Source organism: Peromyscus eremicus, chromosome 4 (genome assembly GCF_949786415.1).
Source record: "Peromyscus eremicus chromosome 4, PerEre_H2_v1, whole genome shotgun sequence".
NCBI lineage: Eukaryota > Metazoa > Chordata > Mammalia > Rodentia > Cricetidae > Peromyscus > Peromyscus eremicus.
This window is the reverse complement of record NC_081419.1, coordinates 139,073,078-139,359,110: the sequence shown is the minus strand read 5'-3', so window position 1 is coordinate 139,359,110 and position 286,033 is coordinate 139,073,078. Positions and strand designations below refer to the sequence as shown.

The following is a 286,033-nucleotide window of genomic DNA, read 5'->3' as shown; positions in this document are numbered from 1 at the left end:
CACCACTGCTCAGCTTGTTTTTGTTTTGTTTTGTTTTTTAAGATTTATTTATTTATGTACTTTATGTATATGAGTGCTCTATGTCTGCCTGCAGGCCAGAAGAGGGCATCAGGTACCATTATAGATGGTTATGAGTCACCATGTAGTTGCTGGGAACTGAACTCAGGACCTCTGGAAGAGAAGTGCTGAGCCATCCAGCTCATTTTTAGTTTTTTCAAGACAGAGTCTTACTATATAGCTCTAACTGTCCTACAGCTTAGGTTGGCCTTGAACTCACAGAGATCCACCTGTCTCTGACTCCCAAGTGCTGGAATTAACAGCACCCAGCTAAGGTAATTTTTTGTTTAATTTTTAATGTGTATGGATGTTTTGCCTCCATGAATATTTATGTACCACATGTGTATATGGTGCCCATGGATGCCAGAAGAGGGCACTAGATGCCCTGGAACTAGAGTTACAGATGGTTTGTAAACCACCGTGTGTGTGCAGGGAATCTAACCCAGATCCTCTGGAAAAGCAGCTAATGCTTTTAACTATTGAGCAACCCTCTCCAACCCCTTTACCCCCATTAAATTTTAAAAAATATATCCTTTTCCTCTTGTCAGGCATGGTCACTCACCTTTGATCCCAGCACTGGGGAGGCAGAGGCAGGCCAATCACCCGGGTCTGCATAGTGAGTTCCAAGTTAGACAGAGCTACATAGTAAGATCTTGTCTCAAAACAAAACAAAACAAAACAAAACAAAAAAACAAGGGGCTGGAGAGATGACTCAGCAGTTAAGAGCAGTGGCAGCTCTAGAGGACCCAGGTTCAATTCCCAGCACCCACATGGCAACTCACAACTGTCTGTAACTCCAGTTCCAAGGGATCCAACATCCTCACACAGACATACATGCAGTTAAAACACCAATGTAAAAGAAGTTAAAAAAAAAAAAAAAAAAAAAAAAGAAAGAAAAAAAGAAAAACCCAACCAGAAAACAAAAACATGATGGCATTTCCAAGGTAGGAAGCAGAGGTTAGCAAACTCTCTGTCCGTAGGCCAGATGGCCCACAGAGCAGTCTTGTGGACCACTGAGTTTCTGCATCCGTGACTCAGCTCTTCTGGGACAGCATGAAAGCAACCATTGATCTTATGCAAATGAGTGAGTTTGGCTGAGTTTCAATATAACTTTATTTATAGTAATTTGTACTTGCTGGGTTTGGTCTATAAGCTGATCCTTAAGATATAGAAATGAGAGTATATATAGGAACATATGTATTAGGATGTCTATTCCAGATTTTTTTTAATTTCTGAGACAGTATCATGTAGCCAAGCTGGCTCAAGCTCCCTGTGTAGCTGAGAGTGACCTGAAACTTCTCATGGCCCTGCCTCCTCCTCCTAAGTGCTAGGACTACAACGCATGTGCCACTGCATCCAGTTTATATGAGGCTGGAGATCGAACCCAGGACTCTGTTCCTGCTGGAAAGCATTCCACCACCCAGCTACATCTCCAACCCCAGATTATTAAAAAATAAATAAATAAGAAAGACCTGGTACCTGATATAACACGAACATCCATCCTTCCCACCTTTAGCTAAGTCACGGGATGGAATGACCTATGAACTGTGGTGTGTTTATACTGAAGAATGTTATGCAAGTGCTCAAAACGATGGTGGGGCTGAGGAGACGGCTCAGTGGGCATTGCTGCACAGGCTGAGGACCTGAGTTCAATCCCCAGGACCCACATGGTGGAAGGAAGAACCCAATTCCAAAGTGCCCTCCAGCCTCTCTATGCATGCCGTGACATATGCACCCACAATAACTAAATAAAATGCAACGAAAACTTTTTTTTTTAAGGACAGATTAAACCCACATCTACTGACTTGGAGGAGTATCTACAGGGTGTTAGGTAAACAAAGATTTTCAGAATATCATCAACAATGTATGTAGTGGTTTTTCATCAAACCTGTGAATGCCAAGTACCTCCCGTGGACTCCAGCTGTGGAAGGAATGTGCTGTGCCTCCCATCCATGTTGAGCTTGGCTGTGTGACTTGCTTTGGCCCATTCGATATTAACAAATGTCCTGTGAGCAGAGCCCGCCCTGGGCTCCCAGAGTTCCTGATGTTCGTTTGTTTTGGCTTTGGGATTTTTTGATGCTGGGCATCGTCCCAGGGCCTTGCACATGCAAGTGTTCAACCACTGAGATCCGCCCCCAGTCCCTGCTTACATAATTTGACTTTGTTCCTGGAGTTTCCACAGTCACCTTCAGAAGGACATACCCCAGGTAGCCACTAGCCCAAGAAGGATTAGGAATGTTCAGGTCAGCCCAGATCACCTGCAGAGCTGCCCAGCCTGCGGCTGCAAATCAGATCCAGGAACATGAGAATAAAGACTCATTGTCCTGACACGTTAAGGTGACTCCCCACTTTGGACCATTTTGGCTCTATAGCAGAATGCCAGGAGCAGGGTGATTTAAAGAAAACAAGCTGGCCAGGGCTAGAGTGTGTGTGTGTGTGTGTGTGTGTGTGTGTGTGTGTGTGTGTATGTGTGTGTGTGTATAAACACAATTATTTTCTATGGTTCTGGAGGCTGGGAAGACCCACATCAAAGTGCAGACATCTGGGTAGGGAGAAACCTCCTGCTATATTTCCAAGTGACAGAAATGAAGAAGGTAAGAAAAGGCAGGAGCAGCCGGGCGGTGGTGGCGCACGCCTTTAATCCCAGCACTCGGGAGGCAGAGGCAGGCGGATCTCTGTGAGTTCGAGGCCAGCCTGGGCTACCAAGTGAGTCCCAGGAAAGGCGCAAAGCTACACAGAGAAACCCTGTCTCGAGAAAAAAAAAAAAAAGAAAGAAAAGAAAAGGCAGGAGCAAGAGATTGAATTTGCAGAGCTGGGCCTGATAGTGCGTGTAATCCTAGAACATAGGAGCTAGAGTCAGGAGGGCCAAGAGTTCAAGACCAGGGCTATCAAGATGGCTCACTGGATAAAAGGTGTTTGCTACCATGCCCAGAATTCACATGGTGGATAGAGAGAACCAAATCCTGAAAATTGTCTCTGACCTCCACGCATATGCCCACTCACATAGACCTCTCTCTCTCTCTCTCTCTCTCTCTCTCTCTCTCTCTCTCTCTCACACACACACACACACACACACACACACACACACACACCACATCCCAAATTTATTTATTTTTTAAATTTTATGCAAAATTTATTTTTTAACTGATGCTCAGTTTCTTTCTTTCTTTCTTTTCTTTTCTTTTTTTCTTTTTTCTTTTTTTTTTTTTTTTTTGGTTTTTTGAGACAGGGTTTCTCTGTGTAGCTTTGCGCCTTTCCTGGAATTCGCTTTGGAGACCAGGCTGGCCTCGAACTCACAGAGATCCACCTGCCCCTGCCTCCCAAGTGCTGGGATTAAAGGAGTGCGCCACCACCGCCCGGCCAGTTTCTTTCTTTTTAAAAAAATATTTATTTATTTTTATGTGTGGATGTTTTGCCTGCCTGTATCACTGTGCACCATATATGTGCAGTGCCTATAGAGAAGAATATTGGCTCCTCTAGAACTGAAGTTACAGATGGTTGTGAACCACCATGTGGGTGCTGGGAATTGAACCGAGGTCCTTGGGAAGAGCAGTTAGTGCTCTTTTTTTTTTGTTGTTTTTTCGAGACAGGGTTTCTCTGTGTAGCTTTGCACCTTTCCTGGATCTCGCTCTGTAGACCAGACTGGCCTGGAACTCACAGAGATGCGCCTGGCTCTGCCTCTTGAGTGCTGAGATTAAAGGCATGTGCCAAAATTTATTGAGGGAAAATAAACTTTCAGCCTCTGTCCATTTTACAGTCATACAGTTGGCACAGGTCCATTGGAAAGGACGGAGCCCTGGTGACCTAAACACCTGCCATCACGCCTGCACTCAGCGCTTGCACTGAGGACCGTTTCCTGGGCTTGCTTGTGGGGGGACATGATCTACCCATTGCACCCCTTCTTTGGGATTCCTTTAGTAAATGGGAGGCGGCAGTGTGATTGACAGACATACCCTGTCTTCACCATGGCCCTGTGCTGATGCAATTCCTACCCTGATTTTCCGCTGAGAAATGGCTTCCTCCAGACTTAGCCCTAGTGGAATGTATGGGGTGGAATCCCAGCCCTTGAGCCAGAGATGTGCTATTTTGGGGCATTTTGAAATGATTTGATATGACATAATTAATTTGAAATTGACCGTGATGGGAATTTGGAGACCCCAGAAGTTACCAAGTGCTGCAAATCAAAACTGTCACTGTTAGAGATGTGTTGGCATGTGAATAAGTCAGGTCTGGTCAACGACAGGGCTACAGCGTCCCAGCCATGACTCAGTGTGAGGGTCAGTGAGAGTGCGAGGACGTAGGTATTGTGTTCTGAATTGTTGAAATTGAGCCCAGGGTAAAGGTCATGAGGATCCTTGATCCCACACTGTCTGAAGCTAGAATTTCCCCTGCACCTCCAGTTCCACAAATCAGTTTTTTGTTTCTTTGTTTTGGGACCGGCTCTCACATAGCTCAGGCTGGCCTAAAATCTGTATGTAGCTAAGGCTGGCTTTGAACTCAGTGTGTGTTTATGTGTATGAATGCTGGTCTGAATGTGTATGTACATACATGCCTATAGTGCCCACCCACAGAGGCTAGAAGAGGGCGTCAGATTGCCTAGGATTGCAGTGACACCTGACCGTGAGCCGCCATATGGGTGCTAGGAATTCAACTGGGGTTCTCTGGAAGAACAGCCTATGCTCTTAACCTCTCAGCCATCTCTGCAGTCCCTGGTGTGGGCTTTTTAAAACAGAATCTCACTATGTTGCTTAGCCTGGCCTCAAAATCAGGGTGATCCCTGCCTCAGACTCCTAAATGTTGGGATTACAGGAGTGTGATGATTGTCCTGTTGAAACTAAACATCTGTGTCCCACAATCCTGGTGCATCACCTAAGAACTGTCCCACCTGGAAAGAGCACTTGGTGTGGATGATATGCCCAGGGCAAATTCTGGCTGAAAATAGCAAACTAAAGTTAGCCTGGCTGAGCAGGGCCGCTGTGTCTTGGGCTGGTTGGGAACATCCTGTCCAGAGGAAAGGATATTTAAGGAGAACGGAAGCAGTTCAAGTTCAGCTCAGCCCAGCAGAGGAAGAACATCCCAAAAGCAAAGTGTGGCTGGGGTCTGATCCAAGAAGAGGTTGGGAAGGACAAACAGCCCAGAATAGCTACTGCCTGCCGGCTTCATGAAGCTCTCTTCTCTAACCTTCCCCTTTGGGTTTCAGATGCCGTTTTTTCTCTGCATCCCTCCTCCTCCTCTTCCCTTTCTTCTTTTTCTTCTCTCTCTCTCTCTCTCTCTCTCTCTCTCTCTCTCTCTCTCTCTCTCTCTCTCTCTCTCTCTTTCTTAACTATTTGAGACAGTCTTTTATGGTGTAGCTCTGGCTGACCTGGAACTATTTAGTCCAGGCTGGCCTTGAACTTCGTGATCTACCCTCCTCAGCCTCTTGAGTGCCAGGATTGTAGACCATCATGCTGAGCTACACTCTGAAGTAAGCATTAGCCTTCTCATCCCAAAACTAGACTCACAGGGTTTGACCAAGAGGAACCAGGCAGAGGTAGAAATTTAACCCAAGCATCTTCCTTCCATGTTGACAGGCACATGGTCAGTGCAAATAAATGTATAAATTCACAAATACAGAAATTCAAATTCTTTGATGAAGACTGTTATTTACGTGATTATAAGGCTCGATCAGGTCTTTCTGTATAGCCCAGGCTGGCCTCAAGTGCTGGGACTACACATGTGCAAGCTTGCCTTTCTATAAAGCTTTATTTTCTTAGACAGGGTCTTACTATGTAACCTTGGCTGACCTAGAACTCACTATATAGACCAGGCTAGCTTTGAACTCAGAGATCCACCTGCCTCGGCTTCCTAAATGCTAGTATTACAGGTCCTTGACCCTGAAGTGATCCTCCTGCCTCCACCTCCCCAGGCTGCACCACTACGTTCATGCAGTGCTGGGGGCACCAAATCTAGGGCTTCCTGCATGCTAGGTAAGCACTCAACTGAGCTTCATCCCCCAGCCTCTATAATAAAACTGCTCCACCATCACAATGAACTGTCCTTCGCTCCTGCCCACTGAGTCTGGGTGCAGACCAATGGCAGAGTGCTTGCCTAGCATGTATGAGTCCCTAGCATTAATTGTGAATTCCCCAGCACTGAGCAAAAAAGAAAAAAGAAAATCCCTTGTGTTTTCCCTCTCGGGAGGCAGAGGCAGACAGATCTCTGTGAATTCGAGCCAGCCTGGGCTACCGAGTGAGTTCCAGGAAAGGCGCAAAGCTACACAGAGAAACCCTGTCTCGGAAAAAAATATATATATTTGGGGGGTTGGGGGCTGGAGAGATGGTTCATTGGTTAAGATCACTATAGCAGGCTTTCTTGGACCACCAGCCTCCAAGTCATGACATGGTGACTCATTAATTATGAATGCTCGGCCTTAGCTTAGGCTTGTTTCTAGCTAGCATTTTTTTTTCTTTTTGGTTTTTTCCAAATGGGGTTTCTCTGTGTAGTTTTGGTGCCTGTCCTGGATCTTGCTCTGTAGACCAGGCTGGCCTCGAACTCACAGAGATCTGCCTGGCTCTGCCTCCCAAGTGCTGGGATTAAAGGCATACGCTCATACCGCCTTGGCCCTAGCTAGCATTTTTAATTTAATCCACTTCTATTAATCTATGTGCTGCTGTTTACCTCATCTACTTACTGTCCATCCTGCTTTCCTGCTTCTTACGTGTCTGACTGGCTGGCTACCCACTCCCACTGGCTGCCACTCCTCCCTTGCTGGACCCTCAGTTCCCCTTTTCTCTCTGCTCAACAGCCCCGCCTATCCCTCCTCTGCCTAGCTATTGGCTGTTCAGCTCTTTATTAGACCAATCAGGTTCCTTAGGCAGACAAGGTAAAACAGCAACACATTCTTACATAGTTAAACAAATGCAACATCTTTACATAGTTAAACAATTATTCTGCAACACTAACAAGTGCCGCACATCTTTGCATATTTCTACAACAAAGCCGCTGCTCTTCCAGAGGTCCTGGGTTCAATTCCCAGTAACCACATGGTGGCTTATAACCATCTAAAGTGGGATCTGATGCTTTCTTCTGGCATAAAGTTGTACATGCAGATAGATCACTTATATACATAAAATAAATAAATCTTTAAAAGAATATTTAATACAGCTATGCTGAAAGTCAGGTACTTTGTCTACACTCAGATTACAGTGGGAAGCTAGGATTCTGGGTTTATTTTCCCACTAGTCGGCGGCAGGCTTCCTACTTTCAGCCAGATAGAGACTAGGTGATCAATTATCCAATTTTGGAACTTGAGTGTCCCAGGTTGCCACAGCTGGTAAATAGTGGTGTTGTAATTTGAAGCTGCTTCTCTTTGGATCCAAAGGCCTGAGTCCAGGCTATCAATCACTCAGCCATAACAAAAGGATTAAGCAGACCGATCATTTCTTGGAAGCATGGTTGAGCAGAGCATTTTTGCTACAAAATTTTATGTTCCTTTACAAGAAATCTAAGGTAGATTAAACAAAATAGTTTGGGCCATTGAGATAGCTTGGTGGATAAAGACGCTCGCGGACAAGCCTGACAACCAGAGTTCAATCCCCAGAATCCGCAAACTTCTGCAAGTTGTCCTCTGATTCCACGTGCACTTGCGCCCCTCCTCCACAAAATTTTATTTCTTTAAAAAAGGCTCTACGAGGCCTAGCTGAACCAGAGACTTTCAGGTCTCCATTTCAACCTACTTTGCTTCTGTTCTGCAACTCTCGCTACAAACTGGTTCGGAAACTCCTTTTCCAGTAACCAACAAAGAAAAAAATGCCTCAGCCAATAGCAGCTCCAAGAACTATCTGGGCGGGCTCCTATTGGCTCAGCTGAGTCTCTCCTGTGCTCCAACTGGACTCCAAGGGGCTAGAAGAAGACGGGTGGAGGAGGGGTGGCTAGCTCTTAGGATTCTGTTCAGAAAGGAGGAGGCAACAGATTCTGGGCATGCAAGAGAAACGAAGATTTGGTGTTTCACCTGGAGGCTCATGAATAGCCGCCACCGTTCCCAAACACGGTGTTAAGAAGAAACCACCAGGGTCAAGATGGAGACCTGAGTACTGAACCTGCTAGTGTGTGCTTGTCCAGCAGAGGGATCTGTGGAGTGCAAGCTCCCACCAGGAGCGCTCGCACCAACGCCACTGCGGGGAGGGCGGGGCGGGGGAAGGGCGGGGGGGGGGGGCGGAAGAAGATGAAAGTTCTCTACCCTCCTGTCTTTGTTTGCTTCTCTGTTAATGTCATAAAGACCAAGACCAAAAGTCACTTAGTGGGGGAGGTTTGTTTCAGCTTACAGCTCAGCTCACAGCCCATCATCAGAAGGAAGTCCCTGGAGAAGTGTGGACTCCTCCTGGCTCACTCCACTTCCTTCCTACTGCCGCCCAGGGCTATCTGCCCAGGGGTGGCACAGCCCACAGTGAGCCGGGCCCTCCCACGTCCATCATTAATCAAAACAATGCCCCACAAACTTGCCTGCAGGCCAATCTAAAGGAGGCAATTCCTCCATGGAGGTTCCTCTTCCCTGAAGACTCTAGTTAGTGCCAACTTGACAGGAGCCAACCAGTGCAGCCCCCTGGGGTGGTTTGAATGGGAAGGGGCCCCATAGCATCATATATTAGTCCACAATTGGTGGGTGTTTGGAAAAGTTTAGGAGGTGTGTGTACCTGTGCTTGTGGATCTGATGTGAGCTCTCTCTCCAGCGCCATGCCTGCCTGCGGCCATGCTCCCCGCCATGATGGCCATGGACTCTAATCCTGTGGAACCGTGGGCCCCCAGTTAAATACTTTGTTTTATAATTTGCCTTGGTCATGGTATTTTGTCATGACAATAGAGAAGTAACTAAAACCCCTCCCTTCCCGTTTCCCTTTATGAGCATGAACCCTGGACGTATCTGGGCTCAGAAGAACGTCAGGACCTTTATGGTACTGGTCCTGTCTGAGCTAACGTCACCACAACCACCAAGACTGTTGACTCCCACAAAGGAGTGATGCACCATGAGAGTAACGCTGTTCGAGGTGGCTGAGGGTGTGGCTCTCAGTTGGTGGAAAGCTTGCCTAACACAGAACCCTAATTCCCTCACATTGCATAAACCAGCGCCATGGCACATCTGTAATGCCAGCACTCAGGAGGGCTGAGGAATCACAAGTTCAAGGTCCTTCTGAGCTTCATAGCAAGTTTGAGGCCACCCTGGGCTACATGAGCTCCTCATACAAAAAGAACAAAACGTTTTTACAACCGTCCCCATCTATAAGCCGCACTGTGGGAAATTCCAAGCTCTGGTCTCTCTGTGCCAGCACAAGTGCCTTCTGAGCAATATCCACCGGCCCATGGGAAGCCTAAAGACTGACGAGAAAGCCAGGCAACTCAGGACAGTGGTGGCACACTCCTTTAATCCAGCACTTGGGAGGCAGTGGCAGGTGGACCTCTGCGAGTTCCAGGCCAGCCTGGGCTACAGAGTGAGTTCCAGCTGGACAGGTTCCTAAAGCTACACAGAGAAACCCTGTATTGAAACCCGTCTCCTAGAAAGAAAGAAAGAAAGAAAGAAAGAAAGAAAGAAAGAAAGAAAGAAAGAAAGAAAGAAAGAAAGAAGAAAGCAAGCCAGGGAACATGGTCCTCGCATTTATGTACCCTAGGCTGGACCCCAGGACCTTGATGTCGGCACACACCATGGATCCGGGTGCTGACCCAGAAGCCCCCACCACCCCCGGTGTCAGACAGCCTGGTGCCCGTGGTGTAGCTGGGAACAGGCACCAGAGACAATTGCCTCCCCTTCACAGGCCGTCTCTGAGAAACATGGAAAAGCAGCCTGTGGTGGCCCCCACAGCAGTGGGAGGCCCTGCTGAGTGGACCACTCCCAGACTTCCCCTTAGAGCCTGCGAACTGGGGGAGATGTCTAAGGGACTTCGAGGTATTAGCTAGGGCTGTGTGATGAGATGCATTCTAAAAGGCTGTCTTTTCTGTGGCCAGTGGCAGACCCAAGGAGAGGACTGTTGTTGAAGGGGTCTAGCAATGTGCTTGGAGATCAGCAGCACAGGCCACCAGGCCACAGGGATGTCCCAGTACCTATGACTGAGCCGTGTGTGCTGACCTGGTGTCACACTTTGCCCACTAGGAGTTTCTACAATAAAGCCATAATACACTTCCGGGAGAAAAAGATAGAGGGGAGGGACACACACTAAGACTGTTGGGCTATGGCTGTGGCTCAGTTGGTAGAGTGCTTGCCTAGCATGCATGAGGCCATGGGTTCAATCCCCAGTCCAAGGTGAAGGCAGGAGGATTAAGAATTCAAGGGGGTGGCAGCATACTCCTTTAGTCCCAGCACTCAGGAGGCAGTGGCCGGGAGACCTCTGAGTTCAAGTCCAGCCTGGTCTACAGAGTGAGTTCCAGGACAGCCAGGGCTGCATAGAGAAATCATGTCTTAAAAAACAGGAAAAAAAAAAAAAAAAGGATTCGAGGTTGGGAGTAGGGACAGCGCTGTGGCCTGAGGAGGGATCCCAGGAGAGTGGGAGCTCCTACTGAGAGTGCAGAGTGCAGACCACCAAGACACTGCTTTCTTCTCCAGTTCTGATCCACTCCTGTACCAGGGGTCTAATCAGGCTCCTGTCCGCCTCCCTCCTGAGTAGACAGAGGCCCTGTCTAAATAGCCTTCCCACAGCAGCTCCCCTCTCCAGCTGGCCAGGGAGTTCCAGACCGGTGTTGTTTCCCTGGGACATTGCCACAGAAACCAAGTTGATTGGTACTGGGGCTTCCACAGTTGGCATGGCTGGATCCGGGCCTGGCAGGGCTGGCATCGGAATAAGGTTTGGTGGTGTGATTATTGCCTGTGCCAGAAGGCCATTTCTCAAGCAGCGGCTTTTCTCCAGTGCCAATCTGGGCTTTGCGATGTCTGAGACCATGAAGCTCTTCTTCCTCTTCACTGTGAGGCTCTCTGGGTTCACCAAGCCATCCTGCTGCTTCCACTCTGACAGTCCGGGAGCTGGAGTGTGCTAAACTTTGCCATTAAACACAATGCCCCCCCAACACACACACACACACACACACACACACACACACACACACACACACACAACTCAAGGTTGGGCTAGAGAGACGGCTCAGAGGTTAAGAGCACTGGCTGCTCTTTCAGAAGACCCAGGGTCCCCTTTCCATTGCCCACACAGCAGCTCACAACTGTCTGTAACCCTTGTAGGGTTGAATGCTTTTTTCTGGCCTCTTTGGGCACCAGGAACACACATACACATAAAATGTTTTTAATTAACTTTAATTAATTAAAAAACTTTAATTAACTTTTTAAAAAATTTTTCTCTCACGTACCCCTGGTTATCCTGGAGCTACCTCTGTAGAGCCAACTGGTCTTGAACTCAGAGATCTTCCTTTCTCTGCCTCCCCAGTGCTGGGATTAAAGGTATATGAGCCACCACACCTGGCTAAAAACATTTCAAGGTCAACTTTCATTACTGATTGTGTTCCAGGCCAGCCTGAGTTACCTTGTCTCCAAAGAAAAGAGAGACTGCTGTGGGATGGTCTGTTTGGCAAATGTGTTGCTAATTAGTCAATCAATAAAACACTGATTGGCCATTGGCTAGGCAGGAAGTGTAGGCGGGACAAGGAGGAGAATAAAGCTGGGAAGTGGAAGGCTGAGTCAGAGAGACACTGCCAGCCGCCACGATGACAAACAGCATGTGAAGATGCCGGTAAGCCACGAGCCATGTGGCAAGGCATAGATTAATGGAAATGGATTAATTTAAGCTGTAGGAACAGTTAGCAAGAAGCCTGCCACGGCCATACAGTTTGTAACCAATATAAGTCTCTGTATTTACTTGGTTGGGTCTGAGGCTGTGGGACTGGCAGGTGAGAGAGATTTGCCCTGACCATGGGCCAGGCAGGAAAACTCTAGCTACAAGAGACTATGGAATAAAGTCTTGCAAGGCTCTTGTCTCGGTTGAAGAATTAGAAATCAACACAGAACGGGACCTGGTGGCACAGGCCTGCAATCCCAGCTACATGGAGGGCTGAGGCAAGAGGTTCACAAATTCAGTCTTCCTGGGCAATTTAGTGAGATCCTGTCTTAAAATTTGAAGGGGTTGGTGAAAGGAATGATAAACGGCGCTGGTTACCACGTGGGAAGGTCACAGTCACGACAGAACCCAGTACCCAGTATTAGTTTCAGAGTTTTATTAGGGGTTGGGGGGAGACAAGAGAACCAGGCCTGGGGAGGGAAGCATGAAGAGAGAGGGAACATGGTGAGGGGAGAGAGAGCAGAACAGAAGGGAGGGAGGGAGGGAGGGAGGGAGAGAGCAGAGAGAGACAGGGTGGGGTCTGAGTCACGGCTCTTTAAGGCCCAGGTGGGCTTACAGAGCCACGCCATACACGTGCAGATTGTGTGACCACGCCCCATGCATGTGATCACCAGCGCACACTAAGGTGCGCAAGACCCTTTGCTTAACTCCTGAACTGCGCATGTGCGGTCATGCAACTGGAGTGAGTGCAGAATTCTAACAGGTGCGGGTGGGGAGAAGGCTGGGTTTGAGCGTGGTGACTTTTATTCTAGTACTGTGTGAGCAGAGGCAGGCAGATCTCTGTGAGTTCCAGGCCAGCCTGGGCTACCTAGTGAGACACTGTCTCAAAAAACACAACAAACAAACGAAGACCAGCCAGTGGGTGAGACGGCTCAGCGGGCTAAGGGCTTGTTTTCTCGCTTTGCAAGCTGACAGCTTGAGGTTGAGCCCCAGAACCCACAAAGAAGATGGACGGAGAGAGCAGACCCCACGAGGGTGTCCTTCTGACTCTCCCTCGTGAACACACTCATTTACACAATAAGTAAATAAAGATTTTATCTATTTATTTATTCATTTGTTCACTTTTGTTTTTTGAGACAGGCCTTCTCTGTCGCAGCTCTGGCTTTAATATTCTGACCCACCCCTTGGCGACACCCTGCGTCCTGACATAAAAGCCTCATTTTAAGGAAATTCTTCTCTGCCATGAAGTGCGCACCCTCCACTCCCCCCATCTCTCTCTTCCTCTCCTTTCTGTCTTTCTGTCTCTTTATCTCTCTATTATAATAAACTCTTTCCTCGAGGATGCAGTGCCTGGGTTGTGAATGAATGTTCACCACCAACACCATGCCCCCATGACGTGTCTCGTGGCCCCCCCACCCCCTGCATCTGCCCAGCATGCCAGCATGTTTCCCTGCACTCAAGGGTCTCCCGAACAATATATCATAACACTGGCTGTCCTAGAACTCACTGTGTAGACCAACCTGGCCCAGATCTCACAGAGATCTGACTGCCTCTGGAGTGCTGGGATTGAAGGCGTGTGCCACTGTGCCCGGCAAAATTTAATTTTTTACCTTGTGTGTACGTGTGTGTGTCTGCAGGGCAGGCATATGGACCTGAGTGCATGTGCCCTCAGAGGCCAAAAGAGGGTGATGATCTTCTGGAGCCAGAATAGCAGATATGTGAGTCACCTGAGGTGGGTGCTGGGAACTGAACACTTGTTTTTTTCTTGTTTGGTTTTTTTGTTTGTTTCTTTGTTTGTCTGTTTTGTTTTGTTTTGAGATACTGTTTCTCTGTGTAGCCCTGCCAGGCTGTCCTGGAACTTGTTATGCCCAGATCTCGAGGACCCCCAAAAGTCCACCACGGAGACTGAATCCCATTTGTAAAAGCAAAGAGCCTTTATTTTCAAGCTCTGAGCTTGGTCTCTCTGTCTGACCCAGTGGTGAGAGCAGAGAGCCCTGAGCTCAGTGGAGGTAGAGTTTTTATCATAGCAGAGGTTGGGGTGAGGCTCAGGACCCTGACTGGCTGACATTTGTCTAGGGGTATCTGTAAAACAGAAATAGGTGTGTGCTAGACTCAGAGACATCTGGTCACCTTATCTAACCTTATCTAATGGTTGGAATGTTTGGGATGCTAGGTACTTCCCCTTAGATGTAGGCCCTCCCTGGGTGAGGTCAGCTTATGGCTTTTCCTGGGATTGGGTGTTGCCTGCCAGTAAGCCTGTCATGGCAGCTGTGCGTTCTAGCTGTTTTGGTCCCCCACAGAACTCACTCTGTAGATCAAGCTAGCCTTGAACTCAGAGACCTGCCTGCCTCTGCCTCCTAAGTGCTGGGATTAAAGGCTTATGCCACTATCACCCAGTTATTTTTGTTATGTCTTTAAAAATCTCTCTCCCTCCCTCTTTCCCTCTCTCTCTCTCTCTCTCTCTCTCTCTCTCTCTGTGTGTGTGTGTAAACTTGAAGAAGTTAGCTGGTCACATCTCCTAGAGCTGTAGTTACAGACAGTTGTGAGCTGCCATGTGGGTGCTGGGTACCGAACCCCAGTCCTTGGAAGAGCACCCAGTGCTCTTAACCACTGAGCCACCTCTCCAGTGCCATCCCATAAACAAACATAAAGAACAACAACAATGGGCCACTGAGATGGCTCAGTGAGTAAAGGCGCTTGCCACCAAGCCTGACAACCTGAGTTCAGTTCCTGCGATCCACACGCTAGGAGAAGAGAAAGGACTCCAGGAAGTTGTCCTCTGCCCGCTCTATGTGCACATATATTCTGTGGCATGCACAACACACAAAAACAACAAATAAAAAACTTTTAAAGCAAAATGGAAAATAATTCACAGAGAAAACTGACTTCCTCCCATGGCTCTCTGTGTTCTTTTGTTTTTCTACTTAAAACCAATTTTCTTGATTTCTTGGAATGCTTCCTCTTTTTCTGGAAACAAACAAACACTGGGCCCTCACACAAAGGGTGGCATTCAGCAGCCACTCCCACCCGCACCTGCCGTGTTTTGTGTGACAGCTTAGCCTGGAGCCTATCCAGGGACCTGATCAGCCCTTCCTCCCTTCCGGGGCTGTGCCCAACAGTTCCGGTGTTCGGTGCCATGCCCCGCCCTCCCGCCCCCATGCCTGGAAGTTTAGGTTGTTTCCCTCTCACAGGTGTTGCCATGGAAACGGTTGCACCCACTTTCCTACTATAGCAGAGCTGTTAGGTCAAGGTCAAATGCCTTATCCTTGAGTCTCCTCCATCAATACTGGAGATGAAACCTAGATTCACACTCTGTAAAAGCAGGCAACGTCCATCACTAAGTTACATCCCCAGCCCTGCTACTGTGCAGACTCTGTTTTCTTTCTTTTTTTTTTAATTAATTAATTCGGTTAGTTCATTTTGTCTCAAGACAGAGACAAGATTCCTGTGTAGCCCTGGCTGTCCTGGAATGCCCTCTGTAGACCACGCTCACCTTGAACTCAGAGATCTGCCTGCCTCTGGAGTACTGGGATTAAAGGCTTATGCCACCCCCTGGCTACTTGTTTATTGAGACAGGGAGGGTCTCACTCTGTAGCCTAGTCTAGCCTGGAACTTGCTCTATAGACCAGCCCAGCCCTGAGCTCACAGAGATCCCCCTGCTTCTGCCTCGCAGGTGCTGGGATCAAAGGTGTGCACCACTATGACCAGCTTACTATGTGTTTAAATCTTTACATTTATTTCTTTGTTTGTCTGTGTATGTATGTATATGTATGTGTGTTTGTGTAGGCACAGATGTGCCACCATGCAGGTGTGTGGAGGTCAGAGGACAACTTATAGGAGTCCCAGGGATGGAGTTTTGGTCACAGAGTTTGGTGACAAGCAACTTTCACCCACTGAGCCATCTCAGTGGCCCCACATACTTTTGATACACATTGGTAAATGATATCCAGGGAGGTTGTGTCCTTCTCACTGACAATGGAAGACAGTTGGTCTTCCTGCAGACCCAGTAATGGTTGACAAAGTTATTATTATGGTTATTGTTGAAACATTGCATGTGCAGGAAACACAACTGAAATGTATTTAGCTTACTGGTAGAATACAGTCTCTTCAGCTTTATTTGAGGAAGACAGCTCCAGATGAGGACAGACAGACTAGCATGGAAGAAAAGAAGACAAGAAATTCTTGGAAAGTAAAAATCAGATTGCAAAGCCTGATGTGGTGAGAAGTGCCTGCAGTCACAGCCATTCAGGAGCTTGATGTAGGAGGATCCCTTGAAGCCACAAGTTCAAGACCAGACTAGGCAACACAGCAAGTCTCTGTCTCAAAAATTAATGAGCAAGGCATGATGGGACACTTTTGTATCCCCAACATTTAGGATATGGAGGCAGGAGCATCAGGAGTTCAAAGTCATCCTTGGCTACTTAGCAAGTTCAAGGCCAGCCTGGGCTACATGAGGGCCTGTCTCAGAAAAGGGGAGAAGGGGGGAAATAGTTACAAGAAAGAAAGAAAGAAAGAAAGAAAGAAAGAAAGAAAGAAAGAAAGAAAGAAAGAAAGAAAGAAAGAAAGAAAGAAAGGGGCTGGAGAGATGGCTCAGTGGTTAAGAGCATTGGCTGCTCTTCCAGAGGTTCTGAGTTCAATTCCCAGCAACCACATGGTGGCTCACAACCATCTGTAATGAAATCTGGTGCCCTCTTCTGGCCTGCAGGGATGTGTGTGGGCAGAACATTGTATACATAATAAATAAATAAATAAATCTTTAAAAAGAAAAAAAAAAAACCAATCTTGTTTGTTTGTTTGTAGGCAGGGTTTCTCTGTGTAGTTTTGGTGCCTGTCCTGGATCTTGCTCTGTAGACCAGGCTGGCCTCGAACTCACAGAGATCCTCCTGTCTCTGCCTCCCAAGTGCTGGGATTAAAGGCGTGGGCCGCCACTACCGCCCGGCGCAAAAAGAATCTTACTTAAGTGTTTTAAACATGTATTTCTATTGTGGCAGTCCACAGAAGTTTTGGATCAGGACAGATTTTTTTTAAACTATTTTTATACATTTATTTTTTAAAAAATTGCAATGACACCAATGATCACCTGTACCCCCCTTGCTGGTGGGGAGCCCTACATAGTTGAGACCCAAAGGAAAATCAAGACATTATTATCAGGCACCCTGAAGCCAGGAGAGGCTGGCTGTTGGTGCAGTGTCTAGACACTGGCGTGCAGGACAGATTTATTAAAGGATGAAATCGATACAACACACTCACAAATACAGAACAAAGCGGTGTCGCTGCTCCTTCCTCCACCAGGGTGAGATGGGGAAACACCAGACAAGGTCATCGAGCTGTGGCGTCAGGAAGGTCCCCACTGTCCAAAAAACGGGGCGCGCAACCCTCCTCCAATGCTTAAAGGATCACCTATATTAGAGAAGACCACACCCAACAGGCCAACCTGCTCCACTCCATTGGTCATTAGACCAAACGGCGGAATTCCCACAACACATTTCTGGGACCAAGGGACGGAGGGACAGTTCAGCAGGTGAGAGTACTTGGGTGTAGGCCTGATAATGTGAGTTTGATTCCCAAGACACACATGTTAGAAGGCAAGAACTAACTTTCAAAAGCTGCCCTCTGGCCTACACATCCCACTTACCATACACACAAAAAATAAATTACATGTAAATTAAAGAAAAATGTGTGTATGAGCACTTTGCAGAGCCGGAGGAGGCCAGGAAACGGCATTGGATCCCCTGGAACTAGAATTACAGATGGTTGTGAGCCACCATGTGGGTGCTGGGAATCAAACCTGAGTCCTCTGCAAGAGCAGACAGTGCTCTTAACAGCTGAGCCATTTCTCTGGTCTCTAAATGTAAATTTTAAATTGTTTAAATAAGTTAAAAAAAAAAAAAGAGTTCACTCAAAGAAGCTGATGGCCTGGAATACAAGAGATTTTTGACCCATGGCAGTGGCCAGAAGGCAGGGCAATCAGAACAGGAAGTCACAGGTCCTGTGGAAAATGGCAGAAGGGAATGGGGGAGAGATTTTTCCCCCGCATTCACCTCGTTAGAGACCTCAGTGTTCAGATGTGTCTCCTCCGTCACCAGCGTCTCCCTAGTGAAGGCACACACCTCTGACTGTTCTCTGTGGAAGGAATCTGGAACATGAAATCCATCCTGGAAAGAGGACCCGGTGGCCAGAGGTCCCCAGCAGCAGCCAACAGGGATGCCTGGCAAATAGACAACAAACAACTCTCGGAAAGAAACCCCAAACAATCTCTTGGCCAAATTTGGGTGTTCAGAATCCTCCCCTGTTAACGTCAATCAATCAACATGCTGCCGCTGAGTTTAGACTTGGCAAGAGATGTATCTAGCCAGTGTCTGGTGAACTGTGTCTTGCCAGCCCAGCACACCGTTAGCAGGTGGTGGTGGCATCATGTGGGGATCTCTGTGACCACCAGGGCCAGCTGAGTGTTGATCCTCTTGAGGGGAGAAGGAAATCTGGTCCAGTATGACTTAGTCTGTGTTGGTTCAAACTTTTAGAGTCTGGCCTCTGGCAGTTTATTTTAGACATATTTAAGTACAGTACAATTGTGGGGAAAAGTTGCTGATAACAGTTATCTCAATCCCATGTGCACAATAAAGCTTAAGGTGTGACTACATCAGCACTCTTTTGCAAAGTACAAGTGATCTATACCATGAAGATGGGTTCTACAGCTTAAGGGCCTAGGATCTGGTGTGGTCTCCATCATACAGATGTTATAGAGGTCACCAACCTACAAAGTACATGTGACATCTCCCCAAAGGATGAGTTCTATTGACTAGAAACAATGCTCAGGATAAAGGTCTATGCAGGGAGAGTCTGGGATTAAACATTATAGTCTGGGGGATTTAGGTGTGGCCTGGCCCTACAGACAACACAGATCACCAGGCACCCACGCCCAGCCTTCTGGGTAGAAAACAGGTACACATCCCTACCGTTGAAGAGACAAGCCTGGGTGCTTAGCACTCCTGGTTTCCCTGGTGCTTATCTGTGGGCACAAAGACATTGTGCCACACTTTGGGACATTGGGAGAAGGAGTTGCTGAGCTAGGACAGGGTCACTCGGTCAATGACAGACTGTGGAGTAGGTTTCATTTCCTCTTCCGAGTTCCATAGACATGCTTTCTACAGTGGACAGCAGCACATAATATGTTACCATAGATGTTGTCTGTGCACCATAGACCCAAGAACTGCCAGGAAGCACTGGACGGTATCAGAGAGCCATGAGCAAGTAAGAGCAAGTCTTTGTATTCGCATACTGAGGTCTATCCTTCACCAGCAGGTGCAGCTTCGGGTGTTCCCTGTTGGGGCAGATGATGAGAAGCTGCTATGAGCTGGGTGTATGAGCACAGGTGAACCTGTGATACCAAGGTTCAAGGCCAGCCTGGACTACCAAGTGAGACCCTGTTAGAAAAGAAAAAGAGAGAAAAAAGGAGGGAGAAAGGGAGAGAAGGAGGGAGGGAAGGGATGAAACAGTTTTCCAAACTGTTTTTATCATTTTATGCCCAAACTAACAATGTGTGTGTATGTCTGTGTGTACGGGGGCAGGGAGTAAGGGTACCTGTGGAAGACAGGAGATGGCAGCAGATCCTCAGGAATTAGAATTAGAGGCTGTTGCGAGCTGCCTGATGGGGTGCTGGGAACCAAACCTGGGTCCTCTGGATAAACAGTATGTGCTCTTAAACTCTGAGCCGTCTCTGGATCCTTCGGTTTTTTGAAGCAAGGTCTCATGTAGCTCAGGCTGGCTTTGAACTCACTATGTAGCAGAGGACTATCTTGAATGTCTGCTCTTAATGCCTCTACCTCCCAACTACTGGGATGACAGGGGTATACCTCCATGCCCAGTTTATGCAATGCTGGGGATGGATCCAACCCAGGGCTTTGTGCATGCCAGGCAAGTACTCTACCAACTGAGACACATACCAAACCCAGGTAGTTTGAAAGGAAATGGCCCTCAAAGGCAGTGGCACTACTAGGAGGTGTGGTTTTGGTGGAGTAGGTGTGGTCTCATTGGAGGAAGTGTCTTACAGTAGAGGTGGGATTTGAGGTCTCATATATGCTCAAGCCATGCCCAGTAAGTCTGTCCACTTCCTGTTCCTTCCTGATCAAGATGTAGCCAACACCATGTCTGCCTGCATGCTGTCATGTCCTGCCATGATAATAGATTGAAGCTCTTAAGTCACCCCAGTTAAATATTTTTCCTTTATCAGAGTCGCTATGGTCATGGTGTCTCTTCACAGAAACAGAAACCCTAAAACACCAACCTGTTTGCCTGAGTTTCAACAAATGTAAATAATTAGATAACCATCCCTACAAGATACAATGTATCAGCTGCCTGTGTGGTTTGTGTTTGTAAGTACACGGAAGGCTAAGACAGGATAGTGAGCAAAAGTTCAAGGCTTGCCAGAACTACATAGTAGGTCCAGGCCTCTAGTCTGAGCCAGAGAGTAAGGCCTGCCACCATCCAAAAAAGGGTACCAGATGTGTAGCAGCAGGTCACTGATCATGTGGGTTTTGTTTTTTATCAGCTTGATACACTACAAATTCTTTTTTTTTTTTAAGTTAAATTTTTATTACATTTCTTTTGTGTGTATGATGGTCTGCTATTACACTTATTTTTATTTGGTGGAGGTTGGAGGGGAGAAGCTTGGTGTTGTCATGCCACAGCCTGTGTGTGGATGTCGAAGAACAATTTGTAGGGAGTCAGTTCTCTCCTTCTACCATGTGGGTCCCAGGGATTGAACTCGGGTCGTTGGGCTAGTCAGCAGTGACTTAATCCACTGACCCATCTCTTCATCCTTAGAGCCTACTGTGTTTTGTTTTGTTTTGAGACAGGGTCTCTCTATTATGTAGCTCAGGCTATCCTGGAACTCTATGTAGACCAGGCTGGCCTTGAACTCATAGAGATGCACTTGCCTCTGCCTCTTGAGTCCTAGGATCAAAGGTGTGTGCCACCACATCCCCATAGTCTACTTTTTTAAAAATACGTTTTTGAAGCCCTTTCTCAACCAAATCTATTTGTTGCACCTCTGATTTCTTTTTTTTTTTTCAATTTTTTCTTTTCTTTCATTCTTTCTTTCTTTCTTTTTTTTTTTTAAAGTTTTATTTATTTATTATGTATACAGCATATGTGACTGCAGGCCAGAAGAGGGCACCAGATCTCATTACAGGGTTGTGAGCCACCATGTGATTGTTAGGAATTGAACTCAGGACCTCTAGAAGAGCAGTCAGTGCTCTTAACCGCTGAGCCATCTCTCCAGCCCCCAATTTTCTTCTGTGTGTGTTTTTTTTTTCATTTTTATTTATTTTTTTTTCTATTATCAGCTTGATACAGTACAATTTTTTTTTGTTTGTTTTTTTTGAGACAGGGTTTCTCTGTGTAACTTTGCGCCTCTCCTGGAACTCACTTGGTAGCCCAGGCTGGCCTCAAACTCACAGAGATCCGCCTGGCTCTGACTCCCAAGTGCTAGGATTAAATGCATGCGCCACCACCGCCCGGCCGATATAGTACAAATTCTTATCCTAATAGTGAAATGTTTCAGTAAAGCTTGCCCAGTGATTGGGTAAAACCAAAACTTATTATAAGCCACAGTCATCCTAGGGTCCCCCCTGCTATGTAGCCTCCCTGGTTCTGTGGGTTGCAGTCTGATTGTTCTTTGCTTTATATCTAGAATCCACTTATGAGTGAGTACATACCATGTTTGTCATTCTGGGTTTGGGTTACCTCACTCAGGATGATTTTTTTCTAGTTCCATCCATTTGCCTGCAAATTTCATGCTGTCATTGTTTTTCTCTGCTGAGTAGTACTCCATTGTGTATATGTACCACATTTTCTTAATCCATTCTTCAGTTGACAGGCATCTAGGTTGTTTGCAGGTTCTGGCTATTACAAATAGTGCTGCTATGAACATAGTTGAGCATGTATCTTTGTGAATGATTGAGTATTCCTTGGGTATATGCCCAAGAGTGGTATGGCTGGGTCTTGAGGTAGATAGATTCCCAATTTTCTGAGAAACTGCCATACTGGTTTCCACAGTGGTTGTACAAGTTTGCACTCCCCACCAACAGTGGAGGAGTGTTCCCTTTGCTCCACATACTCTCCAACATAGACTGTCATTAGTGTTTTTGATCTTAGCCATTCTGACAGGTGTAAGGTGGTATCTCAGAGTCATTTTGATTTGCATTTCTCTGATGACTAAGGATGTTGAGCATTTCCTTAAATGTCTTTCAGCCATTTGAGATTCTTCTTTTGAGAATTCTCTGTTTAGCTCTTTAGCCCATTTTTTAATTAGATTGTTCAGTATTTTGATGTCTAGTTTCTTGAGTTCTTTATATACTTTGGAGATCAGTCCTCTGTCAGATGTGGGGTTGGTGAAGGTTTTTTCCCATTCTGTAGGCTGTCTTTTTGTCTTATTGACTGTGTCTTTTGCCCTACAAAAGCTTCTCAGTTTCAAGAGGTCCCATTTATTAATTGTTGTTCTCAGTGTCTGTGCTGTTGGTGTTATATTTAGGAAGTGTTCTCCGGTGCCAATGCGTTCAAGAGTACTTCCTACTTTCTCTTCTATCAAGTTCAGTGTAACTGGGTTTATGTTGAGGTCTTTGATCCACTTGGACTTGAGTTTTGTGCATGGTGACAGATATGAATCTATTTGTAATTTTTTACATGTTGACATCCAGTTATGCCAGCACCATTTGTTGAAGATACTTTCTTTTTTCCATTGTATAGTTTTGGCTTCTTTGTCAAAAATCGGGTATTCATATGTGTGTGGATTAACGTCAGGATTAACATAGTAAAAATGGCAATTTTACCAAAAGCAATCAATCTACAGATTCTATGCAATCCCCATCAAAATCCCAACACAATTTTTCACAGACTTGGAAAGAACAATACTCAACTTCATATGGAAAAACAAAAAACCCAGGATAGCTAAAAGAATCCTGGTCACGATCCCTGACCTCAAGCTCTACTATAGAGCTATAGTAATTAAAACAGCTTGGTACTGGCATAAAAACCGACATACAGACCAATGGAATGGAATTGAAGACCCTGACATCAATCCACACTGATCATATGTTAGCAGACACCCGACTTTATAGGGCAACGCGGCCAGACTGGGTGCTCTCCCATAAGAGCGACTGCTGTTCTCAGCTCACCTAGTGCCATGGAGCCAATTAAACCCTAATTATCTTGGGCCCTTCTCTTTCCTTTACCTAGAGCAATAAGTGACTCCGTGTGTCATGGGGCCTTGGATAGCCCCACTAGCGTGTGTCAGAGGCTGTTAGCATTCTGAACTGCCCAGTGTCCTGACAGCATTTTAAGTAAAAGCCTCCTTTAAGGAAAAACCCCGCCCTTCTTCTTCTCTTCTTCCTCCTTTTCTCGCCATGAGGTAGTGCAAACCTCTGCTTTCCCTCTTTCTCCCTCTCCCCCCCCCTTCCCTCTCCCCTCTCGCAATCCTGTCCTCCCAGTAAACTTTCCACATAGACATGTGTCTGCATGGTGTGAGTCACTTTCCACCATGCCACACCACCTGCCTCCACATCTGCATGGCATGTCTCCCTCACCCACCGGGGCACCTTGGCCCAATCCGCCAAGGCCTCGATTCCATAACAGAGGTATCACAGTGCCAACGCCTGCCTAATGTCACCCATAACTAGTTTAGAATCTCACCTGGCCCTTTTGGGGCAGACCTTTGTCAGAAGCAGGCACTGAACTAGTCTCTTGAAAGGAAATTTAGTAGGATTTCTCAAACAGGACAAAGACCCCTATCCTTACCATCTAGGGTGTGGACACTGCAGAAGGGCCCCAAAACAGCTTGACCACACAGCTTCCATGACAGGCTTAGAGGCCCAGACACAGCTTCTGTAACAGGCTTTGTTAGTATCTGGCTCTCTTCCGGGTGTAGCGTCCTACGTCATCAGGGTGTTGCGGGCAACTGTGTACACACCACGTGATCACGCAATCTCCGCCTTAAAAAGCTGCACACCGCTGGGCGGTGGTGGCGCACGCCTTTAATCCCAGCACTCGGGAGGCAGAGCCAGGCGGATCTCTGTGAGTTCGAGGCCAGCCTGGGCTACCAAGTGAGTTCCAGGAAAGGCGCAAAGCTACACGGAGAAACCCTGTCTCGAAAAACCAAAAAAAAAAAAAAAAAAAAAAAAAAAAGCTGCACACCGCTGGGCAGTGGTGGCGCATGCCTTTTATCCCAGCACTCGGGAGGCAGAGGCAGGTGGATCTCTCTGAGTTAGCGGCCACCCTGGTCTACAGAGTGAGATCCAGGAAAGGTGCAAAGCTACACAGAGAAACCCTGTCTCAAAAAACGGAAAAAAAAAAAAAAAAAAAAAAAAAAAAAAAAAAAAAAAAAAAAAAAAAAAGCCGCACTCCGACCCCCACCCTCCCTTTTTTCCATTTCCTCTTTGCTGTCTGCTCTGCCCCGCTTCCTTCCCTCTGCCAGGCCTGGCCTCTCCTGTCCTAATTCCTCTTCTCTCTAATAAAGTCCGTTCAAACTCTGGTAACCATGGCTCGTGACTTCCACCAACCAACCAGCGCTGTTTATCCTTTTCAGGCTTACTGGCAGGCAGCACCCAGACCCAGGAAAAGCCATAAGCTGACCCCACCCAGGGAGGGCCTACATCTAAGGGGAAGTACCTGACATCCCAAACATTCCAACCATTAGATAAGGTGGCCCGATGTCTCTGAGTCTAGCACACACCTAATTTTGCTTTACAGATACCCCTAGACAAATGTCATCCAATCAGGGTCCTGAACCCTGGAAATCCCCTCACCCTAAATCTCTGCTATGCTAAAAACCCCACTCTGCCTGGGCTCTGGGCTCTCTGCTCTCACCGCTGCGTCAGAAAGACAGAGAGGTCAAGCCCCGGAGCCTGAAGGTAATAAAGGCTCTTTGCTTTTATATATGGGATTCGGTCTCCATGACGGTCTTTCGGGGGTCCCCGAGATTTGGCCATACCAGGCAAAGCCTCTCCTTCCCTGTCCACTCTCCTCTTTCGTCCTGACTCCATGAGTTTGTCCTGGCCTCCTAAGAGGTTTCTTCCCAGGGTTGGGGCTGGGCCTGGGGCTCGGCAATAGAGCACTTGCCAGCATTAGGAACTCATATAGCCCAGGCTGGCCAGGAACTTCTTTTTGGCCTATTTTGAAGTGAGGTCTTCCAGGCTAGCTAGCCTTAACCTTCTGAGGATCCTCCTGCCTCAGCTTCCTGAGTGCTGGGATTATAACAGCCCACCTTCGTGCCTATCTTTGTTTGTTTGAAACAATATATTGCAATGTAGACCTAGCTAGTCTAAAACTCACAGCAATCCTCCTGCCTCAGCTTCCCAAATGCTGGAATTTCAGGTGTGAGCCACCACGCTCGGTCTGTTTATTACTTTTCATAAATGCAAATTCAAAGATCCTGTGTTTTCTGTCCAGTTCAACTTTGTCAGGCCCACCTTGAGACATCAGAGCTTTTGTCCTGGGGACAGGGCTAGTGCCTCTCTGGGGCTTCTGATTGTATAAACCTACCGGTACCTGGCTTGACCAGCAGGACCTCACAGGGAAAGAACTCCTATCTCAAAAAACCAAAAAAAAAAAAAAAAAAAGAAAGAAAAAGAAAAAGAAAATCAGGTGGTGGTAGCACATGCCTTTAATCCCAGCACTTGAGCAAGGTCTAGGACATTCAAGTCTGCACAGAGAGGCCCTGTCTCTAAATAAATACGTAAAAATTATGTGCATGGGTGTTTTGCCTGCATGTGTGTCTGTGCACCACATGTGTGTCTGGTGTCTGAGGAGGCCAGGAAAGGGCATTGGAACCCTGGAAATGGAGCTGTGAGATATCACGTAGGTGCTGGGAATTGAACCTGATTTCTCTGCAAGAGCAGCCTGTCTTTTCCACTGCTGACCCATCTCTCCAGTCTCTACAATTTAAGAAGTTTTCTGTTTTCTTTTGTTTTGTCTGTTTTTTGTCTTAAGATAGCACTTCTCTATGTAGCCCTGCCTGTCCTGGAGTTGGCTCTGTAGACCAGGCTGAGCTCCAACTCAGAGATCTCCCTGCCTCTGCTTGGGATTAAAGGCGTATGCCGCCATGCCCAGCTTAAATTTTCTAAATTAAATAATTTTCTTATTACATTTATTTATTTATGGGGGGAGGAGTGTGTGCCCTGTGCATGTGCTGTGTCATATATATGAAGATGAGAGATGAGAGACCACACCTAGGTTAGTTTGGTTTGGTTTCTTTTTTTTTTTTCCAGGCAGGGTTTCTCTGTGTTGTTTTGGTGCCTGTCCTGGATCTCTCTCTGTAGCCCAGGCTGGCCTTGAACTCACAGAGATCCACCTGCCAATGCCTCCTGAGTGCTGGGATTAAAGGCGTGCGCCGCCGCCGCCGCCGCCACCGCCGCCGCCGCCGCCGCCGCCGCCGCCGCCGCCGCCGCCACCACCACCACCATCACCACCCCGCCACACCTAGTTTATAGAGATGCTAGAATCAAGCCCCGGACTTTCTGCTTTCCAGGCAAGCACTCTGCTCCCCGAGCCACACTGTCCTTAGTCCTTTCCTGGCTTCTAGTAAGTTCCCAGGACAAGTTAATTTTTGACTGTGGGACGCTGGCACTGGTGACTCCCTTTTGAGTCTGGTGTGTTCCAGCCCAGTCCTCTGTGGACTAAGTCTGGAGTCCCCTTAGTCTCCAGAAATGGCGCCTCCTGTGTTTACAGAACAGGACAGCTGGCCCGGCATAGGGCAGACATAGGGGTTGGTACTTCCTGTGGTTTCAGGTATCTGCAGGGTTTTGAGGACTTCGCCTTTGTGACAGGAGGGACGATGAGGAGGAAGCACAGTCTAGAATATGCACTGTCTCATTGTTTTCCACAGTTATCTCCTGGACAGTTGACCTAAAACACCATGGCACAGTTCAGCATCTCCCTGGGCACCTCACCTTGAAGCTTGTTGGTGTCCCTTGGTTACCAGCCATGGGGCTGGGCCATCTCTGGTTAATTAAAGCCAAAAGGAATGTACTGGTGGAATACAGGGTTGCTTATTACCTGGAAGGAAGCACTGGAGAGCCAGACTTCCGGGCCACTCCTGGAATCTGGGTGGCAAGAAGCCACGGGCTTCTGTGCATCTGAGAGCAGCTGGAGTGTACCAGGGAGTGTGCAGGAGGCTATTCTATCGGTACAGAAGAATCCAGTTGTACTGCTGAAGCTGAGGACCCAAGGTAGGAAGGGACCATGGGAAGGGATTGGCAATGTCAAGACAGGGGAAGAGAGTGTCTCACCCAAAGTCCCTTGGAAGAGGCCTCTTAGGAAAACAAAGGGTGCATTGGGTATGGAGATGGGAGCCAGTGATCTCTACACTTAGGAGGTAGAAACAGGAAGTTACTGTGAGTCTGAAACTAGCCTTGAAGTACACTAGCATGGCTGCATCTCCTTAGATTTTCTTGGATTGGAGACCCAGCTCAGCTGGTAGAGTGCTCACCTAGGAGGAGGCATGGAGCTCTGGGTGTCATCAGAAAAACTGGGCCTTAGCTGGGCAGTGGTGGGGCAGGCCTTTGACCTCAGTACTCAGGAGGCAGAGGCAGGTGGAATCTCTGTAAGTTTAAGGCCAGCCAGGTCTTGGAAACCCAAATTAATTAATTAATTAAAAACTATGGCCGGGCGGGCTAGAGAGATGGCTCAGAGGTTAAGAGCACTGACTGTTCTTCCAGAGGTCCTGAGTTCAATTCCCAGCAACCACATGGTGGCTAACAACCATCTGTAATGAGATCTGGTGCCCTCTTCTGGCCTGCAGTCATACATGTTGTATACATAATAAATCTTAAAAAAAAAAACAAAACAAAACTATGGCTGGGCAGTGGTGGCACACGCCTTTAATCCTAGCACTCAGGAGGTAGAGTCAGGAGGATCTCTGTGAGTTTGAGGCAAGCCTGGTCTACAGAGCAGTTCCAGGATAGGCACCAAAACTACACAGAGAAACCCTGTCTCGAAAAACCAAATGAAAACAAAAATAAAAACAAAACAATAGGATAACTGCTTCCTGGATTTGAAGAAACTAATTCCATTCTACCATCAAGAGCATAGTTCAAGGGGGCTGGAGAGGTAGCTCAGCAGTTAAGATCCCTTGTTGCTCTTGCAGAGGATAGGGTTCGATTCCCAGCAGCCACACGATGGCTATAATTCCAATTCCAGGGAATCCAAAGCCCTCTTCTGACTTCCTTAGACACCAGGCACACATGTAGTGCAAGGACAAGCAAACACGTAGGCAAAACATTCATGTACATGAAAAAAATAAAAATAATTAAAAAAGCTGGGCAGTGGTGGAGCACGCGTTTTTTCCAGCACTTGGGAGGCAGAGTCAGGTGGATCCCTGTGAGTTCGAGGTCAGCCCGGTCTACAGAGCAAGTTCCAGGAAAGCCAAGGCTACACAGAGAAACCCTGTCTCAGAAAACCAATAATAATAGTAATAATAATAATAATAATAATAATAATAATAATAATAATAATAACCTAGTGGGAATCTCCACACATGAGACCCTCCCTCCCTCCCTCCCTCCCTCCCTCCCTCCCTCCCTCTCTTTCTCTCTTTCTGGTCTTTCTAGCAGTGACTTTCTATGTAGCCCAGGCTAGCCTCTGACTCTGTAGTCCTCTTTCCTTAGACTCCTAAGTGCTGGGATTATAGGCATGAGACACCATGACTGTTGAGTTTTCCTCTCTTCAAATGTGTAGGAAAAGTTCATTTAGCTCCCCATCTTCAGGGCCAAAATCCAACATCAGGCAGTTAGACATCTGTTTCACTTCTGGAGCCTGGTGGCAAATGGAATCATGGCAAGAATATGTTCAAAAGGGATAATGTGAGTGGCAGGAAGCCAGAGAGCCCAAAGTGGGGAGTCTGTTTTGTTTATTTCTATGTCCTTAGCAGTGATACTAGCACCCAGCATTCAGTGGACCCTCAGATAACATCTGGGTGATGAATTCGATGAAACGGCCCAGCTTCCGAAGTAGCATCAGTGTTAGGGGACTTTTAAACCTCCCAAAGCCCAGGTGAACTTTGGGTTTGATTTCCTCAGCAAGATCCAGTGGAAGGTCAAAGGTTAGAGCCTGGTCAACTGTGCCTTCCAAGTCCTGGTCCCTGCAGTCCCCAGGGCCTGTCCACACCCTTCCTCTGCATTCCTCAGCCCTGCGGTCCCCATCTCCTTTCAACACCCTGTGTTCTGTCTGAGGATGGAATGGGCTGAGTAATATTTTCCATGTTCTCAATGAGACCCAAGAATGGGCATGACTCAGAGAAGAACCCTGCCTGCCAGAAGCAGAACATAGATACGCCACCAGGGGGCGCCATATGCACACAGTCCCTTCTTTCTGGGTAAAGTCCAGAAGTTGTTTGCTGATCTGTATTGGTTGTCCCCGGCTGGTTACAGCCAACTTTCTGGGCCCAGAAGGAAATAGATTGCGCAGGTTCCCTTTCCCTATAGAAGGTCAGCATTGAGACCCAGATTCTGTCTACTTTGCCTATATGATTCACGAAGCCCTTGGAACTTACGTTATCTGTTATTGGTAAAAATGGTGTCTGTAACAACCCCATTGGATGGCTGCAGGAATCGGGGGGCTGATCAGGTCAGGGCTGTGGACTATTAGAGTAATTGACTTGGAGCAGTGGCTTTTAGCCAAGTGCCAGCAGAACTCGCATCCTAGACAACCAGCCACACCAGACACCAAACCCAGGACCTAGCACATGCTGGGCACGTGTTCTACACACAGGTGAATTTCAGCCCTACTCCATCCTCTAAGTAGTTCTGGCTGTCCTGTAACTCGCTCGGTAGACCAGGCTGGCCTCGAATTCACAGAGATCTGCCTCTGCCTCCCAGGTGCTGGGATTAAAGATGTACGCCATCACACTTGGCCTTTTTACTTTTTAAACATGCGTGTGTGTGTGTGTGTGTGTGTGTGTGTGTGTGTGTGTGTGTGTGTGTACACGTGTGCCCATGGCTGAGTACAGCAGTCAGAGGACAATTTGTAGGAATTGGTTCTCTCCTGCTGTGTGGGCTGCAGGTTTAGAATTCGGGTCACCAGATGTGGAGACAGATGACTTTACTAGTGACGGTCCAGCCTAGCTGTTTTCACTTTGTCTCCCAGTAGCTGAAATCCCAGGCCTGTCTGTCTCCTTCTCCGTGTTTGGTTTGGTTTTGTGTGTGTGTGTATACTCGTACATGGTCACGCACATGGAGGTCAGAGGTCAACAATCAGTGTCTTCCTCAGTGGCTCACCACCTTCTTTTGTTTGTTTAGTATGTTTGTTTATGTACCTGAATGTGGACGCGTGCATGCCGTGGTGTACACGTGGGGGTCACGTGCCCTTCAAGGCTAGCCAGTGGGCAAGTTTGCAGGGCAGTCCCTGTGGAGACACTGAGACATGATGTGTGAGCTGTTACGTCATCTGACTTTTCCCTGGATTCTGGGACTGTGGCCTCAGGTCATCATGCTTTACCCACTGAGCCACGTCCCCAGCCCGCCACATTTTTTTTTTTTTTTTTTTTTTGGTGAGGTGGTCTCTCCCGAACCCAGGAATCCTGACTTGGGTCCTCCTGTGTGCACAGCAGGTGTGTTACTGACCATCTCCCAGCCTCTGTGCTTGTTCTTTTGGGGACAAGGTCTTACTGTGTAGTAGCCCAGGCTGGTCTAGAACTTGTTTTTTTTTTAAAGATTTATTTATTAATTATGTATACAGTATTTTTTTTATATTTATTTATTATGTATACAGTGTTCTGGCTGCATGTATACCTGCAGGCCAGAAGAGGCATCAGATCTCATTACAGATGGTTGTGAGCCACCATGTGGTTGCTGGGAATTGAACTCAGGACCTTTGAAAGAGCAAGCAGTGCTCTTAACCTCTGAGCCACCTCTCCAGCCCTAGAACTTGTATTATGTAGCCTGGACTAACCTTGAACTTGCCAGCCTCCTCCCTTAGCCTACTGAATCTCATGTTAAAAGGGCATTCTTTTCTTTTCTTTTTTTTTTTTCTGGAGCTGAGAACTAAACGCAGGGCCTTGCGCTTGCTAGGCAAGCGCTCTACCACTGAGCGAAATCCCATTTATTTTTTTATTTTTTTGGTTTTTCTGGGACAGGGTTTCTCTGTGTAATTTTGGTGCCTGTCCTAGATCTTGCTCTGTAGCTCAGGCTGGCCTCGAACTCACAGACATCTTCCTGGCTCTGCCTCCCAAGTGCTGGGATTAAAGGCGTTTGCCACCTCCGCCCAGCCTTTTGTTTTGTTTGTTTTGTTTGAGACAGGGTTTCTCTGTGCAATAGTCTTGGCTGTCTTGGAACTTGCTTTGTAGACCAGGCTGGCTTCAAACTCACTGAGCTCTGCCTGTCTGCCTGCCTCTGCCTCCCAAGTGCTGGGATTGAAGGTGTGCAGGGCACTCTTTTCTTAGCAGAGCTCAAGGAGCCTTTTACTCAACTCTGACATACCTATGAAGCTGCCTAGAGCACCACAGAGATTTCCCCTGGAGGGCCTCAGAACGTGATTCCCCACAATCAGGCACTTGAGCATCATGAGTGGTTTTGTTTGTTTACTTACTTACTTCATTAATTAATTTTAATTTTATTGTGTTTGGCCTGCATGGACGCCATGTTTGCCTAAGTGCCTATGGAGGTCAGGAGAGGGTGTCAGATCCCCTGGAACTTAAGTTGTAGCTAGCTGAGAGCCTCCGGGTGCTTGTCGGGATCTGTACCCAGGTCCCAGTCTTAACTGCTGAGCCAACTCTTCAGCCCAGTACTGAGTCTTGTAAATTGAAGGAAATTGGGAGAAGTACGGAAGAGCTGCTGTGCTCTGTCTTCTGCTTCTGGCTTTGAAGAAAGCCATGGAAGAACTTCCTGACCCGAGAACTCAGAAAGCCCCCTGCCCTGCACGCAGAGCCGTGTTCCTGTGACTGCATTGCTCAAAGGGGCCAGGAGAGGGCACCAGATCCCCTGGAACGGAAGTCACACGCTCTTGCGAGCATCCCAAAGTAGCTACTGGGAACCATATTCCAGCCCTCTGCAAGAGCTGAGCCCTTGCTTTAGCTCCAAATTAAAAACAAACAAAAGAAAAGAAAAAGACCCCCACGGAAACAAAAACGGGGCTTGTGGATGTAGCTCAGTTGCTGGAGTTGGTAGCATGCCCTGGGTTGCTGGGTTGGCAGCATTAGCTTTAGACGGCACTGAACAGTCACCAGAAAAACCTGTTACACAAGCAGAAACATCTGTTGGCACAGTTAGTGGTACGCCAGCTGTGAGCTAGCGGGATAGGACCCTTGGCCTCACCAGACTTCTAACCTTAAGTGGGAAGCTTTCAAACCAGTCTGGCCAGATAGGAAACTGGTTGGAGTTGGCAGGCAGACAGTTTCCAGACACAACAGCTTCGAAAGGGCAGACGCAGAAAGGCAAGGGTCTTATTGTGAATCTTTTTTAACCGTTTCTGGGACTGAACCCAGGGTTTTATGCTTTTGAGGTAGAATGTTCTACCACTCAGCTAAATTCTCCACCCTTGAAGGTAGCCTTTCTCGACTTTACTTTTATTTTATCTTGAGACAGGGCCTCATGTCCAAGCCTGGTCTCAAACTCAAAGTTGCTGAGGATGACCTCGAACTCCTGAACCTGCTGCCTCCACTTCTTTTTGTTATTGTTGTCTTGAGACAGGGTTTCTCTGTGTAGCCCTGGATGTCCTGGAACTTGCTCTGTAGACCAGGCTGGCCTCGAACTACTGCCCAGCATGCCTTCACATCTAACATGCTCACGTAACAGTTGTGCCACCATGCTCGGTTTTTGTAGAGCTGGGGTTTGAACCCAGGGCCTCATCTGTATAGGCAGGCAAGGACTCCATTCATAAGCTGCTTTAAAGAAAGTCTTGAAAAAACTAGTTGTTTTCAATGTTTTGTTTTGTTTTGTTTTGTTTTTCCTGTGCATATGTGTGGAGGGCAGGGGACTACTTTGGGAGGAGTTTCTTCTCTGCCTCTGCCATGTGAATCCCAGGCATCAAACTTAGGTCTTTGGGCTTGGCAGCAAGCCAAGTTACTCACTGAGCTACCTTAGTGACCCCAAGAGGGTTTTGTTTGTGTGTTTGCTTGTTTGGGGCTGGCTGACAAGGAGCTCAGTTTGCTGGGCCTGTGGGAGGCTCTGGGTTGGGTCCCCAGCACTGCCTAGAAAAAACATGGTTTTTTTCTTCAGTTCCGTCCTCCACTTGCCTCAGCCTCCTCCCGAGTGGTGGGTTCATAGAGAGTGTGCAGCCACCTCACTTACCCGTGTTTGTTGTTTACCAGGGTACGGGGTGAGCCACAAAATAGTGAGTTGGTGCTCTTGCCCGGGAATGTCCAAGGACTCTTGCTGGCCGCAACGGAAGTGACCCTCTCCACAGAAGGCGGAAGCAGTAGGCTTGGGGCAGGCGTTTGCCCCGGGTCACCTGTTTTAGTTATCACACAGAGATTTTGTCTAGCTTTGTCTTGGAAAGGCTGCTGGAGAGCACAAGTGTATTTATCACCTGAAGCAAAGTTACTCTGTAGCGCTCCCTCAAATGCCTAAGCTAACCACAATGCATCACTCTGGCCTTCAGTTGAAGACGTGTTCACTCAGCACTTTCTTAAAAAAGAAAAGAAAGAGAAGAAACATTGTCTCATTTGTCTCCTGTAGCCCAGCTCAGACTCTCTATGCGGCTGATTATGCATCTTATGCCTCAGTTTCCCATATGCAGAGGATTCCAGGCTGCGCCAACCCCAGCCCCAACCAGCGCCTATTTTAACTCCTAACCATCTATCCCGGTCTCCTTCATTTTGACTCCAGGCATCCACCTAGAATGTGTTCTAGCGCTTAGGATATCTGCCTGTCTTTGTTGGAGCCCCTGCTAGCAGGGTGCCTGGCTCTTGGGAAGGTTGAAATCCTCCATCTGTTCTGAGGCAAGTGTCGGCGGAGGCTTCGTGGCCTCGAGAACCCATATGTCACTGGAGGTGTCTTTACATAAATGCTCAGGGAACAACTGTCACCAGGGTCCTTAAAAAGCACTGCACAGTTCATTTCCCATGAGCTCATCCACGCTGAATGGTGTGGGAGTCACTGGGGGCAGGCAGGAAGCTGTTCAAAGTCACGACAGTAGATGATGGCCCAGCCAGGCACAGACTCTTTCCCTACAACCTTCACAGGAAGGTGGCCTGCCATGGCAGTCTTCTGAGGTCATCCTGGAGAACCTCACCTGTGACTGTGGGGGCTGCCTGCAGGCGTTAGCCAACTTGATCTTTCTGAAGCCTCCATTTAGCTGATCACTCCTTGCTTCAAACACTTCCTTCCCCAAAGGGTAGTCAGGTGACCCTGGCCTGGTTCTCCACTCACTTTTCTGGAAACTTCTAGCCTGCTTTTTCTCTTTTCTTTTTTGCCCCCTCCAAGACAGGGTCTCACTAGGTACTTCTGGCTCTCCTGGAACTTGCTCTATAGACCAGGCTGTTGCAGGACATTTGACCACACTGTAACCCCAAGATTGCGTTGTTTGCTGGGAAAATTTGTTCCTAGTTGTGGTGTGGCTCAGCTCTAGCACACACCTTTAATCTAAGGGCCTTCTGCTTGAATATTGTCAACAGGATTAAATACAGCCAACCATAGCTCAAGAGGAGGAGCAAGCAAACAGTTAACAGGAAGTGAACACAGGATTATTAAGAAAAAAGCCGGAGGGGCTGGAGAGATGGCTCAGCAGTTAAGAGCACTGGCTGCTCTTCCAAAGGTCCTGAGTTCAATTCCCACCAACCACATGGTGTCTCACAACCATCTGTAATGAGATCTGGTGCCCTCTTCTGGCCTGCAGGCATACATGCAGACAGAACACTGTATACATAATAAATAAATAAATCTTAAAAAAAAAAAAAGAAAATTACATTAAAAAAAAAAAAAAAAAAAAGAAAAAAGCCGGAGAGTAACAGGGAGTGAGGAGGACAGATAGAGAGACGCACAGGAAGGAGAAGGGAGGGTCATTGAGTTGGAGAGTTTGTTTGGGTTTGAGATGGTGTGGAAGGAGGCTTCTGGGACATTGGCTGGGGAGGAGGAAGGTCAGTGTACAAAAAAATTATTCCATAACACCAGGCTGGCCTCAAACTCACAGAGATCAGCCTGCCTCTGCCTCCGGAGTGCTGGGGTTAAAGGTGTGTGCCACCACCTCCTACCTCTAGTTATCTTGATTCTTCACAGCCCTGGAGAGCCTTGTGGACTGACAGCTAGCTCAAATGAGTCTCCATCACACTCCCAGTTGTGGGTGATGTCACCTCCAATCATGGCTTCTATAACCACTGGATGCTAGGGCCACCCCGAATGCACAACTACCCGTGTGTCAGCTGGTACCAACTGTAGTTCCCACAGCTGACTTCCAGAGGGAGGAGGACCTCAGAAGGCCTATTGCCTCCTCTGCCTCTCTCCCTCCCCCAGCCCTGTCAACTGGATCTCTAAATGATCCAGAACCTATCAGTTCTAGCCATCTTCATATTCTCCACCCTGATCTACCGTATGTTCATCTCAGGCCTGGAATATCCCAGGTAGTCTCCACCTAAGATATGTTTATCACAAACCTGGAATATTCGAGCTGTGCTCCCCACTCCCAAGGGTCCCTGAAACATGCTTTGGCTCTTTTTAGCCTAGATTCAGCCCCTAAAACAGCTAACCCTTTCCTCCATGTCTTCTCTGCTGAGAACCTCCAGGGATTTCTGGTCTCATCCAGAATAAAAATAAACATTCTTGTGTGTGTGTGTATGTGTGTGTGTGTGTGTGTGTGTGTGTGTGTGTGTGTGTGTGTTTGCAGGTGCACATGTGTATACATCTGTAATGTGGAGGCTGCCCAGAGGTCAACCACAGGTGTCCCATTTTTATCTTATTTTTTTTAAGGCAAGGTCACTGAGTAGCCCTGGCTGACCTCTAACTCACTATGTAGACCAGGATGGCCTTGAACTCACTGAGACCCTATTGTCTCTGCCTGCCCAGGGCAGATTGTGCCAGGCTTTTTACTTGGCTTCTGAGGGCTGAACCGCATTGTTATGCAACATGCACTTTACCAATGAAGGTATCTCTCTTGCCCTTGTTTTTTTATTTTTTTATTTTTTATTTTTTATGATTCATTTTTTATTTATGTGCATGTGTGCCGTGTGCCGTGTGTGTGTGTGTGTGTGTGTGTGTGTGTGTGTGTGCCCTTGGAGGACAGAAGAGGTCATGAGGTCTCTGGAGTTGGAGGTAAAGATGACTGTAAGCTGTCTAACATAGGTGCTAGGATCCAAAGTCAGATGGTCTAGAAGAGCAGCAAGTGCTTTTAACCACAGACGGCCTCAGCCCTTGCGTTTTTTTGTTTTGTTTTGTTTTTTAGTGTGTGCGTGTTTTGCTGGCATGTATGCATGTGCACTACATACATTCCTGGTGTCTAAGGAAGTCAGAGGACGGCATCAGATCCCTTGGAACTAGAGTTACAGATAGGTGCAAGCCTCCATGTGGGTGCTGGGAATCAAACCTGGGTCACGGTGACTCACAACCATCTGTAACTCCAGTACCAGAGGATGTGAAGCCCTTTCCTCTGATCTCCAGGGGCACCAGGCATGTACATGGTACACAGCCTTACACGCAGGCAAAACACCCATATACACAATAGAAAACTAATTAAAAATTTAAAAAAAGGCAACAAGTGTTTTGACATCTGGGTCATCCCTCCCTGGCCCCTTGTTTGTGTTTTGAGACAACATTCTGTAGACCAGGCTGCCCTCCAACTTATTAGTGTCCAAAGATAACCCTGAACTCCTCATCCTTCAGCCCCTCCCCCCAAGTGCCAGGATCAAAATCAGGGCTGTGGCCAAGATAACTAAAGACTTGCCAAGTGAGCTACATCCCTAGCCTTGGGGGCCTTTTTTTCTTTTTAAAGATTTTATTAAGGGACGTATGTTACCATCACCAAGATTTTGTGTATATGTAGCCATAGGGAGGGGTAATCGCATGTGAGTGCAGATGTCTGTGGGGGCCAGAAGAGGGCATCAGATCCCTTAGAGCTGGTGTTAGAAGCAGTTGTAAGCTACCTGAGTGGGTGCTGGGATTTCAGACTGGGGTCATCTGTGAGAACAATAGGTGCCTTATTATTATTATTATTATTATTATTATTATACATACAGTGTTCTGCCTGCATCCCTGCGGGCCGGAAGAGGGCACTAGATTTCATTACAGATGGTTGTAAACCATCATGTGGCTGCTGGGAATTGAACTCAGGATCTCTGGAAGAACAGCCAGTGCTCTTAACCTCTGAGGCCCCTCTCCAGCCCCCAGTAGGTACTTTTTAACCCTTCAGCTTCCGAGGGCTTTTGTGTGTGTTTGTTCTGTTTTTTTTGAGACAAGAGCTCATGTAGCCCAGGCTGGCCTCCCACTTGCTCCACAGCAGAGGATGAGCTTGAACTGCCCTCCTGCCTCCACTTGCTGGGATTGCAGGCATGGGTCACCTACCACACCAGGCTAGAACTGAACTCTGGAAACTGGTCTGAGGTCTCTTCCTGTTCTCCCATCTTTGACTGCCTCGTGCCCAGTTTCCTTCCAGGGCACAGTAGGTCCCAGTACTGGGCTGTCCCCATCCCCACAGTTCTAACAACAGTCCTGCAGTGGCTGGGTGAGCTCTTCCGTCCTCTGTGGAGCTGAGGAGTATATATCCCGAGGATCCTAACGATGGGATTGTTCTGTTACTGACACGGTCCTGGACATGGTGGGGTGTTGAGCTGCATTCTTGGCCACCGTCTACTAGGTGAAAGCAGACTTCCTTCCCCAGGACCTCAGACACTGCCACTGGTCCCCTGGACCAGCTTGTAACGCAGGTCCCTGGGCACCTCCACACCTTCCTACTTGTCTCACCCAGGTCTGGGCTCAGCTGCCCCCTCTTGAGAGTTCCCCCCTCCTCACTGTCACTGCTGCTCAGGCCCAGCTCTGTCTCCTTCCTGCTGTTTTCTTCCCACAGCACCCCGACAGGTGGCCTGCTGGCGACACTCACCAGAACTCGGGCCCCTGAAGCCAACCATTTGGTCTAGCTTCCAGCAATTGACAGCAGGATCTGGTACAGTAGGCATTCAATAGACAGGTCTCCAAGGGGCAAATAAACGCCAGCCCTTGTGACTGAATCATGAGTGGGAGACCTTGGCCTCAAGAGATTTGGTCTCTCAGCCTGGTGGTGGTGGCGGCGGCGGTGGAGGCGCACGTCTTTAATCCCAGCACTAGGGAGGCAGAGGCAGGAGGATCTCTGTGAGTTCGAGGCCAGCCTGGTCTAAAAGTGACTTATAGGACAGCCAGGGATGTGTAAAGAGATCCCATTAAAAAAACAAACACAAAACAAAAAACAAAAACAAAAAAGAAAGTCATGGGTCAGGGCCAGTCTGTCTAGGTTGGTGATGTGCAGAGTCCTGAAGGGAGAAGGAGGTGAGCCATGCAGACACAGACACCAACACCCAAGGAAAAGACACTCAGGCACAAAAAGAGCCACCGTCCGAAGCTGTCCACTTACACACCTGGGCCCAGTGTGGAGAGGGTTCGGGCCACTGGGACCGTCCACCCTCTTGTGTCGGGTGTGGCGCTAGCAAGCCTCTGACCCCATTGCTTGAGAGGTGGAGGCTAAAGTTCTGGGCCATCCTTGGCTACACAGGGAGTTCAAGGCTAGCCTGAGTTACAAGAGACCTCGTCTGAAAAAATCAAACAGCTGGAGGTTGTGGCCCGGTTAGCTGAGTGCCAGCCTAGCACACCAGAGCACCTGCCTTTCAGTCTCAGCCGAAGCTGGGGGTGGTGGCACACTGGCTTGAAATCCCAGAAGAGTGGGGGTAGGAGAATGAGTTCGAGGCCACCCTTGGCCTCAGCCAGTTCCTGGGCCACCTGGGCTGAGTGAGACCCTGTCTCAAAACAAACAAGGGGTTGGAGAGATGGTTCATGTGTGGTCTGATCTTGCAGGGGAACTGAGTTCTGTTTCCATTGCCCACAGGCTACTTACAGCCCCCTGTAATCCCAGCTCCAGGGGATGAGGCCCTCCTCTGGCCCCTGTGCTCGTGTACACATAATGCCCTCTCCAACACAAAATAACAAAAATGGTTCTCCAGAACCAACAAGGTGGGCCTGGAGGCATGGCTCAGTGGTTAGGAGCACTTGCTGTGTTCCTATTGAGTCCGATTCACAGCACCCACACTAGACGGCTCAGAGCCACCAGAAACTCCAGGGGATGCGGCGGCGGCACCTTCTGGCACCCACACAGGTGGCCTACACAGACACAAAAATAAAAATAGATCCGAAAAACCAAATGGATTAAAATAAATGAAAGGAGCAAGGCCCCGACTCAGAGCTTATAAAATGGGTCTGGTAGACCTACGGGGCTGGACGGGCTCTGCGGCAAGGTGTCCACAACTTCCTTTGGAGTTCCAGGACAGCCAAGAGTTGGGGGATGTAGCTCGGTTTGGGGACGTAGCTCAGCTGGTTAGACTGCTTGTCTAGCAGGTGCGAAGCTCTGGGCTTCCAGTTCCAGCTTTGCATGGGTGTGATGATGGGGAGTGTCCGTAATCCCAGCACGGGGGAGGTGGATGCGGGAGCATTGAAATTCACTCACCCTTCGCTATGGCTGCCTTAAGTCACTTCCTTTACTACCTTAAGTGGGTTCCTTTGCTATGGCTGCCTTGAGTGAGTCCCCAAGTTCCATTAGCGTTCTGAGCTACACAGTGAGACCCTGTTTCAAAAACAAAACAAGATCAGGCCTTTAATCACAGCACTTAACTCAGGAGGCAGAAGTGAAGTCTGTGAGTTTGAGGCTAGCCTGGTCTATCTACGTGACAAGTTTCCGGGCCAGCCAGGGGCTAGGCAGTGAAACCCCAGTTACAATCAAACAAAACAAGGACAAGAACAACCACGATAAAACAGCAAGTCAGCACAGCTGGGGTGACCCTGAAGTAGGTGGGCTGAAGTCTGGCTTTGGGCTTCCCAGAATCTTTGACCTTTATACTAAGAACTGGCTCCAACTTCCTGCCTGCAACATCAGTAACAATGCAGCAATCTAATTGGTTGTACCCTTGCCGCGCAGCGGTGACACATGCCTTTAACCCTAGCACTCCAGAGGCAGAGGCAGCCGGATCTCTGTGAGTTCGAGGCCAGCCTGGTCTACAGAGCGAGTTCCAGGACAGGCACCAAAACTACACAGAGAAACCCTGTCTCGAAAAACAAAACAAAACAAAAACAAAACAAAACAACAAAAAGAAAATTGTTTGTACCCAATTGCTAGAAGGGACGTTTTCCTAGGGCTGGATGTAGCTCAGCTGGTTATATAGCTTCATGTAGCTTGCCTAGCATGTATGAAGCCTGGGTTCAATTTAATACTATAGAAATTAGGAATGGAAGCAGGAGGCTCAGTTCTAGGTCATCCTTGGCTATATAGCTACATAGCCTGGGATACATGAGACCCTGTCTCAAAAAAGAAAAGAAAAATTTATGTTGTTCTCTCTCTCTACAGGCATACACTTTTCCCCTAAAGATGCTATTCCTTTCAGTAGACTGATTTTCTAGTTTTCTTTTCTTTTTTTTTTGTTTGGTTTTGAGATGGTCTTATTATGTAGCCTGGGCTGGCCTAAAACTTGCTTTGTAGACTAGGCTGACATTGACCTCATAGAGATCTGCTTGCCTCTGTGTCCTAAATACTGGAATTAGAGATGTATACCACTACACCAGTGATTTTCCTAGTGTTTTTTTGTTTGTTTGTTTGTTTGTTTGTTTTTGTTTTTTTCGAGACAAGGTTTCTCTGTGTAGCTTTGGTGCCTATCCTGGAATTTGCTCTGTTGATCAGGCTGGCCTTGAACTCACAGAGATGCGCCTGTCTCTGCCTCCCGAGTGCTGGGATTAAAGGAGTGTACCACCAACAACCTTTTTCTTTTTTCTTTTTCTTTTTTTTTTTGAGACAGAGTCTCATATAGTCCAGGTGGCTTTAAACTCACCATGTAGTGAAGGTTGGCCTTGAACTCCCGATTCTTCTGCCTCCATCTCCTGAGTGCTGGGATTACAGTCTGTATCACTACATATAGCTTGTCTCATCAATTTTGAATGTTTAGCCACTGCTTTCAGAGTCCCCTTTAAACACTCCTACATGCTAAGTATTTTTTTCATCCAATAATTATATTTATGATATTCATTAATTACATTAATTGTATTGATTTATTGCATTCATGATATTTTGTCCTGATACTACTATCCATTTGTGGGTTTTTCCATCATACAAAACAGATTCTGTAGTTAGAAAATCATTGCTTTATATTCCTTTCTTCTCCATCTTGAGATAACGTCTAATTTTTCTGTGTCTATGAATTTGTATATTCTATATATTTCATGTAATACAATTATATAGTATTTGTCCTTTTGTTTGTTTGTTTGTTTGTTTTTCGAGACAGGGTTTCTCTGTGTAGCTTTGTGCCTTTCCTGGAACTCGCTTTGTAGACCAGGCTGGCCTTGAACTCACAGAGATCTGCCTGGCTCTGCCTCCCGAGTGCTGAGATTGAAGGAGTGCGCCACCACCGCCCGGTTGTCCTTTTTTTTTGAATGTAAAAACATTTTATGTACAACTGCAGGAGAAATAATATACAGATAGCTTGAACATAAAAACAGGTTATAATGTAAAAGTCCAGGGTTATTTTAAACAGTAAAATATTTTCTCTGTAGAAAATGGTATAGGCCGGGCGGTGGTGGCGCACGCCTTTAATCCCAGCACTTGGGTGGCAGAGCCAGGCGGATCTCTGTGAGTTCGAGCTACCAAGTGAGTTCCAGGAGAGGGGTAAAGCTACACAGAGAAACCCTGTCTCAAAAAAACAAAAAAAACAAAAAAAACAAAAAAAAAAAAAGAAAATGGTATAAATGATAACATTTCCCAATAAGCCTTTTAAAGCCAAATAATAGCTGAATTATACATATAAATACTGATTAGATTCTGGGAAACAGAAGAAACCTATCTTCATCTGTTCAGAGAGCTGTGTTTTACTTAAGTTGTGTAAGTGAGATTCCTATTCATCTTCATTGTTTGATTTATGGCAGACATTTTTCTATAGGTTAATCCATATTCTAAAAAGATTTTAGCTTCCGCTCCTGAAAGAATGGCCAGCATTTTCTTTCATCAGCTTGTTATAGTATAAATTCTTATCCTAATAGTGAAATGTTTCACTAAAGCTTGCCCAGTGATTGGGTAAAACCAAAACCTATTATAAGCCACAGTCATCCTAGGGTCTCCCCTGCTAGGTAGCCTCCCAGGATCTGTGGGGTGCAGTCTGATTGTCCTTTGCTTTATATCTAGTATCCACTTATGAGTGAGTACATATCATCCTACATGCTATTATCCTAGGCTCAACGAGTCCCTGGGCAGCCGAAGGGAAGCTGTTCCCTGTTTCCTCCCAGACTGGAACATTCCACCCTGCAGGAAGCTCCTTAAGCAGGAAGGTAAACAACTCAAAACAACTTAGGAAGCTCCTAAAACTGAGCAGATCCACTAGGCCCCTCCCTTTCAGAATCAGTCATGAAAGCGGAGAGTCCCTCTCAGACTGAGCCAAGCTGCAAAAGAGACTCTCAGACCAGACCTGGACGAAGCAGAAACCAGCCGAGCTGCCTGGAAGAGCATTAGACAAACCGAGGCACCTGGGGAGGCCAGTCTCCACCCTGTGGAACTGTCCGCAGGCTGTGCAGTGTGCTCCGGGTTCCCAGCTTGATGAACTGTCACCCAGGCTGGGTGGACACTTGGTGATGTGTCCACATTGCCAAGCAACCTGTCTTGAGTCATTTCTGCTCCTGTAAGTGACCCCAATACGACCATTGGTGCATCGAGGTGGACTTCGGTGGTATCCATATTTTGGTCTGTCATGGGCTCCCTGTATGGAGTGAGTTGACAAGTATGTTGTTGCATCTCCTCAGGAAAAGTCTTGCCACACAACAGTTTGTAGCAGAGAGGTGGGGTGCCATGGCAGACACAGGGTGCCCTGTCCCAACCATCCTTTCTGTCTGAGATTCTGATTGTCTGATGTCAAGATGGAGGAGGCCTGAGCCGGGGGAGGAGGCATCATGGCTTGCCACTGGTCCTGAGGCTGTTGAGTAGGAGAAGGGACAAGAGGAAGTGGGGGTGGGGTGAGGAGGTGGGGGATGGGGGTTGGAGGTACTGTCTGCTCTGGGCATTTTATCCCTGAATTTCTCTGGGCTCAGCAGTAGCTCCTTTGAGCTGCTCCGATGGAAGGCCTGTTCTAGGGTGGCCCACAGCCTGATGCCTCTGTCCCCGCCCTACATTCCCAGTCTTGTTTTGCATTCAGATAGCAGCAGCTTCCTATTGTCATGGAGGTACCCCACCCCCAGCCCTGGTCTTCTCACATCGCCATTACGACTCACTCTGCTACTTTTGAATGGAAATCAAGGATTTGGGAATCCTGAAGTTTGTTCCTTGACTTACCGCCATTCACCAGATTTTCTTGTTTTGTCTTTTGAAACAGGGTCTCTCACTCTGTAGCACTGGGTGTCCTGGAGCTCCCTGGGTAGCCCAGGTTAGCTTCTTAACTTTCCTGGATTGCAGAGGTTTGCCACAACTTCCCAAACTTTTTACTACATTTATTTGTATGCCAGGGAGTGGTGTGCCACAGCATGCTTGTGGAGGTTAGAGGTCAAGTTGGAGGAATAACGTCTCTCTTTCTGTTATGCGGTCCCAGAGATCAGCTTGCGTGGCAAGCACATTACCAGCTGAGCCGGTCTGTGTGAACCACCATGTTTTAAAAGAACATACTGTGTGCCAGGGAGATACAAAATCGAGCCAGGCATTAAGTGAGAAATCAGGTATAAAAATGTATGTTTTTTTTCCCCCTTCGTTTTACACATTTTATTTGATATGTGTGGGTGTTTTGCCTGCCTGCATGGATGTCTGCATACCGCTGGTGTGCCTGGTGCCTGTGGAGGCCAGCAGAGGGCGTTGGATCCCCTGATCTGGAGTTACAGACAGATGTGAGCTGCCATGTGGGTGCTGGGACTTAAATCCCTTTTCCCCTTCTTTTCTCATGAGGTACTGGGATGCCCTGAGCTGTCTTCCAGCCCCGAGCTTATTCTCAGGTGTCACACATCACTAAGTGTTCATTTATGTTTACCATAAACGCCGAGAGAACAGATAGCAGTCAGATTGACGGAGGAGGACTGCCCTGAAGTCATGAATCTGTGCTGGGTTTTGAGGGCTGAGTAATGGCTCACAGCTCCTGGGCTGTGCTAAGGAAGCGCTTTGACAGGAACTAACTTAATCCCATCAGTGGTCCAGAGGATACTCTTATCCCTAATTCACACGCCCGGAGAAATTATTTACAGGAGAGGGATTTGAATCCAGACGGCCCAGCTTCAGAGTCTTCCTGTCTGCCCTGCGCTCAGAGTTAGGCACTCAAGTGGGCAAAGGCCTCCAAAGGCAGGGAGGAGAATTTGAGACGGTCGCCTGAGAACAAAGGAAGACCTTTTAGGGGTTTTGGAGATGGGGGGTGGGGACAGGGAAGTGACCTGGTCAGAATTGAAATTTCAAAAGCTCCCAGTAGCTGGAGGGTGTGGGGGATGGGAAGAGTCAGGGCCTGGAGGCTGCTGGGAGGCGGCTCCCTCCCACCCTGAAAACAGATAACTAAGGTCCTAAGGCTGGTGTTGATCTGCCCATGGAGCTACGCAGTCGCAGTCGAAGGAGCCAGGGGTGGAAGATGTCAGGAAGGTACGTGTCACAGGCCTGGGGGTCGAAGGTCTTGGACCTGAGATCAAGGGGTTACGTTTGGTGGCCTACCAAACTGGGTGGGTGGGTGGGGTATGGATGTATTCGGAGGGGGAAGGGATGGGATTGGCTCTGGGTTGTGATCAAGTTGCTCGTTGTGGTTTCCATTTTGTTCGTGGTGTGTTTTTGATGTTGCTTGGTTCTGATGGCTTCCTGCAAGAGGAAGGTCTTCTTCCCATAGGATTTGTTTCTTGGCATTTTAGAGGCGGAAAGGGCCCATTCTTCATTTTTCTCATAAATGTCTTTCACATCCTGCTGCTGGGGATTGGAACCCAGGGCATGCTGGATAAGCACTGTACTGTTGGGTATGCTGCTTTCCTTTTAAAGATGTTAAGTATGAATCTTTCTGGGCCTGTTGCCACCCACCTGTGATCTGAGATATGGGTAGTCCCAGTCTCCGAGGACGGTTAGGATGATTCATTTGCAAAATGTGCATGCGTTAGCCCCAGCACTCCGGAGGAAGACTGTAGGTTTGAGACCAGCTTGGGCTACACGGTCAAAATAAAATCAGTAAATAAGGGCTGAGGAGATGGCTTAGTAGGTAAAGGTGCTTGCTGCCAAGCCTGACGACCAGAGTTCAAGCCCAGGGCTCCCGAGGCAGGAGGAGAGCGCTGACTCCTGCAAATTGTCCTTTGACCTCCACATAAGGGGGAGCACACACCACAGACACACAGACAGACAGACACATGTATGCAACAAAAGAAAAAATAATAAAAATGTAAATAAATAAACAAACCAGGTGTGGTGAAGTTTCAGCCTCTGGGAGGCTGAGGGAGAAGGATTATGGATTTAGACCAGTTTGGGATACAGGGTAAAAACTAAAACAACAACCCATGACAGGTGACCGCACACCTTTAATCCCAGGCCTGGGAGGCAGAGGCCAGCAGGTCTTTGTGAGTGTGAGACCGGCCTGGGCTACACAGAGAGTTCTAGGTCAGCCTGGGCTACATAGTGAGGTCTTATTTTTTTAAAAAAGTGTCTGGTACACTAGGCCGGGCGGTGGTGGCGCACGCCTTTAATCCCAGCACTCGGGAAGCAGAGCCAGGTGGATCTCTGTGAGTTCGAGGCCAGCCTAGGCTAACCAAGTGAGTTCCAGGAAAGGCGCAAAGCTACACAGAGAAACCCTGTCTCAAAAACCAAAAAAAAAAAAAAAAAAAAAAAAGTGTCTGGTACACGGTGAGCCTCAGCGAAGACAAGCTGTCCCCAAAGGGAACGCGGATGGAGGTGTTGTCATGACAACAGGCTGTTGCCTTAGGAAGAGGTAAAGCCCATAAAAGTTGTCTTGTACTGAGCAGGCCACATTAAGTCTCCGTATTTAGTGACAAGAGAGTTTTTTTTTTCCCCTCGAGATGAGACAGGGTTTCTCTGTGTAGCCTTTCTAGAACTCGCTCTGTAGACCAGGCTGGTGTTGAACTTACAGAGATCCACTTGCCTCTGCTGGGTTTAATGTGTGCGCCACCACTGCACTGCCTGGCAAGAGAACTCTTAAGAAAGATTTGCTTGTATTTATTTGGATCAGCAGACCTGGGACACTTCACTGATACAGTGGTGAACTTGAACAAAACTCCACAGATAATTTTAAAAGGTTCTAACCGTGGGGAAGGAAATGGAACTGTCTGTGATGTGATCCCAGAGAGCCCCTGGAGGAGATGGCCTTTGGCCCTGGATCTGAAGCAGCAACAAAAACTCCGGGGTGATGGGAATTATTTGCAGGACAGTAGATCCGCTTTGGGACCCCAAAGAAGGCCCGAGTAGCTAGAGTGGCTGACATTAACCAATGGATGACAGAGGAGTATTTGTGTAGGAGAAATAACCTTGTATGGTTTACAGTTCATGGTTGACCTTCTGGACAGACATTTTACATAGAAACTATTCAAGATAAAAAGGCTGTTCATGGTCAAATATTTATTGATCAACTACTATGCCCCAGGCCTGTGCCACCACACGGGACAAGGCCAGCAGGAGGCACAAGTCCTTGCTTTTGTACACAGATTCAAAATAATCGCAGAGAGAGACGCCAGCAGAGCACACTGGGTTTTAGAAGGAAACACATGGGGCTGTCTCAGAAAGATGGGACTGGAGTCATAGGAATGTGGTCTTTGGGGATCACAGCAGGTACTCAGGGCCTGAAGTAGGGCTCCTCATGGGGAGGCTGAGAGCTGGGGAAAGGAGGCAGGAAGGTACTGGCCAACCTGAGCATAGGGAGAGCCGGAGAGGGCAAAATCTCCTAAAATAACAGCCGCAAATGTTTGTGGAAATATCTCCACAGTGTTTGTTTGTTTCTAGAGACAGAATCTTTCTATATAGCTCAGATTGGCCTGGAGTTCTTTTTTTTTTTTTTTTTTAAAGATTTATTTATTATGTATAGTGTCCTGCCTGCATATATGCCTTCACACCAGAAGAGGGCACCAGATCTCATTATAGATGGTTGTGAGACACCATGTGGTTGCTGGGAATTGAACTCAGGACCTCTGAAAGAACAGTTACTGCTTGTTCTTAACCTCTGAGCCATCTCTCCAGTCCATGGAGTTCTTTATATAGACCAGGCTAGCCTCAAATTCACAGAGATCCTCTTGCCTCTGTCTTCTGAGATTAAAGGTAAGCACTACCAGGCCTGACAAAGATTTGAGACAAAGTCAACCATGGGGTTGGGCTGCACGACTTGCTATGTAGCCCAGGCTGGCCTTAAACTCACAGATAAATGTGTAGCCCAGGCTGGCCTCAAACTGGTGATCCTCCTGCCTTTGCTTCTCCAGCCTGTTTTACAGGCAGGCACTACCACAGCTGCCTTATTTATCTCCTTTATGTATATGAGTGTTTACTTGCATTTATTCAAGTACCACTGCTTGCCTGGTACCCGTGGAGGCCAAAAGACGGTGTCAGATCCCCCGGAACTGGAATTACAGAAAGTTGTGAGCCACCACATGGGTGCTGAGAACCAATCCTGTATCCTCTGCCATGGCATCCCGTGCTTCCAGACACTGAGCCATCTCTCCTGCCCTTCGGGTAATTATTTTAGATGCTTGTGGGCCATCTGTCTCTGCAGGTACCTGGCCTCCTGTGGGCACAGAACAGCAGCCAAACGCTATTACAAGTGGATAGACACATTTTTGCATCCCCGGCACAGTCTCATACCCCCCAGGCTTGCCTTGAACTCGTACTCTTGGATCAGTTTGAACCTTCCACCTCCTGAATGCAGGGATCACAGATGTGTGCCACCATACCTCACTCTGAGCCCTGTTTGTTTTTTGAGACAGGATCTGAATATGTTGCTCAGGCTTACCTTCAGGCTGTTCATCCTCTTGCCTCTGCTTCCTAAGTGACAGGAAGCATAGGCTTGCATCCTTGAGCCTGATCGCCTAGGAAGTTGTGAGCAGGCGGGCGACATGTCACCTTGTGGATAGGGTCCCAGCAGCTGCTGGCCATGCCTCATTCCTGGGATCTGCTGACCCAGAAAACTGAAGTCCCCAGGTGCCTCAGAGGAGAGTGAGGGAGTACAGACCACCAGGGAGAAGGGAGAGATCCTGGACCAGAGTTGGAGCTTGGCAGGCAAGAGGACGCTGGCTGGGGCTTGTTGGCTCTCAGGTGCCAGGATTCAGGGACTCTGAGAAATCTCACCTGCAAGGCCATGTTTCCCACCATAGGTTCCTGGAACCAAGAAGGCTTCCAGGTGGTAATCAGGTAGGAAAGGCTCTCAGGATTGCAGATCTGGGTTTTTGTTCATCAAGAGGACCTGGAGAGGATGGGGGAATGCAGCCTAGTTTTGTCTCGGAGAGTAGAAATGCCATCCGGCTTTCCTGGAAATTGAGAAGCAAGAAGATGAGGCCTGGAGTCAGAGGAAGCGTGTGTGTGTGTGTGTGTGTGTGTGTGTGTGTGTGTGTGTGTGTGTGTGTCTTCCTGAGGGCATCATCCTCACTGGAGTGGTAGGGAACTGCTGAGGGTTTTGTGAGAACAGCAATAGCAGTGACTGTGTTGGAGCATCAGTGCTCACTCAGAGTAGACATCTTGTTATTTGTCTCATCTTCCAGACAACTTTACGGTACTTGTGCTCCAGATGAACCGTGGACATTATTTGGGATTCTGCAGCTGGCAGAAAGAATCAGAGATAGGCCTAAGGAGGAGCTAAGGTCCTGTGTATACATGTCCATCTGTCTCTTCCTCCCCACTTCCTTCCTTCCTTGGCAGGGTCTCACATGGCCCAGGCTGGCCTTGAACTCACAGTGTAGCCAGGATGACTTGGAACTCCAGAGCCTCTGAATCCACCTCCCAAGTGTTGGGATTACAAGCATTTCGCACCACATCTGGTTTATGTAGTTAGTGCTGGGGTTGGGATCTCTGTGCCCGCTGGGCAAGCTCTCCCGTACTGAGCCCCATCGCCAGCCTTCCTTTTTATTTATCTTTCATGGAGTTTTCATTGGCAGTAGAACCAGGGCTGGTGCAGACTGGATGTGGAGGAGAGTGGGATGGAAAGAAAAGAATGTCCTGGGATATTCTGACTCAGTCACAGATGAATGGCTGACGCAGTGATCATGTCTCCAAGCAAGGCCCTCAGAACCTCACTGAATAACAGTTGATCTGCCTAGCTTAGTCCCACCCTAGGGCCTTTGTATGTGTTTCCTGTGCCCATTTTCAGCTCCAGTGTCCCAGCGTTCTTGGAAACAGTGCTACCTTTCTGGAGCAGACCCCTCCCCCCATGTCATTCCTCTGTCCCTGTCCCCTGCTCCTTTTTACACTCCTTTGCCTCAATTTGGTGTTTTATCTTATGTGTGGATTTCTTTATTCCTCCATTGTCTCTTGTTCAGCTGTCGGGTCCTTCCAAGCGGCATCAACAGACACACAGCAGGCCTGGCACTAACAGGCTGGGGCACTCTGTGTACAGCTGTGGCTGCCTGGAGACTAGCAAGCATGTCCTCTAGCTAGGGAGAGGTTAGACCTGGGTATTTGGAATCTTCTCTGGCTATGGGTGAAATTATTACATAAAAAGGTTTTTTGTGGGTTTTTTTTTTTTTTTTTTCAGTTTTTCAAGATAGGGTTTCTCTGTGTAGTTTTGGTGCCTGTCCTGGATCTCACTCTGTAGACCAGGCTGGCCTTGAACTCACAGAGATCTGCCTGCCTCTGCCTCCTGAGTGCTGGGATTAAAGGCGTGCACCACCACCGCCCGGCTTGTTTTTTGTTTTGTTAAAGATTTAATTAATTAATTAATTAATTTTGGTTTTCCAAGACAGGGTATCTCTGTGTAGCCCTGGCTGTCCTTGAACTCACTCTGTAGACCTGGCTGGTCTCCGCCCCAACTACCTCTGTCCCCCTAATTCTGGGATTAAAGACATGTGCCGCTACCGCCTGTTGACATTTTATTATTATTATTTTTTTAAGTATACATGTGTGCAACCGTATGCGCTTGCTGGAGTGTGTGTACATGTGTGCACGTGAGTGTGTGTGAGGTCAGAGGACAGCTTCCATCATGTGATCCTGGGAATTGAATGCAGGTCGTCAGTTTTACTGCAAGGACCTTTACCTCCGGAGCCCTCTTGCTGGCCTGGAGGAGAAACTGTGAGATTGAGCCAAAACAGGCTGGAAACTGGACCCGGGCTGCCTTTGTGCCCTAGCCACCAGTGCTCCATGGGAGGGTGGAATTCCGGCTTCTAGGTGGGTGTTGTGCCTGCTCCCTTGTGCAGATGAGGAAATCTAGGCAGGAAGAATTGTGGACCTTGGGCAAGGCCTTGCAGCTGGTGAGTGGAGCAGCTGGGATTCACACTGTCAGTCTGGTGCTAGCAGCCACATACTCAACCACTGAACCATTCTGCCTATTGATGTGGGGAAGAAAGAAAGGAGTGAACGAACGAATGAACGAACGCTGCCCGAGAATCGGGGCCATGGCTGAGCTGAGGGGAAGAGTAAGACCTCGAGTGTCTGTCGGCCGGGAATCCTCTCTCTTATTTTTGCTGTGCTGAGGACAGAACCCAGGGCCTATCCTACCACTGAGCTACATCCTCAGTCTGGGTTTTAGAGACAGGATCTTGCTATGTAGCCCAGGCTGGCCTTGAACTTAGCTTCCCAAATGAAAGAATTACAGACATGCTTCCCCACACCGGGATTTTGAGGAGTCCTTTCTGAAACCAGAAGGAAGGAAAAAAGACAGGCACGTTGAGGTCCAGAGGAGGAAACGGCTTAGTGTTTTGAGGTGGGTCTGGGAAGCAGAGAGACTAGCTGAGAGGAGGAGGTACAGAGCAGAGATGGAGACCGAGTGCAAAGGCCAGAGGAGGGGTGCAGGATGTGCCAGCAGGTGGAAAGAAGAGATGGGCACACAGTGGAGTGAGCCACGGAAGGAGGAAGGAGGTGAACTAGAGACCTAGAGACGGGTATGGTACCCAGCCGGTGAGGATGGGCATGGTACCCAGCTGGTGAGGATGGGCGTGCAGTCAGTTGTAAGACTTGGCTTTTGCTCTTAGAGGGGTGGGATCAGGGAAGGAATCATGGATTTTTGAGCAGGGCAGGACCTGGACAAGGGCTGCTGGCCTCCTGGGTGGTGTACGGTGTGTGTGTACGTTCTCAGAATTTGCAGGGACCGGGGCAGAGGTTTTGGTAAGAGACTGTGGCAAGCGCCTACTCATCTATTTATTTACTTATTTATTTATCTGTGTGTTTATTTACTTGAGACAGGGTCTCTCTATGTAGCCCTGGCTGTCCTAGAACTTGTTATGTAGACCAGTCTAGCCTCAAACTCACAGAGGTCTACCTGCCTCTGCCTTCCTAATGCTGAGATTCAAAGTGTGTGTTACCATTCCTGGCCCTGTTGTTTTGTTTGTGGTACTTGGGGATGGGATTTGGGCCTTTTTGTCTGCCTGTTACACCCCCATGGGTAGATAGATGATGGTTTATAGAGCTTTAATAATCCAAGACCAGCACTGGGTTCAATTTGGGGTACCATGGAGAAGGATTCAGAAGAAGATTTGAGCTCAGTGAAACCCCTAGATCAGCATAGGACTCCCAGCTTCAGTCCTGCTGATTGAAGTGGGCTGCTTCTCTGGTAGGCCGTCCTGTGTAGTGTAGGATGTCACACAGTATCCCTGGACTCTCCCTATTACATCCCTGGGGCATCTACACCCTCTGCTCCTAGATGTGACAATCCAGAACCTCTCCAGAGATTACCACGTATCCTTTGGGAGGCAAATGTTTTCCTCCATTGAAAACCGATGGTCTAGTGGGAAGAAGAGACAAACAGTAAAGCAATTGGGACGGCAGAAAAGCAGGTTTGGGTAACACTGAATCGCCCTCCTTCTTTGTTTTGACCCTGTGCCATTCACACACACACACACACACACACACACACACACACACACACACACCTGTGCTGTCGGCCATCTGCCTGATGGGGCACAGGCTGTTCCTCCTACCACCTGCCCTTTGCCCCAACCCTTTGTATTTTCCCTCTTGCCAGCCCTTTCTAGAAAGAGGTAAAACCACACACACACACAAACACACACACGCACGCACGCACGCACGCACGCACGCACGCGCACACACACACACACACGCAGACGCGCGCGCACACACACACTCCCCCCAGGGCAGACATCTTGTCCTAGGAAGGGACAAGTTCTGTCGCCCTCTTTGTGGCTGGAACGGGATGCTGTCAGTTTCATCCTTGAAGGTGATCCCTGCTGTCACTGTCCCCAAGGTTGACTCTGGTTCTAATTGGCCAAACAGAAACAATGCAAAGCCAAGATATTTTAAACACCACCTCTGCCTCAGTCCCCATCACTTCACACAGCAGACAAGAAGCCTGCTGCTTGCCTTCTTGCCCAAGGCAGATAAGTCCAGGTTGCTGCTTCCCCGGCGCTGCCTGAGCTATCTTGGGTTGCAGCTTGCAGAGGCCGCTCCTCCTGCTGCTGCCTGGCTGCTGGCCAGAGGCTTTGAGGACCATCTCAGGGAGGCCTGGCCCTGCTAAGGGAGGCGCAGGAGAGGGAGGGAAGGTGGAGCAGCCTTTCCCCTCCTCCGAGGCTAGCTGTGTTGACACTGCATGGCTTCCTGGAAGCCGGATCCTGACCTTGTAAGACCCACAGCACTGAGCTACATGAACAACAACTTCTTTTCACTTTTTATTCTGAGACAAGGCCTCACTAAGGCTGGCCCTGACTTTCCTTTCTTCTAACTCAGCCCCTCACTCCAGCCGGGAGCTGGGATTACAGGCCTGCACCACCATGCTTAGTGAAAGAGACATGTTTTAATATAATTTTATTAGCTCATTACTTATTAATATCATCGAGGAGCCTACTTGTTTAGGCCTGCGCCGGCTTTTCAATGCAGAAGCATGGTGGTTGGTTTTTTGTTTTTTTTTCCTCCCTTCTCTTGCATTGTCACGGACTCCCAACCTCAGCACAAAGTGCATTCTGGATCTCCCCCTTCCCAGCAGTGTGGGGGTCATCCACAGTGTTTCTACTGCATCTCTGGTTCCTACTCACTGGATGTCAGCAGCCAGCTCTTCAGTTGTGACAGCCGAGAAGTCTCGAATTGTCACCTAGGGAGGGGGACGAAGTTGCATCTGTTGGAATGCACAGATTTTAAGAACTAGAAAAGCCTCATTTGAGGTGGCAGTCTAGCAGGAGGTTTGTACAGGAAAGGGTGCTTCCCCTGGGCCTCATCTGTAATGGATGGTTGCATTAGTTGGAGTCCAATGTCTCCCAGCTCCGTGACCCACCTAAGGGTGGATCTCTTTTTTCAATAATTCATTTTTATATTATGTGCATTGGTGTTTTGCCTACATATATGGTATGTCGGTGTGAGGGTGTCGGATCCCCTGGAACTGGAGTTACAGTCAGTTGTGAGCTGCCATGTGGGTGCTGAGATTTGAACCCAGGACCTCTGGAAGAGCAGCCTGGGCTCTCAATGCTGAGCCCTCTCTCCAGCCCCACGAGTGGCTCTCTCAAGAGAAAGAAAAAGGGCTTTCAGCCTCACTTCTGTGTCTTTTTCCAGAGGCCGAAGCAATCCAGGGTCACCACTGGGTTGGAGGTCGCTGTGTGACCTTGAGCTGCACACCTCCCTTCTCTGGGCCTGGGTCAGGGTCTGCAGCCAATCTTTGCCCTGATGCAATTAGCCTGTGCGGCACAGATGTGGCAGCCGAGCAGGGAGGTGAGCACGGAGGCGTTCAGAAGTGTTTTCTGTTTCTTGCCTATCAGCCACATTCCATCAAGCCCAAGATCAGCCTTCTTTGGTAGGCGGGCCTCAGGCTTCCTCCTCAATCTGTGTCCTCCCCAGAATCCTGTCTGCACCCTACCTTTGTCTCTGTCTCCAGCCCAGTTACATTTCCCAGATAACCTCAGACAAGCCTGAACGGCAGCAGCATTCCACAAACAAAGCTGGCCCTGTAGGTCGCCGGTGCAGGCCGGCAGCTTCCTGCTCTTTGCCCCAGAAAACAGTCCAAGCGATCAGATGCAGGGAGAGAGGGAGGGAGAGAAGGGAGAGGGCGTGTGTGTGTGTGTGTGTGTGTGTGTGTGTGTGTGTGTGTGTTTGTGTGCTGCAGTTGTTCATTCAACAAGCTTTAATCTGCGGCGTCCATGAGCGCCCAGCTGTGTATGTATTTCCTTTTCCAGTGGTGAAGTTAGGTGCCCATGAGCTCTATCAGCAACCCCGTGTGGTGTTTATTCACCTACAGCAATATTTCCTATGGGCAGTGGTGGAGGCCGCCGCCACATGAATGGGAGGGAGAGGAGAATGTGCCCGGATCAGGCCTCTAGTTCCCCATTTGGTCCCAGCAAGGTTTCGCTCCCCAGTAAGGGCTGACTCCTCCCTTGGGGCGAGGCCAGGCCTGCTGTCCTGAGAGCCTTTGCCAGGCCAACTGGCTCTGGAGATGTCTTCTCTGCGTCGGCCTCAGCCTGTTAAAACAACAGAATCCTGTCTCCTTTCCAAAGCCAGGCCTCTTCCCTGCAGTAATGTGTTTAGATTCCCGGCTGGGTGGAGAGCCTGATAGCAGATCCTCAGCCAGGGAGAATGCAGGCCGGCCTGCTGGGCATCTGTTGTCCTTGGGGGGCAGGGAGAGCAGGCCAACAGCTCGGCTCTTCAGTTTCTTTGAGGAATGGTGGGGAGGCAGGAATGAGCCCTAATTTCAGGGGCTGAGGAGACTTTATTGCTTCCTGGGTCCGCCTCCTGGTGTGTGGCTGCATCAACTCCAGCCCCTAAAGGAAGGTGTTTAGCATCTGTTTTTTGTTTGTTTGTTTGTTTGTTTGTTTTTGTTTTTTAAAAATATATCTTGTTAATTAAGGATGTTGTTGCTTAAAAAATAACCAAAGACTAGGAGAGAGGCTTGGACAGTCTAAGATTCTTCTCTTTGCTTTTTCTACAAACGCAGCTTTTAGGAAGAAACAGGCATTGACCTCCCACCCAGCACTATTGAAACGAGTAGAATTATAAGCAGGTCTGAGAAACTAGTTAATATTTTACTGGGGAGCAGAGCCAGGGGTTGGGGGAGTGGGAGGGATTGCCAAGTGTGAGGCTGTGTGTGAAATCGCCCTTCCATCTGCCTTAGGGGACGAGAAGAAGCAGTACTCTGTGGAAATAAATTGAAGCAAGAGCCTTATGAAGCCCAGGGGATTTGTCTGCCCACCAAACAGGGCCCAGTTCCCCCTCCAGAACACACATACAGGGGCAATTGTGGCAGAAAGGGCTAACCTGTGGGTGTGTAGGCCTGACTATAATGAAGGGTCTTGTTTCCTGGCTGGGCTTGACATCTTTCTCTGTCCCTCTGGATTTAAATGGCTTCTCAGACACTGCCTGTGTGCCCTGGATTCAGAAGGTCCACGCCTCCTTGGGAAGCAGAGGAGACAGCAGTTAGCTAGCTCTCCCTCTCTCTTTCTGCATCTGCCTGGGGAGCTGCAGCTGGTATTTTTCCACAGGCCTTTTTCTGCAATCTCAGGGCCTAGTTTTTCCCAGCGAGGCCCAGAGTCCGAGAGAGGGTTAACAGGCAGGAAGCTGAAGGCATCGCAGGCTAATACGGAAGTCAGATTTTTGTTTAACTGACAGGTTTAGCAGGCCTCATCGGTGGGGGAGGGAGCTGGGAAGGGAGGTCTGTAGATGGAGGCATGTGGCCTGCCAGCAACGCATTTGGCTTTTCTTAGGGTAAGCCTGGAGAGGGTGCCCCTCCTTGCCATCCTGACAGAGAGACCCTTTTCCTTTTTTTTTGAGCACTGCCAGGGGGGTGGCGAGAGGTCGTAGAGCCCCAGCCTTGCAAATGGCTCTCTGGGCCTGCTTTCTCCACCAGACACTTTGACCATGACTAGGCAAACCTGACCACTCCTCCCCACAGCAGCGGCTCCTCTCGGCTCTCACGAACCTGGCTGCCCCCTGCTGATTTGTTGGGGGCCTCCCTCGGGCCGCCTGGCCCCCCCTCGCCCCTCAGAGGCCTGCATCTGGCCTTGTCCCTGTCTCCCTAGGGCTTTCCACCCCTCAGCTCGTCTTTCTCCTTTGAGACCCACTCAAGCTGGCTTGTTCTAGAAAAACGGCCTGCTTGCCTCCTTAGAAAAGGACTTCTGTGTGGGGGCAGGTGTGGATGAGTCCTCCAGCCCACCCCAAAAGGGCTCTTCCCAGTGACATCCTGGCCTCAGGCTTCGCTGGAGCAGGTCAGGCCGGCTGCACAGGTTTGCCAGGACCGGGGAATCTCGCCAGGGGGTGGGAGAAGTGCGTGCGGGGGCCCCTTTCCCAAGTTTTTCTTCCTGCAAAAGGCCTAGCTTGGCCTGTCTTTTTCTATGCACAGGATGGCTCTTGCTCACCCGAGCCTCACAAAGATAATCGCTCAGGAAGTGTTTCAGCCAATCCGCGGCGGCTTTACACTCCGATTTGCCGGGGCAGCCAATCGGGGATGAGCTTTTATTAGGCGGCCAGATCATCAGCCGAAGTGCCAAACCCTTTTTCTGTGAGAACTAGGAGCCTGTCCTCCATGTTTTATAAGTATTGACATTACACAGTTAACAATGCATCCACAGAGGTAAGCTCGGCTTTTTAACCATCTTTTCCCCCCTCCCTCGGAGTCATCCGACTTGTGGACTAGCAGTGTGATTTCTCTGTAGCCTGGCTCTGCCACACTCATCCCCCCAGAGCACTTAGGCTAACTTGGGACTGTTTAGAGAGATTTTTTTTTTCCTTTCTTGGGTCACATGGCTAAGTAGCCATTAGCCATAGCTTGATTTTACAGGCTGATGAGGGCCTGGGACACCTTTACTCTGACCAGGACATAGAATTTCTGGAATAGTTTGAAGCTAGATCCTGGTGTGCCAAAAGAGTAGCTATTATTTTATCCCCCTGCTTTTTTTTTTTTTCCTCCCTTCCTCTGCCTCTCTCCCTCTCTCCCTCTCTGAACAGTCCCCCCACCCCCCTGCACTATTGTCTGCTCTCACATGCCTGCTGGGGGAAGAAAATGGAAGGTAAGCCAGAAGGTCCTCTCCCAGCACTGTTCAGGACTGCGTGTGGCAGAGAGCAGAGCAAGCAAGCCTGCTTGCTTCTCCAGAGAGGTTCTGGGAAAGGCTGGGCTAAGTTCTGACAAGAGAGGATGTGTGTTTGTTTGCAACAGAACCCAGGCCTGAGCAAGAGCAGTGCTCAGGGAGCCAGGCTGGCTCCTGGGCCTAGGTGGGTGGTGGCGTGTGGACTCTCTTCTCGTCCTCTCCAGGACTTCGCACTTACAGCTCCATTGTTCAGCCTTTTTTCCTGACTTAGCTTTGGTACAGAGTGTTCTTCAAGTCAGCCTACAGCCAGCAAATGGTTCTGAAAGTGTTTTCTAGCCTCTGAGGGAGTTTTTGGAGTAGGGATGGTGCCTGGGGGGTGGGGTGGGAGTGAGGATGGGGAGAGATTCGGAATAACATCCTGAAGGAAAAAAATCTGGGAGGACTCTCACTCCTCTAGCTTTCTACTCTTGCATGATTTTTCCATGAGCTGATGTTTATTTTACCCTCGCTTTCTTCCCCCTCTTTTTTTGTAAAAATCATTATATCATCTTCTGGCCTCTGATAACAGTGTAGAGGACGTAAGATCAATACCTGAGGCTCATGACAGCATCCTATACCCAGTTGCTGGGTTGTGTGGTGGTGGTGGTGGTGGTGGTGGTGGTGGTGGGATGGTGGTGCTCCTGCGCGTTTTAATAATACCATGTAACTGTTTACAAAAAAATTTCCTTTTTGATCAAGTCCCAAATCTGCCAGCTTGTTCTCTCTTCCTAACTGGAAAAGTGAGACGGTTGCTGGAACGTATGTTGGGTAAGTAAAGCAATCCATCTCCTCTGGCTGTGTAGCAAGAGTTCGGTGAACATCTGGGGGTCTGTTGTAATGGGAGGTGGTGGCTTCTAAGGAGTGTCTTGAGTTTGGGTGATGGCTTAAATCCACCGTTGTTCCTGCTAACCTGCAGCTAGGACTGAAGATCTCACTTCCTGTTTACCCTCAGCTGGGGAGGAATTGCTGGGTTCATTGTGACTTGCAGCTGGACCTTGAATTGTGTCTGGCCCCTCTGAACTCTGGGTAGGTGATCTGCTTGTGAAATGTGAACAAAACTGTCTGTTCTTAGGGGTTCCAGAGCCCTACACACGGGATATGTGCCTGTGTATGTGCCTTGTGTTGTCATATGGAAGTTTTAGGGTGTTTACATCTAATACAGAATCCTAGCCACTCCTAAACTAGGTTTGGCCTGGGACTCACTGACCACCAGTTTTAGCCTTTCCTCCCGCAAGCCTGGCCCACGCTTCTCTGTGCATGTTGGCTTTGCATTTGTCCTAATTTTAAAGGGTGCAGCTGGAATTTTAAAGTGGCAAAAGTCGACTTTCTCTTAGCATTTATCTTCGGGGTCTGCCTGGAAGCTAACCACGTACATTTTCAGCTTTGAGACCCATCCGGCCTGCATGGATGCTGCCCCTGTGTGCCGTGGTGGTCTCAGGCCAACTTCCCAGGCTCACTAATCTTCTTCCTTTAGTGTTCAAGCAACTCAACCTTTGACATCAGTTGAAAAAGGTTCATTTAGTAAAGCGATACGGACTGAATTATCAACTGGACAGTCTGGGTGAGACAGGCCAGCATCTCTGAAGTCAAAATACAGATGGGGTGTATTCTTTAACCAGTGTCACTGCCCACACAAGTTCTGCTGCTCTCTTTCTTATCTGGTTGCTGTAAATGGAAATTACAAACTGAGGTTCTGGTGGTCTTCCCCAGAACCAGTGGCTAATCATAAGCCTCCTGGTTTGCCTCTTCCAGTATTTGCATAACTTGTCAGGCTGGAGGGAAACTGAGGGCGAAGCGATTGTCCTCTAAAAGCTTGCATTAAAATGGCTCCCACCGGCTTGGAAAGCCAGGGTCTGTTTGTGAGTGTGAGCCCCTGCTAATTTCCCAGCCCTGGTTCAAGCTGGCTGATTTTCCTCATGGCCACCTCCATGCCCGGGTTGGTAAAAAGTTAATTGCTTTCGAAGTCGTAGCATTCTTTTCCAGTTACTAAAGGGAGAGTTAAAAAAACAAAAAACAAAACAAAACAAGAAAATGACTGCATTGCAGTTGGACTAGGTGAGACCTCATTGCTGGCTCACAGACTAGCCCACTGGGGTTCCTTCCCCCCCCCCCCCCCTTAAACTAATAGATGCTGGGGAGAAGTTAAAGATTGACAATGGCAGTGGCCTGAGTATAGGACTTCTGGAATTTTCTACCATTTTTTTTTTTTTGTTCCTTTTAGGAGAAGCAGGTGGCCAAGCTGAAGAGTCTCCTCCATTCCATCCCTAGGATCCCCACCCCCTCCTTGCTTTCCCCCCTCAAGGTGGAAGGTTCAACACTTGTGCAAATTGCAGAGGGGAAGCTCCCGGAGGGCTGGTTCCCTTCCCTTCTGCCTCCTTGGTCCCCAAAGAGGATTCACAGCTGCAAGGGACTAACACAGACACTGGAGCTTTTGATCTCTCTCCCTCCCTCCCTCCCCCCTCCTCGCCATCTCTCATTCTCTCCCTCTCTCTCTCCCTCCCTCCTATCTCTCTCTCCTCCCCCCTCCCTTTAAGACCTTCTAGGATGGGCACACCATTCCGCTTCAGGAGATGAAGTGGCATTCACGTGGGGGAGGGGAGTGACTGCTTTTATTAGCTCCAGAAAGTGGCCAGTGCTCAGTCTTAACTAGGAATTAATTACATATAATCACTCAGTAAACTTTCTTCAGGATTTTTCTAATTGTAGAGCAAGAACATTGCAGAAGTCTAGTTACTTTTCTAATCAGCGCTCAAAAAGATTTGAGTCAGAAAGAAAGCATGAGGTCCCTTGGATTATAAATTAGGGGTGAAAAACAATAGCTTTCCCCTCTTTCTCCCAGGGAGCCAGCGCATCAGGCCTTAAAGCACAGGCTGTGTGTGGCGGGTGCTTGGTGTCACATTTTAGAAGGCTGGGTGCTGGTGACCCTGGAGGCAGGGTATGTTTGGGAAGTCCAGCCTCGTCAAACGTGTGACCTCTTTTGTTTGTTTGCATTCTTTCCTTTCTGGTTCCCCTTCTGGCTCCTCTGGCCGAGGCACACGTTTGCTAGCCCGTGGATCTTTGCCTCTGGTTGACTCTGAGAAGACAGACACATTCAAGGGGCCCTTGCTCCACGGCTGAGGTGTGACAGGCAGCGATGGGTTTAGAAGCCTTCATGGTGGTTCTTCACATGCAAAAGCAGCTCAGGAGTCACCTTTGGCCTCAGGTTGCTCGGCTCTAGCTGCCCTTCCCCCCTCGGCTTCTGCTTTCCTTACAGACAAACAGGGAGGCCCTGCCAGCCCTGCAGCCAGCCTGCTGCCAGGCCGGCCCTTCCTACCCGGATCACCTACCTGCAGGCCGGCTTGCAGCCAGCGGCCCGGCCTCGGCCGGCTCAGCCTTGGGCATGGTGCCCTCCTTTCTCCCTAGGAGCTGAAAAGCTGTCACCTTGAAACTCCCTGCTCCAGCGCTGCAGCTCTTAGACCTTAGCAGTCAATGACATTGGCCACCATGAGGCTGTTATTAATAGTCCGGCCTGTGAAGGGGGCTTTGAAAAAAAAAAAAAAAGCACTGTTAGCTTCCAGGCCCTGTGGGGGGAGATGGATGGAAACCCCATTTGTGAGAGTCTTCTGTGGACTAAGGTTCCTCTGTGGACCTGAGGGGTCTGTCCCTGGTGATCCTTGTCATCAGGGGTGGCTGCTGTATTTGGTGGCGGTTTTCAGGCTCACCGTCTGAATTCTCCCCTTGGCCTCAGACAGAGGTGCAGCCCCGTGGCTTTGCGTCTTAGCCGCCTGCTGCTCTGGGAGCTTTCATTTTACCTGGAGAAGTGATGTCGAGCCGTGCTGCTCTGGACTCGGAAGGGCACGCGCTTCCTCCCCTGCAGCCTGCGCTCTAGGACAGAGCTGCGTGCGGAGACACCTGTCTGTCTTCACGTTATGCCAGGGGGCTGCGTAATTCTTAGCCTTCCACCCACCTCAGCGCAGGGCAAGGGGGCCCCAGCACAGTCTCCTGAGGAAGGCTGAGCGCCTGAAAGGGAAGGCTTTTCCTTGGGAACCTGTGACTTTACTAACTCCCTGCCACTGCAGTTTGTTGTTTTTTTTGGGTTTTTTTTTTTGCTCCTTTTTCTTTTTTTTTTTATTTTTCTTCAAACGTTGGATTGTTGGTGTCCTTTGGTGGAATGTTTCCTAGTTCTGATGTTTATGAAGGCAGCTTTGGAACTAGCAGGGCTCCTTAAACATGAGCTCAGCTATTGAACAAACTGCTACCATTTTAGCTTCAATACAGGAATGAGGCACTGTTGCCAGCCGCCATTTTAAGAATCCTGCATAAATAGCTTAGCTCCGATGACTGCCCGTTTTAGGTGAGTGATTATAGCAAGCGCTTTCTAACCGTCCCCCCTCCCCCAATTAAAGAAAATTATTTGCAGATTCAGAGGAGCATGCTTGGTTTTGTTTTCCTTTTGTCCCACTCCCCCTTTTACATTTTGATGCTGACTGTTGTGACATGGAGGAGGAGGAGGAGGAGGCTGTGCCTTGGGTATTAAGTATTTCTTACAGCCTGGACCCTTTTGGTATTTTTGAATGAAAGTAAAACCTAGGAGAAGCGCTTGGGAATGATGCATGATTCCTGAATTGCTGTGTGATATTCTTCTGACGGGAGCAGCAAGGTCTTATGCATGCTGGTTATATGTTCTAGCTGGGTTACAGATTGTTGTAAAAGTCAAGTATTAAGGGCACTTGGGAAAAGGAGGATCTGCCTATTGTATATCCATCCAGGCTCTCCCCCCACACCCTGTCAAACAGATAGGCATTTTCTTCTCTCTCTCTCTCTCTCCTTTGGAAGTGTTGAAGGGGTGAGAGATGCCTGGGAATTACGGACCAGCCCTGAGTCCTCAGAATTAATAATCAGAAGGTTTAAGGCTTCCTGGATGGACAGGAGTGCGTATGCAACTTTTAATTGCTCCTTTCCCCCAGTGCATGTAGGTTTAGAAGGAAGACCAGATTTCTTGCTCAGAGAACAAGTATGGGGGAATCTAATTTTTTGGGGGGAAAGGGGAAGAGATGGAGTTGATTGTGTTTGCAGGTGCTGTGTCTTCGTTCGGCAGCAGTGTGTGGACCCACCAGTAAGTGACTTGGTAAATATAAACTAAGTGCTGATGGTCGCCTGTAATACAGTATATGCAACTAGTTGATACATTTTTTTCCCTGTTTGCTTATTTTACCCTGTTCTTTATGCATCCATTCACCCCATCAGACCTTTACAAAAATAGAAATGTCAATTTGTAAACAGGACTTGTTCCTTTGTTGATTGAAATGATCAGGGTTGCTGGATTCTAGCAGCCCTGGGAGAGGGGTCTGTGTATGCTAGGACTTTAAACGTGTGAATGGCAAAAGTTCAAAGTATTCTCCCTAGTTGCAGTTTTCTTTCTAAAGATTGTTATTTGGCTACCCGCCCCCCACTTCCACCCCACAATCTCCAAACAGCTCTTAAACTAAATTGCCCAAGATCTGTGGGGGCATTTAGGAAGGTACCAATCTTTTCTCATCAGCACTTTTGATATGATCCCCTCTTACTATGACGCCAGTGCTTAACACTGAACAAGGGAAAAAAAAAAAGGAAAGAAAAGAAACCCAAGATTGTAGGTAAAAGGAAGTCCCTTGCATGTGGCTATTCGAAATGACTAATTTTGTGTTTTGTATTTTATTCGAAATGACTAGTTTGTATTTTGGTCTTTGCTTTTGTAAACGGTGTATTTTCCTTTTTTTTTTTCCCTTTTAAATTCACAGGCATCGCAATGCCAATTTAGTCCAATACAAGTTGTACACTTGTGTGAGTGTGCATGTGTGTGTGCACGCTCAAGAATGTCCTTGCAGAGATGGGGGCTGCCTCTGGAGGGATGGCTTGCTGTTGTGTGAAAAGATGGTTTTCTTCAGTTGTGCTGGAAATCCTAGGCTCAAACCTGGTGGTGCTGTAGCTAAAGTCAGGTGGCTCTGGTGATCCCTTGTAATGCTCAGGAAGATAAAACAGCTCACCCCCCACTTCTGTTTCAGAATTGATTATCTTAAACTCAGCAGCAAACAGCCACCCTGAGAAACTACTTTGCATTTTCTTAGCTTCTCAGTGGCACTCCTGCCTGAAGTATTCAGCCCCTCTGGGCTCTTACAAGCCACATAATTGTGCTCCTCAGTGCAGTCCTGCCCCTTGATCAATACACCTTTGAATGTTTCCATCATGATAGAAATCCTTCAAGTGGGTTTTTTGGGGGAGGGTTGGGGGTGGGCTCTCTGTGAGTCATAATTGTTTCTTTACCCACTGCTACATTTTAGTTGGAGCACAGCTTGGCGCCCCCCACCCCCACCCCTCAAAATATGGGTGGGATCCGTTTTACATGCTTCATGCTACATACAGAGGGGAGCAGAAATCTAGTTGCTAGAGGTTTATGGGTTGTTCTTTTGAAGCTAACCATCTACCCCATCTCTGGTGGCTGCAGGAACCCCCCTCCAGCAGCACCCAGGCAGATAATCAGTGTTCCAGGCATTGTTTCTGAGTTGGGTGTTCTTTTCCTTTGAAGCTGGAGTAGAAAGTCTGCCTTCCACTTCTCCTGTGGTGTTCCGGTTGGTGGTGTGCTCAGGTCTGGCAGGCTGGTCTCTTGAGGAGGATCACCTGTGACAACGTGTCAGTATTTCTTTGGTGGTTGGTGTCATTGGTCTCTCTACAGATGCCGACTAAATGAAATTGTTACCAAGACTCCATATCACAGTGCTAAGCATGTTAATTTTCAAATTCAAACCCAAACTATCTCCCTCTCTTTTCTCTCTTGGGACTAGTTAAAGTCGAGGACTCTCTCAGCTCTTGTCGTGAGCAATAATCTTCTCTTTTTCTGCCTAGTTCCTGTCTTGAATTCTGTCCTCCTCCCAACACACCTGGAGCTCTCCCAAACACGACTCCATCTTACCCCGAGCTTCCAGGCTTGAGGCTGCCTTTTGGATCCTTTGCCTTGTCACTACACAGAGCACAGGACGCAGACAGGACAGTCTTCTCGGCTCTCTTCCTGTCTTGCCTTCGAGTCTTCCCAATGGAAAATTCCAGCCACATCAATTGGTGATGCATCCGATTCTTCTTGCTGAACCACGGTCTGCTGGGATTTCACCTAGAGCGATTGCTTAGCTTCTCATGGAAGCAGCATCCGGAAACGCCTGAAACGTTCTAGTTCCTCAACGCTGTGAAGTGTTAGGGGCTGGGGGCAGGGGTTGGATTTGACAGGGCCTGCTCTTCTTTAATCAGAGTTCCAGCAGGGAGGCAGAGAAGGTTCTGGATGACAGCTCTTCCTAGCTAAGGGGGCCTGCCTTCCTCCTTTCTTACCTCAGCTTTCCACTCAGCCTGTGTCTTTTAAATAATCCTTCCTCATTCCTCTGTCTGTGCTGGAGTGTAATTAGTCACAGTTCAGAAGGAAGCCATGCATGCTGGGGTTCAGGCTGCCCGGAGACCCCAGGGTCCTGATTCCTGGGATAAAGGCTGGTTGAGTCTGGCCATGTTTTTCTACCTTGTAATTTAACCAGTACGACTTTTTTTCATGTTCCTGCCTCATCGGGGAGCTAGTAGGTTCAGGATGGGGAGGCCTGGGAACTACTGGTACAATTCTGAGTTAGGGATTCTGGGTACCCGGTGGAAGGCATCTCTAACCTGCCTGTGTGGCACCCTGGTGTCAGCAGTGAGAGCCTTGCTAATTTGAAGGCTGGGTTCTTTAGGCTAGAAGTGGGTAGGTTGTACCAGAGTTTCTAAACTAAAAATATGCAACCCCCCCATCTCTTAATGATTGGTATGACAACTGAAATATTAATTTGGCTTAAAAAAAAAAGCATTTGTAGTATTCTAGTATTTTAAAGACATGCTTCCAGCATCTCCACACTTGGTTGAAATCAGGTGTGCTCCCCCTTCACATGAGGAGGGTCTGGAGGGAAAGCGGGTTTGCGCTCTGGCTCCCCCAGCAGCTGCCCCCACAGGGGCCGTTGGCAGCCTACCTAAACATACATAATCTGCTCTGTTTCAGCTTGGCTGAGGAGGAAATAAAAACCGAACAGGAGGTGGTGGAGGGAATGGACATGTCTACTCGCTCCAAAGGTGAGTAGAAATCTCAGATTATGTACTAAGCTCTCCAGGAGGAGAGGGGGATTTCTTTTGTTGTTGTGGAGGGGAGATATGTGGATCTCCGAGCTGCCGGGTGTGACACTGCAGGGTCCTTTGATGGATGAACCTAATTTCTAGAGACATCGCTCAGTCTTCCTTCCCCACTGTGCCTGGGTAGGGGCACTGACTTGTCTGGAGTTGCCCTGTGGTAAATTTAGGGTGTGTGTCTGGGCCAGGGTGCCTGGCTGCCTCTCCCTAGAGCGATTCTTACAGGAATCAAGAGTCTAAATGATGTGCCTTCTGCAGAAGCCCCTGGGGTCTGCAGCTGTGGCAGGCTTCCTGATTTTAACTGCGGGCCTCTGGGTAATCTGGCATGGCGTGGGCCGGCTTCATTGGAAAATGGTGGTCTTGGTTAGCGGTAACAAGGGGGCGAGGAGGTCAGGGCCCGCAGCGTGGTGTCCGCTCTGCTGTTTATTCTGCTTGCTGGGAGCCTGCAGCGGGCAGGGTCTGCCTTGCTGCTCAGTGGGGAGTTTGTGGGGCACCCCAAAGGGAGCGTGGCTGGTGCTTCGGGTGCTCTTAGCAGCAGCCCCTGGGGTCCTGTCACATATTTGCGGTAATGGCCTGACTCCTGTGGTGTTTTGTGCCTTCACTGCAGCTCACTGCTCTGTCTGGGGGGTGGGAGGGGCCGCAGGGCGGGCTGGCAGGAAGGCTTGTTACAGATCCTTTCAGGGGGAGCCTCATCTGGCCAGGATGTCATAAAATGTGACTTCCTAGAGGCACCTGAAAGGAAAGACCATTTCAGGGCTTAAAAAAAAAAAGGACAGCCTATTTGGGTCAAGCTAAGGGGTCAGGTGGTCACGTAGAGCTGGCTGGGGATCCTTGGTGCTGGGGAGCAGGGAGAAGGGGGCAGGCTAACTGCCCTGTCCCTTGCCTCCATGGCCCCAGAATGTGCAGGCCATCTGAATTTCATTGCTCCAAGTGGCAAGGAGCCCAGAGAGCTGGAGCAGGGGATGTCCTTCTCCCAGAGCCTTTGGAGGCAGCTGAATTTAACTGACGAAGCCCCTTGAAACCTCGATGCTGGGGATTGACGGATGAGACACGTGGCCTGTTGAGACGTGACAGAGTCTAGAGAGGGTTTGGGCGGTGTTGGGTCCCATCTTTGCCTGTCTGTCTTGTGTCCCTCCCTTTTCTTTTCTTTTTGGAGACAGGGTGTTTTACTAGACAGCCCTGGCTGGCCAAGAATTTACTCTAGAGACGCTGTCGCCTTTGAACTCGCAGAAATCCACCTACCTCTGCCTCCTGAGTGCGGGGGTTCAAGGTGTGCACCACCACTTGTACCTGGCTCCTTTTATTATCTGTAAACTGGGGATGGAATTACTTTTTATCTCAGGCTCCTCCCACCTAGGGTTTTCTGTGACGGTGATACTGGTGTGTTTGAAGGCTGGTGGGACATCATGAGCCAGTCCAGTCCCCTTCTGAGGTGGGAGGTGTCCTTTACCCGCTCTTCGGGTAAGGACACTGAGGCTCTAATGGGTGGTAAGTGGGCAGTGTAGGCCGTGTTGAGGCTGTCTATTTCCTGGACTCCTCAGTAGGCAGAGTAAAACCTCCTCCAGAAGGTCCATGGTCATGGGCCACCAACTTGGGAAAGTCCACCAGGGACCTGCCTTGCCCACTGTGGAGACCTTTTCTGTCATTATACAACAAGAGGTGCCTAATTCATAACTAAATGCTATTCCCCCTCTATTGCCTAAAGCTGGCCAGCTCTGGATGACCAGCGTCCATCTGCCTTTCCCCAGGGAAGTGGGGACCACTCTTAAAAAGTATCTGTAGGGTTTGGAAGATGGCTTAGTTGGTAAAGTGCTCGCTGAAGACCTGAGTCAGTCTTCAGCACTCAGGTAAAAATCCTGTCTCCAAAGCTGGGCCGTGGTGATGCATGCCTTTAATCCCAGCACTTGAAAGGCAGAGCCAGGCAAATCTCTGTGAGTTCGAGGTCAGCCTGGTCTACAGAGTGAGATCCAGGATAGGCACCAAAACTACACAGAGAAACCCTGTCTCGGGCGGGGTAGGGTGGGGTGGGGTGGGGTGGGGTGGAGAGGAGAATCCTGTCTCTAGTTCCTGGTCTCCGTGTGAGACCCTCTCTGGAGAAACACAGTGGGCGGACAGCCCCCAGGAATAACACCTCAGGTTGACCCCTGACCTCTACCCATGCGCACACATGTGCACAAGCACCCACCCTCGCTCATGCTTATCCTTCCAAAGCTTCTAATCCCTGCACGTCCTTCCAGCGTCCTCGCGGTCATCTGAAGTCGCTGTGACCCGCCTCTTTCCACACCTGTTCGCCTGGCGCCAACTCTTCCCAGCTTCACTCCCCGAGTCCTTCGGTTTGTCCGGGAGTTTGTGCCTCTGTCTGTCTGGAACATGCTGTCCTGGGTCCTGGCAGCCTGCTTCTTAACACACAGATCCGTCTCAGAGGTTGCTAGGAAGGCTTTTGGTGGCTGCTGGTTCTGGAGGAGTCACCTGCCATTTTGAGTTCTGTTTTTAAAATAAGGACATTTTCAGAGTTTTGGATTTCAAGAAAACTCATGGAGGTGGCGCAGCCCCCACCCCACCCCACCCCACCCCTCTTGGTACTGTCCTCTTCGGCATAGGTAGATGTTCTGAGTTCATCAACTAAAGCCCACACTGGCATTGTTTCCTTAGCAACAGTTTCTCAGACCTTTATTTTTGATGACCTTGACATTTTCCAAATTGTACTCCTAAAAAAATTTTTTTTTGACAGAGACTCACGTGGCTTCTGATGGCCTTAAACTTGCTGTGTAGCCAAGGGTGATCTACCTACGTGCTGGGGTTACAGGCGTGTGCCACCATGCACCACCATGCGAGGTTTATGTGGCGCTGGGGGTGAAGCCTGGGGCTCGGTAATGCTAGGCAAGCACTCTACCAACTGAGCCATATCCCAGGAGAGTGTGTCCCTCATCCATCGCCATGAGCCTCCTCCAGGCAGAGCAATGACATTAGAACTCTGTACAATGGAGATGCTGTTCTCCTATGTCAGCCTGTCTGTGTGTCTGTCCTTTTTTTTTTTTTTAACAAAAGGTTTATTTAAAAAGAAAATTATGTGTATGGGTGTCTTGCCTGAATGTATGCCTGTGCGCCATGTTCATGCCTGGTGCCCACAGAGGCCAGATGAGGGAATTGGATCTCCTGAAACTGGAGTTATGTAGGTAGGTGTGAGCCATGTGGGTGCTAGGAATTAAATCCAGGTCTTCTGGCAGAACCAGTGCTCCTAACTGCTGAACCGCCTTTCCTGTGTGTTTCTTTGTTCCTTTATATTATCATGGACCCAAGGATCAGTCTTGTACTCTTGGGGTCATGCAGTGCTACTTGCTACAGACGGTTTCTGTTGGGCTGCCAGGAGCGCTTTGTGTTGACTCTGGGCACCCCTAGGACAGCCCCTATCATGGTGGGCTCGGCCTGTGACTTTATGTTTGTGTTCTGCTTCAAGACCTTTATGGGACAGTGGTATTAGAGACCAAGACCCAGGTGTGCTGGATATGTTTATCCGTGCGGGGACATCTGAGAAGCAAATGTGCATACTCATTACTGCTCCTGTCTGGAGTATTTGTGCGCATGCCTTTCTGTGTCCATGGTGGTTAGACACGAGTTCATAGGCTTGTCTCCAAAACATTCATTTATTTTGAATACTTGTGTGCATATGTACACACACATGTGCACACACATGCGTGTACTGCTATACAAATGTGGGGGTCAGAAGACAGCTTGCTGGAGGTGGTTCTTTAGACCGCGTGTGACTCTGGAATCAAACTCGGATCCCCAGTTTTGGAGGCAAGCGACTTTACCCACAGAGCCAGCTCACTGGCCCCTAGCTCCTTTCCATTAGTGTGTGGGCCACTTCTAGCCTTCTCTAGCTCATCCACCCCCAACACGGAGGAAGATGGCTCCCTGGCCTGCCTTTTGTGTACAGTCCTGGAGTATTTTTTAACCTGATGTGCAGCACAGTGACGACTGTTAACGCCACCCACTCAAGGTAACGGAGGATGAAGAGATGACTCAATGGTTAAGATTGTGGTTGCTGTTCTTCCAGAGGACTGAGTTTGGTTCCCAGTACCTAGGGCTCACAACTGCCTATAACTCCAGCTGCTGGGGATCCAACACTCTTCTGGTGGGTCACACACATGAGGCACACACACACACTCAGATACACACACACATACAATACAGTAGGTTAAGAAAAAGAGGTAACAGAATACTTCCAGCTGTCTAGAAGGCTCCTCCACCATTATTCCCATTGTATTCTTGTGCTGTTTCTGCTCGTTGCTCTCCAAGAGCACAGGAGTTTACCTAGAAGGTCCTTGGCCTCCAAGTGTACCCCACCTCCCATCTGAGAGCAAGGTGCTGTGGCTTTTTATATTTTTCATGTGTGTGTGTGTGTGTGTGTGTGTGTACATGTACTTGCATGCATGTGTACATGTACTTGCATGCATGTGTGCATGCCTGTGCACTTATGCTTGACTATGTGCGGCTTGTTGAGGCCAGAGGTAAACCTTGGATATCTTCCCCTATTACTCTGCACCTCATTTATTTGAGACGCGGTCTGACTGAACCTGGAGCTGGCCATTTTGTCTAGACTGCCTGGCCATCAGGCCCCTGGTGTCTGCCTGTCTCTACCCTCCCCCACGCTCTGGGGTTTATGCACTCACATTCCTGTGGCTGGCTTTTTACACGGTGCTTTTTTACAGCTTGCCAAGCTTTTGCAGTGGGCACTTTACCCCGGAACTCGATTTCTTTTCTTTTCTTTTTTTTTTTTTTTTTTTGAGGTGGGCTTCCACAGATCCCAGGTTGACTTGTTATGCAGGTGAGGGTGACCTTGAACTTCTGATCTTCCTGCCTCTACCTCTCAAGTGCTAGGATTGCAGGGCTCCTGCCGCTGTGCACCGGTGGGCCCATGCTTTTCTGTGCTGTCAGAGAGATGAGGCTAGCCTTCCGTCAGCTGGGCTCCATCCACAGCCTGCACAGGGCTTTTTAAAGCAGCCCAGAGAGCCAGACTCCCTGGTTCTCACTTGCTCCTGACAGAGCTGAGTTACAGTTTTCCCTGAGTGGGATTGGAAAGTTCAGATGAATTTTGCTCACATAGAGTGCTCAGAATGGTGTGTGACCATGAGAGTCCTCCCAAATGCCAGCCATGGTTAGACAGACTGGCAGAGATAGACAGAGAGTTCTTCTGGGCTGTGTTTGTCCCTCAGAAGAGGGTGTGGAGGTAGGTGTCCAGCCAGCTTGGTAAGCCATTATGTATGGGAACTAGGAAGGTGCGTGCGTGTGTGCGTGCTTATATGTGTGTGTATGTGTGTGTATGTGTGTGTATGTGTGTGTATGTGTGTGTATGTGTGTGTATGTGTGTATGTGTGTGTATGTGTGTGTATGTGTGTATGTGTGTGTATGTGTGTGTATGTGTGTGCATGTTCCTCCACTGCACAGTGGCTCAGCCTGCTGGCCTCTGCACTGTTCAAAGTGATTAGAGACCCTGGCTTTGCTTGAGGGGAGGGTCCCCTTGTTTCTAAGGGACTTTCTGTCAGCCCTTTGGTGGCTGTCCTTGTGAGGAGGGACCTGCTCTGGATGTTTTCAGGGCATCTTTTTCTTAAAATACTTTTATTTTAAACTATATGTATTACTGTGTTTGGTAAGCACAGGTGAGTGTGGGTACCTGAGAGGCCAGCAGAGGGTTTCAGACCCCTGGCTCTGGAGTTGGAAGCAGTTGTGAGCTGGCTGTGGCTGCGGGAATTGAACTCAGGTTCTCTGTAAGAGTGGCATGTGCTCTTGATTGCTAAACCATCTCATTATTATGATTTTTTTGTGTAGTTTTGTTTTGTTTTTTGTGGAGACAGGATCTCACTATGTAGTCCTTGCTGTCCTGGATCTCGCTCTGTAGATCAGGCTGGCCTTGAACTCACAGAGATCTGCCTGTCTCTGCCTTCCAAGTACTGGGATTTTAAGGCTTGTACCACTATGCCTGGCTTATTATTATAATTATTACTATTGTTGTTATTACTATTTTGAGACATGGTCTCACTCTGGAAACCAGTGCTGGTATTAAAGATGTGTGTGCTTTTACGAGACAATTTCACATAATCCACACTAACTTTGAATTTACTGTGTATCGAAGGCTGGCCTTTAACTCTGGGTATCACTGATTTCTGTCCCCAAGTGCTGGGATTACAAGGGGGTCACCACTGCACCCCTATCAAGGCAATCTCTGACACAATCACCTGAGTGTCGTTTGGATTTTACAGCCTGAGCTTTGATCCCAGGGCACCGAGGTGGCCAAGATGTGACGTTTGTTATGTGTTGGGACACGGCTTATCCCTCTTTGAACCCCATTTATCTCAGAGGTCCCCAGAGTGGTGATCTAGGCTGTGAATGCTAGTTGTCTCTTTGTCCCCCTTTCTTGTGGTTCCCAATGTCTAGGGCTTCACAGTCCCCGAAAGACAGGATCCTGGTTCGTGGTTTTTTTTGGGAAGAAGTAATTAAGCTGGAGAGAAGGGGGAGGAGGAAGACACACGTGCGTCACCGACGTGTGTGTGTGTGTGTGTGTGTGTGTGTGTGTGTGTGTGTGTCACCGCTGCATGTGTGTGCCACTGCCATGTGTGTCCTGTCTGGTTTCTCTTTTTCTGTTATGAACAAACAGTACAAGGCTGTTTGGACCATTTGGGCAGAGACAGAAGGAACTGGAAGGGAAGTGGTCAGTTGTCTCACGATGGTGACAGGAAGGCTGTTGGCTGGGTGTGGATGGCTCACGGCCTCCTCAGGAACAATAGGGCACAGGCCATGTGTCTGTGGTGCCCTTTGCCTGCTGTCTAGACACTTGGACCCACCCTCTCGTCTCCACAAGGAAGAGAAAATTCCTTAGGAGATGAGGCAGATCTGGAGATGCTCAGGACTTTAATCCAGGCTTGCTGGTGGGGGATAGGATCAGAGGGAGTTCCATTTGCTCAGGCCCTGGAAACTCAGAAACTGATAGTAATTGGTGGAGAGGTGATGGTGTCCCGTGTCCTAGGCAAGGACCCCACCCCTCAGCCACCTCTGTAGTCCCCAGCTGAAATTCTGTTTCGTTGCATTTATTTTGGTGTATGTGTGTGGATGTGTTGGTGCCACAGTATAGGTATGGAGGCCAGAGGTCAGCCTTTGAGACCCGGTTCTTCAACTATGTGGGATCGAACTCGGGTCCTCAGGCTTGGCAGCAACACCTTTATGAACTGAGCCATTTTCCCTGTCCAGGAACTTAATGTACAGACAGGCTTCCCTCCCACCAGAGGAAGTCTTCCTGCCTTAGATTCCCAAGAGTTCAGCTTTCCTTGAGCTGAGCTGTTTCTCTGTTGCCCAGGCTTGTCCTGAACTTGTGGGGTTAAGGGAGTAGCTGGGACAGCACGCCGTGTGTCAGCATACTTAGCTTGGAATTCTTTTTTGGGGGTTGTTGTTGTTTGTTTTTTGAGACTTTTTTTTTCTTTTTTTTTTTTCTGTGTAATAGTCTTGGCTGTCCTGGAACTTGCTCTGTAGATCAAGCTGGCCTTGTGACCTTGAATTTACAGAGCCGGAGATCCACCTGATAACCTCCGTAGTGCTTGGATTAAAGGCATCCTCCCCCCTCCCCCGCCCGTGTATTATTTATTTATTGTGTGTGTGTACATGTTCCATTTTGTGTGTGTGTGTGTGTAGGTCAGAGGACAACTTCTGGGTTGGTTTCCTTTCCACTTTATGGGTCCTGAGGAGGGAACTCAGGACTGAAGAACTCAGGTTTGGTGGTGTGTGAAGGCTCCCACTGAGCCTTCTTTCCGGCCCCAGCTCAGAATTCTCAAATCCTATTCAGATACCTCGGGCCTTTAGGCTCTCTGAGTTTCTATCAGCCTCTCTCTTCCTGTGTAATCACTTACTATTTTATATCATCCTTGGCATTTTCCAGGGCTCTCACTTCTCAGGAGACAAAGCCTTCATGCTTTAAAGATGTCAGGGTGACATTTGTGTCCGAGGGTGACAATTTGCCGAAAGTTATTCAGGCATAAATCACAAGCACCATCTAGCTTCCGGGAGTGCTGGCCCAGTGAACAGCTTGTGAGTTCTTACCAGGTGACACGTAGTATTTGCATATCACCTCACTGGTTTTCATCCCACCCCTCTGATGTGTTTTCCCATTTCACAGTCTTGGAAAACTGAGGCTCATGAAGATGAATGAAGCAGCCAAGTAGGGCGCTGGGGCCTGGTTTTGTCTTTTGTTTTAAACTTCCAAGTCACACCCCTTCAGGGCCAGCAAGTATACCTGTGGTGGCTGCCGATGTGGGGGAGATAAGGGGAAGGGTTACTGGGTGGGTGGGGGTTCGCCTTACTGCTCAGCACCAGGAATTGGGCTCCCTGGTGATGCCTGCTGGGATCGCTCCACCATTCACTTGCAGCAGTAGCTCATTTAGATGTCGAGATGCAGACCGTTTTCTCAAAGATGGTACATGAACCCAGAAGCTCTCATCAAGGGGGCAGAAATGGCCCAGGGCTGTCATTTTTCATTCTCTGTGCAAGACTGGTCACAGCACACTTCCTTGTAGGAGCGTGGCCATAACTGCGTGAGTCAGACAAGGCCCTGCCTCGAAGGCCGGAGACTGGAAGTCTGAAAAGCAATCTGGTTCACTTCCCTGCATGGAGGCTCCCCGTTTGCATCTTGATCCTGCTGCATGTACACTTTGTGGGCACAATGGTGGTGTACAGCTGTGCTGTATCTGCCTTCTGTCACTGGCACGAGGGAACGGTCCCCTCGGAAACCATGCGCAGATGCAGCGGAAGCCCAACATTAAGATCCCGAACGGTGTCGTTCTTCATGAGACTTGCTTGCTTGCTTATGGATGTGCTTGCAGAGCCAGGATGCTAGAGAATCCACAATTAGAGCACTTCCGCTAACTAGCTCCAGACCTTAATTAGCACAGAATCCTCTATCTCTCAGTTGTATGTAAATTGAGACCTTCACAAAGACATGGAGTGTGAGCAGCTGTGAGGTGAAGGACCTTCTGTTATTTTTCAAGTGATCTCTGAGAAAACAGAATGGTCAATACTTTTCAAGCCATGGCTGCAGAAACACGGGGAGGTTTTCTTTCAAGAAGCGGCAGTAGTTTGAACTGTCCTGACTCTGACATCTCCGAGGACCCCAGAAAATGCCAGCCCTGCAGTATGTGTGAACGAGAGGACTAGCATAATGTCCCTCTCCTCCCTAGTTAGGTCTAAAACATCCTAGAATGCTGAAGCCTTCTGATCATGGCTTTCAGACTAGAAATTGCCTGCCTTCTCTTGGCAAGTGCTACTGCTGTGCATCTATCCTGCTGGGCATGTCCATGTAGTTTCGTGTGTGTGTGTGTGTGTGTGTGTGTGTGTGTGTGTGTGTGTGTGTATGTGTATGCGTGTGTCCCTGTCCCCTACACATAGTCATATAGTGTGTGTACATGTGTGCATGTATGTGTGGAGGTTAACAGTGGATATCTCAATCATTCTCCTCTTTCTTTTTTCAAGACAAGGTTTCTCTGTGTAGCTCTGGCTGTCTAGGAACTCTCTTTGTAGACCAGGCTGGCCTTGAACTCACAGAGATCCACCTGCCTCTGGCTCCCGAGTGCTGAGATTAAAGGCGTGCACCACCACCGCCTGGCTCTGCTTTATTTCTTTAGACAAGATCTCTCACCAAATCTCACCCATTTTTCAAGGCTGGCTGGCAAATGAGTACTAGGAGTCCCTTGTCTCATCCCCCCTGTCACGGGGATTACAGCCAGCTTTTTGCAGGCCTGTTGGGGGTCTGAATTCATGCTTTCACTTTTGCTCCCCAGCCCGATGCAGTCGACCCCTCTTGTGGACGTGGGCAAACTGTGCCTGCCCCATATTTGAAGCTCAACTTTTGTAATATGCAGTTTATTGAGCTAGAAGACTGTCTCCAAAAGGGACGATGATTTTTCACACTAAAAAGAACCTCTGTTTCTTCCTCCAAAGGCCTGAGAACAAACATGCCAGGTGGAGGCCTGCCTCAACATCTGGGTCCCTCTTACCAACCAAACATTTCAAATGATACTTATGTTTATCTTATCTCAAATTCTTGATGCAAGGAGTGTCCTGATTTCAGATTTTGAAAATGGGGATATGCGCATTGCACATTGATGTAATTTGATGATGATGTCGAGTCCGAACTTGAAACTTACTCGTGTATCCCTTGTATAGTGCAGTGGTCTTCAGACAGTGTTTTCAGGGTTTTTGTTGTTGTTTTGTTTTGAGGCCATTTGATGTGCAGCCCCATCTGGCCTGGAACTCCACCTCAGCCTCCTGCTTCTGTTGCCTTGGTGCTGCTGGGGTTACCGATGTGAGCCACCACCCCTGGCAGATGGCTCCTGTTGCAGTGGACTTCCAGCCAGCACATGATAACGGGTGTGGAATTTTCCACTCCTGATCAGCACTCAAAGACGTTCAGATCTTGGAGCATTTCAGATTTCAGTGTTTGTATTAGGAATGCTCTGTCTGTCCTCATTTTGACTTCAGAGGCAGTAGATTTCTTTCTTTCTTTCTTTCTTTCTTTCTTTCTTTCTTTCTTTCTTTCTTTCTTTCTTTTTCTTTCTTTCTTTCATTCATTTATTATGTATACAAAAGAGGGCACCAGATCTCATTACAGATGGCTGTGAGCTACCATGTGGTAGCTGGGAATTGAACTCAGGACCTCTGGAAGAGCAGTCGGTGCTCTTAACCTCTGAGCCATCTCTCCAGCCCTCTTTTTTTTTTTTTTTTTTTTTTTGTTACATTTTATGTGTTTGTGGTGTTTGAGATTGGGGGGTGAGTCTCACTATGTCACTTGGGTTGGCCTCAGATTTGTGGACTCACAGTCCAAGCATTTTGTATGCCAGGTAAACTTTGGATGTGGGGTCCTACTGTCCTAAGTCTCCTGAGTGCCTGGGATCGCAGGCTTGTTCTACCAGGCTGGGCAAGAGAGCATGCGCTATTTGGGGGTGAGGGTGATGGTGGTACTGGGGCCTTCTGTGTGCTAGGCAAACACTCCATTACTGAGCTACGTTCCCAGCCCCAGTTGTGGGCTTGTCCTGTGATTCTCTTGCCCCTGCCTCCCAAGGATGTGAGACTATACAGGCCAACCCATCCTGCTGGACCTCTGTTGTCTGTGAATGTCTTACTTTGTTAATCTCTTTGTTGATGGACACTGAGTTATATCTGCTTCTGATGTTGCCTTGAGCATTCTGTGTGGAGGGAGGGAGGGAGGGAGGGAGGGAGGGAGGGAGAGAGGGAGAGAGAGAGGGAGAGAGAGCGCGAGAGCGAGCATATGAATTTGTGTTTTCTTCTTTCTGGGTGCAGACCTGAAAGTGGAATTGTGGGATATGGGCTGGCAACTCTGTTTAACCCAGGGCCTCATGTGTACTGGCAAGCTCTCCCCGCCACACCCTCCCCGATCATTATTGATGATACAGTCATGAAATTCTCACTGAAGTTTGGGGATTGTCAAACCATAATGGCACAGGACTAACCCCAGCATTATGCAGGCTGAGGCAGCAGAATCATGAATTCAAAGCAAGGCTGGGCTGTGTAATTATGGAAACCTGCCTTTAAAAAGATTTCTTTTTCAAAGCCAGACCTTTTTAGCACTTGGGATGCAGAGGCAGGTGGATTTCTGAGTTTGGGGCTAGCCTGACCCTACACATCAAGCTCCAGGCCAGCCCAGAACTACACTGTGAGACCCTGTCACAAAATAAACAAAACAATTATTTTTTCAAGATATATTCTTACTATTTTAAATCACACGTGGGTGTGTATGTCTGCATGTGGATATGTACATGTAAATGCAGGTACCCACTGTTGTGTTTTGTTTTTTTTTTTTTTTTTGGTTTTTCGAGACAGGGTTTCTCTGTGTAGCTTTGCGCCTTTCCTGGAACTCGCTTTGGAGACCAGGCTGGCCTCGAACTCACAGAGATCCGCCTGGCTCTGCCTCCCGAGTGCTGGGATTAAAGGCGTGCGCCACCACCGCCCGGCTCCCACTGTTGTTTTTAAAATGGTAAGTGGCACTGGTTACCATGCAGAAGGTCATGAGCCATGACAAAATCCAGTATCAGAGCTTTATTGGGGGCAGGGGCACAAAAGAATCAGGCCTGGGGAAGAAGCGCATGCCAAGAAGGGGGCGGGGCAGGAGAGAACAGAGAGGAAGGAAGAGGAGGAGTCTGTGTCCGGCTTTTTAAGGATTTCCGTGAACATGTGCAGGTGGGCTTAGGGATGTGCTGAGTGTGTGACCACGCCAGCGCACACTGATGACGTAAGACACAAGACCCCCTGCTGAGCTGCTGAACTGTGCATGTGTGGCCATGCAGCTGGAGTGGCAGTAGAATCCTAACAGCCACGGAAGCCAGAGGAGTCAAATCCACTGGAGCTGGAGTTAACAGATGGCTGGAGCCGCTGCTGTGTGGGTGCTGGGAATTGAACCAGGTCCTCTGGAAGAGCAGCTGGTGTTCTAGCCACTGAGCAACCTCTTCAGCCCTCTGTCTCAGAGTTTCTTTTTTGTTTTGTTTTTTGTTCCATACAGGGTTTCTCTGTGTAGACAAGGCTGGCCTCAGACTCACAGGGATCCACCTGCCTTTGCGTCCCAAGCGCTGGGATTAAAGGCGTGCGCCACCACCGCCTGGCCCTCGGAGTTTCTGTAACAGTCTTGTGACTGCTCTGGTCAGACATGCATCTTGCAGGCACCCATTGCTATTTACCGGGTGAGAGAGAACACGAGGTACAGGAGAACCCACTATAAGCGTTTTGTAACAACCGAATAGGCAGGCCTACCGGAAAGGAATAGTGCGGGAGAGCGAGCAGGACGGGTGGAATCTGCTTTTACAGGTCACCTTTCGCGTGCGCATAGATTCCGTGACCATGCGGCACTCAGATTACTGGAGGATGGAAGGCCCTGGGGTGACTAAGTATTTTGCCGGCCTGCTGGACAGCGCATGCGTGGCAGTGGCTGCGAATTATAACACCCAGCAGTCAGGCTATGTGCCCGCTACCACGCAGGGCAGCCACAGAGCGAGTGAGCCACAGAGGGGTAAGTGCCTGACAGTTCCCCGGAATGGCTGTCATGGAGAATAAACTCCCTCCCCCCCAACTTCATGGAATGTGGTGAAGAGCCAGCAGGCTGGGCTGTCAGGGAAGGCTCCCTGGAAATGACATTTCAGCCAGTCTAGAGTTAGCTACTGTGGAGAAGATTGGGCACAGAACATTCTAGATGGAGGGAGGGGCCAGCTGAGTGCCAAGGAAGCATGACTGGGTAGCAGGGAAGAAGGAGGTCGTGATAGCTGGGGTGAGGAGTTTGGATGAGCAGGGTTGAGCATTACCTCATCATGGCACAGGATAGGGATGACGACTCTCACTCTGTAGCCCAGGCTGGCCTTAAATTCATGAAGATGCCCCTGCTTCAGCCTCCCGAGTGCTGGAATCACAGGTGTGAGCCACCACACCAGCTTTAGGCTTAAGCTGAATTCTGAAGTTGAGAGCCGCGAATGTCACACGCCTGAGGTAGGGCTTCTCTCTGCAAGAGCCTCCCATGCCGTGAGAGGAGGAGCACACATTCAGAGGAGCACTGGCTGGCAAAGCAGGAGCACTGGGGAGTTTCAGGCTGGTCGGAAACCAAGTCCTGAGCCTGGAGGGGTTTTGAGCCTGGCTTTGTGGAATCGTGCCAGCCAGAGAGAGGTTTTTCCAGCCAGGTAGGCTGTTGCGAGCCATGGTGAGGGCACAGCAAGTCTTGGGGAAACCGGTTTTCCTGAGCCTTTCCCCTGGCTCCATGGTGGGGAGAGTGACAGCAGTAGGTCATGGTCTGTCCCTGGCTCACCGTGCATGCACTTACGTACGGTGCCCTCACCACACACGTGGACGCCGGTAGCTACAGCCGAATTCACTGGTGCTTAGAGAGGTGAGGAGACTTGCCCAGAGGCACCCAGCCCCTGGAGCCAGAGCTGTACCAGGTGGCAGAGGCTGTGCACCCTGCAGTGTGCAGTGTGCTCTGGCAGTGTCGATGGGTGGCCCTAGCGTGGCCTCTGGCAACCAGAACCTAGGCAGCCAGGGTCGGCTTGGGCAGGAGGGTCTTGGAATAGTGCCTGGCTGCAGTGCAGGCTGGGGTGGGCTGCATGTCCCAACCTCATGGGATTCTTGGGTCCCTCACTTCCTTTCCTGGATTGGGCTATGTAAGCACTACCATGAATCCCCCCCCCAACCCCCCTCCAAGACAGGCTTTTTCTGTATAACCTCCCTGGCTGCCATGGAACTTGCTTTGCAGACCAGGCTGGCCTCGAACTCACAGAGATTTTTCCTGCCTCTGCCTCCGTATTCCCTGGAGCCCATTAAAAAAAAGGCTGGGGATGGCTTAGTGGGAAAAGTGCTGGGATTAAAGGTGTGTGCCACCACTCCCTAGTCTGGGGGAATTCTAAAGGAGCTTTTCATAAATAATAGCTCTGACATTTGGGAAGAGCTCTGACTGCTCTTGCAGGGGACCTGGGTGTGACTCCCAGCACCCACAGGGTGGTTTACAGCCATTTGTGACTTCAGTTTCAAGGGTCCAATGTCCTCTTCTGGCCACTATGGGTACCAGGCATGCCTGTGGTATATGTGTCTCCCTCTCCCAACATAATATAAATCAATTTAAAGAAAAGCTTTGGCCCCAAATTAGCTTACTTTGAGGAAGAAATAGAGAAATTGCTCCCTGGCCCTGCCCTCTCTCCAGCCTATACTCACAATCCCTGGTCACAAACGGAGACAGTTTGTCCCCTGGGCCCCAGTTACTGTATCCATAAAATGGACATGCTCGGAGCCCACCTTCTGGCAGAATTGTGATGAGTTGTTATTTGTCTTTGGCGCGCACCTCCAGATAGCAGGTGTTCAGTGACTGTTGCTACCGTGGTGTGTCTGGCTGCACTCTTGCCAAGCAGATCCTTCATTTTTCTGGTGGTGCGCATGCCTGGGAAGTACCTTCCACTGACGTCACTGGCCTCTGTGGATGGCGCCTTGACTCATGGGTAGACTTGCCAGGTAGCTCACGGGAAATTTCTAGATCACAGGGCTTCACAGCCTTGGGAGTGCTGGGTGTTTTGGGTCCAGTCCCTCTGTCTTGGTGACTGTCTTGAAGGATGCTGCATATCTCCCTACTCCTAAATGTCCTTGACCCTTTGTCACAACCAAAAATGTCTCTAGACTCTGTCGAGTCTGTCCTGGGAACTCCTTTGAGAAGTACCGCCTTACACTATTTTTAAGGGACACCCGGGCCCCTTGAAAATGACACCTAAGTGGCAGTGTTCCTTGTCTCCTTGTACTCCACGCTGAGGATACAAGTGTGGCCATCCCTGCTATGGCAAGTGTTCCATATAGTCGCCATAGTCCTTGTAGCTACGAAAAAAAATATTTCATGGGGTTGGAGAGATGGCTCAGTGGTTAAGAGCACTGGCTGCTCTTCCAGAGGACCTGAGTTCAATTCCCAGCACCCACATGGTGGCTCACAACCATCTGTGAGCCATGAGATCTGGTTCTGTCTTCTGGCCTGCAGACATGCAGACAGACACACACACACCTAAATAAATCTTTAAAAAAAATATTTCAAAGGCTGGGGAGGTGGCCTAGTGGGTAAAGTGTTTGTCGAAGAATCCTGAGGACTTGAGTTCAGATCCCCAGAACTGTTTACTGGTGGAGCTGTTGTGGTAGAGGGAGGTTGTGAGGTGAGAGTGAGAAGGGAAGTGGACACCAGAGAATCCTGAAGCTTTTGAGCCAGGTAGCTTGGCACACACCGGAGCAAACAAGAGCTGCAAGCTCAGACAGGTGGAGGATGAGATTGTACACACAGACACAGACAGACAGACAGACACACAACACACACACACACACACACATACACGCAGACACACACACCACCACACATGCACACCACACACGTGTGCATACACACTCGCGCGCACACACCCATGCACACCCTTCACAAACAGCCAAATAAATGTGTGAACACAAGTAGACAAGCAGAATCTCCCTTTTCTGGTTTCAGTGTTCCTCCAGGCTGCAAACTTGGGGTCCCTGTGGCCCCATTTTGCAGTCTGCTTAGTTCCTGACCTTTCCAGTAGGATTTCCGTCACCCACGGGATTCCTGCAATCCATTGTCTGGCTGCATCTCCCCGCTGCTTCCTGTTCCTGTGTTTGGCTGCTCCAAGCCACGCTGCAGGGCAGGCGTCATACCCGAAGGGGTCGGCCAGCACCCCTCTGACCAGGGTAATCTGGGGGCGCCGTTTTGCAGCTAAAGTCAGCTCGTGTGGAAGAGTTTGGCAAGCTTCCTGGAAGGCCTGTGCCTCCCCTTGTTTTCTGGCATTTTCCTTGTCCTCGTTAAGGTGACTTTTGGAGGCTGAAACCTCTGTGCTTGTGGGGAGCAGGGCCTGGTTCCCAGCAGCCCCTCCCCCTTTATCTGTCCTCTTTGCCGAAGTGCCTTTATTTCCCTTTTTCCTCCCAACCCACTTCTGAGCTTCAGCCGCTGGGACACAGAGGTCGTCTTTTGTGTCTGACTGGGGCCCTCCTTTGCTGCGGCCCGCCACTGCAGCCCCCAAGCTGCAGGCGTGAGCGCGTGGGGGGTGGGGGTGGGGGGTGCATGTGCAGTTGGGTACCAATCCCAGTCCCTGTTCCGGAGCCAGCAGTCTTGGGAGGCCCAAAGGAAGGACCCGAACTAGGCACTCATGCTGGAGGCAGCCTGAGGACTGAGGAGGCCACCGGAGACTGACTTCCTCTCTTCCTGTTGGAAAGCGCTTGGCATTTTCCAGCCAGGAAAGGCCCGGGTTCCAGTCGCTGTTCTGGTGCTTGAGGGCTAAAACCACAATTCGTCTGTTAGCCTCTTTTCCTGGATGGTAGCAGTTTCTGTCCTGCTTGGTCGTGGTTTGCCTTTTACATATTGAGTTGGTGCCTAGAGAGAGGGTGGAGGCCTCTGTAGGCATGTGTCTGCTAGCTTCTTTCGGGGCTGGAGGAGCCTCACAACTACAGGGAGATGGTAACACTTAATAAAACAATATTAAGAACGTGTTCAAAATGCAAAGCGTCTCCCTTCTCCCACAGCCACCCTGTCCTCAGAACCATAGTGACTGAGTGTATTTATTCACATCTACCATAATAAATGGCTCTTGGGTGCTGTGTGGGGCCGACTTCCTGCACAGCCACGCTGCTGTTGAGGGTGATGAATTAGATCCAAGCCTGTGGACCCCAGGCACGGCTCCGCCTGCCCTATCGCAAAGGTGTCCTTGCGCTGCTGGGCGACCTAATGCGTCTGCGACCGGAGCTGGCCTGGTAAGTGGTGACTCTCAGCTTGTGCTCTCTGCTTCCTCCTCCCCTTGGGAGAGGCCGCCGAGGAGCCGGAAGCAGGAATGTCTGCCGGGAGTCTGTCTCTGTCCTCTTTTGGACCAGAGGGGTCAGGCTCTCTGAGCGACCAAGCTGCCTCTATGGCAGGTAAGTGCCCACCCTCTGTGCCATCGGCCCTCACTTGCTGGTGTGAAGGCCTCCAAGTGAAGTGACATTTTCTCCCAAGTTGAGAGTGACCTTTCTCCCTCTTCCACCCACTTCCTGGTTCTGGGTGAGAAGCTACTAGGCCCTGCTTCCTACCGAGGCTGGGTGCTTCTGGCTCCAGTGCTGGCAGGCCCATACAGGCTGCTCTCTGGGGCCTACCTAATAAGCCACACTCCTAGGGAGAGCAAGAGGCCGTCACCCCGGGAGTTCTTGCCCTGCGCAAGGCCCACCTCCCTCGACATTCTTCCTAGAGGGGCAGTTTTGCCCCTGCCCCCTTCTGTATGTACATCTGTTTTCTGCTCTTTGCCAGAAGGAAGTTCTTGGCTTTTGTTTCTTTATGATGTAATTACCCAGTGGGGAGCACCAGGGATTCCTGGGGAGGGAGGCCCTTTTGGGTACCTACTCTCTGTCTTTGGGAATAGCTTTGGAAATGATTAACGAGGGCCTCGCTTTGCCACTTCTGGGGGAGCTGGCCACGGGTGGTCCTGTTTGAAGCAGGCCGCGTTGAGGCTGGTAGTTACTAGGAGTGCTGTCTATGAGGGCACTTGGTGCTCCAGCTGCTCCTGACCCAGAGGCCTCTGCGGTAGCCAGAGTGATTGAAGTCATGTCCAGGACTCATTTCGCCTTCCTCTTGATGGAGGCCAGCGTTTTTCATTGTTGTCAACCCCCAGGGTTGATTTAGGATGTGGAGGAGAGCTAGCTCCTTTTAGACTGGGTAGTGATGGGAGAGGGGGATGGAGAAGAGGACTAAGGGGAATCTTTGTTTCTTAAAAAAGAACCATCTGGCTCATCAGGTAAGAGTGGGTCCTAGGAATTGATCCCCAGGTCCCCTGGAAGAGCAACAAGTGCTTAACCGCCGAGCCATCTCTCCAGCCCCCTTTTCACGAGTTTTTTCAAAAAGTTGTTTATGGCCTGGGGCCAGCCGTGTGTTGTCACCCCTGCTCCACCCCTGCTCCCTGCACCTGGGCACCGGTGGGCTTGCTGTCTGCATCATTAAGGAAATTCAACACCCACCAAAACACCCAAAGCTCCCAGCTTTTAAGCTTGGTGGCCCCTCTCCCCAGGGAAAAACAGCTCCCTGTGAGGTGTGTCTCTGCATAGGCCCTGGAGAGCTCTGACTCAGGCAGGCCCAGGATGTTGATGTGGATGTGGGTGGTGCCTGGTGTGGCAGGTTGCCAGGAGATGGGAAATGTGGTTGGGGAGTGGGGTTCAGGAGTCTGCTGTCTCATAGCACAGGGTAGGTTCTGATGCAGCCTTAGGGGGAGGGTTGGTGCTCCCAAAAACTGCCTTTGAGAGGATGGCCTCATCTGTGAGACTCTGCTGGGGTTCTTCCTGTCCCCATATCTCCACCCGCAGCAGAAAAGCAATGGGTGAATGCTGGAGCCCTGGACCCCAGTCAACAGCCTCCCTCCTATCTCCAGCTGAAGACTGTACCCTCTGGTGCAAAGGCCTTGTCCCACAGTAGGCAGGAATGTTGGCTTTGGAGTCACTCTACTGCCTGGGTTCAAATCCTGGCCCCAACAGTTAGTAAGTAATAGCTGTGCTGTGTTTGGTAAGTGGGAAATAAATTGGAAGCATTTTGAACAGGGCCTCGCTTGTGCTCGTGGCCAGTTTATCTTGAGGTGAGGTGTCCCTTAAGTCAAAGGACATGCAGAAACTGCTAAGCATGGTTATTTCTGGTGGTTCACAAGACATGAGCTCTGGAAGGATTACATCACATGCTTAGCTCTTAATACCCAGGAGACCACTTACTGAGACTTCAGGGAAATGTCACAAAGAGGGTAGCTTCTGGTGCCTGCTTCACTCCAGGCGGTGTTCCTGAGTCATTGTGCACACAAGTCTCCTCCACAAGGCAGCCCTGCTCCCTCCCCTACGTTAACACATTCAGAGGCAACTTAGTTTTGGGGGGTGGATTGGAGGCAGGAAGTTGGTGCAGGCCCAGCCGGCCCAGCCTAATAGAATCCTGCTGGTCCAGAGAAGGGGGTGGGGGTGGGGAAGCCACACCCTTCTTGGACGCAAGGTGAGCCATTTCTCAGGGAGACAGCCAGCAGTGGCTGTTCGTCATCACTCCAAATTTATAGATGAGATATGCTTAGCAACGTAGCCTCATCAGAATCAAGTTATTAGAGAAGTCAAAATGTGAGTCAGCTTTCTGGAAGAGGTCCTTACAGTGACTTACTTCATTACCATGACGACAGCTGGGTTACTTCCCATCATTGTATAGTCACCGGATGCTGGGTTCACAATGGAGCAGGGAGGTCTTTAAGTCTTAGGACTGGCTTTGCCATTTGGTATTCTGAAGAATAAGTCCAGTGGCGTCTCCTAAATAGTCTTTATGGAAAACATCTCTTCTTTGAGGGCAACTGAATGTTTAGCTCTTCGATGCAACTGCTGGGCTTCCGTAAGCTCTAGGGAGAATCGGTGCGTTTGTAACAGCAAATAGAATTGAGATGATTTGTTTGCCTGAGACAGGCTCTAACTATAGAGCTCTGGATGGCTTGGAACTTGGTCTGTAGACCAGGCTAGCCTCAAACTCACAGAGCTCTGCCTGCCACTGCCTTTGAGTGTTGGGATTAAAGATGTGGGCCACCTTATCCAGCTTGAATTGAGGTTTTTGTGTTTTACTGAAATAAAATTTGGGAACAGACCTATATTCTCACTAAACAGGATTCCGTGTTCCCTTTTGTGTCCTAGGCTGGGACACAACTCCCTTTGTTAGGTATAGATTGCTTCCAAGTATATTACTTCCCAGTGGTTCCCTCCACCCCCACTTCCTGTGAAAATATTTGAAAGTTCAAAGAAAGATTTTCACAGTTCTCTTGTCTTGTATACCCCCCCCCCCCATTTATTTCCGTGTGTGCACACTTACACAGCCCAGGAACACAGGTTTAGGTTACCCCAAATTCCATGGTCTGATGTAGAGGCAGTTTCATGACGTTTTTTATAGTTTTATAGAACAAAGTCATAAATCGAGGCAAGTATAGAATACGTTGATGGCAACATCAAAGAGGCGGGTGCCGAGGAGAGGGTGGGGGAAGCTTTTCTACAGGCCTCAGATGCTATCTGATGACAGCCTTCGATTTTGGGTGGAAGCTTGTGGTTTGCCACATTAATAGATTGTAAAAGGTTTTTATCTATTAGTCACAGGATGTTAGTTTTGACAGAGAGGTGGGCAAGGGTTGGTGAAATGGCTAGAACTAGCCCAAGATACGACGGTACGACGGTCAGCCTGTGGACTTGAATCATTCCAACCTCTCCACATCACTGGTTCCAGTTCGTCAGTCTCTGAAGACATAGCTTCTTTCCAGGAGCTCTTGTTCACAAGTGTACCACAGAGAGCAGCCAGAGCTGGTACCACAGAGAGCAGCCAGAGCTGGTGCCACAGAGAGCAGCCAGAGCTGGTACCACAGAGAACAGCCAGAGCTGGTACCACAGAGAGCAGCTGTAAGAGCTGGTACCACAGAGAGCAGCTGTAAGAGCTGGTACCACAGAGAACAGCCAGAGCTGGTGCCACAGAGTGCAGCCCTGAGAGCTGGCTTTCTTGGTCTACCTCATAGGTCACTGGGATGGACCTCAGGATTCATTCTCAGCAGCAAGTCCCTCTATCTGACCTCAGCTGTATTCTTTAGGACATCTCTTTAGGTGAAGGCTTGCCCCTGCCCCCCTCCCCCAAATCCAGGAAACTGTCTGTATACAGAGTGGTGGCATGTACTTCCTGGATCCTTGAGGTGTTCATGTGGAGCCATTGGAGGACTCCTGGCTCCCATTTCCCTCTTTCCCATATTGCAGATGAGGCCCTGAGAGGCAAAGAGGCTTGGGGTCCTTTTCTTCTAATCACGGAGTCACATAGCAGCCCTACCTAGGGGATTTCATGTGTGTGTGTGGGACTGACACCCCCCCCCCCCCATCTCAAGCATGTATGTACCCTGCAGCCTCTCAAACTTAGGTATCCTTCCCCCATGGGCTGCTGATTTTGTGGATTCCAGGTGCATGGTTTTGTCATAAGAACCATAGCCTCCACTGGGGGGGGGGGGTTCTTGGGGGGGGGGCATGGATCCCAGACCCCCTGAGCCTGTCTGTCTGAACTCATGTCTGAGGCTGCACTGCTCTGGTCCACGGTGCCTTACCCCCTTTCCTGGTGGGCTCTTTTTTGTCATAGTCCTTGGGGGCTCTTAATGGGATTGAGTTTGGCCGAGGGCTGAGGTGTTTCCAAAACCAGCTAAGAAACCCGGAGACACCCTAGAAATCACCCCTTGGCTCCCATTGGCGAATCTGCTCTCACCCTAACCACCGCTGAGATTCTGTAAGCACAACCTCTGTCAGTTTCTGGTTTGGACTGGCCAGAGCATCATTTCTTTTGAGACACATTCTTGCGAGTCCCCGTCGCCTTCATGAAGCACTTAGATTCTGACACTTGAGCAGGCTTCGTGGGGTACATTAGATTCGTGTTGAACAAACCCCCAATTCCTTCCCGAGGCCTGCGAGCCCTCAGCCTCCCGGCCCCCACTTCATCCATCTGTGACTTCTAGCTGGAATGCCTCCCTCTCTCCTCATTATTGCCTTTGCCTGCACCTGCTGCTTCTCTTGTGAAACTGAGCCTTCTAAATCCCTTTCATTTCCCCCACTTTGATAAAGTCATCTGGGTACAGGACGAATACAGTACACTAGGGTATATGTTGAAAGTAATCCCTCCCCACACTCCTGTCTCCTGAGGCAACCCCCCCCCCCCACAACCTGACTGGACTTTGGCAGTCACCCTGGAGTAGTGTAAGTGTTTTGCATCCTTTTGAGGAGGGGTGTGTTAGCCTCTTGATGGCACTAAATGCATTGTTTTGTAACTGGACCCAGGCTGGAGATTGTCACACATCAGTCCATGGCAAGATGCTGTTGTTCCTGGTGCTGGTGCTGGTGATGGGCCTGGAGGCTTGTGCCTGCTGGGCAAGTGCCCTACTGCTGAATGGCACCCTCGGTATTACCTCAATCTTTAGTAGGGAAGGGATTGAGATTGTGTGGCATTCTGTTACCCAGCCTGGCCTGGGACTCAGCAATCCTGCTTCAGCCTCTGGAGTGTTGGGATTATAAGAGCCTGTGACTACACCTATCTTAATCTGTGTGTGTGTGTGTGTGTGTGTGTGTGTGTGTGTGTGTGTGTGTGTGTGAGAGAGAGAGAGAGAGAGAGAGAGAGAGAGAAAAGAGGGTGTCAGCTCTCTCCTTCCACTTTATCTGAGATACAGTGTCTTGTTTGCCACAGTGAACAACAGGCTTGCAGCTGACTGGCCCATGAGCCTCTGGGGATCCCCCTGTCTGCCTCACATCTTGCTAAGGAAGTGCTGGGATTACAGATTCAGGCACCCATGTCTAACTTTGCCTCATGTTTGCATGGCACTTTACCCATCTGTCCATCTCTGTAACTGCAGCACTACATTTTGAGACAGGGTCTCACTGGCCTAGAACTTACTGTGTCAACCAGACCGGCCTCACGGAGATCTGTCTGCCTCTGCCTCCTGGCTGTGTTCAACATTCTTCTTCTTCTTCTTCTTCTTCTTCTTCTTCTTCTTCTTCTTCTTCTTCTTCTTCTTCTTCTTCTTCTTCTTCCTGAGACAGGGTTTCCCTGTGTAGCTTTGCGCCCTCCTGGAACTCACTCTGCAGACCAGGCTGACCTCGAACTCACAGAGATCCGCCTGCCTCTGCCTCTGCCTCCCAAGTGCTAGGATTAAAGGCGGGTCCACCACCGCCCGGCAACATTCTTCTTTTAAAAATGTATGTGAGTATTTTTTCCTACAAGCGTGTCTGTGCACTGTGTGTATACAGTTCGTAAAGAGGCCAGAGGTGGCATTGGATCACCTGGTGATGGAGTTACAGATGTTTGTGAGCCACCATGTGGGTGCTGGGAATTGAAACCCAGGTCCTCTGGAAGAGCAGCCAGGGCTCTTCACTGCTGAATCATCTCCCCAGTCTGCATCAACGTTCTTTATGGCCAGAGAATGCTCTGTTATTCGGCTGCCATGCAGTGAACCTCTTCTGTTTGTGGTCACTGAGGTTCGTGTCTAGACTCGGCAGTAAGGCAAAGTTGGGGGGGGGGCATCTGCTGACACCCTCGTGCTCTCTGTCCTCTTCTGTGGCTCCGGGGTCCTCAGGGAGTGCTCCCGTCTCCAAGCTCACAAGCCCACCATAGAGCATGAGCAGACCGGGAGGACTCTTGCAGGTGAAGAGTGGATGGGTGTTGGTAGAGAGATGTGGGACAGTGGAACCAAGGGCAGATTGACCGGAGAGGTGGTACTTAACGTGGGAACAGTGAGTGCTCTTTGTCTTGATGCCTTTGGAGGAGGTGGGTGGGGCACAAGAACTTTCCACTGGGTGGGAGGGGCTCATCTTAGCTGAATAAATGTGAATAAGTGCTGGTGGCTCTATTTCCTTAGAGTGTCTTCTGGGCATCTTGATCTAGCTGTTGGGCATGGTATGGAGAAGTGTGTCTTGGTTGTGAGAGCCACATCTCTGCCTGTGTGACTACTTCCTATAACTTGATGTGTTATTTTCTTGTTGCTATGACCTAATACGTGACAAGCCACCTCAGGAAGGTAAGGTTTATTTTGGCTTCCATCTTGAGGGGATATAGTCCGCCATCTTAGGAGGCCTGGCGGTAGGTGGCTCCATCTACGGTGGTGGTGGGAGTATGCGGTCGGGCTCCTCACATCTACACATCTCCTGAATAGGGAATAGAAAGTTGGCAGGAAGCAGGGCCTAGCTCAAAAATGTCAAAGTCCACCCCTAGTGACCCATGTCCTATAGTGAGGCTCCATCTCCTGAAGAGACCACAGCTCCCACAACATTGCCACCAGCTGATTGCCACGTGTCGAAATACACGAGCCTGTGGGGGACTTTTCATAGTGAAACCGTGGTCATAGCCTTGTCACCAGGGCTGTGGTAGGAAACGGTGTTGTTTTGTTTTGAGAAGTAGATGATAGCTCCCCATGTAAAGATAGGTGATTGCTGCACAGCCCAGTGGGTGCCATCAGGGCCTGTGGGCCTTGCTCTGTTTTTTTTTTGTTTGTTTTAAAGAGAAACCAAAAGACTAGGTGCTTTGAGGCTTCCCTTTTTGTATACTTTGGCCCCGAGTTAAGAGTTTACATAAATGGCTGAAGAAAGACCAACTGTCCTGGAGGAGGAGACAGGTAGATGCTAGGGGGGGAACACTGACATGTCACTGGGAGTTTGGGGACAGAGTGACTGTGACTGTCACCTTCACACCCTCTCCAAGTGACCCAGGCCTCCTTGACAGCTTTTCAAACATGGTCTTCTACGTCTCTTTCAGATCCTGGCTCTACAGAGCGAACGGCCCAGAAACGGAAGTTCCCCAGCCCCCCTCATTCCTCCAATGGCCATTCGCCCCAAGACTCATCCACGAGCCCCATTAAAAAGAAAAAGAAACCCGGCTTACTGAACAGTAGCAATAAGGAGCAGGTAAAAGAGCCACGTTGTCGAGTGGCTTGTGTGCCGGTGGGATGGAGGCCAGGCAGCAGTGGTTAGCTTGGGTTCTTGGCATTAGTGTAACAGGCTACCCGGCACTAGCTGGCTTCTACAGAAAGGGCAGCTCAGAAGAGGCCTGTGCAAAATGTTTTTCAGCAGGGTTTCAAGTCTGTTTTGAGGACAGAGGATAGAGCTGTGAGCCAGATTGTGGGGCGGGTGGGGGTGGGGGTGGGGGTAGGGGTGGGGGTGGGGGTGGGTGCGTTGTTCTTGGACCGGGCTGGGTTTTTTCCTCGGGTTAGTTTTGGTGGCCTTAAGGTTTTCCTTCCCTCTGGGCTAAGACGGCCGCCTGAGGGGGCTGCGTGGCCGAGACCATTTTCTCATCTGTAAAATGTCGGTCAGTGGGGAGAGACACTGTCTGAGTCCAGCTTTGGCCATGGGTCATGGTCCCTTCTCTCTGTGCACAGACCTGACCCCTGGCAGCCAATGCTGTCAGCGCTATGGATTTTGTCTAAAGAATCTTCTAGCTCTACATTCTCTGGTGCAGGCTGGGTAGTCTTCAGGTAGGAACTAATGAGAGGCCTGTGAACGGACTGGGCAGGGCGTCTGTCCCCTGTGTGACTGTGGGGTCAGTTTGTGGCATTGTCTTCAGTGACGGTTCCTTCATCCATTTGGTGCTTTATCAAGTGCTGGAGTGAGCTCTGGGGAGCCAGGGGTGAATTAAGCAGGATTGCTGCTTTTACGGGAAGAGGTCTAGAGATGGTTAAATGCCTAAGGCCTGGCGTGTATGTTTCTGAGCATAAATCTATTTTCACTCTCGAAATTATATAGCGAGTGGCCAGCTCAGCCTTGGCTCTGTGGCCTTGGGCACGTTAACCTCTCGTGTGCTATTAGCTTTCTCATTCACAAGATGAGGATTGTACTGCCCAGTCCACATGGCTGCTGTGAGCTTTAATTGAACACCATTAATTAATTAATAATGCATACAGAGTGACAGCATTCGTAAAGAAGTCTGTCTCCATCCAGCAATCTTCTTCTTTTTTCCCCCCTTTCTTTTGTAACCCTGGTCGGCCCAGGGCTCTGGCTCTAGTAATCTTAAGGTCTTTGCACATAACAAAATCCCCCAATATCTAAAAAAGCATTGTAGACCCACACTGTCTGGCATGGAAGCCACAACTCATGTGTGGCTCTCTTGGGCAAGAGTGACTGAGAAACGGCGTTTTTCATTTAATTTACTTTAAAGTTAAATGGCTGTGTGTGGCGTCTGTTCGATGACACAGATCTGGCCATTTGGGAAGGGCTGTAGCTGTCCCTGGTAAAGGGACATGCAGAGGTGTTCCGTCCTCAGGGACATCTGGCCCCTGTCACCTGGGAGCCTTCATAGCTCGTAGGAGTGAAGACTCAAATGAAACACAGGGGCTATGGGCATGGCTCAGTTTGTGAATACTTGCCTTTGAGCATCAGGACCTGGCCTGAGTTTGAGAAACCTTAGGACTCATGTAAAAATGCCTAAAGTGTTTGCCTGTCATCCCAGTGCTGGGGAGGTGGACACAGGTGGATCCCTGGCCCTCACTGGTTGGCCAGGCTTGCCTACTTAGTGAGTTCCAGGCCAGTGAGAGACTGTCTTCAGTGGAGGTCCTTCCTAAGGATGCCACCTGAGGCCATCCACACAGTCAGGAGCTCTGTCCTCCACACAGTCATGAGCTCACGCGTGTGTGTCCTCGGGCCTCTGAGAATTGGCTGTCTTTCTGTTAGTGGGTCCGGGTGAACATTTTCTTTCCTCCCTTCCTTACCCACATGTTACGGCAGTTTTCTCAACCAACTTGTGGCCGTCCACACCTGCCATCCCAGTACCTGGGAAGCTGAGGTTGGAGTATCAGAGTTCAAGACTAGCCTAGCTCCATGGTAAATTAGAGAGGCTAACCTAGGCTTGATAGTGAGTTAGTGGCCAGCTTGGGCTATCTATCTAGCAAGGCCTAGTCTTATACAAGCAAATAGCAAAAGCAACAATCACGACCCATCTCCAAACTCCCCCATTTCAGTGATGCTTCAGCGTCATGCTGTGGGGATTGTTTGTAACTCTGTGTCTCTTGTCTCTTAAGTGTCCGTGTCCTACATTGCTGTTGCTCAGGCATTTGACAGGTTTGGAGGGTGGGACTCCATGGCCTCAGAAGACTTTTAGGGTATGGAAACAGCAGGGTGGGGTTGAGGAGACAAAGGGCCTAAGCTTGCCTCTGGGGACTTGTCAGCAGTGGTTGCAAAAGAGGAAAGACATCATCAGCTCTACCAGGGCACATGACCTAGCTCCCAGCGTCGGGGACACTGGGGACACTCACTGTGTAATCGGGTCACCGGCTTTCTCTTGGAGCTTCGGTTAGCTCTTCAAGAGGGCTTTGGGTAAGCACTGTCCAAGGTTGATTGACAGGTAGATTAGGCTCAGCAGGCAAAGAGAAAAGAGTCCTTGCGTTTGAATCCTTGGTTGTCTCTCGCATATGGCATTTGCAGAAAGGGACATTTTTTGTGCACTCTGTCAAGGGGATCACAGATATTTACTTATTTTGAGATAGTCTCACTATCTTGAAACTCATTATATAGACTCATTATGTAGGCTTCATGCTCACAGAGATCCCCTAGCCCCATCTCTGGAGTGCTGGGATTAAAGGTGTGTGCCACCATGCCTGGCTTTTTAAAAGGAGATTTATTCATTATTTTTAAGATTTATGTTATGTGTGTTTGCTTGCATGAGTTTATGTACATCGTGTGCATGCAGGAGCCTTTAGATATCAGATTCCTTAGAACTGGAGTGATAGGAAGTTGTGAGCAGCCATGGAGGTGTTGGAAACTGAGTTCTGATGGCCTGTTTGACCTTGCTACTTACTATCCTTAAAGATTTACTTATTTTCATTGTATCTGTGTGAGTTCTGCTTGCATGTATGTATACACTCCACTTGTGTGTAGTGCCCACGAAGGCCAGAAGAAGGGCATGGGATCCTCTGGAACTGGAGTTAAAATTGTGAGCTGTGGGTGCTGGGAACTGAACCCTGGTCCTCTGTAAGGGCAGCCAGTGTTCTTAACCTCTGAGCCATCTCTCCAGCCCTTCACTTATTATTCTTAGAGAATCTTGAATAGAAAACATCTGTCAGCTCTAGTGTGGATGAAAACATCCCTGGAGTGAGTGAATAGGTCTTTTCCATTTTCTTGTTAAGCTGACCTGGGGCAGGAGCCAGGGAATAAAAACATTTACTCTGTAACCTGCAATTATCCCTTGTCGCACAGGCTGCAGCCTGTGCGCTTTGCTGTGGGGCTAGTTACATACTTTAGACGCGTGGGAGAGAGAAATCAGAATTCACTTGACCTGAAATTGTTGGCTTTTCCTTTTAGAACTTCCCCATTTGTTATCAGGTTATTTTTGTGAAGCAGAAAACAGAAGCGGCCCGTATGAGTGCATGTGATTGACAGGGTGACCATCCTCTGCTGCCACTGAGGCTCCTGGAGTCGGGGGGTGGGGGGGTGGGGGGGGTGTCCCTGAAGAGAGCAGAGTTGCCTGGCTACCCCTTTGGTCCTGAGGACACCCACTTGGGGCGAGGCAGAGATGGAGCCTGGGGGAGACTTCTTCTGAGCCATCAAAGAAACAAGCATAGTAGAAATGCCAGGTTGGGCCCAGTGGACTCTGGTGTCCTGTTAGGTGACCCATCCCGTTTGATTCCTGAGCGGCTGGACTCCTTGTTGTTGAGATGGGGTATTGCTAAATTACAAGGCTGCCTTGAACTTGCTTGCCACAGCATGTTGAAAAATGATCTTTTTTTCTTTGGTTTTTCAAGACAGGATTTCTCTGTGTAGCCCTGACTCACTCTGTAGACCAGGCTGGCCTTGAACTCACAGAGGTCTACTTGCCTCAGCCTCCCAAGTGCTGGGATTGAAGACATGAACCACCACTGCCCGGTGAAAAAAGTGTGCCATTTAAAGAATGTCCCAACAGTGCTATTCCTCCCTGGACCGCCCACACCCCTACAGTTGAACTGAAACAGGGGAGTAACTGGTGACATCGGAAGATGGAACTGTTTACTGAGAAAGACTGATTCCAAAGATGAACAAAATAAGCCCCCAGGGCGCTCCCTGCAGTAGCGTGGGAGAACCAGACGTGCATGCAGAGCACCGATTCCTCCTCCTGAAATCTAGGGAAGAACCTGGGCCGGCTGTAGCTCTAAAAGCTTCCTTATCCTGGAGGTCCTAGCTCAGTGGTTCTCAACCTGTGGGTTGTGACCCCCTTGGTGTCAAATGATCCTTTCACGGGGGTCACTGTGACCATCGGAAAACACAGATATTTACATTTCGATTTATAACAGTAGCAAAATTACAGCTATGAAGTAGCAATGAAAATAATTTTATGGTTGGGGTCACCACACATGAGGAACTGAATTAAAGCGTTGCAGCATTAGGAAGGTTGAGAGTCACTGGGCTAGCCCTTCAGATAGAGACACGGGGTGTGGCTCCATGTGTGGTTAAGCCTTGTCTCCAAATGTGTGAAGTCTTGGACTCAATTCCAGATTCTAGGGGGCCGTTGGGGGAAGCAGTGATAGATAGGAACGCAGAAGTCTGGTTCTATTGAGAAGTCATTTTTGTTTGTTTGTTTTTATTTTTTGAGACAGGGTTTCTCTGTGTAGCCATGGCTGTCCTGGAACTCCCTCTGTAGATTGGCTGACCTCGAACTCACAGAGATCCACCTGCCTCTGTCTCCCTGAATGCTGGGATTAAAGGTGTACGCCACCACCAGGCCGAGAAGTCAGGTTTTCAGTCAACAAAATGTTACAGCTGCTTTCATATTAGATCAGTATTAAAAATGCAGAAGCGTGCGCGCGTGTGTGTGTGTGTGTGTGTGTGTGTGTGTGTGTGTGTGTGTGTGAAGTAAAGGGTAGAAGTCACAAAAAATGTAATAGGAGACCCCTGTTCGTATCACACATACACACTTTTTAAAATTTAAAGACAAAGTGTGTGTTTGTGTGTGTGAGTGTACGTGTATGTATGAGTGTGTATGTGTATGAGAGAGCATGCGAGAGTGTGTGCGTGAGGGATTGAACTGGTTGTTAGGCTGGCCTTTACCTGCTGAGCCATCTTGTCAGCCCCTGTTTTGTTTCTGAGACAGGGTCTTCTAAGGCTGACCTCAAACTCATAGTCGTCCCTCTGCCTCAGATCCCAGGCCCTGTGATAACAAACACAGTCTGCTTTGCCTATCAGTGTTATCAGAATTTGCAGTATGTAGCCGGTATGAGATTTTCTGGGAGGAAATAGTAATGTTTTACTAGCAGGGAGCTTGTGTTGTGTAAATGTGATATCTACATAACATCCATAGGTTTGTGGCGAAGGCAGTCTTGATTCCTTTGTCTCCGTGTGGGTTCTGACGGTCACACAGCTTTTACTAGGTCCTTTGACCGGCACCACTGGGCCGCTCCCAGTGTTTGGCTTTGCTGTGTTCTCGAGCGTCTCATTCTAGAGACACGTTTCCTGATGCTGCCCGGCAGGAAGATGTCTGGTTCCCATGAGTTGGCTTGCCCTTTTCTCTCTCTGCTGTTGTTGGTTCTGACCAGGCTTCCTGGTGGATGTGAACACCCTACTCTGAGGATCACAGCTCTGGGCAGCCTCTTGGAGATGCTCTCTACCCTGGAAATACACTTAAATAATGGAAGATAATTTTGTGTGGACCAAATCTAATTGTTTCTACCCTCCAAATACCTACTATTTAAAGCACACCAGGGCAAATTGCAGATAGTGGCTGTGCCACCACTCAGTACCAACCTGTTGGGACTCTCAACCCCATTTTACAGATGAGAAAATCGAGGCTGGGAGGTAGAGAGAGAGATGGCCCAGGTCACGCAGCCGGTTAATGAGGGAGTTAAACTGTGCATTCGGGTATGCCTAGTCACTAACTCGCAGGTGCTAGCCTTCAGTCTCTGGCCTTTTAACACAGAGGCAAGAGCCTTCACAACTGCTGGCCAGCTGTTTCTGTGTTTAGTTGGGAAATGGAGGTGGCCTGGCTGTGTAGTGGGTTTGTGAGGTGTGGGATGCGGGTGTGTTGTTTGTGATGTACTTGTTCAAACGACTGCTAAGAAACCACATTTGTTTGAAACCCCACCTGTCTTTCTTGCCTACATTTCAGTCAGAGCTAAGACATGGTCCGTTTTACTATATGAAGCAGCCACTCACCACAGACCCTGTTGATGTTGTACCGCAGGACGGACGGAACGACTTCTACTGCTGGGTTTGTCACCGGGAAGGACAAGTCCTTTGCTGTGAGCTCTGTCCCCGGGTTTATCACGCTAAGTGTCTGAGACTGACATCGGAACCAGAGGGGGACTGGTTTTGTCCTGAATGTGAGGTTAGTTCCCGATGAATGAATTCATTACCTGCCTCATTTCCTCTCCTTTCTCTTTTCTTCCTTTTATTTTTTAAAAATTTCAAATAATCCAAATAGAGGGAAAGAGAAATGTCTTGCCTCCTGCCTGCTCTACCCTGGCCGCCCCTTCTGGGGACCCACCTCCGCGCTGGCTGCAGTGGGCCAGCTCTTGGAAAGACATGTCGCCTTGCCTGTCCCTGCTTCTCCACGAGCCTTGGGAGCGCTTTGAGATCCGTGGCTGCGCCTCTGCTGCTTCTGCCGTGAGTGCCTTGGAAAGGGACCTTGTAGGTCTGTGATGGTTGAGGATGCCTTTTGAAAAGATCCTGTGCTGTGTTTACCTGCTCCGTTCGGCCTCGAGTCCTCGCCAGTAGCCCGGCTGGGAAGACTGCTCTGGTGTGTGTGTGTGTTCCACGCGGTGACTGTCTCGTGTTTTCTCTCGTGCAACAAGTATTTCTCCAGTGCCTGTTAGGTACCAGGGATTCGACAGCACGTTCGACAGAGAGGATAACCTTTTATTATTATTTCTATTTTGGGCAAAAGAGGACAAAACCCCAAAGACAGTTACTTGTCATAAATAGGTTGAAGAAAAGTGGAGATCATGGACGGAAAGATGGGAAGAGGGAGCTGAGGTGCTGGGCGTCCCCCCTTTAAGAATCCAGGCCTGGGAAGGTCACACTGAGACATGAGGAGGATCCGGAGGGGAGGACATCGGGCAGAGGAAGCCACAAGTTCGGTACTGCAGCAATATGTGCTAGGCTGAAAGTAGCCCACCCCGGTGCGTCCCGCCAGCCGCCAAGCTGAACTCACCCATCATGAAACCGACTGCTTGAGTGAGCTCCCTCTGTTCTGCCCAGCTCGCTGATGCTCTCTCTCTGCACTGGTGAAGACAAGCATCAGTTGAACACGTCATTTCATGTAGAACGTCTCTGGGATTCCACTGTGCAGTGAGTTAGATTCTGAGGAAGCTTCCTGTGTGTGAGAGGGAAGTGTCGCCTAGATGTATGTGTGGGAGGAACTCAAGACAGGAAAAGGCCCGTGATGCCACTCTTGGGTAGGGAAAGGAGAAAAAGAAGAAATACTTTGGACTTCAAAACAAAGGATGATGGCGTTGAAGGGGTCTTGTGCCTCTGTCACAGCAGAAGCCGCCGGCTGACGCTCCCCTGGGGTTACTCCAGAGAGACTCGCACACCCTGTGCTGACTGTTCCCTCCTCTGTTTAGAGCTGGGTTTGCATCCCCAGTTTTGTGGGTCCTTGATCCTCCAGCGGTTCTCTTCTGTCTTGAGCATCCCGTCCCCGTTGTCTGAGTCACCAAATAGAGCATGGTTGAGATAGGCTGCCTTTCTCTGCAAGTGATGTTTGTGATGAGCGGGGTCGGAGACGCCAGAGCTAGTGACCATCCTGTGTGGGAAGCAGCCGGGGAGGTAGGGCCAGCCAGGTTGTCAGCCGGGGAGGTAGGGCCAGCCAGGTTGTCAGCCCGGGAGGTAGGTAGGGCCAACCAGGTTGTCACCCGGGGAGGTAGGTAGGGCCAACCAGGTTGTCACCCGGGGAGGTAGGTAGGGCCAACCAGCTTGTCAGTTTGGAGCCAAGCTTGCTATTTCACGGTTATGATGATGGCCCCTCTCTGTCCTCTCGGCCGCACACACGATGGCTGCTGGAGACTTAGGTATCATGTATGGATAGTCAGCGATTTCCCTAAGAGAATAGCATGTCTCCTAACTTCCCTTTTATCAAGCGGGAGAATTTCCCCCAGTGTCCTCCAGCTAATTTGCCCTTGGGCTCCCGGGTCAGCATTGCTCACCAATTCCCCCATTGAAAAAGCTTGACCGGGACTCCTGTGCTGTGCTAATCAGTCCCTGCCAGGCAGGAGGAAGGAGTAGAGGTTGGAGGGAGGGAATGACAGAGGGCTAGGCGACTCCCTGTACGTCCACTGTGGATGTGTGGCACTCAGAAAGAAACGGGATTCAAGCAGGCAGGTGTGCTTGCTGTGTGTTCAGATTCGGGGGCCCTCAGGTTTTCCCCCGGAGTGAATTGGAAAGACAGCCGAGAAGATAAAATGGGGTCGATCTGTGTGCCCTGGACCATAGTCAGTTTCTGAGTGACTCTGTGTGGCCCTTTTCCTGACAAGCAACCACACCGGGAGTTCACTGGAAGGCAGGCCCCAGAGGCGGGACAGGTGGAAACTGGTTCCTAATTAACTGGAACCAGTGTCTCAGCTCTTCTTCCGCAGATGGGCCAGAAGAGTCCCTGACGTTTTAGGGTTGACGTTTTTGTTGTTGCCGCTACGTAATCCTCCGAGTCCCCGAGGCCCGGCAGGAGGCTTCTGCGGCAGTCTGGTTACAGTTGCTTTTCTGGGTCCTTTATGAAATGACCATTCTGAGCTGGGTGTGGTGGCTCACACTTGTAAGCCCACTTGGGAGGCTGAAGCAGGAGGATTAGGAGTTTGAGGCCAGCCTGGGCTACATAGTGAGGTTCTTTCTCCAAAGAGAAAAGAGGAAGGGAGAGAGGAGAAAGGAAGGAAAAGAAGAAGAAAAAAGGTAAGGAATAAAAAAGAGAAAGAGGAAAAAATAAAAGGGAAGCCTGGATATGGTGGCGCACACCTTTAATCCCAGCTCTTGGGAGGCAGAGGTAGGTGGTTCTCTGAGTTTGAGGCCAGCCTGGTCTACCAGCCTGCTCTACATACTGAGTTCCAGGCCAGCCTGGTCTACAGAGCGAGATGGACTTAAAACAAGGAAAGGACAAAGGAGCGGTTGCCTCTTTCAGGACGCCCACAGTGGCCTCACGTCCTTGGGCGTGGAGAATGAGGTGTTTCTCATTGGCTGACCCCCTTCCCTGATTCTTCTACAGTGAGCTCCATGCCCCTGCACCAGCAGTGTCCTTGAGAACGGCCATACTGGTCTGCTCAGCCGTAGCTCAGGGCTCCCGGAGGATGTGGCTGGTGGCTGCTGAGCACACATTCTGTGTTGCAGTTCTCATCCTCCATCTACTCTCTGTGGCCCTTTCTTTTCAAATTCAATTCTTAAGACCCAAAGGTTGCAGTCTGCCACCTTCCCAGGTCCCGGATCAGATCATCATGTCTTCATGAGCCCACATCACTTCCTGATACAGTGTATGTGGATTGACGTCGTAAATCTTTGCCCACGCATCCCGCAGGTGCTGGCCTGGTTGCTTGGGCTGATAGCTATTCCAGCACCAGTGGCTGTTCTCATTTAGATGGGAATGGCGTTTACCTGTGAGTGCATTAACAGCATTGGAAGGAGGACAAATGCATTGGTAGTCACGTGTTTTCCCCCTAACAGACCTGTGTGTGTGTGATTTTTGACTTGTAGAAGATTACAGTAGCAGAATGCATCGAGACACAGAGCAAAGCCATGACGATGTTGACCATTGAACAGCTGTCCTACCTGCTCAAGTTTGCCATTCAGAAAATGAAGCAGCCAGGGGTAAGAGGACTGACTATTCCCGCTGCTTTGAACGTAACGGTGACGGTGGCTTCCATTTCGTTCCTTTAATGTGCTCTGTATTCCTTTGGTGGCCTTGCTTTTCAGGCACACAGCCATCCTCTTGGGACCTTCCTGTATGTGCAGTCATAAGATACAATAGCCTGTCCTGGAAGAGTTTAGTCAGAGGACAGGTGCCAGTAGGAGGCTGTGGGGGATGATCCTAAAGAGCTGTGAGGTCAAGATCACATGGTTGAACCCCATTGTCCAAGGAGGGACTCTGTGCTCCTCCCCAGGCCTTTCTGAAATTCTGTGAGAGCACAGTACAGCTCAGTTTAGTGAGACTGAGCCAGGGAGTGAGCTCTCCAAGGTGGGCAAGGCTGTCCTTCATAAAGGGGGGTGGGGTTTGAAGTCTTCTGTTTGAACAGTAGAGAGGTGGGCTGCCACATTTGGCTGTCCAGGTGTGTGCCTTACAGCAGCACTCTCCCGAGAGCCTCCACCCCCGAGAGCCTCTACCCCCCGAGAGCCTCCACCCCCGAGAGCCTCTACCCCCGAGAGCCTCCACCGAGTCAGCACTGCTGTGGTCGGTGTGTTTACCATGATGGTTTCAGGAAAATGTCAGAAGAATACCTTGTTTTATTTTTCCTGTGGTCATGGGGATTGAACCCAGGGCCTTGGGAATGCTAGGTGAGTGCTCTATTATTGAGCTCTATCCATCCCCATCACCAAAATATATATATGTTGTTTTAAAATGTAATATTTAAACCCAGTCTTGGTAGCACATGCCTATAATCCCAACACTCAGGAGGCAGAAGTTCAAGGCTACCTTGATCTCCTAAACAGGTTTCAGTCTAGCCATGGCCACATAGCAAGACTCCGGCACAGAAATCCCCCTCCCCCATTGCCTCAAGATATTAAAATTAATCCCATACCGCATTTTCCCTACAGATGAATTCAAGAAACACATTGGGCAGGTTGCCCCTTCTGTTTGTATAAAAGCACCCTATGCTCTAGTGAAATTCCTTTGGGTTCATTTGCTAAGTTCACAGAAATGTAGACTCAGGGTTAGGACTCACCTGTTAAACCTCTTTCAAAACAAAAACGCGGCCATCGAGGTGGCCCAGTAGGTAAGGATACTTGCTGCAGCATCTGCTGACTAGGTTCACTCCCCAGGCTCCGTGTGGTAGTAGAGAACCAGTTCCCCAAAGTTGTCCTCTGATTTCCACACACACACTCTCACATGTCTGTGCTCACACACATGCACTAAATCAGTGTGATAATACAGAAAATAAGAGCGAAAGGAAAGCAGGCCTTTCCCTTGGAGATGTATTCTAAAATCTGTTGTTATCTGGGGAAATCATCCAGATCCTTTCAGTTGGCTGGTGTTTAAATGGGAAACGCTTTTTCTTGAATCCCAATCATTGGGAATAAAGTGTATAGCCAGAATTTGGCACAAAGAAAAAAGATCTTTATATTTTTACTGTGGAGTGTGTTTTTTAGGTCGAATGTGATGAGTTGCTTCTGATTCTTTGAGTTTATAAACTGTGTCTGCTAAAGACCATCTATAGAAAAGGATCATCTAGACATAATAACTTGGTAGAGCTGTTGTCTTTTGGGGGGAGGTGAGGGGTGCTGGGGATTGAACCCAGAGCCTTTCCCATGCTAGATAAGTGCTCTACTCCTGGGCTGCAGCCCCAACCCAGTTTTTTGTTTTGTTTTTTTGTTTTGTTTTGTTTTTTCCAGACTGGGTTTCTCTGTGTAACAGCCGTGGCTGTCCTGGAACTGGCTCTGTAGACCAGGCTGGCCTCAGAGATCCACCTGCCTCTACCTCCCAAGTGCTGGGATTAAAGGCCACCATCATCCGGCACATGATATATTTTAAAGAGATTTATTTATTTTTATGTGTACGAATGTTTTGCCTTCACAATGAATGTGCACCATGTGCGCCTGGGGTCTGAGCTCAGAAGAGAGCATCGAAGCCTCTGGAACTGGAGTTACAGATGCTTGTGAGCCACTGTGTGGGTGCTGGGACCTGAACCCATGCATTCGAGATAACAGCAGTCTAGTGTCCAGGTGGAGAGCTACTCAGTTGCCTTGCTTGAGTATAAGTTAGTGTGGAACCAAATGGTTTAGTGTTTTTATTTCTTTAAAGGTTTGTGTGTGTGTATGTACACGGATGTGTGAGCCCTACTTGTGTGCAGGTGCCCAAGGAGGCCATACGAGGGCATGGGATTCCCTGGAGTTGCTCAGTGTGGGTGCTGGGATCCAAACTTGAGTCCTCTGCTGGAGGAGCAGGCTCTCTTAACCACAGAGCTGTCTTTCTAGCACCTCTTTTTAGCGTTTTAACTTGAGAAGTAAATACCTGCCATGTACATGTGGTCGAGATCGAGAACTTGCTCAGCCTGGCTGTGTGAGGGAGGACCAGAATCTGACTTTGTAGGTTTCCCCCGAGTCACACCCTGTGCTCACACTTAGGGGACATTTTTTTGTGAGTCAGTGACATTTTACCCTCAAGTCAGCTTGTGCTGGGTGTGGACTACACAGCAAGTGTCCTCTAGAGGCTTAAAGTGGCTTACAGTGTTGTAATTGTCAGCCTTAATGGAAGAGGGTAGAGGCTGTGTACTGAAATCAAAACAAATAAGAAAACCAGACGCATTCACCTGGGCCCAGGACTCTATAAGTGAGTGGAATTAGAAGATGAGTCACATCTTGTGTGGGTATCGCTAGAGCTGTGAAAATGTGTTTGGTTTTCAGCACCCTTTGCTTTCCATGCATGGCCTTCAGATGAGTGATGGATTTTTGCCTGTGCACGTGTCTTTCTCTTACAGACAGATGCATTCCAGAAGCCCGTTCCATTGGAGCAGCATCCTGACTATGCAGAATATATATTCCACCCCATGGACCTTTGTACATTGGAAAAGGTTGGCCTCCATCACAGGGCCTGGCTGAGGTAGCAGAGGAGTCGAAATGGCTGAGGCTCTTCCCTTTCCCTGTCCAAGTTCCAGTTACACCAGGACGTTGTCCTGCTCTGTTTTATTCGGATAGAACTCTGTCTTCCATGCCCTTCCTCTGTGACCTCCTCCTGGGGGATCGCAGGGGACTGTTGAAATCCACAGGCAGTGCTTTTGAGGGATAGTCCCAGCTTCTGAGAATTAGTGACTTGATTGATTGATTCTCACTTCCTCTTTCGGAGGCGCTAATGAGAGCAGCAGGAAGGAGGAAGAGAAAATGACGCGTTTGGAAACCTCCAGATTAGCAGTAAAGGGGCTTCTTAGAACTGGATTCCCTTTGCCCTCAGGCTGTTTCTTTAATGCTTGAAGAATGTGTGCTAAAATTCCGTGGTGAAAAATCACACTTGAAACACTCTGCTTGAGCACTGGATCCTCATGCAGAGTTCCCAACTCAGCAGCTAATTATGAGTTTGAAACACATTTTCGTAGGGCTGGATCTGGCCTGGCCTTGCCTGTGCAAGGCCTTGTCTTTGATCCCCAATTCTGTAAGAAAACAAAGGCATCCATAAAGTAGAACATGATGTCATAATGTCTGCGTTAATAATCCCCTCTCAAAGCAATAGATCACATCTACTTTGGAAAATTGCACAGACGTTTATGGTATGCCAGAAAGATGAAGCATTAAAAAAACAACATGGCTGGGATTCTAGATTCAAGCGGGGGTCAGGTGTCTTCACATTGTCATACCTCAGTTTCTTCATTGTCAGAAGCATCTCAGTGGCTCTTTGTGAGAGGCATGTGATACCATAGTTTCTGTCTTAGTAGTGATACTCAGCTATATGAACTGTGCCCTTCATTGGATGCTGCTGCTGGATAAATGACATCATTTTCAAGATGAGAACGTTCAAGTCCCTGGGATGACTCTTGAGTGCATTTTATAGGGCTGTAGATCTTGAACCTAATAGCATTCTGGGAAATGAGTCGGAGAGCATTGACTTATTCGGCAGACGGCTTCGATGACAGGCGTAGGGGACCCAGGTGTTAGCGCCGCTGCCCGTGTCAGCTTCGATGGTCACACTGCTCTCTGGCCTCTCCTCCCAGAATGCAAAAAAGAAGATGTACGGCTGCACGGAAGCCTTCCTGGCCGATGCCAAGTGGATCCTGCACAACTGCATTATTTATAACGGGGGTGAGTAGCTTGGAGGATCCTGAGGAAGAGAGTGTGATACAAGCGTGGCCCAGTCTCCTGCCCTTTGTTAAAATTAATCAGGTTTCATGAACTGGAGAGATGGCGCTGCCTAACGGCACCTGCTGCTCTTCCAGACAGTATGAGTTTGTTGCCCAGCACCTATGTCCGGCCATTCGAAACTTCCCACAACTCCAGCTCCAGGGGATCTGACTTTTGCCTGTCTTCTGTGGCTGTCTGCATTTACACGTACACCCTACCCCTCATACACATACCGAAAAGAATCTTGAACATCAGGCTTAGGTGACTGGGAAGATAGCCTGGCCAGTAAAGCGAGGATCTGAGTTTCCATTTCCGGTGCCCGTGTAAAAGCCAGGTGCCACACAGCACGTGTTTGTCACCGCTGCACTGGGGAGGCAGAGGCCGGGGACTCTCCAGAGCTCTCGGATCAGTGAGCTGCAGGTTCAGTGAGGGACTCTGTCTCAAAACACCTGCAGAGCAAACCAGAATGCATCTGATATTGAGCTCTGATTATCAGATCATACAAAGGTGCTTGGGCTCGGGTGGAGGAGCATAATTCCTGCTCCAGCTAGGATGGCCAGAGGTGTGGGGTGGACGGAGGACAGGGGATGCTCACAGGTCTGCAGAGGCTGCCAGCTAGGATGGCCAGAGGTGTGGGGTGGATGGAGGACAGGGGATGCTCACAGGTCTACAGAGGCTGCCATGACAGGTTTCTTCCCATGCACTGCTCTTCATTTGGTTCATAGGTGCAGGTTTGGACGAGTGAATATTCTTGTAGGTGCATGTGTGTGGGTGGGCATGCACCTGTGTGTGTGCATGTGCAAGGCCTGAAGTCAATCCCAGGTGCCATCTACCTTAGTTTCTGTTTATCTTCAGGTCTGATGCTAGCCAATTAGGCTAGAACGACTGGCCATGGAGTCCTTATGCTTTTGAGGCAAGCACATAGTGACTGAGCCATCCTCTCCTCAGACCAACGAATTTACAGTTTCTGAAAATGCTATTAGGCCCAAAGAGAGCACAGTTCTTTGGCCACCTTGACCTCTGCTCTAGTGCAAAGGGAAAAGGCTTGGCATTAGTTCTGGGCCAGATGCTCACATCATTGGCTAGGAGTTCTGGTAGAGGCCGGGACTCCTGATTTGGACTCAGTCATTAAGTAAATGAGAATCGTCACATCTGTTTTCCTACACAGCTTCCGATGGAGTCTTAGTGAGGCACCAGACACGCCATTTCTTTTTTGCATTGTGTTCTGGGATTATAGGGTTAAGTAAGACTCCTTTCTGTTAATTATAGCCTTTAGAATGTCAGAGTACTTGGAAATATTAACCTCATCTATAGGGAATTCCACACCAACTGCTCAGTTGCAAGATAATGATAAAGCTTGGTCCTTGATAGAGAAGTCAATAATTTGAATCAGTGTTGGAAGCCTGAAACCTGGCATTTTTAAGCCTTTAAATGGTGAATCTTGGGGGGAAACAAGTTAAAAAAAATTGCTAATGCAAGTGTAATCCTGAGGCAGGCAACTTGCTGGCTGCTTTTGAAATAATCCAGTTCTCTTACTCCCTTAGGAAATCACAAGTTGACGCAGATAGCAAAAGTCGTCATCAAGATCTGTGAGCATGAGGTACGTGTTCCCGTCTTCTTGGTGTAGCTGTCTCCTAGAGGCACGGGGAAGCCCAGTGGGTGGCTACTAGGACGTTGGCGTTCATTGTGCTGTGTGCAGCTTCTTGCTCTTCACACACATGATAGCAGGAAGAGGGGCCCAGTGGTATGGGAGCCTGTTAGCTCCGTGGCGATCTAAGGGGGTGAGAGTGATGTTCAGCCTGAAGTCATGGCCAGTCTAGGGAATCCTAAGTTTTCTCGGTTGTCAGTTTGTTGGTTTTGATCTTGGCCTCCACAGTTGGGATTGAGTCAGTCCATGAGGTCATTCATTCCTTTGACAGAGGTTTGTGGTTTTGACTTAAGGGGGACGAGCTCATAAAGTATCTGTCTCTCCCTCGTTTTTTTTTTTTTTAAATAGGGTCTTATCGTATAGCCCAGGCTAGCCTTGAACTTGCTATGTAGATCAGACTGGCCTCTGCCTCCCTAGTGCCAGGAGTAAAGGTGTAGACCACTATGCCACCATTCCTGTCACATTGCCTGGCTGTGATGGTGTCCCCCTCCCCTTCCCCAAGTTGATTGTGTGGTTCTCAGGCGTGAAATTCACAGATAATAGTGTGTCTTAACGTCAAGAGAGTCGATAGCTCTGCTGGTTTGTAGATAGTTCCTGACTGCTTCCCAGAATAGCTGTAGCAATGTGGATAACAACCTGAGGTGGATCTATATGGTAGTGTGTGTGTTCTTTCCAACGTAGGAAGTTCTGACCTTTTAAAAAGATTTATTTATTTTTTTAAAAATAAATTACTATTTTTATTTCATGTACATTGGTGTTTTGCCTGCAGGTATTTCTGTGTGAGGGTGTCAGATCTTGGAGTTACAGACAGTTGTGAGCTGCCATGTGGGTGCTGGGAATTGAACCTGGGTCCTCTGGAAGAGCAGTCAGTGCTCCAGCCCCCTATTTATTTATTTTTATTTATGTGTGTATGGTGGCCTGTATATTTATGTACATCATGGGTGTACAGATGACTCAGCAGGGCCAGAGGGCAGTTCCCCTAGAACTAGAGTTACATGAGGTGGGTGCTGGGAACCAAACCCAGGTCGTCAGCAAGCATGGCAAGTGAGCTGCCTCTGAAGTCCATCTAAACTTAAAAAGTATATGTGTGTGTATCTCCTCCATGTGATCGTGGGACATCAGCATTTCACTGTCTTTCCCCTTTGCATTGTGTTGGTAGTGAGTCAGGATGGACCCCTCACTATAAGCTTTTTGGGTAGTGTGAGTAGTGTGTTCTCACTCATTTCCTTCTCCAGTTAAGCTGGCTCAGAAGGGATGGGGATGGATGTGGGTTAAAGATGACATGTAGCGAAGCTCCTGTTCCATGCTTTGGCCCTGCATGGTGATAGGAGGCAAAGAGGAATGCAAGACCACCAATACTGGGAAGATAATAATAGCCACTAAGTGGGTTGAGGAGACTCATATAGGCTTTGGAGATCTGCTGCCTGGGTTCAGATCCCTGCCCTATCTCTCTGCCACTCTCTGGGGCAGGTTACTTGAATTTTGAGGGCTTCCTCCCTTTCTCCTCCATACTTTAAAATGAGATGACAGTAGTCCATTCTTGTCCCATTGGTGAGGAGTAAAAGAATTCTCAGCCGTGGAAGACTTAGATGGGTCTGCTTGTGTTTAAGGTGGTATGATTAGATGCCACGGGACATTTAGAATGATGGTATGCTAAGTCTGTGGTGTTTACTGTTGTGTGGATCTTGTGTTGTTCTTTATCCCTGACTGCCTAGGAAGAGGTGCAGGCCCAGAGGCATGAGCGGTTTTTTCTGAAGCTTCTGGACGAGTGCGTGGTTGATTTCTCAGCTTAGCCCTGCTGGCATTTGAGGATGGAATATTCCCCCCTGTGACAACCAGAATGCCTCTAGACATTACCAAGTCATTGTCAGGGTTGAGAGTGGGGGTGAATATTCCAAACAGAGCTACTTGTGTGGCAGAAGTTCCTGGAAACTTGCAGTCAAGGGATAGGCAAGCGGAGACTGAGTGTGTCGAAGTCACTTCTGTAGGTCGTGAACTAGGCTGGGTGGGCAGTGAACTGCACTGGGATTTGAAAGGAGGCTGGGGCACCTTTCAGTGTTAAGTTGTAAGTACCAGGACCTGTGTTTGATCCCCCAGCACCTCTGTAAAAGCCCAGGCATGACCGTGTGTGCTTGTACTCCGAGGTCTGGGGGCAGACACAGGAGGATCCCAGGCCTTGCTCAACAGCCAGTTAGCCAAATTGGTGAGTGCCAGGTTTAGAGAAAAACCCTGTCAACAGGTGGAGAATGATTTCAGAAGACACTGGATGTTACCCTCTGGCCTCTTCTTGTACACACACACACAGGCACACAGACACAGACACACACACACACACAGAGACACACACACAGACACACACACACACAGACACACACACACACACACACACACACACACACACACACACACACACACACACACGAGGCAGGATGTTGACCAGCAATTGGTTTCATCTTCAAGGAGTTGCCACAGTGGGACTTTGCTGAGATTTTTTTAAACTTTTGAATATCGTCATCAAGCCAGGGGGTGGAGAAATGGCTCAGTGGTTTCAGAATACCTTGGTTCAATTCCCAACTCCTAAATGGTGCCTCACATCCTCTGTAACTCCAGGTCCAGGGGATTGACACGTTCTAAGGGTCCCAGGCAAAGTGTACATATATCCATTCAGGCAAGACTCCCTCCCTCTGACACACACACACACACACACACACGAACAAAGAAAAAAAAATGATTAAGCAAACTGTGTTGTGTGTGCTGCTGTGAACCTCTCCTGGGAGAGCACTGGGGAGGCCGAGGCAGAAGGATTCCTTGATGAGCTCGAGGCCAGCCTGGGCTACCTGGCAAGATTCCATTGCTATCTCCTTGTCCCTAATACAAGAGAAGAAGACCTGACCTTGAAATCAGAGGACACGCACTTAAGTATCAGGGATTTACTGAGTGCTGCCAGATGTGCAGCTCCATGCTCTAATGTATCCTTGCTTTGCAGATGAATGAAATTGAAGTGTGTCCAGAGTGCTATCTTGCTGCTTGCCAAAAACGTGACAACTGGTTCTGTGAGCCCTGTGTAAGTTGGACTCTAGCCCTTTGTTTCACTTCTGTAACTCTGGTGCCTTTGGTGACCGTACCAAGAGGGCCCTCTCCAGGGATTCATGAGATGAGGCGGTGAAGTTTTAATGTAAGTTGTTCTGAAAAAGTCAGGGCGGAACGGAACGAACTGGACTTGGGCAAACCTCTTGGGCCAAACTGTTTTGTTCCAGAGTTAAGCATCCTGGTGACTAGGTTGACTCAAAAGGGGGATGTGACAAGTGGGATGCAGGTCACAGGACATCGGAATCCTGTCTGCAGTTTGCTGTGTCATTTTTAAATCTGGTTGGGCCTGTTTTAAGACCTTTGGACGTACATCCCTGGAGGACTGTCTCAGGCTCTCCAGAGAGGTGCAAAGTCACCCTCGTCGACTTTTGTTTCTCCTAGTGTTGGGCATTGACTGAATCCAGTATGTTTTAAGCAGTGGTTCTCAACCTTCCTAATGCTGCAACTCTTTAATACAGTCCTCATGTTGTGGTGACCCCTAAAGATAAAATTATTTTCCTAGCCACTCCGTAACTGCAATTTTGCTACTGTTACGAATCATAATGTAAATATCTATGTTTTCTGATGGTCTTGGGCAATCCCCGTGAAAGGGTCATTGAATTCCTCAGTGAGGTCGTGAACCCCAGATTGAGAAGCACCGTTTTGCAGAGATGTGCAGCGCAGGGTGGAGTGGGTGTATGTGAGAGAGGCAGGGTGGAGGGTTGGAGAGGGCAAGACTGGACAAGTGACAGTTTAAACATAGCTCAGGCTTCTTCTTGACTCTGAGATAAACACCAGTGCAGTCACAGCCCTGGGGAGCCCCAGCAGAGGAGCGGCTCCTGCAGCCTCTCTCCTGCAGAGCTCCACATTTTGTCCAGACGGCACAGACTGGGTGTTGACTGTTTCTGGGATGCCTAAAGAGGGGAATCTTTTTTTCTTTTTCTTTTTTTTTTTGAGACAGGGTTTCTCTGTGTAGCCTTTGTGTGGCCGTCCTGGAACTCACTCTGTAGACCAGGCTGGCCTCGAACTCAGAGATCTGCCTGGCTCTGCCCCCTGAGTGCTGGGATTAAAGGCATGCACCACTATTCCAGGCTCATTGTCAACTTTGAAGGCCCTCCCCGGCTCTGTCCAGGCTGCACACCTCCTGGGGAGCACCTGTGTGAGGACCCTGCTTACAGGTGTCAGCTTTTCACGATGACTGGTGTCCTGTTTGTCTAATTACTGTGATAAACACCATGGCCAAAAGCAACCTGGGGAGAAAAGGGTTTATTTCATCTCACAGCATCAGCCAGGGAAAGTCAGGGCAGGGCCATGGAGGGGTGCCGCTTACTGACTTGTTTCTCATGGCCTGCTCAGCCTGCTTTCTTATAGAACCCAGGACTACCGGCCCAGGGATGGCACCACCCCCTAGTGGCCTGGACCCCCCTCCCCCAGCCATTAATCAAGAAAATGCCCACAGACTTGTCTATAGGCCAGTCAGATGGAGGCCTTTTCTGACTTGCCGTGCCCTCTTCCCAGATGGCTCTAGCCTGTGCCAAGTTGACAAAAAACGTAATCAGCAGAGCCTGTTTTGTGTCCTGCCTCCCCGTGTTCAAATTACCTTTCAGACTTTAATGTGTGTCTTGCTGCCAAATATAATGCCAGCTCTGCATTTTCTTCTTCTTTTAGAGCAACCCGCACCCTTTGGTCTGGGCAAAGCTGAAAGGCTTCCCATTCTGGCCAGCGAAAGCCCTGAGGGACAAAGATGGGCAGGTTGATGCCCGCTTCTTTGGACAACATGACAGGTGGGAGTTTAAAAACAGGCTCCGAGTGGAACCCTGGGTAATAACACCAGAGAGTGGAGGTGGAGGAGCATCTGGCTGTTGTTTCTGCCGTTTTAAAAAGCGAATTCTACCTTTTATTAGCAATGACTATGGCTGTTATTTTATTTATTGTCATCACAACCAGTGATCCTGTGTGTGCGAAAACCGTTTCCTGGTTCTGTGTTAAGCTCAGCGAGGGGAGGGCTTCTTCCTTCAGTCGCTTTAGGAGTCTCAGGAAGAAAGAATCACACCTCCGTGGTTCTGTTGATGGATCTGGCTTCGGAATGAGTTCCATAGCTGTGTGAAGTGCTGCTCTTTGGTGTGTGCAGTTACTTATTTATTTTGTTTTCTGGAGTAAATTAAATCTCAGTGCAAATTACTTTTAAAAGTAATGCTTTTAGGGATGGGAGATAGTTTCCTAGATTGCCACTAAATGATTCTTTTAGCATTGGATGGAGTAGTTTCCCCCTCCCCCCATTCCCCTTTCTCTATATCTAAAATGGGAAATGACAGGGGGGATGGTGTTTTGACAGGTGTGAACCCTCCCTCCCTGCCTCTCCACCCTCCCCCTTCCTTCCCACTCAGGCTGAATGCAGTTATGGAGTCTCTCCAGCTTCCAGCAGCTCCCATTGCCTTGGCCTCACCTGCCTGTGAACAACAGGTAGTCCGAGGGTCTGCTTATCATGTCCCCTTTCAGCCAGCCACCCTGTGATTAAAGGAAGCAGAGACTCCTTCAGAGCTCGCCCCTCCCCGCTCCCCCAAGCATTTGGAAAAGATGTATGAGTGAGTGCATAGGAGTTAAAGTCACATACCACATAGACACTTGTCCATGGGAACTCGGAGGCTAGCTAGCTGCCATCTGTAGGAAATGCTGGCTGTGAAGGTACTTGTCCACCGAGTTGGAGGGGCGGAGGCCAGTGAAGGGCGGGGCCTGTAGAGGCTGTGAGGTAATGAAGTGGTTTGAACTGGGTGCTCTGGGGGAGAGTAAGGATTTGCTTTCTGGTAGCTGGCTGTGCCTTCACCCATGTCATCACAGAGCACTTGTGTTCATATCTTAATAGTTTAAGATTCTTCTGTGGGACAGCGCTGTGGATTCACCTACAGGGGGGTGTACATTAGTGTGTGCCATAGCAGGATGTCTCCATTTACCAAATGGTCCCAGGCCCACAGAGCTCATAGCTCTGCTCCTTCTACTGTGACCATCTTGCCAGCCTGCCATTGAAGGGGACCTTGGGGGCACGCAGGCCCTAAGGCATTGCTTGTACTCTGCTGAGGCTGTTGCTTCCCATGGACAGTGTATTCCTTGGTGTTGGCTGGGAGCTGGCCGGGAGCCAGGCCTTTCCTGTTCTCTTGCAAGGTCTCCATCCTCCTCAGCGTCTGCAGTGTTTTCTGTTTCCTCTGTGGGGCTGTGCTCACCTGGTAGGATCACTTGGGGCACGGTGGCCCTGCTGTAGAGATGTGGGCACAGTCCTCAGTTCTATGGTCCCAACGCTTTGGAGGCCCAGGGTGTTGCCATCACTGAAAACTGGTGTGCAGAGTCTCCCCAGGGGAATGAATTCTTGGTTCTTAGACAGGGGACCCCCCTCCCTTTCTTCGAGACAGTTTCTCTGTGTAGCCCTGGATGTCCTGGAACTCGATCTGTAGACCAGGCTGGCCTTGAACTCACAGGGATTAAAGGCATGTGCCACCATAGTCAGCCCTAGACAACCAACCCAGGAAGGTTTATCCACAGCCTGCTTTGCTGAGATGTGGGGAGGCCATGATATAGGACCCCATGGGAGGCATACAGCAGGCGCCATACTTGTCTGTTCTTAGAACACTCACTTCACTTGAAGCCTAGGCATGTAACAGTGAGCTAGGTCAGACTAAGAAACGTCCCAGAACCCCCCACTCAGATTGTCAAATTGATCAGCTGGAGAAGGATCCTGTGGAGGCTCTGGCAGAGGTCATGAGATGCTCTGAAGACTCCAGTCTCTGTGGTTTTCATCTTTTTTCTGTTGTTGTTTTTCAAGACAGGGTTTCTCTGAGTAGCCCTGGCTGGGCTGTCCTGGAACTTGTTCTGTAGACCAGGCTGGCCTGGAGCTCACAGAGAGCCTCTGCCTCCAGAGTGCTGGGATTAAAGGCGTGCACCACCACTGCCCGGCATGCTTTTTATCTTTTAAAATAATGGATTGATTTTCGACACATGTACCATTATCTAAAATTATAGAAACTCTTATGCCAAATGATTGCAAGGCCTTAAGAAAAATACCTGTTCGCCGTCATGTGCTACTATGTGACTGACGAGGCTCACTGTGTAGCCAGGCCTGCCTTGAACTTGGGTTCCTTCTGCCTTGGCCTCCTGAGGGCTGGGGTTGCGGACACACACCCCTGTCCCCAGACACCAGGCACTTCGCTACTCTTCGAAGTTACTGCTCTCACTTCTGTCTTCCTGGTAAAGAAACTGAGGCCCAGAGAGGGCCATACCTTGCCAGAGTCACTCAGGGGAGGGCAGTTCTGAGACTGCTGTCATGGCTCCTCCCTGAGCCCTTCTGTGCTGAGGAAAATCTCATTTCCTTTTAAGGAAAAAGAGCTTATTCTTGCCTAGGCCCCTTAAGGCACTTGGGAACGGTGGGGGAGTGGGGACAGTTATGACCCGGACAAGGGCAAAGGCCTCGGGCCTGTGGCCGCCCCTCCCCCCTGGCTGGGAAGCCCCTGGTGCTGTCTCAGGACTGGAGAGTTTGCTTTCTGCGAGCTCTGTTCTCCGAGATGGGAAGTGTCTGGGGACAGCTCTGGGGACGCTAGTGGCCGTCACCGCTGCCTTACCCAGCCCAGAGCCCTGTCTCTTCTGGCAGCTGTTGGACTTCGGTTCAGCCTCGTTGCACCTGCTTAGATGTGAGGGTCTTCAGGTCCCAGCCGCAAGGTGTCTCAAGTACACACAGGGGTCTGCTCACTCCCAGCGCTCTGAGACCAGCTGCATATTTGGGGTTCTCACTTGTGTTCAGGCTTTGTGCTGACTTTGGCCTCTGCACAGCCTCCTTCCTCGTGCGTCATTTCCTCTTCAGATGTGGGAATTCACTGCCAGCTGTTGACGTGGTATAAAATGCTGTAGGAGAAGCCCACTGCTGCTCTTCCAAGACCAGGAGACCAGGAAGGGCTGGGTCCAGAGTCCTGTGTGGGCAAATGCTTCTCTTATAGGAGCAAGTATCTTCTCCCCCGGCCCAGGCTCCCATCACATCCTGTTGCTTAAGTTTGAGGTCCAGGAATCCTTAGAGTTCCTGGTCTCCATGGAAACACTATGGACAAGTTGCGACTGTAGAGTCAGGAGTACACAATTAGCAAGATGCTCTGCTGTCCCTAATCCACAGGATCGTGGTCGGGTGTTCTTAGTCCTTTCTACAGTCATGGTGGCTGTGTGTGTGTGTGTGTGTGTGTGTGTGTGTGTGTGTGTGTGTGTGAAGTGAGGGTTACTGGGCCTGGAAAAGCAACACTGATCTTTTGGTTTCAGGGTCTCTGCAGAACTTGCTGGAGTGTGGGGTTAGTAGAGTAGAATGGCAGCTACCTGAAGGAGCAGGTGGAGAGTGTCCACCCCAGAGCCAAAGGCCGTGTGTTATAAAGAGTTTTCCCCATGTTTATTTCCTCACATGCTGCCAGGCGTGGCGAGGCACTCAGGAGGATTCTGAGTTGTAGGCCAACCTGGACTACATAGAGAGATTCTGTCTCAAATAAATCTGAAATTTGCACCTCCTTCTAGGAAGACAAACTTGCAAAGAATAGTCCCGTATGGAATTGCAATCTAAAGGAGGTCCCTGTGCAGCTGAGCAGGATCCGGGAACTATGCTCTCTGCAGATGTGTCATGGAGGACTCTTTGACTGTTTTTCTTACTCTGAAACAGCAGAAAACTGAAGGGATTGTCATTTTATTTATTTTTGGTTTTCACCCCTCATTTATTTACTCATTTTTGTGTGTGTGCATGTGAGCGCCACAGCGCATGTGCGGAGGCCAGAGACAGCTTGAGGGGGCGGCTGTCTTCCCTCCGTCACGTGGGTTTTGCCAGAGCAGGCCTGAGGCTTGGCAGCGGCCTGGCAGCGGCACCCTCACCTGCTGAGCCATCTTGAAGGCCTCCATTGTGTTTCTAACAGATTAAGATGGCCAAGTGTGTGGAGCCTTTTCACATCCTGGCTAGATTTTGTTGTTCGTGTTCCGTCCTTAATACCTCTGTGAAGTGGATCATTCATTAACCATTCAAAACAAGCCGTTGATTTAAAAAGGAGAACCCACATTTAAGAATCTTGGCAAGCGCCTGCCAGGCTAATTTGGTTTGCATTAAGAAAATTAAAAGAATAAACAGGCTTGGAAATGAGTGACGCTGACTCAGTCTCTCTCTTTTGCCCTCCTAGAGCCTGGGTTCCAATCAATAATTGCTACCTCATGTCTAAAGAAATCCCCTTTTCTGTGAAAAAGACTAAAAGTATCTTCAACAGCGCCATGCAAGAGATGGAAGTTTACGTGGAGAACATACGGAGGAAGTTTGGAGTTTTTAATTATTCCCCGTTCAGGACGCCCTACACCCCCAATAGCCAGTACCAAATGCTGCTTGACCCCAGCAATCCCAGCGCCGGCACTGCCAAGACAGACAAGCAGGAGAAGGTGAAGCTCAATTTTGACATGACAGCATCCCCCAAGATCCTTCTGAGCAAGCCCCTTCTGAGTGGGGGCGCAGGCCGCAGGATCTCCCTGTCCGACATGCCACGCTCCCCGACCAGTACGAACTCCTCTGTGCACACGGGCTCCGACGTGGAGCAGGACCCTGAGAAGAAGGCCCCATCCAGCCACTTCAGCGCCAGCGAGGAGTCCATGGACTTCCTTGATAAGAGCACAGGTCAGCCCCAGTTGGGAGAGTGGGTTAGGAGGCTGCTTGGTGCCCTCTGGTTCCTTAGGTGCCACACCCACGGGTACAAGCCAGCAGGTCATCCCAGCCATCATGGGGCACTATGATGGACTAGGTAAATGAGTAACCAGATCCCAGAGAGGAGGCAAGTATTCCCAAAGGCCTTTCCTAGAAAGGGGTGGAGATGGGCAGGAACCCCCGCAGGGTTCAAGGCCAATGTCTCTCAGTTGTTCACAGCAGTGTTCTCGGGCTTTTGTCTCATTATGTTGTTATTAGTTTTCGATGCATTCATGTTAAGGTTAGCTCAGATGTTAAGAGAAACACAGTGGAAACTGGTCTCCCTGCCCAGTTATTATTCCACCCTCTAGAGTGCATTTCCGAGATGATGCTGGTCTCCAGTCCCAGGCTTCCCACCCAGAGCCCATGTGGCTTTGGGCAGCATATTTGATGTCTTTATACCTTATCCCCACCTTTGCCATGACAACCCTCACTGGCTCTCTTGAGGACAGAATGAGTCAGGACCCACAACAGGACAGGAACAGTACCCAGAACAGTGTTGGCCATGGAATTATTTTTCCTGGTGATTTCTAATCTGCTGTCTGCATGCATCTGAGAACAGGTACAATGTAGGGGTGACTCACGTAGAATCTTTTCTTCACAAAATTGAACCACATATTTGATATCTGTGAATTTTATTATCTTTCTGAGATGGTGCAGGCTGGTCTTGGACTCATCCTCCTGCCTCCGTCTTCCAGGTGCTGGGATCGTAAGGGTGCCACACCACAGCTGCCTTTTTACAAACTGGCTTGAAGTTAGTGCATAATAAAGTGAAGCGTGTTCGTGGGAAAGCTCCCTTTGCCCTCCTGTTTTATAGGAATATCAGAATGCCTGTTGTGTTTAATTTAGTGTCTGTCTTCCCTTGGGTGGTATTTTGACATAAAGCTTTGTGACAAAATTCCTGTTCATTGAGATTTTTTTTTTTTAAGGTGAGAGCTTAGACTTCAAAGTCCCTATCCTAAAAAATACACAATTCTCTCACCCTGTTATGCTTGGGACATTTGCTAATCCTGTAAGGTGATCATATAAAATAAAACGAAGCAGGGTGTGTGGCAGCACATGCTGTGTGGTAGCCCCAGCCTCTGGGAGGTAGAGGCAGGGGGATCAGGAGTTTGACTACATGAGAGCCCGTCTCAAAAATACTAAAAACAAAACAAAAACCCTGAAAAAGAAGAAGGGGTGACATTCAGAATTGTTTTGCTCTCACAGATTGCACCCCTTCCTGTGTAGGGCCCACAGCAGACATTTTGGGGGTAGGTTCTGTGTTTTGGTTGTGGCTGCAGCTATGGACATTGGTAGCTGAGTTTCAATAAAACTTTATTGGTGTTGGGTGGTGAACACTGAAGCCTGAATTCCTATAAGTAAGTGTATGCTTTAAGAACTATTGAATTGGGAGCAGGGCGGTGGTGACGCACGCCTTTAATCCCAGCACTCGGGAGGCAGAAGCAGGCGGATCTCTGTGAGTTCGAGGCCAGCCTGGGCTACAGTGTGAGTTCCAGGAAAGGTGCAAAGCTACACAGAGAAACCCTGTCTCAAAAAAACAAAAAACAAAAAAAACCCACAAAACTATTGAATTGACTGGAGAGATGGCTCCATGGTTAAGAGCACTGGTTGCTCTTGGTGAGGAGCCGGGTTCAGTTCTCCGCACCCACATGGCAACTCACAACCATCTGTAACTCCAGTTCCAGGGCTCTGATGTTCCCTTGGAGCTTCTTGGGCACCAGGCGTGCATGTGGTGTACAGATATAAATGCAGGCAAAACACTCATATATAGGGAAAAAAGAACTATGAATTTTCTGTGCCCCACCCCCCAGTGTTAAATACCCTTCTTAAATAGCTGGCCACACAGGGACAGGGGCAGATTGGGCCCATAGGCCCAGGTTTGTCAGCCCTCACTAGAGACTCCAAGGATTGGAAGGAACTCTGTCAGCCCTTCATGTCAAGGTGCAAACCTCCAGCCAGGCCGTGAAGCGGGCCTCCTCGCTCCCGCTGCTCCCTCCTGCCCTCTGCTGTTAGCAGATGACAGAGGTGGAGGCTGGTGGAGGGAGGAGGAGGATGTACATATTCATTTAGATGCCCCACAGTTAGGGACAGTTGAGATCAAGCTGGGCTCCATCCAGAGTGCCAGACAAGTTTATCGTGGTATAAAGTAGAAAAACCATGTAAGTAGCTATCCAAATCCCGGGTGCCTATTGTGCATGTGAGTGGGCGTGCTTGTTTCATGTGAAGGTCAGGGGCAGCTTGCATGGGTCAGGTCTCTGCTTCTGCTATTAGGGATCGAACTCAGGTCGTCAGGCTCTGTGGCAAGTGCCTTTGCCTCCTGCACCATCTCACTGGCCTCAACACCGTTTTTTTCTTTGGGAGACTAAGTATCTTACCCTGTGTTTGTTACCCCTAGAAGCAGATAAAGATTTCTAAGCAGTCCTCTGCTCGGCAGGGAGCCTGTAGTGGCCACCGCCCTGGATCCCCTGCCTCAAACCAAGTGGTCTCTACCCCCACGCCACCCCCGTATATGGGCCACTTGGGCATTCATCAGTGTTTGCCCACTATTACCAAAAGACCCCCGTGAAAATGTTACTGTGTGCCACGGTACCGTCCTGAGCCCGCAACCCCCTACCATCTAATGGTGCTTTGGTGCTCTCGGCATTCCACGGTGGGGCTGCTGTCAGGGAGAAGGGAAGGTGTTCTCATGGACTCCGTCTTATTGTGAAATCAGTAGTTGTCATAAAGAGCTGTCCATGACAAATACTGAAGTCACTGTTGCCCCTCCCTCCTGTGGCCAGCTCTCCTGAGGAGTTACACGACATGCTATTAAGTTCAACTTCAGGCCCTTCGGTCCTGAAGGGAGCCGAGTGTGATTGACAGGTGATGGGGGCAGTGAAAAGCAGAGATCTGGCTCATCGTGACCCACTCTGCACTTCTGTTCATGTGCACTGGTGTGTAATGCCTCCCCAGATGGCATTCACACTTTGTGTGTGTGTGTGTGTGTGTGTGTGTTTGTGTCTGTGTCTGTATGCACATGCGCGCGTGGGTATCCACTACAGCACCTGGGTGGAGGTCAGAGGACATCTTGCTGCAGTCATTTTCACTACCACGAAGGTCCCAGGAGGAGCTCAGGTCATCAGGCTTGGGGCAAACACCTTTACCAGCTGGGCCATCTTGCTGGCCCCAGATGTTTGCCCTTTTGGTTGGAGGTGCATGCTAGCTTTGCTGGTTTGTGTTTTGTGTTAAGGGAGGGCTACTCAGGTCCATGAGTGGCATTTGACCTGAAGGTCCCCAAGCCCTGAACTAGAGCAGCATGGGGCATCCTCTCAGCTGGCTCTTGGTGCAAATGTGGATGCAGTATGGCCAGATAGCTGCTCCAGCAGAAGCCTCAAATATATATTTTATATATATATATTTAATGCCAACTATCCAGCCTTGGTTCATTTTGTGTGCATGCTTGTGTCCGTGTCCTCTCGCTTGCTTCTATTGTGATACATACCATGGCAAGTGTACACAGAAATATATATACAGAACTAGAAAGCAATGGCTTTACCTGTGATTTTCTTCTCAAGCAGAGTGGCATCCTCTGGGCCGTCTGCAGCTTCACCGTGCTTTGCATTTATGTGATTTTTTAAAATTTTTTTTTGAAACAGGGTCAGGATCTCACTCTGTTACCCTGACTGGCCTGGAACTTGCTGTGTAGACCAGGCTGGCTTTAAAAACATTAAAGATTTTGTTTGTTTGTTTGTTTGGGTATTTTGCCTGCATGTCTGTCTGTCTGTCTTCCTCCATCATGTGCTCCATGTGTTCAGTTCCACCCAGGAACTGAAGGGAACTCTGGTGCTAAGGCTTGGTGGCAAGCACCTTTATTCACTGAGCCGTGTAGCCGGCCCCCCCCTTTTTTCTTTTTAAACATGGCGTGCTCAGTTGCAGGCTGTGCAGTGGTGCCTTGGCTGGTTTCTGTTGCTTTGAGTTCCTGTTGCCCTTCTTGCTCAGGCCTCCTCATCACATCCCTGAAGGGCCAAGCAGAGCCCTGTTAGACCTGCTTGTTTGCTTAGAACACAGCTAGAGAAGCCTGGGTCTTTAATGCTCAGGGGCAGTACGGTCCCTGGATACTTTTTAGTGTCACAAACGGCAGTAAATGAATTATTTAAAGCATCCTTGTAGTAACAATTTTGTTGGTAATGCGTGCTTTAAAATGCCTCACTTGAGGCTGGCAAGATGTCTCAATAAAGTGATTGTCTTGTGAGCATGGGGACCTGATTTGATGCCTGGAACCCATGTAAGAATGCCAGGCCTGGTGGTGCATGCCTGCTTGTAGTCCCAGTGCTGGGCAGGAGACAGGGGTGGGTCCCTCAGCCTCCCACCAGCTAGCTTAGCCTGCTTTAGGGGAGTTCTAGGCTAATGAGATGCCCTGTCTCAAAAAACAAACAAGCAAGCAAGCCAACTCTGGACAGCACCTAAGGCACAATCAAAGACTAGTCTGGCCACCACACATCTGTACACAAAATGTGCACACATGTGTCCTGCCCCACAAGCGTGCTTATCCATGTACACATGGCTCATTTCTTCATGTGACAAGCACTCTGACTTCTGTTCCGATACTGTGGAAGTAATAGTGATTACCCCAGCAACAGTCCTCAGGGAAAGGAAGGCTGCCAGCCTGGTTGCTAGGCCAGGCAGTCTGCTAATCCCTATGGTAAAATGGATTTCATATTCATACAACTTCATTGTCACATACTTTTTAATGTTTGTTGAGTACTGGCCAAGTGACAGTGGACATCATCTGTTACTCCAGTCCCATCTCCAGAGGCGGGAAGGTTCTCACATTTGCTCCATAGGTTTCTCAACTCAGGAGCGACATTTGAGACCAGATGCTAAATCTTTCTTTCTTATTTATGTTTAAGGTTTATTTTTAAAAATGTTTATGCATGTGAATATCTTGCTTGCATGTATGTAGGTACGTAAGTACGCCATATGCATGCATTGCCCATGGAAGCCAGTAGAGGGTGTCAGATCCCTCAGAATTGGAGTTAGAGATAGATGTGTGGATTAGTGCTTGCCTGCATAGGCCAGAAGAGAGTTGGATCCCCTGGAACTAGAATCAAAAATAGCTGTGATCACCATGTGGGTGATGGTCATGGAACCCGGGTCTTAACCGCTGAGTCACTCCTTAGCTCCCAGATGGTAATTCTTCACGGTGGGGATTTTTCTATCCCTTTCAGGATGTGGAGTGGCACCTGGGTTCTGTAACTAGGTACCAGTAGCAACCCGTATCCCTAGTCATGGCAGCTAGAATTACCTGCATGTGTTGTCTGTGGTGTGCTGCTAAGGATGGTGCAGGGATGACTGATTGAGGACCACTGGTTTCCATGGAGAAACCGAAGTCTAGTAAGGAAATAGGAAGTCAACACCAAGAGCAAGTGCTGATGTCACACTTCCTGGAGGCCCGGTGCCCTAGATGCGATTGGCTGGTTAGATTCAGTCTTCACTATAACCTGATGGGTGTGGGTACTTCTCTCATCGCTGTGTCAGGCTGTCCCTGTTCCTCTCTCCAAGGGAGCTGCAGATACAGGCACCTTGCCTGAAGTCACATAGTTAATCAGCAGGGGCTGGGATTTGAACCCTAAATGCCCACCTCTGATTGAGTCCAGGTCTCCCTAGTTTTGAGTCTTTCCCATGCTCTTTGTAGGGCTGGAGAGGTTGCTTGGTGGTCAGGAGTGCATCCTGTACTTGCTGAGGGTGCTGAGGTTTGATTCCCAACCCTCGTCCACCTTCAGTTCTGAGGGATCCGACTCCTTATGGGCTCAGGGGGCACCTGGACTCATGTGTACCCCCCACCCACCCACAGGCACATGTGCAGAACTGGCTTTATACCTACCCAGCCAAGTGCGGGAGTTTTCTTCTTCCTCAGATGGGGTCTCATTGTGCAAGGCTGGGTGGCTTTGAACTCCTGCTCTTCCTGCATCTGCCTCCTCACTGCTGGGATTACAGAAACACCACACTCAGCCTACATTTTTATAGTCTCTAGTGGTGTCTGGCTTCCTACCTTCTTGGGCCATTCATGTCTTCCTGTGGGGACCAGATCAACATAGCGTCTCACCTCAATGATGAGTTTGCTGTCTTTTCAGGGCCCAGGAGCCATGCTGGGTGGTCCTGGAAATGTGTGAAGTGATGTGTGAGGATAATAAGCCCAGACTGGGTGGGTCCTTAGGCAGCTCTTAGCCCCTTTATAGATCGTTTGGCCTTTGCCCTGCTTGTTCGGCCAGTGAAGGAAATCGTCTTAAAGTTTAAAAGCCTCATACATGAGGCTCATGCTCTGACTTCCTGTTGGAGTTTGAACCTCACCAAGGAAGAAGATAATTTGCCAACACCTCCCTTCTTCCCTGCATCTGGTACCCAGCTTGCTCTCATACAGCCTGAGAAACCTTGAGCCATGGGCTGGAGCTCCGTAGGGGCTGGCCAGCGGCACATGCAGGCTGTGCGAGCAGCCCCTGAGACTCCCTTGAAGGGTTGCCATGCCTTTGGCAAGCCTGGTCCTTACCTGTGGTCTTGGTGTGGGAGGGGTTTGTTTTCTCACTGTCTGAGATTTACACCCCTGAATGGGCCAGGGCAGTTTCAGTGGCAGCTCAGCCATTTGTCTTAGAGCTTTGTGTTGGATAGGCTGCCCGGCCCAGCTGCCCTCTTATTTGGTGACAGCCCTTTACTGAGTTCATGGCTATTCTCCCTACTGGATCCCATTCAGGACACTGAGATGCCCTTGAAGAACACCCCGTGCCTTCTCTCCTGTCCTCAATCCCGAACCTGTGAGGTTTGCTGGTTTACTGATTTGTAAAGCGGGCTTCTAACTGTGACATGCTTTTCCAGCTTCCCCAGCCTCCACAAAGACGGGGCAAGCAGGGAGTCTGTCTGGCAGTCCGAAGCCTTTCTCTCCGCAAGCACCAACACCCATCATGACGAAGACAGACAAGACCTCCACCACTGGGAGCATCCTGAACCTCAACCTGGGTCAGTGGTGTTTTAGAAGTGTGTGTGTGGTGACAGTGACTGCGTCTGCACGTCCTTTTGTGAGTGGTTTCTGGCCATTGACAATGTAAGAGCTTTGGTGAATGGAGGTGAGGGGTGTGCCAGAGGAAGGAACCGGGGAAAGCTTGTTTTTCTGAGGCTTGTTGGCATGCAAAGGTGTTTTCTCACAAATTATCCTGGGCCTGTCCTTACATGTGATCCACATAAACCAGCTTCCTCCTGTGTGACTGAAGCAAGTTTCATGAGTCTTACCATTTCTGGATGGGTATTCTGATAGTTTCTTTAATTCCCCTATTTACTGTGAGTATGAGTGTGCTTGCCTAGTGCCTGTGGAGGCCAGAAGCCATCAGATCCTCTGAAACCAGAGTTACAGATGCCTGTAAGTCGCCATGTCAGTGCTGGGAACCGAACCAGGATCTGTTAACACAGCTAGTGCTCTAAACTCCTGAGCCATCTCTCTGGGTAGTTTTGGTGCCTGTCCTGGGTCTCACTCTGTAGACCAGGCTGGCCTTGAGCTCACAGAGATCCACCTGGCTCTGCCTCCCGAGTGCTGGGATTAAAAGCGTGCGCCACCACTGCCCGGCACTCCTTGTTTTTTTTTTTAAATGTTAATTTTCATCTGATTTTCTGGCTTTTATACCCACAGGCTTTCGATTGGCTTTTTTTCTTTGCACTGTTAGAGGTCAGACCTCGGTAGAGAGTGTGTGTATGAGTGACAGGGTATACCCACATAGTTCTTCTAGCTTTCAGTTAATTTTCTATGCAGCCTAGGGTGGCGCGTATTCATCCCGGGGTGCAAGGTGAGATTCCTGGGGTCTGTAAGGTTTACTGACATGGGCCTGTAGTTTCTATTTCACTGAGTAATTGAATGCTGCCACCTTGTGGTTGGAGGCTGGAGGTGCAGCAAAGTATCCAGTGCTTACGAGGACCTTGGCACAGCGAATGACCTAGCCCCATTGGGTCCTGAGATTGAGAGCTGGGGTTAGAGTATTCAGAAGGAGCAAGGGCCCTGGGCCACGGGAGCAGGTAGGGGTCAGTAAAAGGAAGAGCGGGGCAGAGGGGCACAAAGAGGAAGCATCTCCCGGGGTTTGTGATGCCCTGGAGACCGTGGGACGCAACGTTTCCTGGGGGGAGCCCACCTGAGGCATTGGGTGAGGCATTGGCATCCAGGCCCATGCCACCTGCAGCGCTGTTGCAGATGGTGGCATAAAGACCTGACGAGGTGGTTTGGGGTTCCCAAGGTGACAGGGCTGGAGGCCCCCGGGCAGTCCTCTTCCGTCCACATCACCTACGTGCAGCCTGGCTGGAGTTGGACAGTCAAGGTCCTTACTGGGATTCCACCCAGAACCACCAGCCGGTCCCTCACTTGATTCAGAAGGGAGCCAGTTGCCATCTTGGGGACATTTGTTTTAGAAAATGTGGTTTCTTTTCTCGGGGCCGCCTCCCACCTTCACGCTCTGAACAGAAGCACTGAGCAGAGCGTTCTCACGGTGACATTTCCTCTTTGCCAATCAAGCCTGGCAAGAACAGTTCCTTCTGTAAACCAGGGGCCCCCCTGGGCATCCTCGTGACACCGTGGGCCTTTGAAGTGTGGCTTGATGGGTGGGTGTAGCCGTGGGTGGCTTGAAGGTGGCACCAGAGAAGCCATGATTCCTGTCCCGTCTTCCCTCATAACTCCTTCTGGGGTACATGTTTCAGCTCAGCCTGTGGGGGTGAGAATGCTGGGTACATGGATGGGTTCCTGGGATGGAATTTTTATCTCACAGAGAGATGTTCTGCTGGGGACCCAGGAGAGCACTGTGTGTGGGTGGGAAGGCTGGAGGGCAGAGGGGAATGCTGGGTGATTCGGCATTAGTTGTCTGCCCATGTGACACGTGATTCAGAGTCCTGGAGGCTGATGGTGAGATTATTGTCCAACAAAACAGGGTTCTATTTAAAACAGCACACAGAGAAAGCCAAATTAGAAATGCGAGGCACACCAGCAATTGCCTGGGTTTGACTCCGTATTTGGAGTGGATTGTTTTATTTCTCTGTCTCTTCCCTTTCCTTTTTGAGGCAGGGTCTCACTATGTCGACTTGGCTGGCCTCGAACTCTGCTTGCCTCTGTCTCTTGAGTGCTGGGATTAACGGCATCTCTCTCTCTCTCTTTCTTCCCCCTCTCATGCATTTTTTTCGTGCCTGTGTGGAGGTCAAAGGACAGCTTTGGGAGTTGTTCTTTCACCATTCAGGTTCCAGGGCCAGATCGCCGATTGTTAGGTTTGGTGGCAGGTGCCTTTCACTGTTGGGCTCTCTCTCTGGGTCTGTTTTTTTGGAGGCAGGTTGTCATATAGCTCAGCCTGACCTGGAACTCACTATACCAAGGCAGGCCTTGAACTTGTGACCATCCTGCTTCTAGACTCCTGCTTGTTCTTGTGTCTGAGGGAATTAGCAGCGCGGCAGGTTGGCACTCTTGAAATGCCGTGTGTGTCCTTGTCCTCTGGTGATGCTGCTGACAGCCTTGGGAAGAGCATTGTTGTAGTTCTGCTGGCACCCGTCCTGTTCTGTCCCCTAGGTGACACTGTCACCTGCTTTTCATCTCCTGTATGTGTCTATACCTTTGGTTCTGAGTTTTATCCCCGGTACACCACGACTCCCTGCCTGTACCCCTGGTACACCACGGCTCCCTGCCTGTACCCCTGGTACACCACGACTCCCTGCCTGTACCTCTGGTACACCACGGCTCCCTGCCTGTACCTCTGGTACACCACGGCTCCCTGCCTGTACCCCTGGTACACCACGACTCCCTGCCTGTACCCCTGGTACACCACGACTCCTTGCCTGTACCTCTGGTATACCATGGCTCCCTGCCTGTACCCCCGGTTTCCTTTTCTTAGAAAGGTTGTCTGTTGATGCTAACATAGGAGTCTGTGCCTACTGTGTTAGCATTTGTGTTTACCCTAATCCCATTTGTGGGTAATCTGGAGCCTCCATCCTTACTTGTGGACACGAGGTTGTTGTCCGTTGATACGGAAAATGAAGACATTTCTGCCTGCGTGGGAGGGCAAACCAGGGAAATGAAGGAAGGGCCAGAGGCCTCATGGCCTTGACATTTGGAGACGGTTGCCAGATTGCCCTGTGAAGTTGCTTGGCTTCGTGCTCCCTTGCAGAAAGGAGGAGTGTGCCTTTCTGTCTCGAGCATGGCTATTTTTCCTCCCCGGTTTCCATTTATAGCTGGGGCTGTCTTTATGTCAGCTGAAATGTTCAAAACGCTGGCAGCGGGCGGGGAGCTGGGCTGGAGTCGCTCCCGGCGGAGAAGGGCAGGGGTAGATGTCCCTGAGATAAGAGACTGCTTGCCGCTTTCTCCCCACAGAGGAGTGGAGAGTCCAAATCTAGCCAGCACTCCAGGACAGATTATGTTTGGCTTAAGTCCCCAGAAGTCTGTTCTTAGACCTGATCCCAGCCCTCATGCATGGAGATGAATAAAAATAGTTTGGATAAACAGAATAATAGGTTGTTGGCCAGAGAAGCCTAATTTTGTAAAATGAGGGATGACTTTGGATTATAGTATTACAGAGTTTAGTCTCTGAGACATGGGAATACACAGTAGCCCAGGCTGCCCTGTTTGCTATGTAGGTCAGGCTGGTCTTGAACTCGTGGCAATCCACGTGCTTCAGGGTAAAGTTAAGGAGAATGTCTACTCACAGACACGTGCATTTATTTACATGTCAGGCCAGCTCTGTCTCCTTGCCTGTGACATGGGCTCACAGCAGTTAAGGCAAACTGTGTTTCCTTTACTCACAGAGAGGACAGGTCTGATATTTGGGTCCCACCTTCAGCGCCCCGAGTGCCCGCCCTCCAAGCCACCTGAGGCAATGCTTCAGATGCTTGGAGACAAAGGTGGGTATGGGGAATAGTTTCCACTTTGTCCTCTGGTCCACTTAAACAAGCACTCCCTCCCCATCCCTGAACGCCCCCGAAGCATGCCCGTGTGCTCGTGGGAACACGTGCAGAGGAGGCCATAGAGATGGATGCTAGGGCCAGAAAGCAAGGGGGGACCTGCAGGTGGGACTTGCTCCTTCCAAATCCCTTCCAGACTATTCCAGCTGATCCTGGATGCACACAAGAACAGGTGTGCCCTCATAGACCATTGGGGCCGCTTGTCTTTCTTACAGAGGTCGTGTCTGTCTCCACTTGCTATGAACATTCCTTCCCTTCCTTCAGGAAGGGAAGTGCATGTGTGTGTGTGTGTGTGTGTGTGTGTGTGTGTGTGTGTGTGTGTGGTCTCTTGTGTTTGGGGGCATCTTCTCCCAGTGGGGCCGACATTGTGGTGATACAGGAGCTGGGGCTGTTTGGCGCCTCTGTCTGTGTGTGGGTTGGCAGGGGCTTTTGGGAGCTGTTTGGTGTTAGAGAATGCTGTGCCGTGGGAAGAACCAAAGAGGTGGAAAGCCTTGACAGCTCTTCCTGTCCAGCTCTCAGGTCACTTCTGGATGACCTCTGTAATAGCAGTGAAGACCCTGCGCTACCCTGTGGTAGCATGGAGGCGGGAACCCAGATCCAGGGAGCTGGCTCAGAAGTGGCGTCTCTGTCCCTGATAGGATTCTGACCCACGTTTGGAATCAGCTGGAGGGGATGTTGTGGGGAGCAGGCCACCTGAATGACAGCTAGCTCCACCTGCAGATCTCCCCTCCGTTCTGGGCCTCCACGGCCACCTTCCTTTCCTCCTCTCCTCTTCCGTGGTGTTGGGACACTGAGCAGAGGAGGAAACAATTCAGTGAACTCACCGGCCCTTAGAAATCTGGTCTAGCTGGTCGTACAGCCAGCCCTTGGCAGAGGTAGCCAGGGCACTTGAGAGCTGAGTGTCAGGCCGAGGAACTCGGGTTCTTACTTGAGAAGACCTTTGGGCCCAGGTCAGTACCACAGGAGTCATCCTCTGCCTCTCCCCGCCTGCCCTGGGTGCTAGCAACCAAGCTAGAAAGGACACGTCCCCTAATTCCTCTTTGTTGTTCAAGCCTCAGCCAGGCTGGCCTGGGAATGAAAGACCCAGGGATCCATGCTCACGGTGGCCTCTGGGGGTGCCATGCCTCTTGCTAGAGGGCAGCTGTCTCCATACCCTGGCCAGGCCGGTGTTCCCCTATTGTTTGAGGTTGGATAGATTATTAGCAGCTTTCTCAATGCAGCTGAGCTCCACAAATGTTATCTCCAGCTGGGATAGGCATTTTCTATACCCAGTCAATTGTTCTGTGGGGGAAGTAAGCCGGCCATGTGTTTCCTGTTACCCTGGTCTCTGGGCAGCTGGATAGTCTGTTGTGGTTGGATGATTGAAAACGTGCTTAACATCCCGCTCACCTGAGTGGTGGGTGGTGGTTGCTGGCCCCCTCGTGCCTGTTCTGACGAGGATGTGGTGGTGTCTTCCAGATCGGAGCAAAGCCGAGATGGACCTGAAGGAGCTGAGCGAGTCGGTCCAGCAGCAGTCAGCCCCCGTCCCTCTCATCTCTCCCAAGCGGCAGATTCGAAGCCGCTTCCAGCTCAACCTGGACAAGACCATAGAGAGTTGCAAAGCACAACTAGGTGCGTGCCCTGCCTGCCTGCGCCGTGGGGACCGTTCTGGAGACGCGCCTGCAGAGAAGAAGGCGTGGCTGGCCCTGATCTCACCAGCTGCCTTGACCTCCGTCTGTTCGGCTAGTTAGAATGCGCTGCATTTCTACTCCGGAATTATTTCAGATTCGCTAGTCCGTTTTCCAGCAGGGCCTTTTGAATTTAGCGGAGGGTATTCTCTGGCTGAGGTAGCCTGAGAACTTCAGGTGCAAATGTAAAAGTACCAGTGTTCCAAGTCTGCCTGGCTTCTCTCCAAACCCAATGATGTCACAGCATTGTTCTTGAATGGGTCTTAAACAGCCCAAACCTCCCCTGCAGGTGTCGCCACCTACCTGCCCTACCACCCCCTTCTGGAAGTCTCTCTCTCATTTCTTTTCTGTTGGCTGGCCTCCTTTATTTCTTTCTTGGCCCAAGGAAAGAGGGGACCTTGGGTGGTGGGTCCTAGCCTCTGTGGAAGCCTCTAAATAGTGACCATCTTACAGGAATATGCCTTCTCCGTGGAAGCTGGTTTTTATCCACATGGCATATGTTCTGGAATACTGGTTGAGGTAGTAAATTAATCCAGGGAGACTGAGGAAGAAGTGATGGATAGTAGGACCCCAGGAGCAAGGGTCATCCTGAGGTGAGGTCTTTAGTGTCAGTGGGTGCCCTGGATCCTTAAGTGAGAAGGGAGTTGTAATTAGGGGTTTTCTGGGGATGACCAAGGATATCGTCAAGTTCTAGGCTTTTTAGGCTCAAAGCTCTGACTCTGAGAGTCTTGGCCACTGTCTTCCACGGGTCAATTAAGAAATGGGTAATAATGAAAAATTACTGTGACTGCATCAGGAAGAGGAAGAAATAAAGGGGTCCTGATAGGAGGTTTGCATATCTAAGCAATTCTGATCAAGATATGGTCCTGGTTGCCAGTGACCCATCATTGTCTCAGCTCTTGTGAGATGCGCTGACATGTCAGAACAGTGTGAAATCCCTCTCCCACAGACAAGTGCCTCTGGTTGGTACCAGGCATTGGCCTTCTCTTCATGAGTTGCTGGGGAAATGACCATTGTTTCAATAGTGACATGGCACAAGGGTCCCTGTTAAGGTGTCTGCTGCCAGCACCATGGCTCTCCTTGTTAGGGTCCCTGCCCCGTTAGGACACTGAGTGGCAGGCTGAGGTCAGCCATTTTGATGTCTCTTGCATCCTTCCATAATGCTCTATTACTGTGAGTAAGAGTTTTCCTACTTCATTTACCAGCCCCCTCCTGGACCCACTACGCTCTGCTGAGCCCTGTGTCTGTATTATTCTGGGAGTTGTATAATAATCCTCAGCTCCATTTTAACAGAAGAAAACTCAGGCCTAAGAGCGGATCATTTGCTCAAGATCCCATCTTCTGTCCCTGTGCTTGCCCACCAGTAGCACATGCCTCTGACTGCACTATCATTCCAGACCTCATGTTTGGGTGGTTGTTGGACGCTGGGGGAGGCAGCTACCATTCCCCAGCAATTCTGCTGACCTGTGTGTCTTGGCTCTGCACGGGCTCTTGTCCTTCCTGAGATTTTCTTTGATGTGTCCAGATCATGGCAGAGACAACCAGGCCATTGCACCGGAGTGAAGGTGGTATGGAGAATTAGTTGGGTTTTCATTCTTTTGGGTTTTTGTTATGATTTACCTGCTGCCTGAGCTGGGAGCATACATCATGTGTGTGTGACACCTGCCACTGTTCTGTGTCCGTTGATGGACGTACGCGGGTGTGGTTTCCTCTTGCCCCCTTTGTGAGTGGAAGGCCGTTGCATTCACATGAGCACTTGGGGTTCTGCAGCAGCACATGGAGCCAGCTGGAAGGCTGGGCACAGGTTGTCTGGAGACCTGCCCCCACCTACGGGGTGCAGCAGATTCTGCCTTTGCCAGTCTGCTGCTTGCTGCTGCCAGAGCAGCATCCCATGGAGGCTGGTTCCTACCACCTTGAGGCCTATGCAAAGATTCTTTACTCGTAACTTGGGTAGAGAATTCTCATTTTTTAAAAAAAGGTGAAAAGGCAACGCACACAGGTAAGCCAGTGCTGCCCAGATGGGAAGTGTGAGGGTAGATGTGCACAGGGCTGAGCAATGGCCGCCATGCTAAGGCCTTCTGGAGCCCTAGACACAGGCAGAAGCTTGCCTGTTCACAGTTGGGAGGGGTGTTGAGTCAGGAGCCCAGGCTTCTTGTTGGGTTCTCGGTTGATTTTCCTTGTGCATAGACCCTTGGCTCCTCTGGGCCCTTGTTTTAATGGCCCCATCAGTCAGCGTTGCAGTCTTAGCATAAACCTGGCAGTCCGTAGGTCCTCCCCTGTTTTCTTTGAACCTTGATCACCCCCAAGTCCTCTTCCTTGCTGTCCCCCACCACGATGATGATGCCTCTTGAAAGATGAGCGTGTTTCCCTCCGTCTTTCTTGCATGGCTAAGCTGTGCTTCCTTTTTGCTCTTAGGCATAAATGAGATCTCGGAGGATGTTTACACAGCCGTGGAGCACAGCGATTCGGAGGATTCCGAAAAGTCGGAGAGCAGCGACAGTGAGTATGTCAGCGATGAGGAACAGAAGCCCAAGAATGAGCCGGAGGACCCCGAAGACAAAGAGGGGAGTCGGGTGGACAAAGAGGCCCCCGCCGTTAAAAAAAAGCCCAAGCCCGCAAACCCGGTGGAGGTGAAGGAAGAGACGAAAAGCAACTCTCCGGCTGGCGAGAAGGCAGACCCTGCCCCCGCCAAGGACAAGGCCAGCCCTGAGCCCGAGAAGGACTCCGTGGAGAAAGCCAAGCCGTCGCCTCACCCTACAAAGGACAAACTCAAGGGAAAAGATGAGACGGATTCTCCCACAGTGCATTTGGGCTTGGACTCTGATTCAGAGAGTGAACTTGTCATAGACTTAGGAGAAGATCCTTCTGGGCGGGAGGGTCGCAAAAACAAGAAGGAGCCCAAGGTGCCATCACCTAAGCAGGATGGTAAGTCGCATACAGCCTGCAGCTTTGGACTGTTGCTCGGTCACACTCAGGACCTTGTGTGTGTGGTAGGCAAGTGCTCTACCACTGAGCTATTACACTTTGAGTGTGTGTGGTTGTGAAGCCCAGTGTGACGGGGAGGGTCTCGGTCCCCAGCCGGTACACCCACCTGGAGCCATGACCTGCACATGGGCCTGAGTGATCCTCAACACAGAGAAAGATAAGTCCCACAGTCAATCTAGCCACTTCTTGTGAAGTTTGTTATAGTCTTAGGTCTGCTTGCTTAAGGTTTTATATAGTTCTGTTTGTCCTTGAATTCTATGGCCAAGGATGATCTTGAGCTTGACCTCGACTTTGGATCCTCCTGCCTCCACCTTCCATGTGACAGGATTATAGGCATTTACCATTACACTGGATTTATGGGTGCTGGTGATTGAACCCATGGCCTTATAACCAGGCAAGCACTCTCCCCACTCAGCTCTGTGCCCCTCTAGCTAACTGCTTTTTAACGTTCAGACAGTTGGGTGGGGCTCAGGGGTCAAGGGCTCTCTCAGTAGAAAGATCTAGATTCGGTTTCTCCTCCTCATGCCCTGCATGGGTAGATGTATTTTCTTACTAGGAGAGGAATTCATTAGGGGTTGTGGTACTAGGGTGGCCCAAGACTTCTTGGAGCATTAGAGAACGAAAGAGTCCCCAGTCAGCACACTGGGCACGAATGTACCAGGACGCTGGAATTCTCTGGAATTCTTTGTCCCTTGTAGTGGAAGTGCTCTAGGTGCAACTCTGGCCTTTAGCCACTAGATGGCAGCAACACTCGCCCATCAAACATGTCTTTTCCCTAGTGGACAAACCCTTGCGGCCTGAGGACCCCCTGAATCCTCAGGCTTGTTGCTGTTGTGATGAGCAGCGTAGGCCGGCACCCTGTGCAGTGGCCATTCTGGCAACCTCCCCAGAAGGGGCTGAGTAAGAGCCAAGTTTCTGACTGAGCAGGTGGGTGGCCAGAGGACACCCAGGAATAACATCACTTAGGGTGGCCGTCAAGCTGGGTGTACTCGGTGAGGGACAGCTAGGTGTCAGTTTGGAGTAGGCTTGATTTCTGACAGGAGCCAATTTCTCATCGTAACCCAGGGGGAAGGTATGAATCTGTGCCCCCCCACCCCCCCCAGTCTTCTAGCCCTGTGGCGGGGCTAGAAGTCCTAGCCGTCTTGCTGTGCCTTGAGAACCTTTTCTCTGTGGGGTACCCAGCTGGGTAGTCTGGAACCTCGGCTCTTAATAGAGACAGATTTCTGTGACCAAGGAGAAGGGAATGAGATACCTGTGATGGGGAGGGGTGAGGTGGAGAGGGCAGAATTGTTGCTTAGGCCTGTTGAAGGCCTCAGAAGTCTGTCTGGGGTGGAGAGGAGGTAGAGAGCATACCTTTTACTGCTCAGTAGGTGAAACTTTTCCTCCATATGAGGATTGTGACACTTAGAATCTCCCATTCCTTCTGAAACAGGCTCTGTGTGTGTGTGTGTGTGTGTGTGTGTGTGTGTGTGTGTGTGTGCATGTTCTTACGTATGTATATGTGTGGTTCAAAGGACAACTCATGCCATTATTCATGGTGGCAATTTTCTTAACCTGCTGGGTCACCTTGCCAGCCTCTGAAGCACATCTTTTGATTGACTTGCCTTCTGCCTTGGCTTTGAGGAAAAGTTTTATATACAAATATGTACTAAGGTAGCTATGGTGAAAAGTTTTAATCCCAGCACTTGGAGGTAGAGGCAGGAGACTTAAGGAGTTCAAGGCCACCCTCGGCTACATCAGACCCTGTCTCAAACAAAACACGCTATCCCAACTTTGGGGGAGACATGAACAAGAGTTTCCTTTTGGTTGTGAGCTTCCTAGCAGTGAAAACGAGAAGGAAAGCTTAGTTCCTCCTCTGTTGAGTCCATGCTTTTAAAAAATCAGAAGCCGTCTAGCAGAGCTATTCCTGGTTTTGGTGTCTGAAGGAAACTTCTGTAGACCCAGAAAACCCTTACTGGATGGCAGAAGGTTGAGTTAAAGATGGTTCTAGAGCACAACACAATCAGAGCAGCTTTCCAAGGCTTGAGTCAAACTTACTTTTATAAACCGGAGTCCCCGCGATGGATGGATGGATGGATGGATGGATGGATGGATGGATGGATGGATGGATGGATGGATCGTGGATCCTCTTTCTGAGAGGTGGCACTGCTAACGTGTCTACAGCCATGTTCCCTCTGGTCTGTCCTGAAGTGAAGGGCTTTGGAGTGCGGCCACGCTTCAGCCCAGAATTCAGTGCTAATTGAAGATGCAGACACAGCCTTTCCACCCAGGGGACTTCCTGACTACCCATCACTGTGGGCATTTCCATCCTCAAAGGGCTGTTAGTTAGTTCTTAGAAATGCAAAACTCTGACCCCTGGCTTATTAATTTAATGGGGCTTGTAGGCAATTTGCGTTTCTTTACAGTGATTGGTTTTATAGTCTGGATTCTGTAGGACGAATGAATTTGCCAGAGCTTTGCAAATACCCCACCCCAAACACCGGAATTCTCCCCATTGAAGAAACCATTGAAGACATTTCTGGAATTTGTCCCATTGAAGAAATTTCCCCCACACCCTTGGTAATCCCAACCCATAGCCTGAGGAAATGCTGCCAGCACACTTGTCTCTCTCTGCTAGTTTGCCTTTGGGTAAAGATCACCACCAAGTCCATGCACATCAGAAAACCAGTCAGAAGAGAGGAACTGACCTTTTTGAGCCCCTAAAAGTGGCCAGGCTAGCTAGTCAGTCAGCAGTGATAATGACATGTATGCCACTGGCTGAAGCCCGAGTCCCCAAAACCGTTCAGGTTAGAACCCTTGCTGGACACCACAGCTGTCTTGCTGGTGGAATGGCCGATTTAGAGCTGCTTCTGGCCCTAGGACAGACGAGCTGTGTCTAGTGTCCGTCTGACCAGCCAAGAGGACCAGCCAGCTCTGCCTCCCTGCAGTTTCCTCACCAGCCTCACTGAATGCTGGTCTCCAGAGGAGCAGGGTGCTCACTAGACAGGAAACTGTCACCTCAGAGGGGCAGCAGCTCTTCCCTTCCATGACATCCTGTAACCGAAAGCTGGCCCAGAATCCTGTCGGGAATAACCTATGTGTTTTTCTGGGTGATCTGAATCTAAAAGGGCAAGCTTCATGAAATGCCAAGGAGTGTGGTCCATGATGGCAAAGCCCCCTTGTACCCGTGTTTGGTGTGTGTTTTCTCAGCACCCTGGGTGGGGTATAGTGCAAGCTGCCATCACCCCCTTGGTTAGTGCCCCACTCAGCCCTTGGCATAATGCTTTTAAAACAACTCTTTAAAAAAAAAAAATTTAGGCTGGGTGGTGGTGGCGCACGCCTTTAATCCCTGCACTCAGAAGGCAGAGCCAGGGAGATCAAGGCCAGCTTAGTCTACAGAGCGAGATCCAGGCACCAAAACTACTCGGAGAAACCCTGTCTCAACCCCCCCCCCAAAAAAAAAAAAAAAAAAGACTTAAACTTGACTATTACATGATAGGAAATCTGGTATTGTGTGCTATCCACGAAGGGCCATGGCAGAAACACCTAGAATGCAAGCTGATGTTGGGCTATTTGAAGGGCAGGAAGTCCAGGTTGAGTATGTTGGGGGAAGGTTCTCAGGCCTGGGGCTGAATTCCTTTGTTAAATGTCTAGGCAGCCCCTCCCAGAGACTTCGGTATACCCTGGACAATCAGAGCAGGGTCATCTAGTCTTGGAGTCCACACCCTGTTGGCTTTCTAGCCCAAGGGTTTCTCCCCTCTCTGTAGGGCCAGCTCCTGGACTGGTCCCCATCATCCCCAGCTGTGCCACCGGTTATGGCTGCTCCACAGGGGGTGGGTCTTGCTCTCTTTGCTTCTAGAAGTCTTGCAGTGATGTGAGGTGGGGTGTGAGCTTGCTCTCAGTAAGGCATAACTCAGCTGTGACAGAGGCTGTGCATGTCCTTGGGCCTCCAGGCCATTCTGAATTCCTTGAGCGGTCTGTCTCTGCTGGGTTTGACCCAGAACTGGCCAGGGGTCTGAAGTCTCTGCTCATGAGTCCAACCCAGCTTCTGCTTGTTTCCATGCCGGTCTGGCTGTAGCTATAGGAAAACCGCCACCGTCTACCGTGGCTGGCAACCAGTCTCCCCCAGAGACGCCGGTGCTCACCCGCTCAGCCACCCAAGCACCCGCGGCGGGGGTCACCGTGGCCGCCACCACCAGCACGATGTCTGCCGTCACGGTCACAGCACCGGCCACCGCCGCCGCCGCCGCCGCCGCCGCCGCCGCCGCCGCCGGAAGCCCGGTGAAGAAGCAGAGGCTGCTCTTACCGAAGGAGACTGCTCCAGCCGTGCAGCGGGTCGTGTGGAACTCATCAAGTAAGTTTCAAACGTCCTCCCAAAAGTGGCACATGCAGAAGATACAGCGTCAGCAGCAGCAGCAGCAGCAACAGCAGCAGCAGCAGCAGCAGCAGCAGCAGCAGCAGCAGCCTCTCTCTTCCCAGGGGACAAGATATCAGACCAGACAGGCTGTGAAAGGTACCTGCCCCTCTGTTCTCTGTGGCGCCCACACCCTTTTTGCCACATCAACAGGAGACAAGCCACCCCTGTTTAATTTTTCCCCCCATTCCTGTGTGTGTCATGGTCATTGCGGGCCTTACCCATCCCATATGGTGTTATTTTTTAAAAAAACTGGCTTGCTATTTACTATTCACTTGAATTTTTTGTTTTATTTGTGATTTTTTTTTTCATTTTATAAATGATACACAAGTCCCCTCCTTACAGAAGGGACAGAATACGTTTGTAGAACTTTGAATGTTAAATGTGGGCCTATTCACTGTCCATGTCATTGTTCACCCTTCTGTGACAATTATGAGTAATTGTTGTGAAAAGCCTTTCCCAGTGCATGCATATATATGTTTTTATACCATATACTATTATACCATAAAAATATTACTTTTTTTTCTTTTTTCTCTTTTTTTTTTTTTTACACAAAAATGGTACCATTCTTGATTTTTTTTTTTTCCTCCCACCCATCAGCATGTTTTAGAGGTCTGTCTGTGTCTTATTCTTTTGGACTGCTGCGTAGTATTTCCTAATTTATTTAAAACATTCCCCTGCTAGTGGACATTTAGAGTGCTTTCAGTTTTTCCCCTCCTGTTAGCATGCTGCAATGAATAGATCTGTGTAATACGCCTTGAGAGCATGAGTGAAAGTTTATAGAGTATGAGGAGTGGTAGGTGATGTTCCTTTAAAAACTAGTGCTCCGTTCCATGTAGAAGATGAGGCAGCCACATTGCGACCATGCAGTGTAGCTACACAACTCTACCCTCAATGCTGGAGGCCTGTCCTACAGCTGATGGGCTTAGCCCAATTGTGGGTCTGGACGGCATCAGTGTACCCAGATTCGGGAGCAGTAATCTGGGCCTGGTGCCGTGGGGGAACGGAGCTTCCTCCACATCCACCCTTTCTCCAATGCTCCCTCCATCAAAGCTCGCCCCAGTGAGGAAATGCCACAGAGCTGGTGTGAGGCCCGTCCCAGGGACACCTGCAGGGAGAGGGCCTGAAGAACTGGACAGGTCAAGAATGAGCTGGGTTGATGCTCAGCAGCGAAGGTAGTGGAGCCGGACTGAGATTAGGACTACCCCCTGTTGGATTCTGTCTCCATAGAGGCTGTCCCTGTGGGTGGGGTAGGTGGGTGTAGCATCCAGACCTGGTGGCAGTAGAGTCCTCAGCTTTCAGATAGCGAGTCCTTTGTGAGACTGGTAAAGTTTAGTTCAACTGATAAGGGCTGGTTTTAATCGGTAATACACTACCATACCGTAAAGTCTCTGGGAGAGATTCAAGCAGCATTACTCCATCACCACAGGCCAGGCTTGGACCAGTGAAGCACTCCTGCACCCCCCATTCATTAAAATGGCTAAGCATTGGTTTTAATCACTCATAGCATACTGCACTTTTAGCCACAGTGGCAAGGACTGACTTCAATGAGTTGTGATACTGTTTTGACACCAATTAAAGTGGTAGGTGTTGATTTTAATGAGTACTGTGCTGTTGGACTTTGGAAGTTGTTGGGTCACGGGTCTAGTTCAGTCTTAGAATGCTTGCCCAGCATGCATAAGGCCCTGGATTCAGTTCCCAGTACTGCAAAACACCAAAAATGTCAAGGACTGAGATTTTAACGGGTGGTGGACTATTGTCCCCTTCAGTGACAGTGGTCGGAAGTGATTTTAATTAGTAGAACATTGGTACTACGCCACCTGAGAAAGGAGCCCAGGGCGACTTGTGCAGGGGTTGCTGGCATTTCTAAAAGTAGAAGGGGATGGCTGAGAGAAAGGAAAATTAAACATTGGAACAGGAGCCGAAGGGTCTGTGTGTGAAGCTGGTTTTGCTGATGAACGGTCACGCTCTTCTCGTAGAGGTGAGGAGATGGTGGCCCACATCTTCAGATGTGGGCTGTGTCCACCTGTAAGTGTTTTTACTAACTTGGCTCTTCGAGGCTGGATCAAGTCACCTAAACGGTACCACCTTGGACTCTTAGAGATGTTGGCATTTGCTACAGTCTGCAGTCCAGGGTTAGGGCCTGCTGGAGAAGAGAGTTCAAAGGGGCGTGGTCCAGGTGAGACACTGTTGCTCCTGGCTCAAAAGCTGGCTCTGGTTCCGTGAAGAGTTCCCTTTCTTCGCCCGGCTGTGTGCTGGGTCGTGCTTCCTCACATGGCTAGGGTGACCGGACCCTTTGCTTTCTCAGCCGTGCAGCAGAAGGAGGTCACACAGAGCCCGTCCACTTCTACCATCACGCTGGTGACCAGCACTCAGCCGGCAGCCCTGGTCAGCAGTTCTGGCTCTGCAAGCACCCTGGCATCCGCTATCAATGCCGACCTGCCCATCGCCACCGCCTCCGCCGACGTGGCCGCTGACATTGCCAAGTACACCAGCAAAGTGAGTGGGTGGGTGGCGCTGTGGCTGTGGTGGGGTCTTGGGGCCGTGACTTGGTGGCTTGTTAAAAGGCTGAGTTGCTGACTTTCAGGAGGGTCTCTACGGCCAGTCTTGCATTTGGGTCTCAAGTTATTTCGTCTAGTTCTGACTTTTTTCATGTGTTATCGATGGTCAAAACTAGGTTTGGAATTCCCACCCAAGCACTCTACTGTCGCGTTGTGTTCCCAGCATTGTACTTTTTATTTTGAGACAGGGTCTTCCTCTGTAGTCTAGGCTGGCCTTGAAGGACTCTTAAGCCCCTGTGTGCCATCATGTCCCCGCCCACCTTTGGTTAGTTCTTGAGTTTCCCCTGGGGAGATGTGGACAAATGTCTGTTGACGCCACAAAAGGCACCGACAGCAGACCAGAGAAACGGTCCTTGCTTGGTGGACCCATGAGTTCGTCAGGTGTAGGAGGAGCAGGAGTGATTCAGGCCACTAGCTGCATCATTTACAAATGTCAGGGGTGAAGAAGTCGCCTCCCTGGACCTGGGTGCTCACCTGGCAGGCAGTGAAGCTGTGGAAGTTTCTCCCTAGTTACTATTTACACCACCTCGGGGCCGGTGAATTCTGTAGCTTTCAGAAGGCTGGTGAGTGCATGTCCTCTCCTCCCTGGAGGGACAGTTCCAATAATCCGGAAACACTTTCCTGTCACGGCAGTGGCCCAGTCTGCAAGAGGGCTGGGTTTAAGGTGTATGATTCGGCACAGTGTGTCACCGGACCTCCAGCTGCTCATTCAGGACAGATGTGACAGTACTGGAGTGTCACTGTCCTGTGAGCAGCTGACAGAGAAGGAATGCTGGACCAAAGTGAGAGACTTCACTGTGACACCAGCAAGGTGAGATGCCAGGAACCAAGCAGGTCGGGGGCGCCCGGGTCCCCTGTAAGTCACCCACTCTCTAGACACAGTCCCTGCTGGTGGCCTGGCTGGCAGGATTGCCCACTGTGTATGAACTTGGCCCAGTCTCCTTTTCCCTTAATTGGCCAAGGCTTGTATGGCCATGTTGAAGGGATAAAACGCACACTTCTCCTTGGCATCATGGGACCTCTGCTGTGGCCTGCAGGTGTCGGTAGATAGTGATCATGACCCTCGGGCTCCAGCTACACTGGTGGCTGGCTGTCAGCTCACCCTAAGGACGGGAATGGCGCCTGGGTGGGGGTACTCGGTCCGTCACTGCCGACCTAGTGCATGCTAGCCAGGTGCCTGCTTACTGGGCTTATCACTGCCGGTAATTTAATAACTAATGAGAAGTACTTTCCTAAATGACCGTGTGAGCGAGAACAATGTTTTTCCTAATGAGGAAAGGAGTGTTTAGTAATCAGTGAGTAAGCAGTTCAAGTTACAGCGGGACAGGAGAAGAGAGTGGAGAACAGTGTTTCTCCAGGTTTTTGTTATTGTTTTTTTGTTGTTGTTTTTGTTTTTGTTTTTTTGTTTTGGGAGGTTATTTATTTATTGACACAGTTTTGCTGGGTTGCTCAACCTGGTCTCAAATTCTCAGTAAACCTCCAGTCCTGGCCCCCTGAGTCCCAGCTTGGAATTTTTTCTTTAATTGATTTTGGTTTTTCGAGACAGGGTTTCTCTGTGTAGCTTGCACCTTTCCTGGAACTCACTTTGGAGACCAGGCTGGCCTCGAACTCACAGAGATCCGCCTGCCTCTGCCTCCCGAGTGCTGGGATTAAAGGCGTGCGCCACCACCGCCCGGCTCTTTAATTGATTTTTTAAAATGAATTTTTACATGTCCGGGTATTTTGCCTGTATGCAGGGTTAGGGTTCGGTAGCGTGAGGGTTCAGCACACCGCTTGTGAAATTCTTTCCTCAGAGATCAGAAGAGGGAGTCAGATCTCTGGGGTGGGAGTCAGCAGTGGCTGTGAGCTGCCATGTGGGTGCTGGGAATCAAACCCCGGTCCTCTGGAAGAGCAGCCAGTGCTCTAACCACTGAACCATCTCTCCAGCCCCCTGCTTGAAATTCGTAAGTCTTATGTTAAAAATTACTTTACTGGGTTCACAGTAGAAATGTAAAATTCTGGATGGTGAAAGAAATCTAAGGTTTATATTCCCTATAATTGTTTCTTGTCTTTTTTTTTTTTTTTTAATCCTTTGTACATGTCACTGTTACCCAGTGTTTGTGACAGAGTTCTACAGAACCTAGAGAAACTATACAGCCCACACATGAAGACACAGCCCTGTCCACTCTTCCAGCCCTGTCTGCTCTTCTTTAATTGACGAGGTTGTTGGGCCTGGGGAGATGGCTCACAGGATAAAGAACTTGCCTGTCTCAAATTCTGGCACCCTGGACCAGAGCTGGAGTACTCAGAGCAAGCCGGCTAGCTAAATTACCTTGAATCCGTGAGATGTGAGTCGAGCTGAGAGAGCCTGGCCTCAGTGGAGAAGGTGGAGAGGGATTGAGGAAGTAAACTCCTGGCACCCGCGTGTGCACACACACTCACGCGTACACACTCACTGCACATGTCCGCATGGGGGAGGGGCGGTGAGGTGGGCTCTGCCGGTAAAGAGGGGAGTTGGAAAGGAGGTTGTGAAGGTGTGAGACGGTAGTCTGGTGGACTGTTTCGGGGGGGACTCACAATTGCCCACCCGTTCCATTGCCACCCTCCATCGGTGGGGCCGAGCTGTTCATTTACAGCAGGGGAGACTGGTTTACTTACAGATGGGCACACTGAGGCCTGCAGTGGATCTGCCACAGCTCCTGCGACCATTTAAATTCTGTCGTCCTCTGCAAATGCCCTTCTGACAGCCAAGAGGAAGAACGGCCTGTTTGGGGAGATACTTTCTTTGCAGTACTACAACTGAACATGGTGACATTTGCAGGGAGCTGATGAACCAGCCTGGCCTGAGGCGGCCTTCGAAGGCCCAGATTTGTACAAGTGTTTGGACAGAGGAACGCTCTTTATTAAAGTCTGCCTTTGCCGGGTTTGGGAGGGAGAATCCGTCCATGAATGCTTTACAGTTAAGCATTGTGTCAGTGATGGATTGGCTTGGCTATTCAGTCTCTCCCCTGCGGCCCTCCCCCCCCCCCCCCCGACTCTGAGACAGGGTTTCTCTATCTCTGTCCAGGAACTCTTTGTAGAGAGGCTGGCCTCAAACTCACAGGGATCCGCCTTCCTCTGCCTCCTGAGTGCTGGGATTAAAGGCATGTGCCCCCACACCCCCGCTCAGTTTTCTCTTAAAGCAGTTTTTGTATATTATTGTGGTGGGTGAGGTGTGGGGGGCGGTCAGGAGGATGGGTGGTTGGCCTCCATGGAAGCCTAGGGCATGCATGTGTGCAGCGCATGGGCCTGCAGCATGTGCGAGTGTAACTCCCAACATATACTTTATTCATCTGACACCCATTTTGGGTTAACTGTTTTTATCCTTAGTGGTAGTTAAGTGATGATATGTTCATTAGTGTATTTTTCTGTGAAACAGACAGGTTTGTCTGTCTGTCTGTCTTGTCTTTTCTTTTAGATTTATTATGTATACAGTGTTCTGCCTGCATGCCTGAAGCGGGCACCAGATCTCATTATAGATGGTTGTGAGCCACCATGTAGTTGCTGGGAATTGAACTCAGGACCTCTGGAAGAGCAGCCAGTGCTCTTAACCTCTGAGCCATCTCTCCAGCCCTTTTTTTTTGGGGGGGGGGGGGTGGTTTGAGACAGGGTTTCTCTGTGTAGCCCTGGCTGTCCTGGACCTTGATCTGTAGACCAGGCTGTCCTCAAACTCAGAGATCTGCCTGCCTCTGCCTCCTGAGTGCTGGGATTAAAGGCTTAAATGTGAGCCGGGCCATGGTGGCACATGTCTTTAATCCCAGCACTTGGGAGGCAGAGGTAGGCGGATCTCTGAGTTCAAGGCCAGCCTGGTCTACAGAGTGAGTTCCAGGACATGCACCAAAACTGCACAGAGAAACCCTGTCTCGAAAAACAAAACAAAAAAACAAACAAAAAAGGCTTAAAGGTGTGTGCCACTACCAAGTTTTCACTCCTTTTTAAAGTACACACCGTCTGGCACAAGTGTTTCTTTATTTGTGTTTGCCCTGCCCAGTCAGCCTCCCCTGGTTTTCTCACTTCATTGATGTGGGCACCCCACAAGGGCTCCCCACACGTGGGTGCTGTTTGTTTTTTTATCTGGGAGAAGGAGCCTCTGAAAGAGAGATAAGCGTATACTAGAGGCAGGCTGGAGAGATGGCTCAGCTGTTAAGAGCACTGGCTGCTCTTCCAGAGGACCTGGGTTCAGTTTTTAGCAACCACATGGTGGCTCACGACCATCTGTAATGAGATCTGGTGCCCTCTTCTGGGGTTCAAGCATACACTCAGGCAGAACACCGTGTACATACTAAATAGATCAATCTAAAACAGAACAGGAAAAGGGTACCAGAGAGACAGGTGCACTGTCCTGCCTTCTCACTGGAAACACAGGAGAAGGGCAGCAGCTAAGGCGTGCAACCCCTTCTCCTGTCCTTGCTGCTGGGGCTGGGGCGGGGCCACACTCAGGTCGAAGGCAGAAGGACATTACACGTACATTAATTGGTATGCATCTATCTGGGTTTGGCTGCTTCATGGACCCTAGAAGGCATTTCAGTGACAAGCCAGCCATGTCCACTTGATGGACCAGGAAAAGGCAGGGGCATAATGTACATGCTGCTGATCTGAGGAGTCCCTGACCATAGTCTTGGAGGCCCAGGTGTGCAGTGATTGACATTTCTTTTCTTTTTTTTTTTTGAGTCTTTTTGCTAGAGCACCAAGTGTTCTCTTTTTTTTTTAAATTTATTTATTTATTACGTATACAGCATGTATGACTGCAGGCCACAAGAGGGCACCAGATGTCATTATAGATGGTTGTGAGCCACCATGTGGTTGCTGGGAATTGAACTCAGGACCTTTGGAAGAGCAGTCAGTGCTCTTAACCTCTGAGCCATCTCTCCAGCCCGTGATTGACATTTCTATGACAGGTCCAGAGCATACAAATCCACAGAAACAGAAAGTGGATAAATGGTTCCCAGGGGCCTGGGTGAAGTAGCGGGTAATGGGGGTGTTTTGGGTTGTCCTGGCTCATTTTAAGTCAACTTGACACAAGCTATAGTCATCCAAGAAGAGTGAACCTCAGTTGAGAAAATGCCTCCATAACACTGAGATCCAGGCAGGCCTGCAGGGCATTTTCTTAATTAATGATTGATGGGGGAGGGCCCAGCCCGTTGTGGGTGGTGCCATCCCTGTGCTGGTGGTCCTGGGTTCTGTAAGACAGCAGGCTGAGCAGGCCATGGGGAGCAAGCCAGTAAGCAGCACCCCTCCATGGCCTCTGCATCAGCTCCTGCCTCCAGGTTCCTGCCCTGTTTGAGTTCCTGTCCTGACTTCCTTTGATGATGAACAGTGATGCGGAAATGTAAGGCAAACTAACCCTTTCCTCCCCGAGTTGCTTTGGTCATGTTTAACCACTGCAACAATAACCCCAAGACAGTGAGTCAGGAGAATGGAGTCCTCTTTTTGGGTGTGCGTGTGATGAAAACGGCCTAGAATTGCTTGTGCTGTTGGATGTGTAACTCCAGACATGCCAAAAGCCATTGAGCATGTGTGTGTATGTGAGTCAGCACACAGCCACTGAAGTGTAGCACCTCAGAGCCAGCAGATTGTGCACTCTAGCTGGTGAAGTGGATAATGTATTAATTATATCTCATTAAAATGTGCGTTGGGGTCAGCAGGATGGCTCCGTGGATGAAGGCTGTGCAAGTCTGGTGACCTGACTCTGATCCCTGGAACTCATGTCAAGGTGGAAGGAGAGAACTGACTCCACACAGTTGTCCTCTGACCTCCACTCATGCTCGGGACATGCATACCTGCACCTGCTCATGCGTGCGTGCACATGCACACACATATCCACACACATATCTACACACACACACACACACACACACACACACACACACACTTCCTAACAATAAACTTTTTTTAGAAAATTATGTTGGTGGGCTGGAGGTGTGGCTTGGTTGGTAGAGTGCTTGTCTAGCATGCATAAAACTTCTGGACTTAGCCCTACTACTGAATTTAAAATTGAGTGTGGTCAGGAGCTTCAGAAGCTCAAGAGTCATCAGCTACATAGTGAAGTTGACCAGATGGATGCATGTTGCCTTGACTTTTAAAAAAAAAAGACTAATTTTTATTTATTTATTTTTTTTAAGTAAGGAAAAAAGAACTTAAAGCAACAGAAAAAAAGTAGTCTCTTCTTTAAACCTGCTGTGTTGACTCAACAAGACCCACCTGGGGGTGGAGTTTGGCCTCTAGAAGGGACTCTACGAGGCTTCCACATTGTTCTGTGCTGGGTTTCTCAGCTCAGCAAGGGGCTGTACACTGTAGATCACTGTAGGTCATTTAGTGGCCTCCTTGGTTTCCACCCCTGGGTGCCAGATGCAGTTCAGTCCTGCTCTGTTAGGCATCTTGATGGCCTAAAGCACCCAGGTCCTGGGAGGGACACCGTGTCCCAGACTTCAGTAGTGTCAGGTTTTCACGTCACCCACCAAAAGCCACGGAGAGTGCCCCCCCTCGTTCACATAAGCTTCTGTTTTTATCTTTGTAGATGATGGATGCCATAAAGGGGACAATGACCGAGATCTACAATGACCTCTCCAAAAACACCACCGGAAGCACGATAGCGGAGGTTAGCGGCAGCTGGGGGACTGACCCCCGCAGTTCAGGGCGCGAGCCAGGGCGGTGGGAAGCCAGGCTGGAAGCCTCTCGGGGCACTGGCTCCAAGCACTGGCTTGCTCTCTGGCGGTGAGCTTGGCTGGTGTGTTTCATTAAGGAGGTGTCTAGGGAGACTAGCGCTGCTTCCTGCCTACATCCTGTTAGATCACAGGGAGACTGGACCCCAGCTTTGGTTTGTGTATGGTCAGTGTGTGTAGTCTTCTCCATCTCCCCCACCCTCCAGGGCTTCTCTGTGTAACTCTGGCTGTCCTGGAACTCACTCTGTAGATAAGGCTGGCCTCAAACTCACAGAGATCCTCCTGCCTCTGCCTTCTGAGCACTGGAATAAAAGGTGTGCGCGCTGCCCGGCTCGACAAGCATGTCTTATGTAAGAATTTGTGTACTGGAGGCACCATAGCTCTATGAGCAAAGACAGACAGTGGTTAAAATGCCAAACTGTTTACTTATGAAGTCACCTCTTATAACTAAACCATGAAGCAGCCTTGTATTCAGAGACAAACACAAAAACATTCATCCCTGCACCTCCCTCGGAGGCCACTCAGAGTGACCCCCTGTTGGTATCTGTGTGGACAGCATGGTGCTGGCAGTGGCCTGGTGGCCTGAATCAGTCCTCAGGCGACACACAGGGAACAGGGTTACTTGAGGCCATCGGAGATGGTGCTGCAGGCTGGGAATGAATCCCAAGCAGAAACACTGGCCCTTGAGGCAGGGTTTTCTTACGGCAACAAATGGGACAGTGGGTATATAAAGGCTTACGAGAGGCCCTGAAGAAATCAGTGGAGATTTAAAAACAAACAAGCGTGTGCATGGTACATGGGGGTGTGCCTGTGTGTTTTGTAAGTGTGACCCTCTGTGAGTACACTGACAGTGTCAACCAGCAAGGAGAAATCTCTCTGTCCCCAGTGAACTTTCTTTTGGCAGTTGGTGGAGGTAGGGGAGGGCAGGGAGATTCGATTTCACTATGTATCCCTGGCTGGCCTTGAACTCACCTAGTTTAAGTAAACCTGCCTCTGCTCCTGAGAACTGGGATTAAAGGCATATACCACTACAGTCAGCCCTTTTTGTTCATTTTAAGCATTTGTGGATGGTTGAAGTTCTTGCCCACGTGGCTCCCCTGAAACCTTGGATCCAGTCTGTGTCAGGATTACCACGCCCCTCCAGCCCCCTAACCCTGCCATACTCCTCTGCATTGGCATGTGGCTGTTCACTCAGTTGCTCAGGCGTGGGGTACAGGTGGTCCTCGGCTCTGGGGCGTCCTATGTAGGTTTTGGGAGGGTGTGGAGCAGCTATTAGCTACCTGTTCCCTCCCTGAGTCAGCAGCACTGGCCCAACTGTGCCAACCCAGAGTGACACCAGGCATTGTCACTGTCATGAGTGAGGAGGTTGCCCTGGTGGAGAGCCACCATAGCAGTTAGGGTTTATTTTTCCCTTCAAATGAGTGGCCCCAAATGTATCCCTCCCCAAGATCCTTTTGGTCTTTAGAGATAAAGGATTTGGGATGTCAAGAATGACAAGTGTGTGTGTGTGTGTGTGTTGTGGGGGGGGGGGTAGAAGTGGGGTTAGAGAGTCCACTCTTGCCTTTTAACTTGTCCATCCCTAGAATCAAGCTCAGGTCATAAGGCACCAGATGCTCTAGTAGCCGACCTATCTCGGTGTCGCCCTGTTTTCATGGGTTTTCAAAGAATCATGATGCTAATTCAATTTTTAATGTATTATTTAGTTTTCCCTCCTGCTGTATTTTTGGGGGAAAATGGCTCACTTGCCTTGGCTTTCAGGACTAGGATCCTCAAGGGTGTGTATCTGTGTGTGTGTGTGTGTGTGTGTGTGTGTGTGTGTGTGTGTGTGTGTGTATGGGACCCATTCCCTCTCACCACACAGTCATGACCTGAGCTATGGGACAGTGCGTTCAGAGCCAGGTTGCCAGGCAGAGCTCAGGTTCACACCTGAGGGGACCGGCTGCACGGGTGGTGTCTGAGGCGCCTGTGTCCTCCCTGCAGATTCGAAGGCTGAGGATTGAGATTGAGAAGCTGCAGTGGCTGCACCAGCAGGAGCTTGCCGAGATGAAGCACAACCTGGGTGAGTCACACACACACACACACACACCCGCGCCCCTGCCGGCCCCCCCCCCCCCCCCCGTGGGTGTGAGCCTCTGGCTGCTCTGAGTCTGGGTCCAGATGTGAACTAGGCTGTGTCTGGAGTTGGGGAGACCACAGTCCTCAGGGATCTGGGGGTGCGGGTGCAGACCCCATCTGGGCCACAAGCACCTTTACCAGCTGAGCCACCCTGGTGGCCCTTTGCTGATCTTCTTGGTTGAAGAAGAGCTTGTGGGGAATTGAGGGATCATTTACTCTCAATGGAAGGTTTACTTGTGAATGTATATACTGCCTGGAGTGGAAGCAGAGGAATGTTCTAGGAATGAGTGGGTTGATAGTTGCCCCATTAGCATAATAATCAACCACAGTGTCCCTGACAGGGTTCATTCAGTGTCTCAAGACAAATTGTATTGGAATGCCTTTATTTTCTGTGCGCCTGTTTCCTCATCTGTGATTCAGGATGGTAGAGTGTATCCTTGGGAGTATGGTAATGCTTATGTTACAAGTATAAAGTGCTTAGAACCACACTTGCACACAGTAGGTGCTGTATGTGTTCTGCACACTAGGTACTGTATACATGTTTGATTGACAGAAAAAAAAGTTGAGAGTGAATATCAGTTGAAATTGTTTGAAGGGCTTGTGGAATTCCTACAACTTGAGGTTACTTGGGATGACATCACTGAGGCCTCCTGCCCGGTCCATCCATCACTCCCAGTGTGACAGGCCATCAGACTTGAGTGATAAATGTCCCAGCTAGATTACTGGCCCAGGGTCATGGAGCTAGTGGGGGCCATTTCCAAGACTTAGATCAGGTCTGTGTGAACCTGGGGGTCTGACGGTGAGCGTGCTGTACTGGATCGGGGATGTAGCCGGGGTCCTCCTGCAGAGCTGACCATGGCGGAGATGCGGCAGAGCTTGGAGCAAGAGCGGGATCGGCTCATCGCCGAGGTGAAGAAGCAGCTGGAGCTGGAGAAGCAGCAGGCAGTCGACGAGACCAAGAAGAAGCAGTGGTGTGCGAACTGCAAGAAGGAGGCCATCTTCTACTGCTGCTGGAACACCAGCTACTGTGACTACCCCTGCCAGCAGGCCCACTGGCCTGAGCACATGAAGTCCTGTACCCAGTCAGGTACCGTCGAATGGGCGCCTGCCTGGGAGGCTGCGGGATGGGCTCTCGCCACGGATGCCTGCAAACAGCTGTTGCTCTTATACACAAGGGATGCCGTCGTGACGTCACACGGCAGACCTGGCACAGGGTCTCCAACCTCCAACAGCCAATTGGCAGAGCTTTTGACCAGGTGATCTGTTCTTTGAGGTAACAGTAATCCACAGCCTTCAACAGGATGCAGTCCCGATTCTCAGGCTAAGGAAGAAGTGTTTTTTGGCTGGGAGCTAACTGATTTGTAATTAGGACTGCCATGATAAGCCATTGTCTCTCATTCTGACCCGAAGGCCCCCCACACCCCCACACCCCCGCAGCCCAAGCCATGTTTGGTGATGTGCATTGGGGGAGAGGCACTCCATGTGGATTCTTTAAATCTTTTGCCTTCCTTTGTGGCACGGTGAGGTCTGTGAGGTCTCCCTGCTTTTCTATTCACCCAGAAGCTCTGTGCCCCCTCTCAGAAGATGCTAGTCTCCGTCACTCTGCCTCAGAAACAAGGCCCCTGGGCTAAGGAAGATCTAAGCCTAGATGAAGACAGAGGCTCCTTTGTGGGGAGGGCGGTCACAGTCTGGCTCCACACAAGCTTCCTGGGCTCGGAGAACATGTTCTCCTCAGCAAGTGATTTAAAACTTGAATTGCTAAATATTAAAAGATCAATTTTAAAATAAAGTTTGGAGCTCCGGCTTTTGGAGACCGGGGCCCTTGCCAGATCTCTAGGTGGGGCTGGGAAGGATGGAGCCTGGTGGGGTAGGATAGGGACCGAGCCGTGGCGTCCTCCAGGTGTGGCGCAGGTTTGGAGTTGGCCTCTAAATGAAGCCTGAAACCATCACACACACGGCTTGCAGCATCCTCATGAGTTTTCTCCTTCTAATTGGTCCCTAGCCACTGCCCCTCAGCAGGAAGCAGATGCTGAGGCCAGCACGGACACAGGAAATAAGTCATCCCAGGGCAGCTCCTCCACTGCACCATCGGCACCTTCAGAAACGGCCACTGCCTCCAAAGAGAAAGAGACATCAGCAGAGAAGAGCAAGGACAGCTCGGTGAGGGTCCCCCACTGACAGTCACCCTGCGCCAAGGACCCTCTCTGTATCTGCCACCCCCAGTGTCCCTTGCTGTCCAGGGTTATAATCAATGCCCCTTCTGCTGAGCCTGGAAGCCACCAGCCACCTGTCACTATGGAGGACAAGAAATGTGGCTGATATGACCAAGGACCTGCTTATTTTAAAATTACTTGAGATTTAAGTGTCCACTTGTGGCCAGTGCTATTACACTGGACCACAGGGGTCCCAGCTGCTTGCTTCCCATGGGTATGTGATAACAGTTGAATACGTAGGCTATTTTAGGGGGCGTGGTCATTATTGCTTACACTTTTAACTGTGTATTTCAGGAGATCATTAGATGGTCAGTAAAACCCTGTTGACGTCACAGACAGTAAGAGATTAATGAAATAAACAAGTTGGTAGCATTTTTGAGCAGTATATACATTTTTTTGCACAGAAAGGTGCTGGGTAGGTCTGTGGGTGGAGCTTCAGAAGCAGTGAATGTTCTAGGAGCAAGGACAATAGGGGTAAATGGGGGAATCACTCAGATGCTTTGTTTGGCCTTTTGAATCTGGCAGGCAGAGCGTAAGATGTGTGGCCATCCATCTGTTCTTGTCTGATCGCCAGGTAGAGGCCTCTTAAGGTGTCTTGGGTGGGGGAATAGTGAGCCCTCCCATGATTCCCTGGGGTTCTATGGTCCCATCTTTTTGTGTGTTTGTGTTTCTAGACCCTGGACCTTTCTGGCTCCAGAGAGACGCCTTCCTCTGTTCTCTTAGGTTCCAACCAAGGCTCTGGTATGTCGTCCCCTGGTGGGCAGATGGTGTTTTATATTTCACTTGGTCGAGTTGGGGGGAGTTAAAGGCTTGGGATCCTTTGGGGTACCTTGGATGGGTTCAGGTGGGGGTGTGGCTAGGCAAGGTGTTATCTGAGTGCCTCCTTGCGTTGGTCACCCATGTATATTGTGTTACTAAGAGCACCCTCACTGGGACACAGAGTCTCTGAGGTCCTCAGGCCATATGAAGACCTTTAAAGCCTTAGATGACGAAGATGATGATGAGTAGGACCTCTGTCAATGAGTCTCCCCTGGGATCCCCTGCTGGCCTTTGTAGGCATCTTCTCTTGGGTTAGTTTGAGCCAACCTTCCTTCCTGAGAGCCTTGGGTGTCTTTTCCCACATTCTTCTGAACTTGCTCCCAGAGTTCAGAGCCATGGCTTCCTTCTCAACAACAGTTTTGGCCAATTTGAGGGTCTCTCCTGTCTTGGCTGCAGGATCTCTCTGTCCATTGATTTTCTTCAGCTGAAAACTAAAAGTTAATGTTTTGCTTCTGCACAGTGAGGTAGACAGAGGAAGGTCACTCAGGATGGCGGTTTGAAGGAGCGATGATGGTAGGGAGGGTCTAAAACTCACACATTTAGTTGTTTTTGTTTTTGAGACAGGGTTTCTCTGTGCAGCCGTGGCCATCCTGGAACTCACTCTGTAGACCAGGCTGGCCTGGAACTCAGAGATCCCCCCTGCTTCTGCCTACTGAGTGCTGGGATTAAAGGCGTGCACCACCATGCTAAGCTGTTTTTTGAACTCACAGACTTGGGATGTAATATAATTGAAGGCTGCTGGTCGACAAAGCAGCGCCCCCCCCAATATCTCCTTCAGTTCCTGCATGTTGCTGAGTTCGGGGGTTCTGTCATTCCACTATGTCATTAACGTCATAGATTATTTCAAATTCTGGTCTTTGGTCTCGTGATCCTCCTGCCTCAGCCTCCTGAGCGCTGGAGTAGTGGGCCTGTGCCCCTTTGCCTGGCTTGAGTTCTGCTCTTCACAAAGACAGAATGGAGGGTACCCTTAGTAAAGAACACTTCCTTCATTCCTTCCTTCCTTCCTTCCTTCCTTCCTTCCTTCCTTCCTTCCTTCCTTCCTTCCTTCCTTTCTTTCTTTCTTTCTTTCTTTCTTTCTTTCTTTCTTTCTTTCTTTCTTTCTTTCTTTCTTTCTTTCTTTCTCATGTTTGATGAGGTGCCTTAAAGGATTTTCTACTTTTTAGAGATGATGTTTAAATAAAAATACAGTGTAAAATAAAAGCAGTCACGGTGGTACATGCCTTTAATCCCAGCACTCAGGAGGCAGAGGCAGGCAGATCTCTGAGTTCTAGGCCAGCCTGGTCTACAGCATGAAACTGTCTCAAATATAAACAAGCAAAGAAACCCATGAATTGAATAAGATACAGGGATTGTAGTTGGGACCCTGGGATGCCGTGGAGGAGTTAGAGCTGAGAAGTGACATTTAGGAATGACCTTGAGGCCCAGTGGGAACCTGCTAGAGGACTCCTCCAAGGAGTGTCCCGTGCTCTGCTCTTGAGGCCAGGGAAGCTGTGCAGGCCACAGACCAAACCTAGAGCCCATTGCATGGCCATGCACCGGCAAGCCCTGCCCTGCAGCAGTGGCTGTCTGCTGGGACCCCTAGTTCCCTTTGCTGACCCCTGATCTGGAGCATCTTTGGTCAGAGGGAGTGGAGGGAGTGGCCCTGAAGGGAGAGGAGGCCTTCGATCTGATGGGGTTGGGGAGGGAGTTGTGAGAAGAACCCCAAGGAAGCACTGCTCTGCTGTGTCCTGCTGTCCCGAGCCTCTCTGAGAAAGCAGCTGCTGCGATTCTCGGGACAGATGAGGAAGTAGTCCACAGGAGCTGCCTTAGACACTCGGGTTGCCTAGCTGTCAGATATCAGAGCTGGGCCTTCCGTAGTGTGCCAGGTGTGGTGGGTAGCCCCCACAAAATGGCTGTCAATGGACGCCAGAGGTGGGTTCCCAGGCTATTCCTGTGGCCTTGGTTTGTGTAATGCTGGCACTCCTTCCTCTCCCTCCCCCTACCTCCAACTGTGTCTCCCTGGCCCTCCCTTCTGTCAGGAGCTCTGATAGTAGAGCCCAGGCTCCTGTTTCCTCAACATGCACACCTGGAAATAAGCCCAGCTTTCCACATTTTCCTCCTCTGAGCCCCAGAGCTCACTGGGAGAACTTCACCCAAGGGAACAGACTCCTCCCATGACTCACAGTCTTGATCACCCCGGCACAGTTCCTCTCCTCCTTGGCCATCTTGTTAAGTCCCTGACATGAGTCCCTGACTCCTTAGCAGCAGCATCCCAAGTCCTTTGTTCCCTGTCAGACCGCCTGCCTGGCCCTCCCTGCCTCTGCATCCTGTGGAGCATCAGGCTTGGGCACTGTCCTAAGCAAAGCACCAGATTCTCTCTGCCTTGCCTAGCCAGGCTGACCTGCATCTGACCCGCCCCTCTGTTCCTGTCCTCAGCAGCTAAGCTGTCCGTCCCTCTCAGATCCTTCCCGGGCAGCACTGATACATTCACCTGTGTTTCCATGGTCCTTCGTCCGCTCCACACCCCTCATTTCTGGTAGAAAATTCCTCACAAGAGCCATGGTCAGGTCTATGTTGTTGTCCATCCTGGAAATGGATGTCAAACCCTTGAGCTCCTGTGATTAAGGGATGGGATTGCACATTTTACTTTAGATAATTGAAATAGCAACTTTGTTGGTTTGTGGCTGCTGGATTGAGCAGCACAACCTGAAACCTGTCCACTCAGCTTCCCCAGCCCAGGTAGAGCCTCTCTTGGTACCCTGCCTCTCTTTCCCTTCTCACAGCCCAGGTAGAGCCTCTCCTGGTACCCTGTCTCCATCTCCCTTCTCACACCTCAGCTCACTCATCTGGCTTCTATTTTGGCATGTCACCGTTGTCTTAAGATGAAGCCATTCATTCAGCAATAGTGGCGCACACCTTTAATCCCAGCACTCAGGAGGCAGAGACAAGCCTGGCCTACATAGCGAGTTCCAGGTCAGCCAGAATTACATAGCAAGATGCCATCGCCCTCCCCCCCTCCCCCAAAGAAAAAAACTAAAAAACAAAAAATGGAAGAAGGAGGCATTGACAAGCCAGGGCATTTACAAGTCTAATTGTTGTGAGTTTTATTATTATTACAATTACTTTTTCTCTTAAAGTGCTGGGCACAGATGCAGTGCTCAGGAGACGCCTCCTAGCCTTGCCTAGGCTTTCTTCTCTGAGGCTGGTGCTTGCCTTCTTTGAGCCCCAACCCAGCCGACTGGACTGACACTTTATCTCAGGCCATCCTAGAGTTGTGGAGATTTCAGAGGGAGCCTTATCTCGAGTCCGGGGTAAAGAATGAGGCAGGGGTAATGGTGAGCTGGATCAGTGGATACAGACGTGAACGCCTGGATTCTGCACCATGTAAAAAGCCCGGTGAGAGAGCGTGTGCCTGTAATTCCATTGTCCCGGCCCGGAGATCTCAGACTCACTGGCCAGACACAAGCTTGAGTGAGAGAGAGACCCTGTCTTTCAAATAAATAAATAAAGATGGAGAAATGATTGAGGAAGACACTCATCATTATCTCTGGCCTCCACGCTCACATGTACACCCCCTCCCACCCCCACAAACTAACTCCCCAAGAGCAGAATGGGGAGGTGGGGGGCACTTCCTGGCGGTGAGTGCTGGGAGGTTGGGGACACTGTGCAGAAAACAGTCTGAAGCTTCTCAGTCTCTTTTCCCACCAACACCGTCTGTGCTGATGGACCTGTCAGAACAGAAAGAGCCACTCATACTGCTCCTTACTATTTTTTATTTTTTTAAATTAAGATTTATTTATTATGTGTACGGTGTTTCTTCTGCATGTATGCCTGCACACCAGAAGAGGGCACCAGATCTCATTATAGATGGTTGTAGTTGCTGGGAATTGAACTCGGGACCTCTGGAAAAGCTGCCAATGCTCTTGACTGCTGACCCCACCTCCCCCCCACCCCCGCTTCACTCTTGACACATTAGTGAGCACCAGAACTTGGTCCTGGGGTCGCTGCCTGTGACGTATCTTGGAGGAAGGAAGGCCTTTCGAACACCAGTGGTCCAGAGCTGTGTGTCTGCATCTGGCCTCAGTGTGGGAATGGAAGGGTCTGTGAGGACAGATGTTAGGAGGGGTACCAGCTTCCCCACTCCTTCATCCTTTATACTTGATGGCCTTTTGTGTGGTGTTGGGGATTGAGTTCAGGGTCTCATGTGCAGGGATTGAGTTCAGGGTCTCGTGTGTGGGGACTGAGTTCAGGGTCTCGTGTGTGGGGACTGAGTTCAGGGCCTCGTGTGCTGGGCAAACCATGGAGCCATCTCCCCAGCGGCAGCTCATCCTTTAAGAGTTTTGAGCAGAGTGTCCTTGCATACAAGCCCGGGGACTAGACTAGAGCTGGCAGGGTGTCCTCTGCCTGGCTCCACTGCGTGCCGGCCCGCTGGGACGTCCACAGGCCTGCTTTCTGACCTGTCTTTAGACTTCGTCTGTGGGCTTCCCCTCCCGATCCAATTTCTAAGGTCGTTGCTTTATGCGGCCCGACCGCCCCTGGCTGTCAGGAGAGGCAGTCTTTTCTTGTCAGCTCACGTTCTCCTTCCTGTCACCCGTCACATCCATGCCGCCCCACGTGTGGCCTGCTGGCATCCAGGCTGAGAACATGTGCACCTCGCTGTCTCTTCTCACCTCTTTTCTCTCGGAGTGTGAAAAGTTGCAATCCCAGGATTCCCTTTGCAGTGACTCTGATATAACTCATCGCCCAGGCACGTGGCCCGCTGTGGTGATCCTTCCCTTTCTTTCCTTCTTTCTCCTAATTCCAGTGTCCCCCTGCTGAACTCTTTAGGAGAGTCATCAGCGTACACGCTCCTTCCACTTGCTGTGTAGCCAGGGCTGGCCTCAAAGTCATAATCCTCCTGCCTCAGCCTCCTGAGGGTTGGGATGACAGGTGTGTACCAGCACACTTGGCTTTCCTGAGGATTTGGGGTGGGGGCTCTTTGGATGTGGTTTATGGATGTCCTTTTATCGTGGCCTCGGGTTTAGTCCGCTAGTCCCTCCTGGCTGCTGTCCCCTGTTGTCCTCAATGTGGCAACTTTGCCAGCCTTCCTGTTCTTCACAGATAAGCAGTCCATTCTCCTCTGCTCTGCTGTGTGGTGTCTGCTACCCTAGTGCGCCTCAATCCAGCCTCAGTTTCCCTGCTAGAATCAGGCTTTTGGCAGAGCTTATGGTTCGGAGAGTTTCGTTTTCAAAATCCTGAGAATTTGTGGCTTGCAAAATCCTGGGTCGCTTTTATGTCCCTGTATGTCCACTTTCCCCCTGTGGTGCTGTGTCCAGCGACCCTGTTTGTGGTTTGCACACATTTTCAAAAGCCCCAGGCACCTGCGAGCACATCCAATTAAGTGGCAGATGTGCCGGAACAGCTAGCCCATCGGTGACCATGATTGTCGTCCCCTGGGGTTGTGTGGAATTTGAGCTGTGACAGACTCTAAGGCTACCTGTGCTCTCTTCAGTTAGCAAGAGGTGTGACAAGCAACCTGCCTATACCCCAACCACTACAGACCACCAGCCGCACCCCAACTACCCATCCCAGAAGTGTAAGTATGACCCCGTCTCATGGGAGCTGCTGGGGAGTGATTCCTGGCATGCAGAAGCCTCGTTTCGTGTGTTTGTGTGTGTCTTTGTGGGCGTGTCCTGTTCTTTGAGTCTCCCTCTGCTCTGCAGTCTTGTCTGTACTTTGCAAACTGCTGTCACACCGTGTAGGGTTGGCTTTTCGGGGCTTTTGTTTTGTCTCAGCTGATACTGCATCTCCCCTGCCATGACCGATCACGTCAACCAGCATCCTGGACCCAGTTCATTTGAGGCTCAGGCCTGTGGATCCTGAGATCTTCAGTTCTGTTTCTTTAGTGTCCCCACTGATCTTGGCTCTCCCCAGAGCTGGAAGGACTCGGCGAGGTGTGACTACAGCCATGCCAGCCCCTAGAAGATTATAGTGTAACTAGGGCAGTCTGGAATTGCTCCTCTGCCTGTTAGAACACTGTCCCCGTCTGGCTGAATGTAAAAGCAACTGGAGCATTCTCTGCACATACTTTGTGACAGACAGACAGAAGTGCAGTCTCTTAGGGGCAGCAGCGGCCCTTCCTCACTGGCCCCGTTCCATCTCTAAGCTTGACGCTCTGAAGCTCAGGAGAGTTGGAGGACCTGGGAGCTTAGTGAATGGTCACGGAAGTAAGGGGTCTTAGTGGACAGCCATTAAGGCTGTCCTCGCCGCCACCAGCACCGCCCACAGATGGGGGCTATTGTCCTCTTCCGAGAGAGCGGCAGCACTCTTCTCTTAGCGTTCTTTGCCTCCTCAGCCACTACCTAGCCTGGTACCTGTGTGTCCTGAAAACCATCCCAGGCGTCAGTTGGGGTCTGTTTCGGTCACTGACCCCTAACATGATCCTTACTAGGAGTCCACGGGGTCTGTGTCCAGGTGGGCTTAGCCAGCTCATCTGCTCCTCATTTCTTCTCTTCTCCAATCTCTTCCTGGTTTGGATGTGAGTCTTTTCAGTTACCTAAGAGCCCTGTTAACATTGGGAGACCATGTGCCGGATTCCAAGGGTCTTTTTCCAAGACCGATGTCAGGCAGAGTGCACGGGCCCTGTGGTATCATTCAGTCACTTAACAAGGGCCAGGCTCCCCCATCAGCGGGGCCCCATCGCTCATTCACCTTCACGTCCCTGCAAGCCCCCAAATCAGCTGTCCCTCTGCTCTGTATGCCTCCAGAGAAGGGATTCAGTGGTAGCTGTGGTGCAGCCATGGGGCTTGTCCAGCTGGAGGGAAGGAGGTGGCTCCCAGCTGGGGGATGAGTTGAGGGGAGCTGGGCCGGGGAGTTGAGCTTGCTGCCTTTCCTCCACAGACCATTCCCGGAGCAGCAAGACAGGCTTGTGGGGCAGCAGTGAGGAGAAGCGAGGGTCTGCCCGCTCCGAGCACAGTGCAGGGAGCAGCGCGAAGAACCTCGTACCCAAAGAGTCGCGGGAGTCTCGCCTTGACGCCTTCTGGGACTAGGGGTGCATCGTGAGCCAGAATACCTCCCTGTAGGGGGGAAAGAACCCAAACAACCGGAAGCAACAGTAACTGGAGAACAGCCACCTTTCCAATTCCCAACACTCAGGCTCTGCCCGTGGGCTTGGCTGCAGGGCAGCAACTGGACCCCATCCCAGCATGGGCCTTGGCTGGGACTGCTGGACCTTGTGAGCCCAACACTTGAGGTAGAAGTAGGTACACTTTGTGACGTCACTGACCTAGCCTACCTTCCTTTTTCGTATCTATACTGACCTTAACTTATAAAAAAGAAAAAAGAAAAACAAGTTATATATATAAAAAAAAATCTACAACGAAAAGAATGTTTTGATAATTCAGAGGGCTTGCTAGTTAGCCCTCTGGCCTCACTGTGGTGTCAGGGCTGGGCCCAGGGATTGCTGTTCTCACACAGGTCCTCCTCCCTGGACACCCAGGGGAGGGAGGAAGCCACTGTCCCTCTGCAGCACACCACGATCGGGGCTCCCAGGCCGTGCTGTCCTGGACCCACCACACCAAGCCATCGGCCCCTCACAGACCCTACAAGACGATGCTTTGAAACACAAGTTTTCTGGGCTCGAAGGACACAGAGAGAAGCGTGTGTGATTGTGATCTGAGCTATGGTTCCCGAAGAGGCAAAGCAGCCTGCCATTTACAGAAGGTCCACACAAACAATCCCTGCTCCGTCACGGATGCGGACAGCATTCATGTGGGGCTACCCCTTCTCTCTGCGGAGTGCTCTCCACAAACACTCACACCTAGTTGTGAAGAGATAGGCATCTCAGAAGCAAGGACTCAATAGCAAGGTGCACGCTGAGGACACGTGAGCCCGCGGATGGAGCATGTATGTATTATTTATATGCTGGAGTTCTACGTTTTTATGTAAGCATGAAACACAGGCAGTGTGAGAGAAAGCCAAGACCAGTCATGCTGTCCCGTTAACGCTACGTCTGCTGTAGTTCCATTTTGTATGTTGTGTGAAACGAACATCGATCGAAGCAAAAGATGATGTGTGTATATGAGAAAAATTAATTGTATATCATTCCAGTACATTCCGTTGTACATTTTAGTCTTCGTTTACTATCTCTTCATTGTTGATAAGAGAATGCCAGCTGTGCATTGCCCAGCTACTTTACCCCTACTAGAGAAGGAAGGAAGAAATGCTAGAAGAAAACAGGAGGAGAGGAAGAACATTTGTGAATTGAATTACAGTTGTCAAAAAACAAAACAAAAAAACAATCTAGCCTAGCTGGCCTTATTTGGGAAGCGTAACTGCTTTTAGCATATGGGAGTATTTTTTCACATTTTCTTTGTATAAAATTTGTATTAAACTTAAATATCTTTTTTGATGATGGTGTTTCTTCGTGACTGAGCCAGTGGTCTCTCGCGGTTATAATCTTTTGGGTTCTCTCAACATCCCAGTTTTTTCAGATTCTTCACCTTTTTTTTTTTTTTTTTTTAAATTAAACTTTTGACAAAATGGTTTGATCGTGACAGTCTCCCATGGGTGAGGGTGTGGCTGTGTCAGGTATGAATGGCCAACTACAAGAGGAAGGTCCCCTGAGATCCTGGGTACCCTATAGGGATGGCCTGGGCAGGTACTTTCTTTCCAGTCAGGGTAGCTGCAGTCTCCCTGAGGCCAAGGCAGAGGGCTGGGCCACCAGGCTCTGAGAGAGCTGGTGCCATCCTGGAAGCCCCTGGTCCACCAGCCTCTGGCTCTAGGCTAGAAGGTCCATCTTGGAAGGCTGAAGGTCCCCATGATTTTCTGGGTAGAGTTACCCATGTCTCTGGCCTGGGGCACATGTGTGCACATGCTGTGCCTCTGTGTGGGCGTGTACATGTGTGTAGGTGCATATGCTCAAGGGTGTGGGTTCTGAGGAGGGGGCTTGTGAGAGTGTTCCCTCCTGAGTCCCCAGGTGTTAAAAGGGTTGTTGAAGGGCACCCTCCTCCTTTGCCCCTCACCCCTCCTCCCCCAAGCCTTCCACAGAGGAAAGGACGTAAAGAACTGAATTGCGCCCCCCCCCCCCACGGGTAGAAAAATGGTGGGTTTTTTTTTTTTTATTGTTTTATTTTTAATGTGAAATTTAGGGCTGGGACTATGGCTCAGTTGGTAGGGTGCTGGCCCAGCATGCACAAGGCCCTGAGTTCAGTCCCCAGCACTTCCTGGAACTGCGAATGGTAGCACATGCCTGCAATCCCAGCACTTGGGAGGGGGAGGCAGGAGAATCACAACTTCAAAGTCACCCTTGGCTAGGTAATGAGTTCAAGACCAGCTTGAACTACATGGGACCCTGTCTCAAATAAAAGAGTGAATAAATAAATGATGTGAACCTTGATTTTTATCATTCATTCAACTGCCAAATGCAGTCACATGACTCCCGCTTGCAGATTTGAAAGAGTCTGTATAAAGACCTTCCAGCCATCCTGCTCTCCCGTGGCCTTGAATGTCCCTCAGGGTCTAGCATTTACACAGTGCGGACTTCTCTCTATATATATACACAAGTGAGCATTTGACACATTTTTGGTTGCCTGGTTTCACTTAGATTTCAAGTCCACGTACAGAATGTCCTCATTCTTTTTACTGTCATGTGGACAGTTGTCACAGGCCGTCCCCACTGGTCTCAGTGGAGTCATAGTTGTGGCCCAGAGGGCTGCCAGTGTGTGGCAGGTAGGTGGAGACTGCATGTCCAGACACAGCTGCAGGCTTCTTGTGACCTTGGAGTGGGCAGAGGGTGTTTGAGGGGCTGGGGACCCTGTGCCACACACAGGTTACCAATTATTGGAGCTGCATCCCAGGCCCCCGATTGAGTGTTTTCAGATGCCAGACTCTGAATCTGAGAACGAGAAAAGGTCATGAAGGGGACTGAACACACAGAAGTGGCCACAAACCTTGTTCCTTCCTTGTTAGGAAGGTTTGATGGCAGAGGGTTAGTGCAATCCAGTGCCCTCGCCCCCTCGTGGCCATGTGCAGAACTGCAGCCCATAGACTGGAGGTGACCACCGGGGACAGAAAAATGGGTGGAGAGTGTTCATTCCAACCCTGCGGTTTGTCAAGCCAAGCATGGGGTACACAGTCATGACCGAAATACGGTTGGTATTTGTCCCCATAGAAATAGCATCCTCGCTTGAAATAAAATCAACCACATATATCATGTTCTAGGTGGCTCCAATTGTTCAAGAAACCTGGACATTATTAAAGCATCTCTTATAAAAATTATTGTGTGTGTGTGTGTGTGTGTGTGTGTGTGTGTGTGTGTGTGTGTGTCTGCCCTGGTGTGCATATGGAGGTTTCAGGGCAGCTTGGTAGAACTGGCTCTCTCCTTCCACCATGTGGGTCCCAGGGACTGAACCCAGGTCATCAAGTTTGGCCACAAGTGCCTTTACCCAGTGAGCCGTCTTGCTGGTTCCTCTGAGACAGGATTTCTCTTGTGTAACAGCCCTGGCTGTCCTGGAACTCACTCTGTGGACCAGGCTGGCCTCGTACTCACAGAGATCCACCTGCCTCTGCCTCCCAAGTGCTGGGGTTAAAGATGTGAGTCACCACCGCCCGGCTAGGCAACAATTTTTAATGCTGGCTGAGTGTTAGAGGCACCTGGGGAAACTTCCAAACAATAAATGCCTGTGGACCCCCCACCCCACCCCTCCGGAATGACAGCCCCCTGAGGTGGATTTGGCCAGCAATACTTTCCAGAGCTGCTCCAGGGGTGACCACGATGCTGGGTGAACCCCAAGGTAGTTCCATGCATGTAGGGAAGAGCTGGGCTTGCAGGTGGGCACCGTGTGAACTCCTACGGGGAGTGCCATGCTGCCGGGAGTGGCTGGTGTTTGTCGCCATCCCCCCCACCCCCCATGTGAGGAATAAACTCAGCCTTGTGCATTCCAGGCAAGTGACCAACCACAGAGCCATTTTGTTTTTGAGACGGCCTCACTGTGTAGGTCTGGCTGGTCTAGAGCTCGCTCTGCAGCCCAGGCTGGCCTCCGAATCACAGAGATCCACCTGCCTCAGCCTCCCAAGTGCTGGGATTAAAGGCGTGCACTATCATGCCTGGTTCAAAGTTTTAGATTTTTGAAGTAAATATCCCAAGCTTTATATATAACGGGGTCAAATTTTGAAGGAAAAAAAGGGAGGGGAGAATAATGGGATTTGTGTGTTCTGTGAACCAGTGTGCAGCTGTACAGCTCTTCCCTGCTACACCAGACCTGAACTACCTCAGCCCTTAGCTTGCTGGTCACCTGGCACACTAGGGAAGAGCTGCAATTACAAACCCACTTCTAACATTTATTAAGCACCTACTGTATGCCAGTCACAGGCCGAGCTCTTGACCATTCCATCCCATCTGGGGAGGAATGAGAGCTTGAGGCTGAAGTGCATCTTGGGGCAAAGCCAGCTCTGGTTCTAACTGTGGGAGAGAGACTTCAACTCTGAAGCCTCAGCTTCCCCAGCTCTAAAATGGAGTGATGGGAGACCCTGTTTCCCAGAAGCACTCTAGTGCTACATGAACTGCTTAACTGTCCTCCAGGATGAAAATACATGCGGCAGCCTGGCACGGTGGGGCGTGCCTGTATGTGTGACTCCTCGGGCAAGAGACTGAGGCAGGAGGATTGCTTGACACACAGAGACCCCCCCAACTCTGAAGAGAAGAGGGAAGAAGAATGACACCGTCCATTACTGAACGTGAACGGCACTCACGTACATAAGGGTGTGTCACAAAGCCATGTCTGCCTGTGACTGCACCTGACAGGAAGCCACCTAAGGGGGCAGAGCTCATTCTGGCTCACAGTCGGAGGAGGGATGCAATCCTTAGGGTGGTGAAGAACGGCGGCGGCAGGCATGTGAGGTGGCTGGTTCCGTGGCTGATCGCATGTATCCAGGAAGCAGAGAGCAGACAGGAAGTGAAGCCGGATACCAAAGCTTTAGGGCCGCCTCTAGAGACCCATTTCCTTCCTGGAGGCTCCACTTCTTAGGGGTCTCTCAACCTTCCAAGTGAGCACCGCCAGCTGGGGCCATGTGGTCCCATCCTACTATTTCTTCAATGTCACAGCCCACCGTTTGGGAAACGCTGGTGTTGAACAAGCCATGGCAAATAAAATTTAAGGACTTCAAACTTACGAGAAAGAAACAGGCTTAGGTGCCATGGCTAGCCCATGAACCTCACCGCTGGGAGGTGGTCCAGCCTGGACTCCCATGCAGGGCCCTCAACTTGGGCTGAACAGCTGCTGTTCACAGGACAATATTCACTCACTCATTCTCTCTTCCTGTCTCTGTCTCTGTCTCTCTCCCCCACACCCCCCTTTCCACTCACAGTGAATAGAACACCTAGCCTTCAGTCGGAAGAGACTTACTGCCCATTTCTAGCCACAGACGTAATGGTGAATTTTAGTTTTTGAATTTTTTGTCCCAGTCTTGAAACAGGGACTCAATTTGTCTGAGTCTGGCCTCAAACACACGACAGGCGTGTTCCACCGTCGCTGTGTAATGTTGATATGTAAAGTCAGTGTTTGATCAGAGCTGACGTATCGCCATCCTAGAATGAGCTACTGTATATAAACAAATGCTACCAGGTGTGGTGGTGCACACCGGAACACTTGGAAGGAGGATCAGGAATGCAAGGCCAGCCTCTGCTACCTGGCAAGTTGGAGGCCAGCCTGGGCTCCATGGGACTCCGTCTCAAGGAACCAAAGTCAAAACAAACCTCTCAAATAAAAATAAAATAAACAGCATATCCCCAAACAATCTAAATTACGATAACAATTTTATTGTGGAAAATGAAAGAGTCCATGTTTAAGTCTGAATTGAGCGGTCAGTCGGCCCTTTCGACTGTCTCTCACAGACAGGGTGTCGTGTCTGAGTGTGGACCACTGACAAAGGTGCCCTTCTATTAATTCTTGGGCTGTTCTATGGCTCTGCAAAATCCTGTCTAGGGGAGGTTCGTTCCACTGCTGGCACCTGGTCTCACAGCTTGGCCAGCTTGTGGTCACACTGCCACCCGGTGGTCACTAGTGAGCATAGCACCACTAGTGCTGACTGCCTTGTGGCAAGTGGTCTAATGATTTATTCTATCCATCCATCCATCCATCCATCCATCCATCCATCCATCCATCTATCTATCTATCATCTATCTATCATCTATCTATTTATTATCTACCAGTCATCAATCAACCTGTAAGTTTAATCACCTATCTCTATCTTCTGTCAGAAGAGACAGAAGCCAGCACAGCAGAGGTATGGAACAGAGGTGGCAGGAGCAGGCAAGCCTTTCCGACTCAGTTCTGTTTTGATCTATGTGATGTAACTACCTCGGTGGAATCATGTAAATACATCATGGTGGTGAGATTTGAGGTCTGTGCCATAAAGTTTATGTTGCTCATAAAATGAAAAACTAATAACAAAATTTGAAATCCAGGAAGGAGCCCTGTGACCAGGCCACCAATATCCCCTTCAAACCCGGGTGTGTGGAAAGCATCAGTTGGATCACATGGTGTTCCTGCCCACATCTTCCCAGATCTTTTCAAGAAAATAAGATCCCCAACCCAAAGCCAACTGGGTTCCATGTGTCCATCTGCTTTTTAGTCTTGGCCCCCAGCACTTCCTTAAGTTTCCTTTATTCCAACCCCCGTCCCCCCAGATTTTCATGCCTTCACTCCCTTCCTTAGAACAATTTCTCTAGCCTCCATCCTTCTGTCTGGGCCCAAATGTCACCTACTTAGTGGTGGCCAACCAATCCACAGACCCCCTCAATTCTGTGTCATCTACAGCATGTGATCCCAATGTTCGCTTCTAGCCTGTCACCCTAGACTGGTGAGGACAGTAGCCACTGGTTTTGAGAAATCAGAGCCACTTCTTATACTAAAAGCTAAAATCTCTTGAGTCAGGTATGGTGGCACATGTCTGTGATCCCAGCCCTTTGGAGGCTGAGGCAGGAAGATTGCCAGGAGTTCATGACCAGTCTGGGCTACATGGTGAGACCCTATTTTAAAAAGGAAAAATTAAGCAGGGCATGGTGGCACACTTTTAGTTCCAGCACTAGGTGGGCAGAGGAAAGCAGATCTCTGTGAGTTTGAGGTCAGCTCTGTCTACATAGAGAGTTCCAGGACAGCCAGAGCTACATAGTGAGACCCTGCCTCAAAAATAAAAACAATAGATTAAAAAAAAACACCCTAAAATAAACTAAATGTCATCCAACAAGAAGATTTCAGGAGTTGCCCCCAGGACAGGTACTGGGGACCCTCTCTCTGTGACAGGTATTGCCATCTCTTTCAAGAGTCTGTGCATAGGATCCCATCAACTGGTTTTCTCAAAGGGGCCTAACCCAGGCCTCTCTCATCGACTCATCTGTTCATCTGACACTCAACTATCTACCATCTACACATCCATCTGTCTACCACTCACCTAGCTATTCATCCATTTATCCACCCAAGAGTATATCCACATATCCATCCATCCGTCCATCCATCCATCCATCCATCCATCCATCCATCCATCCATCCATCCACATAGCCATGCATCCATCCATCCATCCATCCATCTGTCTGTCCGTCCGTCCATCCATCCGTCCGTCCGTCTACATATCCATGCATCCACATACCTACCCGCCCTCCACCCATCAATCAATCCACCCACTCTAGCCACTCCTCCTCCACTCCTCCTTCCGTTCCCAAGGGTCCTTTCTGCAACACAGTCTCTGACATACACAGAGATGAGAACGATACTACCCTGTCTACACCACCCTGAGACTGCAGACCGTTAGTCTCTATCAGACCAGCTTGACAGAAACCATCACAACAGAAAAAGAACAAAATTAAGGGTAAGGTCATCTTCTCCCCTAGACCTTTCCCTGTATGTAGTGCTAAAACTTGACACTCTCTCTCTCTCTCTCTCTCTCTCTCTCTCTCTCTCTCTCTCTCTCTCTCGTTGTTTTGAGATAGGCTTTCTCTGTGTAGCCCTGACTGTCCTGGAAGTTGCTCTGTAGACCAGGCTGGCCTTGAACTCAGAGATCTGCCTGTTTCTGCCTCCTGAGTTCTGGGATTAAAAGCATGCGCCACCACCACCCGGCTATGTTTCTTTTTTTAAAAGTATTTATGTATATTTATTTATGTGTATTGCATGTCTATACGAGGGCCTGCCAATGTGCAGGTGCCGATGGAGAGCATCAGATCCCATGGAGCTGGAGTTATATGTAGTTGTGAGCTGCCCAATATGGGTGCTGGGAACCAAACTGAAGTTCTCTGGAAGAGCAGTAAGTACTTTTTGTTTTGTTTTGTTTTTAAAGATCTATTTATTTATTATGTACACAGTGTTCTGTCTGCATGTATGCCTGCAGGCCAGAAGAGGGCACCAGGTCTCTTTATAGATGGTTCTGAGCCATCATGTGGTTGCTGGGAATTGAACTTTGCGCCTCTGGAAGATCAACCAGTGCTCTTAACCTCTGAGCCATCTCTCCAGCCCAGCAGTAAGCTGTCTTAACTGCCATGTTCTCTCCAGACGCCCCTGAAGTTTTCTAACGAAAGATACAAGGAAAACCCATGTGTGTAAGTGTGCTCCTTGCTCGGCTCCAAACAGAAGTCCCCTCAGTGTAAGTATAGTAGTGGCAGAAAGTGTGGTGGTAGGTCACAACGGCAGGTGGTACGTGTGCAAGAAGGGCGTGAGGTCCTTGGTACCCAGGGGTCCCGAGTATGCATGATGTGGAGTCCCAGGGTGGCTGGGCTCTGCTCTCTGTCCACTCGTATTGGAAGCCATTTCAGCCAATCAGACCCTTCCAGTCATCCTGGGGAAACCCAGGCTGGCAGAGTGTTGAGAAATGGATGAGAGGGTAAGACGTTAGGGATTATACCTGCACTGTCCGTCTGTCTGTCTGTCTGACCATCACATGCTCACTCCACATTGCTGCCTGTGCACCTTCTTACACAATGCTCCCATTTAGCTCCCTGTCTGTCTGACCCATAAGCCATCACTGCATTGCCCTCAGCGACCCATCAGCCATCAGCCTTAGGTTAGGTTAACCGAGGTGGGAAGATGTCCTGCTTCGTTTTTTTTCTGTCATCTTGACACAAGTTGGAGTTGTGTGAGAAGAGGGAACTTCAATTGAGAAAGTGCCCCCAGCTGGCCTGTGGTACATTTTCTTGGTTGGTGTAGGAGGGTCAAGCTCACTGTGGGTGGTGCCACCCGTGAACTAGTGGTCCTGGGTGCTATGAGAAGGCAGGCTGAGCAAGCCATGGGAAGCAAGCCAGTAAGCAGTGTTCCTCCATGGCTTCTGCTTCAGTTCCTGCTTTCGGGTTCCTGCCTTGAGTTCCTGCCCTGATTTCACTCTGTGATGGAAACCTGAGAGTTGTAAGCTGGAATAAATCCTTTCCTCTCCAAGTGACTTTAGAAAGGTCACGGAGTTTTATTACCTTTAGAATTAAGTACCAATAAAACCCTAACGGAGACAGAAGAATCGCCATAAATATGGGCAGTCCTATCCCAGGGGATGGGGTTCCAAACTGCATGAAGAGTGAGGTGAGCAGCAGCATTCATCTGTGTCTGCTTCCGACTGTGGTTGCCATGTGACCAGCCGCTCCGAGTCCCTGTTGCCGTGCCTCCCCCTCGACAATGGACCGTACCTTCCACCTGTGAACAAAACACACCTTCGCTTCCCTGGTTGTTTTTGTCATACATTTTGTTCCAGAAAAGTAACCAATAGGCCTTCCAAACTACTTATTAATCATTCATTCCCACCCCATCATCTATCCATTATCTATCCACTATCTCCACTAATCAAACCATTGTCCATCCATTCATTTCACCACACAACTATCCATCCAACCCTTTGTCCATCCATGCACCATGATCTATCCAGCCATCCAGCTCATCACTCAGCATAGGTACCCATCCTTCCACTCACCCTTCCATCCATCCATCCATCCATCCATCCATCCATCCATCCATCCATCTTTTTTGTCTTCCAAATGCTCAAGAATCCATTCCCTTGAACACATACCCACTCCTGACCCAACTACTTAGCCATCCATTCAAACACTTATCTAGTGGCCATGACACACCTCACGACCCACCCACCTACCTCCAGCTCCACAGTCACTCAGGGATAAAATCTGAGAAGTGTACTGTTAGGTGACTATCATCATGTGGCTATGATGCTTTGCTTTCTGCTGCTGTGCGAAAACACAGACCAAAATTAACTTAAGGAAGGAAAGGATTTATTTGGCTTACACTTCCATGTCACAGTCCATCATTGAGAGAATGCTGTGGATATCGCTCTGTATAAATAAAATGCTGATTGGTCAGTAGCCAGGCAGGAAGTATAGGCCGGATAAGCAGAGAAGAGAATTCTGGGAACAGGAAGGCTGAGTCAGGAGACGCTGCCAGCCGCCACCATGAGTACCAATATGTAAGATATTGGTAAGCCACGAGCCATGTGGCAAGGTATAGATTTATAGAAATGGGTTAATTTAAGATAGAAGAACTAGATAACAAGAAGTCTGCCATGGCCATACAGTTTATAAGTAATATAAGTCTCTGTGTGTTTACTTGGTTGGATCTGAGCGGCTATGGGACTGGCAGGTGAGAGAGATTTGTCCTGACCATGGGCCAGGCAGGACCAGGAAAACTCAGCTACAAGAGAAGTCAAGACAGGATCCTGGATGCAGGAACTGAAGTAGAGACCGTGGAGGAACTCAGCTTACTGGCTTACTCTTCCTGGCTTGCTCAGCTACCTGTCTTATATAGTCCAGGTCCACAGTGCCTAGGAACGGCACCGCCCACAGTGGGCTGGGCCCTGCTACATCTATCAGCAATTAAAATGCCTTGCAGACATGCCTACAGGCCATTCTGATCTGGGCAATTCTTCCCCTGAGGTTCTTCCTTCCCAGGTGACTTCAGGTTTATGTTGACACCTGAAGCTATGACATAAGGACCATTGTTGTGTGCACCTTCCTTTGTCTACTGAAATATTCTGTAATGCAATGTAGGGTCTAATCAGGAAGTGTCTCCCACACTTGCTGACAGTCTTCTGGTAACTGCTCTTCTAGCTTGGCTCCCATGACACAGTCACCTCCTTCAGTGTGGCTTCAGGGATCCTAGGTTTTCCTTCACAGAGGAGCCCATGTGTCTTTGCTTAGCGTCAATCAGATGGACGTGGTCGTGCGCGGCGACAGGCTCACAGTGTCCTCAGCACCTGACGTCCTTCCCGCCCCTTACACTGGCTTATTAACCTATTTCCTGTCCTCTTCAAAGCTAAGTCCCATGACTGGATAGATGGACGTTGATGTTACTGGAGAGCATTTGGCAGTTCTTTCCCGTTTGTTGGGTAATAGATCACCACTGCTGGTGACTTTTCTTTGGGGGACAAGCTCCTCAGCTGTCTGCTCATGAGCGAATCCAGCCAGGAGAACTCGAGGTCCTGGAAAGAAGTCATATCTGGTTGGGAGCTTTCACTACAGGCTGACTCAGTTTAGAACTGCGGTGATCGCGGAGAGGTTGGAGTATTGCGGGCCCAGAGCCTAATTACGATTTATCTTGGGCTATCCTCAGTCCCCCTAACAGCCATTTCTCGCTTACCCAACTGTGTCTGACCTAACATCTTTGTGATCAAAAGTTGAAACCTTTGGAATATATTGACAGACCACAGGCTTCTACCAACCCGACAGCTAAGCGTGCCATCGGACAGCACCGGAGACCAGCAACAGAGGTCCCCTAGCTCCGCCGCCCCCGGCTCCGCCGCCCCCGGCTCCGCAGCAACCCGTCTACTCAATGCTCCCACCCGTGTATTTTTAAAAAGTCTGAGTTTATGACCTTCTTTGTTCTGTTGTTATGAGACTTCATGAAACTGTCACCATGCTGGGAGATGGAATTTGGGGTAACCTAATATGTACTCCTGGGCCGTGGCCGCTCTTACTTGGCTGCAGAACAAACTGTCTCTTATGTCCTTTGAGGTGAGAGCTGTGTGTTTTATTGTTTTCATGTCAACATTCCCAAACCCAGCTTCCTGGATAGAACATGGCTCAGATTTGGTCAAGGAAATGCGGATACTGTGTGCTGGAGCTGAGGCCCCCTCCCCACTTCACTGAAACCAGTTCAAGTTCAAATTGGATTTTATTATTTTGCAACTTGAAAAAGCCGGCATATGGAAGCCTAAACAACAGGTAAAAGTTACCACAACCTTCCATCTTCAAATGTAAACGTGGCTTTATTTAATGCCTTTATCCATCATCACAAAGTACCTCTTCCTTCCCGGGGTCCCCCTTTCCCTACAAAGTAAGATGGCGGCATAAGGCACGCGCACTGTCCACATGACATCAGGGAGGATCTTGGAAAAGGAAAAGCAAGCAAGAGGCATCCCCACAGCCCCAGACTGCCTCCCTCACCAACATCCAGACAATGACTGTCCCTGAAGCACGGAACTGGGAACCACCCCACAGCCAGTTTAGAACCCTGAACCAGACTAACGGCCAAGAAACCACAGCACAGGGACCAGAGGGTAACGTGAGTAATGAGATCAGTTCATAAATTAAAAAAAGAGAACAAGATGAGCTGGCCCCGTGCCCTCCCGAGCCGACGCTCCCTCATTTGGGTCTCTGGGTTTCACAACGCAGCCTGGCTCTCTGTCCCCAAGGGAAGAGGACACTTCGGAGATGGCCGTGGGACGTGTCCCCTGGGTGCAGGGCCCCTTCCCAGTTTCTGGTGTCTAGGGCTCACGTGGCGTGAGATGACAGGGACTGGGTGGTGGGTGGCAGGTGGTGGCTGCAACCCCCCTGCTATAGATACTCCAGTTCCAGGGCGTGCCTCAGGGCCTCCAGGTCAGCATGGCAGGATATCCTCCAGAAGGGCATGTTGTGCTGTGGCAGAAAGCATCCCGTTACACGTGGCCAAACAAGTTGCCCAGGCAGCCTGGAGGGTCCCTGGGAACGTTAGCAGACCCCTATGTGCCCAGCATCCCCGGAGAGGCCCAACCTCTCTGCTCCCTCAGTGCACAGCAGAATCCTCAGGCAGGTGTTAGCATCCTGCAGGAAGCAGAGCCAGGCAGCCTCGGTTTGGGTGGCAGTCAGGGGGTTGGGGTGGTCCAGGGAATGGTGTAGGTTTGTATCAGGCCTTGAAGGTTCGGTCCTCAGCTTGGGGGAGGGGGATAAAAAAAGAGTTTCCTGTTCTGCTGGTGGCTGAAGGGGAGGGGGTCCCAGGAAGAGTATCCTTGGGCCAGTGAAGGATGTCAACTGTCTTCTCCTATTGCTTTCCAACTTTTTTTTTTTTTTTTTTTTTTTTGAGACATGGTCTCTTAGAACTGAACCCAGAGCTCAGCTAGACTGGGATCCACCTTTCTTTCTTACTTCCCAGTGCCCAGACACACACACACACACACACACACACACACACACACACACACACACACACACTTTTTACAAAGGTACAGAGGATCTGAACTCAGGTCCTCACGTTCATGCACCACGTACATTATCAGCTGAGCCATTCCCCCAACCCTGTGAAAGGTACGCTTTGAAGAGACTTTCTTTCCTAATGCCCGCAGCCCTTCTGGCATCTGAATAGCTCCCCGGCCTCCCCTCCAGCCACCCGGTCCTGCCCCACCGTGGCAGCACCCTTGCCGCTAGCTCTAGCCTGCAGATCTTCAGCTCCCGTCCTTCCTCCCTGCTACCCTTCTCCCTGCTACCCGCTTGGCCCACACGCTGGCCTGTCTTTGTTCACTTCTCAGTGAGGCCGACCTTGACAGCTACCTGGGCCTGTAACTTGCCCCCTCACCCCACTCACCCCTATTTCCATGCTCTGTTTTCCCCTAAGCTTTCGTCACCCCACGTCAGGCATGTTGTACTTCTTGGTCCCCAGTCTGTGCGCTGGCTGAGAGGTGGGTAGCACACAGTAGATGCTCAGCTAATACAGCCCTCACCCTGGCTGGAGCATCACAGGCCGTTGTTCTGAGACTTGAGGGGACAAGGATAATTGAAGGACGAATCTGGCAGCTGCGGGCCCCAGGCCAGGGACCTAGCTGAGGTGGGTGGGGGGGGGGGGCGGACTGAAGTCATTCTGTCAAGGACAGAACTGCAGGGCGGCCTCCCGGGGCCTTGCCTCTTCTCTCTCCCCGAGGGATCCTAAACACATTTGCATTTCCTTGGGATATGTTAAATGGGAGTGAAGGGGGGAAGCAGGTCCCTGAATTAAGCTTCATGACATTAACTAGGAGCTTGTCTGGCCTTGGGATGGGGGTGGCAGCTCTCTGGGGTGCTTTTGACAGGGCCAGATCCAGGGTCCGGGCAGCTGTTTCTTTTCCAAGAGGCCCCTGCGCTCTGTTGGAGGCTGAGATCACAGATGTGGGATTGTCTTTTTCATTAGCCTAATGCTGCCTTTATTAGCCGGGAAGCGTTCTTGGAACCTGCCGCCCCTGAGCATGAAATAAAATGCCCGCACGTGCACTGGCCCTGCTGGTCCACAGGGTCCCTGGGGCCCAGAACCGGGCCAGGATGCCAGGGGCAGTGGCCAGGGCCATAAGGGGGATTTGTGGGAGGAAATTACTCAGGATGCTTCTGGATCTGCAAATGTGAGCAGCCTTGGAGAGCAGATCTCGAGGTGCGTGTGTGTGTGTGTGTGTGTGTGTGTGTGTGTGTGTGTGTGTGTGGTGTGTGTGTGGTGTGTGTGTGTGCGCGCTGTAGGCAGGCTGCCCGGGGGGCTTAGGTACCTTCTTGGCTCCTTGTTCCTCTTCCACCCCGTCACCTATCACAATGTAGACAGCTTTGCGGCCAAATCTCTGCATGATTCTCTCGAAGCAGCTCTCCTTGCCTGAATGGGGTGGGGAGGAAGGAAGGAGATCAGAGCTTGGAGTCCCCACAAGGGGTGGAACAGTGTAAGTGGCAGCCACCGCCACCCTGTCTGTCATCTGTCCCACAGCAAGCTTAGCGCTGCCCTTAGCCTCACAGGAAGGTGGCCAACTTCAGCCACCCAGAGAGTTTGAGCAGGGTGGAAGGCAGGCCCCTGTCTCTGGTGCTGCTATTTGGGCCTTGGCAACGCACACTAACAAAGGACTCACTGTCCCGTGCCTTCAGCCCCTAGTATTGTAAACCCAAACCCAAAACGCACCATGGTAAAAAATGTTTATATTGTCGCCATGTGTGGTACAGGCTTGCCATTCCAGCTACTTGGAAGGCTGAGGCAGAAGAAACCCAAGTTTAAAGCCTGCCCCAGACACTAGTGGGCTCAGGATGTAGCTCAGTGGTAGAACTTTTGCCTAGAGTGAGCAAGGTTCTGGGTTCAATTACCAGAACCATGGAAAAGAATTATATTGTTTTGACACAACAAAAAATTAAAAAGAAGGACAAAATGGCTGGTAAGAATGCATGCAGTATAGGTATGGGGACCTGAGTTCAGATTCCAGCACCGTGTACGCAGGCGTGGTCCTGTACACACGCACACACACAAACGCGCGCACGCACACATGCACACACACTCACGCACACACGTGCGCGCGCACACGTACACACGCACACATACTTACACACGCGCACACACATGCATGCACACACATGCACATACTCACACACACACACACACACACACACACACACACACACACACATGCATCCTGACAGGAATAGCTAGGGCTTGCTGGCTGCCAGTGTAGCCTAAATAAATAATAACCAAAAAGGCCCAGGTCCAGGGAGACCCCCTGACTCAAAACGAAGTTAGAGGGAGAGTGATGGAGGAGGCTCCCTGATAGCCTCTGGCCTCTGCTTACACACAGAACACACACATATATCATACTCACACACACAAAATAAAAGAATGCAATTTAAAAATAAAAATAAAGCCATCTCAACTAACTAGGTTTTGTGTATGTGTGTGTGGTGTGTGCATGTATGTTCCGGTGGGTGTGCACAGGTGCACTTGCCCATGTGGGTGCTGTGGAGGACTGAGGTCAACGCCAGCTATCTTCCGGATCTCTTCCCACCTTTGTTTTTTGAGACAGGGTCTCTCACTGAACTTGGAGTGCTTCACTCATCTGGGCCGGCTGTCTATGCCTGCTCAGTGCTGGGTTACAAGCATGGACAGCTCTGTCTAGTTTGGGTTTTTGCTTGTGTTGATTTTTTTTTTTTGTTGTTGTTGTTTCTTGTTTTTCCCCCCGAGGCAAGGTCTCACTATGTAGCCTTGGCTGGCCTGGAACTCGTTTTGTAGACCAGGCTACCCTCAGACTCACAGAGCTCCACCTGCCTCTGCTGCCTTCTGAGTGCTGGGATCAAAGTCTTGAGCCACCATGCCCAGCCTTTTAAGGTGGGTACTGGGCATCTGAACTCAGGTCCCCAGGCCACACAGTTAGCACTCAGCCCGCTAAGCCATCTCCCCAGACCTAGGTTTATTTATTTTTTATGATTTATTATTTTTAGTTATGTGCATTAGTGTTTTGCCTGCATGTATGTTTCTGTAAAGGTGTCAGATCCCTTGGAACTGGAGTTATAGACAGTTGTGAGCTGCCATGTGGGTGCTGGGAATTGAACCCAGGTCCTCTGGAAGAGCAGCCTGGGCTCTTAACCACTGAGCCATCCCTCCAGGCCCCTAGGTTTATTTTTAAGTCCTGTGCATTTGGGAGGTAAGAATAAAAAAAAAAATTAGCCTCCTCGTGAGAAAAAGCAAGCCACCATCCCTTGGATTTTCCAAAGAACTCAGTAAGGGGCTGAGAGCAAACAGGGCTGTTGATTCCTGTCGGTCCAGGCCTGTGCTCGAAGTCAGTTACACTCTTTGGAGGGCTGTGGTCTGAGGGCTGAGTCCTGCTCGCTCGCTAGCTCGGGGTGAGAATTCCTTCCCTGCCCCAACCTCAGCCCCTCCTACCTGTCTTGGTGGCGCTGTAGATGTTCTCAATGGGGAACACGGAGCCCAGGCCGTACAGCAGGACCTTGGCCAGTGCAGGGATCAGTTGTGTGGTGGTGACCAACACATTGACACAGTTGGGTCTGGGGACAAAAGCAACTTGGTGTCAGACCCAAAGGCACCACCAGGGCACTCTTGGTGTCACGGCTCAGTTAGGCCAGGGTCTGGGCGGGTGGTGGTGTCTGTGATACCTAGGGGGTCTGTAGGATCTTGCTGGGCTGCCTTCAGGTGGAGTGACACCCAGGGACACTGTAGCTGCTTCTGGCCTGAAGCTGCCTGACCTTGGTGTGCAGTGGGGTGACTCCTTCCTTATTCATTCATTTATGTTTTTTGAGACAGGATCTCACTGTGTAGCTCTGGCTAGTTTAGAACTGGCTCTGTAGACCAGGCTGGCCTCGATCTCACGGAGATTGTCTGCTTCTGCCTCCTGAGTGCTGGGATTAAAGGTGTGCCTCAGTTTCCTTCCTTCCTTAGAAGTGAGAATTTATTGCAAGAGCTGCAAGCTCCTTAGCTACAAGGCCCCAGGTCATGTGACACAGAACAAGTATGGGACTGTTGGGACAGGTGAGGACTGGGTTCCACAGAACAGCACAGGTCCATTCCAATCTTTTGAAAGTTCTGAACCTGGAAGGCTCTGGGGCAAGTGGTCTCAGCTACTCACAGCAGGTGTCCACTGGGCCTTGAAGCGTTAAACTCCAGCCCGCACTGGGAAAACTGAGAGTTGGGAAGTTCCCCTCCACGTGTCCTGCCAAGTGAGGGAATGGAGATGTCCCCACTGTGCGCGGGTGAGGAGGGGTGGCCACTTGCCTAGAGTTGATGAGGTTGAGGGCCTTCAGGGAGTGGGTGAGCCAGAGGTCAGTCAGGGCCTCCAGCTCTGCGCGTAGCTGCAGCCACGTCTCTCTTTTGGGGGCGCCGATCAAGCCTGCAGGAAAGGGAATAAAGAGGATGTCCTCATGTTAGAAAGAGCTGAGGGGAACCAGGGGAGCTCAATCTCTCAAGGTCAACTCAGTTTAGCTACTCTTCATCTTCAGAACGTGCACTGTCTGACTTATCCATCCAACCATCTACCCAGCCACCCAGCCATCCAACCACCTACTCACCCACCCACCCATCTAAACCACCCATCCATCCAACCCACCCATCCACTCATCTAACCCATCCATCTATCCATCCATCTACCCATCTAACCCACCCATCCACTCATCTAACCCATCCATCCATCCATCCATCCATCCATCCATCCATCCATCTAACCCACCCATCCACTCATCTAACCCATCCATCCATCCATCCATCCATCCAATCCATCCATCTAACCCACCCATCCACTCATCTAACCCACCCATCTATCCATCTGTCCACCCATCTAACCCACCCACCCACCCACCCACCCACCCATCCATCTAACCTGCCCACCTACTCCTCTACCCACCCATCCAGCTACCCACCCACCTATCCATCCAATATTTCAAGATTGTCCTCTGTGTGCTCAGTATTGTGACAGGCCCTGAATGTACGGAGCTGAAGGTTCTGTTCTGGTGGAGCTCCACCTCAGCCCCTGGCACCGATATATCCAGAAAGAGTTTGGAATGTTCTGGTGGGAGCTCCACCTCAACTCCCCTCCTCCATCTCTCTCCCCAAACCTGCCCCCTCAAAGCTCACCAAACAGCAGCCCCTCCCCTAGAGCTGCCCTCCTGTTCCAGACCCCTGCTGAGGAGGCCCACCAAAAGCCAGCCCTTCCCTGGGGCTGCTCAAGACCACGCCTACAGGGTACTTAAGGCCTGGTAGCCATACTTCCCATGTGACCCTTCCTCTGTGACTCTTGCCCAGCCTTCCCAAGGGTCACCCAGAATTGCTTTGCTCATTAAACCTGGATTTATTAATTTGGTTTGATTTGGCTTTTTACATCAGCGGCGGCGGCGGGAACCCAGCAACCAGGGATTTTAAAACTTATCAGGTTGGAACCATTAAGATGGACACAAAGACAGAGCAGAAGATACGCATGACTAACTTTGCCGGGATCTTACTATGCACAGAACACGTGCTTAATGCCACCTCCTTCCTTTCATCCTCACAGAAGCCTCAGAGGTGGGCACTAATTGTGTTCCGTCCTTTAGATGAGGACACAGGCCCTGCAAGAGGTTGATGCACTTGCTTAGCACAGGGAAGAAACAATGGAGCCAGGACTGGCAGCTGGCTCCGGAGCCCTCCTGGATGTTTCTGAACTGTCTTCTCAGCCAGCTTTCAGCTTCTTAAGATAAAGTCCAGAGTCTCCAGATGATCCTGTTGAACTGGCAGCCTCACCTCCCTGCCAGGGATCTAGAGTTGTTCCAGCCTCAGGGTTCGTCCTTATTCACTGAAGTACTAGGTGTGTGCCTGCCTCAGGACCTTTGCACACTCCATTCAGAGCCTGATTCCTGTTCTCTTCTTGTCTTCCTCATCTTTTACCTAACCAAGTCCTCCACCCAACATCTCGGGTCAAGTCCACCAGTGTTCTCTCTCTCAACCCCTGGACCTCTTCCCTGGGCTCCCCACTAGGATTTAAAAGTCCATGATAATGTGTTTGATATCTGCTCTCACAAGACAGGGTCAGGAGGGACTTGTGGGATACCACAGGGTCATCCTGGGTGACAGGGTGACACATGCTGGGTTGTGTTGGGGGCTGGGGACTTAATGGGGACCCAGTGCTGCCCTGTGCCCTGAGCCAGCCCAGGTCATACATTTGTAAATGGCTTTAATTCTGTGGCTGCTCCAGAAACAGCACTTGGGTCCTCGGACTGCACACACCACCCGACCTGGAGGGACCATGGCCTACCTTGAGCCATGGAGGGGGGTGGGAGTGGGGCCAGGAATCTGTATTTTTCTAGGAACAGATGTAGTCCGCCATCTGAGCGGCTTTGGTAGTATTAAGAAGACTCCATGGGGACCAAGTGTTCTGGGACAAGATCTGTCACTGGTTGACGTCAAGGCAGCTGAGAGTGATTGGCAGATATTGTAACCGCAGCATTTGGGAGGCCGGGGCAGAAGGACTATTGTGAGTTCAAGCCTAGTCCAGCTACACAGAGAGGCTATGCCTCAAAAGTCAACGGGGACTGGGGAGATGGCTCAGTAGCTAGCATGATCACCATGCTAACATGTGGACCTGAGTCCAGATCCCCAGCACCATGGAAAAAGCACCAGCCTGTAATCCCAGTGGTTGGAGAGGCTGAGACAAGAGGGCTCCTGGGGCTTGCTGGCAAGCTAGCCCAGTCTAATAGCAAGCCCAGGCTCACTGAGAGACCTGTCCAAAAAGTAAGGTGGAGAGTGATTGAGGGAGACGTCAGACATCAGCCTCCACATGCACATGCACTTATATACCTACATGTCCATGTCCAGAACCTTCCAAAGCATTGCCTGGCCCACAGCAGGGTCCAGGAGTACCAGCTCAGTCTTCCCTGTGCTCCCCCATTTCATCCGGCTTGCTGGTCACTCACCACCCACGTTATTGCGGTAGGTGTTGTACATCTCCTTCACCCGGCGGTAGCGGAAGGCGAGTTTCCTCATCCAGTCCACGCCGCCATGCACCCCTGTACCCAGGCACAGGCTGGCCCCTGGTGCCGCGCTGTGGAAACCGTCCGTGGAGAAGTTGTATGTGCTACAGAGACAAGAGAGGGGTGGCATCAGTGTGGGGAGACCCACAGCAGGCCTTGGGGTATCCATGGGTCCCTGGACACACTCAGGGGCAATTTCTCATTCGATTTTGAAAAAGGCTGGATGCTTGCTGGGGCTGAGCAGAACCCTTGCTTCTGTCTTTGGGCATCAGACTGCACCCCTAGACTCTTAGGGGGAACTATCACCGCCCTGCACGCAGTGGCCAAGCTTGAGAAAGTCTCCACCTTTGCCCTGTGGAATTCCAAGCACCAGTGAACTGTGCTTACTGAGGGCCAGTTGAGTGTGACCACATTGGCACTCCCCTCTCATCCCTAAATCTAAACAATATGCCTCAAATGTATTTATTTACAAAAAAATTCTTGAAGATAAGAGGGATAAGTAAAGTGGCTCATGTGTCTTTACTTAATTTTTAAACTTTGCTTAAATTGTGAACTTTTCTTAATCTTTAAATCTTGTAAATTACACTCCTGAATGAACTCAGTCAGCCACAGGATCTTACAGCTGTCAACACCCATTTTTCTACAATCACTCAATCAATCTAAAGTCATGTATCACTTATCTATTATCTTTTATCTGTCAGTCATCTGTATCTTGATCATCTATCTTCATCTATTATCTATTATCTACCCATCTATCTACATAACATTTATCTATCAATAATCTATCAATCATCAATCTATTATCATTCAATCATTATCTCTGTCATGTCATCTATCTATCTAACATCTAGCAGTCAACTAATTTATTATCTATGTCCATCTATCATCTAACTGCTAGCTATCTATCCATGTATTTATTACTTATCAACTATCTATCTATCTATCTATCTATCTATCTATCTATCTATCTATCAATCCTCAATTAATCTGTCAATCATGTCTTTCTGTTATTATAAAATCAATGGGCTTTCAATTATCTCTCTGTATCTAGCTACCTATCACTTATCAGTCATTTATCCTCTATCATTTATCATCTATTCATCTATCTATCATCTATTCATTATCTATCATCTATTCATCTACCTATCTATCAGCTATCAATTATTTATCTATCTATATATCATCTATCTACCTACTTACCTACCGACCTAATGGTAAGGACAATAAAATGGCCTCTTCTTTGAGTCTTATTCTTTCCCTAAACATCTCTCTGTCAATCAAACTCTGCTTAAATCTGGGGCTGGGGAGGTGGCTCAATGGGAAAAGTGCCTGTTGTATAAGCATGAGGATCTGAGTTCGGATCCTCAGCATCCATGAAAAATGCAGTGCATGAAGGCCTGTGACCTCAGTGCTGGGGTGAGCGTGCGCGTGGGGGGGTGCGGTGCTTAAGAGGCAGAGACAGGAGGATGCTGGGAGTGTTGGCCAGTCAATTTAGCCAAAATAGTAAGCTCAAGGTTTACTGAGAGATCTCATATCAAAAATAAAGTGGAGAGTGAGGAGGAAGACATGTAATATCCAACTCTACACATGCATGCCTAGACGAGCATACCCACACACTAAAATGAATTAAAAAAAATTCATGCTGGCTTGTCCTGAAATTCCTTTCTGTGGTAAAGCCAAGTGTCCAGTTTGACCTGTGTGGAGGTCCCTAAGTAGGAAGGGAACTTCTCAGCCTGAGCAGGAGTTGGGGGTAGTTTCTACCACAGACAATGAGAACATCTCTCTCCTAGGCTACGGTAAACACATATGGAGTTAAGCCAGTGTCAAGCAAGTATCCTACCACAAAGTTATAGCCCTAGTCTCGATTCTTTTTAACTTACTGTATCAGGGTCTTGCTAGGTTGCCCAGGCTGGTTTTGAACTCACTCTGCAGCCCAGGCAGGCTTTGTTCTTGCTAGCCTTCTGCCTTAGCCTTCCATGAGTAGGCAAACACTGTACCACTGAGCTATGTATGCCCCAGCACTTAAGAAGGAGTTTTGACTCCCCAAATTATTTCTTTGTCTTTTAGACAAGATCTCTTGACATATCCCTGGCTGTCCTGGAAATCATTATGTAGACCAGGCTGGCCTCAAACTCACAGAGATCCTCCTGCCTCTGCCTCCCAAGTGCTAGAATTAAAGGTATGAGCCACCATGCCTGTCTAGACTCCCCAAATCCTTACCTTAAATCTTGGCCATTGTCATCAGATGAGACATCATCCACGTGGATTTGGTCACAGTCCTTGTGGAAATGTGATAAGGACAAAGACGTGCCAGTTAGTCTGAAGTGGAGCTGGTATTTTGGTTTGTTTTTTGAGACAGGGTCTAATGTAGCCCAGGCTGACCTTGAACTTGCTACATAGAGGAGGATGACTTTGAGCTTCTGATCCTCCTGCTTCCAGTTCCTGAGTGCCAGGTTATAGGTGTGCACCACCATACCTGATTATAGATGGTAGGATCGGGGCTTCATGCCTCCTAATCAAACACTATCAACTGGGCTACATCCCAGCCTAGTGGCTTTATTTATCTATTTATTGGTTTTTTTGAGACAGGATTTCTCTGTGTAACAGCTCTGGCTCCTGGAACTCACTCTGTAGACCAGGCTGGCCTCAAACTCACAGAGATCCTCCTGCCTCAGCCTCCCGAGTGCTGGGATTAAAGACGTGTGCCACCATTGCCTGGCTGTCGTTGGTTTTAAGAGTGTGTTTCCTAAGCTGAGGGAGGGTGAGCTGGAGCTGGCATTCTTGGGAGCTGGTCTGCGTTTTGTCATGAAAGGTTAGAGCCTTGGCTCAGGTACTGACTCCTTTCTCTTCGGTTCCCATTGTGAAAAAGCATGTGGCCACGAGGAGAGATACCAGGCAAGTGACCAGCTCAGCTGAATGAGCTTTGCAAATGAAAAGGGGTGACTAATGTGGCACTGGGGGGACTCCAAGGGTCCCCAAGTCTCCAGGAAACAGTCATCTGATCATCAGGTGGGTGCTAATTAACATTCACCACACAATGAGATCTGTTACATCCAGGCTTTATCCTTTCTGCAGGTCACCCTCTGCTCCACAAGCCATGTGCCTCAGTTTCCCTTCTGTCCTTAATTCTGTATTAACAGCCACATGGACCTGAGGACACCATAAAGCAAGATGCAGAGATTTCTATCAACCCAGAAAGTTCTATGAACAGTGCTGCTCTAGGAGAGAGAGGTATGTCCACATCCAACTCCTGGTCTGGCTTAGTGAACTCTCCCAGGGAAGGGCTTGTAAGCTGGTCTATGCTGCAAAGTATGCGTGCATGTGCGTGTGTGCATATGTGTGCATGTGTGTGCATGTGTGTGTGCGTGTGTGTGTGTGTGTGTGTGTGTGTGTGTGTGCGCGCGCGCGCGCGCACATGCACTTGTGCTCTCACCATGCAAGTGGATGTAGTGGTCAAAGGTTGATGTTGGGATGGCTTTTTTTTTTCTTTTTGTTTTTTTTGAGACAGGGTTTCTCTGTGTAGTTTTGGTACCTGTCCTGGATCTCACTCTGTAGACCAGCCTGGCCTGGAACTCACAGAGATCCGCCTGGCTCTGCCTCCCGAGTGCTGGGATTAAAGGCGTGCACCACCACCACCTGGCAGCTTTTCTTCTCCTTCTCCTTCTTCTTCTTTAGAATTGGTACTTTACTTCTTTCATTTATTTTACTTTTATGCATTTGTGTTTTCACTGCCTGTATGTCTCTGTGAGGGTGTCAGATCCCCCGGAACTGGAGTTACCGACAGCTGTGGTAACTTCCACATGGGTGCTGGAAATCGAATCTGAGTCCTGTGCCAAGAGCAGCCAGTGCTCTTAACAACTGAGCCATAGGTCCAGACCCTCCCGAAGTATTTTTTGAAATGACTGCCAGCGTTTAAACTAAGGGGACCTCTTTCTGAGTTCCACAACCGTGTCCTTTGGAACTGAACTTTGGCTGTGCCCTCGGGCCTGGAGGTCCATCTGCAGTTTCTCCCGTGGTCCCATTTGCCTCAGCCTCACTTGGCCGTCCTGTGCTTATTTGGCTCCTGTAGACATCTGGGTTTGAGATCTTCCCCCCATAGCCATCCTAAATGAGGAAGGGTCCTAGGACCAGCCATGCTGACCTGTTAATGAATCGCTTTTTCCTACTGAGATAGAGTCTTCTGTAGCCTAACTTGGCCTCTGACTCACTATGTAGCCAAGGATGACCCAGAACTACTGATCCTCCGGTCTCCACCCGCTGAGGGCTGGGAACACAGGACAGGCATGAGCTACCACAGTTTGTTTATCTGGTGCCAGGGATGGAGCCAGGGCTTTGTGCATGCCCGGCAAGCGCTCTGCCAACTGAGCAGCATCCCCAGCCACCGAATGATTTGCATTTAAGATGCAAGGCTGACTTCACAGACCCAGGCACGGGGTCTCACAGTGCACTGCAAGCCTGGCACAGGCTGTCCTTCTCTCAGGCCCTGGAGCCCTGCAGGGGTCAGGCAGTGCTCCATGAGAGCCCTGCAGGGGTCAGGCAGTGCTCCGTATCCCCATCCTCCTCCCCTGGCAGGTTCCCAGGGTTTCCCTGATGTCAGGGGAAAGGCATGTGAGGAGGCCCTGCTTTTCTCATTTGTGAGGGGATTGTCGGGGGCGCTAAAGTGTGACAACAGTAGCGATCACATTTCGGACTTCATAAAATGCCGTGACACTCGCTAGACGCTACCTCATACTCTACCAGCTGACCTGGATCAAGTTACCCTCCAAGCCAGTGGCGCCAGGGCCACCGGACAGGGCAGAGGACAGGGGATCTGGCTGAGCATTTGTGGAGGAAGACTGGTGTCCCTAATTCTGCTGTGTACCCCACCCCTGCGTGTGTGGGACAGTACCCAAAGCTGGAGGGGAGGCACATTCACAGCGTCTGCAGGAAAATTCTGGTCTATCTCAGGTCAAAGAGGGATGAACTACCCTGTGGAGGGATTTCAGTGGGACCTACTGGCAAAGACAGGCAGAGGGTTCCATAGGTGAGATGATGTGGGTTAGGGAGCCTGGGCAGAGAATAGCTGTACAAAGGCAGCTTATTGGTGCAGTGAGAAACGGGGTGCCCCTCCTCTTCCATCTACTGGAATAGCACCGAACGGTAGCATGCCCATTTGGGGAACTCAACCCCATAGCCCAGAAGACCAGGGCAGGTCCCCGAGTTTGCTCACAAAGGGATTCTAAGGCATCTAAAGTTGTGGAAAAGTGGCTAAGAAGGAGACATTCACTGTGGAATCGTGTATGCGGTGACAGCAACCTACTAAAATACTTGATTTTTTAAAGGACAGATATATCGAATACTTAAGTGGGAAGAGAACAATCTAGAAGTTTATACATCTGGGAGGAAGCAGCAGCTCCACAGGGAAGAAGCTGAGGTTGGCCTGGTAGTCAGTGGAGGGATTAGCCTTATCAAAAGGGTGTCAACAAATTAATGATAAAGATAATAGAAACACGAGAGCTGTGGGTGTAGCCCAGTCAGATGTCCTTGTGTAGCATGTGGGAGGTTCTGAGTTCAGTCCACAGTGCCATCATCACCACCACAGCAAAACAAAGGCTGAGGAGTGGTCAGAGGCCGAGTGTTTGCATTAGGAGGCTCTAGTCTTGTTCCTCAGAACAGAAAAAGACAATAAACACACACACACACACACACACACACACACACACACACACACACACACACGTGCACACGGTGGCGGGGGGCAGGGATTACAGGCATATGTATTGCTTTTGAATAAACGATTGAAAATATCTTCCTGGGAGGAGACAAGACCTGCCATGTCCTCCGAGCGTCACTGTGGCAGGGACTCCACTCAGACCTTTCCACAGATGAAGAGAGACACTCTCATCGGCCCACCTCACGTGGGAGAGAATGAAGCCAAGAGCACTGGGGCCTGCTATGGGTTGAACTGTCCCCTTTACAGAAAAAAGCCGTGTTGGAGTCTTAACCTCCAATGTCTGTGAACATGTCTTTATTTGGAAATCGTCACAGCCAATGACCCAGGGGAGATTTTGTCTTTGCCTGTACCATCCTGCACGTGCCCGATTTGGTCTGGTTTGGGAAGCTAAGCAGGGTCAGGCAGGTTAGCACTTGGGTGGGATTCCAACATAGACCAACATGCACAGGGGAAGAATGCTACAAAGATGGCGTGACAGGCTTGCATGCTGAGGCACGCCCGAGGCCGCCTGGCGCTGGGAGCATGTGTCCCTCACAACCCGCGTCATAGCAGACTGGCTCCTGGAGAGGCCGCAAGGTGTGCACACAGTATTTGGGGCTTTCTGCCTAGGAGATGTGTCCACCTCCTCGCCTACTTATTCACGGCTGTTATCTCCATCAGCATGGACCTGTGGAATTCAATAGTTTATTTTTTTATCACTAAATCACCCCAGCTTTGGCCACTGGGGATCCTCTCGGTTTCATCCTGTCCTGTTTACATAAGGCATCGCTGAGTTTTAAGACCTTTCTTAGTTTCTGGAGACCCACCTGTCCTCAGCTCTTAAGCATATCCCGTTGGAGGTTACCACTACAACCATCTTTCCTTCCTTTCTTTCTCTCCTTCCCTTCCATTCCCTTCCTTCCTTCTTTTTTTCCCTTTTGTTTTTTTGAGACAGTATCTGCCTTGAACTCACTATGTGTGTAGCCCAGGCTGGCCTCACCTTGTAGCCCAGGCTGGCCTCACTATGTAGCCCAGGCTGCTCCTGAACTCCTGCTCCTGCCTCCTGAGTGCTGAGCTCACAGGTGTGCATCACCACGTCTGGCTCTTACTTCCTGACTCTAGGAGATGCTCCCGGTTAACCTGTCGACTCCCTGCCCACCTCCAGGGGCACCTTCAAGGACCTTCATGTTGAAGAACGGGGTGGGAGGCCAGGTTCTGGGTACTGGGTGGTGCATTGGTGCTGGGCTGGCAGCATTTCTATCCTCAGAGGACAGAGCAACTTTGTCAGATCAGCCTTTTAAATTCTAAAACACAGCCATGAACACGCCTGCCCGCAGGCATTACAAGGCAAGTATTGGATGTTTGGCTAACAGCTCACATCCCAAATATGCTGGATGTGGCTGAAGTGAGCACCTTCCTCGTCCCTGCCCAGACCTTACACATCTTCCCTGGGAGCCTGAGGACCGCTGTCATCGCTTCCGGCCTCACCTCTAAGGTCTGTTCTCCACACGGGGCGTCCACAGTAGTCTCCGAACCACGCTCTGAGGTTCAGTGTCCAGTGCCTCTAACCCCTCTTAGAATGTGACCCCAAGCTCCACCCCATTGTGTACCCCACCTTCTGTTGCTTCTGCTACAGCTATGCTGCCTCCTCTCCATTCCTGGAGCTGCCAACCTTGAGAGGGCCTCAGGCCCTTGGCCCTGCCATTCATTGTGCCTGGAAGATGACCCCCCCCCCCATAGCCACAGGCCCCTCTCTCACCAACTTTAGGTCTCTGCTTAAATGTCCGAGGGGCTGTACTGGATAGACAAAGTGTGATGGTTATTTTTCTTTTCCCCCGATAGGGTTTCTCTGTGTAGTTTTGGTGCCTGTTCTGGATCTCACTCTGTAGACCAGGCTGGCATGGAACTCACAGAGATCCGCCTGGCTCTGCCTCCCGAGTGCTGGGATTAAAGGCATGCACCACTACCGCCTGGCGTTTTTTTTTTTTTTTTTAAATAATTTATTTATTTGTATTTTATGTGCACTGGTGTTTTGCCTACATGTATGTCAGTCTGTGTTAAGGATGTCAGATCCCCTAGTATAGGAGTTACAGACAATTGTGAGCTGCCATGTGGGTGCTGGGAATTGAACTCGGGTCCTTGGGAAGAGCAGTCAGTGTTCTTAACCACTGAGTCATCTCTCCAGCCCCGTGATGGTTAGCTTTAATTGTTAAGTTTACACAATCTAGAAACATCTGGGAAGAGAGTCTCAGTGAGGGATTCTCTAGATCAGGTCGGCCTGTGGACATCAATTGCTGTTGGATGAGCCAGTCCACTGTGAGCGGCACCATCCCCTGGGGTTGAGTCCTGGTCTGTGTGAGAGGGAGGAAGGATAGCTGGACAGTAAACAGGCCTGCGTTCGCTGCTCTTTGCTCTGTGGATGTGACGTGTGTGCTGCTTCAGATACCCGAGTCCTCAGCGTCCCTAACGTGGTGGACTGTACCCTGGAATTGTGAGCGAGCATAAACCCTTGCCTCTCCAGGTTCTTCATCCTCCTGCCTCCTCCTCACCTTCCCATTTCCCATTCTCCATGAAACAGCTAGGGTTTTGTTTTGAGACAGTCTCACATGGCCTTGAGCTGCTATGTAACTGAGGATGACCTCAAGCTTCTGATCCTCCTGCCTCTATGTCCCGAATGCTGGGATTACAGGCATGTGCCACAATGCCCAATTTATATGGTGCTGGGTGTCGAACCCAGGGCTTTGTGCATGCTAGGCAAGCCCTCTACTGATCAAACTGTTCCTAGTCTCACTTTGATCTTTTTGCAGGAGACAGATTTTCCTGCCCAGCGTCTTCTAGCCCCACGCTGGGTTCAGCAGTTAGAACGAGTCAGTGTTTAGGACGTATCCCTTCTCTCTGAGCCCAGATCACCTCTCCCTCCTCCATCCAGGGCCTCGGCACTTGTTGTCTGCCTCCATTGCTCCCCATGTGTCCAAGGAATATAAATTTTCTTTTAAAAATCGTCCACCCTGGACCCACTGCTAATTATTGTTACCCCAAGAGGATCTGTACTAGTTTGCCTTAATGAACAAATTAAATAAAGGCATCGCAGAAGGAAGAAGAGGCCATCATCCCACGTGACTGGAGCAGGGACAGATGAGGGCCAGCAAGATCACCCTGACAACAGTGTCCCCCCCAAAGGACACCAACTACAGTTCTGTACTTTCCTAGAAGTCGTTAGTAAGTGATTCAAGCCTCTAAAAGAAATGGGTAAGCTGGAGATGGCTCAGTGTTTGAGTTCTCCTCTCTTCCAAAGGACCCCACGTTCTGTTCCCAGCACCCACATCAAAGCGGCTCACAACTGCCCATACCCCAGCTTTAGGGGATCTGATGCCCTCTTCTGGCCTCTGAGGGCACCTGCACTCATGTGCGCACACATACACATAAACAAAATGAAAATAAACTCTTTAAAAGAAAAGGAGCCAGGCAGTGGTGACACATGCCTTTAATCCCAGCACTCAGGAGACAGAGGCAGGTGGATCTCTGAGTTTGAGGTCAGCCTGGTCTACAGAGTGAGTTCCAGGACAGCCAGGGCTACACAGAGAAATCCTGTCTCCAAAAACAAACAAACAACAACAACAAAAAAAAAACAAAAACAAAAAAAAAAAACAAAAAAAAAAGGAAAAAAAAGAAAGAAAGAAAAGGAAAAAATGTCTAACAGAGACAGCAGCATCCCCAGTAACTTTGAAAGTGAGCATTGCGTGCTGACCTCCAGGTCATTGAAGAACAGATGTGTGTCAGCGAGGTTGAAGATCATCTCCTCCATCATGAGGCCGATGCGCACTGATGTCGTGGTGTCCTGTGGGAAAGAGAAGGGACAGTTTAAGGCAAGCTTGGCCTCTGGGGCTCAGCCCATCCCCTACCCCTCCACCCCGCCTTGCTTCTCTGGAAAGTAGCTGGAGTCCATGCTCTTCCGAATGGCTCACAACTCTTGTGTGGCTGAGAACATGGCCTGGGGTGAGAACGGCTGGTCTGTGCCAGGAGAGAAGAGGCAGATAGCACAGAATGACACCACTCTAGCGTGACGGCCACAAGCAATCCCCAAGAAACAGCAAGGGGGACAGGAGCATAAGGTGCAAAGCACAGCCGAGTCCTGCCACTGTGTTCTCCCCCACCCCACTATATACAACACAGTGGGCTGCTGTAACGGTTCCTCCCGTTGTCAATGGGATGGACATAGAATTACCATGGAAACACACCTCTGGGGTGCCTATGATGATGTGTCCAGAGAGGTTTGCAAGGTGGAAAGACCCAGCTGAGTGTGCTCACCACTATTGCCTGGAGTGGGGTCCAAGACCAGATGAAAACGAAAAAATGAGAAAGAGAGCTGAGTGGAGCCTTCATCTCTCTCCGCTTCCGGATGGGGGACCCAGTGTGACCAGCTGCCTCAGGCTCCTGCCGCCATGACTTACCCTCCATGAGAGACTGCACTCTCAAACCGTGAGTGGAAATAAAACCTAAATCCTCCCTTCCTTCCGTTGCTTTTTTCAGGGATTCTCCCCCCCCCATCCCCCAGCCAGGCTTTCTCTATGTAGCCCTGGCTGTGCTGGAACTCACTCTGTAGACCAGGCTGGCCTCAAACTCACAGAGATCCGCCTGCCTCTGCCTCCCAAGTGCTGGGATTAAAGGTGTGCGCCACCACTGGGCTTTTCGTCAGGGTTTTTGTGGCATGAAAGGAGAAAGTAACTAACCCAAGGCTTTGCCGCCAGTCACCCCTCCCTGAGGACGACATATCCCAGTGGACAGTGAACATGGCCACATGGCCAGTGCTCTGTTTTGTCTGGCTCATGAGTTAAGTATGTTTTTTACAAAGCAATGCTTGCTTGACTTGATTCTGAACTGTCCCCACAGGTTCAGGTAGTGAATACTTGGTTCCCAGCGGTGATGATATTTTGGGAGGTTCTGGAAACTTCAGCAGGTGGGACCTAGCTAGAGGAAGTAGGCTGCTGAGGGGTGGGCCCTTAAGGGTTGTATCCTGTCTTAGAAATCTTAGTCCTCCCTCCGGTCCTTCCTTCCCCCCCTCATGATGTGAACAGCTCCTCCCCTGCTGCCATGATGATCTGTCCAAGGGTGCAGACCAAGCAACCATGGGCTGAACTCTCCGGAACGTGTGAGCAAAGTTCATCTTACTTTTTTTTTTTTTTTAAAGACTTATTTACTTATTACGTATACAGTGTTCTGCCTGCAGGCCAGAAGAGGGCACCAGATCTCATTATAGATGGTTGTGAGCCACCATGTGGTTGCTGGGAGTTGAACTCAGGACCTCTGGAAGAGCAGCCGGTGCTCTTAACCTCTGAGCCGTCTCTCCAGCCCCCATCTTACCTTTGTAAAGTTGTTTTTCCAGGTGCTTGGGGCATAGCTACCCAAAAGCTAACAGTGTTTTCAGCCTGTGAAGATAGAGGAAACTCGACCCTGTACAGAGACTGTGTGCCCTGAAAGCCCTGTCTAGGCCTTTAGAAAACGCATCTGCCGGGCCCTGAGGACTCAGGTGTTTCATGTGGCAGAAGTCCAGCTGCAAGCTTCAAGAGCCCCTGCAGTCTCCCACACTTGCTCTCTCTGTTCACAGATCTGTCCAGGTTCCAGATGAACGGAAGTCTGGGCTCCAGGGTAAAGACAATGTGGGACTTGCAGGTAACAGTGGATTTGAAGTGTGTGCTGGTTAGTGTGTACCTACCTCAACTAGACACAACCCAGAGTCACCTGGAAAGAGGGAACCTCAACTGAGGAACGGCCTCAGGTGGATTGCCTTGATTGATGATTGGCTTGGGTAGGTCCCGCCCACTGTGGGGGGCACCATCTTTAGGCAAGTGAGTCCAGGCTGTGTAAGAAAGCTAGCTGAGTACGAGCCAGTGATCCAGTGAACAGTGTTCTGTCATCACTCCTGCTTTCAGGTTCCTGCCCTGACTTCCTTCTGTGAGGGACTGTGATCTGGAAGTATAAGTCAAATAAACGTGTTCCCTCCCTAAGTTGCATTTGGTCGTGGTATTTATCACAGCAACAGAAACCAGACTAGAACAAGCCATAAATGAAAAGTGGACTGAAGGCTGGGGACACGGCTCAGAAGAGAAGGACTTGCCATGCAAGCGTGAGGACCTGAGTTTGATCCTGAGAATGTACATAAAAGCCCAGTGTGGTGTGCAGACTTAGAATCCCAGTGCTGGGAGGCAGAGGCAGGTGGGTGTCTGTGGCCAGCCAGCCTAATCGGTGAGCTCTAGGCCAGTGAGAGACCCTGTCTCAAACTAAGGTGAATGGTGCCTGAGTAATAACTGTGGTAGCCCAAAGAGGCTTCCTAGTGAGACCTTACTCAGGGTCAGAGAATCTGAGCTTGCTTTACCCAGCAGGGCTGCATAAGGAGATGATTTTGCCATGGGCATGTTTGGAAGGGTCTACACTTGGCCTTATGGTGTGCTTTGATCTTGAAAGGGGGAGGTCTTTTGCCCCACCCCTTGGCATATTATAAAAAGCCCTTTTGAATAAACCTCTGGGTGGCTGGGTATTGACCCAGGGCCCTCCTGAAGCTATCCTGTGTCTCTGTCTTTCTCCTCATTGTCTAGGTCTATCTTTCTATCTGATATTTCCTCATTCCTCTCTCCTCCACCCAAGAACCCTTCGAAAGGTGGGAGCAGTCAGAGCTGGACTCCCACAGACTCCCACAAATAGCAGCATAGGTTCTTCCTTGGCCTTCACATGCTCAGGCACATATGTTCATAAGCACTAGCACATACATACACATGACACACATGTACACACACACACACACACACACACACACACACACACACACACACACATCCGGGAAGCACTCCTGCTATAACATAAATAATTCCCAAAACAAACCCTTTTTGACCTTAAAAATAAAACAAAATAAAAAAATAAGGAAACAAAACAACAAAAAAGAAAAGACTAAATGGAGAAAGTTACAGCTGCTGATCTTGGCTTCACACACACAGCTGTGGAGAACCAGGCCAGAACTGTGACCTTTAGCCAAATACCTCCTCAGGGCTTTGGAGCCTCCCATTCAGGGTCCTGACCAGGAGGTGGCAGACAGGCACTCTAACTGGAGAGGGCCTGGAGGAAGTCAGTGTGACCCAGGGAAGGTCGTGGTTATCAGAAACACGTCACCTCTGTGCCACTGTACGTCCCCTGTGAAAGTCACGGCCGCTGTGCACCTCACTGTGAGGGTGGCTTTCACACACGGAGGGGAGAGGAGAACTGCCATGTAGGCCCAGAAGGACTTACTCAGAAAAACAGGACAAAACAATCATTGTGTGTAAAAACCACTTCTCAAGGGGGGCGGGCTGGTAATATATATGTATATAGTTATGAGAGGGCAAATCGAAGATAGGAATACAGCTGAGCTCATGACTGGCTGGCAATGTCAGGACACAAGTAGGTTTGTGTGTGTGACCACAACAAAGGTGAGAGACTGAACCTTCTTTCTCTCTGTTTTTGACAGGGCCTCATAGAGCCCAGGCTGGCCTCAAAGCGTTGCAATTACAGGCACGTGCTACCCTGCCTGGCCTGTTTTAATGGATTTATTCTTTTGGTGCTGGGAGGACCCCAAGGCCTTTGCACCTGCTGGCAAGTGCTCTACCGTTGGGCTATGGCCCTCACCTTGAGAACTAATTTTTTTCCTCTTATTTTTCAAGACAGGGTTTCTCTGTGTAGCCCTGGCTGTTCTGGAACTCACTCTGTAGACCAGGTTGGCCTCAAACTCAGAGATCCGCCTGCCTCTGCTTCCTGAGTGCTGGGATTAAAGGCGTGTGCCACCACTGCTGGCTTAAGAGTTTTTTGTTTGTTTGTTTGTTTTTGTTTTTGTTTTTTTTCAGAGAATTAAATTTTTTATCTTGCATTTTGCCAAGCCAGAGATTATGGGTAATACAGAAAAAAGAAACTTGGAAGTAAACACTTAAACAGTTCAGTGGTGGCTAGTGGGGACTGTAGTTTCTCATATATATCTCATTTCTGATGTCCTGTGTAGAGCATCATGAATATAAAAGCATATGCACACTTTTCTTGAGTTGAAACAATTCAGAATAATTGGCAGCATATTTTGAAATATCACTTTGCTTTATTGTTGTTATTGATGTTTTGGAGACAGGGTTTCTCTGTGTAGCCCTGACTGTCCTGGAACTTGATCTGTGTACCAAGCTGGCCTTGAACTCAGATATCTGCCTGCCTCTGTCTTCCGAGTGCTGGGATTAAGGATGTGCACCACAACAACCCAGCTCTACTTTGCATTTTTAACCCAGGAGAAAAACTACTCATTGCTGTGTTTGAATATGAAAAGCCCCACCGGCTCAAGTGTTTGAACATTTGGTATCTAGTTGGTGTTGTTTTGGGAGGTTGTAGAACAAAGTTGGGTCACTGGGGGTGGGTCTTAAGGTTTGATAGACAGGCCCTGTGTCCTGTTTGCTATTTGCCTCCTGATTGAGGATGCCATGTGGCCATCTACCTCAGGCTCCTGCTTCCATACCTTCCTGGCCACGATGAACTGTGTCCCCCTTAAACTGTGAGCCAAAGTAACCCCCCCTTCCTTCCCTCAGTTGCTTTTTATCAGGTATTTGGTCAGAGCAGGGACAAAAGCCACCAATATACTCATGAACAAGGGAACCTCCTGAGAGACGTTCCATACAGAACTGAAGGTGGGTTGCAAAAGACTGGAACTAACTTAACCATCCAGCTGAAAAAGAAGGAAAGAGCAAGATGGAAAAACCAAATCTCAGCAGAAAGAAGTCTGCCAGGCTTCTTTGTGTTAATGCGAACACTTAAAATATGTTGAGGGGTCGGGAGATGGCTCCGTCAGCAAGTCCCTGCCATGCACGCATGGGGACAGGGGGGTTTGGATCCCCATGTAAAGGCTTGGCATGGTGGCTCTGTAACCCCAGTGCTGGAGGTGGGCCAGAGATAGGTGGGTTCCCGGAGCTCTCTGGCCAACAGCACACATGTATATTCACACATGACTTTATATATGTATTGTGGGAGCCCACAAAGGTTTCCTAGTGAGATCTAAGCTTGCTTTACACACCAGAGCTGCATAAGGGGGTGGACGGACCACGTGCATGGTTACAGGTGTTGGGAAGAGTCTGCACTTAGTTGTGCTAGGGGGAGGTCTTTTGCTCCACCCCTTGGCACTTCTATAAATAGCCGTTTGGAAGAGACAGAAGGGGCTGGTGGATATTGACCCAGATCCTCCTGAAGCTATCCTGTGTTTCTGCCTCCTCTCATCGGCTAGGCATATCATTCTACCTAATATTTCTCTCCCCTCCTCGTAGGAACCCTGGAAAAGATGGGGGCTAGTCCCCCACAACGTATGCATTATATATCTAGAACCGTACATATGTACATACCCCCTCCCAACATACCTGCACACACATAATATTTTTTAAAAGGACAGATAAGCTAAGACAAAAGCAGAATTCAGGTGTGAAGGCTGAAAGAAACCTTCCCATGCACCTCCCGCTGCCTGCTGGGTGATTCCTGAACACCCTCCACGACACACCAGTCTGTGGCTTCAGTCACACAAGCAGCAGTGGGACCCAATCAAGTGCCTTCTCACCACACTTTCAGACCCACCCTGAGCCCTGTATCAGCCGATGGCGCACGGAGTGTTAAACAGTCTGGCATGAATGTGAACACTGCCCGGTGTTCCAGGGCAGCTCTCATCCCAAGGGGTCCTGTCCACTTCCTCACGCCCGCCATCAGAACACACAGCAAGAGCACCTGATGTCCCACAGTGCAGCCGGAGATGCCAGGCACATGAAAGGCACCTCCCCAACCATGACATACTCTTTGGATTAAAGCAGAAGTCCAGTGGTTAACTTGCTAAACAAGCAACATCAGACACGGATGACTTGAAAAACAGAAAGCAATTAAACCCAGAACGGGAGAATGGAGACTGCAGAATGAGTTCAGTGTGGACCACGCCCCTGGACGGGCTGTGCTGGGCCAGGGTGGGGAGGATGGAATGCCATTCTTGTTGGCCGAGTCTGTTTGCGGGTGGCTGTTACCCTGTGAAGGCATAAACCTGGTCCAGACTTGGCAGATTTTTCCAGTGAGCCCTAACATTCTGCAGGTTTCTGGAGGTGACTTTGATGTCATCGTGGTGGTCTGTGCATGCCTTGGGCTGGGGGACTAGAGTGGAGTGGTGGGACTGCTCTTGGGACAGAGACAGCACTCTGGATCCCCATGAAGCCTGGGGACTCAATTCCAATGCCTTCTTGATGAAATTCTTTTAGTTAGAGGAGAGTGTTTCAACCACCAGCCTGGTGGTGGTTAGTCTATCTTGGGATGCCTGGTTGTATTTCTTGGGTAAAACTGTAAAAAAGGAAAATCTTTCCTAAAACAAAATCAATCTGATGTGAAACAAGTTAGGAAAGAAGGAAAGGCGAGGCTGGGAGAGGCTTTGGAATTAGGATGCCGAGTTACTCAGTGTGAGCCGCAGCAGTTGGTTTCTGGGGCTGGAGAGACAGCTTAGTGACAGGAGTACCTGCTGTCCTTCCAGAGGTTCCCAGCACCCATGTCAGGTGACCCACAATCACCTGTGGCTCTGGCTTCACGAGATCGGATGCTTTCTTCTGTCCTCTGAGGGTACCTGCATGTGCGTGGTGCGTGCACATACACCAGACATACACCATCACACCTGGGGGTGGGGGCTGATCTGGCAGAATGTAACACAGAATGGCAGCCATCTGCCCAGTCACCCACAGCAGATTCGTTAGGGTGTGTGGATCCCACTGTGACACGTCTCAGGTGCTGGAACTCACAGAGATCCACTTGCCTCTGCCCTCTGAGTGCTAGGATTAAAGGCATGTACCACCATGCCCAGCTTATAGCCCAGTTTGAAATGGTTACTGATCTCTTTATTGTTGGAATCAAAGAGTTCTTTACATATCTCTGGTAACAAAAGCAAAAAAAATTTCTTTTCCAGCTTATAACAATTGAACTGTGGTCACTTGTAATGAATGGTAATGAAAAGGTGTTCATTTATTTGTGTATGTGCGTGTGGTTGCACATGTGTGTACATGGAGGTCAGAGGAGAGCTTTTGGGCATCAGTTCTCTCCTTTCATTATGTAGGTCCCAGGGACTGAACTCAGGTCATTGAGCTTGGCAACAAGCACCTTTACCTGCTGAGCCATCTTGCCAGCCCTGCATCTAGAACACCCCCCCCCCCCCCCCCCCGTTCATTTCTGGTGATGAACCCACGCTAGGTAAGTGTTTTGACCATTGGCTGAGCCACATCTCCAGTCCTCAAAAGATTCTGACTCTGCAATTCGATCCTGTGTTCTTGTGAAGATGGGTGTGTCAAGCCCAGTGTGCCCCATGGGCAAGCCCACAATCGTCTACACATTGGGGGCCAAACTTTACCAGGTCTCTTTTCCAATGATGACCCTCACTGCACCCAACCAGAGGTGACTTTGGCCACAGCATGTAAGGTTTGGGTTATGAAGTGATTGTGGAGTTAACAGTCTTTCTTTGATACAACATCACATGTTGGGCATGTGGCCTCTTTCAAACAGTAGGCTATCTCCATCACTGATGAGGTGCCCCTGCCAGTGGCCACAGACAACAATCTCTAGGAGTCAAATGATTGGGCATACCGACTCTGGAGCCAGAAGGACTTGGGTTCAGGTGCTGGCCTGCCATTTTCCAAGGACATCGGAGGTGACAGTCGCCTCTGTGGGCCCCAGTTTCTTCAACTGAATGTAAGTAATGAGTTTTTGCAGGGATTCCTCTGAGTAATACCTTGATACCTCTTACAAAACACTTGGGGCCTAGGCACATTTAGCCAGAAGCTGCAGAACCCAGAATTGCCCACAGAAAATACTCCCCCCTCCCAATTAAAATTCTCAAGTAGCAATTTAACCCGCTGTTTTGCAACCCAGCCTTGGCCATTCTTTGTGTTTTTTGTTTTGTTTTTGTTTTTGTTTTTTTTTTTTGAGGCAGGTCTCTGTCTTCAAACTCATGATATAGTTGAAGATGACCTTGAACTTCTGATCCTCCTGACTCCACTTCTTGAGTACTGGGATCCCATTTATCTTGCTTGCTTTAGGTGGTTTGAGGGACCTAACCCAGGGCTCTGTGTATGGTGCTACAGGCCACAGGAATATATTAAAAGAACTCAGCTGGTTATGGCAAAGCCACTACCTGAAGTTATCAAGGAATTCCTTCAGAGGAAGCCAAATTCCAAGGAGCATTTGGTGTTATTTGGCTTGTTATATATCAGCTGTCTTCTGTTATGAAAATCATGTGTACCTTCATAGTTTTCCCAATTGATTTTTCCCTAAGAATTGCTAACAGTGTGGACTGATCACTCTTGGACACATACATTCAAGGTATCTGGAGAACAGCCTCAGGAAAGACTTCCTTCCCCCCAGCCCATCTGTTTCTCCCCTTTCAGCACTGGAATCAGATATCTCCCTTAGCCACATTCAAGGACTAACAGAAATAACAGCTCAGACCACCACATGCTAGTCTCCTAACTCAAGGTAAGGTAAATTCCACAAGGAGACACCGTCAGGTGGACCTTAAGTAATAGCTTTACACAATTTAGCTCAGACCCTCCTTTCTTACAGCCTTACTAACTTTATGGACCTCTAACTCCTTACATAACCACTTCTAGGAACAGTTAGATAACCTTCTGCCCTGACAGCTATGCTCAGCCAGAACCCCAGTTCAAGCCTCCCTGTAATTATTGTCATTGGCAGCATCCGGCCAGGTCCATCCCCAGATGGAGGAAAGTACCTTATCAGAGATACTTCTGTATTCTCTTAAGCATCCAGACTACCTGTTTGAGAAGGCCTGGCGGATGTGCCAATTAAGCTTAACTCCCTCCTTTCCCAAACCTTACCTCTAGTTCCAGATCTCCCTTTAACTATCACCAGAGGCATCTAGCTGTACACAGGTTGCCTAGTGACTGAGCACACTTACCCCCACCCTGCAGAAAAATGGCAGAGCTTGGACAGATAGGAGCCACAGGAAAAAAGAAGGCAGTTTTATTTTCTCCCATTGACCTAGCAACTCATAGATTCTTAACATTTTCTACCAATCACGTTTAAGACTATAGTTGAGCACATAAGATTCCCTCTTCTTAGATATTACCCGAATTTAGCCTTTAGTTAATTCATTTCCCCATTAGTCACTTCCCTTTGGGGTTGCAAATGATAATTAACAATTACTGCCCCCCTTTGTGATTCTTATCACCCCTCCGTTTGATCCCGGAAGCCTGGCTTTGCACTGCCAAGGGGTTACTGCTTGTAAGTGTACATAGACCGGGATTTCCAGGGCATGGGAAGATGGACAAGAAGATTTGGAAGAATAAATGACTAGACTAAGAGCTCGGTGTGCTCAGACTCTATTTCCCGAAAATAGTCCTCGCCGTTTGTAGTTCTCTCTCCTGAGCCCCTGGGATGTATAATATTAAGACTGGTCCCTCTAATATTATACAAGAGTATGGTGGACAAGCACTCCACTAACTAAGCCACAGCCATTTTTATAGATTTTTTTAAATTTAAAATTTTATAGGTATATATGTTTTGTCTGATGCATGTTTGTGCACCATGTGCATGCCTAGTACCCATGGAGACCAGAAAGGGGCATCGGATTGCCTGGAACTGGACTTACAGATGGTTGGTTGTGAGCCACCATGTGGGTGCTGGGAATTGAACCTGGGTCCTCTGTAGAGCAGCCAGTGCTTCTAACCACTGAGCCATCTCTCCAGGCCTTCCTTTTAATTTTTAATAGCATTTATGATGATTGGAAATCACCTTAAGTATTTTAGGTACTTGTGATGTAGAATCTCACCAGTCCCACACACCCGTAGGAGGCAACTTCACCAGAGCAGGTGTCTGATTTCTCACATCTGGACCAGCAGTTGCTCCAGCAAGCTCTTCTCAGATGTGACTGTATATGGCCGGCCCTATGTCCACAGCTTATTTCCTTCAGACAAATCAAGATTCTAAGGCTACACTGATAACAGTGGCAAGAGCTGGGATTTGAACCCAGGACCACTCAAATCAAAAAGAAAACTAAAATTGTAACCACTTCACTCCCTGAATGTGTTTTTGCAGAGACAGTGATATTAAACAGAATACTTTACTTTTATGGCCGTGAAGGCCATGGTCATGTTTCTTTTGATAAATGCCTATTTTAAGACAGCTGTTGTCTACTTTTTCAGAATGGCTTCGAGGGTAAAGGCATTTGCTGTGTTAGCCTGGCAACCTGAATTTGATTCTTGGGGCCCAAGCAAGGCTAGGAGAGAACCAACTCTACAGGGTTGTTCTCTGACCTCACACGCAGACCCCCCCACCCCCCCACCCCCCCACCCCAGAGAGAGAGAGAGAGAGAGAGAGAGAGAGAGAGAGAGAGAGAGAGAGAGAGAGAGAGAGAAACTCATCCTCTGGCATTTGGTTTTTTAGATGTGTTTCTGAAAGATTGCTGATGGATGGTTAACAACTTTAATGGGCTGGTTAATTTTTCTTCTTGTGCTTCTGGATACAAGGCCACTGTGTGTACCAGGCAAGTGCTTTACCACTGAGCCTTTCCCAGGCTACAAGTGGGCACATCAACATGGCCGTCGCTTGCTTGCAAGGTGCCTAGAGTACATAGTCTGAGTATTCTAGTAACACAACCAGGGGGGTTTGCCTTAGCTGTGTGTGTGCATGTGTGAGATATGCATGTGTGATGTGTGGGTGGGTGCATGTGTGGTATATATGGTGTGTCTATATGTATGTTTGTGAATGTATATGTGTGATAGATGCATATGTGGTGTATGTGTTTGTGGGATATATGTATGTGTGTTGTATGATATGTGCATATATGTGCTCAGGTGTGCAGATGTGGAGGACAGAAGTTGACTCAGGGAACCTTCCTCTATTATTTTCCATCTTATTTTTGAAACAGGGTCTCTCACTGAACCTGGAGCTGGACGGTGAGTGAGCCTTGGGATCCACCTGTCTCTACTGCCTACACTCCCCCTCGCCCCCAGTAATAGGGTTACAGACGTGTGCTGCCATGCCTGGCTTTACGTGGGTGCCAAGGATCCAAGCTCAGGTCCTGACGCTTGCATAGGATGCACATTCCTCGTGGAGCCATTTCTCCAGCCCCAGCTCAGTGTTAATAGTATTTCCAGAGGGGGCCTTCCTGGGTATCTGTGCCTCTAGTCTCCACCCCTAATGCCAATAGCAACTCCCCGCCTCCCCCCAGGGATGACAGCCACAGACATCTCCAGACTTGGCCCAACAGGCCCCGGAGCCAAGTCACTGCAGCCGAGAAGCCCCACTCCAGAGGACTGCAGATGAGAAAGTGCTGCTCTCAGGGCACGGCGTTAGCAAACCAAGTTTGGAGTTACGGAGTGGGAACCGCTGAACTGAAACTAGCTTTCCACCTCGGACAAACTGAATTACATTAAAAACAAAAATGAAAAAAACACGAACCAACCCAGGGCTGGGGCTGGGGCTCAACTGGCAGATCGCTCGCTTAGCTTGCCCGAAGCCTGGAGGTCGATCCCCAGCACCAAATAAACCTAGAGTGCGGTGTGTGACTGTAATCCCAGCACTTGGGAGGTGGAGGTTCAGTTCAAGGTCATCTTTGACTATCTAGTGAGTTCCAAGCCAGCCTGGGCTACATGAGACCCCGCCCCTCCCCCATATGGAAATCTCCCAACAACCAAGGCAGAAGGTGCCTCTTTTGTGTCTCAAGGAGGAAGTGAGACCCAGCAGTTAGAAAGGTCCTCACTGAGGACCCTGGGTGCACACTGGCACGCTGCCTGTACTTTCCAAAGGTGACTTGGGGCGGCTCACTTAACTTCATGCCCTTCCTCCTGACTTGTGCCGCCAAAGCACCTGCTTCCCAGAGGTGGGTCATCAACACCAGTCTGCTCACCGGGGGAAGCACTCTGCCTTCGGGGTTGGCCTGGCTGTCATCCTGGGCCTCTCTGGCCACACCTATAGTGTCAACTTGGTCCCTCCTTCTTCAGATGCCACCTGGGCAAAGGTTTTGGGGCAGAGGGAGGGTGCCGGCTTGGCACTGTGCCACCCGGGCCCTTTCCTCTCCTGTCAGGATCCAGACTGCCCTGGAGCCAGGCTTGTGTCCCCGAGTGGTGCTGTCTGGGCTTGCCCACGTTCCCTCCACAGGGTGGGTGTTGCGTTAACTCTGAAGCTGGATCCCAGCCTGCCGCCTGCGGTCACCTCACTTCTTCTTCTGTGTCAATTACCCTGACACCCCCAATTTCAGGATGATATACTTCTGCATGAAGACCCCTCTCTTACTTAAAAAAAAAAAAAAAAAAATCCCACCTGCACACACAAAATGGATTGAAGCTATCACACCTCCCAAACCAACCGGGCCTTTAAATATTCCTGCCAAGTAGCTGTTTATAAGCCGAACAAATAATTACTCTGCCACGAGGAAGAAAAGTACTAATTAAAGCTATTCATTAAAGCAGCTCGCCTGTTCTGTGGGGTTTATCTCTTTGAGTGTCAGCCAGAGGTCAGGGGCGGATTAGCACACAGTGGAAGCCTCTGCCAGTTAAACCTCCTCCTTGCGGTTAGCCTTTCATAATAAAGTTGTCGTTAAAAGCAAGAATTTAATGGTTTTAATTGGGTTTAATTACTTGGAAACTCCTGGAAAACAGATCAGCTTGTTAGAGAAAGAAAAAGAAAAAAGAAAAAACTATTTTTTTTCTAAAGAGGGAGACAAGAAAATGATGTTAGTGAAAAAAAAAAACAGGTTAATTCACATGTTTGAACAGTAAAGAAAAAACAAACCCAAACAAAAAAAAACCCCTCAAACTTGCTTCCTTGGCAGTTCCAGAGAACAGGAGAGTGAGAAAAATCTGAAAAGCTCAACAAATGGGTCTATCTGTACAAACAAGAACTTCGCCAAAGACCTCGGGATAAATTCTGTCATGGCCACAGCAAGAGCCAACTGAGGACTCATGATGGAATCAGGGTCATGAGGAAGAGAAAAAAGATGTCTCAGCTGTTTCCGCTCTCAGGGTGTCATGTAGCCCCACAGCACATGGGTTCTCCTTCTTGTTTTTTAATCGTGTACGTTTAAAGACTGCAATGCCGGCTAGCTGCAGCATTTTTCACTCTTACCTGAGGCCAGAAATTCAAAGCCAGAAACACAGAGGAGGCAGCAGCCTCCATCTTGTTTGCCCTGGACCCAGCGGCTGCCTGTACTAAAAGAGGGAAAATTCTGAAGGCCTGGGTGAGACGATCACCCTGACATGAGCCGGGTGCAGGATGCCAGGACGGAGAGGCGTGGCTGGCACGGGAGCCTAGTGCCCACAGAGTGGCTCTGAACACGTAGGTCCAGATGGTATCCAGTAGCTACTTGAGGCTCTACCCCGAGTCCTTAGCGGCGCTCAGTAGTTTCTCTCTTTGCTCATTACAAGTAGCAATCCTTCAGCATCCCTTCCACAGGCACAGCAGCGGACACAACCAGCAACATGCTTTATATTAATTAATTAATATTGGTTGTCTTGAGAAAGGGTGTCTCTGTGTAACAGTTCTGGCTGTCCTGGATCTCGCTCTGTAGACCAGGCTGGCCTCAAACTCACAGAGATCCACCTGCCTCTGCCTCCTGAGTGCTGGGATTAAAGGCGTGCACCATCACCACCCAGCACTTTTTATTTTTTTGAGACAAGATTTTGCTATGTATCCCAGACTGACCTCCAACCTGGAGGGATACCTCCTGCCTCAGTCTCCCTAGTATTAAGGACTACAGGCAGAACTACTACTCCTGGTCCCAGCAGCCTGCTTCTAAAGATTCACTTCCTTTTCTGTCCATGAATAAAGTTTTATTGAAACACAACCACACATATGACTTGTGTGCTGTCTATGGTTATTGTCCCATTACAGCCAACACTTTGAGTACTTGTGACAGCCTATTTGATTTTTAAGATTCAGTTTTTTCTTTTTTTCCTTTTTTTTTTTTTTTTTTTTTTTTTTTTTGGATACAGGGTCTGGTTGGCTTTGAACCCTGATCTTCCGTGCATTAGCCTCTGAGCCCTGGAATCACAGGTGTTCATTACCACAGGTGGTTTAAGAATCCAGCCTGTAAGACACTGCATTCATTTGCTTTATAAGATCTGCCTACCGCAGAGCTGAACCCTCCTAAATACACGTGACATGTTAATGTGCACATTCCAACCTTGACCCTGTTGATATCACAACTGTATTCCACAGGTGGAAACTGAGGCACAGGGAGACCAACTTGTGAGATACAGCTAGGAAATGAGGCTGGCTTTGAACTTGAGCCATCTGGTTCTAGAGCCTACACTTTAGACCACAAGAGGGTGAACTTTTTCTATACAAATCCGGTAGCCTAGGCTCCACGTTCTGTGTGGTCTCAAATACAACTCCTCAGCTCTCCCGCTGCATCAAAAGAGCAGCCATGGAGAACATGTAAGTGCTTGGGAGCCGCTGTGTGTCAACAGAACTTTACTTACAAGGACAATTGGTGGGCCATACTCGGTACACAGAATGGAAAAGGTCCACAGCACAAGATCCTGACCTGGGAGTCAAGGCTGGGAGCTGGGGGAGCTGGAGAAACCTTGCATGCTTAAAAAGCCTTTGCTGTGTATGATAACCAAGGGATCTGGAGTTTTCGCCTTATAACTCACACTATTCCTTTTTGTGGAATGTATGTACCAGTTATACAGATGGACAGGGTATGGTGGATGGCTGAGCTTCCACAGGATCCACTGAGCATGGGCACAAGCACTCAGCATTTATTTCTCCATGTAGAGGCTCTTCAAAGTCTCCTCTGTCTTGAACCATCTCTGTGTACCTGAGGATGACCTTGAACTTCTGTTTGTTTTTAAATACTTATTCATTGTGTGTATGTGTGAATACATGTGCTACAACTTGCACGTGGAGGTCAGAAGACAACTTTGGAGTCAGTTTTCTCCTTGTGGATCCCTGAGGCCAAACTCAAGTCATCAGGCTTGGTGGCAAGTGCTTTCACCATCCGCTGCCGTCTTTGGCTGGCCCTGCCTCGAACTCCTGATCTTTCTGCCTCTACCCACCAGGTGTTGGGATTACAGGTGTGCTCCACTGTGTCTCCTCCCTTTCTTAAGTCCTTCATTCCTCTGGCCTTTTCCCCTCTCCCTTTCTCATTTTTAAAGCATACAATCTGGGGCAGTGTGTGTGTGTGTGTGTGTGTGTGTGTGTGTGTGTGTGTGTGTGTGTAGCTCAGCTGTAGAATGCTTGTTGAACATACACAGACCCTGGATTCCATCCTTAGCAAAACCCCAAAGAAACTTCTTTTGAGACGGAATATCATGTAGTGAGGCTACCCTTACTCTTGGTCCTCCTGCCTCCAGCCCCCACACCTTCCCCAAGTGTGGCGATTACAGGTGTGCTCCACTGTGTCTGGCACAGGTTTGAATATTAATTGGTTCACTTTATGAATACAGGTGTTTTGCCTGCATGTAGGTCCATGCAACACATGCTTGCCTGATATCCAAGGAGGTCAGAAGAGGGTGTCAGATCCCCTGAAAATGGAGTTCCATGAGGTGCTGGGAATTGAACCAGGTCTTCTGCAAGAGCAGTCAGTGCTCTTAACCACTGAGCCAACTCTTCAGCTCCCAAACTTTTTTTTTTTTTTTTTTTTGAGTATATAACTCAGGAGCAGCGACCATCTCCATCTACTTCCCAAAGTTTTCTTCACTGAAAAATAACTCTGCATCCCCACAAAACACTGGTTCTCTAGTATCCTTTACCCCAGGTCACCACCAGTTCACATCCTAGCTCCTTGGACATGCCCATCTGGAATCACACACTCCAACTCTTATAACACACTGCTCCCTTCCTCTTCATGACCAAATGATATTTCACCACCCGCTTGTGTCCCCAGAGGGATCCTTTAGCTATACGCTCCTCCTTAGAATAAGGTCCTAGTGGGAGTTCCCCCAAACTCTGCCTCCTGCCATTAAAGGGGCCCCCAGATCCATAAACTCAGAGGGAATATGGGAAGCTGAACCCTAACAACGACAGTGCTGGTGCCCACCTGCCACCATCCAGCCACACTCCAGCACCAGAGGCTCCGGGAATCCCAGCAACCTTTGACACGCTCAAACCCCCCATTGTTGGAGACTAAACGGCATGACGCACAGGTGGGTGCGGGCAGAGGAGGGGGTGTAGGGGTACCCTCTCGACTTGAAAAGGAAAACCCCTGCCATTGTTTCGGTTTCCAGGGCACCCGAGACTTTCTCACCATGACCATTGAGAGCACAGCCCCTGTATTTAGAGAACAAAAGAACCTCTCGCCCCAACCCTAGTGAGTTCTCTTAGGTTTTCAGAACAGAGGGAAGCCTTCTTTCTTCTCCTCGCAGGTCCCCTCCAGCCGGTGGGCAGCAGGGACGGGGCTGGCAAGGGGAGGAGGCAGCCCTTACTAAGTCTTTAACTAGCCCCCAGTCCCCTCGACCCAAGCTGGGGGATTCCACAAGGAGACAAGCCTCGGCTTCAAAGACAGACCGTAATGAACGCTTTCCAGATAACCCCTAGCCGTCACCAAAACCTCTATTTTCTATTGAATGGGATCCTTTAATGCCAAGAAGACGCATAAGCACAGGCCCTCGCATTTAGGCTCCTGCTTGGGGGTTAGCTATTATAAGGGATTAGGATGACAAAGGGTACCGCCCCCTGCCAGAGGCCCTGTGACTGTCATTCACCTGCGTGACATCTTTCAAAGCTTCTCTGGCTCCCTCCTGGTCCACCCCCAGCAAAACAGCAGATGCCTGTGTTTCATGCCTTACAGGATGGGGGAAGTGACCAGGGAAGCTACCCCCAACCCTCTTGTACCACAAACAAAATAACCGTGGGTCGGAAGTGCCCATGCAAGTTGTTTCTTCATTGGTCACAAGAACCAAATAGCTTAACTGCCAGAGTCTGAAGGTGGAGAAAAGATTCTAACGTGAGCTCAACCCCAGCGGGGGGAACAAAATCTCCCACTTCCTCAGCAAATCCTTTCTAAATTGTATTCATCTTGACTTAATCCACCTCTGCCGAGCGAATTAGGCAGTATTTATTTTGAGAGTCTACTTTATAGAGTTCTAAGGACTGTGTTTTGCTGGGGCTGGGGCTCCGCAGCCCGTCAGACCTCAGGCTGTCGCAGGCCCAGAGCCCAGCACAGTGTAAATAAACACAGCTGAACTCCGGAGGAACGCGAAGGTTTTCTCATTAAAGAAATAAAATAAACAGCGGTCCTTAAGCACTTTGGCTGGTGTTTGTCAGAGAATGGAAAGGTCTAGATGCCTGAGAGGCAGCTGTGAACAGAGCTGTGTCCTGAGGTGGGTGGGGGTGGGGATTCAACCCAAGGGCCTGGGGATGAACTGTCTGCCCGGCCCTTCTTACCCGAACCTTAGAAATGTCAGAAGAGCAACACAATCATTTCTATTTTTAAAATTGTGTGTGTGTGTGTGTGTGTGTGTGTGTGGTGTGTGTGTGTGTAAATTTGTATGTGTATGTGTGTGCACGCGGTGTATGTGTATGTGTTTGTATGTGTGAGGTGTGTGGTGTATGGACTATGTTTCTATGTGTATACAATATATGTGTGTGTGGTATATGGATGTGTGTGTGTGTGTGTGTGTGTGTGTGTGCATGTCTCCTCCCTAGTGCTGAGATTACAAGTGTGTCACTGTGGGTTTTGGGAATTGAACTTAATACCTCTTGCTCTCGGAGCACACTTTGTATTGACAGTGTCTCTGCTTCACATCTTTATCTGTGGTCAGTTCTGCTTTCAGAACAGAGAGCCAGCCTGCTACGCTTCTCCTTCCCTGCTCCACCTCTGAAAGTGAACAGCGTCATTTTTTTTTTTCCGGAGCTGAGGACCGAACCCAGGGCCTTGCACTTGCTAGGCAAGTGCTCTACCACTGAGCTAAATCCCCAACCCCTGAACAGCGTCATTTTTTTTTTTTTTTTTTTTTGAGACAGGATTTCTCCGTGTAGCCTTGGCTGTCCTGGAACTGGCTATGTAGACCAGGTTGGCCTCAACTAAGAGATCCTCCTGCCTCTGTCTCCCTAGTGTTGGGATTAAAGGCGTGCACCATTACCCCTGACAAAGAGTGTCTTTCAACTGGACCACAGCACCCACTTCTGGGGGCTCTCCCCAATTCCAACGATGCCTCCCTGGGGAGCAGCCAGGGCTTCAGGAAGAGAATGTGGCCTGGCTTTTCCTCTGCCCCCAACTCCGGGGCTCCTGTTTCACAGCAGAGCCCTGTCCCATTGCGCTGTCCCCAACTCCTGCCCTGCCGCAGCCTCACTGGCCTCTCGGCTGGTTTTCATGCTCACCAGGGAGACTTCTTGCCTCAGGACCTTGGCAGATGCTAATCCCCTGTTTTTCTACCAGGCATCCATTTCTCCAACCTCCTTTTAGGTTTATATTCAAATGTGGCTTCTCTGTAAGGCTGCCTTTCTTGAATGTGAGCCCTGTTCCTGCGATACTTCCTGCCCCCCCTTACCTCTTTATGCTTTCTTTCTCTGTCCCGCTCTCCTTCTTTCCGATAAGGGCTCTGTCTGTGTAGCCCAGGTTGGCTTCAAATTGGTGATCCTCCTGCCTCAGCCTCCTAATGCTGGGACCGCAGATGTATACTACCACGGCTTTTCTCTGTGTTTCTGATTTATCTCATTTATTGTCTTCTTTCTCATCTCAAAGATGTAAGTTTTTCTTGGCCTTGGCTCCCTGCTGTATCCCCAGTGCTTGGGATATGGCTCTGGCCAGGAGGGGCTGGATGCTTGCAGAGCTGAGCTGCGGATGCTGTCTGGGCTCCTGTGCGGCATACTCCCCTGTGGCACTCCCCTGCAGCACACTAGGGGGCCGAGTCTTGGGTATACTGCAACAATGTCAGCTGCCTCTCTGTTTGACCCACAGGCTCTGCTGTTCCCTCCCACAACGACATGGCAGAAAATGGGTGACCTTGTGAGTCCCCTCTGCCCTTTCCTTCCCGATTCCCCCACATAAAGGGACGGGTTGGAAGTTGCTGGTTTTTTGGCCTAGTTCCCCAAAGCTCAAACCCACCGAGGAGGAGGAGGGAGTTCTGAGGATCCCTGGCCTCCCCACTCCATGAGCACTGAAGTGCCCGTGAGGCCCTCTCCCCGTTGGCCCATGTAGGAGCTAAGCCCACCAGAGGGACAGTCTGGGTGGGGTGAGACGGCCATGACCATGGCTAGCCTCACCATGAAAAGCTCAGGGACAAGAACGGGACACACCCCAGCGCCACCCTGAGCGGCTGAGGACTGTATCAAGCCCTCACCCAGGTCCTTGCCGCTGAGACTCCGGATGTCTGATCCAGTCTGGGGAAGGCTGGTGAAGAAGGCGGAGAACATAGGCTTGACTCCATTTAGTGCAGCGAGGGATGAGAACTCTTTCTGCTCCACACTTTAAGTGTCTCCTTGTCAACACTCACGGTCCCAGCAGACACTTCTGGCTCCCACTGCCTGCCAGGCTCTGTTTTAGTCCCAGGCTGCAGCTGGGACAGTGCTCCAGTCCAGTCCAAGGCAGAAGGAAACTGACCCGCGCACCACACAACCCAAAATTCTCAGGAAAACATTTTTCCATACTTTGGATCAAGTGGAAAAAGTTAACAAAACCTGCACAATAAAAACACAACTATATTGGAGACTGTGGAGGAGGCATGGTGGGTAAAGAGGGCTTACCACACCCGCGAGGACCTGAGTTCCAAAACTGGGCATGGCCACAATACACTTATAACCCGAGCACAGTGGGGGGTGGAGACAGGGGGATCACCGGGACTCACTTCCTGCTATCTCCAGGTTCAGTGAGAGACCCTGTCTCAAGGGAACAAGGCAGAGAGTGACAGAGGACACCTGACATCCTCCTCTGGCCTCAACATGTACACACGTGTGAATACACCACACACACACACACACACACACACACACACACACACACACACACAAAACCCACCAGGACTCTCTGTAAAGCCTGTTCCTGCTGTTGTCTCACTGGTAAATTTGCCCTGTAAAGACTTAAAGGTCACTGGGGCCAAAGAATTAGGATTAAATGGAAGCTCTTTTCTCTACACAGTGATGCTGATTGTGACCTGGATTACAAGACTTACCTTTATTCAAATGTTGATTTTCTTTCATTATTGAGTTTTGGTATTGATCTGAGTTTTTCAAACACTGTATTAAAATCTGGCTGATATTCACATCTCAAGTTTTGGTACAGTTTGGTTTTATGCCTGAGGTACCTAACTGAGGCCGGCAAGCATAGGGAATAGCTAAATGGGCTGGGACTCCACTTGGCTTGGGCTGTGTGCACACTCATCTCCAAACAGTAGGATTAGCTAGCCCTTCCTCAGGAGCCACTTGGTAACTCTCCTTTTTAAACAATTTATTGTATTTATTCTTATCGGGTCTGTGAGTATACGCCACACATATGCCACATTGTCTCTATGCAGGTCAGAGGTTAACTTTTGGGAGTTAGTTCTCTCTTTCCACTGTGGTTTCTAGGGACTGAACTCAGGTCATCAAGCAACTTTACCTGCTGAGCCATCTTGTGGGTCTAGTAACTCCCCTTTTATGTATTCCCCTGGACATGTATTCCAGAACATGTCTGAATATGGGAGTCAGGAGCCTGATCTGGCCTGAACAAGCTCTGGGTGTGTGAGCAAAAAGGCACACCACATCCTCCGAGTGAACTTTTAGGGCAAACACCTATTTACTCTCTTATGTCTATACAGACCTGGGTAAATGGCATGGTTAAAATCAGATGCATGATGGGAAGGGGCATGTGCAGTGAGCAAAGGCTTACATAATCCAAGTCTGTCAATCGAAGCAGAAAACCTTTGGCTCTACAGCCCTTACCAACCAGCTCCTCCTCCTAGACCCCAAAACGGAAGGCATGACAATACCCAGGCCCTTGAGTACTCTGGTTCAAGTTGTCTGCTGCTGCCGTGAGGCAGCACATCTGATCTGCCCCTGATGCTTTTCCTGAAAAGTCCCCCTGCCACATGTAATCTGTGCCTTTTTCAGGTCTTTGACTAAGGCACCAAGAACCTGGAAACACCTGGCAGGGCCTGTGACCTCCAGTAACATAACCCTGTCATGGGACTGCTATCACAGAGTTTACATTCATGTGCCCTGGTTGTTGGGTGGGAGTAGGCAGAAAATTAATAATAAACACTAACAATAACAGGAGGCAGCAAGGCTTGCTTGATGAGGGAACATTTGGGCAGGTTCCTGAATAAAGGAAGAACCTTGAGGAGAACTGGGAAATAAAATTCCTGGTAGACAAGACAGCATGTACGAAGGTCCTGTGGAAACCACAGACAATGTAACCGATGTGCTAGTTACAGAGGTCAAGATGGAGGTTCAACTTCCCATTTCAAAACTGACTGTAGAGGTGATGTAAACAGAACAGTGTGGTACTGAATAGAGACAGACACACAGACAGTGGAGTAGAACGGACAGGTCCAAATAACCCTGTATATGAATGGTTGTCACCCCCCCCACACACACACCTGAGTTTGATCCTCAGGACCCACACAGTGGAAGGGGATAAGTGACTCCTACAAGCTGTCCTCTGACCTCCACATGAACGCCATGCACACACATACTAAATAAATGTAACAAAACTTTAAAAATGAGACCGTGGCTCTGATCTTTCAATTCTGGGGATAAACTAACTCGCTGAGCCATCCATACTGAGATGGTTGTTTATGCTAAGCACACTGAATCTCAACACAGCCATCATCAACTACAGTGCAAGCTGGAGCCACTGTATGGAGCTTCTGGAAGGTGTGGCACAGAGGGAGTGTGGGAGGAAAGATGGTTAACACATCTCTCCTCAGATCTCATCCTGGTTCCAGGCAAAGGCTCCTATACCTTCCACCTGTGTCCTCCTAATTCCAGCAGGAAAAGCAGGGTTCAGAGAAGAGTGGGTAAGAGGCGTAGGAGGGATCAGTCATGGCTGGGGCAAGTCCACAAGATGTGGGAGGCAGCTACTGCGGGGCTGGGGATGGGGGTGGGGGATGTGAGTCCTGGGGAGGAGGGGTTGGCACGGAAGTGAGGGGTGACAGCTGCACTCAGCACCCCTGATTGGGATCAGGAAGACGGCCCAGTTTCTGTTTTAAAATGCAAACACCCTGTTTTGAATCATTCCTTGATCGTTCAGCTCTGGTCTCTATTCCCTAAGTAAACAGGGAGCCCTCCTCTGGCTGGAGCTGTGACAGATGTGAGTCCTGCTTCTGTGCAACGCTCAACAGAGTGACCATTGAGTGAACAGTGAGGCATGGGTCCTTGGCATGGATGTCCAGAGGGTTCTGACCTCCAGAGCCAGACTCACATGTGCTGAGGGCTTCTACCCTTCCAGAAAGGGTACTTCAGGTTCCTTTGGGGGCCCCAGCCCTCTCCCACTCAGTCCATTTGGTTGGAGTATAGGATGGTTTGCTCTCCATTTCTTCCACGCCAGAAATGGGCTCTGGGTCTAGCCTGGGCAAGTGGAAGTGCAGATGGGCATGGGAGCCAGTGTGGGACAGGAGTTGTGCTGGGATTCAGGAAGCAGAAACTCTTTTCTCAGGTGAGATTGCCAAGAGGGAATCAATCGCCTTGTGCAGAAGTTGGCTGAGGGTGAGCCTGAGGATGCTGCTCCTATATTTAGCCAGACCTGAATCTCAACAATCCCCAGGTGGTTCAGGTATTATGATTCGATCAGTTCTTAGAGTTCTGCTTGCTCTCAGCTGGTAGGAATAGGCACCATGACTACTAGAGAAAGAACAGCAGGCCAGAAGTGGAGGCTTTGACTTCTAGTTGTTATAAATAGTTGCCTCCTGGGTCTTGGTTACTCTGTCTGCAAAATGGGCTCAAGACTATGCTCATGTTGGTTGTTCCCACTTCTCGGACTTCCTGACTCAGAGTTGTAGCTTGGACTTCTCTCTAGAGCTCAGACTCACAAATCCAGTTGTTCTATAGACAGAAATAATGGTATACTGGGCAGTACTTTGGGTTAGAAACTGCCAGTTGTCTTCCACTATCTCTTTTTCCTTTCTCCTCCTCAGAGCAACAGAACTCCTGCATCTTAACTGGCATGTGATTGCCTCAGAGAAAGACCATTTTGCCCTGACTCTCTTGCAGCTAGGTTTGGTCATGTGACAAAATTTTAGCCAATGGAATGTGAACAGAAGTGATATGTGTATCTTCTGGGTCTACCTCTTAGAAGAGAGAGACAAAAGAAAAGAGGCTGGAGAGATGGCTCAGCAGTTAAGAGCACTGGCTGCTCCTGCAGAGGGCCTGAGTTCAATTCCCAGCCTGCACACAGTAGTTCACAATTATATCTAACTCCGTGATATCCAACACCCTCTTCTGGCCTCCATGGGCACCAGGTATGTAATTGGTGCACAGACACACATTCAAGCAAAACATCAAATTTAACAATGACAATAACAACAAAAGAAAAAAAATGAAGAATGGCTTCCCTCTTCACGTTCCCTTTTCTTGGCTGGAATGAAGACATGAGGTGAGCTGTGAATAATCTTGGCAATGACAGCAATGTTCCTGGGATGTCAGAGAGTAAGCCTGGAGGAGCTTCCATCCCTGGGGTTGGTCCAGCTTGAGCTGCTTTTGCCTGGACTGTGAGGGGTGCGTGCGTGTGTGTGTGTGTGTGTGTGTGTGTGTGTGTGTGTGTGTGTCTATATGTGTGTGTGTGTGCTTGTGCATGAGAAATTAGCAGTTAACTTGCTATTTCAAGGCTCTTAAACTCAGGTCCACCAGAATTAGCAAATAAAAATCCTCATTTTTTACCTTACAGGGAGCTGGAGGAGGGAATGGAAGGTTCTAGAAGAGAAATGAGGACATTCAGAGATTACACAAGAAGGCAGATGAGCCTGAGCCTGGGTCCGACCTCTCTCTGGGTGATCTTACTTCCTCTGAGTTTCAGTTTCTCCTTCAAATGATGGAGACTGATTGCATATGGTGGTTTTGGGGTCCTTCCAGCTCTGACCTACTACAGCCTGGTAGTTCTAGGGCACTGAAACCCAGAGAGCCCCATTTCTGGGAGAGTCAGGGCAGGCAGGGCCATGGGCCTGGAGAACGCTGTCCCTAAGGGCAGCGCTGTTGGGTTCCTGCTGATTGCTGTCACAGGGGAATTCTGGCTTGCCAGATTCCCTCATTTTTCAAGAAGGGCTGGAAATCTGGACTTTTCTGGTCTGTACAATTGCCTGATTTTTAAATGTTGGCGATAAATTCACTTTTTTTTAAGTACTCTAGAGGCCAAACAAAAATATCTGCAGGCTGAATTTGGCTAGTGGCCACCAGTCAGGAATGTCTGTTTTGACACTATCTTCCTTCTCTCCTCCCTCCTCCCCTCCCTCCTCCTCTCCCTCCCCTCCCTCCTCCCCTCCCTCCCTGCTTCCTGCAAACAATTACTTAATGCCTGCTAAGTGGGAGGCTATGTTCTGTGACCGCATATGAAGCAATGAACAAGACAGAAATGGGAATCCTGGTCCTCCAGAGGTCAGGCATCCTAGGACATCACCCTGACTCACTCATCCAACAAAGGCTCACTGAGCAAGCCTGTCCCCTGGACCACGCTGGGTTAGGAAGGTGAGAAATGCTCATGGTTTCTTGTCTTCAGAGCCCTGTGTCCACAAAGGAGGCATGCATGAAGTATGGAATTATGGTAGAAGTGCAACATGCTTCTCTAGGGAGAGATGCATAGATGGACATGGTTAGGACGGAGCCCGTGAAGAAGGTGACATCAACTACAAGAACTGAAGCTGGGCACAGTGGCACACATCTGCTGTCACAGCTGCTTGGGAGGCTGAGAGGAGTGGGTGGGAAAGCAGAGGTTCAGCTGAAGGTGGTGACTGGGCTGAGGGAGTGACGCTGGGGACTGGTGGCTGGCATTGAGGAATGACATGGGCCAAGGCCATGGGACCCAGAACGGAGTGCTAGGTGGGTCCTTTCCTCGAGGGGCCTCTCGATGTAGCTTAAGACACCGAGGGGACACACATAGGAGGGATGACTTCTTCTGGGCCCACAGAGTCTCACCCAATGTATGTTCAGTGTGTGCTTCTGTGTGTGTGTGTGTGTGTGTATGTGTGTGACACTGCACTGAGTGGATGAACACCCACACAATGGCCCTGGGGAAGAGTGTACCTGCTAGTTTTGGCCCTAGGGGAGGGCATGTGCTTGCTGTGGCTGCTGAGCCCGCCCACTAATGTCAGTACCACTCTTCTTGCTGGCACTCGCCTAAGCTTCACAGGGCCTGAAAACGCAAGCCGCTGTCCCTGCCACACATATTAATGGTGTGTCTATGGGCAGGAGATTTCTGCACCCCCGACACCATTTTTATATCCGGCACAGCATTGTGGCAGACAATAAATCTACCCTGTTAATCACACCTCCAGCTTGTTATAGCCTCCATAAAAACCGCAAGCAGCTGGGAAAGCCATGAGGTGATGTCAAGTCCAGCACACTAAGCAGAAACAAAAGGGTTTCCCAGGCCTGGTGAGTCTCTTTCTCTACCCACGCTGGAAGCAGCTGCCCCCGACTCTCACCTCTGAGTGGACGGCTACTACGTTTTCCTCTTAGGTAGCACATTCAGCCCCTACAAATCGCCCTGAAGAGATGGTTCGTCTGTGGTCTGTAAGTCCACAGCAGGCTGTGGAGACGGCTCAGTAACACGCTCCCACATACACACAAGGCCCTGAGTCCAGATCCTCGACACCTGGGTAAAAGCCAGGCCGGTGGTGTGCACCTGCAACCCCAGGGCGGGGAGCAGAGGCAGGGTCCTGGGGTTTGCTGGCCAGCCAGTCTCATCAAATCAGTGAGTTCCAGGTTCAGAGAGAGACCCTCACCTCAACAGATGTGGGGACAATCAGAGGAAGCTACCCACCATCAACCTCTGGCCTCCACACGTCTGTGTCACAGTCCAGATAACTGGGGAGTAGGAAAGCACTTCGCCCCATTTTCTAGCTTACTATGCGTCTGGCTGTGGTGTACCACACCCTTCAAGGAAGCAGACCCCCAAGGACTTTGGTAATCACAGACACTGATGACTTCATGTGTTGGAAGCAAATTCGTGAGATGGCAGATAGGAAATTGATGAAATTCTCACACACCGAAGGAACATTTCATAGTGTTAATCCTGGGCTGACCCAAAGGGGTGGTTCTGGGTTTCTTGTGAGCAGCCCCCATGATTCCCAGGAGAAGCAGCCTGGGCACACAGTCACATTTGGCTGAGTGGGCAAAGGCACCTGCTGCCAAGCCTGATGACGATGACGTGGGCTCAGTTTCCGAGACTCACATGTGGAAGGTGAGAACTGACTTCCCCAGGCTGTTCTCTGACCTTCAGCCTTACAGCACCATGCATGTTCACACCCAGACACACAGATGTGTACACAATAAGCAAATAAATAAAGGTGATTCCTTTTTTAAGAAAAGAGAGAAAGACAAAAACGGATCCCTACCTTCCCGTATCTGGATGCAAACGTCCCCGTGAGCAGAGAGTGGAAAATAATGATTGTCTCGTCCAGGTCCCAGACGAACACCCGCTGTGACAAAAAAGAGGAAGAGAAGATGGAGTCACTTACGTCTGACTTGCTCTCTGCAGATCTCAATCTTCTTGGAGAAGTCTTGAGACACATTAAGTCATAAAACAGGTGGCCCACACTGTTCCCTGAGCCGCCGCCGAACCCCAACTGTGTCAAGGGTACTGTCGTGGCCAATATCTGGACTCCTACCAGCCCCACCCATTCTGGAACCTAGAGGTCTTCACATAAAAACTCAAAAAAGGAGGCTTCTGGGCCAAGCCAGCGCTTGAAGAAACCTTAAGTCTCGCTTGACAATGTGAGCTACTACCAAGTGACCGTTCACATAAGCCCGGTTACTTCTAGATGTTTCTGTTTGTAGCAAATTTGACTCCGCAACTCTAAATAACCCAGGGGCAGCTTTCCTCACAGACCTGCCAAGAAGCTGACAATTTCTTTTGACTCCATCGTAATCTTCCATGTTTACAAATGGAACCGTGGCATTTCTTCCCTGGTCTAAGACAGAGGACCAAGCGGGCAACGGGAGTGTGTGTGTCCTTACCTCATCTCTGTCTCTGTTCTCAGCAGCCATTGGTTTTACTTTTCCATGGTCAGAGTGAGCAAACCAATCTGAACGTTTAGTTTCAGAACTATAAATGTCTTCTACATGTGGAGTTTTTAAAAAGACCCTTATTATATATGAGTGATGTATGTGTAGGTGTGTGTACCTGTGTGTGTATGTGTGTGTGTGTGAGTGTGTGTGTGTGTGTGTAGGTCAGAGGCCGCCTCTGTGGAGTCAGTTCTCTCCTATTTTTACGGGGTTCCAGGAAGCCCACTCATGGTATTAGTCTTCTCAGAAAGTAAGTGCCTTTACTCACTGAGCTGTCTGTTCTCTGGGCCCTAACTGGTGATTTAAATGTCGATAACTAGGAGCTACTTACATTTTTTGATTATTGTTCGCCATTAAAGACAAGAAACACATCTATCCAACCTCATAGCTCCTGATCCACTTTGAGGAGAACACGCCTACCATCAAGGTCACGTGTCTCCCTGTCCATCTTTCATTCTCCTGCATGCATCCTGATTCCAATAATCTCAGTGTGTTCCCAGATGAGTCTCACCTGCCCACAGAACTCGTTGTCTCTGGTGGACCTTATTCATTGCTTTGTCTTTCTCTTTCTTGGTGTGTTGTGCCTTCACTACAATCTCAGATTTAGTCACAGCCCTTATCCTGAGAGTAGCGTCTTTAGGGATGGGATGGGGTATCACCCCTGGGCTCCCTGAGAGCGTGATCCTTAGAATTCCATCCCATGTGTTTCTGAGTGGGATCCACTGTTCCCTGGACTCTAAGTCTCTCCCTTTCTCAATTTTCTGCCTAGTTTTACCTGAGTGCCTCCTTAAGTCGAGTCTTCTGAAGGGATGTGTGGAGAGCAACTTTCCTAAATTTTAGCGAATCTGTTATTTATATTTTCTCTGGGTACAGAATTCTCCTTAGAAGACAATGTTCTCCAGATCTTGGACATGATCCCTCACTGCTCTCTGAGCCCAGAGTCATAACAGGTCTGACGTTCGGCTGGCCCAGTCCTCGCAGACTTGACTTTCCCCACCCACGTTTGCATTTGTGTATGGGGGTGCACACACATGTAGAGGCCACACGTCCACCAGGCATGTTCCTCTGTGACTCCCCTTTTTGTTTTTCAAGCCAGGCTCTCTCACTGAATCTGGAGCTTACTGACGGGCCAGGCCGACTGGTCATCAAAGCGCTGGGGTCTTCCAGCACTAGGGTCACAAAAGTACACAGCCACGCTCAGGTTCTTAAGTGGGTGCTGGAGATCCGAACCCAGGTCCTCATGCCTACACAGCGGGCACTGTACCTTCTGTCCTAGGTTTTATTCTTAGATTGACCCAACCTAGAGTCGGCCACCTGGGAAGAGGGAACCTCAGCTGAAGAACTGCCTTTGTGAGACTGGCGTGTGGACATGTCCATGAGAGATTGTCTTGACTGAGGATTGATGCAGGTGAGCCCAGACCACCGTGGGTGGCACCATTCCTAGGCAGGTGGGCTTTGCCTGTATAAGAAGGCTAGCTGAGCAAGAGCCATTGAACAAGCCAGTAAACAGTATTCCTCCATAGTTTCTACCCCTGCTTCCTGCTTTGAGTTCCTGTCCTGACTTCCCTCAGTGAAGTCTAAGCCAAATAAACTCCTTCCTCCCCTAAGTTGCTCAGTCATCACGTTTATTATTATTATTATTATTATTATTATTATTATTATTATTATTATTATTGTTGTTATTATTAGAGACAGTCTGTGTAGCCATGGTTGTCCTGGAACTCACTCTGTAGACCAGGCTGGCCTCGAACTCAGAGATCTGCCTGCCTCTGCCTCCTGAGTGCTGGGATTAAAGGTGTGTGCCACCGCCGCCCGGTGCTCATCATGTTTATAACAGCAACAGGAGACAAAGTACAGCACCCACTGAGCCATCTCCTCGGTCCTGAGTGTATTTCTTACTATGGGCCATACAGGCCATATAGAAAAGGTTGGGAAACAATCACTTTTGAAGAGGCTTTTTGAATTTCAAATGTGTCAATCTTAATTCATTGAACTCAATGTCTTGAATCAATTTAACTGAGAAGTTTTAATTATGGAGTTAAAAAGCAATTTGTGAATGTCTTCAGATCCATGCAGTCTTTTAACTTACCCACCGAACCCTCAAGCAGCCCTGCACCCCATCTCCTCACCTCACTGACCCCCAGCCTGAAGTCCTCGTGGAGGAACTCCTGGGGACATTTTGCAGCTCCCTATCCATGGCTACGACAACTCGCACCTGAGTGGATCCCTAACTACCCCAGGGAGATCTGAGATTTAAATTGGGGTCTCAAAAAAAGCCACAGTCTCATCTTTGGGGACTGTTAGTAGTCAAGCGGCCTGAGGGGAAGAGAAGGCCCATTGCGGATGGAGATAGGCTCAATACTTCCCCAGGACTTGGCTTCAGTGAGAGTAGGGAGAGGCTGGAGCAGTCTGAGGAGCACTGTATGGGGGCAGGACCATTGAAAAGGCACAGGTGTGTGGGGGGCTTTTAGCTCCTTCACAGGAGAGGAGAGAGGCCCAACCTCTCTCCTTGTCCCATTTCCCAGGCTGATCCCATCACCTCTCTGATGCTCCACTGTCCTGCTGTCCACTGCCATTGAGTCCTAAGAGGGTTCTGCACCCTTCAGAGAAATTCTGCTTTTACACGTCAGCCAGCTCAAGCTGGTTCCTGGCACCCGTAGCCTAAGGGTTTCAGCTAACACACCTCAGAACTGCCACTTCAGCACAGGCCTCTCTCCTGGGCTTCTGTCATTTATGAAACTGCCGAAGACTTAAGAGGTGTGAGCACGCCTGCTGACATTAAACTCCGAAGGAATGCACGGCTCACACCTTGGTGCCCGTTCTCCCACGCTGGTCCTTTAGGATGGAGAAGCAGGTGTTTCCAGAATGTTGCCCTGTGAACCCCACTTCCATGTCGCGGCCCTCCCATCCCCCTCTCCAGTGTCTCTCTCTACTCCCACCATTCTCATCAAGAGCAGAAGCTGCAGCAGGTGAGCGCAGAGTTCTCCAGAATGGAGTATCAACGCCTGTACTACTCTGTGCATTTTCAAGCTGGTGGAGACATGCAGGGAAGCGGGAGGGAGGCAGGCCACAGACAACAGGAGCCGTTTTGAAAAGACCCAAACCTAGTTCAGTTCAGTGAGAAGGGGCAGATTTAAGATGGAGGGGAAGCTGGGCACAGTGGTACTTGCTTATAATCCCAGCACCAGGGAGGCTGAGGTAGGTAGGAGGATTTGAAGTTTGAGGTCAGCCTGGGCTTTGTAGCAGGGCCCTGTCTCAAGCCCTACCCCATTCAAAAAAAGAATACAAGCACGCAATGGGAAGCTAAGGCAGGAGGATCATCGGCCAGCCTGGGCTACACAGCTGGATATACGTAGCATTCCTTTGGACTCGAAGCTATTTGGGAGGTTGAGGGAGGAGGATGGCTTGAACTCAGGACTTTGAGACCATTCTGGGCAACATAGTGAGAGCCCATTTCAAAGTAAAGGGGTGGGGACTGAGGGAGGGGAGGATAGAACGCCTCAGGCTGAGGGCAGTCCTTTCAGCAGGGGGAGCTCTCCTTGGCAGAGACCTAGAGTGCATAGTTTGCTAAGACTAATAGAAGGGATAAGAGTGAAGTCCACAGGACAACGCTTTCCAGGACGGAACAGCACAGCCACAAGCCACCGTTAAATCTGCACCAGTGGGACACGTGGTACCAGGTACGTCAGCAATGGGTGCTCCTGTCCTGTGTCCCCCAGGTCTTCTGATAAGGGCATCCTCGTCCCCCACGCCATAGGGTGTCAATCAAGGGACACACTCAAGTGAGCCTTGAGTCTGACCTTGGGTCAAGTAGTGCTGCGTTCTCAAACAGCCTGCTCTTTGGTGGAACAGCACGTGAAAGACCCTGGTCGTTCCCTGGGTTTTGTATTTCTTTAATCTTTGGTTCTTCGTGTGTGTGTGTGTGTGTGTGTGTGTGTGTGTGTGTGTGTGTGCATGTGCACGTACAGATGTGTGTTCATGCATGTGGAGGCTGGCTATCAAAGTCCAATGTCTTCCTTGATTGATTTTTTGAGAGATCTCTCATTGAATCTGGAGATCACTGATTGGCTGGAATATCTGGTCATCAAACTCCAGGGATCTGCCTGCTTCTGCTCTGCCCCAAGGCTGCCCTTCTCCAGCCTGGCTTATTACATGGGGGCGGGGGGGTTCAAACTCAGGTCCTTGAGAACCAAGCTTTTTACTGGCTGAGCCATCCCTCCCGGCTCCACCTGGTTGTTGCAGCCTCCTCTCCCTTTCCTTCCTTTCCTGTAGCTTCTGTGGTTTTGGTTTTTGCCACCAAAGACTGGTGGCTGGTGCTCCAGTGTCCTTAAGATCAAGAGTGGTTTCCATGGCCGGTGCACAGTATGGCACCAAGCAAGCAGCTGACCTCTTACCGGGTCACACAGAGGATGGCAGCAGCATCCAAGCTGAAGGGCAGTGGCTGCACATCTGTGTCCTCAGACCACGCAAACCCTAATGTGGAGGCCCACAGAGGTTTCCTAGTGAGATTTGGATGATTGCTTTACCCAGCAGGGCTGCGTAAGAGGATGATTGGACCATAGGCCTGGGTACCAGGTGTTTGGAAGGGTCTACACTTGGTTGTATCTAGCAGCGGGAGGTCTTTTGCCTTGCCCCTTGGCATTGTTATAAAAAGCCCTTTTGAATGAAGTTCTGGGCTGGTGGATAAGGATCCAGGCCATCCTGAAGCTATCCTGTGTTTCTATCTATTTCTCTCCCCTCTATTCTTCTATCTAAATCTCTTATCCCTCTCTCCTCAAGAATACCCTGGGGGTAAAAGGTAGGGGCAGGTCCCCCACACCCTAAGATTCTCATATGTTTCTAGGAGTGGGGGCGGGGCTCAATAATGAAGTGGGATCTCTACCAGCCTGATGGGATGTGGATGCAGGGTCAAAGTCACATTGATTTTTCTTTTGTTTTGTTTTGGGTCTTTCAAGACAGAATTTCTCTGTGTAACAGCTCTAGCTGTCCTGGATCTCGCTCTGTAGACCAGGATGGCCTCAAACTCACAGAGATCTGCCTGCCTCTGCCTCCTGAGTACCGGGATTAAAGGTGTGTGCTACCATGCTTGGCCAGGTCACATTGATTTGAGGGAATGACAGAGATGCAGGGGTCTGAGTTTGTGGTTGTTCTGTGAGGGGCTCAGGCAGGAGACAGTGGTGCCATGTCATGTTTCACATGCTTGGCACACATCCCATCTTAGTTGATACTACTCAAGGCCCAAAGCATACGACAGCTAACCAACAGGGCAGTGGAGACCCCTGAACTTGCTTGCTTTCTTTCCCGTGTATGCAGTGGTCTAAAGCACACGGCAGCTAGCCAGCAGAGCAGTGTGGACCCCTGAACTTGCTTCCTTCCCCGGGTATGCGGTGGTCACTTGGGTCTGTCTCAATGGCAGTCACGAGGCCTGGGTCCCCACTGTCTTCCCCATGCAGACTGGTTCAAGGAAGATTTCCACATCTGACAAGTGCCAGCGTGCCCTTCAGGTCAGCCTCTTCAGCTCTGGTTGCGCACTGGAACCACTGGGACCTGGAGTCCCCACATCGGGAGTGTGGGGTACAGCCGGTGTGCTGCTTGAGTGTGAAGGTCCCTCCCAGCTCTGCAGATGCTTCTGTGCCCAGGATGGGGATCTCCCTGCCTGAGCCACTAGGGCCACATGGAGGATGTAGACCTTGAGCCTCCCCAAGGTTGGGACAAGCCAGATTTCCTAAACTGCCTCCACCTATGGTCACTCGGTCTGGGATGGGACCTGGCACTGGTCTTTACAAACTGTCCCCACCACTGAACTCCAGTTGAAGACCCTGCCCATCATCTTCCTTACCAGGAGCTCTCAGGGTAAGCCCCCTCTGGGGTTCAGCAGGCTAAGGGGCTTGTTACACATGCCACTTCTCTGTCTTGCTCAGGACCTATGGAATTGGAGCTTCTGAGAGGGCCCCATGGTCCCCTGGGGCACTCGAATGTCACTGAGGTGTGAGAAGCATGGTCCATGCTGGCTCTTAGGCTGTCCTTCCCCAGATTAGTTACCCAGCAGGACTCTATGCCGCCAACCTGATTCTTCTGGGTTTATACCCCCGGGAAGTGGAGCTGTCTGTCACTGGGTTGTGCTTACAAAGTGCAACTGACCAAAGGCTTGGGGAGCCTTGGCCTTCAGCAGTGACTCAGGCTACAGACAGAGATCAGCGTCTCCCCCATTAGACACCCCTGGTTACCTCGATCTCATTGTCGCCTGCCGGGGAAGGGTCACTACTCCTCTTTGACCGGCCGCGGAGCTTCCCATCCGAGGCCCGATGGGGCCGGTCTGTGTCGCCCTCTTTTGCTGGCGTGGAGGGCCCGTTGTGTGTGCTGTAGTCACCTGGGGAATGACAGAGGATGATACACAGGTCAGAAACTTGGCCGGGTGTCTCTTCCTGGGAAATACGGCACCAGCCCCATCACCGGACCCAACCCCCAGCAGGAAACCCCGAAGAAAGCACTGCAGGTCAAGATTATAAGATTAAACTGCTGGTCACTGCCATCTGCTGTGAAACAATCTTTGTACACTGTGAACATTTGTTGCTCTCATTGGTCTAAGAGAAGGCTGAATGGCCAATAGCTGGGCAGATAGAGGTTAGGTGGGACTTGTGGACAAAAAGAGAGCGTGGGGAAGAAGAAAGGCAGGGTTGCCAGGAGACACAGAGGGAGCAAGACATGCTGGAGGATAGGTAAATCCACAAGCCATGTGGTAATATGTAGAGTAATAGAAACAGTTTAATTTAAGTTGAAAGAGCTAGTTAGCAACAAGCCTAAGCTATGGCCGAGCTTTTATAATTAATAAGAAGCCTCCATGTGGTTATTTGGGAGCTGGCTGGTGGGACAGAAAATTTTAACTACAGCCATCTGTGCTATTTATGACCTTCTCTCAGTCAATAGTCATCTGTGAGACATGCTCTGTTTCAGGTTCTGGGCCCTTTCTAGAGGCTCAAGCACTCAAAAACTCTAGCAAAGGCTGGGGGCACAATTCAGCTGGTAAAGCAGCTGCTGTGTGGGCATGAGGACCTGACTTTGATTCCAGAGGGTGATCCCAGTGTCGGGGAGACGGAGATTGGTAGAGCCTCAGAGCTGGTTGGCCAGCTACTCCTGCTTAATTAGTGAGTTCCAGGCCAAGAGAGACTTTGTCTCAAAGGAGGTGGAGGGTGACATTTTAGAGGGTGACACCTGAGATTGTCATCTGGTTTCTACACACAAATGCATGCAGGGTGTTGTGTAGTGGTAGGGGTGTTACAAAAGAGGTCTGTAAGGAAGGCTTCCTAAGTGAGGGAGTATCTGCTCAAAGATCTAGAAGAAGCAACTTCAGGCAGCTCTGACTACAGTGAACAGCCCACACTAATGGCTTGAGGACTCCTAGGCAGACAGAAGGATGAAAATGCATGCCCACAGGGAGGTGATCTTCCAGCACTTCCACCCCAGGCTCATGCTTTGGGGGCTTGATCCCCAGAGTGCTGATGGTGGGACTTGTCAAAGGTGGAGCCTTGTGGGAGGTCCTCAGATTAACTGGGGACACACTCTGAAAGGTCCTGGGTGCCCCCAGAACTGTGAACTAGATAAACCTCTCCTTTAAAAAGTTGGCCACTCTCTGGGATTGCATCATGGCAACATAAAAACACGGCCTCATATATCTATCTAGTTTCAAGAGAGGCTCCAGAGACACATGGGTATATGTGGCTTCGTGAGGGGGCTGAACCTGTCTGGGGTCCCTGCAAATTAATGGCAAGATTTGGGCCTGTTCTTGTGAGTATAACATCAGAACTGTGGACCCACTTGGACCCTCAGAGAACATCCCAGCCTATTCCTCACTCCTCAGTTGCTTGTTTTAGCTTCTAAATATGTCCTGCAGATGCCAGCTCTCCTTCGGGTCTCAGGTCACTGTGGGAGGGAGGGTCAGCTTTTTCTAAATGTATTTGGGAATGATCTGGGTTCTTTCTTCTACCCTGAAAAGACTGTTTTCCTTCAAAACCCAGGGACTCAACTTGGTTTAATATTTATAAAGCTCCTTAGTAGACTAAGGAACACAAAAGGAAAAGCAGTGTGATGTGAGATATGAGGGTGCCGAGCATTTTCTCACAAGCCAGCATTTTTGGGGCACAGCATTGAACACTCCCAGCATGGAGTCAGAAACAGCTTTCTTCAGGAGGAAGAATTTCTTCTCAGCTCAGATACTTGATTAAAGCAGTAAGAGGGGACATTTTAGCTGGTCCTCATGGTACAGATGTAATCTCAGCTACTTGGGAGGCTGAGGCAGGAGGATCAAAAGTTCAAGACTGTCCTCAGCTACAGAGTGAGTTCAAGGTCAGCAATGTAGTGAGACTTTGTCTCAAAATAAAAAGTGGAAAAGAGGGCTGGGGCTGGGGCTGTAGCTCAGCGGTAGAACACTTGCCTAGCATGCTCAAGATCCAGGCTTCGCTCCCTACTACTGAAAATCAGTAGACATCTTTGTTGTAATATTGGCTCATGGATGTCTGCAGATCTTTTGAAGCCATGCAGTTTTAGTTTGGTTAAAATGAAACCAGCACTGATGGGGGTGATTTGAACAATACAAGTATGTTACTTTAAAAAAAATTAAAAATTGTGTGTGTGTGTGTGTGTGTGTGTGTGTGTGTGTGTGTGTGTGTACAGGTATGTATGTATGTATGTGCACATGAGTGCAGGCTCCCTTAGAGACCACAAGGGGGAGACAGATCCCTGGAGCTTGAATTTCAGGTAGTTGTGAGCCACCCAAAATGGGTGCTGGGAACTGAACTCATGTCCTCTGCAAGAACAGTGTGCCCTTTTGACCGCTGAGGCATCTCTCCAGCTCCAGTGTTCCAGAGGCTGGGAAGTTTGAGGTTAAGGGCCAGCTGGTCCAGTTCCCAGTGAAGTCTCTGGGCTTTGCTGTATCTTCCACAGGTGTGAGAGAGATCTGCTTTCTTACCTGTTCTTACAGAGACATTAACCCTACGGGCTCCATCTTCCTGACTCAGTTACCTCCTAAAGCCCTACCTCCAAGCATCACCCCACTGACGATGAGGGAGCTGACAGGTGACTTCTGTCTGGGGATGGATAAACATTCAGGCACCAGATGTCGCTGAGGCGAAGCCCTGTCTCGCTCTCCTTGTTGGCAAGTTTTCGAAGTGTTAAGCACTTCTGCACCTTCAACTTGCAAATATTGTAAATTATATTAATTAAATTCCAATTTTAAGCCATTTTTTTGCATCCTTAGGATAAAACCCTAATCAATAAAAGTTTAGGTTTGGCTTACTGTGGTTCCTTTAGAAGTCTCTCTGTTTATGAAGTGTGTGGCCTGGGTTTTTTTTTTTTTATCATGCCCTTGCCCCGGTTCAGCATTGGGCTAGTGATGCTCTCGGAGGGGGCCTCAGGAAAGTATGGCTTTAATTTTCTTGGAAATTTGTGTAGAATCAGGAGTTCTTACTAAAGCTTTCAGTAGAATTAACTAGCAAAGCCATCTGGGGCTGGTGTTTTCTTTGTGGTTTCTGTTTTCCTTTGAGACAGGGTCTCATGTAGCCCAAGCTGGAGCAGATTTCACTATGTAGGCAAGGATGGCTTTGAACTCCTGATCTTCCTGCCTCCCACTGCCCAGCCCTGAGATTAGTGTGCACCATTACACCTGGTTTTATGTGGTACTGGTGATGGAACCCAGCTCTTCATGCACTCTAGGCATGTACTTTACCAACAGTGTCACAGCCCCAGCTCTGCGTTTTGATCTTCAACAACAACAATAATAATAAAAATATTAGTTTGTTCACTGGGTACACGCCTGTGTAGGGAACCACTTTCTTCTTGTGTTAGCCAGATATTTCTGTCTTACAGGGAATCCATATTTGATCTAAGTTGTCAACTCAGGCACCATCATGATGATGTCAGTTCTCTCCTACGTGGTCATTTTACGCCCCACCCCCTTCTTCTGTTTTCAGCTTTCACTGATTTCCCCCCTGGTCTCTTATTTCTGTATCTCTGCTTACTTTGGGTTTAATATGTCTTCTTTTGTGAGTTTCTTAAGATAGATGAGCTCTTGGGGCTGGAGAGAAGGCTCAGTGGTTAAGAGCACTGGCAGCTCTTCTAGAGGACCCAGGTTCAATTCCCAGCACCTACGTGATGCTCACAAACATCTGTAATTCCAGCTACAGGGTATCTCATGCCCTCTCTGGCCTCCATGGGCACTGCACACATGTGGTATGCATACATAGAAAGGCAGACAAACACTTGTATGCACAAAATAAAAATAAATATTTTTTAAAAATTACAAAGATGAGATGTTCTTTCTGTAATCCCCTTTTTCTTTGTTTTTTTTCCCCCCAAATACTATTTTATTAATTATTTGGGAATTTCATACAATGCCCCCTGATCACACTTACTTCCCATTCCTCCCAGGCCCACCCTCCCACCCTGGTGCCCATCCCCCCACCCCCAGAAGGCCAAGCAAACACCAAGTCTAATTTCTGTTGTCCATACGCTCACTGGACCGTGGTCAAACTCCCAGTGGCCAGGCCCTTAGAGTCCTTCCCCACCCCTCCGCCAGAAGCCACCAACCGTGAAGAGCTACACTTCACCACCTTTACCACGGGTTTAAAAGGACTTTCTTCCATAGCTTCCTGTCTGGACGGCTTCTGTTTTTGAGAGTCAGGGGAGAGGTTGTCACAGAAGCCTTCAGTGTCTCTAACACTCAATTATGAGTCTGCAGTCACCGATACAACTGTGAAAGAAGCTTCCTCACTCATAGCAGCAGCGGCAGCATGAATCATGAACTTCCACATGGCCTCCAGCCACAGCGCAGGCTACGGACATCAGCATGGCCTCCAGCCACAGCACAGGCCACAGACATCAGCATGGCCTCCAGCCACAGCACAGGCCACGAACATCAGCATGGTCTCCAGCCACAGCACAGGCCATGGACATCAGCATGGCCTCCAGCCACAGTACAGGCCATAGACATCAGCATGGTCTCCAGCCACAGCACAGGCCATGGACATCAGCATGATCTCTAGCAACAGCACAGACCACAGACGTCAGCATGGCCTCCAGCCACAGCACAGGCCACGGACATCAGCATGGCCTCCAGCCACAGCACAGGCCACGGACATCAGCATGGCCTCCAGCCACAGCACAGGCCACGGACATCAGCATGGCCTCCAGCCACAGCACAGGGCACGGACATCAGCATGGCCTCCAGCCACAGTACAGGCCATAGACATCAGCATGGTCTCCAGCCACAGCACAGGCCACGGACATCAGCATGATCTCTAGCAACAGCACAGACCACAGACGTCAGCATGGCCTCCAGCCACAGCACAGGGCACGGACATCAGCATGGCCTCCAGCCATAGCACAGGGCACGGACATCAGCATGGCCTCTGTCAGCAACAAGGACCACAGACATCAATACAGCCAGTGGTGGCAGCACAGACCATGGAAGTCTTTCCAGGAGACTTGATCCAGAAAACGAACCGTTCTTCATCTCTGGATATCTCGCTTTGTCGATGGGGTGAAGCGAGCCGGTGGTGGCCCGAGCCTCCCGCTGTGGGTGACGCTGCGGTCCTTTGTGCGTCATGCTCCCATCCCTGCTGCCACGGCATCTCTAGTCCCTTTCTCTCCTCCAAGCTGCGTCAGTCTTCTATCTTTTTTCCAGTTCCATGAAACCACTTTTTAAAAGCATCGTCCCATGAGACCTGGCTTTTTAAAGTTGTTCCGGAGATATCGAGCGCTCTGTAGGTTCACCCTCCATCGCCGTCTCCCCTCAAAGCCTCCATGGGTCTCTGAGGTTCCTCGGAGCACCCCGTAGCCTGCGGGTGCTGGTGATGCCTCCATCTTTACACGATCCCTTTCTTCTCTTCTGACAGTCATTTGCTGCTAAAAATTCCCCTTCGCTGTTTTAATGACATTCCATAAATTTTGATATGCTGTGTTTTTATTTTCATTCATCTCAAAGTACTTTTAAATTTCCTTTTGGTTTCCTCTTTGACCTCCAAGTTACCTAGAAGTGTGTTATTGAGTTTCCAAACGATTGAGAAATTTCCAGACATACTTGTTATTTATTACTGATTTAATTCTATGCTGCCAGAGGACGGGCTTTCTGTCTTGAATGCTAACTTAACTGGAACTTGCTTTCTGGTCCAGATTGTGAGTCTATCTCGGTAAATGCCCCAGATGCTGCTGGGGACACATGCTGCTGAGACATGCTGTACAGACGTCTGTTATCACAGTCATTCTCTTCCATCCCACATTCCGAGCTTTCTTCTCCAGAGAAAATGACCATGAACAGCTCCTTTGCCTTTTTCCAGAAACTTCCTATGCAAACACAGACTTTGAGCTACACTTCTATTTAAGAAAACTTTGGGGACACATTTCATGAATAGTTTTTTTTCCCCATGTAGATGAGGTAAGACACAGTCTCACTCTGTGGTTGTCTGGCCTGGAACTCAGTATGTAACTCAGGTCAGACTTGAACTCATGGCAATCCCCCTGCCTCAGTCTCCTAGGTGCTGAGATCTCAGGTGTGAGTGAGACACCATGCCTGGATTTTCATATGTGGTTCTTTTACTTCTCTCTACCTATAATAGCAGTTCAAAGAGGGCCACTTGGACAGATATCATTGCATCTTTTTCAGAGCTGCATAATATGCCTCTGGTAGATGTATCACCTTTTACCTAACTTGGGTCCTGCTGAGTACTACCACTTTGTTTCTAGTCTTTTGCTCTGATAACTGCAATAAGGATTCTTTTCCTTAAGTGTTTATATTTATGTGAGAGTTGTCTTTAGGATAATTTCTTAGTTGTACAATAGTTGGGTTAAAGAATACATGCATTTCTAAGTTTGTTAGGTGTTATCTGATTGCAGAGAAAAACCTTAAACCTCTTCTTGAGAGCTTGATGTTCTCTCACTGGCTAAGCAGGGTAGTTTAAGAAGTTAAAAAACAACCTCCCAACTTCTTTTGGGTAATTTGTAACACATTAAACAACGGAAAGGAGTTTTTAAGCAGTGACCGGTGGTGCCTGTTCTCTTGGGTCTGGACAGGGGTTCAGACAACACCCTGCTTAGCAGGCTGCCCAGCGTCCTCTGCACAGATGTTCATGCTTGTCAGAGAAGTGTGTCCTTCAATGTGGCTGGGGGTGGAGGCAAGGCTCAGAGCTGGTGGGATCTGTCAATCAAACCACTGGAATAGCAGGAAACACCAGGCACCCTAGACAGTTTCAAAAGTGGAGTTCTGAAGAACACACTAAATGTCTGTGTGTGCACACATACGTGTGTGCATGTGTGTGCATGTTTGTGCACATGTCTGTGCACATGTATGTACACATGTGTGTGCACACAGGCTAAATGCTCTTCCTGTGCAACAGATACTGGGGAAAGAGGCTGGGCACCTCAGTTAGAGGTGACAGTTTCTGAGGCCATTAGACTACAAACTTTTGGAATATTTATTTATTTCTTGTGCATGAGTGTTTGCCTGTATGTATATCTGTGCATCCCATGTATGTCTGGTGCACTCAGAGGTCAGAAGAGGGCATCAGATCCCCTGGGACTAGAGTTACTAATGATTGTGAGCCACAGTTTGGGTGGTGGAAACTGAACTCAGGACCTCTGGAAGAGCAGCCAATGCTCTTAACCACTGAGCCATCTCTCCAGTCCTGTGATGCCATTAAAATAATTTTATATGAGCTTGTGAGTCACAGTAAAAGCATCCCAGCCACTTATTATTTATTTATTCTTTATACCTGAGGCCATTTATTTATTATTTATAATTTATTATATCTGAGGACGAGGGATAAACGAGAAATGGGGGACAGTGAAGGGACACTTTAGATATATGAGTCCCGTGTTTGCTCCTGGTGGAGCCCAGAGATAGCCTGGCCATATAATCCAAATCCCCAGGAAGGGCACTGTGTGAGTCAGGTTCACCCTGGTCTCTGGACCCACTGGTCCATCTCCCGGTAGCTCGTCTCCATCCCAATTTCCCATCAGCCCCTGCCTTCTCTCCTTTGTTGAAACCAGTGCGCAGAGGCTACATTCAGAGAACCAGGATGCCAAAGATAGTCCGAGCTCAGGGAGAGGAATTTACTGGACTCCATGTTCTTTCTCCAAAGAAAATGAAGTTGCTAAGCGTGAAGGAACTGTGTGTTCGGTAAATATTCTGGGACAAAACTACGAAGATCAGCCCCACACTCCTTTGAAAGCTGACTTCGAAATGCTTGACTAGGTGTCTCTATTTGTCTTTGGAACAGGGATAAAGAGCTCCTCAGGGAAGGAACATGCAGATCTGGACCCACAGCCACACCAAGAGCCCAGGGAGAGGGGGCAGGGTTCCCCACAGCTTCTTTCCCACCCTTGTCTTAAGCAAGGAATAGCTAGTAATGAATGTCCACACGGCATTGGGCTGCCAAGTTTCCACCAAGCCCGAGAACACCAGTAGACCCAGAAAAGAGCCAGAAGGATGAATTTAAGGCAGGGTGGGGAAGCAGGAACATGGAGAATTCAGGGTCATCCTTGGCTACATACTGAATTCAAGGACAGCCTGGGCTACATGAGAGAGACCCTGTCTCAAATAAGACAAAACAACAAAAGAATGAGACTGTATGCTGGGTGCACCTGTGACCCCAGCACCTGTGACCTCAGCACCTATGACCCCAGCACCTGGGACCCCAGCACCTGGGACCCCAGCACCTGGACCCCAGCACCTGAGACCCCAGCACCTGAGACCCTAGCACCTGTGACCCCAGCACCTGGACCCCAGGACCTGTGATCCCAGCACCTGGACCCCAGCACCTGAGACCCCAGCATCTGTGACCCCAGCACCTGGGAGACACCTGGTTTGCAGAATAGCTTAGCAATCTGGGACCTCCTCCTGTCCCAAGCTTCACACATGCTCCTTAACAGACAAAGCAACCTGCCACTCCACCTCAAAACCCCCTAGTAACTCCCTTTTGTGGTCAGACACATCCTGGAACTGGGGGCAGTGGGCTGCTCCAATTTGGACTAGTTTTGGGTACACACACCATAAGGCAAACTGTCCTCTGAGTGACCTTTTAGGGAAAATCTTCTATTTACCATCTTATGCCTATGCATGATTGGGCATGCATATGATTAAGCGAGATGCATCATGGGAAAGGATATCTGCAGCAAACCAAGGTTTATATAATCCAGGCCTGTCAGTCAAAACAGAAAGTCACCCACATTCTGCCCCGAGCAACCAACTCCTCCTCCTCTGGGACCCACAAAAGGAAACCCCAGAAGTAACCTGGGGCTCTCGAGCAACCTGCCAGAGCCCACCACTCCCCTGCACTGTGTCTGCGCTGGGCTTTTGCTTTGCCCCGAATAAAACCCTTGTGGTTTTGCTATTTCTGTGCACTTCATGACTTCTATGAACAAGACACCAAGAACCTGGGAACACCTGGTCCAGACAGCAACCTCTGGTAATAGGTGGGAGCCTGCAGCAGGAGGATTGCAAGTTTGAAGCCAGCCTGGGCGGTATAGCTCACAGCTGAGGTGGGACCCAGGTCAGGCGAGAGGATATCTCCTCGGCCTTCTGGTTCTGGGGTTCTGGGTTCCCTTGCCCCTCCCCCTTCCTCTTAATCTATTGGTTCTGGTAGGGCTGACCCAACTCTGGCTCCAGCTGTGGGCCAAGACCCAGATCCATATCTGCCATCCCAGCACTGTATCTGAGCCACAGAGACTGGCTGCAGGACGCACATGTGACTAAGCTAGCCAGTGAGAGCACTCCAGGGCTCTGGCGGAAGTGTTTAGAAAGGAGAGACATTGCTTTGTGGTGGTTGGTGTAGCAGGCAGGATGAAGACCTGAGATCAGAGGCCAAGGCTCAGCAATTTGTCAGGACACCCCTGAAGCTGTGCTGATCCCCAACACTGTGGTTACACCTTCCTTCCTTCCTTCCTTCCTTCCTTCCTCCCTCCCTCCCTCCCTCCCTCCCTCCCTTCCTTCCTGTCTGTCTTCTGGAGCCTAAGTCCTGTGCAATACAAGGGTTCCTTAAAACTGTGGTGCCTCAGAGATAAATGTGCCTCAGGGCTGTGTAAGCGTTCTAGAAAGCTGAGGCCTGTGAGTCACAGCAGCCAAACTTCCTCAGAGATTGGATTCCAGAGGGCCTCTGGCTTGCTGCTAGGCAGATTTATCTTATTATTTAGTATGTGTGTGTGCAGTGCCCGCAGAGTCCAGAAGATGGCGTCAGATCTCTTGGGACTGGGATTAACCGCAGTTGTGAGGCACCCAAGGTGGGTGCTGAGAACAAGCTGGGCCCTCTGCAAGAGCAGCAAGTGCCCTTCACAGCTGACCCATCTCTTGAGCTCCCCCACCCTCCATCAGTCCTGCCCGCTGTGCACTTTGGAAGACATCTCAATCGTGCATGGCCAAAGAGTAGCTCGGCACAGAAGATGAAACCCTGTGGACCTGGGTTCGAGGTCCAGCACCACGGTTACTAGTCAGTTACCTGTTACTGTGTGGAAGGGAGTGGAGCCAGGGCTGAGAAACCCCTTTCTTGTGAGGATGGTGGCAACTTACTCCAATCTGCAAATGTATCTGTGTGACTATTTGATTCTGGTCTACAAAGACCAAATGGACAGCGTCCTGGGGCTGAAGAGATGGCTCAGTGGCTAACGCACTTGCTGTTCTCACAGAGATCTGGGTTCAGGTCCCAGCACACACATGGCACATCATAACCATCTGTAGCTCCAGTTTCACGCCAGCAAAACATACATATATGTAAAAAATAAAAATAAATAAATCTTAAAAAAAACCCAACTCCAGAGCCCTTTATAGGTGTTTAAACTAAGGAGTGCCTGGAAAACATCAGGTGTGTGGTGGTATTGTGTTCCCCAAAATACTGTGCACCCTAATAAACTTATCTAGGGTCAGAGACAGAACAGCCACTGGATACAAAGGCTAGAAAATGGTGGCACTCACGCCTTTAATCCTAGCATTCCAGAGACAGAAATCCCTCTGGATCTCTGTGAGTTCAAGGCCACACTGGAAACAGCCAGGCATGGTGACACACGCCTTTAATCCCAAGAAACGAGCCTTTAATCCCAGGGAGTGGTGGTAGAAAGCAGAAAGGTATATAAGGCGTGAGGACCAGAAACTAGAAGCATTTAGCTGGTTAAGCTTCAGGCTTTCGAGCAGCAGTTCAGCTGAGAGTCATTGGGATGAGGACACAGAGGCTTCCAGTCTGAGGAAACAAGATCAGCTGAGAAGTTGGCCAGGTGAGGTTAGCTGTGGTTTGTTCTGTCTCTCTGACCATCCAGTGTTCACCCCAATACCTGGTCTGGGTTTGATCTTATTACAAAGAACTTTTTAAGATTCATGCTACAAGGTGCTTAATAAATGCATGTTCCTGAGGGCAGAGAGGGCAATGCAAGTGTGCGCTTTTTTTGGACCACAGCTCACAGATCTCCTTCACACGGGCGCTCAGACCCTCAGACCACGGGCACAAATGACAGCAAAGGTGAGCGGACTTACCGGCCAGTGACTCAGAACTCTGGTTGGGGACACTGTGAGGAGCCTCCTGGAGGACATAGGTGGACGTGGAGAGGGGCGAGGAGCAGAGGCTGCTGGCGGGGACGTAGGGAGGGTTGTAGGATGGGCTGAAATACTGGGGGTACTGGTTCTGTGGGAAGCCGGGGTAGGAGGGGTAATCCTGGCAAGAGAAAAACAGACAAGGATTGAGTGAGGAGATGCTTTCTCTTCAGAGTAAACATCGGCCATCCAGACCATTGCCATTTGGTTTCCCCTAAGTGGAATCTGACCCAAGAGCCAAGTGCAATAGTGCAGGCTGAAAGTAGAGGAGATGCAGGAGAAGGAGGGATGGGCCACAGCGTGGAAACGGCAGGATGGCCCACACCGGGAAGACGGAGGTGCTGGGACTCCCCACTCACACTTGCTTCTCCCAAGGGGTGGGAGCTGCGATGTGGACATGCTGAGTCTAGCCATCTCTAAAACAGCTCCCGGGGCTGGGAGTGGGGATCAGGGATGGAGGGGGGACCTCCCTGACACTCCCTGCCTGCCCTACACACTGGTTGTAGAGAAAATCCCAAGTTCAAGGACTTGAGCGCTTGCAGATAGAGGTTGGTTGATGGCCCTAAAGAACAGGAGTGTGGCTTTGACGGTCTCTTGGTCAATGCTGTGTCTCCTGCAGGAGAACTTCAAAGACGTTGTGTGACCAATGAAGGGAGCACAGACATGGGGTGGGGAATGTTTCAGGCACAATTTGGGGACCAAGGCACAAATGCAACAGCCCCTACAATATCAGGGGTCCAGAATATTCCTCATTAGGAAATGCCAGTCAGCCTGCATCAAGTTCAGCAGGGTGGTTCTGCCCCCAGCCCCAGCCATCATTGTTTCAAACACTCTGCTCAGAGTCACAATCATCACCCTCATCACCTCTACCACCGTTATCACCATCACCATCATCATAACTACCACCACCACCATTACCTTCTCCATCATCAAAACCACAAGACCACAGTAACTACCACCACTACCATGATTACCATCACCACCATCACCATCACCATCACCATCCTCACCATCTCCATCATATTCACCATCACCCTATCACCACTACCATGATTACCACCACCACCACCACCACCACCACCACCACCACCACCACCACCATTATCATTACCGTCAGTGATCACCATCAGCAAGTTCTCACAAGGAACTCAGAAAGTTCTATGCCCTGGGCCCCAGCTCATATCTGCTACGTCAGAATTTCTGGGGAGTCTGAATTTGTGACAGGGTCTTAGAGTGAAATGGACAGATACCTAGACTTAAAAGTTGCTCCTTGCACTTCCGTGTGTTAGAAACACATGGACTTTTGGTTTTGAAGGAATTTCAGATTTATAGGAAGTATATAAAAGAGGGTCCTTTAGCAAGTTCCCCTAAAAGTCCTGGAGATCAGACCCAGGGCCTCAAGCATGCTGGCAGAGCTACACACTCTACCTCCGGAAGGCTAATTTCTTTCTTTTTTTCTTTTTAAAAATGATTTATTTATTCTTATTTTATGTGCATTGGTGTTTTGCCTGCATGTATGTCTGCGTGAAAGCATTGGGTCCCCTGGAACTGGAATTACAAACAGTTGTGAGCTGCCATATGGGTGCCGGGAATCGAACTAGGGTCTTCTGAAAGAGCAGCCAGTGCTCTTAACCACTGAGCCATCTCTCCAGCCCCTGTAGGCTAATTCTTTAAAAAAATTTATATGTATGTGTATGTGTCTGTATGGGTGTATGCCACATGCATGCAGGTGCCCACAGAGACCAGAAGAAGGTGCCAGGTCCCCTAGAGCTGTAGTTACAGGCAGCTGTGAGCCGCCTGGGGTGAGTACTGAGAACCAAACTCCAGTCTTCCACTATTCCTAACCACTGAGCCATCTCTCCAGGCCCCAGATAATTTTTTCTTTAGGCTGTCTGAGACAAAGTCTCATGTAGCTCAGGATGGCCTTGAACACACAACATAGCTGAGGATGACCCTGAATGCCTGGTCCTCATGCCTCACCCTCCTGATTGCTGGCTGACAGGTGTGCACCACCACATCCACCTCTTTTCTAGGCTGATTCTTCATGGACTCCAGGGAAACCAAGGGAATTATACAGTGCATTCCAAGGAGCAATGCTGAAGCCCCCATTGGAGGCAGAGGGAGCAGGATGTGTTGTCCAGAGAAAGCACACACACTGTGCTCACAGCCCACATTCAAGAACTCCTGACATCTTGGGGATCTTGTAATTTTATTTCTAGTGGTCTTTTGTACACTATGACCCGTGGAATCCCCAGACCCGGGCAGGGTTAAGAGGCCATGTTTCCAGTGGGGACTGTGTGTGTGAGGTGGCTCTGTTGTGCACCTTGAGTTAAGGGGAACACTGAAAGGAAGAACGGAGAAGAGAATTGGCAGGCGCCATGTCTACCTGGTGCATGCTCCCAAATCCGGCCGTGTTGGTCAGTCCGTTGGTGCCTTGGTAGAGCCCTGAGGTGCCTGCAGAAGGACAGGACAGGTTAGGACCCCATCAGGGAGGGCTTGGGGGAGGAGTGTAGCAAAAGATGTGGCCCTCAGGCCTGGGGTGGGGAGGACAGAACCTGTGACCTGGAGCCGAGTCTCCCTGGCCCCCGTTTAGTAAACGAGGAAAAGAATGCGTTTGGAGGGATTAAGGAGAGCAGTAAAGGTGACCCTGCACACAGCGGTGTCAGCCCAGCCTACTGTGGTTTCTGGAGCTTTGTTTTATTCTAGTGCATAGTGTCAGGCTCAGTGGTAAGTGCTTTTACCTGCTGAGCCATCGTGGTGACCCTGGTAACTTCTTTTTGGTTTGTTTTTTGTTTTTTTTTGAGACAGAGATTCTCTGTGTAGCCCTGGCTGTCCTGGAACTCAATTTGTAGACCAGGCTAGCCTCAAACTCACAGAGATCCACCTGCTTCTGCCTCCCAAGTGCTGGGATTACGCTCAGCCCAAAACTATTTTTTCTAAACTGTGGTAAAAATTATGGAACATAATACCACTTTATCCAGTTTAAAGTGTACAATAAGGGGCATTAAATGCATTTATATTGTGTGTCACCATCATAACATCCATCACTAAGGCTTTTCTAGAACATTCTAGAAAATCTCCAGAATCTTGTAAAATTGGAACCCTGTGCATTAGAGAAACGCGTCATGGCACAGCCCTTGGCAACTGCCATTCTGTTTGCCTATATGGATCCAGTTGGTTCAGGAATCTCACGGAAGTAGAATCATCCAGTATTTGTCTTTTTGTGATGATATCTCCCTTCCTCCTCATGTCAGTCTTGAGAAGGCACAATCACCGTTCTCATTTTCTCTGTGGAGAAGGGCAGGCTGAGGACTGTGGCCTGTGCAGGGTCCCAGGGCTGACAGGCTGTGCACCTGGGAAAATCTTTATTCATTCCCCACTTCAAGCAAACAGATCCTGTGGTGTGGGGTACACCAACCCGAAGTGTAAGGGATGTCTCCTCGGGGCCAGCAGAGGCCAGAGTGGCACAACATTCTCCAAGCTGTTTCACAAAAAGCTGCCAGCCCAGATAGCTCCATCCAGAGACCCTGTCCTTCAGGCATGCAGGGCAAAGAGGCATCCACAAGCCGCAGAGAACTCCAGAGCTGTTCTAGAAGTTCTACCCCCAGAACCAGAATGGGGGAGGGGCGAGTCAAGGGGAAGGAAGGGAATCCAACTGTGGCAGGCTGAAGCGATTCCAGTGGCCCTCTCCCAGGCTCTGAGAGCCACCGAGCACACAGTGGGTCCTCTGTTAATCTGCTGCCAGCTGCTAGCAACTACTTAAACAGGATTCCTAACTGTGTGAAACGTGCACTTCCCAAGTCAAGTCTGTCCAATAGACCCTACTCTGATCTCAGGCCAACGCCAGGAAAGAGGAGCCTCTAGTATGCTTAACAAAAGCCAGGGTTAAAACTTGAAGGGAGGAGCAGGCAGATCTCTGTGAGTTCAAGGCCAGCCTGGCCTAGAAACCGAGTTCCAGAACAGCCACAGTTATACAATGAAATCCTGTCTCGAAACAAACAAACAAACAACCCCTCCCTCCAAAAAAAGCCTTGAAGTGAGGAATACTGAGGAGGTAGATGAGAGCTAAGCTCTGGGAAGGATAACCAGGCCAGCACCCTCAAGTCTGCCTGCCTCCCATGGAGGCCCCCTGCAAGGCCCTCTGAGGAGCCATACACAAGGCATCATTGCCTTTTCCCATAGTGAACTTTAGGTGGAGTTGTATCTAATACAACATGGTAACAGACTGAATTGTGGGTAAGTACAGTTCTAAGAAAGCTTCAGCCTATTACAGGAAGGAGACTAACCAAGACCAACCCAGAGGAGGGGCATCATGGCACACCCAAGGCCAGACACTGGAGGCAGCCCCCAGCCTCTGCCATAGGCTCTGCCTGCCCTTCATGAGGGTGAGCTAGCTTTCTGATTCTGTTTTCTCACCTACAGCAACAACTATGCCTACCTGCTCTCTTCTCATGCCCGCCTGGTGTGAACTCTGTTCTAAGGCAGGCAGGAGGTGTCTCTCAGCTCTAACACTTCCATCAGCTGTCTCCCCGGGACCTTGGGGACTCAGAGAAATCCTGAATGGTGACTAGGGAAAGGGTGGGGTCAGGGAAGGCTTCATCAGGACCAAGGTCCAAAGGAGGAAGAGGAAGTAGCTGGACAAAGAACCAGAGGTACAGGACCCCACTGGGCCTCTCTCCTGATTTCCATTACACAGAGGGCCTTTAATCGTAAAGGGCCCAGACCCTGTCCATCCCAGTGTGACCCACTGGGATCCCACTCTGTCCTCAGGCAGAAGATGGCCTGGGTGGAAAGTCTAGGCTAGCCCATTCCACTCAAGGTCATCTCTTTGGTCCTGGACAATCCTGGCTGTGGTATTCCCCCCCCCCCTCTTCTGTGTGAAATTAAGGAAGGGTGACTGAACAAAGGGTGGCCATAGCCAGTCCCTGGCTCTTTCTCAGAACAGCATTTTGTTTATCTTTATTTTGTGATTCCGGGTCATCCGAAGAATAGATAGCTGAGGAGAGAAGAGATGTCAGCCGACCCAGCAGGGAATCCCTCGTGGTCCGAGACGGGGTATAAAGTCTGGGCCACAGTGCCTGGGTCCTGGGGAGCTTTCACAGCCTCACCTCAGGGGCGGGATGCTAGGCACAGACGTCACTGGCTGGGGTAATGTATGGCGAGGGCAGGAAGGCTGGCAATGGCAAGTCCTGCTGGAACCCTCTCCACTGTCCCCACCCTCTCGGAGACAGGATGCTCTAGTTGGACATGGGCTGATTAGAATAAGCTCTGCAATCCCCAGCCTCTTTTGGGGACATGACAGGGTCTAGACAAGGGGAGAGATGGGATGGGCAAATGAAATGCAGCTTCTTGGTTGTGCTCTCACAGGGCAGGCAGGCAGGGCCACTTGTCTGTTGGAGTGCGGCCATCTTAGGTCACTGGGCTGAACCACAGGCCGAGGGAGTGAGGCCTGTCACACTCGAGAGAGGAGCTGCCACACTGTACTCTGTGTGTGTGTGTGTGTGTGTGTGTGTGTGTGTGTGTGTGTGTGTATGCAGGCCAGAGGTTGTCATCAAGTGTCTCCCTCAGTTACTCTCCTCCTTAGTCTGAGGCAGGGTTTTTCACTGAACCTGGGGCTCTAAACTGACTAGCCATCAAGTCCAGGAATCTTCTCTCTCAGCTCCCCCGGCACTGGGGTTACAGGCATGTGCTGCCATGCATGGCTTTTTGTAGAGATGCTAGAGGTGAACTCAGGTCTGCAGGCCTACAGGGCCTGCACCTTTGCTGCCTTGCACTGAGGCGCTAATGGGGTGCTAATGAGGCGCCAAAGAGACGACTGATTCTGTGGCCCTTCTTATTTATTTATTATTTATTGGTCCTTCTTTCTTATCTCACTTTTCATTCATTCATTTCCTCTCAGTTCACATCCTGGGCAGTGACTGTGGGGTGTGCAGAACTGTTTCACTCTGTGTTTTTACTTCTATTTTTCTATTACTATAAGGAAACACTGGAGGCAGGTTAACTCTACAAAGAAAAGAGGTTTGATTAAAATCTTAGGCCAAAGTGCAAGATCAGGCCGCCAGATGAATGAGGAAGGCCCCTTTGACAGATGCCATCATGGCTGAGGGTGTGTGTGTGACATCACCAGGCAGAGAACTGGGTGGCCGATGCTTGCTCTTCTATGACTCTCTTATAGCTAGTTAATCCAAAATCCCATGAGAACCACCTTCTGAGGGCAGAGTTCCCATGACCTAATGACCTCCCAACATCAGCTTCAGGAGATCCTCTGGGGACAAACTACATCCAGGCCACGGGCGCACGTTCCTGCTAGTACAGGGCACACACAGATATTCGGGTAACAGGGGCGCACGTTCCTGCTAGTACAGGGCACACACAGGTACTCGGGTGTCAGGTCTGTGAGGTCTGCTGTGTAATTCATCTCCCAGGTTTTACATGCCATCAAATGGCTCTGACCTCAATGCTGAGAGCATCATCTATGCCCTGGCAGTGGCCTGGTCCTCTGCTGTGTGCCCTCCTCACACTGGTCCTGACTGCCCAGGAGGGCACAGGTGTGAAGTCCCTAACAAGGCTGCTGTGTGGGTCCTCACACTCATCCCCTGTGGGCCTGGATGCCTTGGAGGAGACCAGGGAGGGCTGCCTGGAGTAGGGGAGCTTGTGTTATTCTCTGTACCTATCCCCACCTCAGCATTCAGCACAGAACTGCTGGCCAGTTTTTGCTGTTCTGATATGAGTGTCATGATTCATGTTTCTCTGGTGGCTCATGACTCTAAGTGTCCTTTCCAGGGCCTGTTGCCCTCTGGATTTCTTTTGTTTAATGAGATGGTGACAGTTGCTATGGAAACTCCTCCTCTCTTTCCAGGGCTGAGCCCAGCTTCCCCTTAAGCCCAGCCCTTCAGGGCCCTTCAATGACTGACATTAATAGTGTGAGATAAAAAAGGATGGAACAACACTGGGGGCCACCACGGAGGACTGTAGATGTCCCCTCTGGGCTGACAATCACGCACAGGGGACCTGTGTGGCCCTGTCACAGCTCTGCATGGCAGGTTGGGAGGTGGCTCACCCCAGGTCAGTTTGAGCCAGCTGCTGAACCACTCAACATAGATCACCTCTTACTGCAGTTCTTTGGGGCCAATCTAAAGTGACCTAGCTGTCACCCACATACGGGACATCTGTGTTGGGCTTTGTGAAGACAGCCTTGTGGAATAACTCTGGGCAGAACCCTGCATCCATGCTGCCTAATCCCTTTTCTCAAAGCAAAGGGGTCCACCGGTCAGGTCCACAGGATAGTCAGGAGCCTCAGTCCGACTGAAGGAGAATTAAAATAGAAAGGCTGACGGCCAGCGAGATGGCTCAGTGTGTAAGGGTGCTTGCTGCCAAGTCCCAGAGCCTGAGTTTGATCCTCAGACCCACATGGTGGAAAAGAGAAAACTGACTCCTACAAATTGTCCTCTGACCTCCACAAGCACGCAAAAAAAAAAAAAAAAAAGTAATAATACATTTAAAAGGAATATTTAAAGATGCAAAGTCTGAAACCCTTCTAGCCTGAGTGACTGGTATCTGGAATGTATCTAGGGGTAACAGGAACAGAACTGGGTGGAGGGTAATGCAGGACTTGTGTAGAGGAAATCTAGGAGGAGGAGCCCCAGAAACCCCACCCATCTGGGTCCTAGACACTGACTACAGTCCAGAAAGCCATAGACTTTCTTAGGCCGTTTTCTGCTTTTGTGTGTGTGCTCGCAAGTTTATATTTTTAAGTTTGCTAAAGATGCTTGTGTATTTTCCAAATACACAGGCAGCTTTTGGAGGTTCACATACATGTCTCAGGACACTTCTATTAGGTAGGCAAATTACATTGAATTAAAAAAGGTGGGTCTTTGTAAAAGATCTTGTCAGAGAGCTTTTACAAACAGCAGGGGTGTTCGCTTCTGTCTACAGGGTTGAAGATGTTGACTCTCCCGTCTCATAATGGCCCCCATCATGGCTTTTCCAAGTCCAAACTTTTGTTCTCAATAGCCAGTGTATCCCAAATGTAAGCACCCAGTGTCCTAAAATCCAGAGACGGAGAACAGCTTTGGAAGTGTGCTTACCCCTAACACATTTTAAACCGCCTTGTTCAATTTCACTGGAAGCTGGGATACAGCAGGGGGAAGAAACAGAATCCTAACTTGACTAGGAAAACATGGCTAGTTCTGACTGTGTAGGTCAGGTGCCATAGTTAAATGTAAGGATCCAGGTGACTGAACGCCACAAAAACTGGGCCTTACATCTAGTCCTTCAGATTAAAAAAAGAAATCCTTTTAAATCCACTTCTTGTCTATTCCCAGAAGGCAAAGCTTTGAAGGCCAAGAACTGGCTGCCTGGTCCTGCCCTCACCTCAAGCCTTCACATGGCCTTTCTTCATTCTCCTCATCTCCAAACACACACAGGTCAAATCTGTGGTACCTTCAGCAAGAGCTAAACACGGAGCGGTCAGACCCCAGTGCTTGGAAGAGGGTGGAAGACAGGAGGGAACCCATATGTAATCATGATTTTCCCTGATGTCTGTAGATCTTTCTAAACCTCAGTTTCCCATCTGTAAAATGGAGCTAAGTGTTTGCCATTTGTTTGGTGTCTGACAAGGATTTAGGAAACCAGAGCCATCTAGAATAGGCCATCAACAACTAGCAAGGACTTTCATTTTTTTATGTACTTGGCAGGCTAAGGAGGAGAAGGATCATGATGAGTTGGAGGCTAGCCTGAGCTACATAGTGATAGGGTCAAACAGCAGAGAGAAAGTGAGTCGAGAGCTTGGGATGACCCAGGCTGAGTTCTGGGCTCTGAGACCAACAGGGATGTGGGGAAAGGGAGACATCAGGATTCCAGCCTTCATGCTGTGCGGGGGCTGAATGTGGTGATTGAACAAGAATGGCCCCATAGGCTCATATAGTTGAAGGCCTGGTCATCAGGGAGTAGCACTATGTGAGAGGGATTAGGAGGTGTGGCCTTGTTGGAGGAAGTATGTCACTGCGGGTGGGATTTGAGGTTTCAGAAGCCCAAGCCAGGCCCAGTGTCTCTCTCTTTCTGCTGCCCGCGGATCCAGATGTAGAACTTTCAGCTACTTCTCCAGTACCATGACTACCTGGGTGCCACCATGCTTTCTGCCATGACCAGAATGGATTAAACCTCTGAAACTGTAAGCCAGCCCCAATTAAGTGCTTTCCTTTATAAGAGTTGCCATGGTCATGGTGTCTCTTCACAGCAATTGAGGCCTAAGACACTGAGGGAGGTGGGAATTGAGTTCAATCAGATCCACTACTAAATGTCCTCAGAGGTGACCCTGTCACGGGGGCTGTCACACAGGCTGGCATACTGTGGGAAGGAAGGGAGGGCAGAGGATCCAGGATGCTGCCGAGCAGAAAGCCACCCTATGTTCTGCCACGCACCCTGGTGAGACAAGGCACAGACCCAGTGCCCGCTGAGAGGGTGTGGCTGCAGAGTGGCAAGGCTGCTCCCGACCCTTGGGACAGGGCCTGGGTGTTTGAGCTTCAGCTGAAAGTTCCTTAGAGTACACTTGAGCTCTCCACTGGAGATCCCTTTCAAGCAAGCATTTTACATAAAATCACAGGTTTATGGGAAATAGCCCTACAGATCAGCAGTGTACAAAAAAAATTATAAAGAGGCTTATTTTATTTTATTTTTATTTTTTCAAGACAGGGTTTCTCTGTGTAGTTTTGGTGTCTGTCCTGGATCTCACTCTGTAGACCAGGCTGGCCTTGAATTCACAGAGATCCGCCTGGCTCTGCCTCCCGAGTGCTGGGATTAAAGGCGTGCCCCACTACCGCCTGGCCAGAGGCTGATCTCCACTATGCTTGTAAGTTTACTGGGAATCCCAGAGGAAAGTGAATGAATGAGATGGGCTGTTTGTCTGATGCTGAGGGGTGCTGGTCGGGGACAAGAAAGGCCGTTGTCTCTTGTCAGCACTCTGACCCAGAGCAGCAGAAAATGGCCACAGTTCTGTAGTAGACTGTTATCTTAGGGTGTGTTACTTTTGTTTATGTTGCATTTGTTTAACTGTGTGAAGCTGTGTTACTGTGCCTGTCTAAAACACCTGATGTCTAATAAAGAACTGAATGGTTAATAGTGAGTCAGGAGAAAGGATAGGCGGGGCTGGCAGGCAGAGAGAATCTATAGAAGGAGAAATCTGGGAGGAAGGAGAAGTAGCCAGAGGAGGAGGACTCCAGGGGCCAGCCACCCAGCTACACAGCAAGCCAAGGAGTAAGAGTGAGATTTACAGAAGTGAGAGAACGGGAAAAACCCAGAGGCAAAAGGTAGCAGGGCTAAGTTAAGGAAAGCTGGTTAGGAACTAAGCCAAGCTAAGGCTGGGCGTTCATAACTAAAAGTAAGTCTCCATGTGTGATTTATTTGGGAGCTGGGTGGCAGGCTCCACAAAAAAGTAAAATACCAATGACAACACAGTTCTGTAATATGGGATAGCCTCAAATCTGAGTCACAGTGTGCCAGGCGGTGCTCACTGGCCTAGCGTGGCAGGATGGCATGCACAGTGTATGTTCAGATCCAGCTGCCATGAAGTCACGCCATGAAACATGGGCAGGTGCTGCCAGGAACACCTGGGATCACTGCATGATAGATTTTGAGTTAATTTCTGGTCAGTGTGTGTCCAGAAGGTCCAGGCCAGCCTGGGCTGCAGGGGACATCAGATATTCTCCTGTCAGATATTCTCCTTCTTCATGCCACCCACAGTAGACTTCAAGTGGTTTTTCCAGAGCAGGGGACTGCCCATATTAGTTTTGGGGTGTTTGGGGACACTAGCCCTGAACCCAAGGACAACATGACAGTTCAGGTCTGCAGAATGTACTTTTATAACCCTCTGGCTTCCTGTGCTCAGCCAACAGGGGACAATCTGACAGGAACCAGGGTGACACCTCAGGGCAAACAGAGGCCAACATCTGGTTTGTGAAAGGGTAGCTATCCCCTAAGCAACAATACAGTCTCTGGGCTAACACCTCCTGGCAGTAAAGACAAAATTCTCCAAATTGTTCATTTCAAAGCAGGTCAAGGCGCTGTGGAATGACCTCGCCTGAGATCACACAGGCTGTGCCTGTTGCCGTCAGAGCCAGAGTCTCATAAAACACTGTGTGAAGCTGGGTCCTCTTGCACATCCCAGCTCAGCCCTCACAAGGCTGCCTGTTCTGGGTTTCCAGGCAGGAGCAAAGACACCCCAATGACCCACACACTCTGAGGGCTCCCCAGTGTCCCCCAGGAAGAGGTGGAGGTCATTTAGGCAAGGACCACAGCTCCCCATGCTGTCTCTGCCTTCAGATCAAAGCCTCAAGCCCCAGGGTCCTCCAAGCCATAACTCACTGCTTGCCCGAAAACCTCACATCGCCATTAGAGGGTGACAGTTGGAGCAGCTGCAGGCTTGACTTTTATCTCAGCGGGGTTTATTTCCGCTTCTCCTGTCACCACCTCCCATCCTCATAGGTGAGATGATCCCAAAGTTTCTGAATGGGGTGTTGCTCCTCCCCTCTACTGTCCCGGGGTGCGATGGGGGTGTTTTTAAACCTTTGTGACCTTGGAGCTTCGTGACTTTCAGAGCTTTGAGGTCCTTGCCAGACAATGTCCACCCATGTATCCTATACACATTCTGGGTGTTTCTACACAGGGTGCACATTAGGCCAAGGGTAGAGGGGTCGCCCAAGGCTCCTAGTAGCAATCAGGAGACATGTCAGGGTTACACTGTTCTAACCAAAAGTGCCACCTCCCCGGCGTGATTTCCACGCCCCAAATGAGCTGACACAGTTTCCATGGGGAGGACCAGGCACACCTGAAGGAAGGGTCAGTCACTCCAACACTTCAGCTATGTCCATCAAGCATGTCAGTGTGATCGGGGAATGTGGCTCCATTGAGAGAGTGCTTCTCTACAATTCACAATGCCCTGGGCTCAGTCTCCACTACCACACCAACTGGGAGTGGTGGTATGTCTGGGTATGAAGACAGGAGGATCCCAAGTTCAAGGTCATTCTCAGCTGCATAGTGACTTTGAGGCCAGCCTAGACATGAGCCCTGTCTCAAAAAACACAGACAACAACAAAAAGATCACACGTGTGCCTGGACCTCTTCTTGGTCCTCCTGGCTCCTGGCTCTATCTGGACTGAGCTGTGGCGTGTGCCATACTGGGTGCTACAGGCCAGTGTCTTACTGGGATGGCCTGGGAGGAGGGGCTCTGAGGAGCTGGCTGGTCGGAAAGGTTGGGGCTTTATGAATGAGGTTTGTGCCCTCGGAAAGAGACATCAATCCTGGTGTCCCGTGGGACACACACAAAAGACAGCCACCTATCAACTAGGGGCTGGTCCTCTTCTGCCAACCACACTAGGAGCAAGAAAGAACTCACCAGCTGTGACATTCTGTGACCGCTGTCCTGGAGGGCTGAGACTGTGGGCCTCACACGAGAGGCAGCCAGGATGAGGGGTGGACCAGCAGGTGAAAAGAATTGAGGTCTCTGACTCAGTCAACCCCCAGATGGTTACAAGACAGGGACCTAGCACTGTCCCAGGGAACACTGTTCCTAATGGCCTATCCCTGGGGATGTCGCTCACAGCGGGGATGGGTGCCCATGGTCACTGGGTTTGCTGAGCACAAGGACAAAGGGGCTGCAGGCAGGGGCTCCTTCCAGGGGCAAATCCTCAGGGACACCATGCTCCAGCTGCCCTGGACTTTTGGGAGAGCTTTTCTAGACAGGCAGAGGGAGGTCTCCATCAGGCCTGTGACTGGGTGTGGACATTAATCACCACACCTTTGCTGGGCACAGTCCTGCAGAAGTGCAGACATGAGGTCAGGTGGCCAGGTACCAATAAAACTTTATTTGTGGACCCGAATGCTGGAATTTCCTATCATTTTTCATGCTAGGAAGTATTATTATTTAAAAAAAAATCTCTCAGCCATTTGGATGTTGTTACCTTATAAGCCACATAGACAGAGGACAGACAGGTGGCAGCTAGCTTGTGTCTAGTTTAGGGCAGAAAGGGAATGTTCTTTACAGGGATAGGTTCTTTAAACTTCAGCAGTATGGTGGGCTGGAGAGATGGCTCCGTGGTTAAGAGCATGGGCTGCTCTTCCAGAGGACCCGGGTTCGATTCCCAGATCCTACGTGGTGGGTCACAACCATCATTAACTCTAGCTCCAGGGGATCAAATGCCCTTTCATAACCTCTAGGGGCACAGGCATGCTTACAGTGCACAGAGCATACATGCAGGAAACCTGCCCCCCATAAAACGGTAAAACAGTTTTAAGAAATAATAACCTTGGGCCCTGAGAACACAGTACTCTTTCCTTCTCTTTTTTCTCTTCCTTCTCCTTTGCCAGGCACTGAGCCCAGGACTTCATCCACCTTCTGTCAGTGAGATGCACCCCACGCCCTTCATGACTGCTTTGTTGTGTGTCTTGTTTCTAGAAGTCTCCGTCCTCATTTTTAAGGGGCTGGTAGGAGACAGTCCCACCTAGGGCGCTCCTCTAGGGGTGGAGAGGAGCCGGAAACTTGGTGAAAGGTGGGGGGGGGGCAGAGAAGTTCAATGGGCAGTGAGATGAGGCTGGCCCTGAGTTCACTCACAGATGTGGGCTCAGGTCATGCCAGGGGACCCTGTGCTTCTAAATGGTGGGGACAGTTTTTCTATGCTGTTTTTCCACAGAGAGCACACTTACGTGTAGGCATGGGTGTACACACACACACACACACACACACACACACACACACACACTCACACACACTCCCCTTCAGGCTCCTTTGTCCTTCATGGCTCTGTCCCAGCACCTTGCTACAGGCAGAAAAGGCCATTTATCCGATAAGCCTGTAAGTCGTGACCCGCGTAGCTGGGAACACAGGAGGCTCTTTTTACCCTCGATGACTCTCCTGCCTTAGGCTGCAGGACACACATGCCCTCTAGCCTGGGTCAGGGCTGGGTTGCTTCTGGACTCTCCCCTGCTTCTCTGGGGCTGGAGTGGCTCTCTTTCCTGGCCCGTAGAATCCCCGCCCCCCACCCCCCACCTGCTCTCCCAGCCCAGTCTGATCTCCCAGAGGACTCATCACACTCAGGTCGTGCTGGAACCCGTGAAGCATGGGGAAAGGGTCTTAGCAGTTGTGACTGAGATAAGAAGGGGGAGATGATGCTGGGTAAGTATGGGCCCTTGAACCCAAGCCAGTGTTCCCTGGAGAGGTTAAAAAAAGGCACGGGAAGCCGGGCGGTGGTGGCGCACACCTTTAATCCCAGCACTCGGGAGGCAGAGCCAGGCGGATCTCTGTGAGTTCGAGGCCAACCTGGTCTACAGAGCGAGATCCAGGAAAGGCGCAAAGCTACACAGAGAAACCCTGTCTCAAAAACAAAACAAAACAAAACAAAACAAACAAACAAACAAACAAACAAAAGGCACGGGACCCTGAGGGGAATCCAACATGGTAACCGGGTGGGGTAGGGGTGTGGGGCAGGGAGCAGCAGTGTGGTTTTCCAGGTGGGACCCTCCTATATCTCACTATATACTTCTAGCCTCCAGAACCACACAGAAATGAGCTGGGGGTTGTCTCAAGCCTCCTGGATGACAACACTTGCTGCAGTGACCTGGCAAAGTACCAGGATCCTGTCGCCACCGTCCTTCAGCCCTGCCTGCCTTCTTGGAGGCACAGGGAGGGTCCTCGTGGTCCATGCCCCAGCTGCACTGCTCCTCTGGCCCTCTCACCTCCTCAGTCCTGGCCACGCCTGCTCTGCCACTCCTCAGCCCTCAGGTGCACGTCACCTTTGCAGGGGCTGTTCCCGGTCTGGAACGCCCTTCCCTGAACCTTCCCGTCAGACTCACCTGCTGTCCTTTGCCCCCATCTCTGCTTTCCTGAGACTCTGTTGGCATCTGAAACACTATTTTTGTTAAATAGATATATTTTTTTAAAAAAAAGGAGACTGCAGAGATGATTCAGTGAATGAAGCGCTTGCGCAGGAGGACCTGAGTTTCGATTCCTAGGGCCAGTGTAAAAGCCAGGCAGGAGGTTCTACGTCTGTTGTTGCAGCCTATTTGAGGCACAGACCGGAGGCTCTGCAGAGCTCATCGGTCAGCCAGCCTAGCCAAATCGATGAGCTCCAGGCTCAGGGAGAGATGCCTGTCTTAAAAAAACCCAAGTGGAGAGTGACCGAAGAAGACGTCTACCATCGATCTTTGGCTTCCACACATGCACACCCACATGTGTTCACCCCCATATGAACATGCACACGTACCAAGCAAATCAAAGGAGGCTCACTGTGGGCCTCCGCCTGTTGGACGGGAGTGAGCACCGGAGGGCAGGGCCGGGCTGACCTGTTTTGTCATAGCTGCAGTGGCCGCTATGTCTCAGTATTTGCTGGGTGACAGCTGCGGTCATCAGAGAGTAACCCCGCCCCCCCCCACACAACCCGTCCCTGCTGCTGCAGCCTGAGACTGCAGGGGTTATGTGGCAAGGGGAACTAATGTCGATGACGGCACAGAGGTTGTCGTCCGCTGACCTTCAGTTAGGCAGCTCTCCTGGGTTGTCTGGGTGGGCTTCAGGGGGTCACAAGGGCCTTTAAAGTGGCGGAAGAAGGACGAAGATCGAGAGACATGGGCGATAGGGGAACACAGTAAGTCGAGGCAAGCCAGACTTGCCCTGCTGACCTGTAATGCACAGAGAGGGGACCCAAGGCTACGCTCAGAGTCCTGTAGGCCAATGCTCATCTGAGGGGAAGCCCCCAGGGAAACGGTACTGCTTTGAGCTGAGCCCTGGTCTGTATTTGGTTCCTGTCTCTGTGGATCCTCAGTGTGGGCCTGGTGAGGTAGACCACCGGTCACCTGCGTCTCACAGTGTGGAGACCGAGGCCCTGAGGATGGAGACTGCTGCTCAGCTGAAGGGAAGTTAGGTGGGCTCAGAGGCTCCGTACTGAACCCCCAAACTTGCTTACCTGGGTGTCATGAGATCCTGGATGTAAAACTACAGAACCCATTAGAAGGGAATCACTATAGAACTATTGATTCAGGTTTGAGCCAAGTTGTCCTACAGAGAGGGCCCCAGGTAAAACCACACTCCTGTCTGTGTTGACCCAAACACCTTCCTATAGTGTGAATCTACTGGAAAACGTTATTCCAGACTCTTGTCAAAGAGCATCTCTTGGGCAGTGGTGCAGGACTTTAATCCCAGCACTCAGGAGGCAGAGGCAGGTGGATCTCTGTGAGTTTGAGGTCAGCCTGGCCTACAGAGTGAGTTCAAGGACATCTAGAGCTACACAAAGAAACCCTGTCTCAAAAAAACAAAAACAAAAACAAACAAACACACAAAAAGCACCTCTTGGCCTGAGGAGATGACTCAGTTAGTTAGTACATGCTGTGTAAATAGGACCTGAGTTCAGTTCTCCAGACCTACATTAAAAGAGAGACAGACAGACAGAGAGACAGAGACAGAGACAGACAGAGAGAACCAGGTACAGAGGCTCCTGTTTACAATCTTACAATCACAACACTTAGGGAGGGATCATAAACCAGATGGATCGGTGCGGCTCACTGAACAGCTCATCTAGACTAATCTGTGTGTGCCAGGCCAGTTAGAATCCCTGTCTCAAAGGAGGTATACAGCATTCCTTGGGATGAGGTTGTCCTCCGACCAATGTGCATGTGCATCCCCAGTCAGGGTTGGCTGTGTTCATTCAGTACCTGCCACTAAACTGGCCACCGATGGGTGGTGGCGTGATCAAAGTGGTGACAGATAAATGTTAAATAAATGCCTAGCATCAGGGCATACCACGAACTGCAGTGGCCTGAGGGCTGACATCAGAGAGGAGGACAGAGGTGCACACTGCAGGGATGTTTATTATGAACTTTTCCCCCGGGGAGGAGCAGTGGTGGCTAGAAGGGGCTGGTTTAAAAACAATAAAGTCAATTCGCTACGGTCTGCTTGGATGTTTGGAGATCTTTGAAAGAGATACTGTGTGGCCTCCGGAGGGGTTGGCTGGGACCCACTCTATTTATCCTGTAAGGAGGGCGTCCTGACCTTCGCTGGCTACCATGGCCTCTCAGCCTGAACTTGCCAGGTCTGGACAGCAGGGCTACTGCTGCCTGAGACCGAGACGAATGCTAGCCAGCTGCTGCTGGCCTGGGCGGCCTCTGAAGCCCCTCTTGCCTGGGTGGTTTCAATTTCTGCAAAGACTGGGTGTCTCAGGGGCACAGCCCGAGACTCTTAGCCTGTTGCTGCTCAGCAAGAAAACACCAGAGGAGGATGTTGGGGATTGACTTGGGTCCCCTGAGAAGACAGAGTCATGTCCTAACCCTGGTACCATGAATGTGATTTCGTTTGGAAGTGGCCTTCACAGATGCTGTGAAGTTAAATGAGGCCACGGGGATTAGGGTGTGCTGTAAGAACAGGAAAACTTGGGTGCTGACCCTCAGGAAGGGTGCTTGGGGTGACAGAGGTAGAGATGAGCTGGCATGAAATGTCTGCAGGGTCAAAGACACTGGAAGCTGCCAGAGACCAGGGACAGACAGACAGGGGCAAATGGAGACACCTCCACTGTAGACGCTTGGCTGCCAGAACAGAGGTGGTACACTCACATTCTCTACAGCTACAATCCTTCCCTGCAGTAGACACAGTGGCCATGGATGGATACCATTCTTCATTGTTTCATCCAATTCTCGTGGGGACAGGATCATGGGTACAAGGATGACCCAGGCTCTGAATGGCAAAACCTGGTCTCTGGAGAGTTGAGTCACCCCACCCCCCCTTGAGGATGGCCCTCTTCCAGCCCCTACTTTCAGGTCTGTGAAGGGAAGACACTGAGTCAGATTCCTGAGTCCCAACATGTCCCTAGGACCCCCACAATGTCACCATATTCTCAAATCTATACCATTTAATCTTACTTCACATTTCTTTGTGTCAGTTTCAAATGGACTCACACTTCCATAAAGCTTATCATCATAAGCTATCATAAAGCTATAACATCATCATGGTGTTCACTCACAGACAAAGGAGAAAACTTAACCTCAACACAGAGAGTCAGTACCATTTGTCCTCAATAATAAACACAGAAAAAGAAGAAATACAAGGAAAACAAATGTCTTCTGTCCTAGCTAAATACTGTTGCCTGCTGACATACCTGGGTTTGTCTCTGTTTTGTCAAAAACAACTATTTGCAGGAATTTAACAGATGTTGAAAACATACTAGTTCCCAGCAGGGATTTCTAGTCTCACTTTCTGACGGAGTCAGAAAAATCAGGAGAGACTAGACATGGCCTGGCTTCTTCACCATGGGAACTAGTGATGGCCACTTGTCACTTTCACCTCCCAGGCAAATGGATCAGTCAGGCGGTGACAGTGAGCTGTGATAACAAACATCCCCAGGAATCAGTTAGGACAGGGGATGGTGAGCTATAGTAACAAACTTGCCCAGGAATCATTTAGGACAGGGGATGGTGAGCTGCAGTAACAAACATCCCCAGGAATCAGTTAGGACAGGGGATGGTGAGCTACAGTAACAAACTTGCCCAGGAATCAGTTAGGACAGGGGATGGTGAGCTACAGTAACAAATATCCCCAGGAATCAGTTAGGACAGGGGATGGTGAGCTACAGTAACAAACTTGCCCAGGAATCAGTTAGGACAGGGGATGGTGAGCTATAGTAACAAACTTGCCCAGGAATCAGTTAGGACAGGGGCTGGTGAGCTACAGTAACAAACTTGCCCAGGAATCATTTAGGACAGGGGATGGTGAGCTACAGTAACAAACTTGCCCAGGAATCAGTTAGGACAGGGGATGGTGAGCTACAGTAACAAACTTGCCCAGGAATCAGTTAGGACAGGGGATGGTGAGCTGCAGTAACAAACACCCCTAGGAATCAGGACAGGGAATGATGAGCTACAGTAATAAACATCCCTTGAGTGTCGTGGCTCATACACAACATACGTGGACTTATTTCTCATGGTTGATGTCCATTGGGGGCTGGCAGAGGGCTCTGTTCTTTAACTTGTAGACATCAACCAAGAGAATGTCCCCTGGTTTGAACACTGTCAGAGGGAAGGAAGGGTCCTATCTAGCCTTGAATGCTCTGGCCTGGAGTGACCTGGTTACCGCCACTCTACCTTCACTAAACCACTGGCCAGCTGCCTATCCCCAAACACGGCTCGTGTGCGAGGCCAGGACTGTACTCCTGCCTCTGGGTCGTTTGGTATGACTCAGTGTTGGGGGCAGCACTGGTGGCAGCTATGGCTGCTTTCCAGACCTGGCTGACATACAGTAGACATTGGGAGCTGGCACACTCGGGTTTGGCACCTGTTTGCACAGATAAAAAAGCCAGGTTTTGTTTCCCTGTGGTCCAGGTCGAGCTGAGCTGCCTCAGTGTCTTTCACAGCCTGAGATGTTTCCTAGTGGGACTTTTCTAGAAAGGGTTTACTGACATCTGCTCTGGGCGACTATGGCAATTCTAGAATTGCACAGCTGTGGCCCTGCTGTCTTCAGCGGGCCTCTGCACCTGTTTCTTGATCTTCTGTTCCCTGTCCCAGAGGATCATAAGTACTCCCAGCACTTGAGTCCTCAGTCACCACCATAGAGAACTCATACAAAGAAAAGGAAGCTCCAGAATTCCTCAGACTCCTGCCTGGTGCTCAGGAAGTGACAGTGGGTAGCACGCGAGGCTGCCGGAATTTTATAGCTTCCAGCTTCTTTCCTGTTTGTAACAGTTCATCAAGGGGGAGACTACTGTCCTTGCTGACAGAGTAGAGGCTAGAGGCACGGGAAGATAACAAAGTGTACACACACACACACACACACACACACACACACACACACACAGTCCAGCGCCCCCCATTTTACACACTGCCGTTCCAGCACTTCCCAGTGGGAAGGTGTGTTCTCTTGATCTGTTCTATGCTGGGCAGGTGCCAGAACCTGGATCCTGCTGCCTCTTTCAGAACCCGCCTAGACCCCTTGCCCATCTCTTCCAACGTGTAGCACTGCCTCTCTCAGGGCTTAGCAACCCTGGCAGGTCACCTGACACTGAGTGTGAGCACCTGGAACCTCAGTGAAGCAAGTCCCAAGCACCTGGGGCAAGAGGACAGGCCCCTCCCCTGGCCCCCCCCAAGGTGGGGCTCCCTTCTGGGTTTTCTCATCCTGTTTTGGTCACAGGGGCCAAACTGTGATGAGGCCAGGAGAGCAGCCTGGTATGGACTCAGATGTCAGGAGCAGGCCCTGGCTGTGGCTGTCAGGGCTTTGCAGCCCCTTCTAAACGGCCAGACCCAGCGGCTGTAGTTCATGGTAGCAGCAGAGATGTGGCTGGGAGGGATGTCTGGGTGTCACAAAGGAACATGCACACCCACACACACCCACCCACACACTCACATATGCATGAATGCACCCAGACACATGCCTGAGGTTATGGGATGAGCAACAGAGACAGAAGGGTACTGCTGCACCAACCCAAATTTCAGCAGAGTAGAAATTTCTGGAGCAGTAAAAACAGAGACTGTGGGCTGAGGAGGAGGTTAAAAAAATAGTTGATGTGATAGAGACTGTCCCATCATTGGGAAGCCATGGGTGAAGGGGAGGCGGGAAAATAGGCGAATGCCAACAGTGACAACAGCAGCTTCAGCTGAGTGAGCACTGGCTGCATCCCAGGGCTGTCCTCAGCCCCAGCCCACACGACCAGCACCCAGTCCACAGCGGAGGCTGCCGTGGACCAGTTCCTCAGAGAAGACCATCCAGTCTGAGTAAGAGGTGGGATCTGCCCGACTGTGTGTGCCAGCAAGTAACAGGACCAGTGTGCCATATGAGGTCTGCTCTCTCTGCTCAGTACCCAGAAGCCAGACCAGAGACCAAGAAGGCGCTTGAGAACAGGCCACCAATGACCTCCAACACATCTATCTAATGGCAAAGATAAAAAGGGAGATGCTCAGTAAGGTGGCATGTTTAAAGACAAATGGAATTTTACACACACACACACACACACACACACACAAAGTTCTAGAAAGGTTCATACTGATAACACATGATTTAAAATAATTATCTGAGCAACTCCATGCAGTATGAAGAGCCAGGCAGATCTGGTGGGCAGGATCAGGTCACCTGCATGGGGCACATGGGCTTATTACACAGGGTCTTTGAGGGCTGGGGACTCCCTGTGGGTTTCTCAGCTTAGAGTGAGCAGCTCTGTCTGGGGGTAGGTAGCTCTGGTTTCCCTTCACGGCCTGAGTGCTTAGCAACAGCTAAAATGGATTTGTTCAAAGGGATCATTGGGCACCCCATAGCCTGGCTTCAGTCCTGACCATGGACAATTTCTGAGTGGAGGGGAAGTTTACAGTCTGCTGTCTGTCTATCTGTCTGTTTCTCAGTAACAGCTCGCCAGCCTGCCAGAGGCTATGTCTCCCATTCCTGGCTGCTGTGCCTTAAGGATCCCGCTGGATTCCTGACTGGAAGGCTGACTGCCAGGCCCTGAGCTCTCTGCTTCTTCTGGAAAGACCACCATAGCAGAACCTGTGGCTTCCATGGGTCCCTCCCCTCCCTCCACTCCCAGAATTATTGTGGACAGGCAAAGGACTCTGTCACCTTTCAACAGACTCTATGTACAGACCTTAGTGCAGGTTCAGCTCTTATTTCTTCAAAACATCCGAAACAAAAATGCTAACAAATAGGCTGGAGAGATGACGGTTCAGCAGTTAAGGGCACTGGCTGCATCTTCACAGGAGTTGGGTTACCAACATCCATATCAGGGGGTTCACAACCACCTGTAACCAGCTCCAGGGAATCCAATGCCCTCTTCTAGCCTCTTTTGGTATTGCACACACGCATGCACACATGTATGCACACGCACGCACACGCACACACAGAGCCTCAAATACAAGAAATAAATTGATCCCCCACTGTCTCATCAACCCACAGTGGTCACCTGGTCTCTGACATGCAAACTAGGTCACCTCCTCTGTCACCTCCTCTGTCTTATAACTCTGATGGTTTCCTGATGATCCAGGGGCTAGGTTCTACCAGGCCTGGCCTCACCTACCCTCTGGCCCCCTGGGCCCTGTCCCCTGGTCTCTCAGCCTCTGGACTCCTCTGTGATTTTCTGTTCCCAGCACCACTGTTCCCTCTTGGACAACACTTTTCCTCTCCTGCTTGTGTTCTCTGGAGCATGCATCACAACTGCAAAGTTTCTAGTCACTTGCTGGCTTCCCTACTGTTGTGCTCTGAACCCTGTACCCCCAGTTTGTATGTCAAGGCTTTGACCTCTAGGATGACTGTATTTGTCGTGAGGGCCTCTAGGGAGGGACTAGGGTCAGCTGAAGTCACAAGCATCATCAGGCCATAACCTGTGTCTTTATAAGAACGAGAGAGATCTTTCTCCAAGCCTGTACAGAGGAGAGACCAAGTAACTGCCTGGCACAGGGGTGATGGATTCAAATCTGGAAAAGCCTTTGCAGCCATCAAATGTGTGGCACCTGAGACTTCCAGAGTTCTGACCATGAGCAAGCAAGGTTCTGTTGTTTAAGCCACCCAGCCTGTGGCATTGAATGACTGGATGAACAGTCAATGTCCCCTTCCTGGGACATGAAATCCATACAGCCTGGCTACCATCTCAGAGCTGCATGGCATGTGTCCTGTCTGTTGCCTGGAACGGAGCCTGCACTTGGGCACATTTGCTAAATGAATGATGGACGGTTTCCCCTGCATCACGCCCAGCTTTCCTCATGCTTGCAGTTGCCACTGTGGAAATGAGGGAGGCAGGGGCAGTACAGGACCCTGCAGGGGTGCTTGGAAGGCACTTTGATTGGCAATGCTATTTTGGGAGGCTTCACAACATTTAGGAGTGCGGTCTAGCTGGAGGAAGGGACAGGTCATCCCCAGAACCTGGCTCCGACCTGGCCTTCTACTTTATGGTCCGCCATGATGTAAACAGCCTCCACCGCACACTCCCACTGCCACAAACCCAGGTTCCCTCGGCCTGGCTTCCTCGCCATGATGAGCTGAAACTATGAGTCAAAACGTATTTCCTCTTCCCTAATTGTTTCTTTCTGGTGTTGTGATCTGCCACATGAAAGTCACACTGCTGGTGACAGCTGTGCTGCCCAGGAGCCCAGGCTGCTGCCGTGCTTTTGTCTCTTCATGGTGCATGGGACTATTTCATAGAGTGTTTAATGTGCTATCCACAGGGTCAAAGCACACCTTCTAAATTACTTCATTTTTAAAAATGTCATACTAAGAGCATTTTAATTGACTTAAAAATTGTGTCTTCAAAATATGCATTAGCAGGGACTGAATAGATGGTTCAGTTGGTAAAGTGCTTTCCAGACAAGCAGGATGTGTGGCACACTCTAGTAATCCTGGCGCTGGGGAATGAGGCTGGATGATGCATTGGGCTTGCTGCCAGCTAGTCTGCCTAAATCAGAGAACCTCAGGCCAATGAGAGACCCTGTCTCAAACAAACAAACAAACAAACAAACAAACAAAAAAAACCCCAGGAAACTCCCAAACAAACAAAAAACAAAACAACAATAATAAAAAACCCAAGGTGGACAGCTCCCAAGGAAGGACACCAGAGGTGGTTCACATGTATGCTCATGCACAGTCACACACAGATTACATAAGTTGGTTAAATGGCATGTGAATTTCATTTCAAGATTACAAAGGACTTCTAAAATGTTTGTTATGAGAAGGGGCGTTGGAAGTGACAGGGATAAGGGCCACCAACGTCTGGTTCAGGGTTCCAGGTGGCTCTCCACTGGTATGCGTGACCAATGCTTTTCTGTTCTCGGTACCAAGCATTGGGAACGATTCCATCACCACCCATGGGGACAATGGACTCTGTGTCCGCTTGCTTTCTATACCACAAACAGACCTGCAATGGCACCTCAGGCCTCAGTCCTGCCACTTTGCCTAAAGAACCCCTCTAAACAAGGCAGAAGAGACCTATGGTATCCCCCCACAGAGCAATAGAAACTGTCCCTGGCACTCTGCTCTCCTCTTGCTGTGGCCTGGCTATGAAACCCGCCATCTTGGTGAGTCAGGCTGTCATAATGAGAAACCATAGATGGAGTGGGTGGCCTCTCTCTGTAGACTGGAGGTTGGAATTAGGAGGTCCAAGATTAGGGGGTCCAGGGGCCTGGTGAGGATGCTCTGTTGTCTACAGACAATCACCATCTCCATGCATCCTTACCCCCATATTCCACAGTGAACATTGTAGTAGATGAGAGAACATGAGTTTTCATCTAGAAAGGATACCTGTCCTGTCCCTAAAGCTCCAACTCAATGATCTCCTCCTACTGTAAATGCCCTCCCCCAGGCCTCTCTTTGGTTACCTCCCCTTAGGGTGAACCCTTTAACACACACGTGTGGGAGGCCACAGCTCAGTTCATAGCAAATACAATGAGCTGCTCATCTCCCGCAGCATTAGCTGGGTTGAAAGCTGGCTTTTATACTTCCCTTAGAAGCTGGGTGTGCTTGTGCTGGGGGATAGAAAGCGCTCACTGCACAGGGACCTGCACAGGTCCCAGAACCACACGGATAGGAGGCATACACAAGAGAATCTCAATAAACTCACGGGCTAGGCCCAGCGTACACAGCGATTAGCAAGACATATGTCTCCAGTAAGGATGGCTAGGGCTGACGTTAGAGGCTGATCACTGACTTCCATATGCATATTATGACATTCATGCACTCATTCTCACACACACAAACACATACACAGATCATACACATGAAGACATACACACAAAAGATGGAGGAGGAGGAGGAGGAGGAGGGAGCAGCTGCTGGGTCTGGAGTCATAGGATTCTAATTCTATTTATTTGGGAGGCTGAGGCAGGAGGATTGTGAATTTAAGGCCCTTAAATGAGATCTTGTCTCTGAATAAAAATTTGTTTTTAATGATGGGCTGCAGGTAGAACCTAGTGGCAGAGCCCTGCTTAGATGCACAAGGCCCTGGGTTCAACTCTTGGTGCCACAGACAAGAACCCACCTCTCTCAGAGCTGGTCTGCCCAATTCTGTAGCCATGCTGACCATGCTTAAACCCTTGACCTCCATATGTCCTAAATGTGGAAGATTCTAGCCAGACATAGGACAGAGGGCAGGCCAACCTGTGAAGGTAGCCACCAGGGGGAGGTGGGGCTGAGATCAGAGTGACATGTGTTGGGACCTCAGAGCTTTGTGGTCAGCAGAGTTGCTGATTCACACCTGGAAACCTGCCCTGGGGCCAGCAGGGCTGGGCTGCCAAGCCTGGCTCCTGACCTGCCTGACCAAGGGAGATCAGGCTGACTTCATCTGCTCAGAACTGGCTGGGCCAGGGCAGCCTACTGCTGTCACCACCAAGGTGAAACAGAGCCTCATCCTCTTGGCCAGGATGGGGGGCATTGGACCCCAGCCCTTACTATGGCCACTTGCCATTGAGGTTCACCAGGACAGGCTTTTCCGTCTGCCTGCACCCCCAGGTATCCTTGGCTTGTGATTTGCTACTTCTATTTCTGCCCCAAGGTCTTGTGGTTCTTAAGAAAATACAGACCCAGATTACAAGATGGGACAAGGAGGCCACCCTGGTGCTCACCTGTCTACTTCCCAAGGGCGTCCCAAGATAGCACGAAAACCAGCTGCCAACACTAAACTAAACAAAGGCAGCCTGCACTCAGACATGGCTGCCGGGCTGGGGATACGGCCCAGTCAGTTAAACAACTTTCTGTACAAGTACAAAGGCCTGAGTTGGATCCCAGCACTGCCCACCCTCCACACCCCCAAAAGCTGGGAGTGTGCCTATAGTGGCAGCACTGGAGGTGGAGACAGGGGGATGCCTAGGGCCCACTGGCCAGCCAGACTATCCAAACTGGCAGTTACACTTTCAGTGAGGGACCCTGTCTCAAAAAATAAGGTGGAGAGGTTGATCTCTGATCTCCACATGTGTACATGCCCCCACCCCCACAAGTGCACATACATAAACAAGTACACACACACACACACACACACACACACACACACACACACACTGGTGAAAACATCTTCGTTGATGGCACAGTGTCAAGTGTGCATCATGACAAGGGCAAGAGGCTCAGGACTGGCAAGAATAAGGTTCCTCAAAACACTAAGTGTGGCCAGATGAGGGGGAGAAGGAGCCCAGTGCGTATAACAGCATCCACACCTTTGAAGCTGGCAGCATTCAATTCAATTACACTTCCCTGTGGGACGTCCACTCCTGGCCATGACTGATGCTCAGGGAGCATTTGTCCTTCTGGCTGACAGAATTTGAAATGGCCATTTTTCCAGGCATTGGGCATCAGGCCATCAGGGCAGTGATCCTAGGCAGACCTGAAACATTCAGGGCGCCTGGGTGGAGCTGTACCTTCAGGAACCATTGTGCTCGGAGACAAAGGGTGGACGGCTAGAGTGAAAAAGCTGGGCTGAGGGCTTGGGCGGGTTGGTCTGCAGATGACCTCTCCTCGGAGGCTACTTTTAGGGGAGGCCCATGTGTGTGACAAAACTACTGGGTGAAGAGGAAGAAGCAGCTTCCAGAGCTTTCCTTGAGTAGAACTCCTGATTCACCCATGACGGAGAGAGGAAGGGAGGGAGGGAAGGAGGGAGGGAGGGAGGGAGGGAGAGAGAGAGAGAGAGAGAGAGAGAGAGAGAGAGAGAGAGAGAGAGAGAGAGAGAGAGAGCTTACCCTTCACAGGCATTGGGCAGAATGCCCCTGAAGGTTGTTCTCAGTGGATGCAAAAATGCCGGCCTCAAACTCACTATGTAGCTCAAGCTGACCTTCAACTTTTGATGCTCCTGCTCACAGGTGTGAGCCACCATCCCAGTCTACATCAAGCTGAGAATGGAGCCCAGGGCTTTTTGCATCCCAGGCAAGCACTCCTCAGTCACACTATCTGTGGTCTTTGAGTCAGGGTCTCTCCTGGAGGGAGACCTGGAGCTCACCAGTAGGCTAGGCTGGCTGGCGAGGGGGGCCAGAGATCCACTGTCTCTGTGTCCTGTATTTTAATTTGGGTTCTGGGGGATCGAACTCAGGTCCTCATGCTCATGAGGCAATCACTGTATCAACCGAGCCATCTTCCCAGTCCAGAAGGAGTTCTTTAAAGAAGTACTAGCAGAAACAAAACTACAAACCCAAGGGAGCCGTGTGATGGCACACGGACACAAAACAAGCCTGCAATAGAGAGACTCCAGTGCAAAGGAATTTGGTCACCCGGAGGACGCTTTTCCTTACGACCGTTGTCATGGTAACACGATCCAATGGACTGTTGACGGTGCCTATGTCTGCATAAGAAGTTCTGTGTGGGTTCTTGAGCACTGGACAAGTGGTCTGAGGTTTGGACACTGGGTGGGTGCAGGGCCCGGGTGGGAGAAAATGTTTATAGATGTTTGAACATTTAACATGCTCTCAAAATTAATGTGAAAGAGAGGTGGCTTCTAATGCATCTTTTATTCCCCTTATTACTAAAAGAATCTACTAGAGGGAGGACTGTCTTTCTTTTTATTCCTCCAATAGCAGGAATTGAACCTAGAATCTCTGTGTGATGGTCAAGTGCTCTAGCACTGAGCTACAGTCACAGTGGTGTGGAGTGTCTTTTTCGGTTGCTGTAAACATTGGAGGATCAATTGGTAGAGGTTGCACAGCTATGTAGATGTACTGAACTACACGTTCCCAAAGGGGAAAGCTTATGGTGTGTGGACTATATCTCAGCAAGAAATAAATGAATTAAAATGAACAAATAAACCTGATTAAAAACAAGTACTACATTTGGTTTCAACCCAGTCAGAATGGTGGCCATCGGGACAAGCACAACACATGTTGGCCAGGAGGTGGGGGAAGAAGAGCCCTCATTCACTGCTGGGAGTGTAAACTAGTGAGCCTGCTACAGAAATCAGTGTGCGAGAAGCTGGGAGATGAAGGGGAGACACCGGCTTACCTAATACTTGTCACACCATTGCAATGCCTCAGTTTACCAATCTGTAGAGTGGTGGGATAGTCCTATTTCTGTCCTGTGCACATTTATGAAATTATGGTTTTAATTCTCAGCAAGGAACCCTGGCTTCTCATCACAGAATGATGCTACTGAAATCCTCAGGCTCCACTCAGCCATTCCAATCTTTCCCCTTTTCTCTCTCTCTCCATAAGACCCATAACCATCTGAACTGTACAACTCATTCGAGAGTCTATTCCTTCTCTGGAACAACTCAGGGCAGAGGAATGTTGACAGGAGGCACATGGGCCTGGGATGTGAGCTCCATGTGTTTGTGTTTGAAAAGGAGGAGGTCTGGCTCTTCCGTCATTATCAGGCTCAGAGCTAGCAGGAGGTCCAGCCACAGCCTCCACACATGGCGGCCATGAGAACCATGAGAAAACAGCACGCGCCATTCCCATGGTAGGCAGGAAATGAGCAGGGGATGCATTTGATGTGTGAAGAGCTCATGGGGATTGAGGTGGAGTGGGATCCAAGGCTGAGGCTGTTCTCTCCTGCTGAGAGTCACTTTTTAAATGACCTATAAGTGCAGAGGGGCAGGATTCTGCAGGGCTGTGTGCCTAGGCTGGAGAATGCTGGGTTTCCATCCCATTGCCTGGGTCACATGACCTTACTTGACTGTCTTACAGTGCCCTGGGTTCTCCACGTAGGAGGGACAATAATGCCTTTGTCAGAGGGCAACTGTGTCCATCCCGAGGATGGGCATACTGGTTTTTCCTCTGGTCATATCCATCATGGCACCCTGAGCTTCCTCACAATCTTGACCACGACCTGTAACTGTTTCCCTGGGAACGGATTACTGTCCAGCTCTCTGCTGAGGGAACCATCCTTGTCCACTGCGGCCTCTTCACCCCGTGCCAGGCACAAAGCCAGCCTTCGGTAATGGAACATAAATGGGGGACTGAATGGAGAGTCACCTCCAGAGGGGAAGTCACATAATCTGCCGCTGGGGTGAGAATGCCTCGCAGCAACAGAAGCCCCAGTCAGCAAGCGTGGTTTCTAGCTGCCGAGCTAAGGACTGGTCCAAAGGCAGGCTCAAGTTCACGTTCTCAGTGAACCTTTATTGCCAAGAATGGTTCCCCTCCTCACTGGCTTTCAGGGATGGATCCAGCATCTGTCACCCTCCAGTGGGACTCAGGAAGGTCCCTGGCAGGATGACAGGGACAACAGCAGGAGCACAGGAGGAAGAGGATGTCATAGTCAAGGCCATGGGTTTGGGGTGGAGGCGGAGGGATGGGACGCCACCCTACCAAGGAGACAGATTTTTCCCACTGAACTTGAGGTAATATCTAAAGTTCTTGCCCTGACACTGGCCAGACTGGTCAGTCCCTTGACCCCTCAGTTTCTTCTGTGAAGTGGGGGACACTTACTGCTCAATACTTCAAAGAGTGGTGTTGGCTATATGCCATCCCTACCTGGCACCCACTGGGTGCTGGGACAAGGTAGGACAGGGACAAGGTGGAGTCATCTGCCTGGCTGTGACTGTACCCACTTTCTCCACATACCCTGAAGACATCTGTACAACCCTTAATGAAACAAGCAAAACACAGACGATAAAGTGGCCACACTTCCCAGTAGCCATTTTAAATAGAAGCACACTCAGCCTTGAGCCCGCCCAGTCACCATCCTGTTTTTCCTGGAGCTATTTTCAGACCCTGATGGTTTATAGGGGAAAAGCACCAGGACGAATGTTCCCAGAGTCACTGCCACTCTCCCTGCTCTGTGCATCAGGACTAAGTGCTACCTGGGGCACCGAGCAGAGGAGGAGCCCTGGGAGGGTCAGAGATGGGTAAGTGAGTCCAGGGGAGCGCAGCAGAACTATTCCTTCGGTCATGTGGAGGCTGCAGGAACACCTGCTGGGCACCCCGAACTAGAGTCCATTTTTCTGTGTGCCTCTTATTCCCTGGACGGCCTTTCTCTGAGTCTTAGCAAAGGACTTGCTTGACCCATTGCACTTAGAATGCAAGTCAGCATGGTGGCATAGACTGCAGGTTCCTGCTTCCTCCCCGAGGCTCCCTTCTCAGGGACTCTTTCTGCCCGGGGCCATGGGATTGCCCCCAGGGCAGAACTCACATTTTGTCCATCACAAAAAGATGGAGCCAAGCACACAGTAGGCACTTTGGAAATCTGATGAGTGGGTGAATGAATGATGGACATCCACCCTGGAGTGCCCTAGACAGTGGCAGGGAGGGAGGAGGGCAGGACACCACACTCACTGTGCACTGGGTAGGCGTAGGGGCTCTGTCCAGCAGGCGCGGTGCTGAAGCTTGGTCCGTAGCTCAGGAACCCGCTCTGGCTGGGGGAATGGTTCAAACTGTCTTCTGTCTTGATACCTTGGAAGGAGACAGAAGCACCAAACACATGGTTAGAACGCTTCCCTGTCACCCACAGAAGAGCCACCGAGTCAAGACAGTGTTCTCATCAACTTCCAAACCAGAAGTCAGCTGGTGTACGAGCTTGTGCGTGTGCGTGTGTGTGTGTGCGTGTGTGTGCGTGCGTGCATGCGTGCGTGCGTGCGTGCGTGTGTGTGTGTGTGTGTGTACTTCTGAGACTGGGTCTCATGCATCCCAGGCTTGCCTTAAATTCACTACAAGAATGATCTTGAACTTCTGATCCTCCTGCCTTCAGTTCCCAAGTGCCACACCCGGTTTATGCAGTGCTGGGTTGGAACCCAGGATGCTGCACATGCTGGATGAGCCCTCTCCCACTGAGCTACTGCTCCAGCGCCACCCCTGACTGCTGGGATTACCGGTGTGTATTGCCAGGCCCAGCTCTCCCACACATTTGTGTGCATGGAAGGCGGGGCTCTGCAGCCGGCTGCACCTTCTCTGAGTATCTCCCCTTCTTTACATTCCATTAGTTGCTCTGGATGGGCCTGACCCCCTGGTTGTGCAGGGCCATGTGCCTCACAGTAGCCATCCAGAGCATTCCATCCCCTCTTCTCTGGAGTCTGGGTCAGGGACAGGATGGAGCCTAGTCAGAGAGAACCCTGGGACTTCAGGGAGGTGTCCTAGGCAGGAAAGGCTCTCTGTTTGGGGCACTTGCAGTTTAGAAATGCTTAGGGCTACGCCTGCCACTGTAGTAGAAGAACCTATAGACACTGAAGCCCACACACACGGACACAGCTGATTCCTGATATCATTTCAACACCCAGGTCCCTGCCTGAAGCCAGTGACGTAACACTTTTCCATTCTGAGGTGTTGATGGTCAAGACCTCCAAAGCACCTTTTATGTCTCTACCATCATACCCGACTTCAAGAGAACTGTCCCTCTCTGTACTGAACCTGTGACCCATGGCTTCCTTAGCCCCTTCATCCCATCTTTTCCCCTTGCGTGAAGCATTGTCACATGACCCAGTTTGGCCAATGAGGACCAACACGGGCCCCTTTGGAAAATGCTGAGAAGAATGAACTCTCTGCCAGGAACACTGACGTTCAAAGACCAAAGTTGGCGGGCACTGTCTGTGTCATCACACGGAGACAACCTCTGTGGGAGTGAAGGCCACTCAGAGGGGAGCACCCAGAGATGGATCAAGCTTCCCAAGAGCTCACCGTAGATGACGTATGGATGTGTGCTCCTGTGGACGTCAGACAATGGCTTAGAGAGTTGAGTTTTTTCCCTCTACCTTTAAGTGGCTTCCAGGGATCAAACTCAGGTTGGCACGCTCGTGAAGCAAGCCCGAGACATCTCCTCAGACCCTCACTGTCACCAGAGCACCTGGTCATACATGATGACAACTGTGCCCCCAGATGTGACAGTACACGAATCACGAACTTCTCATTTTCCTGAAGCCAGCATGGGGGAGGGTATGATTCTTGCAGTTGAAAGAGGCCTCCTGACAGTCTGGAAGAGATCTGAGCCATGCTTCGGCCATGCTCTCTCCTGCTTTATCTCCAAGCCAAAATTAATCCAGCTACCTTTATGATCCTGAACTGAGGCATGAAGGGACCACCATGTTGGGGCTGCCAGGGGGTGCAAGGGCTTGCTTGGTACTCACTGTAAGGGGGGATCCCATAGGCTTGTGCTGGAGGTGGGTACGCTGTATAGGGCGGTGCCTGCTGGATGCCTGTGCTGTACTGTGTCTGGCCATAGGCTGCCATGGCTGCAGAGGGCTGACCAGGAGGGACACACGGGTGAGGCCTGGTGGAAGGAGAGATGGTTAAGTCTCCTAGTCGAGCCCAGCATCTTCCCCTGGATCCTGGGATCACCATCATTTTCTCCTTGGGCATTACGCAACCTTTGCGTACATCACATATCATTGTTTTCTTTCCCCCGGGAACAAAGAAGGTGTGTTTCCTATCTTCTGTGCAGTCAGATTCCCCCGGGTCAGGACTCCATCTAACAAGATGTGGGTGGGTGTGTGGTAAGTCATCACCTGTGGCCTGTCGTCCTTCCCCTCTCCTTGGGCAGCAATGGAGAAGTCATTTGCAGTAGCAAGGCTATAATCCAGAGATGCTGGCTCCCCGTGTTAGGCAGTGTAGGCAAGCCTGTTAGAGTTCTACCAGATCCACATCAGACTTCATGGGGAAACAGAAAGCCTTTGTTGTGGAGACCTCTAGGTTTATTCAATACTGTGGTCAGCTTGATTACCCATCTTCGCATATGCACGTGTGTGTGTGTGTGTGTGTGTGTGTGTGTGTGTGTGTGTAAGTGTGTGCACATGTCTGCACACACATGAAGGCTGCAGGTTGACATCTGGGATCTTCCATTGTCACGCCTCACCTTTGTTTTTGAGGCAGTGTCTCTCCTAACCTCAGAGCTCACTGGTTTGGCAGCCTGGTTGGCTAATGAGCTCCAGGGATCTTCTTGACTCCATCTCCCTAGTGCTGGAGTTCCTGATGTAAGAGACCAGGCCTGGGTCCTCACGGTCATCTGGACTTTGTCTGACCATTATTAGACTATGACCCTCTGTCTGCACCACCCCCACCATGCCACTTCAGTTGGTGATAAACAACTAGCAAGTCCCTTCCCATTGCACACCCAGGTCCCAGCCCAGGTCATTTTCAAGAGGTCTAGCAAAGCCTCCGGTCTGACAAACCTGGAGGTTCCTAGTTTTCATCTTCAGGAGACAGGCTCAGGAACACTCACTGACCCACAAAAGCTCATGGACTGGCATGGATCCAGAGGCCGCACACTGAATGCCTTTACTCTACCCAGTTCTCTAGATCCATAGCTGGCTGAACGTGACCCCATGTGTTTACTCTCTCAGCTTAGGCCTCTAGGAACATGGCTGGTCTCCTTGTATCACTTCAGCTAAAATCTGTCTACTTCGAATGTATCATTTAGGCAGACATGAAACCCTCTGGGTTTTTCCTAGTCTGAAGCCTCAGGGTAGGTGTGAGTTGAATAGAAAAGGGTACAAGATGTGACCTTGCTTTCCAGAAGGTTCCACTGCTGCTATAAGGGAGTCCTTTGTGTGTGTGTGTGGGGGGGGGACTTATGCCTGAAGACACCAGGCTGGGATCTAAAAAGTGTTCCATCAGCCACTATCCCAGCTCTGTGGATGCCTGTGGTACGGTCAGTGGGTCTGTAAGGCAGGACTTTCTGCTGTACAGAGTCCTTATTTGACAGTGTTCCTGAGTCACATCCTGCCTTTCCATAGAGAAGTTCAAGGTGGGAATCCAAGCCCATCCACTCCAGTGTCCCACCAAAGCCCAATGAAGAGACTTGGATTGAACCAGGGTTCAAGTTTAAAACCTAGAGAAATGGGGATCAGGGAAATGGTTCAGGGGACAAAGTCATGAGGACCCGAGTCCTGATCTCCAGGACCACAGGCAAAGCCAAGCCCCATGAAACACATCTGTAATTCCAGCACGGGGAAGGCAGAGACAGGAGCTCACTGGCTGGCCAGCCCAGCTGAATCTATGTGCTTCAGGCTCAGTGAGAGACTCTGTCTCAAAAAATAAGGTGGGCAGGGACTGAGGGAGACACCCAGTGTGGACCTCCGGCCTCCACATTAATGTACCTGCACTCACACATGCATACACTCACATGAACTCATACACACACACACACACACACACACACACACACACACACACCCTACACATGCCCCTGCCCCACCCCTAGAGAAAGGACAGTGGCATTCTCCAACCTGAGGAAACACTCCAGGAGGTTTTATTAGGCCCAGTAGCTGCCAGTTCCAAACCTCTTCTGAGAGGAAGAAGCAGCCTGAGTCAATGCCCTCACCGGGGCTCCTCTGTGGCACTCAGAGAGAGGGATTTCTGGCAGCCTGAGAGAGCACCATTTGGCCAGGTCTAACCTGGTCTCTGTGCTCAGCTCTAAGGACTGGAGCTTGCCTATGGAAGGTCCTGGTACCCATCCACTCCTAGGCTTCTGGACCCTGGCTGATTAATGGTGGGACACTCATGGCACCAGGTGAGGATCTCGGATTCTCGATGTCTCCTCACTAGCCTGGAAGTCCTGAGACAGGACTGTGTCCTGTCTCTCATCCTAGTGCTCACATGGGCTCTGGGACTGAGGAGTCCTGGGTGAATGTCAGAGTCAGAAGAAAGGAAAAGATGGAGTGAGCAGGAGGCAGGGAGGTGTGTGTGGGGGAAACAGCAGGAAGAGGGAGAGGGTGGGGACACAGGCAGGGGAAGAGAAGGGGGGGACGGACAGAGGCAGGGGAGGAGAGAGGAGGGAGAGGGAGGGATCTAAACAGGGAAAGGAAAGAATGGGAAAAAGAGCAAACTCCAGAAAGAAGAAACCAGCGTAGGACACTCAGAGCCCGTTCTGAGTAATTTACACCTTCTTTCACTTTGTAGGACAGGTTACTCAGCGTCCCCTTTCCTAGATGGGGAAACCAAGGTTCAGGCAGTCAGATGATCTGTGCAAGGTGGTCTAGCTGTGTCCATGCTGGCATTCCTATTTGGGGAAACAGTTCCAGAGCACCCCTACCCTCACCCCGGCCACCTGCCTCTGAAGAAGAGAAAGGGGAATGAGTAAGATCAAGGGGGATGTATGTGGCCAGAGTACTCACTTCGCAGAGAGCTGAGGTATGCTTGGAGAGGCCGATTTGGTAATGCCTGGAGAGATAAAGAAACACAGTATGTTTAGCTGCCGAGGCCATGTTCAGCACAAACTGTGACTTCAGAGAGATGTGGGTAGAAGACAACTTGGAGTGGTTGCTGGGGACTGTCTCTACCACAGAAGTTTCTGGGAGGCAGGCACTCCCCTCTTAGTGGCTCACAGCCCCTCTCTGGGTGCTCCTGCTCTCCAGGTACCACAGGAAACACACGGAGCATCTAGGAGCATCATGTAGAAGCCACGGCCCACATGCTGCACAGAAGGAGAAACAGGCCAAGAGAAAGTATATGCCAGAGAGGTCACATGATCACAGGAGAGAGCCAAGGCCTGCAGGACGAAGATCCAGACTGGCTCCAACCACATGACCTCCTCATCTCCATCCTCCTCCTCCCCAACCCTCCTCCTCTTCCTCTCTTCCTCTTCCTCCTCTTTTCCTTTCTCTTCCTCCTCCTCCCCTCCCCACACCCCTCTTCTCCCACTCCCCCCCCCTTCAGGTGTAAGTGTGAACACTTATAGAGACCAGAGGGCGACCTCAGGGGTCATTCCTCCAGAGCTGTTCGTTTTGGCTTTTGAGTCAGGGTCTCCCGTTGGCCTGGGACGAGCCCACTCTAGTGGGCTGCCTAGCCAGCAAGTCCCAAGGGACCCTCCTGTTTGCCCCTCTCCAGTGCTGGGGTTACAAATGCAGACCACCGTGCGCAGGATTTTTACATGGGTTTGGGGGTTAAATTCAGGTCCTTACCCTTATGTGGCAAGCACTACAGACTGAGCCATCTCCCCAGACCTAGTGACATCACCTTCCTGTTCCTCCCTCTCTAACTGTAGTTAGTGGAGTTCAGGTCAGGCTAGCTCCAGCACATCCAAGGAAGGCACTGAGCTAGCCCTTGAGATCCTGACACAAATGTCTTACATTGCATTCCTGGATGCCTGTTGTTCAGCTACCACAACATCATCACTGTGGGTGATGATGAAAGGTGACAGACTCAGCTGGGAGAGCTGTTTTCTGGGGTGTAATTGATCTGAACGGTTCCCTGGGGAGTATTTTTGTGCCTCATCATTTCAAATAACACCACTCCATGTCCACAAGCAGTCTGGATAAATTCCGGGTGCGGACAGGATGCATCCATTTACTGATTCAAGTCTGCTGACTCTGAGCCTCTCAACAGCTCCCTCACCTCACTCTGGGACTTGGCAACCTCTTCCACCCCCAGCCTCAGAAACTTCTCCAACATGCACGCACGAGAGGCTGATGGTGTCCATCTTTTACCCAGCATTCCCTGTGTGCTAAGCTTCCCGCTAATCACTTTCTCTGCATTGATGATTTTAATCCCCAGGTGAACAGCCGGGGCTGGAGAGTCTGCATAACTCACTCAGGGCCTCTGATCTGAACCTTGGTGGCCCGGCCCTGCAGTCTGTCTCAACCATGACACCACAAGCCAAGAGACAGCCACCAGCATGATTACAGCAAGCGCTCCCTCAGGAGTTAACTGTGAGCCAGGCCCAGTGATAACGACTTAGATGCTGGATCTCATTTAATCCTTACCATGAGGTAATAGGATCATGAGACAGGCAAGGCCATCTTCCTCCCACCCTCTGTCCAGAAGCTCTGAAAATTGAGTGTGTCTGAACTTGAACTCAAGGGTCACATGAGCCTCAACTCTGTAGTCAAGTCCTCAGACACATTCTGCTGTGTCCTCTTGAACTTCACATAGAGTCACAGCTGAGCTTAGACACACAGAACTATCTATATAACTGCACACAGTGTCAGCATGTATCGATCATGGAAAGAAGGACCCGAGTTCAGTATGACTGTACCTTCGTATGTGGGGATGTGTGTACGTGTATATATGTGTGTGTGTCCATGCACATGCATGGTGTGATGGCATAAAAAGTGCTCTTTACACACCACACTTAAAGAGTGGCATTGACTCAATGTCAAGGAAAGTTCTGGCACCTATTTGGTGCCTCCTGACGCTTTCTTGGTCCTGAGGCCTTTGCCCCAGGCAGGCCCCACATGGCCCCTTTCTCCTCTCCCAGGACTCAGCCACTTGTCTCAGAAGCAGACAGTCTCACTGTTGGCAAAAGCTCAAGTGTGCAGATCAGAAACCGTTGAGTTAAACACTTTGAATGTTTTCATTAATAAATATGCAAATACTTACGAAAATGGGACCCAGGGAAACAATATTCCTATGGGCTCCTGTTAACTGCTGTTCCAGGCATTTGAAGGGAGCGTTTTTCCTCCTGGTTGCCAAGGAGTGATTGGCAGGGTGGCTTTGCTCAGGTTTCTGGCTTCCTCACCTCCACCCCTTCCTGAATCCTTCAGCCTGTCTGCCTTTCCCCTCCCCACAGAGCCAGTCTCCCTCTCCACTGTTCTTCACATCTGCAGTCACCACCCAGCCAGGGGAATAGATGGGGGCGGGCACTTGGGAGTGCAGAGTGCCTTTTCTCTTGCAGACTATTCTTTTGAAAAATAGTTATTAACCTCTTGCCTCCTGTATCACATTAAAATTTGCCATCATGGGACACACTAGGGATTGAAAAAGTGGGGCAGACTCCCCTGTGCCTGCCCTCGTTTCTCCTCGTGTCCTGGATAGGATGGAATAGACTTCATTGATAGTTGGCATGTGTCTAGGGGTGATGGGACTAGGGTGAGACCCTGGATTTAGCAGGAGGGTGGCCAGGCCCTTCCCAGGGACAGAGCAGAGCCCCCAGTCTGTGAGTGCAGTGGCTGCAGAGGCCAGAAGGGGGCATCAGAGCCCCAGGAACTGGAGTAACAGGCAGTGGTGAGAGGCTTGATTTGGGTGTTGGGAATTGGACTCCGGTCCTCTGCAACAGCGGTGTGTGTTCTTAACCGACGAGCATCTCTCCAGCCCAAGGCCCAGTTTTAGTATGTAGAAACTACAAAAGGAGTCTATGTGTGAGTGTATACAGCTGTGTGACTGTATATGTGCACACACTGTATGCAACTGTGTGTGTGTGTGTGTGTGTGTGTGTGTGTGTGTGTGTGCATGTGCTTGTGTGAAGGATACACCCAGTTACTCATTCACTTGTGCATTCCCTAAGTATTTATCTTACTCACCGTGAGCCAAATCTACAAGCCAGGTCTCACCACTGGCTGACTTAATGTTCTTCGCAGAGGAAACAGGTGGGGCTTAAGTGCTCAGGTTCAATTTTAAATCTGGACTGTGTGCACCCTGACAGAGTGGCACGGTGCCCACCGTTCTTTTCTTGAGGTTCACTTTTCTCACCTGAAGCATGGAGCTACAGTTTGTACCTGCAGAGGAAATCCAGGCTACCAAATCCCAGCCTCGACTATTCTTCTCTTTCCACTTTCCTGCCCGCTGCCCCACGGCAGCCACTTTCTTCTGAGAGCATATGTGACATCAGCACACCTTTGTCACCCTCATGGGGATGCCACCAAGCTAATGACTCTGAAATCAGTTACTACTGGTACGCGGTCTCACTGAGCGACTCTTACTCATCTTCAGTGACACGAGATGGCTTCTGACACCCGTAAAACGCCCAGAAGCAAGTATGTACATGTCGTCCAAGTGCACCCTCTCATCTCCTCCAAGCGTGTGACTGACATCACTCCCAACCCCCAAGCGCACTGCTAAGAGTCCAGAAGTGTGACTGAGTCTCTTCTCTCACGGGGCTGCTGTGACAAACAAACACCTCTTTGGGCCCTCACAGTGGTGTTGCTGAGAGCATAGGAAGATGGGGAACATGTCTCAGAGCATGACTGAGGGGGTCATAAGCGCGTGCTCCTCTATGGAGGCCATCACAAAGTAATTTTAGTGCATGTTAAGAGCGTAATGAGGTGATAGAAGTCACATTTTTCTAAAGGTGGTTGGAGCTGTTCTCTAAAAGTGAATTTATTTCAAGGTTGTTGCTTTTCTTTTTTTCTAAAGACAAATTAGTAGAGGAGGCAGCAGGAACACAGGGAGGACATGGGCTGCAGAGGGAGTGTGTGAAGCAGTGTGAGCCATGGTGGAATCTCCAGCAGTGTTCTCGTTCCTAGAGCGGGGTCTGGAGCATCCTCGGTAACCACAGCAGCCTCTGGGAAGCTGCTAGAATGCCCGGAGAAGGAGCAGAAAGTAGATCGTGTTCCTTGGGTCAGTACCTAGCCCAGAAGCTTCAAGCTAGAGCTGGCCAGAGTAAAACTGATGAACTCAGTCCGAGGCAGGAGTGGGCAGGAAGTCATAGAGCCAGGCGCCTGCTCCCGGGCGCGGGTTCACCTCCCTGAAACACTTGACAGATTATGGCTGAAACTTTTTAGGAAGCATCTGCACTTGGCGAGAGGAATCTTCCCCTTGGCTTCTTGGTATCCGGAACTTTTACCTCTTCCTCCCAGAAGGCAGGATATAACTCAGATCCAACTACTGCTTGAGTAGGAATAAAGGAAGGACAAGGTGGGTTTACCCAGTGGCTACTGCAAGCCGGGAGCACTGTGCTCCTGGAAGTGGTATTCATTTTATCCCTGAGAGAACCTACAGTCATCTGAGAGGAAAGCCTTGATTCAGGAATTGCCTAGACCGGATCGGCTTGTGGAAATGTCTGCGGGGGAATGTCCCGATTATTGATGTAGGAGGAAACAGCCGGCCGTGGGTGACACCATCCCGAAGCAAATGATCCCTGGCTGTATTAACAAGGTCAGTCAAGCGTGAGCCTAGGAGTGAGCCAAGGAGTGAGTCACCAAGCCTTGTTTCTCCATGGCTTCTGCTTCGAGTTCTTGCCCTCAATGATGGACCATCACCTGGAAGTGTAAGCCAAACAAACCTTCCCCTACCCTCTGAGTTGCTGTTGGTTAGAGTGTTTTTATTTATCCCAGCAACAGAAAAGTAGCGAAGACAGAAAACAGCACCAAACGCTGCTGTGACCCACCTGAGCGTGTGGGATTGTATGCCTTCAGGATGTTCTGCTGGAGGACTGGGGAGCACTTTGGAATTTAAGCTGGGAGAAATGGTTGAGTGTTCAGAGATGAATGGAATGTTTTGTGGGAGTTTGGACGCTAAGAATGCAGTGAGAAATGTGGACTGTGGAAGCCTGACTCATGAGGTTTCAGAGGGAAGTAAGGTCTCTATTTGTGCCATGTGTGTGATATTTTGAATGAAGAACCCATGGGTGCTGGTCAGTTGGGGTTGAAGAATCAGCCGTGATTAACAAGAGACCAGTTTATTGAGGTAAAGGTCTCTCTCTGCTTCACTGGGACTGGAAAGTGTATCCTCATGACTGCATCTAGAGGCTAATGTTCAAGAGGCACCTGAACTTGAAAATGTCTAGGAGTCTCTCATGTGGCACCAGTTTTAAAGGCATGAAAGCTACATGGTTAAATGGGCACGGGTGCAGTTGAGGCTGGCACTATGTTGCAGAGCTGGAGTTTCTGGAGCGGGGTCAAGAGAGGCCATTGGTGAAGGTGCAGCCTCATCGAGACTGAAGTCTCCGGATACTGGGGATGCTGGGAGTGTGGGATGTCTATCACAGACAGGCAAGCGCGGCGTGGAGCTGACCTCAGACTGTGAGACAAGCTATGTGTGCTCAAATGGCAGAGCTGGGAAGAGAAGTAGGGCTGCCCCAGCCCTTTGGAGTCTAGAAGACCATGAATGAACTCCAGACGTCGGACACTGAGCTACAGGATTTGGATCCACACTGCTGGATTTTAGCTGTGCTTTGATCTGATTATTCATATGCCCTGGTTCTTCCCTTTTGGAATAAGAAAGTATGCAACTTGTGTTTTTTTTTCTTTTGTTGAAGCTCACAGTTAAGAGACTTTGGATTTTAGATAAGACCTTGGACTTTTAAAGTGTTGAAAAATTTAAAGACCGGAGCTTTTAACGCTGTACTATCTTTTATAATATAACATTAACATAAGGTCATGAGGACAAGGGATTGAAAGTTTATGGTTTAAAAGTGATATGTTTGTGGGCCACATTGACCAGGGTAGAGTGTTCTAGTTATCTTTAATTTCCAATTTGACATAACCTGGAGTTAACTGAGAGAAAAACCTCAACTGACACCAAGGAATTGCCTATATGGGCCTGTGGAAGTGTCTATAAGAGATTGTTATTGAAATTTATTATTAATTGATGCAGGAGGGCCCAACCTACTATGGCTGTCACCATCCCTAGGCAGGTGGTCCTGGGATGTACAAGAAAGCTAGCTGATAGCATGTATGCATGGTTTTGTTCAACTAGTGGACAAAAACAGAGAAGATGCCTGTAAGGGCCTCTCTTCTTTTATAACCAGAGCTCATAGTTTAGAATGAGTTTTGATACATACAAGGACTACAATACACAAGATAGCTCAAAGGGATGATGGTGAGGTTGGTTAGTTTATAAGTTAAAAGCATAGGTAAAGAGAAAACCAAGATGTATTAATCATCATATAATTTTCATGTGATAAATGAATATGGTAGATAAATGAATATAGTGATAAATGAATATAGTAGAGTTAGCTGAGCATGAATGAATATAGTATAGTATAAATGAGTATAGTAGAGTTAGCTGAGCATGAGTCTAGAAGCAGGCCAGAGAGCAGTGTTCTTCCATGGTTTCTGCTTCAAGTTCCTGCTTGGAGTTATTGCCCTGACTTCCCTCAATGGTGGACTGTAACCCGGAAGTATAAGCCAAATAAGCTCTTTCCTCCCCTAAGTAGCTTTGGTCAGAGTATTTTATCAGAGCAACATAGATGAAACTAGAACAGAATCCAAGAGGAGGTCACCATGACCTGAACCTAAGGTCAGCAATGAATGGGGCAGGGGGAAGTAAGAAAACTTTACTGTGGTTCAAAGCTAATATTGACATGAAATTAGCTCATCCCTGAAGACCACTGTCAGCATCCATGTTTCAAAAAACATACAACCACTCACCCATCTACCCAACCACTCACCCATACATCTACCCAACCACCCAACCACTCACCCATCTACCCAACCACTCACCCATACATCTACCCAGTCACCCAACCACTCACCCATCTGCCCAACCACCCAACCACTCACCCATCTACCCAACCACTCACCCATCTACCCAACCACCCAACCACTCACCCATCTACCCAACCACTCACCCATCTACCCAACCACTCACCCATCTACCCAACCACCCAACCACTCACCCATCTACCCAACCACTCACCCATCTACCCAACCACTCACCCATCTACCCAACCACCCAACCACTCATTTATCCATCATCCATCTACCCACCCACCCATCTATCTATCCATCTTTCTATCCACCCATTTACTCAGCCACCCACCCAAACATCTACTCATCCAGCCACCCACCTATTCAGTCATCCATCCATCCATCCATCCATCCATCCATCCATCCATCCATAATTTTGAAGGTCTTCTATAAGCCCAGCACTGAGCTATACATTAAATAGGAAGGAGATTTAAATGCATATATAGGAATGAAGAGTTGCCACTGGTGAACTCTAGGCTAATGCTATACTACTGAGCTATGCTCCCAGCCCTTTACTTTGAGGTAGGTGCTCTACCACTGTGCCACACCCTCAGCCCCCAGTTCAAATGACCCCCAAATGTTTTCTGTGGTAGTGAAAGAGAAGGAGGGGAGGAGGAAGCCAGATTCATAGGACTGGGTTGGGAATGCACCCCAAAATGACCCTGTTCTGTGGTAATGTCAGCATTTCTTGGAACCAGAGATTAGGAAGGGCTTGCCACACAGAGTCAGTTCTCAGGAACACCAGGGATGGAGGGGAGGGTCAGGGACTTATTTAAGGGACAACTGCCCTTTCGCTCCTGCCAGGCAGGAAGGGGGCCTCTCGTGGCTGAAGGACTCAGCACCTTAAGGGAAAGCAGATTCTGAGGTGTGCTTCCCCCATTTTTCACAGAGTGGCCTTCTTTGCACAACACACCATGAAGGCCAAACAAAGGACTGGCCTAGGGCCAGACTCCCACCCTGCCTCTGATCCCTGTGGTGATTTGACTCAGAGAGTAACAATGGTCTGTGTTAATCATTTACCAAGCCCCTGAGGTGGGTCAGGCTCGCCACACATCATAACCTCATTTAATCCCCTGTATGGCACTCTCCGGAGTGGGTCATTGTCACAGCCCATTCAACAGGGGTGGAAACTGAGACTTGGAAAGGTTGCTTGGCCGGGGAGTGGCTAAGCTGGAAGTCAGACCTGGACGCCCCACACCCACAGCTCAGACCCTTCCCATGCTGACTTGGGGACACAGTAGGAAATTGGCCTGGGCCTCTACCCAGACAGAAAACAATGAAGGTCTTTGACCCCTCAGAGAGGGTCGTTTTTCACAGATGCTTGTAGATGACAGAAGAATTGTGGGTGCACCCCTCCCCCATCCAGTTGTGGTCTCAGAGCCCACACCCTTGCGGTGAGATTTTGGACAGGGTTGTCTAACGTCATAACTAGCATGCAAGGGCAATGCCATTCATTGTCTTAGTGACAGAATAATTACTCGGGGAAGCCTGGATTTGTTCTCAAAATGTTCCCTGTGATGTTGCTTTGCATGGGGCACATGACCTTTTGGTTACTTGCGACAGTCCTGTAGCATTCCTGTCCTGTGATCTGGCATCACACAGAGACCATGATAGAGAGGAAGCAGGGGTCTGAGGACGCCACTGGCAGTGAATCCCAGGCACACTGCCGGAGATAGGGTTAAGTCTTAACGCTTCAGCATGATAGCTTAATGCCTTCTGCTCACCTCAAGCTCCACCAGGAAGGCTGACAATCCCAGCAGAGCAAACAATAGCTCGGATTGTTCTAGAGAAAACTAGTCTGGCAGCATCGTTTGCCAATAATTTTCTAAACAGCTTTAACTTTCCTCTGCTTCCTTGACTTCAACCCATCCTGAAAGCAACAGGCAGATGAGTTCTCGTCCTGTGAACATGACTCCTGCAGGAGGAAGCTGAGGGGCAGAGGTAGAGACCCAATGGGTCATGCATACCTTAGGTAGGGCTAGGAATGCACTCTAGGTGACTATCCTTCATAGCAAAAGTCAGGATTTCTTGGAACCAGAGACCAAGAAGGGCAGCTTAGGGCATGACCACGTATACCTGTCCCTTGAATGATGGACAAGACTGTGATCCAAGTGCACCTAACTTCTGCTCTAGAACTATCAGTGTGAGAGTGTTAGGTTCTGGGAATGGTACCATGGGTCCCTCTGTCTGTCACAAATGAACGCGGCCCTTTTAACTCGTCTGGTCAAGTTTTCACGGAGGCCTACCTTCTCTGTCACTCAGAGCCCCCACGGCAGCGCTGTCCTCGCTCCACGTCAGGGATTCCTTGCAGTTACTGCTTGCTGCAAGGCTGGGTGAGATCACCACTTCTAACATTGCCTTGTACCTGAGTGGAGACAAAAGGAAATGTAATTTATTCATTATTATGCATGTTTGCTAATGAGTCATCTTTCTGCCTCTAAGAATGTAAATATTAAAAGCTGATTACCTATTCCCAACCTTCTAATAGATTCCATATTATACAAATTCACAAACTTTTTGTCAGAATGGAAATGAAGTCCTTGCCCCTAGAGAGCATACCCACTCCATTAAAACGCCTCCTCCTGTGCTCTGAATTTTCCCATTAGAAGTATTGTGTTTTGGTCTCTGTTCTGGATTGCCCTTGAACTGGGGAGACATCCCAGGAGAGGAAGGGGTGACAGGTGGAGGGAAGCATTGGTATCTCAATTTCCAGAGACTGGAGGGGCTGGGGGAGGGCACTTAGAATTGGCTGTGGCTACAGCAGAAAAGTGGGTAGTGTGTTTACACAGGTGGAAAAGGACTCAGAGGACAGTCACAGCATTTCACACGTGCCTCTAGGATGGGGCCTCGTGCCACAGCTCTGTACTCCCAGCTACTGAGTCCACAGCTGGCTGCTTGGCTAGTCTGGCTGGACAACAAACCCCCAGATCCTCCGGTCTCCTCCCCTAGGCATTGGGGTTACAGCTGTGTGCCATTATGTCCAGCTTTTGATGTGGGTGCTGGGGATTCGAACTCATGTCCTCATGCCCTTACAGCAAGGACTTTACCCACAGAACCATGCCCCTCAACCTGAAAGTGTTTTATATAAAGTTTTTAAACTGGTGAGAGACTCCCACATAAATCAATGGACACTTGGGACTCTACATGAGCAGAGAATTATTGGTCCTATTTTTCCCACATACACAGGCATCCTAAGTGTCCATCTCCTTGTTCCCAAATTGCCACAGGCTCTGCAGGGTGAAGGTTTGGGTGTCTCCTGCAGGATGGATTGTGCCCTCTGCAGGAGAAGACTTTGAATCTGTCACCTGATCGTAGGTGACAGAAATTTATACTGAATCCCCATTCATTTCCCTCCTTTTCCAGGGTGTCAGGGGATAACAATTTTAAAAGGAAGATGATGCAAAAACCTTGGTCTCAAGATGCCACCTCACTGTCTCTGAGCATGCCTATTAGAGGCCAGGGCTGCTAGCTCAACTGCCAAACCCAGTTTTAAAAAGCATAAATTACTTTCTCCCTGGTACTTAAAACTCACAGAAGTAGTTGGAAGGGCTTAGCAAGACAACACCATGTGACAACCTAGGTGCTTGCCTTCTCTTGGAAATGAGGGAATAGCACCATGATTTTGCTTGGCAACTGCCAGCTGGGGCCAAACAAGCCCAGGCTGGTCAAGGCACAGGGCTGGGGTTTGCCACAGGCTTACCCCTTTGGAACTACGAGCCACAGACTCTTTTGACTCTTGTCCCGTTGGTCCCCATTTCTTCTTATTTACACTTCTTCCAGGTCCCCACAGTCGTTTGCTCTGGAGAGCCTGGGCATATATATTTTCAGAACAGACAGCAGAGACACTTCCGGTCTCTGTCACATGACTTAGGAACTTTACACCCGTCTGCCTGCCGGCACTAAAAGCTTCCTCATATTCAAATGGCCCTTACTGACTTTGCACTCAGGTGTGTGTGTGTCTTGGAGTCTCTGCTACGGGACAGAGTGAAGGTGATTAACGCTTTGGTGGATTTTATGTGGTCTCCCACCTAAGCTGTCCGTGGCTTGGAAATCAATTTTGTTTTCCCTACAGGACCTAACACAGTATCCTGTCATTCTGCTACCCCATTAACACCTGCTGGAGGGAGGAAGGGGGAGCGAGGGAGAGGGACAAGAAAGCTAGGAAGTTAAGTGTGTCCTGTGCATGAGGACCTGAGTTCAAATCTCAGCACCACGTGAGAAGTCGGGCATGACGAAGACAGGAACAGGAGGGTCTCTGGCCAAACAGTTTGGCCTGATCGGTGATTGGTGAGCCTCAGGTTCCACTGAGAAAGTCTGTCTCAAAACCTAAGGCTTGTGCCCTAGAAACAACACTCCGGGTTGTCCTCTGGCCTCCACACACGTGCGCCCATGTACACACACACACAGAGTGAGTTCAAGGCCAGCCTGGGCTACACAAAATCCTGTGTCAATTTAAAAATCAAAGGAAGAAATCTATACCGAGTAAGCAGCATCTTTGGACTGGATCAAATCTTTCCCCTCTTGCCTTTGTTTCCCACCTGGGCCTAGACAGTGACTCATCTCTAACGTATCAGATATGCAAATGTGGTCATTACAGATGTCACAGGTGCCTCCTTATGGATGGCACCTGCTCTAATTTATAGGCTTGCTAGGCTTTTTTTCAAAAGATTTATTTATCCATGTATTTTATGTTTATGAGTGCTCTGTCTTCATGCACACCAGAAGGAATCTGATTCCATTACAGATGGTTGTGAGCCACCATGTGGGTACTGGGACTTGAACTCAGGACCTCTGGAAGAGCAGTCAGGTACTCTTAACCTCTGAGCCATCTCCCCAGCCCCACTTATTAGGCTTTTATTTTCAATCCGCACTGTGACTTTTAAACACATGCTAAGTGGAAGCCTAGCTTGTAGCCATGAGTGCACTGCCCTGGTGAGGGCCTCCAGGGAGCTACCATCTCTCACTGATTCCAAACAATGCTGCAATGAACATCTGACTCTTCATTTAAGCAATATCTATCTATCTGTCTACCTGCCTGTCCATCTATCTATCTATCTATCTATCTATCTATCTATCTATCTATCTATTATATATTATCTATATATCATCTGTCCATCATCTATCCATCTATCTATCCATCCATCCATCCATCCATCCATCCATCCGTCTGTCTGTCTATAATGTGCATATACATGTCGTGTGTGTGTGTGTGTGTGTGTGTGTGTGTGTGTTGTGTATATATGTGAGCATCATGTGTATGTATGTGAGCATCAGAAGAGAATCTTGAATGTTATTCCTTAGGCACCTTCCACTTCTTGTTTGAGACAGGGTCTTATTGGCCTGGAACTTTGGCTTGTAGCCTAGGCTGACCGGCCAGCAAGCTCCACCTTCTTAATGCTGAGACCACAACTGTGCAATGCCAGGGTGGGTTCTGGGGCTTGAACTCAGGTCCTCCTGATGCTGTGAGGCAAGAGTTTTACTGACTGAGCCATCTCTCAGTCCTGTATCCACGTAGCCTTAAAATGCATACACATACACACCCACACCCACACACACACCCACACCCCTGAGCATGATTTCCATGTGAGCTGAACAGTAACTGAAACGTTAATGTTGATCGAACATTAACAGCCTGTTCTTCATAATTTCCAGGCTTTTTAAGACTCCCACCAGCCATGCACAGGCTTCCAGTTTCACAGCTTGATGTGACATTTGTGTTGTGGTTTTGATACAAAGCGTTCTCCAGAACCGCTGGTGTATGGAAGTCTCGGTCCCTAGCTGGGGGATCCAGTCACCGAAATGAGGCACCTGGTTGGTCTGCGATGCACTCCCATGTGGTCGGTCTCACCTCACCTGCACAACCACGGAGCCGGGCCGCTGTGGCCTGACACCCCTGAAATGGTGCCTTGCCTCTAAGCATCGAGGGGCGAGGGGCAGTGTGATGAACACACCGGAACCGCCCAGAGCTCTACCCACATGCTGAAAGGTAGGAAGCCGTATTTCACAGTCATTTTCATCCTCATCTCTCATGTCCACGGTATGTTAGGGAGAAGTGCGTATTCATTTCTTTTATTCTTGTCCGTCTTTATTATTATAGCTTTTCTTTGTTGTTGTTTAGGATTTTTCTTGTTAACTTGTCCACAAAGCTTACATTAGTCTATTATTCTGTTCAGATGTTGTAAATTTCTTTCTTTTCTCCCCCTACCCCTTTCTTTGGGGGCAGGGTCTCATATAGTCCAGGCTGACTTGGAAAACACTGTACAGCTGAAGTTGACTCCTGATCCTCCTGCTTCTGTCTCCAGAGGGCTTGGGTTATAGGAATGTGCTGCCTCTCCTAGCTCAAAATGACAACTTTTTTTCTCCCAATGATGGGAACCCAGGGCATTGTGTATGCTAGGCAGGTGCCCATCATGGGCTGCATCCCTAGTTCCACATGCTTGGAATTTCTTTCCTGAACCTTCCATTTGTCTATTTCCCTCATTTTTAGCATTAAAAAGGTGGGTTTTTTTTGTTTTTGTTTTTTTTTTTTACATTTTATTCTATGTGTATGGATATTTGACCTGCATGTATGTCTGTGTGTGTCTGGTGCTTGCAGAGATTAGAAGAAAGTGTTGCATCCCCTGGACCTGGAGTTACAGATGGTTGTAAACCAACACGTGGTTGCTGGAAATTGGACCTGGTCCCCAGAAGATCATCCAGTGCTCTTAACCACCGAGCTACCTCCCAGCCCTCTGGCATTTTAAAGAAATTGAACAAAATTTCTTATACATATAACTAATTATTTCTTATTAGGTCTAAAACTCATTTCCCTATTCTTATTTAAAATCCATCTCTATGTTAAGCTATTCATAATTTTATCTTTCCTATATAAGTCTTTAATTATCTTTACAATCTTTTTCATGTTGAGTTGCATTTTTGTCTAATGTTGGAAAAAATTAAAATAAGCCATTTTTTCCTAGTTTGCATTAAAGCAGCCAACTGGGTGTTGATGATAGCATAGTTTGAAATATTAGCTCACTTTCCTAATCACAATAAAAACCAAACACTAGGAAGAATTTTTTTTCATTTGAGACAGGATTTCTCTGTGTAGCTTTGGAGCCTGTTCTGGATCTCACTTTGTAGACCAAGCTGGCCCTGAACTCACAGAGATCCACTTGCCTCTGCCTCCTGAATGCTGGGATTAAAGGTGTGTGCCACCACCATCCAGCTAGGAAGAACGTTTTAAGGCATTCAAAGACAAGGAAGGCCAGGCTTGGGGGCCCTGGTTCTCTAAGATCGAGGACGGTCAGAATTAAATCTACTCTCTACCTTCTTTTCTCTCAAGACATCTACCAAGTCATGAGCAAGAACAACATGACACACCTTAGTGTTTTCCCATCTCACTGGGCTGTTGAGACAAATGTCACTAAGGCAGCTCAGACATAAGGGGGAAGAAATCGTAGAAATGTGAGAACACAGAGTGCGACTTGAGATTGCGGATGGTGTTGCTTTTGGGGGAATTGCTGAAAAGCTGGGGAGGGGACAGCAGAGAATCCAAGCAGAAAGGGGTTCCTTAGCAAGACGCTGAGGAGAGAGTTGCCCCTCAAAGATGGGGAGCCTTAATCAGAACACGAGGCTTGTGGGGTTGGGAAGTAGTTTAGCAGATAAGAGTGTTTGCCAAATAAGCCATCAAGACCTGAGTTCAAATCTTCAGCACCCATGTAATAACCTGGATGTGGCTGCATGTGCACCTGTAACCCCAGCACTGGAGCGGGGGGGAGGGGCAGGGGGGCCCGGGGGAGGCAGAAACAGGAAAGCTAGGGCTTGCTGGCTGCCAGCCTAGCTCCAAGTTCAGTGAGGGACCTTGTTAGAGTGGTCAGTGATAGAGCAGGGCACTCAGAGTCTTTCTGTGGACTCAACATGTACATATAGATGTATGCACCAATACATACAGCGCTCCTACCACACACGAATAAAACAAATACTCCAGGATTTCACTGAACCCTTACCTGGAGTAAGGGCAAGACAAATAGATCCTGCACCGTGTCACATCTTAATCTCACACTGGATGAAGGATTGCCTCTGCCCACAGAGCCTGCAGGAAGAAAAGCGATGCTCCCTCTAAGATGTAATCTCCTGGAGTTTCCACATTGTTTTCAAACACACTAAAAACAAACAACAAACAAACAAACAAAAACACCAACTACCAGACATGTAAGGAGATACGACCGAAGGACCAGAACCCAAGACGGAAAAACCAAACAAACCCCGTGAGAATCAGAGATCAGAGCACCCAAATGGCTTCCCAGTAACTGAAAACAAGGTATAGAGAGCAGACTGGAGATGGAAAATGCTGCTAAAAATGCTTTTAACTAAGAATGTTAACAAAAAAACCAAGTGGGAACTGCAGGGCTGCAAAACAAGCAGAATTGAGAACACAACTCAAGGCTCAGTGGAGCTGCAGAGCGGACACGGTGGGAGAAGAAAATGGATACAGGTATTGAAAAAGCACAGAAAAGACTATCCATGGTAAAAGAGCTGACATCCATGTAACGGGGCCACAGGAGGGCTGGGGAAGGAAGGAGTCAAACACGATGTTTTCAGGGAAACGGACATAAGACTGTCACAGAGGGACATGGGTCACGGAATGAAGTTCTGTAAAACACGCAGGGTCTACACAAGCAGGTCATCCCTGGGCTTGGCACAGTGGAGCCACTCATCCCTAACTTAGAGCGGGAGGGATAAGAGTTATATTTAAAGAAGAATGGTAAGAATAATTGAAACATATTCTCCAAAGAGAATAAAGACTGATGTAGACTAACTGACGGCTGAGTCTACATCTCAATATAGAATTCCATGCCAGTGAAGAAAAAGAAAACTTTAAAAAAATGAAGATAAAGGTCTGGGGAGCTTTCTCAGTGGGAGGAGTGCTCCTGTGCCAGCATGAGGGACTGAGCTCAGTTTCCAGCACTGTGTAAAAAGTCAGGAGTAAGAAGAGTGCCGGTAACTATAGTGAGGGGTGCAGGGACAAGGTGGGTCTCAGGGGCTTGCTGGGCAGCCAGTGTAGCCCAAACAGGAAGCTCCAGGTTCTGTGAGAGACCCTAGCTCTAAGAATGAAGTGGGGCGCTGTGGAGGAAGAGAAGCAAGGCCAACCCCTGGTCTTCCATGTGCACAGACAAGTGAATGCATCTATCCATACACATACTCACATAGCTCACACACAAGTGAGAACCAAATAGAAATGAAGCAAGAGTTGTTTTTTTATTGCGACCAGCAGACCTACAGGACAAAATGTCATGTTGTGGAAGCATGACCACTCAGCAAGGACGCCCAGCAACATAAAAGGGCAAATGTGTGAGTAACCAGGGCAAACACACTCAATCTGGCTTGTCTAAAGAAGGCACGTGTGCTAATTATCGGCACCAAGAACCATCAGGGGTCCACATTATGATTTTTACTTAAAGAATGAAAAGGAATGTAACCATTTACTGTCCATTTACATTTTTTATAATAGTATAAACATAAGCAGAATAAACCTTCCAGTTACAAGACAAGGGACGGGCGGGTAGGATGGCTCAGTGGGTAGGTGCTTGCTGCTTGATAGCGCAAGTCTGCTGACCTGAGTTCAATCCCCTGGATGCATGTAAAGGGGTGGAGAGAACCCCACCAAGTTGTCCTCTGTCCTCCACATGCGTCCTTTGACATATGCTCCCAATTAAAGTAACAGTAACAACGAAGATGATCAAATCAGACTTTTAAAACTGACATGCTTTGTATGAGACCACTTTGAAAGATAAAGCAAGATAACTTGGAAACATTGCAAGAGAAACCAACAGAATAGCAAATCCCAAGCAAAAAAAATAATCAGGGAAACCCACATGATATAAACACAGGAAAGCTGGAGTGATTCCAGACAGGCTTTAAAATAAAAACCACTGCAATAGACTAGGAGACATATATACCCCGCAAAAGAATCTATCGATCAAGTATTATAATTTAAAACGTGCCCTTTCCAGGTTCATTTCCAGCTGAGTCCAGGTCTCTGCTAGACAGCTCATGACCTAAAATCGAACCCAGGATAAAAAGCAATAAAGACGGGGCTGCTGAGACGGCACAGTGGGGAAAGTGCCCACCACAGAAGCTGAGGACCTGAGTTCAGATCCCCAGGGCCCATGTAAAGCTGCACACATCTGTAATCCCAGAGTTCCTATGTCAGGACAAAGGGGAGAGACAGGAGAGGCTTCTGTGTCGGCTAGCCTGGGGTATGAAACTGTGACCAAGGGGCCTGCTTCAAACAAGGTGGGAGGTGAGGACCGACTCCTCAGGTTGTCCTCTGACCGCCACACAGGCTCCTTGAGAGAACACACACACACACACACACACACACACACACACACACAGAGAGAGAGAGAGAGAGAGAGAGAGAGAGAGAGACAGAGACAGAGACAGAGAGACAGAGAGATTTTAAAAGAGAAAGAAAGAGAGGAGGAAATTGAAAAAGGAATAAGCACACGACTGAGCCTGATTCCCTGCCAGGCAATGCAGGACCCCAAACTCCCACACATTTGCAGCAATTCAAACACACCATGGTTTGGAGACAGACAAGCCGGTGGATAACCAGCCTCGGCAGTAGGGATGGTGGCCTTTGCAAGGCGCTGAGACTGCAATTCTCCTGATGACGACTGAACTCTCCTGCTGCCCACTCCAGTTTCCCATGCAGACAGACGGCTTGACCTTCCACGTGAACTCTGGGAGTTTGCAAAGTCAGAAAACCTGACATCCAAGTCACCGCTCTTAACACGGGGAGCACCTTCACACACCAGGCAAATGCCTGGATCTGTTTCCTCCAATGCTTCCAGTGACCCCGAGGGTGGTGGGGGGGATGAAAGTACCTGCCCCGTGTTTCCCAAAAAGTGATAAACCCAGGTTCAGGTCTGAGCCAAGCCCAGGCACCTGCAACTTGTGAGTCATTCCTGCTTGCTAAGCACTTCCTGTTCTGCTGTGCTTCTGCACGGCGAGTTCTGGGAGCTGCGGTTTTGTTGGTGACTTACTGAGGCAGAGGAGGAGGAAGGCAGACCTCTTCGGTGTCTTGAGGCTATGTTCTCATTTTAGAGAAAATAGAAATTAATCCATCTCCTGTTGGAGCCCACTAGGTTTCCTAGTGGCTGTACCCAGCAGGACTGCATGGGAGGTTGATTGGACCATGGGCCTGGGTACCAAGTGTTTGTAAGGGTCTAACTAGCAAGGCAGAGGTCTTTTGCTCCACCCCTTGGCATTGTTATAAATAGACCTTTGGAATAAAGTTCCGGGCTGGTGGATAAGGATCCAGGTCCACTCGAGTCTATCCTGTGTTTTCTCTCTGCTTCTTAACTCTCTAAGTCTCCTATCCCCCATTCCTCAAGAGTTCCTGGGGTAAATAAGTGTGGGGGCTGGTCCCCCACAATCTCCCACTTAAAGAGTGTTCACTTTGGGGCCAAGGACTCTAGGCTAGTGTCGCCTGTGTCATCCTATGAGGCAGGTGGAGATGAGGAGACTAAGTTTAACAGTGACCTGGCCTCTTGGTGAGAGAATCAGGACTCACTTCACTCTCGGTCTGGTTCCAGGGTGTGTACTATGAACCACAGCGTGCAAGGAGAACGGGCCGAGCCCTGGGGCCGGGAGGATGCCTCAGTGGGTAAGAGGGCTTGCTGTGCAACCTGAGGGCCTGAGTTCAGATCCCAGCACCCATGTAGAAGGCCAGGTGTGGCCCCATGAGCCTGTAACCCCAGGGCTGCGGGAGGCAGAGGCACATGGGTTGCTGGAATTCGCTTTCAGCCCACTTCCAGGCTCATGGAGAGACCCTGTTTCAAAGAAAAAAGGTAGAGGGAGAACGACAGAGCAGGGCATCCAGCATGCTCCTCTGACCTCTGTGTGTGCATGACACAGGTGCACACATGACCACATATAACACAGGCTCACATACACACACACACTAAAAACAGAATAGTTCAGGCTTTGAACCCAGGTCCCACCTTACAATAAAATCTATTCCCTGATCCACAGAGTCTCGGACTTGCCATCTGCTACAGGGGCTGAACCCTCAGCTACATCCTCTTATCAGCTGTACGATCTGGGACAAGCAATCGAAACCTCTTGGGCTTCAGTTATATGGATGGAGAACTAATAGAATCCTCTAGGCTGTCAGATTATCTTGAGGATAAGGCACGTATGTGCCAGAGAGTGAGCTCCCAAGGGTAGCTCAGGACACAGTATGTGT

The 286,033-nt window shown here is 49.6% G+C and overlaps 2 protein-coding genes and 1 non-coding gene across 5 annotated transcripts; 2 read left to right on the top strand and 1 right to left on the bottom strand.

Annotated features, from left to right (window-relative positions):
* The first annotated feature begins 56,341 nt into the window (after positions 1-56,341).
* On the top strand, positions 56,342-158,401 carry Zmynd8 (zinc finger MYND-type containing 8). Of its 3 annotated transcripts, none has more exons than XM_059261923.1 (23): positions 56,342-56,565; positions 65,082-65,152; positions 90,048-90,196; positions 96,429-96,572; positions 99,917-100,030; positions 102,856-102,948; positions 104,080-104,167; positions 105,751-105,806; positions 108,841-108,918; positions 110,592-110,707; positions 115,106-115,587; positions 122,506-122,646; positions 128,059-128,211; positions 130,683-131,192; positions 135,310-135,585; positions 137,954-138,144; positions 144,742-144,822; positions 146,867-146,945; positions 147,849-148,088; positions 149,004-149,161; positions 149,889-149,955; positions 155,504-155,587; positions 156,892-158,401. In XM_059261923.1, exons 1-23 carry the CDS (start codon positions 56,552-56,554, stop codon positions 157,038-157,040), a joined length of 3,534 nt encoding a protein of 1,177 aa, XP_059117906.1. In that variant the 5' UTR covers positions 56,342-56,551; the 3' UTR covers positions 157,041-158,401. The 3 variants fall into 3 exon arrangements, with proteins under 3 accessions (XP_059117906.1, XP_059117905.1, XP_059117904.1); XM_059261922.1 differs by having other exon boundaries at positions 96,354-96,572; XM_059261921.1 differs by having other exon boundaries at positions 96,354-96,572; positions 135,310-135,744.
* Positions 158,402-169,201: 10,800 nt separating this feature from the next.
* Eya2 (EYA transcriptional coactivator and phosphatase 2) lies at positions 169,202-276,153 on the bottom strand. Its single transcript, XM_059259773.1, has 15 exons — positions 276,045-276,153; positions 266,788-266,833; positions 263,803-263,945; positions 262,022-262,138; positions 234,228-234,295; positions 231,785-231,962; positions 220,506-220,648; positions 213,609-213,692; positions 186,878-186,967; positions 179,658-179,716; positions 177,381-177,541; positions 174,715-174,829; positions 173,869-173,990; positions 171,728-171,828; positions 169,202-169,883 (listed from the first exon to the last, which is right to left on the bottom strand). Exons 1-15 carry the CDS (start codon positions 276,151-276,153, stop codon positions 169,803-169,805), a joined length of 1,617 nt encoding a protein of 538 aa, XP_059115756.1. The 3' UTR covers positions 169,202-169,802.
* Positions 272,997-273,123, top strand: LOC131910166 (small nucleolar RNA SNORA40). The gene has a single exon (XR_009379025.1). It is a non-coding gene; the product is annotated as a small nucleolar RNA SNORA40 (small nucleolar RNA).
* Positions 276,154-286,033: the final 9,880 nt, after the last annotated feature.

Coding starts and splice junctions, on each gene's coding strand:
- Zmynd8 (XM_059261921.1), top strand. Junction 122,647..128,058: donor CATCCTGAACCTCAACCTGG/GTCAGTGGTGTT, acceptor GGTGTCTTCCAG/ATCGGAGCAAAGCCGAGATG. Junction 146,946..147,848: donor CGAGATGAAGCACAACCTGG/GTGAGTCACACA, acceptor GTCCTCCTGCAG/AGCTGACCATGGCGGAGATG.
- Eya2 (XM_059259773.1), bottom strand. CDS start 276,153: ATGTTAGAAGTGGTGATCTCACCCAGCCTTGCAGCAAGCAGTAACTGC. Junction 186,968..213,608: donor TTGCATCCAGATACGGGAAG/GTAGGGATCCGT, acceptor TCTTTCCCACAG/GACACCACGACATCAGTGCG. Junction 174,830..177,380: donor CTACCGCAATAACGTGGGTG/GTGAGTGACCAG, acceptor CCTTTCCTGCAG/GCTTGATCGGCGCCCCCAAA.